Source organism: Plectrocnemia conspersa, unplaced genomic scaffold (assembly GCF_051122295.1).
Source record: "Plectrocnemia conspersa isolate PC_06_02 unplaced genomic scaffold, ASM5112229v1 ptg000014l, whole genome shotgun sequence".
NCBI classification, from domain to species: Eukaryota; Metazoa; Arthropoda; class Insecta; order Trichoptera; family Polycentropodidae; genus Plectrocnemia; species Plectrocnemia conspersa.
This window is the reverse complement of record NW_028277178.1, coordinates 8,299,584-8,587,941: the sequence shown is the minus strand read 5'-3', so window position 1 is coordinate 8,587,941 and position 288,358 is coordinate 8,299,584. Positions and strand designations below refer to the sequence as shown.

Below are 288,358 nucleotides of genomic sequence, written 5' to 3'. Positions count from 1 at the left end.
CTGCATGGAACAACAATAGACGAAAATAATTGGAATAAAGGTAAGAAAATGTTAATAAAGTACATTATAAGGCGAAATAGACTAAAATGTGTCACTTACGACTGAGTTAAAATATATACGCGAATCAGATTAAGGCTTAGTTGGAAAAAAATTAAGTTTGTGAAAATACAAGGTGTTATTACATCTCATTCTATCGTTGAATCAGTTAGTGAACTTAACCGTAATCAGTTAAGTTTAGTCACTTTTTTTAATAAAAATGGAACCAATTGACTTGCTCTATCATACAGCAATGGCTCAATCATATTAAAGCTTGATTAAGATTTTTTTTAACTCAGAGGAGCAATCGTAATTCATCTCAACGAAAAAAACCGCAATCAGCTAATTTGATCAAATACTACATGTCTTTGCTAATTAGAATTTTCTGCAGATAACATGGGATTTTATATTATTTTAAACTTCTTTCTGAAGCTCATTTTAATTTTGCTTTCTGACTCGCCCAGCTCTAAATATTTTCGATCTGGCGCTTCACAAAAAAAAAATTGCTGACTCCTGATTCAGACTAAAGACTAAGTGCTTTAATTTGGATTAATTCTATTTTTATGTCGCATTTGATTAGATAAATTAATTCAGACATTAAAACTTATTTTAAGAAACTAAAAAACGTCCAAAAAAATTATTTTAAATATAAATATACAATAAAGGTGTTCTTTTTAGAGGTATATTAAAATTAAATAAAACACAAAAAAGTCGTGATAATAGCCATGGTATTAACTTTATTGGAAAGATAATTTTATGCCATTAGTGATTAAATATGATTTTAGGCGAATTAAGCGCAATCTACAAGTCCAACTCTCGACCACTTTTTCGAGTATCTAAGGCCGTATATCAGCAATAACGCGGCGAATGTTGGCTTTCAAGTCATCCGTCGTCTCTGGTTTATCGGCGTAGGCTAGCAACTTCACATATCTCCACAAAAAATAATCCAAAGGTTTTAAATCACGCGATCTTGGTGGCCATTTCAAAGGTCCATTGCTCATCGAATGTTTCTTTTAATAAATTGATTGTGGCGCACACTGTGTAGGATGTTGCACCGTATTGTTGAAACCAAAGCTCTTCCACATTAATGATAATCAATTGAGGAACAAAAAAGTCAGTAATTATGTATCTATAGCGCTCTCCATTGACTGTTACGTTTTGGCCAGCATCATTTTTGAAAAAATATGGATCAATGGTTCTACCAGCCCCATAAAGCACATAAAACAGTGACTTTTTGTAGTTGTAACTGCATCTCAATAATGACTTGAGAGTGTTCTTTACTCCATATGCGTCAATTTTGCTTGTTGACGTAACCATTCAATCAAAAATGATCCTCATCGCTGAACAAAATTTTGTAGTGAAAATGAGGATCAAGAGCAATCTCGTTTTTGCCCCAATCACTAAACGTACGACGCACATGATGGTCAAGCGGCTTCAATTCTTGCAAGAGCTGGATCTTGTAAGCTTGAAATTCAATATATTTTCGCAAAATATACCACTAGACTCATTCGGGTCCTCCTCAATACTACGCTCCGCAGCAGAAACAACTTATTCGGTGCGCACTGTACGACGTCTCTGCGGATGCGTATTATCAATTAGTGTATGCGTGATGCGAAAACGATCCATGGTTATTCAAATTACTTGCTCGGATGGACGTTTATGTCGACCGTAAAATTAACGTAGCGCACGTTAAGTTTCGTGAACTGAACCACGATTTCCTAAATAAATTTGCGCAATTTGTAAGCGTTATTCTGACATAAGTTTATTAATAATAAAATGGCAAACCAAACTGAGCACAAATCAGTCGTCAGCTCCCAAATTAGGTGTCGCTGGAAAAAGTGTTACCAATTAAAAAAACAAACCTCTTTATGTACATATATTAAACGGTTTCATGCGTAATGATGCTCTAGCACTCTATTTTGCATTGTTTCGAAAAAATATATTTAGGACGTAAAAACAGATATAGCCTATTGTTTGTTTAATAAATTTTCGCATTCGCATAAATATAGGCTCGGATTTTTAGGTCAAAGAGGTCTGTGCTTTGCAGCCAAATAGACGTCGGAGTCTGTGTCACATAATAATCGTGCTATTAAGTGATTAATGCAATATTTTCTATTTTTAATGCTGTTCTTTTGTGGTAAGGAGATTTTTCGCTGTGATATGTGGTCTAACTTTCGAAACGGGTTGATGATAATGTTCTCTTTTCGTTGTTCAAGCGGTCGTTATGGTAACCTCTGAATAGATGCTTGAAAACTTCACGATAATAAACATATTGAAACACATTACCGGTACATTGGGCAGTATTTGGACCAATAATCAATGTAAGCTATAAAATTGGAACAGTATCCTGCATATATAAAAATAAATGGAGTACACTTTCAAATGTGTTATAAGCTTAATATGCATAGGAATCTTTGTGACGAGTGCTAGCAATGTCAGATAAAAGTACACTAGTGAATGCACTAATAGTGTCAGCAAGTAAATGTAGATATTATTTGGTCGCAAAATAATATATATTATTCAGGCTAAGTGCTGTACGAACCGAACGATCAAGTTAGGTTTTTTCTTGGTAGGTGGTCATCCGCGTCGACACCGTTTGGGATGCTCTGGTGGGCGGCTCTCGTAAAGGGCGGCCCGAGGAGGCTCCGGCAACTACCCGATGATGAACGACTGACCACTCGGGAGCGGCGCGCCGCGGAACGTGTTATTATCGCCATCGCATAATTGAACCCGAAAAATATCAGTCCGTTTGATGGCTCACCTCCTCATTCCTCGTCTACACCTCCCCTGATACGTACTACCATAAAAACGTTTGACAGAAGATACTTCTTCTTCTTCAACATCTTTTTTGCATTCTCTGAAGCTCACGTTGGGAATCAGAGCACCTTGTGTGCGGTGGTTTTTTTGCCACATAACGAGCGTTTTGATTAAAAATTCGCGCATTCCTGTGGCAATTTTCGGAAACTGTGCGGATGAACGTCAAGGTTTTTGCACGTGGATGTTTACGGTATATCGAACGGCGCGACGCTCTAATATTTCCAAATTAACGTTAAAGTTATGGGGAGCGTTATTCGTAAAGGTGAAGTAAAATGCTACTATATTATAGACGTAAGAGTGAGGCAGAAATAGTCTAGTTATTTTGATTTTAAAATTGAGCTATCAATAAAAACTGATTTCAACATCATGATCACAATTGAATTGAATCAAAGGCTCAAAACCACAAAGTTTATAAAATTCATGTAACTAAATCCCAGATTTGAGTTTGAGACAGTACTCGTGGATATAGATTGTTATATTGTTCCGTTAAAATATGTTAAAACCAAAGATTTACAATAAATAAAGAAATTGAAAACAATTTTTATCCAACAGCCTTAAGTGTAAATGATCTAACACTACTTTTGTGTGAAATGACTTAATAATGCCATCATCAGAATATTATTAGCATAATTAGCTAGGTGTGATTTTTTATTTTTCGCATTAAAAGAGGTGGGCTCTCTTTGTTTAACCAGCATTGCAATTGCATTGTAATGCATTGCGTATCATCCTAGTAATAGCACCACCCCACAGGTCTACGGAGGGTGTTTATGCTATCTCAATCGCAGCCTTTAGACCCCGGAACCTTTTGGCTTGCTTGCGTTACTTTGCTATGCTTTGTTTGTCCCAGGTAGTTCCTTGATAATATAAAATATATAAAATTTAGTGTAATAAATATATTTTCGATTTTTTTTGTAATCGACTATATATTGTATATATTTAACAAAAAATATAGTAGATAGTGTTCTAAAATGTTTTAAAATGTTCTAAAATACATTTATTCATTCATCTTATATTAATCTATGCATTTGTGGGAGAACGTACCTTTTTTATTTTGAAAATACTAAAATTGAATAAAATCGAGGGCATACTAAATTTTCCGAAATTAAATAATAGGTTTTTTTAGATGAATATGATATTTTTTTCATTGACAATAAAGTGGCTAAATAGTATTAAGATGCTTTTTATGATTATTTGCTATTTTTTTAACTTACCCATAAAATGGAGTTTATCCATTTATTTATAATGTCATAAATATTTCGATGTAGCTTTTACGGGTACAGCGATATAAAAATCTGAGGTATGACGTCGGACATGAGCTAGCGTTTAAATTTTGCAAAGTTACACAGGCGATTGGTAATGTACTGTTACATAAGAAAAGCTGATTCTTTCTATACAATATAATGGTTATTTTGATGAGCATTTCCAAATTTTCGAAATGCAAATTTGATGGAATGTCGGGCCCGGTGGCCGGTTAATAAGATGTCTGACGCGCAGTGGCCGCAGCAGTGCAATTTGTAGGTGGCGTTGGTGGAATGCGGCGAGCAAAGGTAATGAAAATTGACCGGGCTCACTTTATCGCCCCCCGTTGGATGAAAAAAAAAGAAACCACCGAAAAACAGAGTGGTCGGCGCTCATTTTAATTTAGGCTTAATCATGAGTGTGTGCCGAAAGCACGCGAACACGTTACTGCCTCTAAGCTCCACATTCCATCACCGGACACCGAACAGATTCTCGTTAGCGGCAGCCCTGCCTTCTCGGTTTACTTTGAAGACGACCAAATGCACTGAGAGCAAAAAGGAACCACATCCTAAAATCGATTAAAGATCAAGGACATCGTTCCATATATTATTTATTTTTAATTATATTTATGGATTTTTTAAGTTCACATGTACACGACGTTTCGGCAAAAATATTTTTGGCATTTTCTGGAGATTTTTTTTGGAGGAAAACTTTTTTACCTAACAAAATTTAAAAAAAGCTATAATTTTGTTTTAATGTTATCTTTGTCACAAGCTTTTGACAAAGATATGGTAGATGATCGAGTGAGTGTGCTTCTTTTCTTCACAGCATCCTTCTTCTGTTTTGTAAGAATGGAATGGAATAATATACACTGGGCATTATGTTCTTTATTTCTTGAGAAATGACAACTCTCATTTTGCCTTTTTGATTTTTTCGAAAATTCTCGAAAAATTTTGATAAATAAAAAAGTATATGTAATATTATTGTAAATATCTTTAAATACATATGCAAAATATATTTACTGTTTTAATTTTTGCAATACTTTTTTCAATATTTAGGAATGGAAATTATATTATTCATAGTAAATAAAATATAAAATAACTTTAAAGATAAATATCGATAATTTATTTAAATATATTAGTATGTACATTATTATATATGATTCTTTAGATAACTTGATTTGAGATTGCCGATGGGCAAATTGATTTGCGTAACTCTGTGAAAAGCCCCCATAAATTTTTGTAATCCGCCGATTCCCACGCGAAGCGGTTTGAACTTATATGTAGTAATGTAGTTCTTTTAGATTACCAAAGCAAAAATTAAGCCGATAAAAGTAATTGAGAAAGTTGTAAACATTTTTTTTCGATTCAAATTCTATTAAAAGAATACATGCATATTTTTAAACATCTGGCACGGACCTACCTTTTCTTATGCAGCAGTATAAAAAATACAGCTGTAGTAAAAGTTTTAAAATTATTCATACATATTTAATTTTAACAAAAAATGTTCTGAGATTTTTAATAAAAAACAGTTCTGAGAATGAAAAATCAGAAAATTCAGAACTAAAATGAGAATTTTCGGTCTGGTATTTTTATCAAAAAATTCTCAAGAAATTAATAAAAAAAAACCACAAATGCTACTTATGCTAAAATATATGTAAAATTTGTCATCGATATCTAAACGCTGTATGTGTAAAATCATTTTTCTCTTCATTGTCTATTTTGTTTCTTTCTTTTTTTGTCATGCATATGTTTAGCCCTTCTATTAAATTCTACTTTGAGGTATCTCTTTTTTCTTAAATTATTATGTGTGTGTGTGTGTTTTTTCTGTAGTTTTTATTCATTGCCTATAGATTATACATTGTGGCAGTGGGCCTTGTTGTGCATAAAGATCACATCATAATATGCATACGACACTGCTTTGAGAATTTAAATCTTTTTCAAATTCTTTTATGTTCTCAGTAGCTATGGGGGGGGGGGGGTGTAGGGGGTGGGCCGCCCCGGGCGGCACTTGCTTGGGGATGGCATATTCGCGATGGGATCGTCTAGTGTGCTTCTTAACCCTGAATGCATTAAAACATATAGAAATCCACAAATAATAAGAGCTGAATAATAATCAATTTATTATTTTAAGAAATGCTGATTTTATGAACCTGCAAAAAAATGTATGGGGGGGGGGGCAATTTTAAGGAAATATCATGGACGAAAACATGCTTTACAGCAGTATTGATTGTACTTAATATTCCACATTAACTGATTATTCTAGTCTTCTGTAGATTCACTGGCTTTAGAAGATTTTTACCTATAAATTTTGTAGATTGTGATTACAATTTAATCTATCTCTTGTTTTATATCACAGAATCAACAATTTTCTCCGTGTAAGAAATACTAAATTTTCATTATTAGTGCTAAGTGATAAGTACTAACTCATCAAGAGTTTGTAGGAAAATTAAGTCTTTTAAAATATGTACATCATGACATGATTAATCAATATTGAACGGTAAATGATTTATGTTGTAGAGGAAAAAATCTAGTATAAGTTTTATTGTATTGAACTAATTATATAAAAACCCATCCACATTTTAACTTAAATACAAAATAGCCTTACTTACAGTACTGAAAATTCATATACGATTTAAAACCCATATTTTTGGGTACTATCAAGTCGTTTTTAGATTACTCTATATCAAATAGATCACACTTTTTGGTATTCATATACTTGTATAACATAATAAATACCATGGTTAACACTCAGCCATTAATTTTCGAACAACTTAATAATTATGCGTGTGCGTTCTCGTGATATTTTATTTATACAACGGGTGGTCTTTTATATCTCGGTAAAGATTTCGATAACGATGGGTCGCAGACGGCAAAGATCCGTCTATCCAACCAGAGACTGCACTTTAATCGAATCAGTAACACTTCGCTAATTAATCTGCTTTAATATAACTGCTATTATTATTATTAAGAACACGCATTTTTATCTAGGTTTATCCAAATTGATAATCTGGGACTATTTAGTGTGCATTTTTTAATGTGTAAAATGTGGCAAAATATTTTTTTGCAATATGAGCAATATAATACTTAAATAATTAATCGAATTTTTATTATAAATTGTTAGATGAAAAAGTAAATGGTAATTTAAATTTGTATTTAAATATCATAGTGTCGTGTGCTTATAACTGTATTAGACCATGTGGTCTATTATTTACCATGCCTCTTATTAAAATAATGATTTAAATTGCTACCTAGCAGTAACAAACAATATATATATATATATAGTCTAAGGACAACTTCTTGATTTGAAGGATCAAGTGGTTAGTTGTTTAAAATGCATTTTGAAATATTTTGTACTGGATCTTCTTCTGTAGCAGGTTTATATAATATTTGCAATTATTAATATTTATAAGGTTAAAATAATTTATATGGGTATAGAGTTAAATATTTTTATTAAATGTTATATATCTTCAAACAATCAGTAAAATACGTTTGTATAACAGTTTTCCAATTTTTAAAAAAAATTAAAGAAAAACAACTGTTGAATCTGATAAAAAATCCACTTAATCTGAGATATAGTGTTACGGTGTATTCCGAATTTGTTTTGGTAATCTATCTATATTTGAGCAGGGTACATTTGAACAGCAAAATTATTGTTGTTTTAACCATTTGTTATTTAATAATTATATGTATACCATTTTTGAGATTTCAGTACTCTAAGGTTAATACCATTTTTTTTTATTAATTTAAGAAAAAATTAAAAATCTGAAAAATTTCACTTCGACGCAAAGGATTCAGCAAGCATATGTGAATTAAAAATAATAATATTTTTTCTCTATTAAATGCGTTTGTAAGTTGAATAATATTTTTTGCAATTGCTACATTGAGCTCATCTTTTAGCAAATGTTAATAGAAGAACATTTTAATATATATTAATTATGTATAGCTTCCTTTTTCTTACTACCAGTATCTCTAAACATAACAAATAAATTATTACATGTTAGATTTAATTAGTAATGCAATAAAGAAGGAGGTAATAATTACTTTATATTGCACAATGCCGAAACGGCCCTGTATATATAAATATACCGAGGAGACCACCCGACTCTATGGGTGTAAGCGGCCGAACCGAATCGGACTTTAATTAAGCACCTCTAGTCGAGCTTAAAGCTCTGACGGTCGACGCGCCTTCTCTTATTATTTCACATTTAGATTTGCGACCGGCGGCAGTGGTTCCAAACATTCTGAATCGCGAAATGTTAAAAAAAAGATGCGTACTTTTTATATCGATAGTCTTAAATGTAAATATAGGAATAGTATGATCTTGTAGATTTATTTAGTTTTTATATAATTCTTTCCACGTGATTTTTTCCGTCTGTTTTTTTCTGATAGGTCCTCGAAAAAAATGTTGTTAAGTTATTTTAAAGGTATTTTTTTATTATTTTCAGTTTAACTTTTAGTAACAATGAAGTTATTGAGACGCTTCATAGCATATATATTAGTATCATTACAACATATTTTTTTATCAAATGTGAAATTAGTTAAATTACAATAGACATATAAAAATAAAAGGGTAGTATTTTAAGTAGCTTTAAATTTATAGATTCAATTTTGTTTAGTCCTAGCTAGGGTTTTTTATATTGTGTTTCATAAATGTAATTTCGTAACATTTAGTATGAAACACGATAAAAAATTCTTGAGGAGTTTTTTGTTAATAGATTATAAAGTGGAAATATAACATTTTCATACTCGTTGTTTCATAAAGCGTTAAGAATATTGAGGTAGAATTACTTATTAAAAACTACTGTATTATTTTGAATAATACTTGAGACACTAGTTATACATTATAATCCTTTTTTCAAAAAGTAAAGTAACTAGATGTATGTCAAACTTCACGATATCATTTATAGCATTGGCGATATACTATAAGTTTTCTTAAATTTATATACGTTTATGTTATTGTATTTTATATAAATGAACAATATTATTCGGTTTTAACTTTTATATACTAATTAGGAATTTAAAATATGATAATAATCTATACAAAATGATCTTTTATGTTATTGAAGTAATGATACTAATTAGGAATTTAAAATATGATAATAATCGATACAAAATGATATTTTATGTTATTGAAGTAATGATTTTATTGTAGGACATTTGCCAGAATATTTTTTTGTAACAACTATATGCATTATTTTCTGGGATTTAATTTGATTACGTTTTTTGCCATAATATTCCAGGTTTTTTTTGTTATAGTTGATTTTATTCTTTAGATAACTGGTAATTCTAACTAATACTGCTTTGAATTCAGCACATTTTTATAAATCGGAATTATTGAATATTTTTGTCAAGAAATATAAAATATGTTAGCAAAATATTACATGATAGCAAACGAGTCATAAGTAGATGTAGAAATACTAAAATTGACTTACAAAATATTCTGTATGTAAAAAAATACATAAATAGTGCTTACAATACCACATACCAGAATTTTATTAGTCTTTTTGATATCATATATTATATTGAATGGATATTTTTTGTATAAATAATATGCGTATCTGTTTTTGATTGAGACGCGCAAACTTTTCAAAGACTCTTGTTGTTGCTCAAGCTCCTTCTTGCCAGTTAAAGAAGTCGTAAAAACGTTGAGGATCACTGTTCGTGTAAAAAAGTCGTAAAAAAGCCGAGAGAAAGGGAAGATCAACGACGTGAACGTAAACAAACAACTTATTAACACCCGTGCGGCGTCCCTCTCGCTCCTGTGGAGTGTGCGGCATCGCGAAAAAAAAATCCGGGCGCATAAAAAAAATGCAACAACTCAATTTTGGACACCCATAATGAGGACGAGAAGAGGACAGGGAGTACCTTTGGCCGAGTTTAGTGTGGGTCTTTGTTAGTCGACTGTGCTTAAATTAATTTTTTAAGAGCTTTCATGACTCTATTAGTATATTTTTAAAATTTAGATTTTATCCTTGCTTTTAGGTAGTTAATAAATTGAAAATACAGGATTTTTTAACCCATTTTAACATAATTTCAAAATAATTTCGAAAATTTGATTTTGACAATTTCAATTATTACATTGTCCTTTATGTCCGTAAAATTGGGTCTGAGGTATAAGTAGTTTTAAATGGAAATTGTCAGTGTATTTATGTTTATGTGTGTGTAGAATAGGTTCAGTTTATTTTGTAGATAAATAATAATCAATCTGACTTATAAAATAAAAAAATCTAACATATTACAAAAAAGGCAAATAACAATAACAAATTTTATTTTTTATGAAAATAAAGTTCATTTTTGGTTTCACTTTGGATATAATAGATCAACACAGATAGGGCTAAATCTATTACTGGAAAATGTGCAGTTTTTTACTGTGAAAATTCATCATGTAATCAACATGAACAAATCTATTATATATAATAACATACATTTATTGCACAAATTATATAACAGTATATTAGAAGAAAATAGCTCTTACCTCAATTGCGCCTTTATGATATACACTTAAAGAAACAGTCTACATTGCTGGACTTCATCTTTTCACAAAAAAATGTTTTTATCTTCTAGCTATAATTTTTTTTACTAATGTTAATCTTTATCCGTTGATTGTTTATAATTTTTTTAAGACTGATGTAGCATAATGCATCCAAATTAAAATTTAAATGTAGTGTAAAACATAGATCATAAATTGACCTTTGTGTCAATTTGACATTAAACATTATTATTCCCAAAATCAACTTAGCTTGTTTATAAATAATCAGTGTCCAAGATATTGGCACACTAACAAAGTCCACAGGTCCGAGACCCGATTCGCGCGGTTCAGATTACAGAGCGCCCGCCACCGTGAGGTGGTCTCCATACCTTTATTAATGTCCTTCATCCATAAAATTGCATATAAAAACACAAATACAATTTATTTAATAACATCACCATCTCTCCAAAATGCATTAAACGTTTTTATGCCGTACTCAAATTGCCACGAATGCCTTTAGACCTGATTAACTCGCTCGTTTCGTTTAGTAATTAATTTTAAGGATACATTTTCGAGATTCGATATGTGTATGTATGTATGTACAGGTATATTGCAACATACCTATCGATATTACAGGTTTATTAAGAGGCAACACAATATCAAATTTAAAGAAAAATACTATTTTGTACTATTAATTTAAAATAAAACGACAATAATTAAGTAGTATTTAGAACAATTAAATTATAACAAGATTTTTATAATTAAAAATTGTCTTATATTATTCTTAAGTAGTTCATACTACTAATATTGCACACTTTAAAGTACTATAAAATGATTTATATATAAAAAAATATATTAAAAAAAAAGTTTTTTTCTGAAATTGATTGGTTTTGATTTTTTTTTAATTGCTAACATTATTGATTGTATTGGTCCATTGGTTACTGTAGACTTCGACTGTTTTGTTTAGGTGCATTTGAAAGATGCCGTTGCAAGTAGGCTTAATTCGTTCAAATCTCCGATCGTCACGTGCGCTTGTATAAAATAATTGAGCGAGTATTGCGATAAATTTAAGTTTCACGTTCAACACAGTTTATATTTATAAATATACATATTTGTGGCAAAACTATAAGCAAGTTAATTCTTAGCGAAATATAATAGTACATATAGTGTCACAATTATTCGTATAATATTACAATCTAGTAATAATATAAAAATGCATAAACGCAAAAAATCTATATAAGGAAGTAAATAAAACTCACTTTGTCAATAAAATATTTTTGTACCGTATTTAGTAGGATAATTATATTGAACTCAAATCTAATTTTTTTTATAAAATGTAGATTTCATCATAATTAATAAATTCACAATTATATATTTAAATAAAATACTTGATACTGATTTTTAGCCATCTTACTATTCACAGTTGTAATTAGCTTAATAAAATATGGTAAAAAAAATTAAAAAAATTAAGATTTCAAAGAAAAGGATATGCAAAAAACGATATACAAAAAACCTTTGCCTTTTAACTTGATAGTATATTGAGTTGTTTTGTTGTCTCCGATACATGAGGTTAGTGGGCTAATGTGGTTACGCGAAATATTTTTATAGTATTTTCTTATATCAAAAATGAATATTCTTTAATCGTTGGCATGTGTTCCTTATCAAGTAATTTAACGAATAGTATAGAAAGATAAATTGATAATATTTTTGATAATGTTTATAGTTAGCGCGCTTTATTAAATATCGAGCGTTATTGCGGCAAGTCATTTATAACGAAGTTCCGAAATGTGCTTATGATTTATTGACCCAGATTTACATTAAAATGTTTGACGCTCGATTCCATTAGATTACCATACTACTACCCTGTTTGCTTTAAAGAGGCTGTGTCAATAATTGTTTACGTTTCGTACATATGTTTTTCATATATTAAAGTTATTTTACCATAGTGTAAAAATCTTGTAGCTAATTCTAAAGTATAAGGACTATGTTTGAAAGCCCCTGATAGGCCACAACAACGTTGCACGGACTGAACGAAGATGGAAAGCGAAACTTCTCGCATCTAGAGGCCAGATTGACTTTGCGCGAAAAACATTACTATTTACGCCAGGCCAAAAGTGAAACGTTGCAGGCTCTCTCAACATATCGAACGATAATTTTCTCGCCAAACGGCGCAGAAGTAAACATAAATTCGGGCGAGCCGGGCAACAAAGGGCGCCGAACAAAGTCGCATTGGTGAATTATATTTGTACTGCTGAAAGGGATCGAAATTGCTTGGGTGTTGATAAATATTTGGATAGCATTAGCTGGGTATATATGTATGTATTTATATATACATAGGTGTATATGAATATCGCCGGTATTTTCACAGTCAAACAGGCAATTTTCTGTTCGTTTGATGTGCTCGAACGCGTCGAAAGACGTTTGCTGCGACAACTCTGTGCATTCATGAACGGTGACCTATATGTTCAGAATTATTTGGAGTTCGGTTTAATTGTTTGGAATATTTGTTATTCAATATTTTAGTGACTTGCTTATCTGTGGTTAAATACTAAAAGGCAAGTAAAAATTAAAGCGATTCTTATTTATTTGAAGACCATACTAAGGTATCATGGCTCAATCGCAGCAATGCTATGCTCACTGTGTGTTTAAAATAACTGTTTCGATTATTCTGTGCGATTGAAGACACTGCTGCTGAAATTTATCGGTAGTGTTTGTTTATGGAAATGACATTGTATGGCCAAATTCTGGGAAGATAATGTCACTTTTGGCAAAAAACTAGTAGTAAAATATAAAGTTTTGCGAACTTTTACAAATAAATACACTCGAATGTTTAGATACCGTCTAGGGTATTTTGATACAATTAAGGTTAGGCGATTTTGATCCATTAAGGTAAACAAATGCTATTAGGCTTTTCTACGAGAGTCAAATATATATTTTTCAACTATATAATTAACATGTTATTGCTCTGTCTTCTGTGAAATTTTCAATGGAGCTGGCCAAAATAAAGTACATCATCCTTTCTAATTTATAGCCAAACCAAGATAACTGTCTGATGTGACTCAAAATTATTGATATCCCTGGTGCCAGGCAAAGAAAGGGAGTTTCTCGGAACCTTTTAAAACCGCATGAGTAAGCAAAATTTCAGTTAAAAAGCCAAAGCTTTCTATATTTAAAAAAAAAAATTACCACGCTTGAAAAATTGATCTTGTGATTCAGAGAACCGTTTTAGATCAGTTTAAAATTTAGTTCCAATAAATCTTATTTGGTGAATGGTTGTCAATGTTTTGATATTATAGGTGTAGAAAAAAATGCTGTGAAATAGTTATATATATAATGAATTTATTCATAATTATAGTGCAAAAATATAAGGTACGTTAAGGGTTATTTGTGACTTGCATATTCTTCATAACAGTATGATTCAATATTTTATATTTAATTTGTTGATAGAAATTTTTTAAATTCATTTCCTGTCACTGTGTAGAATAAATTATTACACCCTTAAAGTGGTTCTTCAATAGTCCAACCTTGGTTCTCTACTCTTCATGTTTAATAGTGACATAAATACGACAGTTACAAATTAGATAGTCATCGGATTATTTCTACCATCTTGTGGTGAATATATAGAAACATCTACTAAATATCTCAGAAACACTTTTGAGAGCAAATGGAAGTTCTCTGTACATATAAACTACGTCTTCAATACGTCTTTCAAGATGCTCGACTTTGCTATATCCTACATGACACTTTAGTTCGCAAGCATTCTTGAATCGGAATCTATAACTTTGAATCCCTGAACTTAATCGTAAATAACAGAAAAGGTTCCTAAGATACCTTTATAAAAGGATATTTTGTTATTATCCGTTATTGTATTCCTGAACCTTTCTTATACGAGCATTGAGATATGATTTGCTGAGTTCACGCAGAAAATTGTCTGTTACTTAAAAGCCAGCCGGTGAGTCACTTGCTGATTTTTTTTAACAAAATAATTTTTTAAAACATGCGACGGTGTCAACATGATTTTATTGCTTTTGACTTCTGAAACGGGAAACTTGTTTTTTGCGCTTTTCTATTGGTCGAAATTCGGTTTAGATATGCTTCATTTGATTCTTACTTATTGTAAGATATTGTTATGAAAAGTTTGAACACGAACGCTAGATAACCAAGCGTTTCTACTGCGCGGGTGAACCTCTGATTTTATTGCTTTTGACGTGGATTTTTGACTTCTGAGAAGGTATAATTGTTTTTTGCGCTCTTCTATTGTTCAAAATTCGGTTTAGATATGCTTAATTTGATTCTTGTTAGTAATGTAAGTCGTAATATTGCTATAAGAAACGCCAGATAACCGAGTGTTTCCACTGCGACGGCACGATTTTATTGCTTTTGATGTGGAACCTTAAAAATAAATGTCGTTTAATAAAATACTATGAAAATATTATAAAAACGACCAGTAACTGAGCAACTTTTGCTTCCCCCCTGTCTAAAATGTCTATAATGCTGTCCCTGACGGAACGTATTCGAGAATAACGATCGCGTCCTCTTTTGATGACCGTTAGCCCCAACTCGACTATGGCTGTTGCCATCCGGCTCCTTAATACGCTGGCACTGTACATTGATATATTTAACGTCTGCTAGTCTGGTTCATATCAGTTAAATTTTTGTATTCTTTTTAATTTTACTTGAATTTTTTTTTGTATTATTTTTAATTTAATTTTTATATTTTATTTTTTTGTGAATTGTATGTATTATTTTTACAGTGGCGTAGCTGGGGTGTGTGCCGCTTAGGGCGAACCTTAAAATTGCCGCCCCCATACATTTTTTGCAGAGTCATAAAATCAGCATTTCTTAAAATAATAAATTGGTTATTATTAAGCTCTTGTTATTCGTGGATTTATATATGTTTTAGTGCATTCAGGGTTAAGAACCACACTAGACGATCCCATCGCGAATATTCCGCCCCCAAGCAAGTGCCGCCCGGGGCGCCCCCCATAGCAACGCCACTGTATTTTTATTATGTATTATTTTTTGACTATCGTGATGCATTGAGGTAAATTATTATGTCACGATGGTCTAATTTTAATTTAATTAAATACTGATACAGTGGTAGTTTTTAAATTTAGTTAGCATGATCTTGGATTGTGGTCTTTAATTCATATACCGTGTTAGATTTCGAATCAGATATTTATACTTACAGTATGCTAGAAAGTGTAGTGTATATGTAGCAAAAATAAAAAAATAAAATATGCGTACTATCAACGGATACTTTTACGGGTTTCTGCTCTTGGTATTCAAAAATCTTAATATATTTATTTATGACGTTATATATTATCTATGTAAGATATAGCTTTATAAAAATAAGATAATTTTAAAATATTTCCTTATGAAAAGAATGTGATTGTCTTCTATTGACAAAAGCAAAGTGGTTCAACAATTTTGCTATTGATATTTCTAAAATTGCGAGAGAAGAATCTCACAAAACCGGCAATTTGTGTAAGCACGTAATTCGCGTGCCGTTCAAAGGGACAGCACGAACAAGATGCATCTATATTGCCCAAGGCCATTTCCGACATTTTTACCTTATATAATATGCCAATCATATTTATTACGGGGTGACCATGCTACGGAATAAAATTTTGAACGATAGAATAAAGCAAAAACCACCTAGCATTTACCTAGCAAGACCGTTAAGAAAATTCGCAATCATCTTATATATAAGTGACCCGATAAAAAAAATTGAAACATGGTCACCCAATTGATAATCGCTAAAGACTTGTTGACAGTACCAGCGGGAGACTCTCTGGGTGGTCAGGTAAGGAAAGGTTCTTAGGTGTATACTATATTATATAACGAAACTTTAAAATTTACATACGAAATTGCGTAAATATTCAACAGCGCAGGCGCAAAAAGTATGATTTATCAACGTCATCGTTCCCTTCTTTCCTTCCTTGAAATGCGTATAATATATAAATAAACTCACGCACCCCGCCTGAATATTTCGAATTCAATATCACAAAGGGCTAATCCCTTAAATAGCTACGTGGGCACGCAGTGTATTATTGTGCGCTTCGGGGAAGATTTACCTGAGGTTTGCGCTTATATTATGCATAGTCGAATCGGATTCGTGTGAATGGAATGTCGTGTGAATAAGTGGTTGTAAATATTTATTTACTATTAAACAGAATGAATGGTATAAATCACGTTTAGGGTACGTTAAGTGACGTGAGATGCTGTGGTGTGGTTTTTGATTGGGATTAAAACTAATCTTCTGGATAATATAATAAGCCTATACACGCCTGTTCTTAAACGGCATTTTACTAAAGCTTGTTGTGGTTCTTTTTGCATATTTTGTTATATTGGTTTTGAACTCCAGTGGTTTTTATGGAATTATAGAAAATTAAATAAAAATTAAGATTTTCGATTGAAAAATATATTTGTAGTTATTTTTATCCATAACTTTTTTAATGTTATGAATGGGTCTATTTTTATCTGTTAACCCGTGCTTAATTAAAGACAAAAGGAGGCAAAAAATTATGTATTTATAGTAGCATATTTTTAGGAGAGGTCTAAGATATAAATTACATAAATCATAAAGAAAATTTGTCATTAAAATTCGACTAAAGTGAATTGTGTGAAATGCCAACTAAATTTAATTACAATAACTCCTTGAACGATTACAAAGTTTTTAAAGCAATCTTGAAATCCTTTAATAACTAAAAATATTTTTTAAATAATGAGAATAAATGTTTTAATAGTTACAAAAATATTTATTGTATTGTTTTTCATATATGTTCATATTAAGGATGTATTATATAAATGCTTAACTTATACATACATATTTATATTTATTTTATTATCAGTATTAAATTAAATTTACTTGAAAATATGACAAACACTTATTATACAAAACATATTCGATTAATGTAAAGTTTATTGCAAATATGGAGGTGAGTACGCAACCCTTTTTGAAATACGAGACATGTTTTTCAGATAGAACTCCGTTTATTGTATATTTATGATAATGAACAAACCATTTTTGTCTTGGTCTTCCGAGAGCATGTAGGAGGTTTAAGGGAGACCTCGAATTTTTCCTTTACAAAATATCCTTTTAAGCAGCTAATTGATATTCTTTACACCGTCTACTTAAAAATATTATAATTAATGTGCACTTTGTATGTAACAACCTCATTGAAAAATAAAGACAATGAGAAATTGAAACTATCAATTATTAACTCCTACACCAATACTTTATTTAGATATGATTTATTGCAATTATGTAAAATTTTAATTATCATAACAATTTGGATAATTCAGTAGCAACACTCGCCGCGTTGATTTATAGCGAACGTATAAATTTTCATTATAGCTTGCGATTGTGTATTCATTTTGCTGAATATTTTATTGCGTAATTGCGGGAAATTTATATTGAAAAAAAATAATAGTTTATTTGGCAATATCTCTTGCCTTTTATGTATTAACTTTTTCTCGTACGAATCGTCAAATTTTCAAAGTCGTAGCTGACGTTCGAGTTTTATTTAATTTGCGGACAATTCGCATTTTGGCCATAAATTGCCGATGGTTTACGATCGTGAGCCAGATGCCCATAGATTTTTTCCGCTACTGGCCAGTTGGAGAGAGATAGATTCGATTAGAGGAAATGGAAATTTCCTTCCATGGCAACCGTAGTCGGAGGCTTAGAGCTTAAGGGTGGTATGAAAACACCATAAAAATGTGTATATTGTACTATGCGTGCGCGTTACGTTGAACCTTGGTTACAAACCAGACGAAAAACGCTAGAATATTATATAACCACATTGTGATAACCTCCAGTCTGCCGCGGAACGGACGGAGAAAAATACGACTAGGTGGCCGAATTAGAAAGATTTTTTAATATTAAAATTTATTAAAGGATATTCAAATAAGTTGATAAATAAATAAATAAAATTATTTTCATATTTTTTTAATTGCGTTTATTTACTTAATATGCATGAAAATTTGCTGTCTTTTGGAAACCTTGGATATCACTAACAACATGATTATATTATATTTTTGATTGAGAAACACGCATTAATTAAAAAAAAGCAATTTATGCCACAAATATATTAAATAATGTAAATAATATTAGTTTTACATTTACATTTACATAAATTTCCAATCGCTATAACTATATATACAGATATTTAATTATTTATTGACTTATACATTGGAATTCAATTTTTAAAAGAAAGTTAAAATTTAAGTAAAACAATAAAAGAAATATAAAAATACAATTAATACTACCTATAATATATGGTGTTTTAATAATTATTTAAAAAAAATTATACTTTTTTTAAAGCTAGACAAAAAATTATTTTCGAAAATATCTAAATGACCGTATTGATATCCAAGCCTAAGTATTATTGGGAATATGAAAATTATATAGTAATTGGAGTTTTTAATATCTTTTTTGAAGTATTTTAATATATAATATTAAAACCTCGCCATCAATTAATGGCAGTTAAATATGGTATTAAATGTAAAAAGAAATTTCAAATGTAATTTACATTTTTTTACGTTATTAAGTTAGGTTTAAAAACTATGGTTGATTATTAATATCAGGCGTGTACGGTGAGATACATTCCTTTTCGCTCGTTCGCGTGTTAAGTGACGAGAGTGAGTAAAAGACAAGGGCGTGCGTTACATGCGTTTCGCACGCCCACTTCTTCTCACTCACTCTCGTCACTTAACACGGAATGTATCTCACCGTAAATAATGTGTATAAATTATTTTTTTCTTTAAAATAAAAAGAATTTATTTTGTCCGCATTATAGTAATTAAAAATGAATGTAATAATTTGCTGACAAAATAGGATGGTTATATTTCCCATAAAGCTTAACACGTGTAATTTAATTGTGTGTGAATATTTTGATTTTGTAGAAGATCGTACATAATAAGAATCTTGAGGTTCTAGAGATATTTTTAAAATACAATTTATATGTCTATTAAAAGTTAGTTTATTAAAAATAAATATACATGACTCTCATAACTGCAATTTATTTTAACATATAATAATTGTACAAGACTGAATCATTGGTTTTCTACAATATTATTTTTCTATTATAACTAAAATACTTAATATTTCACTAACTAAGATTTAGTTATAAAATATATTAACAATAATAATACGTTTTTACATTTACTATAATCAATAATTATTTAGAGTTTTTAATATAATTTGAGTGCCGCAAAGATAAATTTCGGTTGATTGTTTTGTATCAGCTTTATTATAGTCAAAACTTGGCGACACTTGAGTAACACTTGGGCGTGACGGATTCTCTTGACTGGCAACTCTCGGCACGTTCTCGCGCGGTTGCGGGCCCGTCCTATGTTCAATTATATTCTTGCATGTAGCTTCATATCATAATAAAATACTACTGCAGTGACTCAATCTGTGTCTAATTGCCACCCGTCACCTCCCGTCGCCAAAGTTTTTTTTGTTGTTTAGAAATGTCTCCAGCACAGTGGTTGTTTAATTGTACAGTGATGCTTAAAATATATTTAATCCAATAAATCGATTATTGATTCTTTATTTTCATAAGATGATTATGATTTGTTATGTAGATGGACTTCGGTAAATCGCTTACATTTCAAATAAAAGTTGGCTTAAAATCTATAAATGTTTTTAGTATATTGTTTATTGATTTTTTTCCGCTTAGTATAATAAGTATACTGTTTATTGATTTTTTTCGCGATGGCCAATCCTTACTGTCATCGATGAGTTAGAACAACATCAATTTTGAAGGTTCTGAAGAGATTGCAGATGGATTTGCTAGGTATTTTCAAACCGTATACCATAATGATGGGTCACATTTAGAGTTTAATTCTAATTACGATGAGACTCATCGTTCATTGTCATCTTTGTTATCAATCAAAACCTTTAGTTTGGTTGATATGGAATATGGATTTAGCAGACTAAAGTCCATTTTTACCTCGGGACCAGATTTTATTCCAGACTACATTCTGAAAGGATGCAAGTCTGGTATTTTACAGCCTCTAAAATTTATATTTAATTTAATTTTGAGATCTTCTTGTTTTCCAGAATTGTGGAAATGTTCAAAAGTTACTCCGATTCATAAAAAGGGTCCCAAATCTCAGATTGACAATTACAGGCCAATAGCTTTGATCTCATCACCTGCAAAATTATTTGAAATTGTTTTGCATAAATACATTTTTAATCATTGCAGGTGTATGCTTCTCGACCAACAACATGGTTTCCGTAAATCTCGATCCACTGTCACTAATCTAATGGTTTTGTCTAACTATGTTCCAAAATCATTGGACTCTGGTGTACAAGTGGACGTCATATACACAGATTTTGAAAAAGCATTTGATAAAGTTAACCATGCTTTACTTGTAAAAAAGTTATCTAATTTCGGGTTTTCTGAAGATCTCATAAATCTATTCTCAAATTACTTGACCAATATATATCAATTCGTCAAGTATAATAACTCTTTTTCAGAACGATATACGACCCCTACTGGAGTACCTCAAGGATCCAATTTGGGTCCATTGTTGTTTTAATTGTTCATTAATGACATAGAAACAGCAATAGAGCATTCAGATTTTTTTATTATATGCAGATGACTTGAAAATTTACAAGAAAATGCATTCGATTTCTGATTCCCTCGACCTACAGGAGGATCTCAACTCTATATGGAAATGGGCTTGCTATAACCAATTGCCTTTCAGTGTAAATAAATGTCACACAATTTCATTTTCAAGGTCGTTAACGCCGGCAAAATATTCATACCATCTAGGCGGATATTTTCTGGAAAAGTTTTCTTCAACTAAGGACTTAGGAGTGACTTTCGAAGAACGTTGGAAATTTAGCCAGCATATTGCAGAGACTCATAACAAATCCTTAAAAATGCTCGGTTTTATCTTGAGAAATGCACGTTACTTCAGGAATACTTTAGTATTGCGCACTCTTTATGATACTCTAGTCCGTAGCATACTAGAAACTAGCTCCATCATTTGGATCCCAGGCGTAATGAATCAATGTAATGAATTGAAGCTGGAAAAAGTACAACGTAAATTTCTTCGATATTTATACTTGAAGGAATACAGGTATTATCCGTTCTTGTTTCCCAGTGCTTTTATTTTGGGAGCTCTATGATACGTTTCTTTGTCGACTCGCAGAAGTGTTTATGAAATTAAACACTTCTGGAAATTGCTCAAGGGCATCGTAGACAATCCTTCAGTGCTCGAGCAGCTTCAAATGTGGGCTCCTGAAGGTGGTTATAGTTCTCGGTCGCGTCCACTATTCTTGCCTGTAAAGTCTAGAACTGGAGCACTTGCCAACTCTTCTCTGGCCAAGGCTATTCATCTGCTCAATTCTGTCCATAGAAATATTGACATTTTCTCTTGCACATATGGAGTTTTGGTTCAGTTTGTATGGGACAATGCACACCTGTTGAGGTGATTTGTGTCTGTTGTTTTGTCTTGTTTATATTTGTATGTATTATGATGTATTTGTACTTTTGACTATCGTGACGCATTGGATTTGCCTGTCAGGCCACGATGGTTATAATTTTAATAAATAAATAAATAAATTTCTAATAAGGCAACAAAGCTAATCAAATTATAATTTTGATCGGTAAAATAAAATCTAGCTACAATGGAATATGAATATGAATAAGAACGGATACAAATTTGAAAATATCTTTTATATTTTTTAAAGAGTCAAAACTTTTTATTTTATTTTCAAGTCTGGTTTTTAAATTGTGTGTATTTTATGTGCTTATATTTTTTTTAATAAGTCTTGTGCATACCTTTAACTATATAAAAACTAAATTTTATTTATAAATTCTGGCGGATGATATTTACGATAATGTTTTGAAAAAAATAAATAAAAATAAAATATTTTAATAATTAAATGTCCAATACGGGTCTGGCGGCTCGAGGCGCCGCGGCGCTTTACGACGCCGAGAGACGCCCAGACGGCGGCTGCGTAACCATAGTTACATAATAACGACTGGACCATCTTCTGTGTCTCACTCCCGGCGAGAGAGCGCTCGTCCACTTTGTTTGTCTTCAGCTGTTCCCTCTCACAATATTTTTCTAGGCGGTGAAATACGACCGCGACATATCCATACACACCGAAAGAAAATTGCGATTTTCCACGAAAATTATCGTCTGATCATATTCGGCAGCCTTCATATTTTTTCTTCGTCTACTAGACATTTTTCTTTGGGTCTTTAATTGTATCCGCCGGAAAAACAGCCATAAACTAGCTTTGATAGCTTTACAGCCGCAAACTTTTGAATTACCAACAAAGATGCTTATCGCGCGTCCTTACTGTGTATTGGGTAACATTATATTTTTCTGAACGAATAAACAAATACTGAACTTCTCGTCGCATTTCATCCAAAAAGTTAGTCAGTTTTTTATTGCTTCGAAAGTTATAGATATTAGAGACTATAAATCAGAGTTGTACCTTCTGCCTGTTGAGCACAATTAAGAATGTAAACTCTTTTGGCTAGCACAATTGATCGTTAATGTTGTAGAATAATTCGTATATTTTTACTTGTTGCTTAGTCGTAAATATCTACATAAATAATTTCTTAAAAATGCATTTTAATTATATAAATATAAATAAATTGAAAACAGTTGATTGTAAGAAGTTATTAGTCTTGTGATTTTTAGATCAATCTGTATTTCTCTGTATTTTTAATTTTATTATAATCGTAAGATTTTTCTCTATAATACTACCTTTTTTACTTTGGAAAGGTGGTGGCAAACTTTTGTATGTTATTTTGCTTAATTTAAATTTTTACCTCTTAAACTAAGTTCATCTTGATTATATATTATTATTTATAAACAAATTTAGAATCAAAAGTGTTCTGAAAAAGCTTTTTTTAGAAGTTAAAATTATAAGAACTTTTTGTAACGGTTAAACGGATAAAATATATAAATGTACAGATTCAAGATCTTGTTAAAAACTGTTATACAATACTTCTTAGCAGTGTTTTTTTGTCATAGAATGCAAGGGAACGTCTTTCCAGTACTTATAGGCCGCATGTCTTTATCTCTCACTCACTCTTGTCACTTAATACGCCAGCGAGCGAAAGGGAAAGTATCTCACCATACGCGCCTGGTCTATACTATAAAACAGATAATACATGTGTTTGTTTGTTTGACTATCTGTCACAAGAATTCTGCCGAAATGGTTAGCAGTAGCGACGTGACATTTGCATATGACATTCTAGTTGCTATTTATGGATCAACTATGCTATTTTATTTATTTATTATGAACAAATATTCAGCATAAATCTATCTCATGCAAAACTAGGTAATAAAACTAGTAATATATAATATAATATTAGAGTTTTAATATTTATTTACTATGTGTATATATTTTAATAATTCTTTATCTACTCTTGAAATTTGTCTACGTTTAGCTCTCAGCACTGCAATAATTGACTAATTTAATAAGAGTTTTACCGTCGATCATTTTGGCAAACGACATCGTAACTTGAGTCATTATTGGGCCAACGTCCTCGCGTCTACGATTCCGGCTACGACCGAACTACGAGACGGCAATAAAACGTCTCGGCTGACTTGGCCGACGTAAATCTAACACTAAAAATTGCTATCTCACTATGGGCTTTCATTAAAATTATATTACGAACCGCAACGTATGGTATATTATAATATTAAAAAAAAATGTAATATAAAATATTCGGCAAGGAGAAAAACATATTTTCTTTATATAAGATAAAGATATAAAAAATATGTATGCTGGAGCGTTAGATTTTTATCTAAGTCTCGATATCAAGCGTCTATTTTTTTGGGCACGCTCAAATATATATTTTCTTCTAGTCCATTACATGTCATATTTTTCCGTCGACGTATAAATGTTTTCATCGCGAAAGTTCGTCGCCCTTGTGCGTAAAAGAAAATATATAAAGTATCTAAGAAGGTATCGTAAAGTAGTTGTGAGTGGTAGTCGGATGTGCCACATTTTCTCTTCTTTTTATGTATATTATATAACATGTATAATATTTTTACGTTACATTAACAAACATCGTAAATTTTTTTTCAATATTCAGAACGGAAAATATGAAATTTGTCATAAAACTGATCAGAAAAAGGCGTTAAACTGTATTACGCATTAAATAATAATATTTCATACGGTGAAATATTTTCTCTCATATTGAAACACATTTCTTTTTATTGTCCAATAACACATTTATTAACATTCCGAAACGTTCATTTTTGTATATTAAAACTAGCGTAGCAATCCTTTGAATTATATTTTTTGTATAATTATAAACCAAAACTACTACTTCATATTTTTAATATTCTCAATTAGTTATAGCGGCAAAAAAATAAAACATATTTTCTTATGTATTTTTATGACAAAAGTATTCTTATAATTTTTTTGTATATATTAAATTTTTCCTTTTTATTATTTATTTAGCATTTTGGCATAGTTAGAAAATATATAAATTTATATGATATAAGTGTTATGTATTTTTTTATTTTATGAATTCTTAGAAGGCAACAATGCTACTATTCTAACCTAAACTTTAGATGTAGATAAACTTATATTCATACAATTAGTGTTCATATATTCTTGTATCGAAGTTTTCATATATTTTCATAGAATTAACAAAAAATACATTTAAAGTATTTCAATAGACTTACATTAAAAATATTCATATAAATGTCATCATCAAAATGTCTAATATACAAATATTGAAGTTGCAGAGTTTTTTTTTATATAAATGCGATTCTCGTTTTTCATGCACACAGACCTCAATCTTAATTTTATACACCTAACTGCCCCACAAATGTAACAATTGTGTTCGATCGTGAGAAAATTTAGATTTTCAACGATTGCGTTTCACTAATGGATAATTTCGTAAAATTTTACATTTAGATTAACAATTATGACTTGTGGCAATTAATTACAATGACTCGGCACAATTATAATGCATTTGCGTGTACAAACACTTTAATTTTACGGAGCTAATTATGATTTAATTTTCCAACATTTTTTTTCACAAACAATATACAAAGTGGGTTATACAAAATTAAACCAAACGAACAAATTAAACTTTATTAATTACAAATATAACGATCATGACTAAACAGGTTTCTCCAATGCGTCATTATGGCCAATATACAAACAACAATTATACAATTGAACATTTAAAAATAAAAAAAAGCAGTTATGGTTAATACTTATAATAAATAAACACCATCCCACTTAAATTTTTTCCACCTCTTCTTAGCTATCGGCAAAAATATCAAAGTGGTTGAAAATCTCATTAAAAAGCTTGCAAAAGAAGCGTTCTGCCCGCAACGGTCAAGAACTAGGGACGCGATTGCGACTCTCTAGGGCACTCTAAAGTTCGCAGCCAATGATAGTTTATAACAAATTATATTTTTTTCACGATAGAAATCAACTTTAACTGCTCCAAAAATTAACAAAATTAACGATTTAACATTTGCTTAAAAAAATTAACGCAATTATTAGATTGCTGATGTGGTTTTTAAAAAGTTGATTTGCAAAATATTATATTATGACCTCACTTATTAATCTTAGTCTAAATATATTGAATTTATAGTTATTTATGTATTGAATCTATGAATCTGAATGTATCTTGTTTTGATTGAGATTTCTCAAGATTAGAGCGAAACATTTATTTTTGCGAAATTAAAAATGTTAAGAAATCAAAATATTGATTGTATATAAACCCCAAAAATATATACTTAAAATAAAATCGTGAACTTTTTGAGCAGATCTCGTATTATACATCGTTCTATCTTTGCTTGTGCTTTTATCGTGGGGGAGAACTTTTATAATCAATTTGACCAACTGTCGTTCACCCCATAGCTTTTATTTGATCGAATTTGACCTTGAGAATCGAATTAACGCCCCTCATTTATATATCTCAAGGACGGCAAAATAGAACCGTTAAGGGACGTTAAATGGGGCTGTCGGTGGTTTGGCGGACAATAGTTTAGTTTTTGTCGCAAATGTATTGAATTATATACACAAATGTATACGTATGTATAGTGGGTGCATAATAGAGCTGGCTTCCGGTTTAATCTGAGTTTGCTATTAATTGTACTCTTTCTGCGCGGTAAATCAGTGACTCTCAACAATAAAAATAATATATATAAACAAATTAAATTAGTTTCAAGACACTAGTGTCAAACATAAAGCTTTGTTAATATATGTAGGATTCATTATGAAGTAATAAAAGTAATAAAGTATATATGACGTTAAAAGCCAAAAATGGCTAACAGGCGCGTGGTCAGAATCGGCACTATCATTTTCCGATCGCCTTACACATAATAAAACGACGTTTTTAATTTAAAATTTGCTGCCATTCGCAGCTGAACTAGTAAATACTATTCATATAAACATAATCATTGATTTATGGATCGTAAATATAATTTAGTTTAAGCCCAATAAAATCAAAATAAGGGTATTGTCTTAGGCAGAGCAAACATGTTAAGTGGATATTTACTTTAAAATATATATTTAAAGAAAATATCAAAATACACGTTTTAGAACTTTTATTAAGCCAGTTAATTATTTATATGGGAATCATTGCGGTCTATCCCTGACTATTCTTTTCGTGGGGCTTTATTTAATAACCTATTCAATGGTATTTACATTTACCTCGTTCTGAGGATTTAACGAAAATGTGACATTGCATTGTCGTCATATAGATTTATGGATAGCACAGCTTTCCCACGAAATTTTTATTGTTTCTCACATTCTACAGATGTTCCGAATTTCATTAAAAATAAGAGATTTCTCAGACTCTTTTTTCTCTTCCTTAGTTGAGATCTCCTCTGTAACTTTGTGATGTAGCTCGCGAAGCAAATTTATTAGTTCTTCGGTGGTCTGCTTCTGGAAATGTTTCTCCATAAACTCTTATATGCCGTCCTGATTTATTTTCAGTCTCATGCAACAATTTCATTGACAACTGGCTGCTCTCGTTCATGAGCAAACATATCAACGCAATTAGGCAGTTTTCTCCAAGACTTGAGGGTTCTCTTGGTAATCTCATCTCATGCTTTATCAATGATATTAAGGCAGCTCACGATGTGAAATGATTTTTCCAAAAAATTTTGAGGGAAAGATTTGTTCCTTTGATCAATTCAAAACATCGCTGAAATGCTGATATAAAGCTTTTTGAAGTTCAATACGACTTGTTGATCAATGGGTTGGAGTAATGAAGTTGTAACGGGAGGAAAAAACTTGATCTTAATAAGCTCGAATTCTTCCATAATGAGCATTATCCATAACCAAAAAGACTTTGAGGGGCAAATTCTTTTCCAAAAGGTGCTTCACTGCCAGAAAAATTATCGATTGTTGCGAGGAATTATTGGCTAGACGAGGAGAGAGTGACGCAATATGACGCAATACGCAAGAAATCGCTCATAAACCAAGTTACTTGTAATCCGAGGTTTTGCTGTACTGTAAAAATTTTAGCCCTGAGCCAAGATCATACTGTGCCTATAACATAAGGTTAGTCTGATTTCAATTTCTTAGTAAGACTTCTGTAAGTAAAGTTGTCTAACATTAAAAAATATTTTTTAATTTATATTAAAAAAAATGTGGAGCCGATAGACTTAAAAAAAACGCTTTTGAGTCCAATCTAGCCGATTACCGATTATCGAAAGAGACATCATCGTCATCATCATCCTATTTTTTCCGTCAGAATATTGGTTTTAACATCTGTCGTCCGCTTGAGTCGTCAGTTCCGGTTCAAAGGAGCAGCGTCTGGTTCACGACAATACGCTGAATCATTGGCCGACAATGCAGCAGCAGTGACGAGGTAAGGACCGTTTCCGTAATACATAATTCGGGGCCGCAAAACCGCCGGAATAAAAAAAGATGAATGGTAATTTGTAAATTGACGGCACGAGACCCCGGCCAGCATCTGCCGGGCACAAACGGGCCGCACGGGCCTAATTGGGGTAGAAGGGTAAAACTGGCCAGTCTATGTGTGTGTGCCTTTTTAGTTTCTATATATGTGTAGTATCACATCTGAAGACCGGAAGTATGTGCATATAAACGCTCAGGAGCTTCACTATCGACATAAAATTTACTAAAGGGCGAACAGCTTAAAAATATACATGAGAATAAATGATAATTCGGACTGAATTATCGTATATTCCTATGATCCTACTCTTTCTCAATTCCTTGACCAATTTGGATGATTTAGGGTAGAACTGGAAACTTTGTTTTTATATGTTAATTACATTAAAGACGGAATAGCGTAGGCCGTAACGTCTCTGAGGTTGCGGGTTCGAGCTCCGGCAGCAGCACTCAAATTTTTATTTATATAAATGCGCTATTATTAAAAAAAACCGGTCCCAGCTGCAGTGACATATATTGTTTAAAAACTGTATAGTACATAACAATTTATAGTTATTAATATATATGTCACCGATTCCCAGACTTTCAGTTTGGTGGTTAATACTTACCTAGGTATTCATTATGTCTGATTGACTTACTCAATTGATACAGATTTGCCTGTTGTAACGCATTGGGGTTACGCCTGTTAGGCTACAACGGAATTCTTAATAAAAATAAATAAATTAATAGACTAATCTAGCTGTTGAGCGTCTTCTTTCGTTCGGGATTGTTTAAGATAGGCAAAATAAAAATTTGTCGTTTTGCTACCTGTTCGCTTGGAGACATTATTTTGAGTATACGTATTATATTGCATCTAACAGCATCCGTATGCTTTAGTTATGCATGTCGTTCATAATTAGTCTCATTTTAGCATCACTAGTGTTCTATTGTCCTTCGTTCCTATTGGCTAGTCACTAAAACGCTGTTTCTTTGGAAATGCAGGGTAACGCTCGGTAATGAGCGTTTTTACTGTGATAGCGACGGCACGATTTTGTTGCTTTTGACGCGGATTCTAAAAAGCGACGCTCTTTGAATTCAGTAAGAAAAAAGTGTGGCATTTAGTATTAACAACAATTATTAATTTCATTGCGATTCATAGTATTTTAATACTATGAATCTTAATGAAATCAATAGTTGCCCATCAGTGTTAGTTTTTTGGCCAAATTAATCAGCCCCCCACAAATAACGTGGAGGTAAATTTTTATTATTCAACATATTTTGTTATTATTAAAATAAATAAATTAATTAGAAACATGACTGATTTTTGTGGTCAGTGCCTGGATGATATATTTTTTAATATATTTTTATAATTGACAAGACAAAAATGTCAATTAAAATCTATTTAATTTACCTAATCATTATTATTTAGTAGATAGTAATTAAAAATATTCATTAAATGTAATTAAAATTATGCTATAAATATATTGTTGAAAATTTACTTATAAATAAATGGGTATAAAAAATTTTAAATAAATTGGCATAAAAATCTTTATATTACAATTAAATAAAATTTTTTTAGTCATAAAATTCAATAGATAATTCTATTTATTTTAGTCAAGTAATTTATATTAAATCTTAACTCATTTAATTTGTTTCTCTTATTTGTAACATATTTCACTGTTTTTTTTTTAAATTGATTTCTCCGATCAATGATTACTTTTTTCCAAATATTTGTTCTATTTATTCAATTTGCCCGATGAGCTATGACGACATCTGTCTGATTGATGTTCCGACATGATTCTTTACGCATCATTGCCTCCCAAAACGGCAGATGGTAAAATTTAATCCTGTCTGCTCCTGATTTCTTCTTTCGTTTTATTATTATACAAAAATCGATAAAATAAGATAAGCTTTCTGCACGCGCTGTTTTTTGCTCATTCGAAAATGGTTTTAAATTCATACTTCATGAAAGTCGAAAGTTCAACTTTTAAATAAAAAGTTGTGAGTGACGCACATAGGTAAAATGCAGAAATAGTAATATTTTTTTTTTAATATATTCTGTCTATTACTAAGTAGCTATTGTACTGCGAGTAAGTTTATTTATATTAATTTAGTGTATTGGTTATCGATACAGATCGATGCGGCGGTGCATTACAGTTCTTTCTATTTCGGTGCATTGTCCTTTGGATCTTTTCGGCCAGACGACCACCTGTCGGTCTTATTAATGGAATAATGTACTTTCTGGTTTTGCTTCGATGGCCCCGTGGCATAATAAAGATTGCGGCTCAAGGAAAATAATGTTTAATGGCCTAAAAATAATTTGAGGCTTGCGAACACCTGTCTGTTTTATTAAAAAAAACCTTTCCCATCTTTCTTTATTTTAGAACTGAAGTATTAAAAAGCAATTATTGCCTTTCCAAATGTGTAAAAGAATTTCAGATAATGTTATTTAAATTCTAAAACATTTTTTTTACAATTTATTGCTAAATAATAAGATGACTTATTATATCAAATGTCATAATAGTTTCAATCAAATTTATTTGGCTTATTAAAATAATTTTAAATTTAGTGCAGAAATATAAGCTAGAGACATCTATTGCGAGATAAAAATATTGTAGAAATTTAGGTTTTATGAACTACTGGCAGATGACACTACAACATATTTTTGTGTCAAAAATAAATTTATTTAAAATGGTTTAAGACTTGGCTAAAAATGTTTCAACTACAGATGTCATTATGCGTTGCGTATTTTTATTATATAAATTTTAGTGTAAATATAGATTTTAGAATTTTTATATTTACAGTATTCTAATCAAATATTTAAAATTGTAATATTATTAAGACTTTTTTAATTTTTTACATATCTTCACAACAATTATATAAAATAATATTATTAGGAAAACTATAATAAAAATGGACCAAAGTTGTATATGTATATGTTTTCTTTCTGTACTCATAAGCATAACATTTATGGACACTATTGTTGAAAATTAATTTTATTAAAAAGACAAAAATAAAATGTACAATGTATTAAAATTATTATAATAACATAGATTTTCATGGTTGTTTTTATTTTATTTTTAAAAATGCTGCTCTTAGCTTAATGTATTAAATTTAAAATTTTTAGGCTGCAATTTAAAAAGTTTGAGTACAACTACTTAAAACAGATATAAAATAAATATTCAATAAAATTAATTTCAAAAGTGTTTATTTACATACAGATTTATAAAACGATATTTTAAAATCGATATATCATAAATACTAAATTATAGAGAAAAAAAATAAAATAAAAACAATAGTAAAATCATGAAAAAAAAATTTTTTTAACTAGCGAAAATTTAGTTATAACCCAACTTGTATTATTAATTAGTTATCAATAGTTTAAAATAGTATACTTAATATTTTTTCATAAATGAAGTATTTTGCAATTTAGTTCTAAAATCGTTTTAAAAATGCTTCTCCCTTAGGAATTCGATCTGAATTTTCAGAAAATTCAGATCGAATACCTAAGGAAGAAGCAAAGAAATAACAAAAAATCAACAATAACATCAGCTGAGTTATATAAATTTAATTTGACATCTGGATTGAATTCAGCAAAATAAATAAATAATACATGCAGTTTTATGTGGTTATTCATAAAAGAAAATCTAGAAAAAACAGTCTCGAATCTATCCCAAAGATATTTAAAAAAATATGTTATTTATGTAAAATCATATCGGAATACATTTTCGCTGGTAGATATATATTATTACAAAAATGTAAAATTATGTGATTTAAAAATTTTCATATATAGTAACATTATATACGTATATATTTACATAATTATCATTATTTATTTACATCTGATGTATAAATGTATTTCTTAGGTGAAGTTATATTTTCACTAGTTAAGTCCAAATACATATTCACCAGTAGATATATATTTCTACTAGCAAAAATATAATTAAACTGATAAGCTGCTCTAAAATGTCTATGAAACTCAATTTGACAGTCGCGAAACGCAAATCTAACCTAATTAAAGTTCTAAAACTAACTATACTGTTTTAGAAGTTTTATTAAGCCAAGTCCAAGATACAAACTAAGTCAACTCATCTCTCATGGGAAAATAAGCGAAAGAATAGGTAGCACCAGATATCCCATCTCACATATTGCTCCATAGTTTGTCTGCATTTCGATGTTACACTATGTTTTAAAAATATGATATCTATCCTTACTGATATTACTATGGACTTAAAATATAAGAGGGCTGATCAAAGTATATTCAAACCGAATTTTGTTCAATAGGAGAGCACAAAAGCAATTATCACTTCTCAGAAGGCAAAAATTTATGTCAAAAGCAATAAAATCGTGTCGGCGCCGTCGCAGTGCGACGGCGACGGCACGATTTTATCGCTTTTGACGTGAATTTTTGCCTTCTGAGAAGGGATAATTGTTTTTTGCGCTCTCCTATTGGGCAAAAATTGGTTTAGATGTACTTTATTCGATTCTCACTCATAATATTGTTATAGAAAGTCTTAAAATAAACGTTTCATAATCGAGCGTTTTCATTTTTATTGCTTTTGACCTAAACTGGAAATTCACTATATGGCAACACTGAGCAGCAAGATAAACAGGACTTATTATCAGATAAATATTATGTGTAGATATTTTTAATATTTTTTAATGCATAATTAAAATATTTCGCATAAAATATGTCGCAACGGTGACTAATTTTATATTTATTTATAGTATAGAAAGGGTTAACTCGTACCTATTATTATTTATTCAAGAAATTATATTACGATGTTTAAAATATATAAAGTGCCGTTTTTGTCATGAGGTCCGGAATCATTGTTTTCCCAGGGTCCAGGTTCGCTCTCGATGGTCCTGGTGATAATAGTTTCTTCTTTATCCTTGTATATAAAGATTCCTTTATTTGTATTTGGTTTGTTTTACATATACGTATTCTGGCTAATTTTTTTGAGATAAAAAATCATAACTATCGTAATTTATATCATGTCCACGATCAATCGTTTATTCACCTCCGTCACAAAGAAAACCTTTTGCTTTTAAATTTCATCCAATATGTTTAAGTCGTGCTTTTTTCATCTAGCATTCTACACAAATCTTTCTCAGCTTCACGTTGGAATTTTTCGTTTGTTTTCGCTTTGATTCGGATGGGCTCTTTATTAGTTTGAATAACTGTTGAAAGTTTTGATGCGCAGCTTTCCATCTATCTGGATAGCTTTATGGCTTGGCGCCACACGACGTTCGCGTCCCCGGGGGCCAATCTAAGTGTAGAAGACCAGGCGGGGGCTGGAGCTTGGGGCATAAATCGCGAGCTTTCCTAGCGGCAATATTGGTTAATAAAGTAATAATCGTTTGCGGCAATAAAGCGTCGCGCTCAAGTCGAGTTTCGTCAGAGTTTCCGCCGTCGGAAAAATGAAAACAAACAACATTGTCGACTTTGAATTGCATTATGGCCCCGCCGAATGTCAGAATATGTAATGGCTCCGAACAAATTGGATAGGACCGGAAAGAAAATTGGTTTTTGTAATTGAGCGCGGGCGATGGTGACCGTTAAGCTTTCGGTTAAAAAAATAAATTACGCATAGTTATCTTGAATATACAAATATAGATATGTATGAATTTGTTTACTTTTGTAGATTACAGTTGTATATATTGTCTTGATATGGAATACGTGCATCTTACTTCCTAATCGTTTCCTTATTTACTGAGTGTGATCATGCAAATATCAGTAGTTCTAGGGTGCTGTTTTTTTATTAACAATTTTAAAAGACGATTTGTGTCTTAATATCTAACATTATTTAAAAAACATAATATTCCAAAAATAATTTCGACGTGTATAAAGACACTGATGAGTGGAATAATATTTATTATTTTTAATTTAAAAGTTTACCGTACGCATCATAAGATTCTCTATCGATCTCGACAGTTTACCGTTACATTCTAACTAGAATCCACTACTATTTGCCTCTCAGCCATACACCGTGGGCTTCATAAGATTCCCATTTCATCTGGACGAAGTACCGTTACACGAAATAGCATGCTTTATCTCTTTCTTCGTTGCATGCGACACCACTCCCACTTTTATTTCTAGGGGATCGGCGTCAGTCCTGGATTGCTAAATGAATAAATTTGATCAACCTACAATACCACTAACTTAATTTCATAATTTTGCTATTTATGCCTCTAATTTTTTTAATTTTGCGCAGAATTTTAACGATCTTTTAAATAAATATTATTTTTATAGTCCTTATTAAATGTGTTCCTACTATTGTTGTTTCCAAAAGCAAATAAATATTTATATTTATTATAAGAAAAGAGATTTAGTATATAATAAAAATATAATGGTAAATATTTTTTTAAAAGCGCAAAGTAACACCCCCATGGTGTATGGCTGAGAGGCAAATAGTAGTGGATTCTAATTAGAATGTAACAGTAAACCGTCGAGATCGTTAAGGAAAAATTCTGCGCAAAAGTAAAAAAATCAGATACATAAGTAGCAAAATTATGGAATGAAGTTAGTGGTACTGTATTGAATGGAATGAAGTTAGTATTTTTTTCTCGGTATTTACCGATATTAATTTATTCAATCAATTAGTGAAATAAAATAATTAATTGTCTGTAAAAAATATGATTATTAAAAATTATTTTAATTATTTATTAATTAGTTTTATAATAATTTTTTTGTATATTATATATAAAATATGTATAACACATTAATATGCAGATTACTGTTCAGTGAGGGTGTCAAGAGAAAAATGCTTAATTTAGTATTACACATAAGCGTATATATATCAAACAAAACACTCATTCGAAATTCATTTACCCTAAGAAAATTATTCAAAATCTTTCATCAGTTACATTTAACGTGGGATACACGAGATCAAGCATCGCACTTTTCAAATCACATCACTGACTCTATTTGAAATTTTTTTTTACAATAATCTTTATTTAAAACTTACGACAGTAACTACCGACTTGGGAAATGCGAGAGTTTTAAACTTGCAGCATGCACTCGCACTCTATCAAGAGAGCGGCCGCTTCCCTCTTCACGTTAACCCCGCTCAGCAACGACGTTCGAAATTTAGAGACAAAACTATGAGCATATATCGCACTTATTGTGATTAAAAAATTGCAAGTGACTCAAAAATGCACAATAATATTAATAATAAATATAAAAATTTAAACACGCTGACAGATAAGTCAAAACAACCATAATAAAATATTCTAAAAGAGCCATTAATTTGCAATAAAAACAATTAAATTCCAACAAATATATTTAGTCATCTCTTAAATTTTTTCTCATTAAAAGAAAATTCGTTAAAAGTAAATATTTAAAAATATAATGTAATAGTAATATTAATTTTACTTAATATTTTAATTAAAGTTTATTAATATGAGTATCAATATTTTATTGGAAAGCAAAATCAATCAAATACTTTTCTAGATAAAGTTCCAAATATTTTTTTGTTAAGTTTTGTATGATTGACTGAAGTTTTCGTCACGGAATTATTTTATTGTCTCTCGTCGAAGATTGGCCGATAAAAAAGTATTTGTTTTAGCCCTATCCGGCGACATTGAGCAAAAGAAGTACGAAAATAAAAGAAAAACACACATACTAGACAGTTAAGGTGAACATCTCGGGGTAAGTATTATAGTAAGGAAAGGCACACATTTGATAAATCAGATCCGAATCGGTGCAATAAATAGTCGCTCGCCAATAAACATTACAGTTTCGGCTGCCATAAATCAACGGCACTGGGGAAATAATATTTTTTGATTGGCCAAATAAAAAATAATATATCATTCTTTTTTATTGCATAAAAACATGTTTATGACTTCTTAACGCCGAAGCGCCTGGGGTGGTTCTTCTACTTTTTTTGGGGGCGCACTGAAAGAAAATTACACCGAAGGAAAATGCGCGCAAAACTTTTCTCTTTATAGAATATTGCGTTATGATAGAAAAAATGACTAGACGTTATGATTATATGTATTATAGACGTGTACGTTTTTATTCAATGTTTTATTTTTAATGTAATAAAAGTCGTTAAAATAGTTTTTGATTCCATATAGAGAGCTTGTTTCTAAAGTAACTTTGTAATCCTTTTTATCTATGGAAGTGACTTTCGTGATTTTCCATAAATCGGGAAAAGTATTAGTTCTTATTGATAGGTTGAAATCAAAATTAAATAAATATATTTAATATATTTATTTAATTTTGTACCAACACTGCAAAATGTATTGACAAAAAATGCAGACGAACCTAATCGTTTAAATCTAAAAGGTTAAGCAGTTTTTTCCAGTAAAATTGACGGCAATAGAATTAAGCTATTCTTACATTCGATATTTTTTGTACATATTAATGTACTAAATAGTTCGTTTTGACTTATAAATAAAAAAATGGAATAAAAGTAAGTATATGATAATGATACTATTCTATTTGTTTATATTGAAATTACTTTATCTTTAAATTATCCGAAATATAAAAAATATATAAATAATATTTGTATAACATAAATATTATTTTACTACTACACAGTAGCTATGATTGTATATATATATTTTACGATAGTAAAATTTTCAGACGAAGAAACATCCACGGAAATAAAAACACCGAAGTATGTTTGCCAATAAAGAGCAGGAGGAATCTTGCATATATTATTCCGCTCCGATTGGATTTTATTCTAGCACCATCATGGTAGAATCTGTGAGATTTTTTGTTAAAATATGTCAGTAGTAAAATATTGCGAATAATATTATGATATTATATATTTTTATTACATATACTTAATAAATAAGTATATTTAACTTATGATTATTTTACACAGTTCGTTTCAAGTAGTAGTATTAGAAGCTACAAAAAAAAATGCTAATACAGTTTTAGTTATCTTGATAATGTATAATAAATATAAGCATATGAGTGTTTACAATATAGACTGAGTTTTAGTAATTTGACTCATTTTTTAAAATTAATTCTAGTTGTTAAATTAGTAATCAAACATTTTTATTTTTATTTTTTTTTGTATGTAATTGTGAATATCCATAGTTTATATTTTATTCATATTTTAAAAATCTAGATTCTCCAGTTATACCCCCTTTTTCCATATCCCGCTTGGGCAACACAAGTATGCCCGATATTATGCAAATTTAACGAACATTATTTACGGTCGAAGTTTATCTGACGGGATGACGCAACGAATCTGATGCCGCGGTCGTGAATCTGATCGTCCTTACACAAGTACTACGGAATAAGGTGTCGTAAAATTTAACGGACGTACCTCCCATGAAAAATATTTCATGTTCACCCTGTGCTGTGCATATACAGAATGGCTAAACAATCGAACAAAACTTTAATTCAAAAAAATATACTTTCTAAATATAATAAAATGAAAATACGTACTGTAAAATCCGAATTTCTTTGATGAATACAACATCGCGATGATAATAAACAAAGACAAGAGTGATAAAAGTACACCACTGCGTACTACGTAATTTCGATAATTAAAAAAAAATGTTAGCTGAATCTTTATATACCAGGTATGCCAGAGTCCCGCGTCCCACATAAACATTTAAATGTCCCGCACGTTAAAAACGTAACAGATTTTGACTGTAAAATGTATTTATTTTCTAATAAGTATGAATTTTGTGAGTCGTTGAATCCTCAGAGAAACCGCTCGAGGATTTTTAGACGTAAGCGTCTGAGTAATCGTCGTACTTACTGTCCACTCAGTGGGCAAACGTTCAAAGTGTGCGCGCCGAAGCTGAGAAGTTGACACTACCATGTGGTCAAATACGGGTGTATTTTATTAAAAAAAATATTCTTTAAAATTAAAAAAGATCGAATACATTTTCACCATTCCATATGCAAATGTAACATCTGAAAGAATTTTTAATTTATTGACGTGTGCCTCATTGATTCTAAAATAAATTAGGAGCCGAGTTGATAAAACAGAATTTCGTAATAAAATAACTGAAATTTCATTTTTTTAAATCAATATTTAGCCACTCTTAATAAAGTGATAAATATTTTCATACTAAATAGTATAAATAAAAATTTAAATGAATTATTTTTGTTGTTTTTTTTATTAGATACATTTTTAATGGCCATGAAATGCAATTAATAAATTAAAAATATTATGTACCGATAAAGAAAGACCAAGGTTACCATAGCAACAGTTTTACAACGTGACGATAATCAATAATTATATTTACTCGCTATACTCACAAGAGAATTTTCGTGATTTCGATCTTTGAAGGTGATCTGTGTTATCCTTTAAATCACCTTCACTGAAGCTGGTCAACTCAAGCTACAAGTCTATTATTCTCATGGTGCAACCAAAGGCTGTAATCTTCCACTGGAGAATAGGATGCTTGTCGATGGTGACGAGGAAAAGGTTTGTTTCATTAATCCATGCATAGTTATCATTGTGTTGCATGAGTAGCATACTAACATAATAATTTTCATGTCATATGGTCGATGTATAACCTATGATTATTTACTTCTTATTACCACACATCGGATTCTTCCTAGCTTATCTGATCCATTATAGACGAACCATACTTTCTCTGCAGTCATGACAAGCTAAATAAATAACATTCAACTTATGAAATCTAAATCGACCAAAAAATATATAGAGCGTGACTGACAGCAAATTTCCCATATACATTCCCCAAACTGTCTTAATAAAGGTAGCAATGCTCGAAATCAACGTTATTTGTCTGTTGCTGTCACTTGCGACAGCCCAGGTAGGGAGTCGAGTCCAGTATTTTTGTTGTTCATGGACTGAAACTCATGAGCTTAATGCAACTATTGCGCTAGATCTGGCTTCCAGTGAACAGAGCTCTTGTTGGTAGATAAGGACATCTGCAAATAGGTGATCTATCATTATCTAATAATATGTAATGATACTTACCAATATACACAAATTAATAAAGTCAAATATTATTTTTGCTGATTTTGTTTGTCTTTTCTTTCTTGTTTTACCAAATTCATTGTGAAAAACTTACAAAAGGAAGTATAATAAAATAATGCATATAATCTGAAACTAAGACATTTTACTGATTCATGATTTTACTTTGACAGTTATTAATGTTGGATAGCACTGTTAAGTTCAGCACTCAAATATAATATAATTAAGATATTTATGCGGAAAGTATTTATATTCTTTCAAAAATAATATGAGAATGACTTTATTTTACTAAAGGTGTATATTATAAATTTACTTTAATATTAGTTCATATTTATTAAAATATTTTTCATTGGTTTCTAGACTGATTATAGTCTAGCATATTGTAGGTATTGCTTGATTTAACACCCCGTTGTAACTCATTGGGCTCACGTCTGTCGTTTTACGAGGGTTAACTTAAAATTAAGTCTTCATGGTTGAGATTACTCGCCTTTTGCATTACAATCCCTAGCATTTTTATTACTTATTAAATTCTTATTTTAAAAATATTTTATAAATATATGTATAATTATAATATGTCGCTTCTGCAAACATTAAAGGTTTTAGGCAAATATTGCATATTATTGATTGACAAAGGACTTTGAATACATTCTTAAGATACTGAAATTAAAAGTATACTAATTTTTTTGTATCACTCTGTGTATATACAATAAAATATTTCGTTGCGAAGAAGAACTACTTCATGGATAATAACCGCTTATTGTTCCGTTTGGGAATTTGCCGAATTTTCTGAAAGGTTATAATACTTATAATATGAAATGAGCGAACAGGGGACAATTTTTCCCCGAGATAATAATGTGTCATTATGATTTGAGTGTAGTTTTAAAATTTATTTCGATCACGTACAAGAATAATATTCATTATCTGCGTCACGTTACGTGGTTAACTGCAAAGAGTTAAATGAATGACGCCTATGAACCTTAAGACGTACATTGCTAACGTGGTTGAATATACAGAGTGTCTGAAAAAGTTCTAAAATAAAATAAATGTTAAAAATCGATGATAAGAATCAGCTGTGTATGTTTTTGCATATATGTTATAATTTATACCAGAACGTTGCCTTATTTGCCTTGTAAAAATGAGGAATTTAAATATTATAAATTTACATGAAAATTCTTTCATCTAATTAATATTTATGAATTAAAGTGCCACGAATTTCAGGAATGTTACATTAAAACACATGTTTTTTAAAAAACGCTTAACGCATTAAAACAATGAACCATATTTGATTTTAATGTTAAGCATACAATTTTCCATGATTGATCAATAAAGAAAATATTTTAGATGTACATATCATCTTATTACTATAGTGAATTTTCAAAATAATTTTTGCTTATAAAATGCTATAGTTAACATTGCCTTTAAAATCTAGTCTTTAACATTTTTTTTTGGGGGTTAATTTAGCGTAATAAGATCCTTTCCCTTTCCTTGAGTAAGCATTCGCGTTTGTAATTCTTGAAGAGGTCCCAATTCCATAATTTACCGTCGGCTGTAAAGTGTAAAGCCAGGTGTGCTCCACGGCACAGCCTTATCTGGCCGCGTGTCTCTCCCTTAAAGTGCGAACGTGACTGTCATCTGTTTCAAGACTGCTTGAATATTCTCTGCTTGTTCTTTGCGACGACTCAGGGGCGGAAAATATCAGCTGAGCTTTGTCATGTGGGTAGAGTATTAAATTAATATAAAATTTGTTACTTTGTGAACGATCAAAGGAAGATTGTAATATATTTTATAAATACCGGTATTCAAACAGTGAAAATACCGGTATTTCGATATTATTATTTCAAACAGCTTATTACGAAATTCTGTTTCATCAACTCGGCCTTCCTTTCAGATATTGCATTTACACGTGGAATAGTAAAAACGTATTCGATATTTTTTTTAATTTTAGGGAAGATTTTTTTTAATAAAACCCGTATTGGATCACGCTGTAATGGCAAATTCTCAGCTTCGGCGCGCACACTTTGAACGTTTGCCCACTAAGTAGATTTGCTTATCTATGCACAATATTGTTTATTATTAATTTTTGAATTTTGAAAATGAATTGAATTATGATGAATAGATAATCTTACATGAACCCAGATGGAATAGTCGGTAATAGCATGGAAGCGGTCCAAAGTTGGAACATTATGTAGTTATAATTGGGTCATTTTGTGTTTTAACTATTGTGTATTGAAAAACCCAAACAATACAGAAATTAGCTATCTTACAATTGTGGCAATAATTTACTACGCTGTTATTTAATGAATTGATATCCGAATATTTCAAAGCATCTCTTTATTGTCATCTTTATGAAAATTCCGCGCAAAGGCGGAGCGATGTAAGATAGAACGCAAATGACAGTTAAAGGTAACTACACAAGAAGGCGCATAAGTACTAGAAATATGAAGCAACACCTTGATACCGCACAGAACTCATCCGAATATAAACCTTTCTCTCGAGGGGCGCAAGGATCACGTTTGCTTGTCCGGCTCTGCGTTTAGCGTCGGGCAGGCCAAATCGCTTCGCTTAATTTGGCCCTGTAATCTCTTAACCGTGGGGCGCGGCGGCAGGGGAGAAGAATGCCCCCAAATTATATTATATATTTGATAGGCGGAAGGAAGTGTATCTGCGGTGGAAGTACCGCGATGTGATTTATCCCCCTATGCAAATACACGGGCCGTATCAATATGAAAATTTAATTAATTTCATTTCGAGCTGACAATTTGGGTTGAGTTATTGGGCAAACGAACAAGAACGCTGATTTTTTTTATATTGACGAAACAGTCAAAATTATAGTATAAATAATCTTGTCAGATTTTTGTGAATGAAGCTTTTCTCAATATATGGTAACATTTAAATATAGGGTGGCGCTGTTTTTATTGTAGTATCAAACCGTAATTTTATGTGTTTGTAACTTAATTTTGAAGACACATTTTACATTTGATTGTGCTATATGTAAAACATGTTACCGTTGTATATCGGTAATACATTATAATTATATATTCATTTATATCAGCAAATAGGTTGTAGTAAATAAAATATAGGTACAGTTGAATGTATTAAAAATATCAAAATATGTTCAATTTAATACAAATATAAATGGTATCACAGCACGAAGGTGTTTCTTCATGTTTTATAAATTGCTTAATTTTTTCTTACTTACCTACTTTTAAAATAGTTTTCTCTCGATTAAAATGCTGGAGAAAACTAGTACATATGATCTAAACTATTAAATTTTATTTGATTTTAAAATATGTTTTGTATCATTTTTTTATTTATTAAGAAAATTTGTAATATAAATTTGCTTTTGAGAATCCCTCAATAAATTTGGAATATCAATATACAATATATTTTTTAAGAGCTATTATATAATAGCTCTTGAAAATATATAGTTCACTATATATTTTACTCAAAAATTAATTAGGGTCGTCGAAATTACTTCTAAAATCAAAATAGGCATAAGTTACTATACTTAGCATATAAAATGATTTTATAAAATAAATTTAATAAAAACTGATGGATTATTTGTCTGAGATGTATTTATTGTAAGGCTTTCATTGCAATACGACAGGCATTTTCAATGCGTTACAAAAGGGAAAACATCAACAACGCACAACCATACTAGAATTAAATCTGTGAATTAATAATATATATTTTATTAATGATTAACTATTATTACAAATTAAAACAAATATGAAACAAATACTCTATGCACGACCTAGTTCAATTATATTTTAATTATTCATCAATACATTTATCCACGAGATAATTAAAATCTATGAAAATAAATATGTCATGATCTATCAAAATTATAATTACTAATTTTAAATTTTTTGTGTTTTTTTTTATGAAAAAAACACAAAAAGTCTCGAACCACACAACAATTTTTCGGCAATACCACAAAAAAATGCCAGACTTATTTTTTAGAAGCAAAAAAATTCGTAGAAATTATATTAAAACAATTTTTTTTGATATAATTTATTTACTTATGCACTAACAAAAACAAATAATTAACTTTTTTGTTCTATAAATGCACAAAATTGGTACAATTTTGAAGGAAAACTAATATAATTAGTGTTGTATCAAATGTAAAAACCATTTATTATAACTTCAATAAAAATCATAATATAGCTCTCCCTATACAATTTAAAAAAAGGTAAAACATAGTTTTATTTATGTTTTACCTATTTTAGATATGTTTGTTTAGTAATGTTTACAATTTTTATTTATCAGTAAAACTTCGCAAATTCCATATTTTACTGTTTGGTCTAAATACTGAAGCAATTATAAAAACTAATTTTATTTTTAATAAGGATATACACAAATATAATAGTTAAACTTTTGACAATTATATTTATATCCTTCAAACCTTTTTTTCAAAATTTGATATAAATTTATTGAATTACCTAGCTTTTCATACTTAAGAAAAAAATAATTTAACCTTACAAAAAAAGGAGTTTTAACAACATTTTTTAATAATTTTACTCTTTCTTACTGTTTTAGATTTTTTTTTCATTCTGTATATAGATTGATGTTTACATATTAATTTATATATTTACAATTTTTAGTTTAGTTGATACTATTTAGTTTAAATTATAATTTAGAATCGTGACCACATAATAAGATATGGATTAGTTTTGAGATAACATATTCAATAAATAAATTAAAAAAATATCGAATTAAATAACGTTAGCTTTACTTAAAACGTGTACTTTTAGGTTTTAAAAAATTGTACATTTTTTTTATTTGTTTATTCAATTATGGTGTTGTTTGGAAAATCCAAAGAAAAGTCATATTATAATAAATTATTATTAAGTATACAAAACAACGAAAAATACAGACAAATACACATCACTCTTCTATGTTCTAATTTTTACATAAAAGTAAAAAATATTATTTATGTAAAAGATATCTAACTTTTATGTACAATATCTTAGTTTATTGCTTTACCGCAAATAACAAATTTTAATCAGGGAATATTTAGTTGCACTTTAGATTAGATCATATTCTCAAAGTATACCTAACTTTAAAAAAGATGATTTTAACTTTGAGACTGATTATTTTTATGTACCTATCACCAAGTTTATTTTTTTTACGAAAAAGTCAAAATGATTTATTTATTTGAAAGGGTAGATTATCATTTATTTATTGCCATAAGTTAATAATATTTTTACATATATAAAATACATTTTTTTTAGCATAAAATACTTTTTCAATGTGGAAATTAAAAAAAAATATTCCCGAAATATATTTAGTATAAGTGAAAATTATTTAGATTGAAGGTGAATAATATATAAATCAAAATGCAATTAATTTTAACCTAAAGCTGAAAATAAATTACATTAAAACAAATATGGCTTCATTATTGGTATATTCATTGATAATAAAAAAATATTTGCTGAACACTACCACACGGTTGACTAAAATATTCAATCCTTAGACTTAGACTATTAACGACTATTCTATATGTATGTAAGGTTATCTATTCGTCATAATTTGATTGAAAGAAAAAACAATATTGTGCATGGATAAGTAAATGTGTAATTAAAATTGCAGCAATGTATATATTTTTTGCATTACCTGAATAAACAACACAAATATTAAACCTACGTGTGTATTAGGTTATGTAACTAAAAATTTAAATTACCTAAGAATGTGATTAGAAAATACGTCATATGGCAAATATTATTTATTTTTATCGTTACCTATGTAGTGGTAGTAAATAAAGGGGATTTTTCACAGCGGGAAATTTCGTATACGATTTTTCATTTCGCTGGCGTTTGATAAGAGGCAATATGGAATAACCGTACGACGTATACATATTTTTTCTCTGGGCAAAATCAGACTCTCCACAAACAAGATCTGCGGACCTGTGTGATATATGGAGGACATTAAGGGTCACTTCGGACCAAAACGGACGCCAGCAGCCGCCCTTATGCTGCCTTGCGGCCCTGGACAACCCGCCGCGTCGTAAATCACGCCCCTGCATGAATATCATTTATCTATAAACGACAAACATGCATACATTTTATAAGTATATTTTTTACAAGCTGTGCTACCCAATTTGGTTCGGGGCCTACATAAAATAAATTAAATATTATCGAGTATTACATTTAAATCGTAATGTGACTTGTATATTCCATTAATACATACATCATAAAATTGTGCTATTTGATCATTAAAATACTGTCATAATAACCACATTTTTAAAATCTTTATATCCTGCAGACATTATTTTATACTGGAGCATATTTAAATACTGAAATTTAGCTGTAATTTTTTTACTATAAAAAGTACCATAATTAATATTTAAACTAAATCATTATATATTACATTTGTTAAAATAAATTATAAAAATGCAATTTAGATATGTATTGAATATTTATTCAAGTAAAAGTGTCCGCAAATATTTGGCGTCCATTTTTAAATGATATATTAAAAATTCCAAAAAAGTAAAGAAAATCAAAACCCATATTTTTAGTAATTTGCAGGTACTTTTTAATTTCCTAAATTATTACTTTCACTTTGATAAAGACAATTTCTTTCAGTCTGTAAATTTATGTTGTATATCTTCACGTGTTATACTAAAAGCTTCTTTAAAATATAATAAGTGATTCTCAGACTATTTTATTATTAAATTTTTTTTTTCTTACATTTGTACTATATAAACACTTAATGTCTAGTGAAAAGAAGTAGTACTTGGCACAAACCTATTTATTCTTTGCTTGTGTATGATTCACCATTTTAAATGCTGGATTCGGTATATTCGATTCATATACACAATATTTCTTAATCATTTGATTACAGTTAAATGTGAAAGGTATTGTACCGGCCTCATATATTTAATATATTATATTTTTTAATGTAGTTAACATAATTCAGTTGAAAAGTTGTTGCTACTCTGTGGTAGTGCACATGGTATTGTTTAGTTTCCACATGAAGTTTCCTGTCTGGTGCCTATGTTGTTCGGACCGAAAACCATATTTTAACTTGTGTCCAGCAACACATATTTACATGTAATAAACTTAATCGAGCTGATGCTGTAATAACGCTATATTCCAACGTAAACATAACGTAATGTGTATGGGTTTATAACTATTATTTTATATATTAAATTTTCTCAAAACTGTAACTAAAAATATATAAAAATATATTATATTTATTATTCATTTCCAGCGTCAATCAATGTATACAATGATTACCAACCTGATTGATACTCCAAAATAATTTATTTTTTATTCTTTGTCCAGCCGCTTTGGTATTCTGCCCTTATTCCAATATCTATTTGGAAGTGATTTTCGGTAAAATGCTCCCGGGGGAGTCGATTTGAGTTCCCCGTATTATTTTACATATTGGCCAGAGAGCAACGGTGGCCGAAGCCCCGGAGCAGCATCCCTCTCGCCCTGAAAATATTATGGCGAAATCATATTGGCTTTTCGAAATATGAATATACTTACGATCGACGCTGTATGTTGCCCTTATGGCAAAAATGGAAGCCTTCCAAACGCGCGTAAAAACATATATATAAGAATATATATATTAAAAAAATATATTTTCATGAAAAGGGTTTTAAAGATCTGTTTTCGAAACACAATATAGCAGTGACTTCCAAACTTTTTTTGTAAATGAGAAACTCGCACGATCCACATAGTTAAATTTTATTGAATTGGTAAAATGAGCTGTTAACACTATTTTGCAGCATTTCCTGTCACATAATCGATTTTATTTAATTTTTTTATGTAAATAAATATATAGTTTTAAATATGATTTAATTAAACTATAATAATACTACAAGTAAATAAAGTATTGGTCGACGTAAGTGCCTCAAAATATTTTCATGTGTCTAAATAATTGTATCTCAACATTTTCTGTAGAAACAATACAGTTTAAAGCGAAATACACAAATAAAACACTCTTCTAAAAGTAATTTTTATTGCACTTCATTTGCAGTTCTGTGTATATATATATTATCATGCTTTATAAACCTTCATTAACGATGTTTCTTAAGGTTTAAACTATTCATTTAACATTATTATTAAGGTGATATAATGACAAGAAAAGCATCGATATTTAGTATAGCACCGATAACATAAATAAGCCATTTTAAATTTTATGTACCCTAAAACTTAAGAATTTTCACAATTCACCTTGCGAAAATCTGTCACGTGTATGGTAAACATATAAATATTTCGTATTCGGTCTGATCTGTTCATAAGCTTAAAATGTCGCTTTGAAATATGCCAGCATGGCCGCAGTACAAAACAAGAACGTGAATCATATTGGCCGACCGTCCTAGATTTGGCATATTGTCCTGAAATACACTTTGTCTTATTGCTGTTTATCCGCACGGTGTCATAATCTGTCTAAAAGCAAAAACTTGTACGTATTTTCCATTGCGACTAGGGCGAAACTCGATAAGTAATTGTTTTGTCTATATATTCACAGCTAAGCTATAGGCGGTCATGGAAGAGCGCATTTATAATAATGTAATAACCATTGAAATATGCCTACTATACTATTAATCTAATAAAATGAGGGTATTTAGAAGACAGTTGTTTCAAATAGTTACACCAGGAACACACAATCAGCATTACACAAATTGTTTTTAATTTTTTTACATTTATAATATAAGAATACTATAAATTAATTATGTACACATTAAGCAACTTCTGTAGGATAAGATTTTATTATAGCATTGTTCCTTTTAAATAATGTTTATTAATTATATAATTCGCGCTTACTACCTTATCTATTTTTTTATTTACTGTGATTAATAAAAACACTAAGCATATCTTTTTATTGGGATTAAAATTAGATAGTTTTGCACCAGGTTGTAGAAATTGGATTTTTAATAAATAATTTTAATGCATAATATTTTTATTTTGCAGCCCAAAATATACATGTAAAATTTATAATAAATATAATTATTAATTTAATGACATAATAATAAAACATATATTTAAATAATATATAGTTTAACTCTTTGAGGAATGGGTTCATTTTAATTTAAACACATTTTAATTATTTTTCCATAAATATTTCTGTTGTTATTTATTTATTATTATTTTATATTGAATTTGTAGTAAATCAGTTTTATTGCTCTGGATTATTTTACTTAGTATGGTTTAATTATTTATTTTAACATTTTTCTATTACTCATTTCCGTTAATTTATTTTACATATTTTTTATATATTATTCGGCTTCTGTAGATATTTTATATCAATAAAGAGGGTTTAAATCGTTTTTTTATGAAATTAATATAAAATATTTTTTCTGAAGTTAATTTATTTGTATTATTTTCTTTAATTTTTTTTTGTATAATTATAATGTTTTTTATTTATTTATTATTTCTTCAGTTATATCTGCAAATATATAACTATCTGATATACCTCAAAACAGTGTAAGATTGACTACCGTACATGTACGGCCATACTTCTCAAAGGGCTAAATACATTCTTACTTATGCATAGATAATATTTCTCAAAACAAGAGAGTACGGGTTGTATTTAATTTATTTAATTTTCGGCTTAACGTTTGTTCATTGAGTTACAGTTTTTAAAGGGCGGTGTCGACAATCTGACAATGCTCGAAGACTTTTAGCTGCGAGTCTTTTAGTGCCTTAGAACATTAACCCGAAAACAGAAAAATATAGTGCGTTTCATTAAATAAATATTTTTTTTCGATACATTTCCGAAAAAAAATACAAAATTTATAATTCTCATTTCTGGAGAAATTTGCTGATATCTCAAAGAATTTTTCTCGTTAAAAATTAAATTTGTGCGAATATTTCTAAATGTATTACAACTGCATATTTTTATACCGCTTCAAGGGGGGGTCTGTGACATATGATCAAATATATGCATGTATTCGTAAGAGCTTTTAATAAAGTTCAAAAAAATATTAAGATTTTCTTAATTACTCTAATCGGCTACATCTTTCCTTTGGTAATCTAAGAACTTCCTTAATATGCTCTACGTGGGAATCAGCAGATCATTAAAATATATGGGGGCTTCCCACAGATTTGCACCATAAAATATGCGTTTCAGCGAACTTAAATCTACTTTTTTTCTTTATCTTGTTAAGAATATAAAAAATATAAAGTAGTAATAACTATTATTTATAATTGTTGTTGCAACTAATATTCAGGTATATATATGGGAGTCCGATTCCTTTGTAACTCAACACTCTGTAATCTATCGAAGTATTATAGATTATTGGGAATACTTTTAAGTCATAATAGTCAGACTTATAACTATTTGTTTTACTTTAAAGACACTTATTTTAAAAAATCAGTAAAATTCTTTGTTTTATATTTTTTTAACAATTAAGCTTTTAAAATTTTTATTAAGCTTATGTTACATTTATTAAAAATTTAGATTTAAGCTCTTTATTATATTTATAATAAAAAAAATAGAAATATATATCTTTATGGTATTAATTTCGATATTAAAACAAGTTCTATATAAAGTTGATCGGACCGCCATACAAACTTTTACAATAGTTGCGATTTTCCTTAGCTTTGAAGATATGAACCTGATTTTTTCTTATGAAATAGACATTGTAACAACTCTTATAATCTCTAAAAAAATAATACATATCACTTTTTGCATAATGGTAGCAAATTTAAAAACTTAAAAATTCCTAACTTTGTTGGATAAAATCTTACATGAAAGTATACTTATAAAAAAACGTTCAGGAGGTAAACTTGCATAGAAATAAAATTAAAAAAATAGTTTGTTGCTTTAAATGTAATCTTTTTTACTTATGTATTTTTAAATAAGATTATTTTTATATTTATGTATTTTTAAATACGAAAAGTAAAAAAAAACATGTCCATGTTTTATTGATACTAGTTACTTTTGTTGTAGTTAAAGCAAAAATTTTAAATAGCCCTAATGTTAAGGCTAAAATTTTATTTTTATTTATTATTGTCGTAAATATGGCACTAAATGTTGAACGTAATTAAAATTACCTCTAAATTCTTTGCTTTGAAATATATTTAAACTATGCCAAAACACTATTATTGCTAAAAAAATTAAATTATATATCAAAGAAATTGAATTATAAAATATTTTAAGTGCTATGTGAAATAAATTTTCTAATTTACGACCTTATGCTCACAGACACTTTAGAATGCTACCGTATTATCTGTAATGGCCCAAATTTTCTATAGTTTTTTCAGGTGAATATCCTATGTTTCAGCGGTTTCCACGGTCCAGTCTCCGCGTCGGCCATATGTGACAGCTCATTTTAGCACGACGATGCATCACAAATTTAATCTCGCAAATGGAGAACGCTAGCCGGGGGCGCCGTTTAATGCCTCTCATATCATCGAGATTGAAATATATATTCGCGTGCGGCCCGACACCATCAGCCCGATTGCCATAAAACACCATCGGCGAATTACGTGGACATCAGGTGATGACGTTGGTGATAAATCGACCAGGGTGATTTGTGAAAATTTTGGATGGAATATGAATTTGTTGACAAATAGTTAATTACAATATGATAATATTGTTTATTCATGTTCATCATTAAACCCAAAGGATAAACGAAAAATTTATTAACCGCGTATAAATCACAATATCACTACTAAAACTTAGTGTTAATTGAATACCGGTGCTTATGTTTATGACGATTCAAATATTGTTATAGTTGTATAATATACTGGATCAATATTATAGTCCTTAATCATCTTGACCGAGCTGTCGGATTTTCTCCATATTGTGTATACATACCAAGTCAGGTTCGTGTATCGACCGTGGTTTAATAAATTAAATGTACCATGATGGATGACTTGTTTTCTCTCGGAATTGCACACAGCATATTTCTAAACATAAAAACACAAACATATTATAATAAAATGGGAGAATCTTTGATAACCTAAATACGATTGTTATTATTTTTACAATTTTATCATTATAAGAAGTATTTATATTTTAATCTATATAAAATAAAATAATATTTAATAAGTCATTTATTTATTTAACTATTATCAAGTTAATGGAACATATGACTGTCTTATTATTATTTATAATATATTTTACATAATTATTTATAAAAATAATATCCTTAAAATATATATTTCTTGGTATTTTTATATCAGTCTGGCGAAGAGGGGGAGATTAAAGACCCCATATTCAATGGCTAACATCATATATTTTTAATTATTATTATTATTAAATTTATATATTATGTGATTCTGCATTAAAAGGTTGCGCGTATGTTGGTATGGTTTTTAGTTGATTTTGACATCAGATAATGTGTATTATTTCTTACAATTCGTCGCCCAATAGAAACGCAAACCTTGCACTGTAAATAAAACGGCCCTGCACATTCAAATCCACAGTCGAATTGGGTTGATAAATCAGTGGCTAAATGATGCATACACAATTTTAACTGTGCCCTACACCGCTCGCGTTGTCTCGCTACCCCTAATGTCTACTATCGCCGAATATGGACGCAGTCATACGTCATTTTTTATTTGTATAAATTATCGAAAAACAATCAATAACAATTCTTTCCCGAACCTTATCGCATATATAATTTGCGACGAAATATTTTCCTAGATATTCGTATTATATACGATTTTTTGCTCAGCACAGCACTGATCCCTCTCTATGTTTTTTTTTGCTCTCAAATCAGATTGTCGCTTGAATATATTACATAAATTGAAAATATTGAACGTTACCACTGACACTTTTTGCCCGTCGGAATATGGAGAATAAACATCAATAACTTCTGTCCCCGCAAACTAACGCGATGTTTACCGCCATTATCTGAACGAGAAATTCAATAAAATTGATCGTTTGGCTGAAAAAATACTGTCATTGCAGCGGCTGTACTTTTACGTTTATCGTAGTTTATTAGAAAGCATAAAGTTTAATATTTTTGTCAATATGATATTAAAGAAATCTGGTGTGTGTTCTTATCTAATAATAATTTTCAACATACCATAATAAAAATTGTAATAATTATTATTTTTTTCTCTGTTACATCCTTAAACTTAAACTAAATTTTATTTTACTTATTTATTAACAAAAAAATGGTTATGAACCAGTACCTTATATTTCATTACATATTATCAGTTCTTTGCTATTATTAAATTCGTTTTCAATTTTGTGCTTTTATCCGAAGCTATGAAATAAGACTTATGACTTTGTATACGGCATATTTCTAGCAGTTTAAGTTTTAAATATAATGCCACTAAAAAATAATATAAGTCTTTTTTTAATGAAACGCTATTTTTTCGTATATTTTCTATTTTATTGAGAGATTATTTTTAATCCATGCTAAAAAATAGTAAAATTTTAGGAATTTTAATGTTAATAAAATGTTTAACAATATTGATACCTTGCGTTTTTTAACATATAAAATTGGCTACATAAATAGTAAATATGTCTAAATATGTATGTAATATATAATTAAAACCAAAAACACAAAACTCAACTGTAAACCTAATTAAAATATGTATTTTATATTAATATAATAACAACATATTGTATAGTTAATGTGTTTATAATTTTGAAGTTTTCTGTATCTCCTTTCAACTTTTTTAACTAGTCATATAGTGTACACCTTTTTTTATTAAATTGTGGCAAATAGGTACAAAACTGCTTACTTTATAATACGATGACGATAATGTACAAATATTTTAGTTGATTCACACGTTTTATTGTTTCCCGATAATGTCAAACTTTAAAAAAAATTGGGTGTGAAACTCTATTTTTACACTATAATTGTTGATGAAATAATAAAAATAAAATATATTAAATTTCATACAATGAATAAAGATGTTTTTATGATATGAAATTTGTTTTGTTATATAGATACAAAAATATATATGAAACACCCACGTAAATAAATATCAAAGTATTATTTTTGTGCTATACCATGAAAGAAAATGACTTTTTTTATTTTTCCGCAAAGATGCATGCATGTTTACGCTGATCCAGCTAGATTGAAATTTACCGGGAAAAACATTGCTGGGAATTTTAAATGGGAATGTGTTTTCACCGCGTTGCCCGGGGCTGGTCAATGTGTTTAGCAAGTAATTGCGCGACGCTGCGATGCTATCATTGGATTTCAACACCATCATCACTCTAACGCCCTTTTCTGTTATATATAAAAATAAAACTTAATACCTATTTTAAAAATAAACTTATCTATGACTGATATGTATAGAAACTATTTTCTAAATTATTACGATTGTCACCATTTCGTTTTTGGCAAGTCTGCGGTTTATATAATGAATAAAATTGGTCCGACAACACTGCTCTGAGGTACCGTAGCCTTTTATTTTTCTAAAAAAGGATTCGACAATAAGATATGTTTTTAATATTTGGTAGACATTTAAGAAAATGTATTTTTATGCAACACCTTATCAAAATGTTTAAGAATGTTTCTGTGCAGCATTTATTTTTGTGTAAGCCTTGGTTTATTTTATTTGTTCCAAGATATACAATTTACTGTCGATTATTCAGGGGAGGAAGGACATGAATTATTAAAAACACGGATCAATTTATATTTGGTTTTAAAATATGTTTAATATTAATAACATTAAAATTTGTATATAATATTTACATTATTTTTAATAATTAAGAAAATCAGTAATTCTCGTTTAATTTAAAAAAAATCAATATGAATTTTTCTAAGGTGGTGTAGTTATAAGTAAAATAATTATAATATGTAGTTATAACTAAAGTCAGTATTGTCTTGTGACCAGGGCCGAAATCGGACCCTGGGAAAATACTGATTCCGGGCCTCATGACAAAAATGGCATATTATATTTTTTTAACATCTTAATATAATTTCTTGAATAAATGATAAAAGGTACGAATTAACCCTTTCTATGCTGTAAATAAATATAAAAAATAGACATATTTTCTGAAATCATATTTTATGCAAAATATTTTAATTAGGCATTTAAAATTATTAAAAATATATAGATATAATATTTATCTGATAATAAGTCGTGTTTTCTTTGCGGCTCAGTGTTGCCATATTGTGAATTTTCAGTCCAAGTCAAAAGCAATAAAATCGTGCCATCAAGAGGAAAACGCTCGATTATTTAATTTTTATTTAATATTACGAGAGAATCGAATAAAGCACATCTAAATCGAATTTTGCCCAATAGGAGAGCTCAAAAAACAATTATCCCTTCTCAAAAGTCAAAAATCCACGTCAAAAGCAATAAAATCGTGCCGCCGCCGTCGCACTGCGACGACGAATCGAATAAAGCACATCTAAACCGAATTTTGCCCAATAGGAGAGCTCAAAAAACAATTATCCCTTCTCAAAAGTCAAAAATCCACGTCAAAAGCAATAAAATCGTGCCGCCGCCGTCGCACTGCGACGACGCCGACACGATTTTATTGCTTTTGACGTGAATTTTTGCCTTCTGAGAAGTGATAATTGTTTTTACGCTCTCCTATTGACCAAAATTCGGTTTGAATATACTTTGATCAGTCCTCTTATTATAAGAAGTGCATTGTAATATCGGTAGGGTAAGCTATAATATTTGTAAAACATAGAGTAATATCGAAATGTAGACAAACTATGAATCAATATAATAGATGCGATGTCTGTCTGTATTCTTCCGCTTATTGTCCCCTGAGAGATGAGTTGGCTAAGTATTTTGACTTGACCTACAAAAGTTCAAAAACTATAATTAATTTTGGAACTTTCATTAGGTTAGATTTGGGTTTGAACAGCAAATGGACGTTTCGCAATTGTCAAATTGAATTTCATATACATTTTAGAGCAGTATATCAGCGCATTTTAGTAAAATTATATTTTTGCTAGTAGAAATATATATCTACTGGTGAAAATGTATTCCAATATAGTATTACTTAAATATCATATTTTTTAAAATATCTTTGGGATAGATTCGAGACGGAATTTACTAGTGAAAATACAACTTTACCTAGAAAAAAATACACATTCACTGTAACATTTATACATCGGATGTGAAAAAATAATGATTAATATGTAAATATATATATAATATATGACTACACAAAAACAAGTTGAAATCATATAATTTACTACCACCTGCTAGATAATTTATATTTTTACTAGTAAAAATATATATCTATTGGTGAAAATATATTCCGATATGATTTTACTCTAATGATATATTTAAAAAAAATATTTTTGTTATTAATAATAATACAATCTATAAAATCATAAAATTCATATATTGTAATTCAGCTGGTGCCGCTGTTGATTTTTTAGAATTTAGTATTTTTAAATACGATAAAAAACTTATTAAATTTATTTTTCATTTATATTTAAAAGCTTTATTAATATTGATTTTTAATATTTTTGTAGCTGTGAGCATAATAATTTGTAGCCGGGACCATAATAATTTGATTTTTTTATTTAACTCAATACTATATTAACTTGTATTTCTGTAATATTTATATCATATGTTAATTACCTTAATTTTATATATTAAATTTATTTATTGGGTTGATATTAGTATTATTATTATATTTAAAAGTATTGTAAATATATCTCAATTAATTCTTTATAATCGCAAACTTAACTGTAAGATTAGTGCATCTTGTTTTTTAGTTACATTAATGCTAAACATAGCTTAAGACTTTCGCGCTATTTTTTTCATCACACTTGTTCCGTCTGTTGTCGTTAATTTGTCTGTTTTAAAAACGATAAATGTAAAAAAAAATACTTTGTTAAATAAATATATTATTTAATTAACGATTTTTACCGTAAAAACATACACATTTGCATAGAATCGTTAATGGACACAATTAAACCTCTCTCCGTCACATAACCGCATAAACGTGTACCGCTCTGCGGGATAAGCCATTAGCGGGTGTTGTTTTCGGTGGTGGAAATTTCAAAGATTTTCCCTTGTAGCTTAAGGGTTGTATGGGCGGGCTCCCCGTTATGTCAAACAACAAATTGGAATATGCAAATGCGGCTGGCTCGTTTAACTTTAACAATTTGTTTAGAGGTGTAGCAGCCACACCCAGCCTCGGGTACAATAAATCCAGCCGAGACGCTGAGATTGACGAAACCATATATTTTAAAAAGAAACTGCTTACATTCATAAGCTATGAAATAACATATTACATAATAAAAAAGGTTTAAAATTTGATACAATATTTATGTTTTTTCAAGGATGAAACGCTGCGCGCGTTGGGTTCCTAAAAAGGGATTAGTATGACGTAAAAAACAAATGTTTTATGCATTTGATAAAAAAATTATAAAATAAGAGCTTTATTATTATTTTCAAATATACACTTTACAGATTTTTCTCATATACGTATGTAATTTATTAGAGCACATATTTTTTCAGCATAGATCTGTTAAACATTTATTTGTATTTTAAATTAAAAGCATTTCATTTGCCCTTAGCATCACTGTAGGTTGTAATGGGTGTGAGGTCGACTGTATTGTATTTGGGATAAGTTGATGTGGTGCCTGCGGCCATACGAAGCGGTAAACCGAACGACAACTTACAGCGCCAATTTAGTTACCAAGACTCCCGCGACTAACTTGTGTTTGGATTAGATTCAAACTTGGATGAGAGACGATATATATATATCTTAATACAAATGTATACTATGTAAAATATTAAATATTTTTTAAATTTATTAATAATATATGTGTGTATAAAAAAATATCAAAATTAGAATTGGTAATTTTTTTGATTTTTTTAATGTCACACTAAAAGCTATTGATATTAAAAAATAAAAGTGGTTTAGAAAATATAGTTTTTAACTATGTATGACAGCATATAAATATATATTTATACATACCCAACATATCATACACGTAATACAGAATCGGAACGAAATCCCCATCCCGACAATGGGGTTGAACAATGCGCACTTGAAAATATGACGACAAAATATTATTTCCTAATCGCGTCATTTCCGCAAGAGTGATTCTTGTATTGAATTAGTACACAGGGAGCAGTGTCAAGAGGGGACTAACAGATTCGTTGTGTTTTAGATACGAGGGGCCATTTCGCTCCGGGATGCTTATGCTCCCTGATCACCGTCATCATCATCATCGCGGTGATAGTGATACGTTTGCACTTGCTAACCCTTCTCGGTGACCGCTCTCGCCGCCCCCGTGCAAAATACAAATTTCAATGACAATGTGAAATTTAAATTATGGTCTCTTTTTGTACCGCTCTTGATATCGGATGTGCCGAAATAATTTTAATCTAAAGCTCTATAGTAGGGGTGACCAAGATGTCGACCGGGAATATATTTTAAGACTACTGACAAATATGTCTAAAAATATCATTAATGGATTTTTATTTACAATATCTTACTCGTATGATGTTCATAATCTTGGGCGAAATATTGACCTCATCTCAGCCGTCGCAGACTCTTGAGCTGCATCGTCTTTAATTCGATCTTGTTATTTTAATATTCGTTTTTTACTAAAAGGACAAGTGCATACGTTTCAAATTGGTTTGTTTAATTGAATCAAAGCAATTCGAAAATTAATGCACTTGTTTCCTTAGTAACAAACAAACAGAAAAATAACAAAATACAAAATCGAATCAAAGACGACGCAGCTCAAGAGTCTGCGTCTACTTCAAGTGGTCTACAAATCATCTCGAAATTCGGGTGAACGTTTAGGCTAGAACTGATTTGCTAATCAAAGTTAATCTGCTATTTTGTCTAACTTCTAAAAGTCGTCCTGGTCTATTCAGTGTAGTTCACTTGGTGCAAGTCTAGCGACATGTAAACGATCAAATTTATTTGTCTTTTGTTCTCAAATTTCACGTTTTCGTCAAACAAGGCCGCAAATGATCGAGCAAATTTGTCAAACCAGTCTGCAGTATCGTGTCGTCACAGTCTTAATAAAATGACTACTAATACAGACTAAGCATTTCTGGTATTGACTCTAGCACAGTAAATTAAAAAAAGAAGTAGATGTTGGTCCAGAGAATGGTTGAAATCAATAGATACATATATCTACGAAAATTTGCTAGGAAAAATATTACGCACAGAACCAAATACTATCTACGAATGGACAAAAATTTTTTTGAAGACTTGCTCTCATAATTCTTCGTATAGAAAAGTTGAACAGTTGGTTGCGAAAATATATACAAGATTCTCAAATACTATCAATAACTTTGAGATTTTTGGCAAGTGGAGCCGATTTTGAAGACTTGAAATTTCAATCTTGCATTGCACCTCGGCACTAAGCGACATTATTATTGAAATAAAGTAATATTCAGGTAAGCTTTTTATTCCAAGTTTGTTCGTTCCTTGTTTGCAACTCTGGAATATGAATCGCCACAGAATTCTTGGTATCCGTCGCTTGTTCTAGAATAGGAAGAGAGTGTAAAATAGGAGATGGAATGTGTGGAGTAGGCGAGGTAGTGTATTGACTGTGTGACGAACTAGATCATGGTGTAGGTGTATAATTAATTACTACTGAATGTCTATGAAGATTTCCAACTTCTCCATCAAAAAATATTTCATTTATGAATTTTTCTGCCAGTCTTTTTTGTGCTATAGACCACTTGAAATTCACTTTCAGGTTGCCAATGGCGTCATGATGTCAAGACTACAACTGAGATTCGTTTGAAACGTGCCATCAATCAAAATTTCTTGCAAACAACTACATCAAACACGCTGCAGACTCTCAAAAAATTTGACACACAGGTAAAATTTGAACAATTATTTTATCGTTTACATGGCGCGTAAAGTGGTAGTTCTGGCAATGCCAAATTTATATATGTGTATTATTAAATTTCGAAATGAAGTATACAATGCGTGCTTAATGAACGGTAGTTTTCACGTATTTTGCAAGAAATCATGACACCTCATCGTATGATTTATATAGCATTTAGAGTACGCTCGGGTTAAGGATGCCGGTTTGTTATTGTGTGCATGTACATGTATATGAGAGGGAAAAGCGATGTAGCGTGTACTTCGTTGTTTCGTTTTCACTTTCAAGGACAGTCGCTGATTCGACAACGCTGTATTCGTCATTAAAGTGTGGTGTGGCACAGAAGTTCGATCTTCTCTAGTGATTTATTTTAAATAGTTTTATGTTGATATTGGCTTAACCCAGATATGCCCACTGTCTCATGGTCCCAATATACACTGTAAGTTATTTGTTCTTATACCCGTGGATTAAAATATTTTAATTATTTTTCCATTAATCCCTACGTTGTTGGTTTTTTTACACTATTCTCTGTAAGGCTAAAAAAGTTATTATTCTTATCGTTGCGCCAATGATAATTTTTTAATTTATTCAATGGATTCTAATATAATAATTTAATAGAGTCGCCGAGCCATTGAACAATCTGGGAATAATTTCTCTCCTTATTTTATATCTTTTTGCTTTTGAAGAATAGCTAAAGACTTCATTATTTTTTTGACTAAATATTTAAATAATGACATCAATGTCTGGTTTCTTCGATTATATAATAAATTTTTAATTGTCCGTTGAAATTTACAACTTAGCTCAGATGTATGTATGTTAAATAAATATATATTATCTTTTAAAATAAAAAAAATAAATATTCTGAACGAAATTGTTTTGAGCCACACAGTTCACGCACACAATAACAAACCGGAATCCTTATCCCGAGCGTACTCTACACGAAAACATTGTATCTTGTTTTATTTAGCTGGCAAACAGATCCTTGTCAAGGACTTGATTATATAATCATTTCAATTTATTGATCCTAGCATTCTTAATTTATTGTTAGCCTGAAAATGTTTGCTAATTATAATTCCAAAATCGGTCATAAAACTTATATTAAAAATTAAATTTAGCTTAACAGCTAATTTTTACATCAAAAAAGTTTAAACTAAACATATATATAATATATATTATAAATAGAAAATAAAAAAAGGCTAAATAATATAATTTATTTCTTAATGAACGAAGGCGTTTTTTTATTACATATAGGAAACTGGTTATAGTTTTATTTTTGCGGATTGTCCTAGGAATATTATTATACAAATTAACACATCCGTACATAATTTCATATATTTAAACAATGTTTTCGGAGTGTTGATCAGAAATCGCTGTCTCTTTTTTAACTACCTGCTCTAAATGCGGTTGAAAACCACTTTTTTAAATACAGTTTTAAAATATTCATATATATTTATTTTTTACAAAATCTTTTTTCTTTTCTCAAGAAATCTGTAAATTTCTCGAGAATCATCATTTTATATTTTAATCGAGAAAAAACACTAGAAACAGTGGTTCAAAAATATATAAAATTTTCCATCGCTGTCATTTCATGAATTTTGTATCTTGGGATGCTTTATATGTTTTAGAGTAATTTTTTGGCGAACTATTATCTTCGCTTTAAACTTGCATTGTTAATGGATGATGATTCAGATATCTATAGAATGTTTGAAGATTGTTGAGTTTAGTCTGGAGGACACAAATAAATCAAATAGTTTTATACTGGTTAATTTTGTAGCGATGATTACGGATGTAATACAAAATTGCTAATTAAGTTTCATTAAATTTTAATTTTTTGTACGTTTTGGGAATATATAAATGTATGTATGTATTTTATTTATAATATCTTGTATTCTTTAATGCAAATAATTATATGCAATAATACAGTAAAACTACCCAAAAAATTTACGCTGCATGAGCAAATCCATATTTATACTTTTTGAAGGAATTAGTTGATTATGAAACAATTATTTTCGATCAACTAAATCTTGCTTTTTTATATAAAAAAAATAACTGTTTATTAGTAGTATTTCGATGTTACAGATAATTAAGTCTCAGTATTTTATTTTTGGAAAATAGTAGCCTATTAGCAAAATATCACAGTTTTTCGCTGAGATAATAATTAAACTTAATTAGGTTTATATACAAATTTCTTGTATTTCGAATATTTTACTTTAAGCATTCCAAAATATGTTATACAATATAATACAGCATTTATTATTTATTAAAAATTTAACTACATATCAGCACATTTGTCCAAAATGTTACTGACCTTTATGTTCGTATGAATACTTTTTATATTATTTTTTTAGTGTAAAAACTGTTTATTTCTTAATTAATTATTTATTCAGTGTATACATATGTATTTTTCTTGTATATATTATTTTTTCTCAAGTAGAAATATTGCAATTCGTGCATAATGATGTCCTGATGCATCAGAGGCACAGGAGCAAGTCAGCATTTAAATTATGAAACTTCGTTTCTGTGCCGGAATTAACCACCGGAATGTAATTTGATTGTTATCCGCCTCCTTCATCTTCACAGTGAATTAAAAACATAATTTTTTTGCAGGAATTCGCAAAATGTAACTTTTTTACAATAAAACCCAAGTAATTTGCTCCTCACATACATATGCTCCGATCTGATTAAAAATCTAATATTTTTTCCGTAAGAGTCAAATTTAACATATTACAAACGACGTATACGTTAAAAAGTTTTTTGCTGACAATTCTAAGCTTGAAATATTCTTCGTTTAGTATATTAAAAATATGAAATTATTAATATAACATTAATTAGCTAAACATTTCTCCTTGTCTTATTTTAAATAATGTTTAAAAACTATTGGATCAATAGTTTAAATTTTATTTATTAGCTTTCGAAAGTTGTCAGGAAGTTAAAAATAAAAACTATTATTTATTTATTAAAAAGCAGTCTATAGGAAATAAATATTATAAAACATTATATTTTATAATTATAGTAAGATTTATAAATAATGAAACATAGCTCAAATCATTAGTTAATAAAATTAGCCCTTTCGATGTTGTTAGTTTATAACATTGTATTAAAGTTCTTTTTGCTCATTTTTAAGTCAATATTTCTTTTAGGCTAAAATTAAGTTAAATATTGGTTATCCGTTGTACATTGTTTAAAAATTGTATTTATTATAAATTTGCTTCGAATCGCGATATACGCAATCTCAGGTTTCTAGTTGATTGCAGAAACGAGATCTGGCATAGTCGTCGAGGTTAGCAGCAGATAACTTTGTCGGTTATAGGAGTTAATAAATGCAATAATTTATAAAACGATAACGATTGCGAAATTCCGGGACGCTAATGGCGACGGCCCAATCAGCGCTAATAATTCGCAGATATTTCGAGTTCATTTAACTCGGGGAAAGTTGACTAAAAAATAAAGTCGTTTAAAGCAAAACTACAACATGGGAGCGGCCTTATCTTCCCTCGGGACGAACAACTGGATGAAAGGATTGTATTAGGCACTTAATAGAGTGTGAATCGGAGGTTCGTTAAAATCGGCTGGCGGTATGAGTTTTATGTGGGCATTTATTTCGCGATTTGTAAAACCATAATTCAATAAATACATTTGATTTGGACTTAATACTAATTCACAGATATGTTAAACAATGTACAAATAATAATTTACAATATTTTGACCAGCTACTAAGTAATATCCAAATTTACTCCAAATAAAACTTTCACTATTTTTAATAATACTAAATAATACAACTGAAATGTTTTAGTCACAGTTTATCTTAATCTAAAAATTATAAAATGACCGCGTTCAATTTTTCTAGGGCTCAAAACTTTATTTAGTTCTTATTTAAATAATAGAAATATTCTACTCCTAATTTTATTATAATTAGTTTTAAGCTTGCAATTTAATAGATTATGGATTTAAGCTTTAAATAATGTTGATCAACATTTAAACGCATTTAAAAGTAATTAAATAAATTATAATTAGTTATCTATTTTTTAATTATATTTTGCTACATTGGTACATAATTAAAAATCTTGACCAATGTATAGTATAAAATCTATGTTTTTTAGCAATGTGAAAGTATGTATATAAGTTTACTGTCCATCGCAAGTAAAGTATACAAAAAAATAATACTAAATACAGTAAGTTTTAAAACAAATACTTAAGGGTTTTGACATAAGAATATTGACAGATATAGTATTCTTGCATCTGGTCTCGTTTAGCATATAGGCATTATATTATGTAAATTAATTAAAATCTTTTTTTGAGAACCATTTGCTAAATGAATCAACTTGTATTTGTACTTGTATTTGCTAAGGCATCGAAAGCCTAAATTTTGTCAAAGTCAAAAGCAAAAAACTGTTAGTGAGTCACATTAAAATATAATTATAAAACGTTTGACAGGTTTAGTGTACACAATTAAAATTTGTCTAGATAGTATTTTTTTCATATTACTCAATCTTTATTAAAAAGCATATTAATAAACGAGTATTACTGTTACACATCACGCTATTTTCTCAAGCATCGTTACTTCCATTTCTTATCCTCTATTCCTGAAACGGTTCCGGTTCCGCTGTACCAAACTCGCAGGTTCGTCTTCGGCCGTGCATTATTACGGCTGGGACGCTGTTTCAGGTTTTATCTCTTATCGCCGCCGTAACGAATCAGTGCACACGCTTTTACGAATTATGACAACCGAAAAGTACGAAAGAGGAAAACCAATCGTTTGCCGCCGCTGTATGTACCTACCTGTGTGCGATTCGACCGAATAATATCGGTTCCCTGTGTATGTGTAATACTCCATTGCCACAGGGAAGGTTCGTTCTTATCTTAAACGCTTTTCATATTAGAGAACTATCGCTGGCCGTTATTTACGGCTGCTGAAAAATCAATGGATCGTGTGTATTTATTTTGCGTTTTTATTTTATTGTTTTCACGTTTGTGGCACCTATCGGTCGTATGCCTGAGAGAGCAAACGTTTGCCTAACGACGTCGCACATAAAAATATTTTTATGAATATCGAGATACGTTCTGTGATTTACGCGTTAGATTCTATACGTGTGTGTTTTACCGATGGCATATTTCGATGCACATAAGCAAAATAGCTAAATTGAAAATTAATTATAAAAACACTAAATGTGTTAAAATAATTGTTTATTGTTAATTAAATAGATATTTGATTTATTCGTCGAGAAACAATTATATTTCTCGTTTTCATTTTTTTCCCTTAAAATGCAATTTGTATATTTTGACAATATGCAATTTTATATTATCCTTACTTCATTCTCTCTTTTTTCTCCCAATAACTAGGTATTTAAAGAAAAAATAAAAAAAGCACATAAAAGATTCCCACTGGAGGCTTTTTTGAAATAATGAACAAAAAATTACAGTATTTTTCATGAAATAAAATTATTATCTTATATCTGACTTATTGAAACAAAATAAAAACGTAAATAAGTAACTTAATTTGTAATACTTATGTTATTAGTCATAATATTGCTTATGGTAATTAAATCTATTAGTTAGTTTTAATATATTTACACTCTTAAATCTTATCAGATTACTTGTCAGTATTTTTAAATTGTTCTAATATTGTTCACATATTTTTCATTGCTTAATTCACACTAACACAATTGAATTTACTTAATTTAAAATTATTAGGCACAAACCCAGAATCACCAATCATCAAATTGAGGAATTATTTCTGAAATCTCTCAAGAATATTAATTTCAAATATGGAGGCCACACACCAAATCTGAGCTTCATAAAATTACACCGGTTTTATAATAGAGTTATATATTATAATTTTGTTTTCCAATGATAAGAAATGATTCTGAAATCTCTCAAGATTATTGATTTAAAATAATTTAAAGAACCAGATCTTTGCTTTTGTTCCAAATATGAGTTCCTTAGGTCAGTCTTTCGTCGAGATGAATTCCAATATATTTGGCAGAGTTATCTTATTGTATCCATTTTCCATTAAGGGATACCGGAAAATATATATATTTGTTTATCGTAAATGTAACATAGATTAATTTAGTTTTATTTATTCTGGTTTGCCATTTAGAGAGTTAAGATCAAGCTTTTAAGACATGTTCTTGTAGTCTTTTCGATGTTATTTTTGGTTCAGTATCTGACGCCATTATTGTAGTTTGTCTTAGGAAAATCTTTTTGTTTGTCTTTACAAATACAGCATCGGTTCAAGAACGCTGCTCTGAAACACATCATCGTAGAATTAAATTATCAAGAAGATTTTGTGTGGAAAGAGCTTATTTTTTGTATAGTAGTTCAGGGTGTCACACTTTGTCAAAAGCCTGAATTATATCTAAAAATAAGGCTGAGCATTATTTTGTATGTTTAAAGCCTTTATTAATATATTCTGCCGACCTATGCTCTTGCTATATTTGTTTTAGTAAGAAATAAAGTTTCTCTATTATCGGTTTAAATGTTTATAATAATATTTTTTATAATATTTTTGACATAACTAGTAAGATACTTATCGATCTGTAGAAAGCAGTATCGTTTGATTATTTTCCTGGTTTTGGTGAAATTATATTTTTTTTGCCATTTAGAGAGCTAAGAGCAAACTTTTAAGACATGTTCTTGCAGTTTTTTCGATGTTATTTTTGGTTCAGTATCTGACGCTATTACTGTAGTTTGTCTCAGGAAAACCTATCGTGTATAACAAATACAGCATCGGTTCAAGAACGCTGCTTTGAAACACATCATCGTAGAATTAAATTATTAAAAAGATTTTGTGTGGAAGGAGTTTATTTTTTGTATACTAGTTCAGAGTGACACACTTTTATAAAAGCCTGATTTATATTTAAAAATATGGCTGAGCAATATTTTGCATGTTTAAAGCCTTTATTAATATATTCTGCCAACCTATGCACTTGATATATTTGTTTTAGTAAGAAATAAAGTTCCTATATTATCGGTTTAAATCTTTATAACATTTTTGACATAACTAGTAAAATACTTATCGATCTGTAGAAAGCAGTATCGTTTGATTCTCTTCCTGGTTTCAGTGAAATTATAATTTGAACAATTAGATCAATAAGTTGTATGTGCTCATAAACTAGTTTTTCTTTTATTAACTGGATTTTATTACCTATATTGTGCGCATTACATCTCCATTGGTTTATGTTTTTTGCAGATTTTTTTTTCTATGTGTTTTATGAAGAAAGTAAATCATGGTGTTTTTTTAAGGTTTAATCCATGCATTGATTTTTTTTGTATTTTTCTCTGTGTATAACAGGCATTACTAATTAATAAAAAACGCAATCTATTGCATTAGTGTATTTTGGAACATATCAGGATATTGGAATTGAAGCAAAATAAAAAACACATAAAATATAATGTATAAGCCTAAAATATATTAAATGAAAACCAATTTTGCATGTTTAACATATGCTTACAGTTATGCGTAATTTTTAGTCTTTGTTTGCATTCAACATATTTAACTATTTTTTATGTTATTCATTATAACATGAATAAAATTGCAGAATTTTTCTTCTGATTTAAAACTATGCTTTTCGCATAGTATAATCTTTAAACCAATATATTGTAAATGTAGTCGAAAGTCTGTATAGTTATCAATTTATATTATTACACATTGAAATAACAGTGAATTTATTAAAAAAGATTTTATATAATATCGCGAAACTTATTATTTTACTTGGAAAGTTTGTAGCTGTGTCAAATAAAAAAGAAAAGTAAGCTAAGTTATACTTTATTTTGTAAATAAATTAAATTTTTGGCTCATCGTCATTTTAAAATATTTTTTATGTATAACTTTTATTGAATAGATCATTGTGTGTTAATACAAACTATTGTATACATGGATTTTTAGATTTTCGCAAATATAATTATTTTTTAAATCTCGGGATTCATCGCGATTTATGCTTACTTGTCGTATTCTATATTTCGGCCGTGATTTTCCGGCCATGATCACGAATTGCTTGCGACTGCTTGTATATACGTATATACGTATACATATATTGATTATTATAGAAAAATAAAATTTAAAGAATCCATCATGTTTAATATGACTAATATAAATACGGGATTCAATACAGTAAAGTAAAATTATTATAAATGATAATAGTTTTCTATGACATTAAGAAGGTTTTTATTAAAAAAATATCCTTAATTTTTTTTTAATAAAAACATTTTAGTGTACGATTAAAATTACTGATGCATATATTAAGAAGAGAAGCATAAAATTGTAAGATCACAATAAAAAATTGAGAAAATATTTTTAGATGTAGTTATTTTTGTAGATACGCCCTTCTCTTATTAGACACTCGTAATAACTGCGAACTACCTAGTCACATTCGTCACCGTGTCATCTCATGCATATTTTTGCTAGGTAATAAATCGCCAAAACCGGTCATAAATCGGTCGAATTCAAAATGCGGCGATAATTTTGTGATTGCCTCTGGCGGAAATACGTCAGTCAGTGCTCGAACGTTTTCCGCACACTTGATTTACACACCTTCCTTTTTGCTATCGGAAATACTGACATAATTCATCAAATTTGCTCTAAAGCTTATCATCAAATATACTTTAATTTGGCTTAAGCTTTTGAAGCGGAAATTTTTGAATTAAATTTTAACTATTTCCATTTATATCAATAAATTATTGTGTTACTAAACTACTTAGATTCAAGTAAGCTAGACGATGTATTTCATTGCTGGCTATTGATTTTCGAATTGTGTTATTGAAATAATGAATACCATTGCAAAAACCATACTTCAAAAATAAAAAAAAACATCTAGAATTGGACAATATGAACTATTTTGAATCAACATTTTCGTAACTTATTTTTAATAAAAAAATAACCTTGCATATTTTAATAATCACAAAGTATATTGATCTTTTGACTGCAGTAAGAAACTTATAAACATGTAGTCAGGATTTGTATAAAAAAATTATGTTATATGTTAAAATGATAAATATAGTAAAGAACCGGATAAATTGCAATGCCATTTCCATTTCAAATTAAAAAGTAGATTATTTATTTTTATTATAGGGGCTAAATATTTACTGATTTAAACATATCTTCTTTCAATATTGCAACTCGATCCTTCCGATTAAATTAAACAAAGCCCTCGCGATCGTATTTTATCCCGAAAATACGCCTATAAATATGATAATAAATTTATCTAAAATGATAAACGACCCAAGACACACAAGACACATTTTATGTTAATTCCTCGCCTAAATCTCATACATATTATACAGAGACCTTCGGGAAGCTCACGGTTGGGTAGCCGCGACTCGGGGGAGAGGACCTTAACATCCAACCAAACCTGAGAATAATATGGAAGTGTAAATTATTACCGCGGCATTATACCGTCTCCAAGTTTAACACGAATCCATACTTTAGTTCTAGCATACATGATTGTACAATATATTTAACTATTAATTAATTTATAAAAAATAATAGCCTTAATGTATATAGTAAATACTTGCGACTGTCATTATCGAATTTGATCGAAAATAGGTTCTCGATATTTCGATAGCGCCTCTTCGCCATCTCGGTAATATATTTTTCTGAATTGGCGACGTTTCACGGCAAAAGATTGGCTTTTGGAGATTATTTATTGGCCACTCAGTGAGATGATGAGGAGAGAACAATCGGATTAAGGGTCTCCCCATAAAAATTACTTAGAAACCGATCATATCGCGGGAAATAAGAACTAACAGATTTATTCGTGCGTCGTCTCAAAATGCACTCATTCTGATAAAAATATCAAGAGTATGTTTTGAACGGGTTTTTATTATATTAAAAAATTACACTCTATATTTTATTTGCTATTAAATCATATTTTTATTATATAGTAATTTAAATCATATTTTATATTGCAAAGTTTGTATTAAATTAATTTTAAACCAAATTTTGGATTGAATATTTTAATTATGAATTTGCAGTAATTTTTTTTTTTAGAAAAAAAAATTGTTTTAGATAATTTTTTGTATGTTTCATACTGCTTGGTAACTAAATAATTTTTTAATTATAAGCTGAATAGAAAACAGATATTATTTTATTTTTAGTACATAGATTTTATTTAACTGCGTTTGTTAAAATAAAATATATAAATAAAGTTGCAAATATAATATAATTCCAATCCTCTACCATTCAATAAAATTATTTTGTTAGATGGTGATTAGATCAAATAATTTAGTTAGGTCTTAATATTTTATTTTGAAACATATATTTGTAGAAATTGACTTTAAGAGGAAAGTGTAACATATTTTAAATTAGAACAGTACTTTAATTATAATTTAGTGGCATGAATCTTTGCGGCAAATGTATTACATAAATCATTACAATTTATAAAACAAACGATAATTTTTTATTTGCTAATGCAGATTTTTTTTCTAATTTAAAAATTATTATTCACAGGTTAAAAAATCAAATTAAATTGTAAAAATATTTAAAAATCTTTTTATTTGTTTATAAATTATATAAGTAATATCGTACATTAATAAAAAATCAATTAAAAACAATTTGTACACACATATATTGTATATTATAAATATATGTACATATGTATATTATAAAAATTCTCTAAGAGGTTCAATTACTATATAGAGATTTTTATCGATGTTTGAATAAAAATTCCCTTTATTTAATTACAATATTAGGCATTTCATGTTGCAAATTAAAAATATTGGGGTTTTTATATAGTAAAAAAAATTCACCATTATTTCGCAAACCCGTTCGGCGAAATAACGCAGCTATGTGCTTTTTGACAAATCGCATTGTCCCTGTTTAGCATATGAATTAAATTCTGTGAAATATGGTGTACATTAATATGGATATATGCCGGGTTCTTACCCGGTATTAACGTGAAAATAATAACACTCCCTGTCTCGCTTCCACCCGAATAAACAATCGACGCAACTCGCTATTTGCGTCTCTTTCCTCATTTGAATTTGCTTAAGATTCATATTTATTAATGCGCCTTATGCTGCGAGCGAAACTCAAGATTGTACCACCGACGCCATTTTCTTGTCTGTGACGAATTTGTATAGAAATAGTAATTTGGTATTTATACGGTGATTGCCTTCCAAATATATTTATTACTGCACCTATCATTTAATAGGTGAGCCAGCAACAATGGAAAATTGGATTGTGATTTGTCGTAAAAGTTCAACGATGTAACGCCATAAAACTTGTTACAATCGGACCATACAACAGGAAACAATAAAGTCTTTCGAAAAATAAAAACGGTCAATTCACTTGTAAATCATCATTGAAATTTAAGGTTTACAACTATGTAAAAAACGCGGTTAAAACCGTGCTCGTACATCATTCGAATGCATTTTTTATTACTTTTACGTGCAATAACGCAGTCAATGTTTCAACACGATGAGTTGTGATATGGAAATGAACAGTTTATAAATTATTATTGTTATATTTTAAAATGTGACGTTAGTTGAACCATTAAAATATTGCATGAAATTTTTTCTAAATTTTTGCTATAATTTATTTTATAATTATTAGGCAAAAATACATAAAATATTTTTCATCAGTACAAAGTATTTAGTATGTTAGTTTTGAAATTGCCCTAAAATTTGATCAATAATGAATTTATACACATATCCGTTTTCGCCACGTAGTATCTAAATCGTCTCGAAGGTCGACTTTAACTCGTGGGATTCAGGTCCTGTTCAATGGTCGGGGTATAAGTGGCTGCGTTTATTACGTTTGGTGCAAGTTTGACTCAACTCTCAAATAGCGAAGTAATTGTTCTATACAGTATATTTTTAAAGGCTCAGTAACAAAACAGCGCAAGACAAATAGCGCCAACAAAACAGCGCAACGCATATATACATTTTTTTTCGTTACTGTGTTCTATCGAATATTTGTCGTATACATTATTCCTGTTTTGTATTTTTTTATATGCATTGCGTGTTTGAAGGAGTTTCATAATGAATGTAAATACTTGAATATAGTGTCTGAAAATGATTCAGTAAATATACCATTAAAGAAACAAAGAAAGTCCAACGTCTCTTCCAGTTCTCGATTCGCTGACAATTAATAACGACAGCACTTTTGTTTAAGCAAGGTCTTGTTTTTTTATGCAAGAGCCTTTGAAACTGTTCCTAGATACGCAATCGTTTGTTTTACGCTGATAAGAAAAATACTAAACGTACAAAAGAAAGCGCAATGGACAATAATAAATTAATTAGCAAAAAGTATAAATATGGTTCAAAAATTCTAAACGAATTCTTCGCGGCTAATTTCGTCGCAGCGATTTAGAGTAATTTCGACAATTTATATAAAATTAATTTTAAAGATTATTTCTTAGAATTTTCATTTCAATTTTTGGGCGTAGATATATAGTGTTATAATTTATTTTTTAACTTGTGTAGTTGTTTGTTACGTTTTAAATAAAAATAGATTATAAAACTTCCTACAAATTTCTTTGATTCAGTGTCGAGTTTTGGCCTATTAATACAAATTATTTTTTTTAATCAGCAGCTCATCAAATTTTAGACTTAAATTTTAATGAAAAATATGATTATGTCCTATTGTATTATATTTTATGAAATATGTACAGCATAGCTATTATTTAGTATTTAAGAATAATTTTCAAATGATCGATTCAGTTAAATTGTCCATCGTTTGATGCAAGGTGGTGTCTTAAAAATATATATAATGTTGCTTCATGAAAGCTAATTTTATACACCCTTTTGTCAGTTAATGGACGAAATGTTCTTTATTTTATTTTGTAACTCTTCGGATTAACTCGATTTAAATATGCATGAATTTAACTGCGTATGGAAACAATGATCAAAATTTAACCAGGCACAAAAAATACTCCATAAATTTGTTTTTATACGGCACACGGTGTGTATCGCATAAGCGGGCATACCCAATAAATAAACGAAGCCTCTTTTATGATGCATAGTGGTTTTGGATGTGGTAAAAAAAGTAGGCTTCGCCCAGTAACCGGAATAGAAGTATCTACCCTTAAACAATAACTGTTCGGTGCTTTATCACCGTGAATTGTTGCGGCGAAACAATATTTCAATTAGGGATAATAGAAGAGGAAATTTACGAATGCTGGGTCCAATTGTTCACCTGTGCCCACGTTTGGCCCACATCCACGGGCCCCGTCATACATTCGGCCCCGGGCGGCGGGCCTTTGTTTGGCGTGCGGGCGGAAAAGCTGGAAATTTTATTGTCCGGCCGGCCGATATGATGGTATGGCGGCAAGGGGAAAATGGCCGACTTTGGTTAAAGTACGTTCTACTTGAATGACATTATAATCTTTACAACTTACCAGTAGCTTCTGAAGTGTCATGTTTAATTATGATATACAATAGATGTACCTACGCGTAATGCAATCAATTTTTGGAACAGATAATAATTAATAATAATCTAGGATGATATATATATATATATATATATATATATATATATATATATATATATATATATATATATATATATATATATATATATATATATATATATATATATATATATATATATATATATATATATATATATATATATATATATATATATATATATATATATATATATATATATATATATTAAGGATCTGCATTGTTATTAGCAATAATTATAATCATAGTAGTATAAACACGTTTATTATCATACAAATGTGTTTTTGATTTTATATAAATTACTAAAATTAATTAACTGCATCATAAGTCTTATATTTTTTTAATAATTTGATTATATTTTTATAATTGTATATTATGAATATTATATGCACTTAAAGCTGCGTTAAATAGAAATTTTTGTTGTTGCTAATTACATGTATGATATTGTTTATGAGTCGAAGTAGTTTATTATTAAAGAATTCATTACATAATATGCAAAATTTAGCTTGATTTAAATTATGCATCACTATATTTATCCGTGAGATTAGAAAAATTATATTTTACTGTAACCTGTGGTGATCAATTGAAATTATATTTAAATAATAAATACAATATAAATTAAAAATCACCAAGATCTATGTAGGATTCGAACCCAGATCATTTAAATCAGCGATTTATACCACTCGTATATTGTGGTATAAGCTGATATTTACCTATACTGAATTATTTTCGCTATATAACCAGTAATATAATTAGTTTTTTGTTATATTTTATTATGTATTTATTACGAAGTATTTTGAGGCTCTTTGCTCTAAATAAAAATATTCTATTAGTTTCTACTTGCATTTTTATTATTATGTTTTATTAATAAACATAAAAGATTAATTAGAACTATTCCTACTAAATCTAAAATTGGATTAAAAAATCTTTGTGGCATAAAAATGTAATTAATAAATAATGCATAAATCTCAGACTTATGAAATTATATGTTAAAGATATGACTTAAATGTAAAAATGTATTTGTTAGCAAAAAAAAAATCTTAGAAATACTGAAAAAATACCATTTTAAATAAAAAATTGTGTAGTTATAAATTAGAAACTCAACATTAAACATAAACATTAAATTTAAGACTAAGCAATATAACATTATTTTTAAATAAATTTATTAGCGGAACCCTTTTATATTTAAAACTGCATTATAGAACTCTTTAAATATTCTTAGCATAGCATATAAAAAATAGGGTAAATATATTTTACTATCTACTACTTTTCTGACGTAAATATTGACTATGTGTCTTTCCCTCACTATTTGGCATAAATTATAGGATTAAGTAATATTATGGAAATAATAATTTTGTATGAAAAATTTCATACTAGTGGCGCATGTAAAAAATGAAAAATTTAATTAACAAAAAAGATGGGCAAGAAATGTTTGTAGGCTCAATATTAAAAGAGAGTATTAAAGCCAAGATGATTGCATTAGATATTTATTAAGTAAATAATTTAATCCATATTTGATAATCACTCTTCCTAATTTATATTATCATCACTAAAGTACATACATATGTCATGTGATAAAAGCTGTATTTTGATGTTGGGTTTAATCCATCAGCTCAAAAATAATTTAAAGGTTATAGAAACTAAAAAAAAACAAAAGAAGAGAGATCTCTGGACTAAACGATTGCTTTATAATTTGGAAATATTTTCCGAACCACTTAATAGCACATCCATCACTCATAAATACCCCAAAAAACTAATATTTATGTGAAAAGGATACGCGATAGGCAATGCGTTTTTCGCCTACTAAAAATAATGCTCATCTTCATGAGCATGGAAAATATATTTTTTATATATGAATTTAAAACCACGTGAAATAGCAATTTTTAAAATTAGGTATATAAAACGACATTTAATTTTTTTTCCGTGACGTACAACAAAAATTATGGGAGTTTTAAAACTCGTTAATTCCACATTATAGCAATATATGCAAAATTATAGAAAAATTACACATTTGTTACAAAATTATTTTTGTTTAGTGTATTTTTTATTTGTGAATCAACACTATTTTTTATGAATATATTATTATTCTATAATTATAACGATTTTCTCTTTCTATGTTATCACTGCAACTCTTTAGGAAAATCTTTCGCTTAAAGTATGTGGACCAAAGTAGCCACAACTGTGTATTTGCAGCACTCTTTCGTGTTTTATTTAAAATTTCATTTAGCTAACAATGCATTGTCGCGAGTGTCAGGCAGTGCGGTCATAATTATTAAACTAAATGTAACATGTGTTTTCCGGGCCGCATTGTTACGGTGCTGTAAGCGCGCTTTATGACCGGAGTCTGCTATACGCTGGCGACCTTAATTTATTCTCATTATTGTTATCGTTATTATCATCGCGGCCCTAATTATGTTCTCTTTCTTCCCTTCTCTCCTTTTTAATGTTATATTATACATGCGCGGCAACATATTGAATTTTTACGGCCAGCGTGGACGCGGAAAAGCATTTCAACGGCGCTGAAAAAATAGCTGTGTATGCTATATACATCGACTGAGGAGATGTGTTGAACATGCTTTATTTAAATTTATAAATAATTTTATTCGTTAAGTTATGACATAAAAAGAGATCGTTTAGATCATAAACTGATGTAAGCGAGATGTGTTGAATATATAGTATACATAGATATACATCAAGCTCTGTTTAATAACAAGCGTTAGTTATCTCAAGGTTGTTGTATACAATTATCTCCAATAACCAGCACGATAGTCAGTGAATAATTACTAAAAAACCTAGGTTCGAATTATATATAAACCTATCATTTAATTATTGAATAGCTTATAATTATAGTTTAGGGTTAGTTTATAAGGAATTCGGTTTTTAGTTTTCTTATCTCACGGATCAACATTTGAAATAAAAAAATGTGCTTGGTCGTTCATAGTGTTATATATTTACTGTAATTTGTAATATTAATTAAAAATTAATGAAGTACATATCACCGATTTACAAAGTTTGTTACATTGCTAGTAGAAACTTTATTAAGAGTATCCGAATATTTAAATACCGAATATACTCGCCATTTTTGAAGTATTCGTTATTCGAATAATATAAAAAATGTATTCATTGGCTATTGTATTGTATTTGTAGTAAAACATTTAAAAAAAATTGTAAGATGGCCCAAAACCGATTAACTATAAAAACAACTTCGTAGTATTTCTTAACGGAACGAAATCATTTTTTTGTTATTACCGAAATTTTAGAAATTACTCATATTTCCAAGTAAATGAACTGTCTCTTTGATAAATCAACAAATTATGATTAATTTTAGGTCTGTCAAAAATATTTTTTTTAAATAATATATTTTAAGCATACCTAGTTGTAGTATGCCTAAACATCATATATAGTTGAATAATAAAGCCAACATTTATCTTTTTTTTGTAATTTGCATAACAACACCTGAGCTTAATACATTATGCAAAGGTGAATTCAAATTCGAAAACAAAAAAATCTAGCACCTCAGATTTTTCAGTTAAAGATAGGTAGAGAACGCTTGGGATAAGGATGCCGGTTTGTTATTGTGTGCGTGTACATGTATATGAGAAGGAGAAGCGATGTAGCGTGTACTTCGTTGTCTCGCTTTCTCTTTAAAGGACAGTCGCTGATTCGTCAATGCTGGTATTCGTCATTAAAGTGCAGTGTGGCACAGAAGTATGATCTTCTCTAGTGATTTATTTTAAATAATTTTGTGTTGATATTGGTTTAACCCAGGTATGCCCACTGTCCCATGGGTAGGTCACTAAACTCGTGCCACTGTTTTTTATTTATAAATTAAATTTTAAGAGAACAAAATTTCTTGGGCATATCTGGGCTAATTGATATCAAGGCTTTAAATATACATTGTAAGTTATTCGTTCTCTTACCCGTGGATTAAAATATTTTAATTATTTTTCCATTAATCCGTATGTTGTTGGTTTTTTTACACTATTCTCTGTAAGGCTTTAAAAAGTTATTATTCTTATCGTTGCCCAATGATAATTTTTTAATTTAGTCAATGGATTCTAATGATTTAATAGAGTCGTCGAGCCATTAAATGATCTACGAATAATTTCTTTCCCCATTTTATATCTTTTGGCTTTTGAAGAATAGCTAAAGACTTCATTATTTTTTTGACTAGTGAAAGATTTTGAATTTTGCAAATATTTAATTAATGACATCAATGTCTGGTTTCTTCGATTATATAATATATTTTTAATTGTCCGTTGAAATTTTCAACTTAGCTCAGATGTATGTATGGTAAATAAACATATATTTTCTTTTAAAATAAAAAAAGTAAATATTCTGAGTGAAATTGTTTTGAGCCACACAGTTCACGCACACAATAACAAACCGGAATTCTTGTCCCGAGCGTACTCTATAAATATTTTATAAATATATATGTAGGTTATATTTTTTTATTTTTGCACCAATAATGCAATATTTATATTAACCAGTTTATTTGTGTTTGCACACTTTTTTACACTGAAAACACTGCTGTCAACCGACAGATACCTCGTGTTCGATTGTCAGTTTTAGTGAGAAGGTGGATCAGTAAAATGCTCAAGACACCACATGAATGCATTTGAAAGTTTTTGTTACATATGTGGAACATACATATCTGCAAAACAGAGAATTAATATAACTCCAAAGATTAAAAGTGATCAAGACAAATCATGGACTCTTCATCTTTGCAGCATATCTTGTATGGAATACATGGAAAAGGAAGAAGGATGTCATTTGGTGTTCCAATGGTGTGGAGAGAACAAAGAAATCATATTGAATCACAACAGATTGCTACTTCTGCCTTACTGATGTCACAGAATTCTCAAGTAAAAATAAACATTGTAATTCGTATTCGAAAGTTCCATCAGCCATAAGACCAGTTTTACATAGTTCTAACATACCTGTGCCTATTCCACCATCCAATATAGAAGATATTATTTTTCATAAAGAATCTATTGCTTCTACCTCGAAGAAACTGTTATCATCATCCAGCGATGAAAGTTATGAGGACATAAAAAAAACACATTTAGTTCAACAAAGTGAGCTTAATGATCTGAATTGCTCAGCAATAAAGCAACAAGCTGAATTGCTCAGCTCACTACTGAAACAATGGAATTAACTTTCAACAGAAACTAGGATTTCTTATCTTATATACCGAATAAAACTCATATACATACATATTTATTGAAATATATATATTTAATATTTATTTATAGATGTCAGGCTCTAAGCATACATTTACAAATTAAATACATAATTATTATTCAGGTGAAAATCAGGAAGCGCAAAGGAAACAATCAAGCATACCATAATATGATATCATACATATTATCCTATGTGGGGGTTGGGTAGCTTTAAGGAATAAGTATGCGAAACTATGTTCGTCTGTGGCCACATGCACCACGGGGTGGTCGCCTTCCGGTTTTTGTCGGAACGCGCCTACAGGGGATGAAACCACCCCCACCTATTGTACTAAATGAAACGAGCCTCTTGCTGCCGGGGATGAAACTCCTGATCCGCTAATTATTCATACGATTGTGTAGTGTTCGCCCCACTATAATCACGCGGAAACCGGTTAAAGCGCCATGCATTTAAATTTATTGAACATCCTGTACATGGATAAATGCGGCACAGCGATGTAAAGCATACAAAACACACATTAATCGGTAGTTACGGCTGTGCAAATTGTAACTATGTTGTTCAGCATGAGAGCAAATATTTATTATTATAGCTTTTCTGATTCAAAGCAATATTAAAAAAAATTTTTGCTTCGCTGACAAGATTATGTACAATAAATCAATTTTTAGTTGGATTTTATATAATTAAATACTACTCAAATCAAGATTTTTCCTTTACATTTTAATTGTAAATTTTAATTATTTTTTTGTAGTAATGAATCAATAAAATTAAAATTAATTTACATGCATATTTAATACGATTTAGATTTAGATCCGTTCTAATGTCAACAATATTTCTATATTCACAAAAGCAATTATTTATTTTTAATAAATTATTATTTTGAAGGGTTTGAATAAGTGATATAAGTTTATCGATCTAGGATATTTCTATAAGCTTACTATTTAAAAAATCGTCGACAATATGTTGTTTACTATTCGTCAAATCAGACAAATCTTGGTCCACTTATTTTTAATGTTTATGATTATTAAAGTTATTCACTCGATATTTTTACTATATGCGGACGATTTGAGTTATTAAAAAAATAATTGTTTTCTTACAGAATAATTAAGATTTATCAAAGAGTTCAGCATTTATAAACGTCATGTTGCTACATTTTCTACTGAGCTCAGTCCCTAATATTTTCCCAAGATTTCAGAAAAAATTTTCTCAAAATATATTTGCATGAAAAATCTAAATATTTTTGCATATTGGCATTGATTTGTGAATCAATAATATATTTATTGTATTTAGTCTTTTATTTTCTCTATTGTAAATTTCATTGTTAGAAAATATTGCAAAATTTTTTTTTTGGTTTAATTTAAATTGCCAATTTATAAATCAGGTAATTCTTTTTCCTATTATTCCCAAATACTTATTGTACAAATATATTGATTTAGTGATTCTTTAATAGTTATAAAATATTTTAATCAAATCATTTATTTTTTATTTTAAATGAAAGGAAATTGTTTAACTATTTAGTTCTAAAAAAAAATTTAGGGCCATGCCAATAATACTAATCTTCCTAAATTGCAAGGCATCTAAAAATCTATAAAAATAACATTTTTAAATACCAACAATCAAAGAAAATTGTCATTCCCATACCAAAACATACTAATATTTAATATTTTGCGTAACCACACTACCCGCTAATCTTTTTAATCAAAGAATATGATAAAAAAAATCATTTTAAATTGCATCACAAAAATGAAGTAAATTAAATTTACAGTGGATTAAAAAATAAGACTACAAATCAACTTCAGCTAAATGTATTTAAATTAGCACTGATTACATTGTTTTTTTTCTTACATTTTTCTTTCTTAAATTATATATAACCATCAACGTTTAATTTTATATTTTCATTTTTTATTAATTGTAGCTAATGACAAAATATTAAACATGAAAATGTTTATAAACCAGTAACATGTATTGTATATAATTTTAATAAAGTAAACGTTTTATAAAAAAATACTAATACTGTAACAACAAACCTATATATTTAATCGTCCAACTATTTTTTCAATGAATTAATTGTAAATTAATTTATTTTATATTTAGCACAATTAAATATTGTATTAAAATATGTTGGTTCACACAGTAATATATCAGTAATTCGCTCTACATTTCGCTAGATTTAATCATAGTGTACATGTCGTACAGATATTAGTGGAAAAATATGCGCCCTTGTTCCTAAAGAAAATTCGTCACGGTGTCCACGTGACCCGGAACCGATCAGTGCCGCCACCCTGAGGGTGCAATCATATTTTCGTATTTAAAACACACTCGTGTCGTTAGGTCTGACAAATCGCTCACTCTAGAGGGAATGACAAAATATAATCATATGTAAGTAGGGTTGTTTTTTTTTATAAGATTGATTATTTTTAGATAAAATTAAATATAATTAATAATAAATATAAGACCCAGCAAAAAATATTTAAAATTGGTCTACCGGTTTATAGATTGGTTAGACAAATAAGGGCATTATTCTAAAAATTTTCCGTGCTTGGCAATTTCTGAGTATGAAAATAGTTCAAAGCTAATATAGAAAAATACCGCAAAATAATTTTTATAAGCAAATAAAAAAATTCACTCTAACATACATATTTTAATCAGTGTAATGAAATATTGTAAATTAATAACATTTAAATAATTGCTATCAGATTTTTAATAAATATTTTTTTATAAACGTGTAAGTAAATATTAAAAAATATATTAACATACATGTTTACATTTATAAAAAAAGTTTAATATATGCAGCTTAAAATTATGAGGTATCAATTGTGCTCACAAAGAATTGTAGTAGTTGGTGATTTTTTTTTATGAAGTAGATTTGGTGATTATGGCAGTACAATCACCACAATATAAACTCATAAATTACAGCTAACTTGTCAAAAAAAAACAAGCAAACGAGTTAAATTAATCCCTTATTAGTGACTTCACAACGAGACCAAACTGCGAAACGGCTTATTCGACACAATCGCACGATGCAGAAGAGTGTCAAATCACCATAAATAACCAGATTACATGGGAAACGAGAGCCGGCCAGGGTTGTCACCCCTGCCTGCGTGCCGAATCTGTGCAAAGGCCACGGCGTTTATCGGCGCTGCTTTTCTGGCACGCTTTGATCCCGAACACACGCTGAACAATACTGACAACGGGACATGACATATCTATTTAGCGGGGAAGTCTTGTATATGTGATAAAATAATAACGAGGAAAAGCTATGTTGGGGTTTGGAGCTACGGATGGCAAAATTTGCGTGGCGAATACGATCATTGAGTATGTGAATAGACGAGGAATGTTTTGTATTTGTATGACATGAATTTCGCTTATTTTTGCAATGATAAATTTTCTTTATCGTCTATTCTCCATTGTCGTCCAGAATCACTGCTTAGTTAAGCTTATTAGCTTACTCTCATATTTTTTAATTCTTATGAAATTTAAGCGCCTCTGAGAGGTAGATTTGTGCCATTCTTTTCCTGATCTATTTTTCTAAGAACTGTCTTTCTCCTCTTGTTTCTTGTAAGTTTACACTGATTAAAAACTTGTTTATGTTGTTAGCACAAAATATATAGAATAATTAATATAAATAAATTATATTTACGAAATAAAAACAAGCTTTGCTACCGCCCCTCTAAAGTGAATGGGGGGTGGTAATATTAAATGGAAATCTAGAGTTAATGACAAAGCATACATTTCTTTAAGGTTTGAAGCATATATTTCGATGGTTTTTTATCTTAATCAGTATTTAATTCTTTTTATGTTCTTTCTTTAAATTATACAAATTTTTTTGTTATATTTTTTATTTTAATATTATTAAATATAAAAATAGTGAGAAACCTTAACATATATTTTAATCAAACGTATGCTAGTATTATTTTTATCACAGTCAAATAGAAGTTTAATAGAAAAATGAGCTACACAATTTTTTTGAGAAAGTGTGTAATTTATAAAGATATTTTTCTACATATTTACTTTATAATTTATAGGATTTTAATATTTTAATTTAAATTTTATTTTTTATTATATTATTTTAACTTTAGTTGGAACATGACATACGTAAACCCGATGCGTTATAACGGGGTAAATCTGTACCAACTGGGTTAATTGACTTAATAAATACTTAAAATACTACCAGAATTTTCCATCAGGGAGTCGGTCAATAGATGTCACTTTGCAGCTAGGACCGATTTTTAATATTAGCGTTTTTTATAAATAAAAAATTAAGTCTGCTGCTGTGGCTCGAACCCGTGGCTTTTGTGTTACCTTATGGAACACGCTATTCCGACATTATAATAAAAACGCAATGAATTGATTATAATTAAATAGTTGCTGCAGATATATTTTTGCAATATTAAGTTGAGAATAACGAATTTAATTATATTATTAGTACTATAGAGATCATATATTTGTGGACGTGTAAAATAAATTAGTACAAAAATAAGTAGTGACAAAAAAACCAGAAAAATGATATTTTGATTAAAACCAGTTATATTAATTCTCTTAAATATTGGTATAATTAAAAATAAAAATGTTTTATGCTAAAATCAAGAAAAAACATATTTTTAGTTAGTTTAAAAATAATAAATATACACAAATATTATATTATAATATAATGGCATCGAAAATAATTCTGATAAAATAGTATCTAAAATATCATCGCATTATGTCAAATTTGATATAATTTTAAAAGTATTTTAACGACATAAAAACTTTATTCAATTTTAAAAGATTTTGATACTTTGATATTTTCTTTTCAAGACTTGCTTTATTTTTATTTTTAAACATCACTCTATGTATTTTTATAAAAGTAATATAAAGCAAAAATATTTTTAATATGCTTTGCAATAGGAATAACATAATATTTGCAATCAGATATATTAATTATGCTTATGTCAATTACCAAGACTGTTAAATTAATTTAATCTTATACAAAACGAGAATTGTCATGTTCAGAACAACTAAGTTTAAAACAAATTTTCAACCAGATGATTAGACTCTCACTTTAGAGCTTTATTTATTTAAAATGTTTAAGACATGATTAAATAGATGCGTTAAATAAATTTATATCCACACAAAATTAACAACGAAAAAATTCTTTAGCAATGTTTGATTACACTTTTACCTAAACTTTTTAAAAATTCTAAGAATTTTTATAATTATTTATGAACGCATATGTAGTTTAAAGTACGTTATTTATAAACACAAAGAACTGTATGTATTTTATATTTGGTAATTTGAAAATGTGTAAGATTATAAAATAAAGTAAAGTTTTTTGAAAAACTTTACTTTTTTAAGAATTGAAAAAAATCGAAATTACTGAAAGTATTATTGAAGATGTTTTGTAAAGTGACATAATATTTTTGTTGATAGATAAAAACGGTTCTCTTAAACATATAGTTACATTTAATCAAAACATTGTTTAACTTATTAAGATTAGAGGGAGTGTTAGTGAGAGATAATTTTACTAGGAGTAAGGATAGAAGTAGAGAGGTTAATGTCTTAAAACTTGTGTTTACAAATTAAAAAGAACTACTTATCGAATTTAATAATATTTTGGATTTTATGTGCAAAATATTTATTATGAATGTAACAAGATACTCTCATTTTTTTATTAAATGGCGTAGAAAAAATAGTAAAATATTTGTTCAACAGTCCAATAATTGCTTCTTAATTATTATTAATAAAAATTGAAGAGTTTAAATTTTAATTAGATGTTTAAGTAACATACCTTTTTTAAATATTCCGAACAACATTATGTTCTTTTAAACTAACCTACTTAAGTATATATTTATAAAAAAACTAGAGTTCAAAACAAACTGATTAACATCGCATGAATATATAAATATCCAACTTATATTATTACGACAATTTATTGTATGAAAAATATGACAATTGTCATATTTAAAAAATAGTTTATTTAGCATGTTTATTTATCACATATATATTTTTTTTTAATATGTTTAATTTATATTTAAGTTAAAAATGATTATTATTTTTAATGGTTAGCTTCTTACAATAAATCATTCTTATTTATATACTTACAGAAAATCTTATCCTTGCAGCTGTTAATAAATTTAATTCATATTTTAACATTTAAATATGTGAGTATTATTTTATATATAATTAAAGACATATTTTTTTTATTAATATTTATTTAATATCGTCCACGTAAACATTTATATATTGACTAGATTCATACAATATTTTTGCTCGTTTTATTTTGATATATTGCAAAATTTACGTTCAAATAAATCCGTCGAGTTTTATTTTAATAAATTATAATAACATTTATATTGCACATATTTTTAAAAGCTAATTAGATTTAGATCAAATACATTTACGATCTAATACATGAATATAAAATGTATAGACGATATATACATAAATAACCTTATATATAATAAAAATTTCAACATTTATAAAATCAAAATATTAACACAACGTAACTTTGAAGTAAACAAACATTCATAACATTTTATTTACAATTATATTAAATAATATATTGAATTTACTTTTGATGCAGACCGTTTGAGTGGCCGTAATATGGTCTATTTTTTGACTTTGAGCAATATGTTGAACTGCTACCTTCCGAGGGCTCGAGGTGTTGGTCGAGAATGTCTCCTTCTTTATCTTGGTGAGCAGTCATGTGTCTTGTCAAATGGTGTCTTTCTCTGAAGCTTTCGGCGCACACGGGACACTTGAGTTTGTCCTCCCTTTTTCTCCTGGCAGCGTCGTAATTCACCTCGCTCTTGTGATGGGACCTCATGTGGTAGACCAGATCGGATGTCATGCGGAAGCTGATGTTGCACTTTGCGCAAACATTTTGCGCCGGTAGTGACAATGTTGCCAACGTTGGTGGGAGGAGAGTGCTCAAGATAGCCGCCGCTGGATTACGAATCAGGGGATTGAGACTCTCCCCCTGTTGCGGAAACTTTAGAAACTCACCGCCCGAGTGGTGGAAGTTTTGAATGGGAAACGAGTAAGGAGATCCGCTCGATTGTAGATAAGGTGACATCTCAGGTCTGAAGGGTAGTAGATGCCCAAATTTAGAGTTCCCTTGCGAAAAATGCATCTGCTTCTCTTCCGAGTTCTGCTGTTTTTGAAAATGATCATGCGATGGATTATGATGTTCGTTGAACTGATTATGATATGACTGCAAGCCTTGAGCTTTAAAAAATGGATGAGATGAACCCAAAAATGGATGGTTTGGCATCATCTTGAACGGCGGACTCTTAGAGAATAAATTATTCAAAGCTGGTGGACTCGACGTGTTCAATGGAGGACTCATTGAATTTTGATAGCTAAGGTTATCTGGACTCTCTGAATGACCCGGAGATGGAGCTGCTGGTATGGTAGTGTTTTGATAATTATTAGTCACTTTTGTGAAAGCACTGCGCGGAGTCAATTCTGAGAATCTTGCTTGCATGTATTTTTCTTGTTCATATGTAGCTCTGGATTGCGTGATCAATGAAGGGTCATCAAATACTTTGTTTCTGTATGGCGATTCGTGGATCACTCGCACTGGTCTTGAGAAGCTCTCGGTCGAATTGGGTCTGCTTCTTGACATGTCAGATACATCAGAGTCACTCAAGACACTCTTTGTTGCAAATTCATCAGTTCCTACGTCAATATTGAGGTCTTGATTCACAGGTGATATATTGTTGTTTTGGCGGAATTTATCGTAGGATAGATCAGTGCCTTTGAGTTCATCTTCGCGATGCAGATAAGCGTTGGATTTATTAAGATATTCTTGATTTTTTCTGAAGTTGTCTGCGTATGTTTCGTTGAAGATTTGTTTTGAAATTCTCAGCTGTTTTTCGACTTGCTTCTGCTTCATTTTTTCATCTGGCATCATCAAAAATGCTACATCGAAAGATCGTTTGACTGACCTTTGGTTGCAATTAGTGTATTGGGCTTCCGGCTTAGATTGATACTCCATGGATTTGGGTTCTTCTAACGGATTCGGCAGAGGCATCTTCAGATCCGGTGTCGACTGCTCGCTTCTCCCCAACTTTTGAATGTCCATTGTCATTTTTAAAACACTTTCAATTCACTGTCAATTACGATTACATCGTCCGAGTCGTAAGAAAGTTTTCGAGCACAAAGTTAGATACCCGTGCGCCCCTCTCGGCGCTTCACTTACAAATGTTCCTCGCAGTGGCTCGCGGCAACTTTATATAAAATCTACATTGGTTGTATATGTGCCTCTTTCCACTAAGGGCGTGGCCAACATTTGGACCAATCGTAGGGGAGTAAGGAGGGGCGACCCTCCACTCTAGCCAATAACAGATTTAATAGCACTCTTATCGCCTGGGCGGTGGGGGTGAACGAGACCTTCGTAATAAAAATAATGATATAGCCGCGATGAGCTCTGCTACGCTTCACGTAGCTTTTTATCGGCAACGAATGAAAGCTCCGCAATGTGTTCCATGAATTCGAACAAATTTTATATATTAATATAAAATTTGCATATATATTATTTAATATAAATAATTTACAAAATATAAAAAAAAAGTTGTTGGTTGTAAATCAAATTTAACTGCCTAACCAAGTGCCCTATGCTCTTTTTTTATTATTTATATTGAATCTCAGCGAAGGCAGTGAAATATATTCATAACGGATACTATTAAGAAAGGCCCCTGAGTTGGCAGTGATTCGGATGATAAATGACCGGATTTTGTGGAGAAAAAGATGTGGCAATTGCTCGCGGTGACATTAGAGTATTGTGGTCGTGATTTTTTCGTATTATATCTATGAAAGCTTAGATATTATTAAAAAGTAAAATAAACTTTGCATTGTTAAATTTAATTGTGCTGAAGACTATAAATTGTGCGTTGAATTACTTTGTTCTCCATTGAATTATGTTTAACGTTGTAGGTAAAATTAATTTATATTATTATTATTATTATTTATTTTAATAATTTATTTAACTTAATAGCTAATTTTTACAGCGAATAAATTTTATCTAAAACATACATATAATATATAATATAAACAGAAAATAAAAAAGACTTTTTCTTAATACACGTAGGTGTTTTTTTTATTCCATTTAGGAAAACCGTTACAGTATTATTTTTGCGGATTGTCCTACGAATATTATTATACAAATTCACACATATGTATGTACATATTTCCCATAGCCGTATCTACTCGTTTTTTTATACCTAACTATCCTTAAATTTTCTCTATTTCTAGTATTAAATCTATATACATCTTTATTTTTAATTAAATACTTATTAAAATCATCTGGTAACATATTATTTTCTTAGAGTTATTAAAGAAAAAAATATGTTTACCAAATAGATATACCTACATATAAAAAACATATTCTTGAGTGTCACTATTTATAAATATGATTAAATTATGTGTTAATAAAAAATAAAAATCCATTCCTTATGATGTTCTTAATGTAGAAAAAATATATCACAATAATGGTAGGGTCGCCAGGTGCAAACCCGGGCCCTGGAAAAACAATGATTCCGGGCCTTATGACAAAAAGGGAATTTTAAATATATCTTAACATCGTAATATAATTTATTGAATAAATACTAATAGCTTCGTATCTATTTTTATGTATCAGGTAAATAATACGATTAGATATTTTTAATGTCTAATTAAAATATTTCGCATTAAATATCATTCCAGAAAATATGTCGCAATGGTGCTTTTATATTTATTTGTAGCATAGAAAGGGTTAACTCATGTCTTTCATAAATATTAGCCACCGTTGCGACATATTTTCTGAAATCATATTTTATGGAAAATATTGTAATTATACTTAAAAAATATCTACTCCTAATATTTACCTGATGATTAGTCGTGTTTTCTTTGCTGCTCAGTGTTGTCATATAGTGAATTTCCAGTCCAGGTCATCGCAGTGAAAACTCTTGGTTTTTAATCGCTTATATTAAGACTTTTTATAACAATATTACGAGTGAGAATCGAATAAAGTACATCTAAACCAAATTTTGCCCAATAGGAGAGCGCAAAAAACAATTATCCCTTCTCAGAAGTCAAAAATCCACGTCAAAAGCAATAAAATCGTGCCGTCACCGTCGCAGTGGGAACGCTCGTTACCGAGCGTTCCCACTGCGACGGCGCCGACACGATTTTATTGCTTTTGGCGTGAATTTTTGCCTTCTGAGAAGTGATAATTATTTTTGCGCTCTCCTATTGATCAAAATTCGGTTTGAATATACTTCATCAGCTTTTTGTATTAGAAGTCGATAGTAATATCAGTAAGGTAGCCATCATATTTTTAAAACATAGTGTATTATCGAAATTCAGACAAACTATGGAGCAATGTGTTAGATGCGGTGTCTCTCTGTATTCTTCCGCTTATTTTTCTCTGAGAGATGAGTTGGCTTAGTTTGTATTTTGGACTTAAACTATCATTAGTTTTAGAACTTTCATTAGGTTAGGTTTAGGTTTGACATTTTAACGCCAGCTAAATTATATTTTCGCTAGTAGAAATATATATCTACTGGTGAAAATGTATTTGGAGTTTACTAGTGATTATTTTTTACTTTAAACTTTACAAAAAATTACACATTCACTGTATCATTTATACATCGGATGTAAATAAATAATGATAAGTATGTAAATCATATAATTTTACTAACACCAGCCAATATAACATGAAGCTTTTATAAATATTTTTTTTTCATGTTGTTTATTACATGAAAAAAAAACATTATAATATGTTAATAAATAGTTGCACTTATTATAACGCAAGACTAAACGATCTAGGAAAATAAAAAAAATAATAAAAATTAAAACAGTTGCACTAAATATAATATTAGTATTTTTGTTTTACTAGTAATACATTCTTAAGACAACTAATAGTTCAATGTTTATTATAGTATTTATGAAATGTTTGTAAAACAGTAATTTTTATTTATCTGTTGCATTACAACCATTAATTACACAAAAGGTGTAACAAACTTTTATGCTACAATAATAGGTTAAAAAAATTATAAGATTTGAGATTGATATTTTTTTTATCTTATTTTTTACACTTCATTGCGAGTTTTATTATAATAATGTAAATAGTTTATTTGTAAATTTAAATGTGGTTTAATTTTCTAACAAACTTAAATTAAAATTTTGAGTATGCAGAGAAAATATAAAATATTTTGTATGAAAATATTTTATATTTAATTTTTATTAAAGAAATATCAATTCATAAAATATGTCAAAGCATGTAATAAAAAAATATATTTTTGAATTATATCTAATCTTACCACTTATTATTTTTTGACAATAGCAGCAATAACCATTAAACTAAATTACTGATCATATAAACAATAATTTTAGCAATATTTTTTAAGAGCTTTTGCTTTAACAAAATGCTGAAAAATGTGTTGCTAAATTCACTACATATTATCTTAAAACATTAAAAATTATACTAAATTACTTGTTATTTTTGTTACATTCTGTTGTTACAAATTCAGGATTTTTATTATTATTTTTTCATCGTTTCATTAAATTTTGGTTTATTTTTAACAATAAATAGGTACAGACTGATCTTAAAATAATGAACGTTAAGAAGCAAATATACTTCATTTTTCATAGTTATTTATATATTTTTAAAAACTTATAATATATGATCTATTTATCAATAAATGTAATCTTGTTATTAAATGTTACCCATATTCTCACAATAAATAATAATTTAAATTCAATATTTGTGTAAAATAGTGTATATTTTGGAAAATAAATAAAATAAGGTGTAGCACAAACGATTGCCCCCTGTCCAAAATTCAATGGCGTAAAATAATTGTAATATAATAATGTTTTAATAAATATTTCATCTTGCTAATTATTTATTGAGAATTTCTCAAAAAAAATGCTAAGCCGAGAATTCTTTTTTCTTAAAAAATTTGCTGAATTCTAAAGATTTTAGATGAGCTGTTTTTGTTAAAAAAAAGATTTGTACGAATATTTATATTTTACAACCATTGCATTTTTTAAAACTAATACAACGCTTAAAACTATGTATGTTTTTTTGAAGCATTTAATAGAGGTCGGAAGTATTTTACTAATTGCAATGAAAACTATTTAAAAAAATAATATTTTTCTTATACTAAACGCGTTCGAGCGCTCGGTTCCAGTAATATAAGTGAACTGCCATTATCATCTCGATACGTTTTTAAATGGCGAGCATAAGGGTGTGGATCCACTCGTCTTATAGCGATAACTTTTTTGCCAGCCAAGTAACGAAAATCTAAAAGATTGGACGCCTTGTAGTTATTAGCCGAAAGCGTACAGTATTCGAAAGAGGAAATAAAAATTATCATAATTATAATATTTCAATTTATTAAAATAGTAGATAAATAACTAGATAAACTGCTTATAAAATATTGATAAAAAATCTAATTAAATAATTTATTTAATTCGTATTTTAAATAATGCAAATTTTTATTTAATAATGTTTTTAATAAAAAAATGCTCCCAATTTAGTTGAGTATACAAGATAATACTTTTGCTACAGATTTCTTCTTTCCTTGTAATAACGAGGGGGTAGGTCTGATTTATATTGGAAATTACCACCGAGTGAAAATGGAATAAGAAGATAATGACACCCCCATGGCCTAGACACCTCATCCATTTAATACGCATACAAGTACGATTATATATAAAACGAATTAAATCATTTTTTCTAATAGGATACAATAATTAATTTCAATAATTTCAAAGCTTTGTTTAATTAGTTTTTCAGCTCGATACTGATTAATTAATTTTGCACAAGCAGATTATAATCGTAATAAAAAATAGCGGTTGCGGTGGAAGCGCGATAAGCGTTTGTATTATACTATGTGTTATTGGAAGCGTATCAGATTTGGTTATCTAAGGGAGAAACCCTATCTGTTCGTGGCACATAACTTTATTTGTTCCAATCCCCAATAAAGGCATAAACTTTAAACTAAGCCAAGATATCTGAAACAATTTAGCGTATTAGTTACAGTCGCGGCGCGTGGCATGGCAAGTTTTGCCGGCGCAGATTTTCATGCGGAGGGGTCGCAGATTTAGCCGAACGAATTGCCCCAGATTATTTTTTAAGGGCGCAAAATAAGGGATGTCATAATCGAGCGGGGTCGCGTGTTACCGACCTTTGCGGAAGTGTTTCCGAATAAGTAAAAAACGACTATAAAAATAAACAAATATCTATATGTAATTTAAATATAAAATAAAAATTATTTTATTATTCCAAACATGATATACCTAATGAAAATATTATTTATTATTAGTGTAATATTTTAAATTATTTTTTGTATTATAAAATAGCTGTAGACTTTTATATTTATTTATTCCTATATATAGAATATACATACATACATTAATAAATGTGCAGCTTTCATAAATGATATGCGTAAATGAGCTTCAAATAATGAGTAAGCAGAAAAATTCTGTTGCAAGGCAAAAATAAAATTAATCGTGATTTTATAAACATAGATTATACTAAAAATATAGAACGAATTTTTTAATGTCAAATAAATATATTTTATAGCATTAAATTTATGTACTTAATAGAAATAGTTTTTTGCGTTGGCATTAAAAATTCTTCATTTTTTAACAATTGCCTAATGTTGAGCAACAGCAGTAATAGTATTTTTTAAAATTGCAAGTCATTTAAAATAAAGCTATAAAAATAAAAAAAAACAATATAAATTTTTTGACTAATCTAAAAAAATGCATATTTGCCTTCAAATATTTACTAATAATTTAAGAACACCTAACATTTTCATACCAAAAAAATAATAAAAATATTTCACGAATCCACTAATCTTGTGTATCGATGACTATGATAAAAACAACCTTAAATTTTAATACAAGCACAATATGCCAAAGTAAGTTTGAAATATTGCTTATTAGCTGAATCACAATATTGTCTTTGAAAAAAAATTTAGAAAAGTTAGGAAATCTTAATATGTGATAATAGATTATTATTATTTAATGATCTGATCTCAACGATAAAATGCAATTTGTTTATTTGAACAATAAGAAATTCTTATATTAAATATATTAATTTTTTTCCTCTTTTTCTTAGCAACTAGGCACTGGAAAAAAGTAAAAAAATTCCATTAATAACATATTATTGTAATATGTTTATTTAAGTTAAATTATGGTCTCATCTCTATCTTATTATATCATCTTATTATAGGTTAGATGCTAGTAAATAATGCTGCTTATTTTAATTAAATATATTTGTTAGTTTTAACATATTTACACGCTTAAGTTCACGTTTAGTTTTAACCTTGTCTTTTAGTAGATTACTTGCCAGTAGGTATGTTGGAATCTGGTTGTTGAATAGAGCACAAATCATCAACCTAAGAAATTTATTCTGGAGACTCTCAAGGATATTAATATTAGATATGGAGGTAATATATTATTATTTGGGTTTCTTATGAAAAGCTTGAATTAGGTCCTGTGAGCCAGTACAGCCTGCAAAGTTAAAGTCCCAGATGTTTATTTTTATTCCAAATACAAGTTTTCCAGGTCAGTCTTCTGTCCAGATAAATTCTGAAATATATTGCGGATGTTCCTTACTCTATTTATTTTTCGTTATTAAGGGATACCCTTAAATTTATTTAGCTTAAATTTATCATAGATTAACCCCTTAGCGCGCAAATTAATTATTTTGGAAGGGTTGAAAAATTACTTTTTAAAACTCTTATTAAATATAAAAATAAATTTTGTTAAAAAAAATTTAAAAAAAATTTTTTTTTTGGAAATTTCGAAATTTCTGTCGGTTGATATATCGACCATTGCCCACTTAGGGTCATATTTTAAGAATATTTTTTTCATATAATAAATGATCAAATAGTGGCACAAAAATATAAGTTATTGTTTGAAATATTATATATTACATATAAGCATATAAAGAAATAATAATAAAAAAAAATCTTTGAGATTGTTTTAATGTTTTAATTTGGTTTTTGATTTTATCGTTTTTTGGCCGATAGCGACAACTTTATTTCATATGGTCGATATAGCAACTAACGAGCTTCCTCGAGGACATATTTTGGATGAATTTAATATGGATAGGCAGTGGCGTAGCTATGGGGGGGCGGAAGGGGCGGGCCGCCCCGGGTGGCACTTGCTTGGGGGCGGCATATTCGCGATGGGATCATCTAGTGTGGTTCTTAACCCTGAATGCATTACAACATGTATAAATCCACGAATACCAAGAGCTTAATAATAACCAATTTATTATTTTAAGAAATGCTGATTTTATGACCCTGCAAAAAATGTATGTGGGGGGGGGGGCAATTTTAAGGATTGCCCTGGGCGGCACATACCCTAGCTACGCCACTGTGGATAGGTATTGAATTATAGACTGTAATGTCGTGGTCGATATATTGACCGATTTCGGCCTTTGCGCGCTAAAGGGCTTATAATTATTTTTTTATAAAACTTTTTTCAAAAATAGACATAGGTATAATAGCATACAGATACATTAAATGAATAATACTGGTTCATAACCATTTTGTGCTTAGGCATTTTATGTTTCGTTTTGTCGTAATCACCGATTCTTGAGATTAGTTGGTTGGCATGGTCTCGCGAGATACTTTTTTGTGATAGTAAAAATATTATTTAATGGTAAGAAATAAACATCTGGTGTAAAGTTTTTTAAGATTAGTATAAAACAGTGTATTATAAATTATTTATGACTATATTTTGGATTACTTGAAAATTATTAAAATTACTATTACTCGCGTTACTCCACACAAGAGAAGCGTAAGTTAAAACAGATCTTAATAATTGTCTATAGACTAGGATTTTATTTTTTATTGTAAGCGCGCTTTTTCTGTTTAAAATTGATTTTAGAGCCACAACGGCGCCAAGCCCTTTAAATTTTATTGGTTCTGATTCGCAATTTAAAGAGCAAAGCATAGACTTTTAAGAGATGATCTTGTAGTCTCTTTGATGCTATATTTTTAATAGTATTTTTTACTGATAAATATAGATCAGTTTGTAGGAAGCAAAATCATCTGATTCAGTTTACAATAAAACGCTATTTATATTTACAAACTAATTTATATGTCATTTCCATAAATATATAAGGGTATATTTTACAAAAAGGTGAAATTATATTGTTTTATAACATAAGGTTTAAGTATAATTTATATAAAGTGAAGCAAAAGCCCCAAAAAATTGATACAAAAATTAACTTTAAAATAACATTTTAAAATTAATTCTTTCTTATTATATTTTCTATATTGTTTAATGATTTTTATGTCGATGGACATTGAAACTATTATAATGTTATATTGTCTGCTTCTTCAGTCAGTTATTAATCACAACATCGCCGATTTTTCTAATTTAAGTCCTGTTAATATTTTATTAACAAAATGTGTACATTTACCAGTAAATATGTATATCGTCATTTTCTTACGTCAAGCAATCAACATCGCGACAAACATTGAATATTTGGTTCGAGCGCCTATTATGGATTTAGAGCGTTTAGGGGTGCTAGCGGGGGTGAGTTTTTGGGGTGGTCTCGCAGCATCCGAGGGGGCCGAACGTGTAGCGGTAATGCGATAACAATAGTGAGCGTCTGCGGTGAATGCGCAATTATTTACGACGCCTAATGGGAGACGCGTGCGTAGTCGCGCTGACAAATCGAGTCTCCCGGAGACACCACTGATAACACCCTGACGTAAAGTGTCTTTAAGACTTGGCATAAAACGGTTAATTAGACCGTTGTTTAGAGGAAACAAAATGAGGAAATAAGGGAACAACAAATAGGGCATTAAATGGCTCGCGTTTCAAAGGGGCTAAACGTACCTAAATAAGTTTTTACATTAAAATATTAGCCTCAGATTGAAAAATAAGCTTTATTTTTAATCAGAAAAATCAGCTTTAATTTTAAATATAAATTTAAAGGTTTAAAATAAGCTTATATATATACAGTAATTTGGAATAAAAAACATAAACATGTTTATATAAAACTACAGTATATATTTTACTTTTCTATGGTTTAAATTTTAGGCAACGAAATAATAGATTAAAAAAAAATAAATAAGAAACATTTGCTATATATAATAATACTTTATATTTAATAAATTGAATTTGTCTTATACGTTGCACAATTGATGCGTTAAGCTTACATTAAAGCGAATGAGTTGCATATTGTAGAGGTATATAAACCATGTAATTTTTTAAAATATTAAAATGTTTAATATCGTTTCATTTAAAATAATATTTTATTGACAGCAGCACTGCTATATTTCTATGTACACATAGGTTGTACAATTCAATCAAAGCTTGTATCCGTGAAGATTGAAGTAGCTCGTCCGTCACTTTGCCCTCTTGGGAGAGATTCCAATCTAAGTTTACAGATGCGGCCAAAGATCAGGCCTGGGACGCAATCCGTCATTGGCCTTACTAGCATACACACACCCTCTGGGTCCAGAACTTAATCTTCTACTCGGATAGCTCCAACTCTTGATTAATTAATTGTCACGGGAGCGGTCAACAAAAACAAACAAATTCGATTAACTTTTAGAACAATGATGTACTGATTTTTTTATGTACTTTACCATAGAATAGCTGGTGCACTACAAACGCCCTCATTTAGTGCAAATCCCTTTTAATTGAACATCCGTGTTCATGAAAATGTGTTTAACACATCACATATGGAGCATTTTGGAACGCGAGGGCAGCATGTTCGTCAGATTCGCTCATTGTAATAGTGTGGGGCTTTTATACCATATGGTATAAAAATTTATACCCTCATCTACTTGCCGCAGTTAACAAAAATCGTATTGTACAACGCGTATATATTTCTTTTTAAATTGATGTGGTAGAATCAAAGTAGTAATTCTATGAAACAGATAAAATTTAAAAAAAGTCTGATAGTGTTTTCTTATAGATAGTACAATTAATTTGTATTATTTGACATCTTTATCATCTTAACGTTAATTTGTATCGAGGCGCTTATATAATCTGCACAGCTCACTTAACGATATTCATCTGTGGAATTTAGTTAAAGTTAATCCATAACGATCGATAGGAATTATAATTATAATAATCATTTGAAGTGCTGCTCATTGACCTTTGCCATTCATATATCCTGTAATTTAATACTATACAGTAATTTTGATCCTACAAGTCAATTCATATTTATTAAACTATTCTTTGGAAAAATGTCTGTAAAAAACATTAGTATTCCTAAAAAAATAAATATTTCTCCACACAAAGAATTATTGTTAAAAAATATTTTTTTGACTGTATTGATTTTAAAACCGATGCTATCTTGGCAATGCGGAAAACACGCTGTAGTAAAATTAATTATTGAATATTTAAACTAACTATACTAATAAATTGAGGGCAGCTTAATATGATATTAAAATTAAATAATATTTATAGCTAATTTATGCAATGTATAAAATTAGTATGTATTTTTCACGCGTTCTTGTGATTGACCTTATCAGATAAAAATATTTCATTTAAATTTACAATTGTCTATATATTTCAACTGAACTAAATTGCGTAATACGTATTCCAGATTTCAATGGACAATAAAATAAAAAACTTTGGTTCCATATATTTAGGACTTTTTCAACGATATAAAATTAGATACCAAATATTGTGAATTTTTACTATTTGACATATTTTTTTATTACTCTAGTTAAAATAAGTATTACTGTTCTATAAGAGTTAAGCTGTAAATTATTAAAATCGTCAAAAAAAATTATTAATTGATGTTGTATTACAGTTTAACATTATTGGCAAATAACAAAACATAAGGATACAAAAATTAAGCAATATAATTTATACAGAAATTTAATTATATAGGGCAAAAATTATATTATATAACTTGTAGTACTACCACTAATTATTATAAAACATTATTTTAACATATTTTAAATTTTACTAAAATATAATGTATGATATATTATCAAACCGTTTATAATAATCTAAATTCAATACACTTGATATGGGTTATTAGTATTATTAAAACATCCAAGTTGAATTAAAGTAGTTGACCTCAGTTACAATTCTGCTTAAGACTAGACTCAAAAACTTATGGGCTTATATATAGTTCAATATATTACTTTTATTATCATTTTTTATTAAATAAATTAAAAAATTGCATTAACATTTAATAAAAAATATGCCAATAGATAGTAAATAGTTCTTTTTTAGTATTATTAGATTTATAAAAACTGAAAAAGATTTTTTTTAATCAACACAAAAATAACAAAATAGATTAGTGGTGTTTCAGAAATCACTGATTTAATTTTCTATGTGTCTTTTTTATAGTAGTAAAAATACTCTTTTAATACTTTTTTAATACTAGTAAAATTACATGCCATTTATGTACGTAAGCAAAAGTCATCTTACTTCCTCCAACAAAATATTTAAAATTCATTTTTATGTCATTTTTATAAAGAAAGTAAATTTACCTTATTAAAATAAATTCGTTTTTTTATAATTCAAGACAACTATCTAAATATTTGAATATTTGCTCGTTTTTAAACTATTCTCTATTTTAATACTTGCCAAACAATTTATAAAGTATTCGTTTGCATTTGTAGCTAAATATTTTTAATGGTCAAATTTGTAAAAAAATATAACACTGACTATAAATACACATGTATTTCAACAACCCAGGTATCCAATTATTTTTATTTTTATTTTGCTAATTTTATTTTCTTATATATTTATGATATGCATAAAAGCCATGGACAGAACAGCTAAAAGCCGACACACAAACATTCACATTTAAAACAACATTAAAAATATATTTTATAATTGCCGAAATTCCTGAAATTGCTCATATTATGTAGCTATAGACTTCCTTAATTACTTTTATATTTTTTTTAAATTTATAAAAATAACGTTTAATGTTAAGTATTTAAAAAGTAATTTATTAAGGAATTATTTTGTTGAACAAATCTAATGGAAATTGCTTCAACAGATCGGTGTTAATAAAACCAGCATTAACAGTTACTAAATGAGTCTTTTCAGCAGCAAAAATAATTAAAATAAAACTTTGGGTTTATTTTAAGTATGACAGAATTTATTATTGATTATTTTAAAATAAAAATAAAAAGCTTTGTTACTACTTATTAGTATGAATCAATAAAACAAGCTCTTATTGCTTTTAAGATCATTATTTACATGCAACTGTAATTTATATCACTAGGCATATGTATGAGCATATATACTATAATGTTAATATACACACATCTACACATACAATATACATCAATTTTAAATCTTCATTGAATTGTGCTAAAATGAGGGGTTCTATTGTAGAACAGAATTTAACCTATGCCCATATGCCACCGTTCTTTTATCCTGTGGCTTAGCACATAATTTTATAAAGTGCATGAATAATATAAAAAATAAATATAAATAACAAAAATATTCTATTACGTTAATTTTTTTTTAAATATACATATATAATCTATAAATATCATATATTATATGTTTCTCAAATTAATTTAAATATATATATAAATATAAATATGTGTTAGGTGGATGGCATTTTCTTTATATCATATATATTATAATATAACACATATATACATAAAATCACTATTGATTTTAAATCTGCTTGACGAAGGGTCGTCAGGTATAAATGGATATTATTTGAACTGATCCACCATAGAGGAACATATGTACAAGTGGTATTGTAGTGAACAATGAACTTAATATTCTGCATGGTGCAGGAAGGCAATGAGGGTGCATAGGGATATGAACAGGTCCCTGATGACTGAGCCCTTTAGTTTGCCATTCGAAACCAATAAATAACGAAACTTATGACATATATTGGAAAAGTTAATATTTAAATGATAAACATATTGATTCATCTTTCATTAAAATATTTAGTAATTTGTATTCTACTTTAAAATTATTATCATTAATCAGTCTTAAATCATGTGTATGTATTTTTTGTCTTGAATATATTTTGTACAAAAGCATTAGGATAAAACTTAAATTTCAGGATTTTTTTTAACTCTTAACTTTGATATTTGCAAAACCCTGAGAATTACCCAATGGAACCCTAAAGCTTCGTAAAATTCCATTTAGAACACGCTGGCATAAACATCTAGTATCATTTTTATTCTAAGGATTCTAAAATGTTTCAAAAATCAAAATCCTTTGAAGATATAATCATCAAGGGCAAGATTCCCTATGCTAGATATCCAAGGCAATTTGAAATACTATATCCTCTCCATATTTTATGAGCTACCATCGAAAGTGTGACATATTGTATGACGTCACATAAACCAGGGTGCATATTGTCGTGTCTTTGGTAGGTATAAAATTGGCCGATATCACGTTGTGCAGCGTTCATCGGACACATGACATATTAGCCAAGTATGCAATTGGAAGCATCCCGCTGGGACTTATACAATAGTCGTTTATTCGCCATATGCACACAAAATGTCCCGAGACTGGGGGGCATCATAGTCACCCCTTCGGGTCAACTTGGTGGACGATTGCTAAGTACGTCGCTAGAAATAATAATAACAACTTGAATATATTCATTGATCTGTTTTTAAGAGCTTCATGAAATAAGTATTATAGTTTTCTTTGACCATGTACTTGTATTTATAAGCCCACTTTTTCATCTTCGTTTGATTTTAAAAGTTCCAGATATTTAGCAAGTCTTAATTATATGTATTTATATAGACATAATTGTTTATGTTTAAAATTATTAATGAAAAAAATGTATATAAGCACTAATAATATATTATTTAAATACGATTGCAAAAAAGCATATTTTTCTCATTGACAAGATAATAGCTTTTAGAGAACAATATAAACTATTTACTTTCTTCTATATTTAAAAATAATTAATCATTGTATATATCATATTTATTTTGAGAATTAAAATGCCCAAGGAACACCCAGTAGTTGACTGATTGCAAAAAAAATTCACCATAGGATTCGGTCCTCACTTAGCACACTGCAGATACTTAACTTACCAGCATACAAAATTTAATAATAAAAAACCTAAATGAGTACGTCAGTGACATAAAAAGTTTATACATACTTCTCCATTAAATACCGAGTTGAGGATCGTTGCAATTTATAGTAAGGAACCAGTCGATTTTTATGGGGGGTCGCTAAACAAAACTGGGGATGGATGAATAGGGACAGTAGTGCTGCGTTTAACAAAGGTGTAGTTACCACCCAATTCGTATGTGCTTAAATTTATGAAGTATATTTTATATATATTTTTTAAAATATATGAAACACATTATTATTCAATATAATTCATAACATAAATATGATAAATAAGAAAATATAATAATTTAAAGTAATTGATTATGTTTATTTTAAATAACATAAAATTTAAATAAATTATCACGAGCCCTCTATGGACTTTGTTATGTTACACACTTACTCTTTGGTCACATATGGTCATGTGTACGCCGTTTTAATCATACCTAAATAAGCTTAAAATTATCAGACTCGTCAGCATTTTGCTTTGATGATTTTTTTGCAGTGAAAAAAATCTATTTATTTATTTATAATACATATGCTTTAAATATTGTAAGAATCTTACAATTTACTTATGAGTTGTATTTAAACACCATCAGATGTATCAGGACTTTTTTATTATCTATGTAGCACGATCGATTAACAATATGATCAATATTAAATCATATTGAAAGCACATAAAAATATGCAATGGTGAATCTCTTATTCGCCACCCTATTTTTGCAATAACTTAAATGGAAACGAATATGTGGATGAAGTGTAATGCAAACCAAAAGCCAGTTGATGAGTATAACCCCATGGTCTGGTGTACGGTATTTTGACCATCTGTCACAATGACGCCCCATGCACTTGTTATATCTACTACCCTCAAGCGGGTGAATTTCTTAAAAATGGCCGTATCGACTCTTTTTTTACTATTGGTCGTGTATGTAGTAAGTCAGTCCAAAAATTCCAGAATAATTCTAGAATAATCATAGTATTTAAAAAAATTATATATCGCAGCTTTATAGTTAAAAAATGTTTATCGATCTTCTCGTCAATTATTATATTAATTAAAATAGTCAATGTATGTTTTTAGATAGTTTTAAATGTCAATATTATGATACAGAATAGGTAGTAAGTAATACGTAGTAATACAACTGTGGCGATTGTGAAAAAAGGAAATGTTTACTTTTATGTATCCAAAAATATATTTCACCCAAAAATAAATAATTTAGTGGTGTTAGTTCATTTATAATATATATATAGTGTAAATGTGCATGAATTAATGTACTGACTTGATATATTAAATAAGTATGTATTATGTACGTCTCCCCATTGAAACATAGACATCAGGAAATCGTAACAAAAAAGCTCAGCCATACATTGCAGGAAGCTTAATATAAATATTGCGAAACAATGCTTTGATACATCCTCAGGTAGGGCGAAATAAAAAAATATATAAAAACTTTCCTGTTTTCTCATTTTTAACGGCGGAACTTTGCGGAAGTCGGAAGTGAAGGCACCTATCCTAACAAAAGAATAAGGTACACTTTTGTCCACTTCTTACAAGTAAAATATTATATTGGGCCACTTCTTTTTCTCTCCCATCCAGTTTCCTTTTTCCCGCCCGCATTTTTCATTGTGCTTCTTCCCCCACACCCTCAGAGCGATTTTTCAACTTCATATATTTATTACACAATACTTTACACTAATATAGCGTTATTATTAAATAAGACATGTGTTGAAAATAGCAACTGGCAAAGGCTGTGGGCAATTAACAATTTGGTTCACTATGCTCGTTAAATTCGCACATTTGCCGCAGATTCGCGGAGCAATTTTCAAAGAGAAGCGGAATAAAAGAAGATATTTCTTCGCGGTTTAAGTACAAAAGGAAGCTGTTAACTTTCGGTACCAGAAAGGCATTTTTTTGTACAATAATTTTGATTTATATGAGCCGCCGCAACTGCCTCTCTTCTGCTTCCTTGTATAATAAGATCGTAATAGAGTGGCGTAGATTATTTTAATATTTAAAAATACGTTAAGAATTTTAAAGTGATCAGGAAGCATATCACCATTTAGAGATTGAAACATATAAAACATTTTGACATGAATTGAATATTTTTTTCTCATTTTTCACAAGTTTTTGAAAAATTTTGTAAAATTCATTAACCCTTTAAACGCCAGCGCCTTTTGTTTTTTCTCTTCATGGGTCAGAATCTCTTTCTAAATATAAATATAAAATACTTGGTTTACTGATAAATTAAGCTAGTACAATAATCTTTATTAATTAAAAAAAATAATTTGTAAGTAATTCGTTAATTTGTTTAAAAAAAATATTTTGTAAAAAAAAAGTGTTAAAGTAGTTAATTTGCTTTCATTTTCAGATTATATATTGAATGTATATGCTTAATAAAATTAATTCAATATATTCATTCTAAGATCTCGTTAGTTTTGATTTTCAATATTTAAAAAAAAATGCTTTGTAAAATTTGCTTAAAAAATAAACTAAATTCGATTTTAATTGCATTTTTAGAATTTATTTATGTAAACCAAATGCTCATAATTTTTTTTACTTTTATATTATATTATATTTAACTATACATATTATTTTATAAATGATCTTTGAAATAATTTATGATGTTTTCTTTCAACGGTGACTGATTTCTTTAAAAATCACTAAAGGTAATAAATAAAAATTAAAATAATAAAAAAACATTATATAAAAAATCATAGAGAAAAAGTTGATAGGACAAAATATTCTAAAACTATTTTACACTTGCTTATACAATTTTTTTTTCAGTTTTTTAAAGAAAAAAATCTTTTAACCATAAGACAGATAGAAGAAAGTCATCGTTTAAAGTAGCAAGTGGAATAATAAATTTTTCAAGCCAATAATTTTACGTGAGCCTTATATACATTTAAATAGAAAATCAGTTTTTTATGAGATGAATCATCTCATATTTATATGTATGTACATATGCTATAATCAAGGCCGTAGGAAAGCATTGGAAAATGAGGAGAAACTAAATCAAGGAAAGAAAATTCACAACTGAATATGGAATATGAAGCTATAAATTTTATTAATTTAACCACATGGAATATTATCTAGAAAAAAATAAATCCTATTTAGTAAGTCACGGCTCAAAAATAAAGTTTTGGAAGCATATCCAAATACTAATGGCCAATAAAAATATGAAGTTTCAGAAGGTAGAAGGAAAATAGTAGTTTTATTTCAAAGATGAGATGTCATACATTGCTTTCCATGTACTTACATCTTCTAAAATCAATAAATTATTTAGTAATTTGGATGTATATTAAAACTGGCAACATTTGAACCCAAATATTAATGTTTACGATGATTCATTGAAACACATAAATAATTTCATTATTTATTGTTTTAAAAAAAACTAGTTTTGTATAACTTAATTTTATTACAATATGTTTTTACCATTCAACTATTAAAAAACAAGAAATAATATTAAATCCAGATATATATTGGTTATATTATAAAAATTGTTTTTTGTATAATTTTTATGTCACATCTACGCCACTGTCGCTAATATTATTTATATCGCATTATCTCGTTATTTTTTCACGATTTCCCGAACTCGGGGCCCCCCTCGTTCGTGGTCATAATGAGTTTCATATGCAAAGCACGTTTCCAATTTTATTCAAGAACATATTGCGCCCGGGGCGAGAGGGCCAGTCCGACTCTGTGCTAGCGCTATTGCATATTCTTGAATATGGAGACCGAAGGAGCATTCCCGCGGAAAGTTCGAGTGTATGTTCTCCTTAGCGCTGTATACTTTGAGAGCAGATTTATGGACTTGGATTTCCTCTTTTGGGTCACAGTCTCCGTGGGTACATATCGTTTTATTGTGGCGTGTACGCGATGTGATTTTGGCAATATTTACGAAAAATAAAGCATGTTATATCTACATATTTGCTTGTAAATTTATAGTACTAATGTATGTACATAAACTAAATAAAAATACAACGAATGTGTAGGTATTAATTATGAATATCTGTTATAAAATAATTGATATATAACAAAAGTTGAAACAATACCTGAATTACAGTCAAACAAATACACTTTAAATATCACATTGTGTGTAACTTAAGAATCTTACTTGTATATTTATACCAGTCGTTTTGAAGATCAAGTTGAACTTCTAGCGATTCAGGTTGATTGACACGCTGAATCAGATTAGACCATTTATGTTTAAGAGTCATCTCGGTTTATTTGACGTAACTCCATTTAGTGCAAGTTTGGAACCCTCATATATTCTAAATCGAAAGCAAAGTGGTAGTCAGCGGTCCAAATCAAGTGATGACAGAAGTGATTATATATGGCAGTCTTTTAGCTTATATAATATAAAGTCAAGGAATAGGGGAAGTTTGATGTCTAAGAGCAATGCAGATGAGTAAAGGTGGAACCAGAACTTCGTTTATGTTTAATATATATTTTATTAAACTTTATAGCTGTTGTAACGGTAGATTTTATACTGATAAGTTTAGTTCACAATGACGTAAATTTAACAACAGTGGACAGATTTGTGTGTAATTCTGAAATGCTATTTGCTTAACGATATTCATCTCCTTAAATAATTAGTATTGCTGTATCAATAGTTTTCGCGCCGGTTTACTGCGGCTTTCTTTCGCGAGAGCTTAGGTAGGACGTCGGGCCTAGCCTCAATCTGCGCAATGTTCTGAAGCAAGGCTCTATTTGGCTCTACTGTCTTGTGCAACTACTAAAAGAGGGCTGTAGGTTAAATTATTGCCTTATTTTAACTACTGTGAAAAATATAGTATGTGAATAAGATAATGTAAATAAGATTTCAACACATATCTTCAGATCTTCTGAGAAGTTTTATATAAATTTAATTTAAATTTTTTTATTTTATGCAGTTTACATATTATTTGATTATTATTTAAATTTTATGTTTTATAAGTTGGCAATAAATAAAATGATATCTGATATTTTTTGTTAAGAAAAATTCACACAAAACAACAACAAAAATTACTTTGTACGGCTAATTATTCATTTTTTTATAAAATAGTGCTATATGACCGACACATTGTAAAAAAAATTCTCTACGCGTTACTAATATTAATAACTTATATTTAGATTATTTACCTATATTTAGAGATAAATATAAATTATTGTAAATTATTTTAGTTTATATTTTTAACCAAAAAACTTTTAAAAAACTGAAAAATGGTTTAAAAATATTTAAATTATACATATTTGAATATGCTAAATTATATATAATTAATAAGATTTAACAATTCACAGTAAGTCATATTAAAAAAAATATAATATTTATTTTTATAAAATAGCCATTTTAAAAATATTTTTCTAAGATCTATTAAATTTGTAAAGCAAATTGCATATTTCGTGTATACTACTAAAATAGTAATATCCAGAAAATAATAGTAGTAATAAAAATTAAATAAAAATATCCGGAAAAGTTGTTTAGTCTACATATATATTGATTTTTTTCTGATCGCTAATGATAGTACACAAATATATCTTTGGGTAGTAATTAAAAAACTTCTTTGACTTCACAGAATTTACAAAATTAAAACATAGTAGGTTTCTAAATGAAATAAAGAGAATTCTGATTTAATAAGGACATATTTATTAAAAAGAAAAGTAAAATAGAATTTAAGGATCTATAGGCACTTCAATAGTTTATAAAATAACGCAATTTTAAATAAAATTTATTCTAGACATGAATTAAAAAAAAAAGATTTTTCCAAAGTATTCTATATAATCTATAGCATTATTTTATAAATGTTTTTCTTATCAAATAAAAATTCATTGTTACATAGTAAAATATAAGTATTCCAAAATGCATTATCCGTGAATCATTTTTATACTTCATATCACAAATAAAATAATAATATTTACAAATCTGCTCTAGACAAAGTAAAACAGTCACATTGTTAAAAGTTAATATTATAAATATTCTAAGAATATGTAGTAAATTACATAGTTTATGAATCAAAACTATGTAAGTGCACAATAATGAACATACACAGAGAGTGTATTATATTATATTATTCGTAGATATATTTTCCCCAAGATTTTAAGTTCTATTGAGCAAGCCGAATGTTTATCCGGAGAGCAAGTTTAACGAGAACGGCGTAAATCATCCCTTTTGCAAGATTCTCCCGCGGGTTCACATCAGTTCCTTTATCACACAATGGAAAGCCGCCTAAAATTACAACTTGCTAACTAACTATGCGGAGAGGCAAATTTCCGTTCAGCCGAAACTTTTGACATGAATGAATATGTGTACGACTTTAACTGAATGCTAGACGTTAATCCGACAGTTAAATTTGAGTAAAAACCACCTTTGAATGCTATAAATATGATATAAATAAAACTTATATGCAGTCGACTATGGAACTCATATTAGTTTGGCATTAACATATTCGAAATAAGTATTTCATTAAATCACAAATCATTAAACTATGTATTGAATATTATTTGGTAATTCAACTATAACGACAACTGAGCTAAGACACATTGTTGCTTGTCAAATCATAATTTTTACATATACTTAAAAAAGCGTTTACTTATATAAATGTAAGTTTAATACATATTTTTATTTAATCATCCGCTATAGCATTTAAGTTAAATAGCCAAAACGTAATTTTAATAAATAAAATATACATTTATATCTTATTTTGGAGAAAAATTTGAAGCTTCGTCACGGTTTTAAAGTTAATTTTTGCCACCCAGTAGTTAGCGGAATTTATCGTTTGAACTCTGGTGTGTAGGTGAGCTTAGCCAATATTTAAATTTGCGGGTGTGGATGTAGAAGGGCTAAATCCTCTTGCGGGGAAAGCTCTGGAACAAAAAGCTCCGCTGCCGCTGGGAACAATCAAATCTTAAACGTCATAAATTTTCATTTAACATTCACCGCACCCCAGCCGCGCCACTTCGCCACTTTAGCAGCGTTAATATTCCATATTCAATATATATTATTGTATATATATAATATAATACATATAGAAATATTTTTATTTTTTAGTTATTGAATTTAATAAAAAATATATGTTTAGTTAGATAGCATGTTAATTTATAACAGCTTATTTAGATGAAAATAAAGCGGACTTTTGACATATTTAAATTTACAATATTTCAATTTTAAGGACCTTAAAAAAACATAAATGATTTTTTATATCAAGAAAAAGCATATAAATAACATATATAATATATTTAATTCATTAGTCTAAAAACTATATTAAAAAAATAAATTATGTGTATCGAATAATAAAAATATTATGAACAGAAAGAATAGTATATATTTTTTGTTATCTTCTTCTACTACATGTATACTTATTATTCAGAAAATAAAGATACAAGACTACAAATTTTTACGCAGTTGACAATATAATGTTTCTTTAAAATGATTGCGTCAATTAATAATCTCAGCAATTGCGAAGTTGATACAGTATCTTTTTTTACCGATTAACACTGAACGATGACAAAAATGTTATTAAATAAATATTTATATAACTTCAAGTTATACAAAATTCTGGTTGCTATTAGGTAATTAAGAAAAAGCTTTAAAATAGCTAACAATTTCTACTTTTAAAGCAATGCTATATTAATAAGATAATTTTAGAATATATATACATAAAAAATAAGCACACAATAAATATATTTATATTTAGGTAAAAAGTTGATAAGTAATATGGTTTTGTACATCTTAATATATATAGAATTAAAGGGTAACTAATTTTAAATTTAATCTTAATGTTGTTAATATTAATTATTTATTTATATAAAAAAACTTTTGAGGACATTCATAGGCCAGAGATCCAATTGTTTTATTCACGTGAGATTTGGCGTCGGACATAAATATTTCCGCTTTGCCCTCCCCTGGCTGACGTTTAACTCTTTCAAGGGAACTTGTATAACTAATTAAGGTAAATGAGCTAGAAACAAGATTGTGATATTGTTTTGAATGGCACTCATTGCGAGGGAGGATCCGCCACCTTGAACCGCCCCCAGACCAAAACCACAGGGTGGTAAAGTTACACAGAATCTACCTTCCCTTCTTTTCATTCTCTCCACGGCTCATTGCCATCTCTTTGTGAGAATAAATTATCGGAGAGATTCGATAAAGCTAGAAGAAAAAAAATCAATTAATTTACAGTCACATACTATGCATTGTTAAATAATACAAAATAATATTATTATTTATTTAAAGTATTTTTTAATGTGAAGCTTTTTTTAGATTATTCGGTGTAATTTATGGGTTGTATCCTGATTTCGGTGGTTGGAAAAAATCGACGCCAGTAAAAAATAATTGCTCGATCTCTCCCCTTCGGTTGCCTTAATAGAAATTGTTATCTTAGACAGCCATTACACAAAATGGTTTTTGTCATTTTTATCTATGCCAGCAACCCCCGCTTTAAATATTACAATATGTCGTTAAAATTAAATGACAAATGGAATATGAAGCCGAGGCCATTAAAAGTATTATCAGATCTTGTCTCTTCTGGGTTTTAAATACTGACCATGTTTCTTCTAATAAATACCAGTACTGTATATTGTTGTATCTCACAAATCACACTAGTAAATTGTATCGATATACACATATATCAATGAGATTAAAATAGTCTAATTTAACGTGATCCGTTGGAATTTTATTTAAAATAATAATTTATTATTAACATATTAAGTAGACGTAATTTGTATTAATAATAATATTAATATTATTCTTACAGAAGTGGGCAAAAATAAAAGCTCATGTGATTTTAAACAAATAGTAATTCTATTTCCAAGAATATCTTATATTATTATTAGCAATACTAGATTCTCTTATATTATTATATTCACAATAAGAAAATACTTCTAATAATTTGGTTATGCAACAAAATATTTGCTGACTTTTTTTATATATACAAACTAGTCATAGTAAAAATAATACATAATAACAAAAGGCATACTATATCTATGTTCCAGATTTATATATTTGCAAAACAGACTTAATGTTGGGCTTTGTATCGTATGAGGCAATTGTCGGAATTCGTCAGTTTAAAAATAACAGTCTATCTTGTTCCTGGCAGTAATTGTACAGGGTTGTTTTTGTGTCAGCTATTAAATAACAATACGTAAATTTATTTGTACGTTTATTTTATGTTTAAAAAAATTATACGAGCGAGTAAAACAGAGACAACGAAGAAGAATTTTACCAGGATAGATCAAGATTTAAGTCACGTTAGATGGCAGTTAATTTAAATAAGAGAAGGATGAGACAATATATACTAAAATTAATTGTCATCTCAATAATATATTATTTACACTCGTTTGTGAAAAAGAGAGAAATATAATTTACAAATCAATGACTTTATTTGTAAATTTATTATCTACACTTTAAAGCTATTGTAGAAAAAATTGTCTAACTATACTTTGAAGCTACTTAATAATGCTATTACGCTATCACTATTTTTATAAATTTATATGCTAGTAAAAATTGTATCTTATGTAAAGTTATAAGAATAATATATAATACAATTTTTTATACTACTCTTTAAAAAATGCATATTTATTTTCAAATACCAAAAATTAAAGAACAATTTATATTTATACCAGAAAATATCGGTGACTACGATAAAAACAACCTTAAATTTAAATACAAGGACAAAATGCCAAATCACATATTGCTGTAAAGGCAACGTATCAATGGTTCCAGATCTTAAATAAAATCTAAATTATAACTTAATTTAGTTGATTTTTCCCTAAATTTTTTTTCGCTTAATTTGTAAAGGGTATTTTAGTTTTTTTTCCTTAAAATTTAACCACCAACGTATTATATTATATTCATATTTTTTAACAAATTATAGCTAATAACAAATTGTAAACATAAAAATAGTTAAAAACTAGTAAATAGATATATAATTAGTATATTTGTAAAATCATTTATATTATTAAAATTAATGTATTAAAAAAATATAAAAGCTCTTACAATATTTTCTTGAATTGCAACAATATTTTTTTTTCCAAGTCAAGATCATTAAAATTTTGCGATTACAGTCCTTTAAATTTCTTTAACTATATTACCTCTTAAGCCACAAATAAAAACTATACATGCCATCAAGAAAATTGCCAATACGCATTGGGAACCTAAAGCTGTCATGCAACTTTGATGCTTGTATATTTATTTTATATAATTTATGGCTAAAAATAGTTTAAATTTATTTATAGAATTTATGAAATAAATTAGTACCCACCACAAATAAGCATAGTTAAAAATGGCGTGTCAAAATTTCACCTATGGTGAAAGGGTTAACTTTTCGGGTTTTGTAACCCTACGGGGTGTGACTTCGCAGCCAGTAAAATGCAGGTGAAAACTAGTAGAAATTTTATTTAGTTTTTATTACATTACATGGCAATACTGATGTAATGTAATAAAATGACCTCCGCCAGCTTCTCCGAGCGGTGGTGGAGAATCTGGCGGAGAGATGATGTCAGTGGTAGATCCTCAGAGTTCTGATTGGTTGTATAGTGGAGCCTCTCTCAGAACGTGAGCGTCCATGACAGTGTCTTCGAGTGTCTGCCCTCTCTTCATTAGAGTCCAGCCTTAAGTATTCAGGGTTGCAAAGCTTGCTAAACAATCACAATCATGCAGCGTCATCTATTCAATCGTTGCACTCACTTAGAACAATGAAATATGTGTACGCCTTTATAAAGGAATATTTCCGTGGTCAAATTGTGCGACGTTAATATTGTGGCATTGCAGTACTTTTGTCTTCCAGTGATATGTTACTTCTTGTGACCGTTTCGCAACAAAAAAATATTCTGTCAATTAATTGGAGAATCCTTGTGTGTTAATAATGTGTTCCTTTTTCTAGTCGTGACGAGGGCCTTGTGTGGTCCCATCCTCTACACAATCTTTATTGACGAATGATCATTTTTGGTCACAGTCATTAACGCGAGTTACAAGAACGAGATCCCTTACAAACTGATTATCGAATTTATTCGTAGATGAAGCTAAAGGGTTCTCAAAGCAAAAATCTAACCATTTGTTGAATGATTTTATAACTAGAGTAATGTTAAAACGTTCAGAATACAACCGAACTCAAAAGTATATTCTTCATTACAATTTTGAATGTCAGTATATAAAATAATATAGAATATTTATCATTATTATCAGTATATATTAATCTTTAATTTCGAATGTTATAGATTAGGATAATAACATAAAATATTTTAATCAATGAAGTACCTAATTTTTCAAGCAAGGTAGTGCCTAAAACTGATAGATTTTTAGTTGCTTACTTTTTATTTTTTAAACCGGTTATATGTATTGTATAATATATAATACAATATTATGCTCCTTAAATTAAATAATACTTCTAATAAAAATGTGTTGCGCTAATAATAATATTATTAACATAGCACTACTTGAGATTTTAGACTATTTTTTTATTTGAGAGATCCTTGGACAGAATCTTATTTTCAATTCTCATGAATATTTGTATGCCCTTTGTTCTTTAATTTAACTATGCCAATCAGATTATTTGTTTCAATATATGTATAGTGTAATAAGCTTGTGCGTTCAAGGGTGAAGTTATGGGGTCGCCATATCCATGGGGCGCCATATTCATGGGGCATATGAATGTGTTAATGGCGTCGTCCCGTACGGTGTCGGGGCAACCGTGGCCTGGACGCCCAGATTCGCTCAGCATAACACCAAATCCGATTAAATTAACTAGTTATCTATTTAAATCCGGCTCAGCGCGTGATAAGCCCGTGATTAATTGCCGCGGCCATTGTCACGTGCATAGTAACGTATTTGTGGTGTGGCGCGGTGCCGCATCCCTATGTCGAGTTCACCTTATAACCCGACACATAATAAAGTGATGTTTATGTATGATACTTCTGCATAGTTGTACAATATAAATATAAAATTACTATAACAAAAAACAATACATAGTAGATATAACATGAACGCAAAATTTTACATTATATATTTGTAGCAAAAATCTAGTTTAAAATTAATTGTAAAATACATTAAATAAAATACGTGTCAAACTTAAAAACATAAAAAACGGTTCGGGGACAATTGCACTCAAAGACTATTGCTCTCGTGTTTTTTTTAATTTGCTGTATGTACATCAAGAGTAAAATTGTTCTTTTCAATATTTTTTGGTAAATATTATAAATTTTTAAATTCAAAAATTAAGGAATGTATAATTTAATTGGTATTATAAGACTTGAGAGCAATAGTCCCTAAGTGCAATAATGACAGTAACTGTCCTGAGAGCAAAAACAAAAAAAAAATGCTAATAAAAAATACTACAGTTAGTACTACATTTGTATACACACGAGAATAATTCTTACATTTCAAACATATGTTATTTATTTGATTTTCTAGCGATTTTTTTACCAAAATTTTATTGTATCAACATGGAGCCCAAAATTTAGATTTAAATGCAAAAGTAAAATATAATAGATTACACAATATAGCATAAAGTCTTGAAAAAAGATTTTTTTAAACAAAATTTAGAAACGAGGTCACATAGGAAAAAAAATACACCCATCCCTCGATTTACGCGGTAGATACGTTCCATGAGATATCGCGTAAACCGAAACCGCGTAAATCGAAACTCCGAGTTCATACAAAAACAGAAGATAGGTTCCAGAAAATAAAAATCCACGTAAATCGCGACTTCGAGTTCTTATAAAGTAGGGGGATAGGTTCCAGAAAACCGCGTAAAACGAGTACATTGTATATACACATATATCTGTAGAAAAAAATATAATTTTATAAAGAAATAGATTTAATACCTCAACATAAATTTATAACATGTTCATAGTTAAAAGCATATAATTGTAATTTTATTATTCCGTCTCCTCACTGCTATATTCTAAGTCAACTATTTTTTTTTCTTTTTGGTTGGCCCGAAATCGCTACTATCATCAGATTCAAATCCAGCAGCAGTCTCTTCTTCTTGTCTTATTAAATAGTCTGAAGTTAATTTTTGTATTTTTTTTTTAAATCTTTATAAATTTCACTGTATTGCGCGCAACGCGCTGAAATTTAACAGAGGTACATTTAGAACTAATAAGGGATCCGGAGGCAACACTTCTTCTAACAGTTATTTCGGTTTTTTTATTGTACCGACAGTAGATTCAGTCCATAAGGGATGCAAAACTTTTACCTTTCTGGAGGGAATCCAGAATTTGAATCTGCATAACTAAAGAGACTGTGTTTCTTTTCTTCTTTAAAATAGGAGTAGTATACATTCCTGGGGTAAAAAAAATACATAATTATTTGCGACATAAAGAAAACGAAATTCGTAGTAAATTGATTGAATAGTTTTCAAATGTACATATTTTTTTAATTATATATGTTTTAAATATATAATATGTTTGATTTAAAAAAAATGTTTTTTCTGACCGCGTAAAAGTGAGACCGCGTAAAATGGGTACCGCGTAAATCGAGGGATGGGTGTATTAACAAAACAGGTAATTTTATATTAAACTCCAGTTATACATTGTATTATTGTATTACACGCAAATAATTAAATAACGCAGTGGTATTAGAAGTAGTATTTTTTGTTGAAAACTAAAAAATATTTTATATTTTATTTATTAGGCCAGATTTCCAAATTATAAAGAAGTCAAGCTCATAAAGAAATTTATTTTAATTTAAAAAAGCTAGACACGTATCAAATTTATTGTGTTAATGAGTAGTGTTTCTTTTCAGGAAATATTTTTTGAGAATTAATCAAAAAAATGCCAAATATAGAATTTTCACTTTTTGAGAAATATGTAATTTATGGAGAATTTTTATAAAGTTTTTTTTGTAGAAATCAAATAAATACTTTAAAATATTTTAGCTGCATTTTTCATATCTCTACAAAAAAAGGGTGGGTCCGTTCAAGATGTTTGAAAATATGCATGTTTTTTGGTAGTATTTGAATAAAAAAAATATTAACAATTTTTTCAACTACTAAAACGGTATTGTTTTTGCTTTGGTAATCTAAGAACTACAATAAATATCAGGTAATAATAATTGCTCCACTAGGGAATCGACAGATTACAAAAATGTATGAGGGTTTTCCATTGTGCTACGTCATAAAATTTGCTTGCCGGCGAACTTAAAACTTTTTATCTTTATCTTAGTATGAATATAAAAAAAATAAGATAGCTACAACTTTTATTGACAATTTACAAACTATGGGAGCCAAAGTTTTTTTCTTAACTTGCTGCTAATAATTTTTTTTTAAATTAATCTAAGTAGATCTCATCATTCACATACTATATTATTATAATAACATAGGATATATTACGTTTATTTTTTATTTATCAAAAATTCTCGAGACAATTGAGAAAGAAGAATAAGAAATGTAAAATATTTAGAAACTACAATGCTTAATTATGTGAACGTTTTAGCAGCAATTGTTTTTTAAATTGTTCTTTTAATACCTAAATTACTTAATGATGGATAAAATATCTTAAATTTGATTCAATACAACTACATTATAACAATCGCAGCTAAAAAAATATGATTTTTTATACTTATTTTATTTTTTAAACTCAATTTTACATCTAAACTATCGCGATATTCGAAAGCTGAAACGGCCATCCACTTTGGAAACTCTGACCGAAATCGTGTAAAATTTTACGACACCAAGGGAAGAAGCTGTCCCCTCTTCATAAAGATAATATTGCCATGTCCGGTAATGGAATTTAAAAGTGTCATATATTGAGTGCGATATCTGGGGTGAGACCGCCGGAAAAGAACCTTCTCATTTCGCTTCAACAGCACAAAGCGTCATATCGAGGCGATACGATCATATTTGATGTGTGACTGCAGGGCCTTTGCTACTGACAGCATTTATTATGTACTAGCTATAATTTACGTCCCATACGTCCTTATAAAAAATTAATAGTATAATTAAATGTAAATACTTGACCGATTTGTACTGTTCAATACTATATATATATAGTTATTTTATTCGTATTTTTTTCTGAAAGCAGCACACGCATAACTAATAATCATACAGCAAACTAAATTACACGTTGATTTCAACAATTAGTTTACAAATTATATTTATTACATTTTCACATTAATAAAGACCTACGACCCTTGGGAGCGACAGAAAACGTAAAAGGACAGATGATTTCGTTAAGGGACGTGATATTAGGTTAACCTGCCCATCAAATGTGAAAGATACATTAAGGGTAGTTTTAGTGCCGCTCTTGAGCAATCTGTGAATCTCTCAGAGGGTCGTCATATTCCACTTTCTCCAATAAAAATAATATTTAATAATTATAATTACATAATATTACGTAGTATTGTAATACTTGGAAATCACTTGACATTTATTTATTTATATAAAAGATTATTTTTTATATTGAGATTACTGCGTATATATTTGAGTATTGTTCTGTTTTGATCCTCTCAAGTTGGGGCTGGGATCCGGGTCGGGTCCGTGCAGTGTCCGTGGAACAAAATAATTAAAGCATACTTTTGAACGAGCGTAGATTACATTAATAATAATTATATAAAGCGCGCAAAAAACACAATATCACTGTAATCCGAAGCGAAATCTCCCGTTGGCGGCAAATACAATTTTCCGGCATGTTGCCCACTGAGCCGATTCAACTCGCCGTGACGGTGGCCAGGGGTGGTCAAACGGTGATCTGGGAATATTCGGCCTCGGTGAAGAAAAATAATTAGTCATTAAGTAATCAAATTTAGATTGAAAATAATTTTATTAGATGGTTAATATATACACATGTATAGGATAAAATTGATTAGTCACATGTTGAGAATAAAAAGTGACGACTTTAATTTATTATAATGCGCGATTTAGATTTTATTAAAAAAATCATGTTTAGAATTGTATTTGATTAAAAATGTTTTTATTAAATAGAAAAGGTTTAGAACGCCTGAAAATATATTGTGAAAACCGCAAAACGTTGAACTGAGGTTATGCTATTTACTGCCAACAGGACGGCTTTGGTATGAAAACCACTGCTTTTTATCCCTAAGCTTGAAATAATTTGTTTTAACAGGGTTGAATTAGTTGAATTGTTTAAAAAATATAAAAATTAAACAGCTACATAGAACTAAACGGATGTAAAATAACATCATAAGTTATGGTAAAAAATACTAAAATAATATTAAATTAAAAATATATATTATATATATAATTTACACGTTTAAGTTAATTTTGATAAAAATTTCATAAATATGATTTTATGATTTAAATTAAATTATATTATTTATTTTTTCTTTTAAAAATAAATTTAGAAGTTAAAGATTGTAAGTGTATGGGTGTATAATCATTCTAACGAAACTTTACTGTATTTACAAAACAAAAAGTGAAGGTTAAATAAAAAATACATGTAAGAAGAGGGGTAAGAGTTCCTAAATTTGTATACCTAAATATTGAAATTTTGCCTAAAATTAGTATTGCAAAATTAATTATAGCAGCGGATAAATTTATTGTTTGTTACAAAACTTCATCGTTGCTAAATTCATCAGTTTTAAAATATTCGTAGAATAACGGATAAACAATCTTATAACCGGAGATGAAACTAATGTAATTTTTATAAAGCTGTATCTAAGAAAGATTTAATTTTAGTTTTATTATATAATTTTTAGAGTCCACAGTCAAGATAAAATTTTGTCATAAAACCAAAGAAAGATGAAAAAGAAATATTTTTTGTTATTTTTAAATCGATGATACATATTAATTATTTAATCAAATAATTTATTCTTTGTAATTACAAATTTTGCTACCAATTGGTAGCAAAATTGTATTGCAGTATTAAAAAAACTGTTCACATCTCTTCCTAGAGATCTAACCATCAACCGATGGATAACGAGCGATCAAGACTCTCAACGTTTATAAATCACTGACGGTAAATAATAACAATAGAGTTTTTGTGTACGACCGTCCTCCGAGTATGCCTTGTATATTTTGTATTATGAAACAATAGTTTCGGACTATTAAATAGGGATTTCGTGTCTTTTTTTGATACACCGCTCTAAATGCCTCTAAATGGGTTAGCCGAAATAGAAGAATACCTATAGTCCAGTCAAATAAGGCGAAATAAAGGCTAAACCTCGGAATGAAAGATACCAAGCTGAAATTTTGCACAGACCTTTGTTTTGATGTTCTAAGGACAGGGTGAAAAGTCTCATAAAATATCGTGTCTGCTAATCAAGAAATCAAAGGTCAAAGGTCACAAAATTTGTTTTTTTGCAAATATCTCGCGTTTTATGCGTTGCACGTCATTAGATGCTTCCCAAAACTTGTAAAGCATAAAATTATCTACAAGTTTAGTTATGTTATCTGTTTTGTATCATTAACCGTTTTTGAGATATAGCGCGAAGAGTGGGAGGCGTACATCCGTTTATAGAATCCAGCGAGTATTTCTACCTGCTTAACTTGGTATAAGCTTTGAAAAAGTAAACAATCGTGAAAAAAGTGGTTTCTGCAAGTCGTTTGAACCATCATTTTATTACTTTCTTCATTGTATTATTAGGAATTAAAAATGAAATATTGCTCGACAAGAAATTTGTGCGAAAAAATTGAAAGAGTTGAGAGATGTCCTTACGGAGTATGTACCAGATGATAAGAAGATCATTTCCAAATTAAGAGAAAAATATTTAACTGATATTATAGTTATAACGAAGATTGGATCATTCCCTATTTTTTCTTTTCGCGATGCTCAAGCTTAAGTTTTATCCATAGCTTGGTATGAAAATAAAAAAGGCACTTCGGAAGAAGAACACTTGCGAGTAGTGGAAGCTGCTGCGGCGATTATTAGAGAAGATATTCGATTTTCTGTTGTTGAGACCAAGTCCTATCCGCCCCCGAGTAAAATATTATTGAAGAAATTCCGAAAACTTTATTACATTTTCTGCAAGAAGTTATTATAAAGAACAGAAAAGGAAAGACGGGGCATTTTAAAACGAAATACACAGCTATAAGTCATGCTATAATGACTTCCATACGAAAACGGTCCTTTTCTTCGCAGTTATTAATAGGCCTATCTGTAATTCTTCATAGAAAAAATACAGATAGGCCAAACATCCAAAAAGACTTTTGGATGTTTTGTCAAGTTTATGTTTTTTCGCTTCATATAGTGATACTGTAAAATGTTAAATTTCAGCTGTTTATCACCCACAGCCTCGTAATCAACCATCATAGTCAAGTGCCTTAGTACAGTATGCAGCAGATAATGCAGAAAAATATTTATACTCTTGATGGCTATAATACTGTTCATATAATGGGAATGATAAAAATAATAACTCCAAAATCTGAAGTTATATCTGATGACCGCATAAAGAAATTTACAACAAAACCAAGTGCAAAGGAGTTAGCAGCACTATCACATATACCCCTTCTAGTGTATGAAAATCATGTCTTACCCGGATTGAGCAAGAGATTCAAGTTCAAAATTTTAATGATGTAGAAGAACTAACCGAACAAATATTTAATGTAGTTGATTTGTTGTGGAAGTACGGAAAGTGGAAAAATATCTCACCGTTGCCAGGGTGGAATGGATTTATTGAACAACTTACAAAAAACAATGAGAACTTTGTAACTTCTCGGATTCTGTTTCTTACTTTTATTCATCATCCTGTGAGTAATATGGACACAATTTACACTACATTACAGTGTGCTATAAACACTGCCAAGAAACATGAACAAAGAACATGCTTAATAACTTTTAATCAGCCGTTGTACATAAAAGCACGTGAAATCGTAGCAGCTTCAGATGCTAGCTCAGACTTGTCCAGAGTAGTTGTGAAACTAGGAGGCTTTCATATGCTTATGTCTTTTATTGGATGCATAGGGTATATAATGAATGGAAGCGGAATCAAGGAAGCTCTCAGTACAATTTATGCATCGAATTCTGTCGACAAAATGTTGGATGGTCCCGCTAAGAAGTATCAGAGGCCATACGTATTACTTTTTGCATTATCGATGATGATTTTTGAAGATATGGAGATTGAAAGTTATAATGCTTTAGATGGGTTCATTCAGCAGATAACAATTTGCGATGTTTCCTATGAAACTGTGGAAGAATGTGCAGGTAACTCTGGCTCCGTAGTTTACATAGCGTTATCCTATAAACGGATGCGCGCTTCCCACTCCCCGCGCTATATCTCGAAAACCATTAACCATACGAAGAAATAAATTATAACAAACTTGTAGAAAATTTTATTTTCTATAAGTTTTGTGTAACATTTAATGACATGCGACGCAAAAGAGGCGAGATATTTGCAAAAAAACGATTTTTATGACCTTTGACCTTTAATATCTTGATTAGCAGACACGATATCTTTTGAAACTTTTCACCATACATTTAGAACGCCAAAACAAAGGTCTGTGCAAAATTTCAGCTTGTTATCTTTCATTCCGAGGTTAAACCCTTATTTGACTGGACTACTAGAGAATTTTGCAGCTTGGAAGTTGTTAGATATTTATTTCAAACGGAGAAGTAAAATATTATATTAAATTTAAAATAACTGGGTATCCGTTTAAATAATAAGGTATTCGGTTATATTAAAAACGTGCAAATACCCGGGTACCCGGTTCCGGTTCTACTTGGGTCGGAAGTCTTATTCCAAAGTCGATTTGATAAAAACTCTGAATAATTTATAGTAAAATAAAGTTCAAAAATAAATTGTCAAATGTAAGTGTCGAGTCTTAAATTTAAGGTTTCCATAGACTGATGCGCTACGCGGTAGCGATGCCTCTTAGCGGTAAGCGAATTCACAATATACACGCGTTAGGGCGCCACAGTGACGTCACGATGACGTTTCACGCCGGCGCCTAAATCAGTTCCACAAATACTCACTGCGATCGCGGGATCAGTTGGTCATAGATTGGATGATGCTGGATAATTATAAGATATATCGAAATGAGAACAAATCAATACAATATCATTAAAAAAAGGTTAGGATGTTTGGTTCTATAGTAATAGTCGGCGCGAGCGGTAGCGAGGCGCCTCTAAGACGATGCGAGAAAGAGACGAGTGAATGCTAGAAAGAGACGCGAGATGTGACGTCGACATGGCGCCCTAATGCATGCTTTATGTGAATGCGCTAGCGGTAAGATGATTATTTTTGTTATAGTAATTATGTATACCGTTGCATTACATGTAGGCGATACAACAGTATAATTTTGTAGCGCAGCTTGTACAGTTAACCGCATTGTCATGGTCGCAAATTATACCGGATTGTAATTATGGTATAGTTTTAGTGTACATAAAGTAGGTATATATATATATATCGCTATCGATGCTTTAACTACTGTCTGTGAGAACTTTAAATTCGATCGGAGAATTGGGAGAAGATCAATGTCCCTATTATCTCACAATTTTTTTTGCTTAATCCAGATAATTCGGGGCAAAACTCTTTGTTTTTATTTGACAAATATTTTATTAAATTCTATAGCCATTGGATCAAGTACATGTCGTTCAAGAATGTACATGTTTGGCAACAGTGGAAATATATGTTGGCTAGTCATCTTTTGGGTTATGATAATCTTTAGGAGTGCATATAACAGTTGCCTTTTAGAAGTGCATATTTTTACAATACTGTGTGTTGACACGATAGATTTGGCTTTAGGAAATACAAAACAGATATTTAAAGGCCGGTCTTTTTTTGCAACCTCGTGTGTTTTTATTTTAACGGTATCGTACAACTGACTGCAACGCGACGATTATGGGTGGTCCCGTCATATTTAAAAAAATCATTGAAAAACGTTTATTATTTTATCAAAAGACAGTGTCTAGTCTTAGTTAAATTTATTTAGCAACAAAGTTATTTAAGAAAAAAATATAAAATGTTTAATAGAAGCTATTACTGCGTATCTCAATATATTTAAAAAAAAAAAAATTAAATTGTATTAATTTAATTTTTTTGTTTATTAAAAATGTATGTATTAAGTATTAATTATTATTTGTATTAGCACGGTTGGTAAATAATGACAGAGTTGTAATACCATATCAACTAAAGTGTTTTTTTAATTTGTATAACAACTGTAAGATCAAAATTAGTGATTATTATATATTTACAATTCCAATCGATCATCAAATATTACGTTTTCCTAGATTTTCTTAATCTCGTGAATAAATAAATAAATTAAATCATGCTGGATTATGCATTTTAAAATTGATTGATTTTAAGATTAAAAATTGCTTATTGTAATAATAATAAAATGTCACTGACTCTCAGACTTTAATTTCAGTATAATGTTATGTTTTATTACCATTATCTTAAAAATATATTTACTATTATTATTGCAACAGTAATAATTCTTTAAATATACATATTATATTTAGATAATCAAAAATATTGTTTTATTTATCAACTAAAATAAAATAGAATATAACATTTTTATGAATTTATCTAACATAAAATCGATTAAGTACGCCCCTGTCGTAAAAAATAATCTGATAAAGGTTTTAATGTCGAGCCAAAAAATATTAATAAAATAGATCGTCGCCATGGGAACTATACCATTTGTTCGACAAGGGTGTTAAAACAGTATATAATATCGTTTTTTATATACGCACAGTATTTCAAACGTCACATTATCAAATGCAGTTAAAAGATAAGACTATATTAAATTATTAAACTAATAATTGATGGGAAACAAGTCACATATCGATTTCCCATTGTACTTGAAATGTGAAGGCCTCTCGTGTGATTGACGATGCGTTAAGATTTGTGTTTAAAACTGCACGAAGGATTGCAAGATGGGTGGGTATTGTTTCAAGGGTCAACTATCATGGTGCGGTAGGGAAATGGTTCACTTTTAAAGCTTATCGAGTGGATATCGCACGCGAACTTGACTTTCGACAATGTGCCCTTTGGCGACGGAGGGAGGTCGAGAGTTTTTAGAGTATTTCGTACTGTGGCTTTGATTGTCGTGGGATTTTAAACAATGGTGCAAACGTGTACTTGATTGATTTAATAATAAAATAAAATAAAAATAGTAATGTATATAAAAATAATAAAATAAATTAAAAATATTATATGTTTTTTTTTGCATAGCAATAAATAATATCTAGGGCTAAAACTAAGCTTAAAATTAATGCTACTTAAATTATGCTTTTTAATAAATATTATATAAATATAGAAATAAAAAAGGATTAGCAATCAGTAATTTTTAATCAAATAAAATATAATAGAAAAAAATAATCGGAAATAATTTTTATATATTTCTTAAATATATTATTTATCAGTCCTTTTAACAAGGTTATATAAATATTTTTCATAATGTTTCAGTCTAGTTTTTCTCATTTTCTCTCCGCCACAATATTTCGTTTAATACAGACAAATCGCCTTATTTCGTGTGTCGAAGATCTAGCGAAGAAGAGGGTGAGTCTCTCTCTCTCAGGCAAGACGAAGCATACCGACCCCACCCAGTCGTTTTATTACGGGCCAATGTTATTATGTTATGGAAGAACTCCGAGCAGAATGGCAAGAAAAGATAACAAAAAGCCGATTTGCCCGCCGAACGAAATATAGCCGTGGTAGTGCTAGCTTCAAGGGGGCAGAAAGAGAGCGGAGGTCTCCTTTTGGCCAACGAGAGATGCTGTCATATGCTGGATTTCGCTAAGGACGATTTGTTTCGTCTTGTGTTCGTTGGTCGTCTCACTCTCGGTTTGTTGCCCGCATAAAAACCGATGGGGTGGGAATAATCCTAAGATGATTTTTCAGGTCGCGGCATAGGATGCTGGGAAAAGGGAAAGCATTAGCATAAGCGATTTTCGGGTAGCAGACGTTGTTTCGCTGCGATTTATGGTCGAGTGTAGATCTGAGATATGCGGTCAGATTTGATTCAATTTCTTTTACTGCATATTTTTATTTTTTTTATTTTTTTATTTTTTCGATTAAATTAAGACCATCGTGGCCTAACAGATTACCCCAATGCGCCACGATGGTCGAAAGCAAATTATAAATTTATAAAACATAAAAAAACGTATATATATATAAATAAATATAACAATACTTAAACATAACAAAAAAAATTATAAAATATTAAAATTAAAAGATATAAACCGGATCAGATCCTCGTAGCTAACATTAAATAAATCAATTTTCAATGCCAGCGTATGGCCACAGCCATAGGCGAGTCGGCAAGTGCGGATGTCCTAGCCCTAACTTCCATCAAAAGAGGTCTCGATCGTGATTCTCGAAAATGTTCCGGAATCCAAAACTGGAATTCCTCGAGAATAGCTGGATTGTCGACAGCACCTTTTAGTAGTTTGAAAAAATGCTTAGCGACATACAGCTTTCTGCGAGAATTCAGCGAATCATATCCCAACGCTCCTAAAAGAAAGGCGCTGGGATATAAGAACGGATAATAACCAAATGTCCTTTTGTAAAGGTATCTTAAATACATTTTTTGAATTTTTTCTACTAAAAGGGAATATTTGGCTATTCGGGGATTCCAAATTATAGATCCCGATTCAAGAATGCTACGAACTAAGGTGTCATAGAGGATGCGAATAACTGACGGATCGTCAAAGTGAAAGGCATTCCTCATAACAAAGCCGAGCATCTTGGAAGATTTATCACAGACGTCGTGTATGTGTAGAGAGAACCTCCATTTGCTCTCGAAAGTGATTCCGAGATCTTTAATGGAAGTTTCTCTAGTCAAAATGTTACCACCGAGATGGTAGAAATAAGCTGATGGCGAACGGGATCGAGAAAATGACACAGTATGGCACTTTCCGACACTAAAGGGCAGACGGTTAACGGAAGCCCATCTCCACAGAGAGTCTAAATCACTTTGTAGAGAGAAGGAGTCCGCAACAGATCGAATGCATTTATATAATTTTAAATCATCTGCGTACAGAAGAAAACTTGAATTTTTAATTGCTGTATTTATGTCATTAATAAATAACACAAAAAGCAGAGGTCCCAGATTGGATTCTTGAGGAACCCCCGAAGGGGTAAAATATTCTTTTGACAATCGGCCACCATAGGTTACAAACTGTCTACGATTGCTTAAATAACTCGAAAATAACCGAGTTAAATTATCTGAGCAACCGAGGTTCGACAATTTTTTTAATAATAACGTATGACAAACTTTGTCAAAGGCTTTCTCAAAATCTGTATCACTAAACGTTAATAGTAAAATTATGTGGTGCAAAATTTAGCAACGAATCGATTATAATATATATTAAAAAAGTAGAAAAATTGACAAAAATATATTTATAGATAGTATATTGAAACTCGGACTCTGAAAATATGTATTGAAAACATCTGATATGATTTTGTTGTAAAACTCATATTTTAATTATACATCTTATTGAGCTACAATATTATAATCTGATAGAGATTAAAAGATATTCAACGTACCATGCGGCATTAAACGCTTAAAGACGTTCCCGCGGAGACATGTTCCCGTGATTACATCTGGAACAACCCTCACGTATTCACTTAACCACAACCGGACAAATAAGCACACAGTCGCCGAAGGGGAGAATGCAATTAAATAAACGTGCAAACTACGACGCCAATTATATCACGATGTGATAATGGCGATCTAAGCACTGCTGACCCGTATAGACCCGTTATCTCGGGTCAAACTGGGGGATAGCAAAAACAAAGGACCTATTCGTTATCTGAGTAGTTGCCTATTCAATGTGAAAATTACCTTATCGATGAACCGATATACCTATGTCTACCTACTATATTTAAAAGCAATATTTTCAGCTTTAAACACTATCGAAAATTGTTTTTGTGTTTCTGGGCATTAAAAAAGAGTGAAGTTTTAGAGCTTTTATATTGAAATATCAATAAATTTATTTAAAACGCATAGTTTTAATAAAACTAAAAGTCATGTAGATATAAATACGATATTTTATACATTTGATTAAAAAAAATAGTGGCAAAAAGTTTTTATCGGATTTTTTCAACACGTTACTTAGCTTTTTGAGATATGAAGACTTGCGTATGGCGCCTTTTCTTTTTTGCATCTCGTTTGCAGACGTTTCGACTATCGATGTTGGGGTCATCATCTTGAGCGTAATTTTGATCTTAGCCGCCGCAGATTCTTCAGTTGCGTTGTTATTGATTTATTATTTTCCGTTTGTTTGTTTCTAAGGAAACAACAAGAGCATTTTTTTCGAATTGATCGGTTGAAATGAATTTATATTTGTATGAATTTTGTAAAAATTTAATTTAGTTGTTACGTTAGTATATCTTGACAGTTCCCGCATGTCGCATGTGTTTTAATATTTTTTTAATATATTAATTAATTAATTTAAGGTTTTGCCATGTACGCTTAACAACTGGTATGTTTTTATTATATTGCATAAAACATTTTACGATTGCTTCTCATTTAAAAAAATTGTGTTTTTTTATATCCTTTTTTTAGTTAAGAAGTTGTTGGCAATTCTTACATAATATGAAAAAAATGTGTGGCACTCAAGTGTTTAAGGTTAGATCAAATAAAAATAATCTTGTATTGATTATGTGATTCATTTTCCATTTTTTATATAGTATTTTATTCTATAATTATTTTCAATTAATTAAAAACAAATTGAAAGTATACAACATTGAAACTCCGCATGCTTTCAAACGGGCAGCTGTAATCGAAGAAAAGAGTCTCATTGGTATTCAGGTGCTGGCGCGAAAATTTCGTGGGCTTAGCAGAGACCTGGAAGCTTGAAAATCCGCAAGATACTTAACGAAAGTCTTACGTGGGTCTCGGAAACGGTTAAGTCTGTCGCAGACCCTTCAATCCAAAATCCAAGGACTGATGCAAGTCACACACACATTGGAGATTGGGGTATAAACCGCAGAACAAGACATAAAAAATATCCAGCGAGCGACTCACCCCATCGTCCCTATTTATTAACATAAGATTCGTGGGGTAGCACCAGTGTTTAGAGTGCTTATCTGACAAGTTTTTTTCGCCCATAGGGCAACACTTCCCTAAGTATTGACGTCATTAATCTCAATGAATTCCGCCAGTGTTGTGAGCTCTCTCTCATGAATATATTCATGGATGGGATGCAACGACTTGATTCGACACACTGACACTTAATCGTACACTATGGATATTAATTATGTATCATATAAACAAGTTGATAGATCAAGTATCAGTCGTTGCTTATCAGTTGCAATGCATCATTTGCATTCTATTTTTTTAAATCCTATTGTATCTGAAAGATTAGATAGTTTGATTTATATATATTATAGTTTTACAAATTATATTGTTAGCTTTGGTCTGTCGTTATGTCACAATAATTTTATTCATATGGTTTATTGTTGTCTAGGTTATATTTAGAACTATATTTGTATTAAAATGGGTCCTTCAAAATTTTAAATTGATCTATCATAAGAAGGCATTAAAATCGATATTTATTCCAAAAACTGCCTATCCTTTTGTAAATACATATTAATATTTTTCTGCAGACTTGGAACTTTTTTTAAGTATTGTTAAAGTAAAAACATAAATAGTGTTTGAGGTTTTACTACATTTTTAAATTAAAACGCTAGATTTAATATCTCTTGTTTCATAGACCATGTCTAATTTTTATATATATGTAGATATATTAATTTCTGAATTATATTGATATATTTTTTAAATTCTGGTAATAAAAATATTACTCTCTAGATATATGGCAATGAATGAGTGGCAATAAAAGTAAGGCAAACGTATTTTCTTTAGAAATGTAAAATATTTCCCCCACAAAAGTTCACCCATAGACGTTCGATTCACTCTCTGTGGAAATTCGCCGCATAGCAAACGTGTGAAAAACCGCACCGTTAACGAACACTCGTTTCAATAATTCCGACATAACAATATTTCAATAAGTTATGCCGAAAGTCCCCCGCAATCACCGGCCGAGCCGCGTAGAGAAAACAAGTGCGACTTTGATCGGCGGAAGGGCGATTTGGCCCTCTCCTCAATTTCCGATAGGGGCTCGGCGAAAATTCAAAAATATTCTACCCCCGAATGGTCATACATATTTTCTTTTGGCGTCAAAAGGGAGCAAAGGAGGCAACGCACAGTGGGATAGAATCTATTACAAAGTAGAAAAATTGGTTAATATCAACATAGAATTTCAATAATATATTAGTTACTTATCACCATTCGCCGTATTAATACGTTCTCAGGTCAAAGGTCTCTCTCTGAAGTTAGTGAGCAGCGTACGTCAATTGTGGTGAGCTGTAGTCCATTTAGAAAAAAAATCATATCAGTTGACTCTCGAGGTCGGTCGACGAGAAGATAATCCTTTCGACAACCAACTGAGTTGTAGTTATTTGTATTGGGTCCATCAATCGAAGCTCTTCTCTATTTACAATTAAAGAGATTAACTTATACTATTTGGTCATAAAAGTGCTAGTTCGTATTGTGAGAAAGTGCTTAATCATTTATGAAACAATTAGTTTCTTCTTATATTTCTTAATGGGTTAGCCTAACTATATTTGAAAAATCCATTCTATTAAAATGAGTATATATGCCATAAGTTGGTATAAATACTTAATTTTTTTATAGATCAAAAACAACGAATTAATATTATTATATAACAAGGTTGTACAACATTGATAAAATAAATCGATTTGTATGTAAAATTAAAAGCTGATTTAAAAGTTGATTGTGACCTACTGTGCGGCGGTGAATTTGCGAAAGCATAATTCAAACGTGAAATACGCTCGACGCTGGCTGGCTTCTTTTGTGCAATCAATAATGCCTTTTCTCTGTGTGTAGGTATTCGAAAAGTCCAATTGGACTTTCAAATTTTTCCCTTCTTTGGACTCCACATACGAAGGAGTGAACATCTTCTCCTTTTGTGGCGGTGCTTTTACGACATTCGAGAGATGATAATCGGAAAGATGGGTGTACGTGCGAATCATTTGAATAAGAAAGGCGCATCATTATTTCACGCTGGATGTATTCCTTCTGTTGTGATGTAAAAATAACTGTGGATGAGATGGAAAAGTTATTTTTTCGCGATATCATCATAAAACGGACGACGACCCTTCTCTCTAATCTATCGTTGTATCCAGTTTATAGTGAAATGGTTGTATATAATTTATTTATTTGCAAATTGAAAATAAACAGTAACTAGTTTTTAATTTAAATGTATGTAATATGTATAGCTAATAATAAATATGTACATGATGTTATAATATACAATAAAATATTATTTATAGTAGAGACATCTATTAGTAATTTTTATTACAAATTTGAATATTTGAGAAATAGAATTGGTTTAAGACATTACTTATTTCTTAAAATAAATTATTTTAATTACTAGTTTGCAATTTCATCATAGATGTCGTTATATATAACTACAAAAACATAAATATAATTTAATAATTTACCAATTAAATTTTTTATTTTGGGTTTGGGCTAAGAACACTATATAAATAAAATTACAAATATAATTTAATTTTATTAACTTATTTTTTGATTAGCGATGCTTAAAACCATATATTTTATTAAGGAAAATATTTAATTCTAGATGTTTCTTTTTAACTTTCAGTATTAGAATGTATACAAGTACATATATACATTAATAATACGTGTTTGTAGCAATTTTACTATCATAAGTATTTTAAAAATAGCATATTAAAAGTAATACATACTAAAATAGTTATAAAGTAAAATATATTAAATTACTATATATTTTATTTTAATAAAATAGTGACATCTATGAAGTAGCTAAAATATATTTATTAAAAAGTAATAAATGTATAATTATGTTTTGTTAATACATATATAATAATTTCATTCTGTGTGCTAACTAAAACATGGTTATTAAAATAATTTATATTGCTTTGTATATTGCTTCTATTTTATTTAATTTACTTTAGTGCAGTTATTTTTATATATTTTTTAATAACTGTTTTAGAATAACTATTCTAATACATATTTAATTCAAAGTGTTGAAAGATTTAGAGCTTCAGTTATTTAGTTAAGCGTTTGTCTATTATAGTAATTTTGATATAAAATACTATATTTTACACTTTATTTAGAAATTTATTAAGCAACTGCATTTCTATATTACACAATTATTATGAAATAAAAGTCTTTTAAACAGTTCCATTAATATATTTATTTCCATTTTTCATTGCACTCTTTTATATTAATTATTTTTTATTATCAAATATATGTTTTTATTTGGCTTTATGTAACAAAATACACTGTGTGAACAGAACGGTTAAATAAACATGGTCCCGTTACCGTCATTACAACAGAACGAACCCGGAACAGAATTATTCATATTAAAAAAAATAGCAACAAAAACGTCAATAATAATAGTTTAAGATATACACGAAACCCTCATATGCTTCAATAAATACTATTCGAGTACTTTGTACATGTTTTGCTTAATTTATTTACACATTATCATAATAATATTCTTAAAGAAACTAAGATTGATTCACGAATATTACTACAAATATAAAAAAAATGCTTCTTATTTAAATTTATTGTATCGTATGCAAGAGATTTACAAATCTAAACCACACAATAAAAACAAACTAAATGCATTTATAACAATTCCAGTAAAACATAAGATAAAATAACATTATAGTATTTTGTTGTAACAATATTTATGAATCAACTTTATTAATGGCACATTATAGCCAACTGGGTCCGAGGCAACTCTCCACAGCGCTGGCTGCATCGTTTCTTCCCATTTCACGGAATACAGTAGCTAAATCAGCCACGGCACTAGTGTTCCTATGCCGACATTCCCACAAATCTAAAATGTACTCTGTTGGCGATTTTTTAGTGGCAAAGAAGTTAATGTATCGATCAACGTTCAACTCTTGAGCCAATAATCTCCAATCATTACCTCTCGTATTCGGAGCATCCAAGTACGAGCAAAGCTGTTTCTTTACAGATTTGGGTAATCTGAACGGCGTCACGTTATCCACGATACATGTATTTATACCTTTATCGCTCACAGTCAAATTCTTTTGAGTTGAAATTCCATCAATATTTTCTTCAAACATGCTTTTGAATTCTTTATCATTATCTAGCATTGCCATGTTATAATCGTCGCATATGAATTTTTTCTTTCCCCCGAAAGGAGAATTCAAGTTCTTCATCTCATTACTGGACGATATAATAAAAGTTTGTTTATGCGACGGGTTATTCGTTTGGCACACGCTTATCTTGCATTGCAGATGATGAATACTGTCCATCTGATCCAAAGAGAAGCTGCAATGCAAAGAGTTTGAAGTAGAATTCCATACATGATTGAACGGTATCTCTTGATAGCTCGATCCTGGTTTAGGTTTCCAACCTAAGCCGATATCTTCAAGTGTCAAACATAAATTGGAACCTCCATCTTGGAACAAAAACGACTTTGGCTTATCTACAATAACTCCGCCTAATCTTTTCTCATGCTCCATAGCATAATGTGAAGCACACTGCGTATCTTCTAATACATAAACTCTTATACTATAATTGTTTGTAGTCAAATAAGAAAACGGTGGTGCATATGCCACCAGTTTTAGATTCTTAACAGCTTTACCGTTAAAGCTCTCACCGGCCAACACAAAGCTTGTTAAGAATTCTGTTATCAAATATAGCTTATCTGTATCTAATTGAGTGAATAAAGGCGTCGTCAACGTTTCTTGTCCTAAATTTACAATTTTCTTCCAATCTGCTTTATTCTTCTCTTTGTGTTGACTTCCAGGTTCTAGGGCGTATATTGAAAGGTTCCAAAAGCCGTGTTTCAGATTGGCACAGTGAGGTATTTGTACTATGACTGACTTGTTCAATTTTGTTGTCATGGGTCCTGTTTTTATAACTGGACTCAATTGGGTAATACCTGAAATTGAAAATGAATTAAAATACATTCATAGATAGATCATTTAAATATATGTGTATAATCTCTTGAGACTAATGAAGTATTTTTTAGTTTTAGTTTTTTACACAGAACGCTCAGCATTTTAATTATTTATTAACTTACATTTTTAATATTTTGTTGGTGTAGAGATTCCTAAATATATCTGTCTATTTAAAATAACAGAATTTTTAAGTTAAAAATCTTGTGGGAACGCTCGTTACCGAGCGTTCCCGATTTTATTGCTTTTGACGTGGATTTTTTACTTCTGAGAAGTGATAATTGTTTTTTGCGCTCTCCTATTGTTTGAAATTTAGTTTATATGTACTTCATTTGATTCTCACTTATTGTGAGTATTGTTACACAAAGTCTTAATATGAACACTAGATTACCGAGCGTTTCCAGCACAATTTTGTTGCGTTAGACGTGATGAATTTAATTTAAATAAATTCTTTTTTAAATGGTTCTCAAACTATATTCCGTGGTATGCTGTCGCAAGGATGTTTCTACCAAGGTTGATATCTATTAATACATAGATTATTACAAATATACCTTCAGGTAATTTTGGACGAAGCCTGTCTTCTTTCATGACGTATATGTAAAACGTTTCGTTCTTTCCTTTCGGTACAGCACCTTCAGGTATAGATAGAGCTACTCCTATGGTATCCAAGTTTAACCATCCACCAGAAAACGTTATACTCTGCGATAGACTCGTAGGAGAATTTCCAATGATGTCGGCAAATATATTTGGCGGTAACGGTGGTAGTTTGTTGTTTGAAGCATCACACGTTGAATCAGCTGAAATGAGAAATAAATGATGTTTTAATATTTATATTATGTTAAATTTTAGAATAAAGCAAAGTTAATTAAAGTAAAACAATACAATTTTTATGTACATATGTATTTTATTATTATTATCTAAATATAATAGGTATAAATCAAGAGATTAACTATTTAGACTATTAATATTACGCTTTTTTAAAAGTATGTATACATATATAAATTATTTTTTTCATTCTCTCTGATTCTAAACGTATTTTTTTAGTACGATCATTTAAGACTTACAACTTGTGAAGCAACTTGTCGTAGAATGTTCTGATTCACTATACGGTTTCTTCTCATAATTTTCACTCTCGCTAGAACTTGGATTTTGCTGATCCAATGGCGATATATAGCTATGGAAATGAAAAAAACTGTATTAATAATATACAATAGTTTAATATTATCTGTGTATTATATATAGAAAATAGAAAAGGTCTCATAATCTAAAGACAACTTCTTATTTGAAGGTCGGAGATATTTTTTTATGAGCTTTTAAAAGAATCGTAGGTTCAGCTGTGTCAAATGTCTTTTCGATATCGATATTGTGGTTGTGTCTTGAATATTATTATTTCGGTCATACTGACCTGTTGCTCAAATGGGGCACGTCATAATGATGCTCGCTTGTACTCCTAGTCAACGGTTGAGGAGTTTGTTTGGTAAGAAATGGTGGATATTCGTAGCAAGCTGGTACTGATCCGTGCTGTGTCAAGTCTGGTTGCAACGATAAAGATTTCTTGTCAAAGTCAGGGTAAAATTCAAGCTGGATGATGTCTGTCACAGATTTTTGTAGTATTCAAAATGGTATATTCAATATAATGAATGATTTATGTATAAAGCACAATGTGATTAATAATTGTGTAATTAATTTGTTGACAATACCTGATCTGGCTTTGTTGTAAAGGGTACGATTTCGTCCCTTTTGTCTGAAGAAATAGTAAGCGATTCCGGCGAAGACTCCGAATACTACGACAAATACAGTCAAACCGATGTAGAGGGGTGCGTTGTAAACAGTGCTAACTGTAAAAGAAAAAAATAGTTTTATTGTATATTTAGTGGCAATTTAATTTGTATATTGTGCGCTTTATAAAATAGCATGTCATATTTTTACTTAAAATCATCCAATGTAAAAATTACAGTATAAAAAATACAACATAAGGGCGATCCTTAAAATACATTTTTTGCATGGTCATAAAATCAGCATTTCTTAAAATAATTAATTGGTTATTGTTAAGCTCTTGCTATTCGTGGATATATTATATATTTTTAGTGCATTTAGAGCTAAGTACCACACTAGACGATCCCATCGCAAATATGCCGCCCCCAAGCAAGTGCCGCCCGGGGCGGCCCGCCCTTCTCGCCTCACCACTGGCCCACCGCCACCTCGCCACTGGGTGATTTTATGTAATAGAAAATATTTACTATTTAGCAGTAGCATAATCTTACATTTTACAGAAAAAAATATTCTTGCAGTTAAGTGTTCAATCTCACATAAATTATGTTATCTCAACTTTATAGCAAAATATTTGATATCTGCTTTATTAAAAAGAATGAATGGTATAAAAAAGTCAATCGCTTGCCTATTCAATAGAAGTATTATAATATCCAATGCTCTCGTTTTTCATAATGTGCAATATAAAACATGTTATGAGAGTTGGTATTAGATTTTAACAATACATAATCCATCATTTTGACATTCTCATTCATGAAAATTGGCGCTAATCCGACAGCTCGGACGCAAAGTGGTCAGAGTTGGTATTATGATCGCTTACGAATGAAAGATTCGCATTCTATACTTATACAATTGGGGTTTGAAGTCATAACAATGAATAATAAATACAATATATATATTGAGCAAACAAATAAAATTTTTTTTAAGAACAGTTTTGGTCTGAGTATACATCTCTGAAGTACTCCACTTAAAATTATTAATTGTTTAATTGTAGCGAAAAAAAGAATATTTTAATGTAATCAAAGATTTTTTTATGTGGATATTTATATTATATATTAAAAAGACAATGCAGTTTCTATATCGATCAATGTTAACGTGCTTTTTCATAATAACACATTGAGATGATAAATGACTTTCTGCAAAAAACTTACTGCTAAGAGATTTTATTGCGCAAAATAAGATTTATTTATAAAATAATTGCATCTAGTGGAATGTTTGCTTTTTAGGTTTTTTAATAAGGTGCAATTTTATGGATATATTGAAGCAATAATAATTAAATTTATATTTATTATATTTTTTTTTATTAAAAATTACGTTGCACTACACCAGACTTAAGAAATATTATATAACTTTTTTGGCACGCCCTCATAATGTTTGTAACCCCTGATAAATAGGATATAAAAATACACGGTTATCATACACTTACACTTCAGCTTTCTTCTGGTTAGTTTCTATTGTGTTTTTATTTATAAAAATTATGTTTTTAACTGAATTATTTAGTTATTTATGCATTTTTATTTTATCTAATTGATTATAAATAATGTTATTTTTCATGTAAGATAATTGCTAATTAGTTCAGTTTGGTGTTAAGTGCCTTTGCGCAAATTGTAGTTTTATTAAAAACTATTTAAAAAAAGCCCAATTTTATTTTATAATTATTTCAGATATAACTTTATTAAATATTCAAGTGTATAAATAAAGAAAACCCATCAACCTTGCTCTCCTCTACATGGTTCTATACACACGTCTTAATCCAACTTGAAAGGCCCGGCTTCCAGAAGCCTTTCGCATATTTTACTGAATGGAAAAATAAAACAAAATTGAACAGGGCCGGAATTCGTGATTGGGCGGCGGTTATTACGCGGGCGGCGCCCTTTTCGGGTTTCCCTCGTAACGGCGCTCTCTTATTACGCCCTTCTCTCTCTCTGTGCGACAATGAAAGTTCTACCACGTAACAACGACAATATGAGGAATTCAGAGACGGGACCCGTGGAATATTCAGCCTCAACAACAATAAGCCCTTTGTATGCGGCGGCGGCCCCTTGCGTGCTCGAATTGAAAATTTTCCGCCGCGGAAAAACCACTATACACGCCGCAGTATAGGAGACTTTTCGCCACCTCGAAAGAAAACGGCGAATTTATGCAAATGATTTTATGGCGGTGCGCTGGGTAAAATATAATGACGGTATTACACAGAAAGACGGTCGCTTATAGTTGGAATTTAACGCGTGAATTTAATAACGCATGGTATTTACTAGGTACAAGTATTACGTATTACAATAGAAAATAGGAGCTGGGAATAATAACATTTTTATTTTAAAACATGCTTGATGGTGTTACCATGACTAAAACGAAATCGAAAAGTGTCCTATAAAAAAATTTGCTTAATATGCTTAAAAGCGTTAAAAAACCAAGATCTAACTGTAATAAAATGTGTTTAATTTCATATATAAATCTTAATGGCAAAAAATGTACTGTTGTACTTTAAAATGTTATTTAATCCAACACTTATAAAATATTATTTTATATTATAAAGGCGGCGTTACAATATATCACATGATGGCATTTATTAATCGTCTTATTAATCACACGTCTCACATTATAGCGACATCTTATTAATTTTCATCTAAAATTTATTAAAATATTTAAGATCCCATTTCGCATAATTACAATCAGCTACCGAGTTAAGTGCTTCGTCTGAGGGGTCAAATGCGACCCCAGTTTGAATAATCAATGTTCAACAACGACGCGAAAATTTAGCCTGCTTCTCTTGCAAATCCGCGAATATCTCGTAATTAATTCATAATATTCGACGCCGGGCGTTTTAGAGCCTAGGGTTTTAGGATTTTGAGAATTCGTGAATGCATACACGTTTAGAATTGTGCGCATTTTTTTTCATGGGGGGAATGAAATATTTTCAAAGCGGAACCGCGAGATATTTTCCGGCGCAATGTCGCAGACATATTTCGCGTTGGGAGGATTTAAAAAAAAGGTTTCGTCTGGTTAAAAATGCTCAACGAAGACAGAGGTATTTTAAAGGTATTTTTTGTATTTTTTATAAACCGAATTAGCAGCGTTTTTTTAAATAAATTAAATTTGGAATTATTTGCATTTATTAAAAAATTCTTATTGTATATAAATACCGCAAAAATATTGCTTTGTGTAGGTTCTGTCAATATAAATGTAGAATGCTCTATAATTAATATATTAATAGTTTGAATAAGCATTTTTATATATTCTTTCACTAAAAATATAAGAAATACACAATAAGATATATTGATCATATTTAGAAATAGTTTAAAATAATTTAGACTTTCATAAAATATTTATATTTAAGTAAATGTAAAAGCAATATATAATAGATGAACATTTGAAGACAAGCAATGAAAAGTTATCTATGGTTTTGATGAGATAGTAATTTATAGTTAAGGCCACTACCTTGTAAATGTTAAACACAATACCAAATTGAAAGTAATAAATACAATAATTTGCACTGTTTTATTACAAAACAAAGTTATCGTTGAAAAATATTTTAGTTATGGCGTTAAAAAACACCTTTTATCTACAACAATAATTAAAAATAAATAGTTAATTGGTTTCTTGTTTGTTTAGATTTATTTATTTTAGATTAAATTAAGACCATCGTGGCCTAACAGGTTACCCCAATGCGCCACGATGGTCGAAAACAAATTTTAAATTTACAAAAAAAACGTATTTATACATAAATAGAACAATACTTAAAATAAAAAAAATAACAAAAAAATATAAAATATCAAAATTAAATGATACAAACTAGATCAGCTCCTTGTAGCTAACATTAAGCAGGTCAATATGTAATGTCAGCGTATTAAGGAGCCGGATGGCCACAGCTATAGGCGAGTCGGCAAGTGCGGACGTCCTAGCCCTAACGGCCATCAAAAGAGGACGCGATCGTGATTCTCGAAAATGTTTCGGAACCCAAAACTGGAATTCCTGTAGAATAGCTGGATTGTCGACAGCACCTTTTAGTAATTTGAAAAAATGCTTAGCGACATACAACTTTCTGCGAGAGCTCAGCGAATCGTATCCCAACGCTCCTAAAAGAAAGGCGCTGGGATATATGTACGGACAATAACCAAATAAAAGTATATTAAATACCTTTTTTTAACTTTTTTTACTAAAAGGGAATATTTGGCTATTCGGGGATTCCAAATTATAGATCCCGATTCAAGAATGCTACGAACTAAGGTGTCATAGAGGATGCGAATAACTGACGAATCGTCAAAGTGAAAGGCATTCCTCATAACAAAGCCGAGCATCTTGGAAGATTTATCACAGACGTCGTGTATGTATAGAGAGAACCTCCATTTGCTCTCGAAAGTGATTCCGAGATCTTTAGTGGAAGTTTCTCTAGTCAAAATGTTACCACCGAGATGGTAGAAATAAGCTGATGACACAGTATGGCACTTTCCGACACTAAAGGGCAGACGGTTAACGGAAGCCCATCTCCATAGAGAGTCTAAATCATTTTGTAGAGAGAAGAAGTCCACAACAGATCGAATGCATTTATATAATTTAAAATCATCTGCGTACAGAAGAAAACTTGAATTTGTAATTGCTGTTTTTACGTCATTAATAAATAACACAAAAAGCAGAGGGCCCAGATTGGACCCTTGAGGAGCCCCCGAAGGGGTTAATGTAATGAAAAATTAATTTTTATTTATATTGACTCCTAATGAAAATTCGCATTTAGATGATGCTATTTTAATTTTGCACTTTGCGGAAAAATACACATTAAAAAAATTGCGATATATTAAGAAACAAATTCAAAGTAGCATTTCCCATGGAAAAATACAATTTTTTTTATAAAATAAAATTTTAAATGTTGTATGACCTTTGCGCTCATACTTTTTTCAAGTATATGTGTGCTAATCTCTAAGGGGAAGTATATGTTTTGTATGGAGTCACATTCTTTATTAGCACACCTTGTAGAAATAATGAATGAAAAAATCTCTCTCTCTCTCTCCCTTTTTTTTGTCACAGTCCAAAAGAATAATACACACTGAACATGGCATCTGCGCTTTAACATCGCGAACGGGTAGCTTGATTCACAGTCTGCCTGTCGCTGGCACTCTGATACGGTACATTCCCACCCCTAGTGGAGAGGGTGAGAATAGTCCCCTCGAACGGTTAACGCGCTTCAAGTATATCGCGTATAAAAGTGCACATTCCTGTCAAAGATTTCCGCCTCTCGAGCGGATGATGGGTTCAAGTTCCTCGCTCCAACGCTCCCGCGAATCTTAACCTCGTCAAATTAGCCCAAAGAGCACCCTCCTCTCCATGACTTTGTTTTCCAAAGTGCCGATATCTATTTCAAGGAGAAATGATATTGATATGAAGGAAAAATCTGGCCTGGTTAACCCGCTTGGGTGTCAATAGGATTTTTGCTGACAATCAAGGGGAATTTTCCGGAGAAAGAATGCACGTCAGGATCAGAAGGAATAAGGGAATCGCAGACCGGTCCCAACAAAACACATAAGACCCATCCTGACAGGATGACGTGGATTGCGACTACGTCCCTCGGGTGGAAGACATGTAATTGCACTTGTACCCGACTAATGGTACGTTGGTCTGTAAAATTGAAAAAAAGCAGATGTTGCTATGCACATAAGGATATGCTTTAAAATCATAACTAGATATTTATTTTTAACGTGTTTTTTCAGAAAATATTTTAATCTATTCATAATTTTATTTTAGTAAAATAAATTAATCTAAAAATAAAAGTACAAATATACTATAATATTTTTACAGATACTTTTTTAAAATTTGTATTTGTTAAAATCAAGCTTATGTGTTTATTTTTATGTAATAAAAAAGTAAAATCACAGATGAGAAAATAATGCAATGATATTTTTTTCTGTTAGAAATTAAAATGTGTTAACAGGTGTTTCTTTAAAATTAAGCTTGATTTAAATTTTATTTTTTAAAGTAAATAAATATGAAAAATATTTTTTTGGCACCCCGACAAAGCCGCGAAGGACAACCCCGCGCCGACTAAACCGCGCCGTCATAGCCGCGAAAAGTCAAAACAAAATTCATTTTATAACATAGTTTTTATTCAATAATAATTACAAATATATATAGGAAAATGGAGGCGTCTCGCTACCGCTCGCGCCGACCTAAACCAACCTTTTTTAATGATATTGCATTGATTTATTTTCATTTCGGTATAATTTGTAACTGTCCAGCATCATTCAATCTATGACTAACTGTTCAAAAAGCGAATCACTAGTGATAGAGCTGTCCACAAAACAAAATAATTAGAATTAAAAAAATCACTTTCTTTCATTTTATTCAATTTTATAATTTTGATTTGCGCGGCAATGTCGGCGCGGCTTTATAGTCGCGGCAGTGTCGGGGTTGTTTTGCCGGGATTGTCTAGCGCGGCTATGCCGGGGCGGCTTAGTCAGCGCGAGATTGTCCAGCGCGGCTTTGTCGGGTCCCCTATTTTTTTTATTGCAATAACAACGAAATATTATTGCTTTTTATTACCTCATATCATTAAGAATACCCAAAGAAAGTTGAAAATTCTTAAAAAAATTAATTATATAAACCATTTATTTATTATATTATTATATTATTTTTCTTAAATATTTTCAATTTTCCATTGTAACCTGAGAAGCGTAAGCCCAATGCGTTATATTTGGGTAAGTCTGTACCAACTGGGTAAGGCAATCAGATAATGAATATCTAAATTTAATCATAACATGAATATTTATATGTAAATATTCATAAATAATTACAAATTAATATGTGTATTTTAATTTATAATTAATATATGTTGTTTGCAGTTAGAGCCAGTTTTACAAATTTTTACGAATAAAAATTTGAGGGTGCTTCTGTGGCTCGAACTCGAGACATCTGGGTTACAAATCTAGATCTTACGAACTACACTATTCCTAGCTCGATCGTAATATATGTACGACTTAGCTCGATTTTAATTAATAATCACGACATTCATCCATGAGATTTGAAAAAAAAGCTATGTCAACTTAATCTGAATCCAATCAGAATTTACCTCTAATACGATATTAAGTCAAATTGCACAAGTTTTGAGTAATAAACGAGATCATTGAGAAAATCTACTAGGTGTAAATCATTCTTAGAATATTACGTGCGTTGCTTTATTAAACATAATCAACGATCTTATATAAGTTAATACGACGTTTTCATGTAGATAATATTCACTGAATAAAAGCAGTTACGCAAATATCACTTATAATCGCAAAATAATTAAGACAGACAAGACCGGTCCTAAAACTAAAGCCATTTGACTTAAAAACTATTGACTTTATATGTTATGTTATTACATATTAAGGTATTTCGTGTAAGCTTATAAAAAACAATACATTGTTAAGGGTATAAATAAAGGTTTTTAATCAGCATAAAAATATTATTATAAGATAATCTGTACTAGATGCTTTTCGATTATGTAATTACACTACAATAGAAAACTGGGCGCAAAATAGTGTCATAAAAATGTAATTGTAATTAACTATATATTAAAATATTCTATTTATATGTTGAGAGGTGAACACACTATTGAAAACTCTAATAAAGCTTTGTTTATGTCTCTCCTAGCCGTGTACCACTTGTTGAAAATATATATTCGTTTTTAACCGAATATCCCAACCCGACAGTTTTAGGCCCCAAAGTCGTACCCGTCTGAAATAAATCAGTGCAAAGGTCCATAAAAGCATGAAAGTGCACAGTGTAAGGGATTTTCTTGCAGTTTTCAATAATGTGTGGGCCCTCGGCGTCGGTTCTCACACAGAGGTATTAGCATATATTAGACATTACACAAACCTCTCAGATATTGCAAACATCCAAAGCGGCCCCTCCTTAACTATCGTTGCACACACGTACATTGACCATTCAGGGGTGACAAGTTGGGGTATAAATATTTGTGTAAAATTACTTAGTATACCCACATCTATATAATACGTATATATGCATCATGTAAATACTTCATCTATAACGTCATTTATGGGAGAAATATTTTTGGTGTACTTATGTATAATATATTAAGAATATTGATGCTGTTATATACGTATATATAATATATGATATATATTTTGTAGTATTGATAAAGGCCGATTAAAATAAATATTATTTGTGTGACAACCCTGATCGACATCGTGCTTTACCGCCCCTGTCTTGCACGCGGACAAACACTTAACGTCTTCTACAGACATAACATAAATCCCGACATGCAGTCTGAGGAATCCATATATACCAACGCTTACCAGAATATCCCTTTTCGTCGATATACGTATAATAAATAAGTAGTGCTCAACCATATTGGAACAGACCTCAAAATAGCATTAAAAAAAATGAAGACTACCTATTGTAAATATAATTGATAATTGTTTAATATTTCTGTCGTGACGCTTAAATTATAATATCATTGTGATGCTAATTTTAATCACAGAATCATATTTAATTTGATGTATTTAGCTATTCTATTAAGTGATTCTCATATTTATATCGTTAGTAAAATTTTACAATGTCATTGTATCATTTTAAGAATCTCTTTGACGTTTTATGGGTCATTCTATATTTTTACAATATAATGACACTTGTATGGCGTTCATAACAACGAAAAAAATATTTGTATAGGACAGCCTGAAATATATACGATACGACACACTTACGAATCCAAACCGTTCGTCTCACTTAATGTCAAATCGATAGACGTTTTACAAGAAACGTAACAGAAAGAATAATACCGATATAGAATATATCTTCGATATATATATTTTCCATGTGTATACATATTATTTTCTAAATTAGTATTATTGTTTGTATATACTGTATGATTTCTTTAAAAATATATAGGTATATATGGAAATATTTTTCAATTTCCAATCGCACAATCCAAAGTGACGATTTCAATATTCCAATGAAATGCTAAGTGTTTAGGGGGTGGTAGACGTGATGAAGTGAAAGAGAGTCATGGCAGGCAGAATAACAAACAAATGAGAATTTGATCTTCGAAACGTGATTTTCAACGGAAAAAACCTATGACGAGGGTGACAACACGGAAAAAATGCGAAATAAGAAAATATACAAAATCTGTCTATATCAAATATACATTGAACAATTTTTAAAGAATAAAAAATAAATATATGTATATTATTAGGAAATTAAACAGTAAGATAGTTATAGTTACAACATAAACTGTAATTATGAATATATATTATTTAATTTAATTGTAATATTAATTACAAAAAATAAATAGTACTCTGAAAAATAATAAAATTTATTGCAGCAAAATAATTACACGCTAAAAATAAACAATTACAAAATAAACTCTGCATTTTTTGAATATCATAACATACAATTACTTTATTAAAACTTAGTTGAATTATTTCATCACTTATAATTAACAAAAAATTTAGCAATATCCAAAATTTTGCTTTTTTTTTGTAGTTATTTTATTTATTTATTTATTTTATTAATTTATTTAGCTTAATAGCTAATCTTTACATCTAACAAATTTAGTAAACACATATAAAAATATATAAAAAATACATAACAGAAAGAAAAAATAAAAATATACAACAATAAAGTCTTAATATTATAATTTATTTCTATATGTACGAAGGTGTTTTTTTGTTCCATTTATGAAACCCGTTATATTTTTGCTGTTTCGGATTTCTCTTGGAAGACTATTATATAAATCAAAACCTCCGTACATAATTCCCCTAGCCGTACTCCTTTTCTAATACTTAATTATCTTTAAATTTTTTCTATTTCTAGTATTATATTTATGTACATCTTTATTTCTTATTAAATACTTATTAAAATATTCTGGTAACATATTATTTTCTAACTTATATATAAATACTAAAACATTCATACTCAATATTTCTTGAACATTCAACCATTCTAATCTATCAATCATACTTTTACAATTAGTTAATCTATTTTTATTTAAGATTACTCTCATTGCCCTATTTTGTAATTTTTGCAACATTTGTTTATCTAATTTATTTAACATATTTAATAGTGTTGCACAATAATTAAAATGGGGCAATATTATACTATTGTAAATTATTTTTTTTGTATTTATACTTAATATATTTCTTAATCTAGATAATAAACCTATTTTTCTACTAATTTTTTTTAATATGTAATTACAATGTTCTTTAAAATTTAATTTTGTATCAACAATTACTCCTAAATATTTTATATTATCCACTATTTCTATACTAGAGTTATTTATTACTATTTTGGTACTATTATCTAACACATTTTTATAATTAATAAACATACAAAGCATTTTCATTTTTTTAATGAAAAAAATAGTAGTTAAGAGTATATTTTAAGTGAAAATCCCATTTTAAATAAATTAATAAGTTCCATGTATTATATTAAAAAATATTATATAGACAAAGCAAAAAATGTTAAATTTTGCTGAAATTTTACAAAAATAAAAATGATCTAAAAATAAGCTTTTATAATAAAACCTTATAATTTGAACATAGGTTCATCTTAATTTGTTGATTCAACAGTGTAATTATTTATTAATCAACTTTGTTTCTAAAAGTGGGTAATGGTCGTTATATATTGGTAACCACTGGTATATACAGAAGAGCTAAAATACTATTTAAATATGTATTATCCATTTTATTTTAGTGTCTAATATATTTTATCCAGTTTTTTTTAAATTATCCCGTTTTTTATATTTAGAAACATATAATTTTTTTTAACATTTTTTTAACTAAGGGTTTATTTTTATATAAGCCAAAGATATTCAGTTATAAAATATTTGTTCGTATAATGGTCATCATGAAGCATTTAAGGAACCTCACATCACGATGGTCAAATTTGTAATAAAACAATTAAATTTAATTAAATAAATCGGAGGATTCATTCCATACGCACCAACTAAAGCAACACTACCCTTTACAGAGACTGGAAAAACTGAATAAATAGCCGCTTCTCTATCCACGTCACGCTGCTCCAGTAATGACATTTAAAATTTATAGTTCAACCTAATTTTTAAAAGTGAATGAATTTTTAAAACGCAGACAAAGCTACGATAACTTTAAATACAGGCAATAATTAAAAAAAATCATGTTTGGTAACCCTAGGGGGTGTGACTTCGCAGCCAGTTAGACGCAGGTGAAAACTAGTGAGAATTTTATTAGATTATATTACATATATTGCGGCTACTGTATCATTTCCTCCGAGCACTGGTAGAGAAGCTGGCGCAGGGATGATGTCCGTGGAAGATAACTTATTACAAAAATTCTTCACAAATTAGGAAACAATGAAGTCTTAAGCGACAAATTGAAAATTAATCAAAAGGAAGCAAGAATAATAACCTTACAGCCCTAAGGAACTACGCAGTTTGAGCTTATCAAGCCCGTACTTCATGTTTACAATGTCGATTTCGCTTATGGCTTAAACGAATGACCAGCTAGATCGTGAGGTATGATTGTCTCCATTGAGATCGCGAGCTGAATATGATTCGTAATAGATAGAATAAATATTCTGCAAAAGCATCTGCGATATATTTATAGTCGTCGACTGTCGGTACGATTTTATGTCTTAAGTTAGTTCGCCTAAGATAGGTTTAGTTAATCGTCCAATCTTGATGCCAATTACGAAGATTTGCTACAATACATTTTTGCTGTTAATATTATGCTTTTAGTTTACTGATTTTCTATACTTTTCAATTGTTAATAAAGTAAGTTTTTTATCCATTTTGTATAAGAATTTAGGTTTCGATATGGAATTTCTAATATGAAACTGACCATTTAATTAATAGGCAATCTCTTTAATAGTTTCTAGAGCGCCTAAATTAATCTCTGTAGCGAACAAATATGCGTGTAAACTTTGGTACATTTATAAATAGAAACAGCTACTTCATTCGACGAAATTAGTTTCTAAACAACATCGATCAAAAACACTAACCAAATTGCCCGATAGTAATTTCAGATCAGATATTCCGATGGCCGGCATACTTCACGATATTAATAAAGTTTCCACCGATATAAATTCGACGGTTATCTTTTTAATAATCAATTTGGGCCATAATTTACTCAGACACACACACACGAACAAAACTAAAGGCTCGCACACGTTTCCGCAGAATTTTCCTAATAGAGCAGTCGCCCAAAAGTTTAGGTTTTAATAATTGCCAACTTGGACCGTTCGGGGGATTTCCTGCTGATAAATGCCCTGCGAAAACTCGGTAGGGTTCGGTTATTAAAACTTTGCCGAAAGATAACATTGAAAATATTACGTAATATAACACGTAATATGGGATGGGGTAGAGAATATTTTTCTGAAAGTGAGTGTTGCTAATACAAAATTAACGGATTTTTTGACATATTTATATAATTAATAAAACCAAAGGTAATTTTTATTTTAAGAGTGTTATGTAGACTTCAAGATGACAAGATATTTTGCAGCCTTTGCAAAACAACCACAGATGAAAATGTAAAAAATATAATGTAGGGTCTATTCTTAAAACTAAAGTTAATTTATTGTGACCAAAATGATCATCCATTAACAAGGAAACAAGACAATAGCGTAAAGGATGGACCACATAAAAGCACACGTTACGACCAGAAAAAAATCACATAAATAACACGCAAATGTTTTTAATATATTTATTCTCCGTCTTTGAAATATTATTTATTTGTTGCGAAACGTTCACGATAGTAAATCACCGGATCCACAAGACTCCCGTTGCAGTATACGACCTTGGACAATGCCCATCAAGCAAATGTAGCTTTTTAAAGGCGTATACCTATTTCGGTGTTCTAAGAAACGAGTACATCTAGTATGTCGTTTTATTGAGACTATCTAAAAACAATATATTATGGCGATAACTCACAGACCCATACTTCACAACTAATTCATAAGTTTTTTTGCCAAAAACGACATCGTAATGATACCGCAAACAACGTAATCACCAAATTTGTCTCCTGCGACATTCTTAATGTTTTTATCAGATAAAAAGTACATTAAAAAAACAACGTTTAGCGACATCAAAGAAAATAAAGTTTAAGTTGATATGTAAGCTGAAGACTACTAAATAGTTTTAGCCAAAACAGAAAGACACAATTTGAAAACTCACACAATCCTATGTAATACTTAATTATTACCGTTTTATTTAAATCGCATTGTAAAATTAACATTCTGCATCTTTAAAGCAGACATATACGGTCTGCAGAATTTTTACGTCCCTCACGCACAATCGGCAACCGTCGTTTGGCGCTCACGCGAGACCTAATTGAAATTTATCTGCGGCGTAATCCGTACCTGCTCCGGGGGCCATTACTTTAAACGTGACACCGTCTACGTCTGTCTAACCGTGCAGAAACACGTGGTCTTAATGTCAAAGCTAATGAAAACATTTACGTATGCAAATACAAGGCGGCGTGCTCAGATTTCCCAAAGCTGTCATCGTTAATACTAAGTACGGTCCCGGGGCCCTTCCAGGACGTCTACTCTATTGTCCGAGGCTGTATCATTCATAACGCAATTATTATTAGCATACCCTAGAGTGGGCGTCTTCGCAATACCTCATTATTTAATATACCAGTCACATAAGTTTTATCCCTTGTGAAAAATTGATATACTGAAATAGTTTATTAGGTTAATTTGAATACAGCATCTGCAGATAACTGCGCGATCTTTGATGAATTTTGTGACAATTCGCCTTTTTTATTAAGAATTTAATTTATACGAATATTTTTAAATGTTTTACAACCGCTGCATTTTTTCATATTACTGCATAAGAAAGAGTGGGTCCGTGCTAGATGCTTTAAATTATTAATATTTTCTTGAAAGCTTTTAATACCATTCTCAACTACTCTAATCGACCATATCTTTGCTTTTTAATCTAAGAAATACGATTTAGAGCTTAGTTCCAGATTTCTTCTAGCAATTAATGTCAATAATAAAATATTTTTAAAATCCAGAATTTTTTATAAATCACTGGGAGAATGATTTTTTAGTTTTTCAGTTAAGATGAAATTGTGAATTATGTGAAAAAAATATTCTCAAGCTATTTAATGACTATATAGATTTTTTGGATCCTCGCGAATTCATATAATTATTAGAATTCATACTTACTAAACAAATTGAAAAAACACAATGTCGTTATAAATACGGAAAATGATAGATAAATGGTATTTTACATAGAGTGAAAAATATATATAATATTATATGTATGTATATATAGTGTAAATACAAAAAAATACAACATCATTAAATTATATCATTTTAAATATTGTGCAAAAATATTATATATAATTAATGAATCAGATAAGATTATCTTGTCATTGAAATTTTTTTAAAATAAGGCGATAAGAGTAGTTTGAAATAAAAATCGATTTATTTATTGTGATTAAAAGATTAAAATAAGATTAAAAAAGTCAGGTCTCTATCAATGGTTTATACATATATAATATTTTAATCAAATAATTTTTAACTATGTTTGCTATTTTATTTATTTTTTACATAATATTTTCCTACATATTCTACTAAAAAATCCAGCTTAATGAAGTACGAAAAAACTTCATCATCTTCAAAGAATTTGGAAAAAAGTATAAAGGTATGCTATATTTATATTTCTATAAACCTATATAATCTAATATGTAATCTTGATAATTTACGTTATATATCGACATGTATCGTCTTACCAATTTAAGGAAGAAATTATGCACGAGAAATATCAATATTTGCATCATATTACATACATAGTATATTCACGAAACCGTCATTTAATTTCATCATTAAAATTATTATATATTATGTAACATACATATTAATAAATATTATGAAATTTAATACAACGCTATTGAGTTACATGTATAAAACATAAATTCCGGAAGTTTGTTTTTTATGTATTCTCTCGTGAAAAAACATTTTCCTAATTAGAGAATTACTTTGATTTTATAATATATTACACTTACTTAAATTACTTAGTTGCAAAATCTATTAATCAAACTCGACCAAAAGCGATTGGCCTTTTTCATCAAACAAATCAATCTAAAAGTTTCGAATCAAATCAACCGTTTTCCCTCTCACATGAACCCCAGGTATTTTTATGGGTACCTGGACAAAAGCCGAGGGTGTTCTCTAACCTTACGCTCTTTCTCCAACCCTTCACTTCAGCATTCCATAAATTGCGAATATTAAACAAGGTGACCTAACGACTGACTATCAATATTTGTGAAATTCATCCAGAAAACGTTCGGGAATAAATCTATAATAATTGTGGATGAGAAGTTTCATTACGTTAACTGGTAAAATAATAAAGTGAATATCTAAGTTAGACATACTGATACTTAGATACATTGGTATTATAATTAGATACAATAGTATTCATTATCTAAAGCTTAAAAGAAAGGGGATTCTAAAATAAAACTGACAACTAAATAATTTGGTTATATTTTACGTATTTAAAATAAACAAATCATAAAAATAAAGAACGGATTGAAAACGATCGATAATGCAAAAATTTTCTATTACAGATTTATTAAACACTTATCTGTATTTTTTTAGTAATATCAAATTTTACTATGCATTTTATATTTTTATTAAAATTTACAATAATTTTTCTAAAATAAAAGCCAGAAAATTAAAATAAAAACACACATTTGAAGAATAATTTTTGTGTATTTTTTGTGTTAACAAAAATTATTATGAACTATTGTTATATTATATTGTTTTATTGTCATTTAAAAAAATTAGCGATCCAAAAATAATTCATTGTGCACAATTGATAAAAATTGTGCATAAATATTTACAAACTCCCAACGGATACTATGTTAGTTTATATATTATATTTGATATACAGAAGTTGAAAATGGCGTTTACACCATTCTTTCAATTGTTGTAAAAACTCGAATCGAATGATTCTTTCATAATAGAATACCACGAAAAGTACTCGACAACCCTCCGTCGTTCATTTCTGCTTTAATCTCCCCTGAGAACTAGCGCATTTGAATTTTAGATGGCAGAAAGCACTCATTCTGTATGGCGTCGGAGAATAAAAAAATTGTCACTGCAGAAATAATATAACTCAATTAGTTGAGTATGCAAATTCTTTTTTGAGGATAAATTAGAGTGTGAGTCATATTGTTGTGAGATTTATCTTATCTGAGAGATAATCGATTGCGAATCGGACTTTGAGCATGTTCGATTCAATGCAATAATGAGGTCCAATCCTTTGAAAAATGATCTTAAGACACGTGATGTATAAGGCCTACATCGGCTTGGGCTTGGAACAGCTAATTAAAATATGCTATAAAAGATGTTATATATGTATATACTACATATATATATATATATAACAGAGATTGCCAATGTGTATATCATATAATAAATAAATAAATTTAATATATTTATAATTTTTAATACCAACAAAAATTATTCAAAGGCAAATATTCCAATTGGTTAAACGAAAAAAATAACGTATTTTATATTTAAGTTCAACGTGTTATTAAAATATTTTTAATAATTTATCTGTGTCGTAAATCTATATTTATATAAATAAAATTAAAGGTTTTTACTATTGGTCATAGATGTCACTATATGCATTGCAAAAATATTTCATATTCTAAATTTATTAGGTGAATATGTCCATGTAATACTAATAAGGAAAAATATGGAATTTTTATAATAAACTATTTATTTATTTATAACTTTTGTATAATAAATAATTATAATTATGCGTCATAATATGGTATTTTTAATATCTAATATTGCATTCTTTTTTATAAAACTAATTATATACTTGGGCCTATAACGATCTATGAAAATAAAAAAAATATAATATACATAGTATAATAAATTAAGATATATCTGAGTATTTTATCAAAGCAAAAACATTTTTTAGCTAAAAGTTTAGTAAATATTTTTAGATGTATTATTTTCATACAGCTAAAATATTTTATTTTGAGATTGACTTTCCCTTTTTGTCTGTTTTTTAAAAGTGAATTTGGTGAGCCTGGGAATGAGTTTTTTGATTCTAATAATAAAGATGTTTCGCGTTTAATATTTTTCAGGACATACACATACTTTAAATATAAGGTCATAACATAATGCTATTGACTTTTTAAATATTTTCCCATTTATCTATTTTTAAGCATTTAATTTCATCAGCTAAACCTGGGAACGGGTTTCTTAATTCTAATGCTAAATATGTTTCAACGTTTTTTTGTCTTTTTCGATACTAATCGATATAAGTAAAGTTTAATTTAATTTAACCCAGTAGTCAGAATTGCGAGATAAGCAGATGCACATATTATGTTTTTGTAATATTTTATTTTTCTGACACATTTGTATTTTTTTAAATTTATGTGCCATAGGAGCTTAAGGATTACCAGTATCACTTTTTAAACTTTGTTTCAAAAATAAAGCACGCAGTGAATTTGTAAACAAATGCAGATTTACCATTATTTTGGATGACAAGAGCTGAAAAAAGGGCTTTTAAAACTGCGCAAGTTACTCGACGAAAACATGGATTTTCTATTCTAATTAATATTAAAAATATCAAAAGAGTAAACTAAAACTAAAGGTCCGAAAAATCCAAATTTTTATGATTTTTGGTCAAATATGTAACAATATTTTTTTTAAAGCTTAAATTATTTAACATTAAACTGTCAACTTTATCAATTGAAGCATTCTTTTATTAACAATTGGAGGGATTAATTGTTAGGTCATAAAAAGATTAGTTCAGCGTGTAATAAAGTGTTTCAACCGTCTAAGAAAAGTTTCTTCGTTAACATGTGACTCAACCGTGAGAAAAATTTTAACAGCTCAAGTCACAAGGTACATGCCACAAATAAAAATAAACGGAAAAAATATCCGTCGCATTGAAAATTAGGATATCGGCTAAAGGCAATTTATTTTAAAAACTTATTGGCATCTACACTTTGGAGTTCAGGTTATGTTAATGTACAAAGCTGTTAAAATTACTAAGACTGAATTACTGAAATATATTTATTTAAAAACATAAAGACCAGATAATTTTTTGCTGAAAAACAACTTCAGTACTCATTTAATTTTAAATGAAATATTACAGGAATGTATATATGAATTAGCTTACGCCTCAATAAATAAACTAAATATATTCTGCGTACAATTATTTAAATCTGAAAATATATTGTGTAAATTACAGCATATTATTATGAACAAAGCAATGTATCAAAATCGTTTGGAACGTAAAACAAAATTGATATACCAATAAACTCAGCATTGTGCGGAATTGTGAATCTAAATATTAAATTTGTAGTGTAAAAATATATATTTTGTCAAAGGGTACATTAAAACAAGACCCTAGAGATTAAATTCAATACGTAATATAATATTATTGAGTGCACTAGAAAAATATATATTTTAAAAATAAAAAAATGAAAATCCCTGTCTCCATTTTACAATCGCATCCTTTGATTTCTCTCGTTAAAAATACGTATAATTGAAATGGCCGCCCAAAGGCGAACTTCTCCGCCCCCGCCCATTGACTCAGTTTCTCGCATGTCAGCCCGAAGATGTATTCCTTTAATTGGCACAGTATTTTTTTGTCAATTGCCCGATAAACGACCGGATAAAGAATAAGGGACAATCGATTACACAGAGCAGATTTCTATCTGTTTCGAAGTCGGCGAGGGTTTCGAAAGAGTTGAAAAATTACAGAAAGCGAACGTAGGTTGAATGAGATTATGATTTTAATTTAGTGACGATTAATTTCTGAGATATAAAGTTGTATTCGCGTGGGCTGGATATAAATTTGTCGCCATTAACTTTGCATACCTTAACTGAATATCTTAATCGAGGCGATAAGTTTAACGAAAAGTAGTATATTTATTTTGGATGTTTGCTCTACTTTAATTTTATAATAAACATATTACACGTATAAGTAAATATTATTGGTTTCATACAAACATTTTATTCAAAAGATTATTTACGAGAAACTTTCTTAACATTAAAATTTAATTAAATATTCCAACCGATAACTGTGAGCACTTGCTATATGCTGTTGTATTTTTTTTTATAAATATGCACATTTAGCATATTTTTTAAACATTTATGACAGATAATTTTCAATTGAAAAATATCTAATAGTCCAATTGTTTGAACATCCAACAACACAGTTTCAAAGGCTGCAGTTATTGAAAATAATCACAGTTTGTTAACAGGCACATTGCGGTGAATTTAAACATTAAATTATTAGTATACTTATGTACTTTGTTAGCATGATATGTGGCTTAATGATCCCAGTGACGTCCGTGACAAATAGCGGTCACGTGGCCTATGCGTCTGATGCGTTTTCGAATAAATTCGCACACTCGAAATGCTAATTCGCGTCGCGCTGCGCTGGCAGCTACGATCCCCATCATTTATCTCCTATTTGGTCCATTATTTATGCAAAATATCATCCTATAACCCCCACCCCCGCTCCATCACGGACGCCCTTTACGGTCTCTTTCTAGGCACTCTCCTCTCAAGTGTCGGCGTCTCTTTAAGCAGTTACGCAGTGCATATTAAGCAGGGTTTAATGGTCAAACGCAAACCCGTTTTGGTCCCTACTGAAATTTTATAACTAACCTGCAGGCGCGAAATTAAGGCACGAAATCGATCCGCGTCGTAACTATAAATTAATTGTAACCTAGTTACAAAGGAGGGTTTATAATGAATCTAGTATGTGTGTAGTATGTATGTACATATGTAGTATGCTATCTTAATTATATAAATACGTTTTACAGAGTAAAATATTTTTATTATTATTCAGGATTGGTATGAATTCTGCAGATGCCGGAAAAACTGATAATAGTTTATTGTATATAATACATAATATACTTAGAAGTCGTATTGACAAGTGGTCACTGGATTCGAGAGTCTTTGATGATTTGATTGGTGATGAATGAATGCCGTTCGTCGAGTGATTGGCACTAATTGGCGATGTAACCGAGTGTCACATATTTTATAATAGCCTTTGGAGGAAGCTAACACGAAAGCAATCGCATTAGGGTTTAATTCAACCTGAAAACCATACCTTTTTTGTTAATGATAGTTACAAGGTCCCATGTTGGGCGTCCGTTCGATAATTTCAAAGGATAATTCAAACAATGCTAATTTTATGTTTTTATTTTATATACGAGGTGAAAAACTCATGAAGATAAGAGTTTTAAGAGTTCCATTTAGACCCTAGTTTTTTTGAATTTATATCGTGTCTGAGCGATTGGAATTAGTGATTATTATAGGCAACAAATTAAATAATAAATAATCAAAATTTAACTCAACTTTGGGTTAGAATAAAAATTAAATCAAACAGTCGGTCATAATTTTATTATTCAGGGTGATTAAATAGCAAATGGTTAAAATAAAAATAGCATATGGTCAAAATAAAAATATAGGAAAATCAGAATTAAAGTAATGAATGGTCATATTAATATTATTCAGGGTCAGAATAAATAGCAAATGGTTAGAATAAAAATAGCGTACGGTCAGAATAAAAATATAGGACGATCAGGTGAATTAAAAAAATATTATACACTTTAAAAATATAAGTGGACAATAAATTATTTATTTTAATATCTTACAAAATATCTTGCTCGCACCAAAACTGTTATACAGGTTAGGTGCGAGCGAGCGAGCGTTGGTCAGAACATTAAACATCTCATGAATCATTCTCAAAGAATTTATAACAAATCTTTTTAATTGCATATATGATGCGAAGGTATTCAGAGCGACGAACGAAGCGGGAATAATGACAGAGCAGCGGCGGAGAGCACGCTAAACTTGTGTTGACATCTGACAATGTTGCAAGCCAAATCAAACAAGATAGCGTTTTCGCTACGTTGGAAAAAGTTGTATTGGTAAAAAAAATGCTACGCACGAATGGGTGCCCTCACGACAATGAAAAGTCGCATACCGATTCATACTGGTTCCATCTACAACATTCCACTACTCAAAACCCGTTCGCTTACCGTCCTTCCCATTCACAGTCTGAGTCTTGTTACTTTTGGGTTCTCCCTCGTACTTCTTATTTGGGACACTCGAATTTGTACTAAAAAAAGTCACGTCAAACATCGACTGAGACTTGAAAGAACGGGTAAGCAGCCGCTTTTCACTTCACGTTAACCCTCATCTATCTACGAAGTTCAAAATTCAGAATTCAACTGGATCTTAAGAGATGAAACGCAGATATGAAACAAGAACATCACGTATATTTATTAATTAAACAAATTGTACATGATTAAATAAAATATTTCCAAAATGAATAATAATTTATGTTAGCAATTCCATTGCATAAAAGTAAGCGCGTGACCGCTGGATAAAAAAAGGCTAAGAAAACTTAATCTAAGGTAATCGATTAAAACAAAAAGCGTTATGAGCTTATATGGGATTCATACCCGTGGCTTTAAACTTTATAAGCATGAATTATTATGTTAAATATCGAGGTATATTTTTATACTATTTTTCTGTGTTCATCAAAGTTATGCTTCAAGTATTTAATCGGACTTTTTAGACCTTTTATTTTTTCTGTTTTATTAACGCGTTGGGGGGTTGGGTGTCGACCGATGCCGCACGACTGGGCTTGAGTGGGTGGGTAGAGAGGTTCAGGACCGATTAGAGTTTCGGCACTAGCTCGCAGAGACCAGTAGGGTCGTAAGAGTTAAAAAATATGTATATTTTTTTTACGTAATAATGCGTATATTGTGCTAGTCTCGTATAAAATATTTTATTAATGATCGCTACTCTAACCGGTCAATCGCAAGCTTTGATGTGGCAACCCCAGCTGTCATCCAGCGCGCCAAATGTCTCGCTGGGGTCCAACCCACCCCATCCTCATCCCGATGGAAGCCGGAACAACCGACTGGGGGAACTCCATGTGACACTGTTTTGTATCACTGGTCACACGCGTTGCTCTCGAGATCGTATCGCGTCTCCAGCCATCGTCTGCTCGGCACATGTCCACACACATACACGAAAATGTGTCACACGTGTGTGACACCCCTGCTATGGTTTTCTATTATTATTTTTTTGAAAATAAAAAACATTTCAAAAATTTGATTGACACTCCGTTTTTGATGTGCTCATCACAAATTCTATTGTGTGTCGCTCGCTCTCGGGTACTGGCACACAATATCCTGCGAGATTGAATTGACTTTTGTCACACAAAAGACTTTCTTCTTCAAATTTGTATCTTTGTTGATCCTTTTCTCCTGTGACGTTTGCCCATATTCGGAATGGAAGCTCGTCAAATAAACACCGCAAATTGTGTTTTTTGTTACCGTCGTTACCATTGTTCGATCTTTGTATTCGGCATTTTATCAAAGGTCCAATATTAGATTTAAAGCGTCAGAGGTCAGCATAACGAACTTTGTAAGTGATTTGGATGTATAATATGTATGTATATACAAAATAAATTCCACACTAAAATAGTAATTTTGATTAAAAAATAGAATATCACACTGCACGGTTAAAATAAACAAGCTCTCATTTTACGAGTTAGTTATAAGCTTTTACAGAAAAATATCGTGTAATTTCACACTATGTATGCCAAATATATTACAACAGTATTATATACTTTAATATATGAAATACTTTTTTTGTGAAAAAAGAACTTAGATAACCAGATATTTTTGCGTTTAACTAAATTATGTTTGCCTGTAGCTAAAATGTTTATCACTTATCACTATCACTAATTAATATTACATATCTGTATAATAAATGGTTTTGTATTATAATAGACCATTCCTTAGAAAAATTTCCCATATTTCCAGCGGTTTTAACTCTTGAATTTAAACCATCAATTTTCCCATCAAAAAATTCTATGCGAAAAGTATAGCATATTCAATATAACGACACAAAATGGAACCGGTAACACTATTCGAATATGTTGCATGTAAAATTCACATCTCATTTTCTTGAAATATTTAAAATACTATCATATTTCTTTGTAACATTCGATGCGTGGCCCGAGGGAGGGAATTTGCGACAGTCGCGCAAAAAGTACCAACTGTTTTTTTTTGCTCAGTCTGCCCATATCAAAGGAGAAAAATGCGTCAAACACAAGTATGTAGCGCTTTTAAATCGGCTCATCTTTATGAATATCTGCATTGAATATATAATATATTACGTGCGAAAGGGGTGATTTTCAGTTTACACCCTTTCTTGTTGGTTTGCGATGCGGAAAAAGTGTACATCGCACAGAAGAGACTCGATAAACATGATAAGTAGATTTAAATAAAAATATCATACTAAAAAATCGGATTTTATGTATGTTTAATTTGATGTGTCCGTTACAGTTTATTTGGCGCTTACTTTTATTAGATAATTTGGAAACCGGATATGTTAAATCTAGTTATTAAAATAATAACATTTTATGTTAGAGTAAGGAAAATTTATTGTATTTAATTGGTGGTTATTAAATTTGAAAAAAAGTATACGTTAATAATGCATATAAATGAGGACAGATGTTATAAAGCACACAATCCGGGGGCGCAAACCTTCGGCGACGCGTCAGCTACGGGTTTTGCAATCGTCGCTCTCGAGTGGACGAAATGCCACCAACTCCTGGCTGACTCTATATGCAGCTCTGAAGGTGCCGATGAGAACTGCTTTTAAATATGGACCGGCCAAAGACAAACGATCAATGCCATGCCATCTTTTAAGATTAGTGGTACGATGTGGTGCTCACCTCTCTCTGCTGCGAGGCCAATAAGAGCTTCGATAAAGGCTCGACAAGACAATGTTTATAATATATAGAAAAACCACAAGAAAAGCACATTTTGTGGGTGTGTCCAATAAGAAATGCAATTGGATCGCAAAATTCCTCATCTGAAATTCGCCAGAGCTGTCTCGAACTAGCATTATAAAATATGTAACACACATAACATTAGAAAATATGTAACACAGAGACAAGCGAGAAAGGACAGAATTGACACGAGAGACATCAGCGGATCATCGAAAAAATATCGCAATAATCTTAGCCGCACTACTAAAATCACAACCGACAATAATACAACTTAATATGCCAGCGAAGACTTTCCGATTCCCATGACTTTTTTTAAAAATAAATTAATGTCAGCTTTTCCAGCGCCTATTTGGCTTCAAACTTATACCCCTTCAGCCTTAAAACCCGAAAGTACAAACTGTTAAATAAAATTAGTGACCAAAAATATTACAGATTGAATATATACAGGCTTACAAAAAATTAACGTTTATTTGAGTTCTTTCATATTATTTCAATTGCCTCATATGCCACTTGGTTATAATAAATATTTAACTTGAATTGAACTTAATTACTTTTTTTTTTGTTACAGAAAATTATTAAATTTACGTATATGTAAAATTATTTAGTAATTAATTATTTTATCATAAATATTTAATATTTCAATTTAAAAACAGTTGTTGTGTGATTTATATATATATATTGATATAAAAATTAATATATTTATATTTAGAAAATTAATATTTAATACAATGTATACTATGTACCTACATAACACTTTTTATATTAAAAAAATACAATTTAAAAATATTTTCGAAAAAATTTTCATAGCAAAAGTGAATCAAGTATTTAAAAATCAAAAAAAAAATTTACGATATCTTAAAAATCTGGGATTTTATAAAAAAATTATTATAAACGAATTTTACCACAACTTGTAATTTTACATGTTAATTGAGTTATTATATTTATTTGGCAAAATATTTGGTGCTTATTATATTAATGATAACCATTTAAATTATAGTTATACTTGAAAAAATTATATATATGAATTTTATCAACTAGTGTAAGATTTCTAAAGGCATTTCAATTAAAAGTTATTAAAATATATGTATTTTTCTATACTTTTAATTTTATGAGAAACTTGACTGCAAAGCTTAATTTAATCGGTTCGATAGTTGTTTTTGTAATCGTGAAAAAAATTTATATATATATTTATTCGAGGAACGTGAGAGGAAATGTATTTAAATGCTTAGTTTTTATTGTAATTTATAATATATTTTGTTTGGAAATAAATACGGTGAAGTTTTCCAGTTCGCTCCTGGACCAACAGATAAATGGCATAGACGTGCATTAATATTGCAGTGCGGATCCGCCTTCTACCGCTGGACTTTGCAGGGGCGGAACATGAATTTCGTTTCAACTGATTAATTGATTTGTCTTCATTTTGTAGATAAAATTGCTACCGTTCTAGTTGGAGACAAATTGGAAATGATACTGAGGTGATAATACTATATATACCCAACATTATCCAAAGACAGCTTTAAAGTAATAATTACGGCTTTTCACAAACAATGATAAAATCGACTTTTTCTAATTCCATAATGATGCTTAAATATAAGCTCAAAATTAAAATTATACATTGTATTTTATGATTATCAATCATATAAAAATATAAAAAATATCTACAAATATTTATAGGGATCATATAATTGAAAACAAACCAATACAAAGTGTTATTAGTCTTGTCAGATTATGTTTCTCTTGACTTATATATAGTTAGAGTGTAGGATTTCATTGTTATAGTATTATTATATCTATTATTGTTAATATTAAATGTATATGGATTGATTCGAAGCAGAATCCACACAATTGGTAACATTCAACGACAAGGGGATAAAAATCGCGAATGTTTAGTTTGGCGTGTAATGGAGGCGTGACAAACGTCACAGACCTCTATAGAGGATTTTGACACTCGCAAGGGTGGCTAACAGGGTGGGTCCACGTGATAGAGAGGGACGCTGAGCGACAGCAGCGAGAGGGTGAAAAGTGTGCTTAAAATATACCAGCAGCGACCCATCTGAGGCAGCGAGCTTCTCATTATGATTGTTATTTTTAATTGGACGGTCCTTTTTGGAAGCTCTGGCGAGATCTTGCCTCAGATGAAGTCGACGAGAAACTGTTGACCTTAAATATTATGCGAAAATTAACGACAATTAGCTTGTTTTGTTTATGAAGAAGATCATTTTAGGAGTTTACTCATGCTAGTTCTTTCTTAGATGTTTTTGACTAATTTATTTGACGTGATTATTTATAATACATAATTTGTAAGTTAAAAGAAGAATACTATTAGATCTTCAAGTAAATAGAGCATAACGAGCACTTTAAATTGTCCATAAAGTTCAATGTTCGGTAAGCACCTATCATAATATTTTTTCATTATTTTAAAAAATAAGTTTATTAGTAACAACGTAAAGCCCTCAACTCATTTTTAATCATAAATATTAAATAACAACATAAATTTGTCATATTGTTAATAACGACATTGCAATAAAAAAATCCTTCCTTTTTGATACAGTATTTTTTTATATTAAATTATTTGCTTAAAAAATTTTCATTCAATTTTATAAAATTTAACATATTTATAGATTTGTTCTGTTTTCTCTGCTTACAGCAACACTTTTTTGTGCCGTTTTTCATACTTTATGGAAAAACGCTTCGCAAACTTATAGAATTTAGTGACAATAATTTAAGAGGTGAATAAAATTAAGACTATGATTGATAGTGACCATCATTTAATTACTCATGAGACTAGTTATGCTATAAAATATTATGCCACTACTTTTTCAGTTATTTACGAAAGCTTGGGATGGTCAAGAAGCTCGATATTTTGCTACAGCATCAAATCAACAATGAAAAAATTGTTGGATTGAGTACTTAAACTCAATAAAACATATCATGGCAATGAAAGGTTGATTCAATATAAAGTTGTAGGTAGAAAAATTTCATAGTCATAACAAATTAAATAAAATTGCTCCCAAAGAAGAGCATGTTTTATATTGATATTAATTACTACGAGCTGTTGTCACCAAACCAAACAATCGATTCCACTAAGTACTGCTAACAATTAACTAAGCTGAAAAAAGAGATTAAGTAAAAAATGTTGCATCTTGGTAAATACTACTATTTAAAGTCCGGACCTTGTACCTTCAGACAATCATTTATTCAGCTTTGTATCTTTTAATAGTGTAAATTTAGTAGAGTTGAACTACTGCCAAAAAGTAATTGGATCAGTTTTTAGCTTACAAGTCTTAGGACTTTTTAAGCTATCAAACATATGGAAGAAGGTGTCAAGTATATGAATGATTTATCTCATTTTTGAATTACAAATTTATGATTTTAAAATCACTAAAATATTGCACAAATATATCTTTAATGCGTTTAAAAAATCTTGTACAATCCAAATATATTAAATTTATTTTGTGGGAATCAAATGTCAATTATAGTGATTTTTAATTCACTAAAGTAATACAGAAACATATTAGTAGCTTGTATAAAAAAACATTTGCCAGTGCAATTTATAGATTGCTGTTTAACAGAGAGCAACAATAGAAAAATTATATAGAATTTTATAGTAGTTTTATGTAATATATAATATTTAAAATTATATAGAGGTATGTTAATAAAAATATAAATAAAACACGTTCTACACTTTAGTCGTAAGAATTTTAAAATGATTCGAACTCATTCACCACGAATTATAATATATTTAAAATAATCGTTTAACTGCCGAAAGTCTAAACAATGACTCAATGTCGTAAATTTCAATACAAATGTATATTTATAACGATTGTTTCCACTTCGAATCGAGACATCTGCGTATACGAACAGGAGCCATGCGTGACTGGCGAAAGAAAGACCAAAGATTTCCATTGATAATGAGTGCTTTTGCGCTCTGCGATGCGAAATAATCACCTGCAGCCGTGGGGTTCCTATCGACCCCACATCCGTTTCGGCGGGTCATTTTGCCCCTTGAAATTGCCCCGCCGTGATTGTTGCCAGACATGGATTAATCCCTTCCTGGCCCGATATGCATCTTGAGAGACGTTTAAAAAAATAACCGTTTTATTATTTACTTTTTTACAACTACCACGTGTGGTACAAAGTTGCATATTATTGATGCTGACCGCCAGAGGTCTCACAATGGATTCATTCCAGCGTGAAGAGGAGAGGAGGAGTATCTTTTCACTAGTGAGGGATATCCTCTACCCTCCATCCGGTTTCGCGGTCCTTTGTGCTTTCCCTAACGCCACATCGCAGGGGAATGTAAAATTTGCTGCTGGAAACGTCACACACATACGAACAAATTGATTTATAATATATAAACGCGTGCTTATTAATAATTAACGTTGAATTTTCAGCTATACGCTAGCAACTTTCAAATACATTCAAATGATCTGCTTTGAAGCATAAAATCTAGACGGCACACTGTGTGTTAAATGTACAATTTAGCTGCATAAAACACATCAATAATTCTGGGATGGTCAACATAGAAAAATTCTCGAATAATCATGTAATCTAGAAGCATGATGAACATGTGGTATAAGTCAGTGATTAATACCTGAAAGATCTGGGTTCAAATCGCATATGAACCATAGTATTTTTCAATGTCTATCGTGCCTTTGACATAAGATTCAGTGATCATTATATGAATATAATTCTGATCGATCATTACAGATAAGTATTTCTTAGATTTTCATATTCTCGGGGATGAATATTGTTAGGTAAATAAAATTTAAATTAAATCAAGCTAATATGTGCATAGTGACATATTGATTGTGAGCTGTAATAACAGTTTATAATTAATAAAATATATGTGTATGATTTACATTTTCAGATATAATGAATACGTAGAAGTAAGTATTAACCACCAGACTGGAAATCTGGGAGTTAGTGAATTTCATTACTAATTATGAATTATTACGTGTAATATTATTTATAATTTTTTTAAAAATAAAAACACGAGTGTCGCTGCCGGGGCTCGAACCCGCAACTTCAGAGTGACTAAATTTGTATAAACAATTATTGGTTGTTTATATGTAAAGGCAAAGCTATACTTCCATTATGTTGATTACTAAGATTTTTTTACAAAATATATCTATTGTGTTAGAATTTATAGAATTTATATACAATTTAAATATTTTTTATTCGCCCTCTTATTAAGCCATTATAGCAATTTCAACAAAGAGTTCTTTAATTTATGTTATGTTTCCACCCTAGATTTTCTTTGGAAAGTCGTCTAAATTTTCCCTATTCCACCCCACATTGCCAAAAGTTTCTCAAATACAAAAAATTCAAATAGTCAGGTCATAAAGCTCGGTTTATTGTCATCGTACCCCACCGAGTTCATCAACGTGGGCGACTATCGGAACGTAAAGCGAAATTTCTTTATACGGCGCACAGCGCATTACAAGCAACGATTATGACGTCATTCCAGGCATCGGAATTGCCTGGATAACGCTGCACTTTGCATTATACAACAGGCGATATTGTTTTATGACGCCATAATAAACGAATCCTGCGTCCTCCTACTAGATTTTCTCCCGTAAACCGGAAAATTTCCGCTGTATTGAAAACTTGGCAACATGGTACCTACATACTGCTACTTGGAATGTCTCGTTAATAATTAAGAGGCGTACTACTATTACTGTTGTTAATATCATACGAGGGGTTCTCTTTCCCATAATTGCAAAAACAATAAACTCCAAAATTCTAGAGAAGACTTTTATAGCTCCTTATGTATATCTATATGAAGATAAATTAGAAAAAATAGTTCTATTATATGGGATTATTATTATTATTGCGTTACGAGTCAGTAAGTATTGTAGTAAGAGTAAATCTAAATTTATTTTATATTTTTACATTCAATAAATAGGAATACATTAAAAATAAAAATTGTAAAAAAATAATCGATGATATCAACCATTGTTGTAGAAAAACTATTATATAATTAAATAAATAAAAAATAAAATTTAACCATTTATTATATTTATTATATACACTGCCTAAAAGAGCCAACAAACGATATTGCGTAACGGAGTTTTGACAGTACTTTAAATAAAAATTGATATTTTTATCGAAAAAATAAACCAAAAGGTAACTGCTAAAAAAGTGCGAACAGGTATCAGGTCCCAGATTTCACATTGCAATGAATGACGACGTTAGTAATTTTACCTGATAATGAATCTAAAGTGACTCAGCTATATGGTAAAATAAGGTCTGTATTAAACAGTACCAATGAGTCTCGTTCCGCCACGAATCACTGACATTTAAATTTTTTCTGTATAACGCATTGTTTATCGCGCATCCTTCCCAAACAAAAAGTAGTTTTTATGGGTGCTTACGAGTGATGAGTGTTTTAGGACGGATGTGCTAATAGGTGGTCCGTGAAATATTAACAATTGTTAAGCCTTATGCTTGCACTACACTCTCTGGAAGTTGTCCGAACCGAAGTTCAACTGAAGTCAACCAAGGTCACCGATTTCCGAGTAGCGGCCATACTGCCACAAATTTCATATGCCATCTGGACGGCAGGCGTGAATGACGTACGCACGGCGGCTGCTGTCGTAAATATTCAATTTACGCAAAATCTTTGTCGGCTTTTGCAAAATGCCATAAGGTATACAAATGATACTTCAGAATACGAACACCACATAGAATTTGTCGCCATCGATTCTAAATAAGAATTCCTTATGGTGTGACATTTATATAAACCGATCTAGGAAAATACATAAGAATATTCGAAACGATTTTTTTTAACAAAATCAAGTACCACTAATTATTTTTTAATTATTTAATTTTATATGAAAAATAATATAATAACGATATCTGTTAAAAGAATATACTATCAAAAATATAATTAATCCCTTTTAGTGCCCTAAAATATTCAAAGATGTCAGTAAGAGTCTGTTGAAGTCCCCGATAAGCATGTGGTATTATAACTTGACCACGTGACCACGATGCAGCGCTCGACATGCGTGTTAACCATAAGACGCCTAGGCGCATACTGAAATTGAACCGAGCTACTCGTTCTATCTCAGTTTGCGAAAAACCATATTATTATCTCTCTCACTCTCGTCACTACGAAAGTATCTCACCGCTCGCGCTCGAAAGAGTAGCTCCCAATTCGGTTTCTTTGACTTCGGTCTGTTTGCCGACAATGTTCGGAAGCGATCAAAGCTTCCAGAGAGTGTAGTGCAGGCATTACTTTGTGTGATTTTTTATTTTTTATTGCTTAAAAAGGTCGGTAGAATGACATATAAATTATTTGTGCAGGAGGTGGAAACCCATAACATGTGAAGTGATTGTTCAGAGAACCTAGAGTTGAAAGAGACGTAGGACAGTAATTTAAAAAAATATGTAATTAGGAACACTGCCAAAGAAAATTACTTCAGTTAAGAATTTACTTATGTTTCTTCATACAAAATTACTACTATTCTTCGACGACATAAGAATGATTTTAAACTAACTTCCGAAGAGCTGAACAAAATTTTTGATATAAAGTATTGCACACATTGATTAGCCAATTTTAAACCTGTTTGAAAAATTAGAAATATGTAGTCTAATAAAAATGTTTTAAATTTAAAGTAACCAACAATTCGTTCAGTTATGAAAATAAGCAACATTCAACACTATTTTATTGTGTTATGGCTTCTAAATTTTAGTTATTAGCTGCATCTTTTATGCAATGGCAAAGCCAAACTATATCGGCATACTATTATCTGAAAATTAGCGAATAACTTCAATTTAATTCAAAATATCTATTAAATTGTAGAGTTTAATGTTAGGAGTAAGATTCGCAATTATAACTAAAAAAGAGCAATGAGACAAGCTTTTTATGACGTTAAATATGGTATCGGTTTTATTTAAAGATAATATATGTACATACGTTAGAGTATTTATAATGTATATACTTTTATTGCCGCAATAGCAATATTAAATATAGTTAACGTAAAACTCCAACGTTTAATGAAATATTCGTAAATAAATTACTGTTTGTTTGTTGGATTACATACATATGATTTATGTCATTAAATTGTTATATCAAAAATAAATATGCATATTATTAACATAAAATATTTATGATATATAAATAGAGTTTTTAAACATGCATTTGTATTTTAATAGGAGTATGCCATAAACGATACGAAGAAAGTCATAAATTTTGAACACTTCAACTTTAAATGTCAATATTAAAACTGGGACATAACCATAAACATATGACGTTTTATTTGCAAGTGCATTTCATGTGCATTACATTTTACTAGGAAAATTATTTCGAGTGGAACGTTTAAAACGTTAAGTGTGCTTCTATATGAGAAAATTTCTTTCTGAGAAATATGTCAACCATAATTTAAATTTTTATATCTGAATATTAATTGGATTACAGTTTTAACTGTGTTTTCAGTTATTAAAATTGCCATATATTTTTAATAGCGAATAATAGTAATGATAAAAATATATAATTTTTATCTTGAATATAAATTAAGGATAATTTGACAATAATAGAAGAAAATTGGGAATCTTTGATACATGCTATAACTCACGATAATTGTGTATGTGTCGTTTGGTAACCCTGCTTAACGTTCTGCAAACAATCAAATAAACGTTCCCGGGAATAAAAATCTAATTTTCGCTTTCCTACCAAAAGCATGAGTCAGTCTTTGGGGGTTGGTCGTTTGACCATCACCAGCACAATAATCACCTCATTCTGTCTTCCAGCGTTCTGTGTAACTGATTCTCCATCCGAGGGATACACTTTGGTCTTTAGCGCCCGAACAGGGGTCGCCAACCATCGGCAACTTTAGAAGGGGGCGGAAAATTTTTACACCGAGGGGCTGGAAAAGCCCACCCCGTCGTAAAATTTTGTATGCCGAGGCGTAAAAAAATAATTCTTCGACGATATTTTATTGTGCGCCATAAAATCCGTGCGAAAGCGGCGTTGCGTCGTGCGGTGAACAATCGTTAATTTATTGCGTCTGATTTTCAAATGACCGCTGTAAATGGAAAAGCCATAACCGTTTCGATTCTTTGAATGTGTTTATTATGTTGTGTGGTGCCAAGTTTTGCGAACAAAGGAATAGATTCGTGTGTTTATGTGTGAGATGTTCAACATATTGCCTTTTAGATTATGCGGCAAGTTCTTAATGTCACATTAAAAAAATATAACGCAGTTAGTTTTGTAAATGACACTAATATAAGTAATTTCTATAGTATTTATTTTATGTAATTTCTTAGTATGTATCTTTGTAATATTTTTCTTTCCGTAGAAAAATAGTGATGATGAATATACAGAAATGGGTCTGTAGTAACATGCATGATTCAATGCATGCAAAATAATTCAATATTAAATTAATATTTTAAATATAAATAAGCAAATATTAAATCAAATCTTATCCAATCAATTTTATTATATTTGGCTTTAAAATAATTATATGCACAATAAACCTCTTAATTATAACACGCCAAATTTCAACCAATTCCTATTACTTTACTTTTACAAAAAAATCAATCTGGGATTTAGAGGCAACTTTTAAATGCACCATAATATTTTGTAAAATATTATTATTATTAAAATATTGTTGTTAAAGCGGCTGTACGATTGATTAATCGATATAAGTTTATTATGTACGATTAAGATATACATTAAAGCAGCGAGTTTGATACCATCTGTGCAATGGTAGAATGTTACAACATTAAAAAAAAATTCAAACACACATCTTCCTCGTCTGACCAAGGATAAATTGAAACATGTCAACAGCATCGTTTCGCGATAAGATCGTTCGAATTGCCACGACGTCCGGACAAGAAACACATTAAGCAGGTTGTTTATAAATCTGATCGCTAATGTCCAGAATGATGCCCCCTTGGCATGCGATGATAGGAAGCAGTGGACCAAGATGCTAGGGGTAAGTAATTTTAGGGTAGCAAGCAGGAGGGGTAGTTTGACAATGCGATTTGCTAAGACATGCCACACGACATTACTCGTCTCAGTGTTTGAAAAATATATTTTTTCCTCTTCGTCATATCCGAGGCGTTTCGCATTCTGCATGATTTATGTATCTGTTCTGGTGATAATAATTCTGCAGATTGTGCTGAGCTTACTCAGCCAAAAGCTCTATTTATATAAAATAAATTCAAGTAATTTAAGTAAAATCTTTTTTTATATAATATTTATAATATAATATTAATCTGAGCTATATTTAATAACATGATAACACGAGATAAAAAGCCTGATTAAAATTTTTTCCTATCGAATCATGTAGTTCATAGTTTTTGAACACAAAACATTAAAAATAAAATAAAGAAAGATATCCCACGATAATTCCCACGATAATATTCCGTGAGATTAGAAAAATCTAGGTAAACCTAATCTGTGATGATCAATCGGAATTATAATTAAATAATAATCAATAATTCCGATCTACCATATCAGAAATTAAAAATCACTAAGTTTTCGAACCCATGTAACTTTCAGGTCAATAATAATCAGTGACTTATACTATTTGTCTATCGTGCTAGTTGTTCTAGAACTAGTGTTTTTTACTAACAAAGATTTTTAAATGACAGAATATATATTTGGACAGATTATATTTGTAAATATATATTTATCTAGGGTACCTATCCGTACATGTAAGGGGCTACCGCTCAAAGGGTTAAGACAGCAGATAAGGATTTTTGCGGGACAATTGCATCGCTTCATAGACACACCTACGAAATGTGTTCCAGTCTAGATGGCCACTTTGGCGATCGTTAACCAGGGGGTGAAAGATAATAGTGTTATGCGCAGGGTATAATGCATTGTTTATCGTGCATCTTTTCCACACAACAAGTAGTTTTATGGGCCTATGAGTGAAAAATTACTTTCTAGTATTAGGTAAGCCGTGAAATATTTTCAATTAATAACGCAATTATTTAGTATTGAAATCTATCTTCCTATTATTGTCCATACTAAGAGACCATTAGTTTATTTTTTCGTTTATTCGAGATGGTCGTTAGAGTGACCTCGTAATTATAACGAATTGTGCTGATGTTTGAATCCATCACAGTCACAAAATAGTAATAATATAGTAGTAGCATGAAACTCAAATATTGAGTAATTGTTAACGAACAAATAACCTATAATAATTTTGTAGCGATTAGAAAAAATAAACAAATAAATTAACAACATTTTGAAATACAATAAAAACTCAGCATGTAATTTTATCTATGATTCTTTGTGGAAAAAATCTTGTACATTGTAATTAAAAACCTTGTCATTCAAAAGTGTGTCTCTTTGATTAGAGTGTCTTAAACAAAATTTAAACTTCCAAGGGAATTACACCAACTTTTCAGGACTTTGGGTAAGGGTAGCAGGGAAAGAGGCGGAACTAAACGCGCATGAAGCGCTTTAATAAAAATAAACAGTTACAGTCCTCATCGAGACGAGTTGTTCGTCTCCGTTTTGCACTTGCGGCGCGTCTCCCATGTCTCCTGCCTCCAAACAACACACCCCCTTCGCGAGCCACCCCTGTCTGCATTTCCCATTGCCGCTTGTATTTGAATTTCAAATTACTTCTCACACCGCCCTGGTTCTCCGCGGAATGTTTTTATTACGCGTCCGATTTTTTATCGTCCATTTTTACCCAGACTGACTACTATCGGCTGTTTATTTCATCTCTCTCTCTCTATCTCTTCCATCGTGCTGTTGTGTTTTATTTTATTTTTTCAGTGGCGTCTCTTCAGCTCGAAACTGTGCTGTGCGCCACTGGATAATGGCATTCGAACCGATAGCCGTGCACAAACAATCGATTACCACGTTTCAATTAGTCGATACGCTACTGCAGTATTTCGCAATGTTTATTCTGCTAAAACTATTTGCAAATGTTTCTATTTACATATTTTGTGTGTTAAAGCTTTAAATTGAAGCTTGGTAATTATCAAAAATGGATCACCTCTACGATGATTTTGATTTTTCTTATCAATGTGCATATTTATAATTTATGAAAGAGAAACATAGAATCGAATTTTAATAACTAATTATATGATTAAACATATTCATTAGACTAAAACAAAAATATATAGTAAACTGTTCATTAAAAATAACTTTAAAAACCTATCTATCTATGAATGATTTTAATTGAATAAAGTCAAGATAACTTAAAGAATTATGTAAATAGTTTACCGCTTTAATTGAAATAAATAGACTTGAAAAAGTTTTTTTCATCAATGTCTGATTTATTTAAAATTTTGGAAGACCCATTTTATTATAAATTGGTATATTTACGAGCTTTTAAAATAAATTTGCGAAATTTTACAATAGGTAGCGAGTTAGCTAAGACAAACTTAGGGTCGTAAAGAGCTACCTACGCTGTTGTTGTTGTTATTAAAATTATTAGATTTGCAGAATTTCAAACAGCCGATTTCTAAATCAAAGCAAGAGTTAAATATAATTCTCAACCATCCTTCATTATAAGCCTTACACAGAAATTAATTACAACCGCAATTTCGTTTTTAATATAGCACATCCCCGTCCCAGAATTCTCGGTTGTTATTAATGATTTCTTAGTATATCTCTCTCCCTCATCCTCCCCAAAGAAACGCGTGAATTCCCGCGTGTTTCGCAATTAGAAACACGTTTAGCATGATCCGCCCCGAAGATGAGGGATGACGTCGCAATTATGCACAGTAATTGTCACGAAAAATGCGTGGAATTCGTCGTTATCGGGGTTTTCCCAGACGAGACGAGTTCGTTAGTCAGGAGAAGTGATTTATGAGATTGCTTCGTGAACAGAAATAGCTGACCTGACGCTTCGCGTGTTTAACACGTGATGTGTACCAAAGACAAGGACAAAGATTCATATATAATGTTTAGTTTCGGTTTTGAATGATGTTCGGATATCGACTGTACCGGAGGGTATTTAGTTAAGAGTATACTGTGTCGTTTGCATGTGCGAATGTAAACAAGGGTGGTTTATGTGTTTTGATTGATTGTATAAATAGGGGATGTTAAAAATACTTTACCTACTTTTGGATATGTTTTTCTCAAAATTGCTATTATTGGAAAGCATCAAATATGATTTAAATATATGGCAAGGATTTTTTATTTGGACATAGATAAATTGCTAAGGATTGCAGTATTATTGTATGTTAAATAAGTGCATTTTTATTAATTTCTTAACTACTATAAAAGCAATCAAACCGATTTATAATGATTTTTAAATGTTTTAATTTAATTATGATTACTTAACATAAACACATGTAACTATGTATTTTTAAAGCTCATTAAAAATTATTAATTTAGTTTAACTTAAATTAAAGAAAAAACTATAGATTTTTCTACGCATGAGAAAATGAAAATATTGTATGTACTAAGCAGGGTAAATATAGAATATCTACCTCGTATTAATTTAATGGTTCCCAAATAAATTCAGAAAGATAATTAATCGCGTTTATTATTTAGCTGCTATTTTACAAAATTTGGAGCATTTGTAAGTGCAGCTAAAATCTTTGGTGGTGAAGTAGTAGTTAACTAATACCATTGTCACTTGAAAAATATTACATATAGTCATTATTCAAACAACAAACAATACAAATATGTATGGTGGACAGGTACATATATATGTACATATATCGACTGGTAAAAAGATATTTTAGGCAAAGGGGGTATGAATTTTTTCTTTAGCTTAATTGATCAAAACTACCCATTCGCCAAGCCTTTAATCGTTAATCATATAAAAAAGCTTTTCGCGATCACATCAGCAGCCCACAGGCTTCATAATTACTTCCAGGACTACTTAATTGACGATTTGTTATTATACATATTGCTACGCTTAGGATGCTAAATAACGATATATTATTGTTCTTGGTGTCACGATGCTCGAAAAAGTAAATTATTTGTGAGCTTGTTACCCCATTAGTATGACAATGCCACGAAAAAGTATTTGAATGAATTTAATTATAATAATGTGTAGGAAGAATATGTGAAAACATAATAATTTAAAAACACCGTAGCATCAAAAGGGTTATATGGCACACGACGTAGGCAATTTATTTATATGCTAAAAATTTTAAACGTTGTGTAGCAATAGAAAAATATAAGACAGATCCACCAAGCGTTTTATTGATCACAATCACTCGTAAAAATTACCTTTGTGTACATATTTATCTAGGGAAATAGTTTTTAAAAATGACAATTAACATTAGCGCGTGCTGTTTAGCTTGTATAACTTTGGTAAAAAAATATGTATTTCAATAGGCAGTGATGGGGAAGAGTACGTAGAATTAGGTTAATATAAAATATATAATAATTTGAAAATATATTTGCATTACCAGTTGCATAAAAGCCAAGGTCAAAAGTTGAAAATTTATTATAAATTCTGTCAGATGATAATTAATTGATTATAATCTCATAAATATCAAATATTTTTTTTATGTCAGTGAAATCCCATTATAAAACTATCCTTTATGAAAAACCTCCCAGCGGTGAAAAAGCTCGTAGTTTTTTCATTCTGACCACCTGTGTAAGCTCTCAGCGATGATTGCGGCGGCGGTTGCGCCTTCATAAATTATTCTTTTATTTTAAAAGACGCTGATTTCTTCTTCCAGTCTAGGCTCTCCCCTAGGTTCGTGCCCTGCCGAATGAAAGATGCATGCCCTACCTGCCCGAGATGGGAGACGGACGGCGAATAATTTATATGCAGGTGAAGCAGGCACCGTGAAATTTGCGACATCACGTTTTTTACCTCGGCACACGAATATACCTCTTAAACGCCACCGATGCGCTGGGAAAAGTTTCGAATATTCTCTTGGTGAGGTTTGCTGAATGCGCCACATTTAACTCGGTTGCCAGAGTTATGCACGTACGACTCGATTTGCATAGTTTTGGTTTGAAGCGGTTTGGGAAATTCAGCATGTGTGTAGATGCAATTACAAAAATGAATGAAAAGGCTAGTAGAATTTAAGATTCAATAAAAATATAGAGAAAGAGAATCGTACTTTAATAAGCAATTGCATTGTTATTGTTACAAAAATATTCAGAAAAAATATTTTTAAGACACAAATATAAAATTTGATTGTTTCACAAATGACTAAAAAAGATCTAAAAAACTTTTTTCGATTTAAAAGTATCCTCAAAATAACTTAAAAAAATATTATAATATATAAACAATGCATTTTAGGTGTGAATATATAAAATGCATAGCCATGTTAAAATCAATCTCGCCACCAAAATTGCAACCATTTTGTCAATGTCCACCCATGAGCTCTGAAGATGAAAATTTAACGACAACAATAAATAATCTAGACACATCTTGGGAACCTTCAACGGAATCTAAGATGACCGTCCATATTTCAAAGTATACCTGTCAAGCACATACTACAAAGCTTAAATAAAATTCTATTTAATTTTGAAGCAAAATTTAATGGACTTAATTAAATAAATAAGCATTTTAAAACCGGCCGTGAAGGAGTTAAGTCGATTTCGCCTAACGTAAACAAGAACGAAGGTCGTAAGCCGATTTCTCGTATTTATTCAAGTAAATTAGGTTGTTCCACTGTGCTAATAATCCGGTCTTCAACGGTGCTAATTCCCACAAGGATCAGTGAAATCCTTGAGAGAGCAACCCCGTGTCCATTGTAAGCTTCGACTTGAAATTCAATGAAAAGCTTCAATGTTTTCCTTTTTTCTTCTTTCTTAAAAGCGGTCAGTTCATAAATTCGCGCGAATTAAAGTAATAATAATTGTAAAATAAATATTAGGTACTAACAGAGACTGCCTTACTCATTTTTGGCCAAAACTTAAGCTAAATAAATATTCTAGTACATTACAAATTCATTATTAATATATTGTTTTTTTCTCCAAATTGCATTAAATCTACTCATTAGTATAACTGCAGCTAATTGGAGAGAATGGTATAGACCAAATTTACAATAAGCACACTTTCTTAAATAAAAATAAAACACATATAAATCGATAGTTTTGGAGCTATCATAGTAATTCCCAAATCTTAATTAGGATTTTTAAAGTTATCTAAGATGTTTCTCAGACCACTTTAAAATCCCAGAAAAAATAGTTAATACCGTTTAATCGCTATGATTAAATTACTAAGTACTGCAGTTTTAGAATAGTGCCTTTTCAATGTTAAACATATTGTATTTTAGTTTTACTTATCTGAATATAATCAGCATTTAAATATATGATCTATAATTATATTCAACGTCTATTTTTTATCGCGTTTGTGTATATTAATTTTATTTATGGTTTGGTAAAGTTCAGGTACAGACAAACAGACTTAGACAAATATTTGTGCATGAGCCTATTACGTTTAAAATTACTATTCTGCATCACTTATGTACCACACAACCCATAGTCAGCGAGTACATTTATTAGTGTTGTATTCATCAATTAGACTAATATTTTTTTTACAATTAGAGGAATTAATGCATGTTGCTAAATCATAAAAAAACAGCTTGGCTTGTAATGAAGCGTTTTAACCGTTTATGAAAAAAATATTTTCTTTGTTAAAATAGGACACCACAGTGAGAATTATTTTATCATATTAAATTACAAAGTATCCACCATAAAATGAATAATTAAAATATACTGCGTGCATTAGGGTTTGCCCTCAAAACATCCGTTTCTAATTTGCTCTGGTGGTCAACGGAAATTTCTTTAAAAAAAATCTCCTAATAAATAGAGAAACACAGGCAATACTTCCCCTTAGACAAGTAACATGTTTGGCTAATTACGAGGAAAATATGTGGTTTTATAAGAATATTATTAGAATACAAGAGCAGATAGTATGGTTGTGCCTATATTAAAACTAATAGAAAGATTTGGCAGATGTCGATTATCATATTTTTCTAATTGACTTATAGATACATACATATTGAAAAACATGAGGTTAAATAAATAAATAAATTACCTTCTTGATCTATGTATGGGTCGTCCTGACATAGACCTCCTGTGCACGAGATCAATTGTACTGGGCGTCCAGAGCACGTATATTCTCCTCCATTAGAGTTACCAGCGGCCAAGCACTGACGCCTTCTCACCTGTCGACAATCTCTTCCGCAGCGTGACCATTCAGACCAAGATCCCCATCTTCCTATAGCTCCTATATCAAAACATAATAAAATTGTGTAACCCAAATAAGAAAAAAATCGAAATAAGTATCAAGAATCATACCCAGTAAGGACTCAGTTTTATCAAATGACATTACATCGTATGAATATCCGTCTGTTGCATGAAAATATTTAAATATAGTACAATTAATTAAATGTTATTTTCATGAAGTACACAGCGTTACAAGAGATTTTCTATACACCTATAGCAATAACACTTATTTTATTGTTTTTGATAAAGTGGCTTATTATTTTTTAGGACAAAATGTAATGTCTCTTGTTACGCTGTGAACTTTAATCTGAAATTACCACTGTGACAGGGTAAGCAATCTTGAGATCTTTGAATGGCAGCTCCCGAACATGGCTGTCCTCCATTCAATGGTTGAGGATTGGTACATGAGCGTGTCCTTCTTTGGCCGCGAGCCGGCTGTCCAGGACATTTACATTCAGTCCATTGTGACCAAGGAGACCATCCACCGTTTTCTAAAATATTTTTTAATTGTTATTAATAAAAAAATGTATTTTATATGAAATTGTATATATTATACATTTAAAGGTGTTGTTATTTTTTACATGATATACATAGAATGATTTTTAATCGCTCCTTAGAAATATGCTACTAGGTGTAAACTATGCGAATACTGTTACAAAAATATAATTTTGGCCGATCTGTATCCTTTATTAATTAAAATATATAATTATAATACATACCATAAACACTTAGAAGGACATTTTCAGAATTCCTCTTGCCAGCTATATTCTCAGCCACACATGTATAGTTAGCCATGTCCTGTGGGCAATTATAGTAAATTAGTTTCAATCTGACGCGTTTGCAATTAATTAATTGCGTCAACAATCTGAATTACCTGGAGGGTTGCCTGAGAAATAAGCAGATGACCCTCAGCCGACACCAGAGCCGTAGAGCCTGGACTGGACACTAGGGGAGATCCATTTTTAAGCCAAGATAAATGAGCGGGTGGTGCTCCTGTAGGTCCAATGCACCTTAAAGTAGCTTGCCCGTAAATTTCCACGTTGGCCGGCACGGGTGGAGATACAAACTGTTTTCGAAGATCTGAAAAATAAAATGGTGCTCTTGTTAGTATTTTAAAAATATATTAAAAATAAAAATATCTCTGTGCAGACACTACTTAAAAGCTATTGATAAATTTTAATAATTATTAGGTTGCTAGGATATATAATAATTATATAATTGCAGTATATAACATTTGAATACAAATATTTTTTTAGACATCAATATGTTTTTTCTCCTTAATACTATCATATCTTGAAATGCATTTTTGTCAGCAGTTGAGTTACACGACAATGTGCAACCACATAACACCTTGTGATATGTGGTTGCACATTGTCGTGGTGGAGAATTGAAAATTGAAAATTTATTATTGCATGTCTGTATGATTTTCGTTTTGTATAATTTTGCTTTCGCGAAATTTTCTGGGGCTTTATTTTTGTCGTTTTGATCGTTTTAATTACGTAAAAAAAACTTAAATCAATCTTCATTATTAACAATACCCACACCAAAAGTATTGCTTATTTTACAAGCAGTTTCTACTACACAATAATTATTAATAATATCCACACTAAAAGCAATATTTATTTTTGATTGAATTTATACAAAATCTCACGTGCTTCACTTACATTTATTTCAATAACAGCCACGATTTACTTTAACCCTATTTTCCGATTGTTATTTTATTATATAATAATTATATATAATCTTCTAAAATATTTTTGATGTATTTGAAAACTCTTTTTAATTTAATAATGTTTTTTTTTAAATTTACTTGCTTTATTTATTACGGTTTCACAATTGTAGTAAATATTGCACAGCACGTATAAATTGGTTTGACGAATTTTAATTGAGATAATATAATTTTGTGTTGGGAAATCAAAACGAAGCTTTCTGTGACATTCCTGAGCTTATTGAACAAAGGCCATAAAGCATTGCGGCCGCTCTGTACAGTTCGATGATCAATACCGAACACATATTGAACTTGCTAAATATGTTGTTCATGATGACTGTTATTAGATACTTATAATTGTAATAAAGCCGCATTTGTGATCCAAACATGCGTAATATTAAGCCTAATTATTGGTGGTATTGAACACGATTTTATGTAATATGCATATATTAAAATAGCATTAAAATATATTTGTGAATAATAAATTATCGCGTAATTAATAAATATTAAGTCACAATAAAAAAAGTAAGTTACTGATGTTCGATGACAATACAATGGATCATAACTGATGTGATCTATTTGGAATTGGAAAATAAAAGTATTTTTAGGTTTTCTCTTGTGAACTAATAAAACCAAGTTATGAATTAGTGAATTTATGAAATCATGTATGTATGTATTTATCTGTATTATAATATAAGTATAAATAAATACATAAAATTTAAAAATAAATTCGAAATCATTGGCCGCAGTATAGTACTTTTAAAACCCTCATATTATTTTATGCAAGGGATGTTGAGAAGGCATTCGGAGCAGTCACGCTGATCGAGGGTGGTTCGAGTTTTAAGCTCCCATAAAATCCGATGTACGAGTGTATTTAATGATCGATTTTCGAGTGCACAGTATGCATCAACGTCGAACTCCAAGGAGGCCATTAGGCGTAATTAAGGACCTTTGGAGGCGATAATCGCAGCTCTGCCGTGGCATAAATCATGCGAATCTGGCATCGTTAAAAATTCCAATAAATCCAATTCCTGATACTGCAATGGTTAATGGACCCGTCAGATTTGTTTGAATGGCAATATAAAGTCATTAAGCACTCGCTTAATTTGATTTATTTTAAATATGTTTAAATTGTACAATTTTCTTAGTATCTGGCATTTCTAGGTTAAGTACTTTGACCCGACTCGTCAAAAGAATTCCCATAACCTTTTAGTACGTAAGTAATTACCTGTCATTCAACGTCTCTCTATACATTTTATTTTGCTCTTGTAGCATATCATAAATACACCGTGAACGTGTTCGTATCTTGTATCCATAATAAACTTTGTTTATGCTGGTGTCAGTTGCAAGTCACAAACATATAGAAAATCAAATGCGGAGTTCTCCCATTTGGCTATTTTAGTAAAGTACATAGAAATACAATATATGTACATTCAATAAATGATTATCACGTAGTTCTTTGATTATCATGTAGCGTAACATATTTTAGGTTTAAAATTAAATATAATAAATTTCATTAAAATTATTATCCGTAAGCAGCTTTCCTAATACCGCAAATATGACAGGTTGTATTAAACTTTTTATTTATGGCAATTATATATTTTGTATTCAATGTTTAAAGTTATAAGTCACGATTTTTATAACGTGCTTTTTTATTTTTAATAAACATTGCTGTTTAACAGGATCGATTTAGTCTTAATCTCATAAGGTATAATTCGCTGCGCAGATAAATCGGTTTTTTATTTGTATATTGTATCACTATTTATTCGTTATTATCTTGTAAATTATTGATATATAAAAATCTGATAAAGGTAAGCTTGCAAAAAATGAAACGAATCTATAAAATTGTATGTTAGTATATTACACATATTGTATTTTAGTGCTGCGACATCCCTTCTCATACCACCCACCCTAGTAAAAACTTGGTAATTCGCAAATCTATCCACAACTTGTCGACTAAGCGTCGCTTATTTCTGTTTCTCTTATTCTCTGCCAGGATAATCTTTTTATCCACATTCGGGCCGAGACAAAGTACTTATTACATCGTAGAGAAAATTTATGTGTTTGTTTTTCATTGGTCAAGAAGAAAAAGTAGAGAGAAAGAGAGATATTAAGTGGAAACTTCGCTAAAAGGAAGTTAACCATTTATAATCGCGCCATCTCTATTTTATCCCAAATGTGTAACGGTACACATATGTATACTATTAAATATACCCATTTTTGACAGTTGAGGGTGTCTCATTTATTTAATGTAACTTCTGTATAATATTTAGTTGAAATTAATATAATATACGGTTTCTATTGCTATATCTTTATATTTATACATAGTTGTTAGAGCAAACTCCAACAGTCCTAATTAAAGGTCAGTCGAAAGTAATAGTTTGAAACATCGTCAGGGCCGTAATTGTTGTTAATTTATGCTTTCAAGAGTAAAATATACATATTTACATACATAAATGAAACAGTTTTGTAGCATTTTAGCGCAAAAATTGCTTTCCAAGACGATAATTAACCCAAATCCCCTGAAGTTTCTACGGCTTCACGTATCGTCTTTTCTCTGTCAGCTTTGCTAGGCATTAATTCTTGAACGTCGTGTAAGTTTCAGAAATCAGTCAAAGACCCTGCGGTAATCTTATATACGCCAAGTTAGCTGGATTAAAAATGTTCACGTCTAGGTTTACGATGATTTAGTTTTCCATATTGTTATATTGTAATTTTAGTTCATAAATAATATACTAGCAAAATCATTTTTATTAGTATTCTATTTATGTATTAGTTAGATATATTTATCATAAATTAAAAATACACAGTAAACTGCTTCTTTTTTATAGCATTAAATCGTAAAGCAGCGGTATTAGTTAGAAATTGCACCGCAAATTAGCAAAAATTATACAATTTTTTTTCATGAATAAACCTAAAGCATTCTGACAACTGTATTCTGGTATTGAAATTAGCAACCAGTTTTATATTTTGATTTGACACATGTGTAAAGAAAAAATTCAATAAAGCAATTATTTTAAAAAAATTCGGATTTTTTTTTATATTACGTACATGTAAAAAAATCATTTATTTTTTTTATTTTACTGTTTTAGTCAGTTAGGTGATATTTTTGCACCCTTTAATAAAAAGATCTTTTAGTTTTTCATTATTATACAAAAAAACTTGTTAGCCTTATTGTATTTTTTAGTATATATTCTATATTAATAAATGACAATAAGACTAACAATCATTAAATGTGTTTTATATATTTATGTATATAATTCATATAATGATTGTTAGTGTTTTTATACGAAAAATTATTTCTTTTCAAATAAGTGTTTTTAGGACAATTAACTTTTGATACTAACATGATTTTTTATTTCACATAGCAAATTGACTTCGCTTGAGGCAACTAATAACTGTTATTATTCATGAAAAAAATAAGTATGTAAATTAGAAAATTTTAACGGATATTAAAGTTCTTGATTTGATATAAAGTTGTATTTTACTATTAAAAATTAAGTATACAGGTTGATTTGATTTTCAATTTCAAGCAAGTTTTTTAAATTAAAAATATAAAATAATTAGATTAGCAGCAATCGGAGTGTTTAATTGTACGAATTTCGAATTGGAGAAAGTCTCCAGGTCGTAATGTAAATCGTTAATTAATGGAGGCAGTCAATGGTTCAAGGTTGACTTGATCCGATTATTAATTATAGCTCATCGAGGCGATTCTTCCACTTTGCAGACGTAACGAGGTCCTGTTCTCCCCAGACAGCACCAATACTCATTGTCAGGGGGTGGTAAATAAGGCAAATGAGTTCCCGGAGGGTAAATTAATTAAGAGGCTGCTTAAAATGCCTCAGCTCCCCTCAAATTGTTGGCAACTTCATTGCATGTTTTATCGCGTTGTACGACGGCAGTCTTTAAAGAATTCGCCTGGATTGCAGAATGTTCCATTGAGATTTCCAAAGTTGTCGATGAATAATTATGATTATTATAAATTCTTTGGGTGCGCTTGAAACTTTAGCGTAGAATAAACTTGAAAGACAAAGAAAACTATAGTGTTATATCGAAGATGCGGCGGCTCCTTAAAACATGCCTTCTTTGAAATACTGATACAATTTGGCTACATTGAGTAAACAATTATAATAATTATATTATATTGTAGTTTTTATATTTAATGAAGTCTATCTAATATAAATTATATTACATATACAATATGTGCAATAATTTAAATTATGTTATATACATGCTGTCGTTGATTGATCTGGTACTGCTTTGTCGTGTTACCATGTCGTTTAAACTCTTAAAGGTTGAAGATGACGGCTTGGCTGAATTAAATTGGACGATCGAAGTGAAATTGACCGTTTAATTGAGCGAGTTTTGCCTGAACTGTCATATATTCTATGTTGAAGTGTGGAAGTGCCGAATGAAAGTCTTTATTAAAAGTGTACCAACGTCCCAACTTTTGTCTGATTCTTCAACTTTTTTTAAGTAATACACTGTCACATATTCATCAAAATATGTTACACAACACTCTCATTAAATATATTCAAACAATATTTCACGCCATTGACACACAAATTAATTTTCCTTTTCGAGCATCTTAACATCAATAACGATCGTCGTTAACATTTATTTAATGTTATCATGAATATCGGTATATCGCTGTTTAGCACCCAAAGGTTGAAACAATTCAGATCTATGGCGAAAGAAATTATTATCGTTCCAATCTTACCGTCATGGGTTTATTTTTAGCGTACAGTGTGTAGTTTTTTCAGATGGGTTAGTAGTCATTCTTTTTAAATCGTTGGTACTTATGTCATTGATGATGCTCAACAGGAGGTGTAGTAAAGTCAATTGTCCCTGTAGCGAAGTAGTAGTAGTGGATCGAATGTGTGTAGTCCGGTTTTGGTAATGTGCTATTTACACGTTTCGTCAATGTGAGCCCGCCGTGCCTCCACCACGTACGTTAGTAGGAATCAAATGACTGCGGATTTACGTCTACTAGATTTAAAGAGCGCGTGTGTTGTGTGGGTGCGCGGGTTTCTTGTTTTTTTTTCTACCCAAATGGGTGGTCGCAATAGTATATAATAAAACTTCTCACTTCCTTTTCCTACTTAGATAGTGATGCTGAGAAAGCATTAATACTAATCGTGACTATAAATTTTATTCTATTTAAAATAATATTTTAAATCTAAACTTTATAAAATGTTTTAATATGAGTTTTTTAGGACCAAAAAATATTTTTAAAGCCTCTTTTTAATAAACAGTTTTTTTATTTATAAACTTCATATAAATCTTGTATTTGTTATATTTTTTGCAAACCATTCTTAAAGTATTTTAAAATTCAATATTTGATCGTGTATAATTTTTTTACTGCAATTTATGCGGAAGTTTCAACCATCTGCACAATTTGTTATAATTTAGAGGTCACTTCTATAATCATTACAAAAAAAAGAAAAGAGTGATTAATATTTCGCATAAATAAACAATACAGTCACAACACAATAAAAAGATATTTCATGACCGAAAAATTGCGTTATTAGTTAGAAATACTGCATGGATGACCCAATAGCTCATTCGTCTCAAGACAGTAATCATCCAGAAGTATTGCCTAAAATACTACTATTTGTTTGGAAAGGACGCGCGCTAGACAATACACTATAAACCGATCACTGGGATAACCATTTAGATCGATTCTATTATAGAGCGTAAATACATTTCATATGTGTTAAAAAACGATACAATTGGCTCACAGATATCTTCATTATATCTTAAAACATAATTATAAAAGACGTGACACTAAGTCACAAAAAAAAGATGCCAGAGAGAAATCACAGCAGCAGAAACGACCCAGGAGACTACATCGACACGAGGGACATCAGTGGTTCGTTCAGAAAGCATCACGAAAACACATTTTGAGAAATCATAGCCGACAATAATACAACTCGGCATGGCAACAAACACTCTCTGACTTCTAATACCTGCCTAATAATTTATTGACGGAACACCATATTGGCAGTAAAATTACGATAAAATTTTATTATTTAAACACTGATTGAATAAAAGAGAGAGAAGAAGCATTTGGAATAAAAAATACGTTGACTATATTAATTTTCGTATTTATTTGTGTTATTTTACACAAAGTTTAATGAAATAAATTTTGAATCAAAAATTTTATGTAGTGTTAAATCGTATTAAAAACAAATATTAAGATAATAAGAAGTTCATATGAAGAAATAAAACGTGAAGTCAGAATTGTTGAAGAAGTGGGTTGGATAGTGATTTTCAAACGAAATGGATGTGATGAACTAAGTTTCAATGAAAATTTAAAAAAATAAAAGCAATTATTTAAGTTTCAAGTATTTTATAACTTCATTGATAAGAATTTAGTGCAAATATTGGGCGTTTTTTATAATGCAAACAATTAAAAAATATTTGTTAGTTTTTTGCAAATTGTTAAAAAATCTGATGCGGACATTTAAAATCAGTGCTTAATGGTAAACAAACATTCTGAAGTGTTTACGGAGCAATTAAAATTTTAAATAATGCAAGTAATAACATTTTCTTAATTCAGCGATGTCGATAAAATATATTTCGGACTTATTAATTTCAAAATATAATTGTATAGCTAGCAGATTCTCTGAAGTGTATACAGCCTATTTATTATTTTTCAATCTGCCAGTTACTGTCGCAAATTCAACGTGCATTTAGCAATTTAAAATTAATTACAGATTATAAAATAAATTCAATAAATCAATCAATCTAGATTCAGTGAATTTGCGATATTATCAATTTAAAAAGTCCTGAAAATGTCATTGCAAAACATGATTACAGTTTTTGTAAATTTAAAGGCGAGAAAGAAAGACTTTTTGTAACAAATAATAGTTAGGAACTTTTGCATGCGGAACAATTTTTTTAATTACGCCACCGTCTACATTTATCTATACACTATACGTGGATATTTATATATGCTTAGAAAATAAACTGTAACAAGCTTTTCCGACTCTCATTTGGCTTTAAAATCATACTATTTCGGCTTTAAAACCTAAGAAAGTCATTGCTCTTAACATAAGAATATGTAAGTGATGAATTTTAGAAGCATTTTCTTTTTTCGCACGGAAAATTAAATTTTCACGGTTATTTAAAACAAAGAATACCCTTCACGTCACATAAATTGAAGCGAAAAATATAATTATAGTTTTTAAAAATACTTTTAAAAAAAGTCCAGTCTGTCCAAAATGATATCACATATAATTGCTCAAATAATAAGCTTGTTCTGATCAATTAAACAGTGCCAGTATAACATTATTGCTTTAACCTTCTTATATGATACTGTTTCCAAGGTTCCTCCTGAAACATGTTTCCATTTAAGGACTACATCCTGAGCACCGCAATCGAATTAGCGGCGTTTACTAAACGTTGCTACACGCGAAATAATCGGCGCGCGTAATATTTTTGGTAGAACGCGTGGTAGCAATTAATCATGGAGCATCGGGCGCCTCAGCGCGGGGGGCTCCCTTTTGTGTTCGCAAAGTGATTGCGCGAAATAACATCTAGTCGAGTGGCTTGTTGACTTATCGCGCAATGGGAAATAATTTCCAATTATAAAGATAACGGAGCGACGAAATGGCGGCTTTCAATCAGCAGAACGAGCGATTCAATTGCCGCTGGCTTTGTGCCATTGTCGAAGGATTTAGAGTCGAGAAAAATAAATAAAATACGCTATGCGCTCTCAAAATTGAAGGGCGAAATCAATGGCGTGCTCCTAAAAGTATTTACACAATGTATAAAAATGTCACACTCGAATAAACGTAATAGTTTTGACACGACACATTGTGTCTGGGTAATATTAACGCAGTCAAGTGTGTAATTTATAGCATTAAACGAAATTATTACATAGTAATTATTGAACGATTGGGTTTGGGGTTCGAGATTGTCTTTTGAGATCTTTAAAGGCTAAATTGACTAGTCATTGCACAAAGTATACATGGTCCTATGACCACTGATTTAAAATAAGTATATTTGAAACGTAAAATAACTAAATGCCCAAAGAAATTAATAAAATAAAAAGTTAACAAATCTTGCTATGTTAAGATAAAAATACTATCACCCATCCAAAAAAATGTGCTTCCGCATCGATAGCCAGTTGCAAGACGATGACGGAATGAGTCACTTTCTTGTGTGACAGAAGTTAAACGATGCGTTGTGACATAAAATATCCATAGCCAAAGAATCCACCAGGGTATCATGGCCAGGCAATACTTGGGGATATGACATTTCGCGTTATATTTAGAGGGTCGCATTCAACCAGAAACAAGGGGTGGTTCGGGGTGTCTTTCGCAAATTGAAACTTAATACTGAATCTATTAGAGATCGCGTGGAAAGAAAAAGAAAAAAAAGTACGCATTAAGGGGGATGCGTTTCGTTGGGGAGGATGTGCACTTGAGTGCAGTTTGATTCATCGCTTTCAAATACAGAGAAGCCATTAGCAGGCTGTTTACTGCACTTGTACGCGATGCATCAATTCATTGGCCCGAAATGGTTGTAGGATGATCTGAATGAATGTGAAGATTCAAAAGGCGACCAACTTCAAGGATTAAGTGAAGATGGTAAAAGGCGACCAACTTTAAGATACAGAAGATGCTTTTTCAATCAAATATCAGCTGACATGTTTTTTTTGCTCAATCGTTTTGCATCGCATACATCTTGTTTTCAAGCCTTCCCAATCTTCTTAATGTGTCTATGCATGGTTAAATCGGACTGATTAGTTTTTCTGTCAGCTGATATTTGTGTATAATTTGATTCCATTTCTGCAGTGAGAACATCATTGTCCACATTCAAGATTATTATTGATATCGAAATATACAGTTTCAAATTATGAGGCACCTATCACTTTACAAATGTTTTAGTAACCATAGTTTCAGAATTATTTTTAAGAAATTCATTTAACATGCGATTTCGTATAAATTGTTCACTTGGTAAAAATTGTACTATCGTAAATTTTTGGGCCCATTTTTTAAATATCTAAATATGACATAACACAGAAACGTATAGTCCATCCAAGATGTTAGCGCTCATCATCGTTGTGTTGGAAATAAGAGTGCGTGTACGCATGCATGCATACATATACAGTTTTCCGCGAATTTGTATACACCGATAGGAGAACGTTACCAATACTAAATCAGGGCTGTTTTAAGGATAGGGTGACCATACGTTGGAATTTGAATTAAAAATTAGAAAGTGTTATATTTTTATTATAAATTATTGTCATGTTGTGTAATTTTGTAATCAATGAAACAATTACTGTAATAATCTATTGGTATTTTTAAAAATATTATATTAAACAGATATTCAACCTGGAGATTGATTCCAAAACGGCTATCATGTTTTTGAGTTAAATATGTATATAAATAAACAAAATAAGTAAGAAAGTGCTATTTTACACTTTCCTCAACAAATGAATTAAAAAAGTAAAAATTAATTGCACTTGTAATTTCACATGGTCACCCTATTATTTTTCTCACTAATACTGTGACGATGAGCGTTCATATCTTGGACGGACTGTACTTAGGTATCAACGGTCAAAGTACAATTGACTGTTAAAACATAAATTAAAAAATAATATTTTGGGATTACCTAATATAATATATCAACAAATAACAAGACATGATTATGTTTTTAACATAGTGCTATATCCTATGCATGTGAAAAATATACATGAAAATTATATTTACAGTTAAAATAGTAAATACTAAAAATAAGGCCATGTTTATAAACGCATGACAACATAAAATAAAATATCTGAATATAAAAAATGAATATTTAGGTGAGCTTATTGCATATAACAAATCAAAGTATGCTATACGGTGGGTAGACGTAATTTTATTTATGTTGCTCGGTGGTAGAGAAGCTTTACAAGCGTTTTGCGGGAGTTTAAAAGGCGATTTGAAGTTTTTCTCTTATTTCCTTTTTGCTCACTTACATTCAAGTTCCTTTGACTTATACCACATTCGCCATCATCTACGAATACCCACATTGTTCGACAAACTTGCTCTCAATACTCGCTCGAAAAGACTTTCGATTTGTTCCAGCGAAAAGTTTCAGTGAAAAAAATATATACTTATTTATATTTATTTAATTTAAAAGCTTTTCAAAACGAAATGCTTTAATTTGTATTTGTGTGCCAATATTGTTTTTGACACGTGTTGTGCAATACATTAAATTTTGTTTGGTTAAATGATTTTTTTGGAGGCAGGGCAAACTATTAAAGTCGCATTACCGACTCCAATTCGAATTTGAAGTCGCAAAGGCAAATATTTGTTTGGGTCTCGTCGCCGTCGCGCTATTTGCTCAGCAATTTCGTGAAATATGAAAAATAAACCGAACAAGAAACACACTTAATGCTTTTAGAGCCGTAACTTAATATTTTTCGAGGGTTTTAACTGTGAGAGCCATCTCGATTATTATTCAAGAATGTACATATATACATATTTTGACAGAAACATTAGGTTTTGAGGACCCCAATGTATAGAATTTAGAATAAATTCCTAATGCTTATTAAATTAATTAAATAATCTTGAATTATGATCACATAATACCTTTACGAATATTAAAGCCAAATTCAACACTTAACGCGTGGTCTTCTATATTTCTACAATTAAATTACCCGACACTGATAACCTACTAAGATTACCAAAATACCCATGCTTTTAGTTGACCCTTAATATATTTGAAGTCGATTATCTCCAAACATGGGTTTGTTAAGTAGACCCTTAATATTATTAAAGCTTTATAAAATCCTGAATAATATAAAGTACTGTTTTTATATTATTTATTTAAATGTATTCGTTGCAGTTACTTTTTATGCTATGTTTACATACACACCAAGTTGGATTCACGCATCCTGCGTAATCGTTCGTATTTTACGAGTATTTCAGAAAAGTTTTTATAGTTTCATCGTAGCAAACAAGAAGGGGAGAGCAGGTTGCGAGGATTTTCCTCGTCCACCCCCCGTCGGGTTGTTGGGGGTGGTTGGTCAGACTGGAGATAGATGCCTCCCCTTCGTCGGCATTAATCTTTAGCGCGCAACCGACCCCCCTACTAGTTGTACACCCACGTTTATAATATAAAAAAAATATCTTCCGAGTGGAATTGCTGTAGCCGAGATTGCACCACTAAATCAAGCCGTTTATAAAAACCGAAACAACGCAAAAAGGGAACCGAACGAGTTAATAGTTATCCCGGGGTGCTGGCAAAAAATAAGCGTTTAATAAATTCATATGATAGCACAGGGAGAAAAATGCATCTTTGTGAAACAAATTTTTTAATTAAAAGTTAAAAAAATATTTATGTACTCCAGAGACTGACCAAAATTGTGTATAATATACGTTATATCAAACAGCTTAATAATATATGTTTTTCTACATTTACTCTGATTGTTTAATACCCTGTTTGCAAAAAGAGACTGATAGATAATGCAATTCATTGAATACCAATGCTACTAAAAATCAAATAATGATCAAATACTGATCGAGAATTGCTAATATTGTCGAAGTGACACGCGCTTCGTACAACAAAGTCGAGCATTGTTACTAGATAATTAGATTTAAAGCTTTTGCTTTTGTTATGGATTTTTTAAGTAATTAATGGAAGGTAGTATTTTTTTATAATGTTTCGTTTTAAAGTCATTACCAGCTGACTAACTATAAAATTAGTGCATTAAAAATGTGTTTAAATTAACAACCTTATTTGGTAACTATTATATATTAAAACTTTTAAAGAATTATTTCGTTATGACAAACGCAGTTTTCCATTACGTTTCTGTGTATTAACTTGGCATACTGATTTATCAATGAATTTATTTCTCAAATTTCTCAAGAATTTTCGATACATTTTGATCAATGAAAAAATGTATGTAATACAGTAAAGTATTGCAGATACATTATAACTATATTATAAAACAACTTTTTAAATCAGTGAAAAATAAAAATAAAATGCGTATTTTTTTGTTATCGGAGAGGGTTCTTAGATCACCAAAGCAAAAATAAAACCGCCAGCCGGTTAGAATAATATAAATCGCTAAAAAAATGTTGGTAATTCAAATACTTTCGATCTTCCGAGAAAGTATGCATATTTTCACTAGCACCGCCGGAAAGGTTTCTTATCTGAGTGTCTTCTTTTATTACTTAAGCAAAAATAAGGCTAGTTTGAGTGTTTAAAAATTGTAAACAATTTATTGTCATTCCTATTAAAACCTTCCAAGCATGAACCTGCAATTATTATAGTTATGCAGCGTTATAAAAAGGGTGGTAGTATTAAACCTTTAAAAAATATACGTATAAATTGAATTTAATTATAATACATCTATAGATTATATTTGTCATCGTGATAACATAATGACGAATTGATAAAAAAAAACCATATGCTAAATCACCAATACACTCAAAAGTAAAGGGCAAAGATCGAACCCCTAAAAGTCGTGGGTGTTGACATGTCCGCTCGGTATTTAGTGTTCCCTGATAAAAGCAATTAACGTTTATTAGAATAGATGGGACGGGATGAAGCACACCCTATTGCAGTTCACTTTAATTTACTCTGTTTTTGTTCTCTTTAATCTGTATTGTTTCACTGTTGTCATGGTAAACTTATTAATCTACTTTGGTTCCGAATACCCACGACGACACCGAAACAATTAGAATCCGCCGTCTATACAAAACCACCAACGAAATATATACCTATATGTATTGTGTCTATAATTACATTCTCGATGGTATGTGTATATATAGATCGAACGTTATGTGATATACTTATTATAAATTTCCCATCATCTGTTTTTTGACGAATTTGAGCTAGATTGTAAATTTCGATAAACAAACTTTGGCTCGGCGGCAGTATCGCGATTAAAATTTTGAGTGAATAACCACTTTAACATTTTAATTAAGTTCACGAAAGCTCCATTATTGCTTTCATCTTTGGTCGATTTTAATAACCGCGATATCGTCTTCGAATCTTTGCCGCTTGTCTTTTATTTTGTTTATTTATTCTTAAATCTGCTTTTTGTGATGAAAAAAGTGGGAATAAAGAAATAGAAACAGCCTTGTGTTGATCCTGAATCTCGCTTCAAAATATAAATGAGAGAGATATGAAACAAACAATACTACGTTTTCATCGCTTTTCATTAATATAAAATATTTCAATATTTTATTAAGCTCTTTTAAAACATGTTAAAAGTGTAGCATATGCTTCACTTTTAAAATATTTTAAAAATAGCATAAAACATAAAATTTATAAAAATTGTAGACCGATTATATATGTACATCCCCTATTTTTTTGCTGGCATATTTTTTTTCTTTTCAAATAATTTTAATGGGTTGGAAAAACCCTAATATGCTTATAACTTCAAAGTATTTATTATAATTTTATTTTTAATATAAAAATTATGGTATATACAAAATGCTGTAATATTTTCTACGATAGTCACATTAATTACAGAGCTTCTGGAACTTATTCTGAACTAGTTCAAACATGCATCTCTTATTGGAAAAATAATATAAATATAAAATATGCAAAAGTAAATAAATAAATAATTATAAAAACAAATTTATGAAATTTGCTGTCATGCTAATAAATTACTGAACGTGTTCTATCTACTTTATGTACTATTTGACTTTAATTTTTAAAGCAATTATAAAATAACACACTTTGCCCTGTATCATTATGATTTCTCTTATCCATGAAAATAGCATAAAATAGCTGGCATTGCAGAATATTTTATTTACTATCTAGTGATTTATTTAGACTAAGACTTGAAAATCTCTGCAACATATTATATTAAAAATTTATATATGTTTCATATATAAAAAATAATTATTTTTCAGTTGTGACAGTCCAAGTAAATAATACTTGAAATATTATTATTGCAAAAAATTAGATCACTTAATAGCGCTTAGCATAATTCGCAATAATTGTGTCAAAATTCAATGTATTAGCTTCTTTGTCATGTCCTCCCCAGCATTTTCCAATTAGTGTCCAACCCTCATTCGGCACCCCCCTAAATAGCGCCATCTAATCAGTCTTACAGCGGAGAGAGGAAATTGATTTTCACCTGAAGTAGCCAAGGGGCTGGATCACCTTTGAGGGCATCCATCCGCATGACTGAGCAGACGATATGCGAGATCAAAAGTGTTGTTTAAATCAATAATGCAAATCGTTTGACCCTAATAATTTTCACTTTTAGGTTCGGGAATTGACTTGTTCCAGATTAGCAAATAACCTTTGAATTGAATACTAAAAAAATATATTTTAGATTACATCTGATGCAGTTAAAATATTGTATTTATAACAAACACATTTGTGTCATTTTAAATATATAAATAATAATTTGCCCAAATAACTACAATTTTTTTTCATTATTTTATTACCGTATTTTGTTAAAAAATGTCCTTATTTTAGAATAATCAAAGTATTAATTACAATATTTGCAGGACAAAGTAATGATAACAGTTTCTAATAAAAATAAATAAATTTATAAATATTATAAGTATGAAAGATAGAAAGGGAGGAAATGGATTATGATTGTCTTAGTTTTTTTTATAATATATTCTGCTGCATAATGACATTAAGGATTTAAAGACTATAATAGAAAAGTTTACAATTATTAAAATAAGTTTCCCAAATTCCAAAACTTTTCATTTCGTTGTTAATCATGATGAAGACAAAGCAAAATGTTTTATACATTTATAAAAATAAGAAAAGTGTTTTAATATACACATATACAAAAAAAGTTATATGCGTGGGTTTATCGCTAGAAAAAGGGATAATTTATAAGCGAAAAAGGTAAGAAAGAAATCTAATCGAAAATATATTTTGTACACAAGTGTTATACTTTATAATATCTATATACTTAAGAATAAGTAATTTTTATATAAATTGAGACTATTTACCTTAATAATAGAATTATCATATTAAGGATTAGATAAGTTCTTTAATTAAAATATCAAGATTGTTAATATGCAGTTCATTAAGAAGTAAAAATAATTAGCTTAAATATATAAAAAATAGTACTATTGATATTTTGGCTTAGAACAAAGTGTTTGAACTTGGATTGATTAGGAATAATTTTTGTACGCTGTTTACGGACATTAAATTGTTTTTCTTATTATAGTGTCATATACTGTTTTAATATCTAGCAGAATCACATTGCTAATTTTTATTTTAATTATTGAGCGTAAATGCTAAAAACATATTTGATATAGCAGTGGCGTAGCTACGGAGGGGGCGGGCCGCCCCTGGCGGCACTTGCTTGGGGGAGGCTTATTCGCGATGGGATCGTCTAGTGTGGTTCTTAACCCTGAATGCACTAAAACATATATAAATCCACGAATAACAAGAGATTAATAATAACCAATTTATTATTTTAAGAAATGTTGATTTTATGACCCTGCAAAAAATGTATGGGGGGGGGGGGCAATTTTCAGGATCGCCCTGAGCGGCACATGATATAGTACTGTTTTCTTTTTAAATTAATCGATCTTCATCATTCTATATTCGATTAAGAAATCACAGTCAACAAAGGTACTTTTTTAATGTTAATAGATAATAAGAATATACAATGTACATATACAATCGGTATAATCAGCATCACTCATTTTAATATTTTAAACAATTCCATGAAATATAAAATTGTGATATATTGTGAAAAAATATATTTAATATGTTAAAAAACAATTTAATTTTGTCAAACTAAAAATATTTTTTAAAGAAATACTTCTTTTTTTCAGTATGCTCAGTAGCAGCAACTTTTTTTTAGTAAACATATTTTAAGTTCCCAATGAATGGAAAATTTATGGTCACTGTCATTATTACACCTTTATTATCGTTTCATACAGACTACAGTAAGAGTGTGAAAAATTACTTTATTACATTTAAACAATATTTGAAAAGCTGAACAAAGTAATAAAGGTAAAAACTCTCAAAGAATATATAAAAATAAGTATCAGTAAAACAATTAAGTAGTTAAAAAATATGATGTGGCATTTCGGCGAGAGCGGATCAATATTGTTTTTTGTTAAATACTGCCTAATGACTAATTTATAAACAAAGTATAGTGTTACAGCTGAAGCCACATTTAAGATGGTTATTCAGTTTGTTAATTACGAGCATCTACCTAATAATCGCAGTCGCAGTCTTGCAGTGTCATGAGCTGCCCTTGAACATTTTACTGATCTAACGTTTTATTTTGAGAATTTCTAAGTGAACTTTCTCACTAAAACTGACAATCGACCACGAGGTATCTGTCAGTTGACAGCAGTGTTGTCAATACAACTGTGTTGCCAATGTAAAAAAAGTGTTCCAAACACAAATAAAATATTGCATAATTTATGCAAAAATGAAAAATTATAACCTACATATATATTTTTAAGAATCTTTAACTAGAAAATCTGACGTGCTAGATTTTTGTTTTTGAATTTGAATTGACCTCTGCATATTGCATTATGATCAGGTATTGTTATGCAAGTTACAACAAAAGGTAAAAAATGTTGGTCTATGTTATTAAGCCAATTGTTTGGTCACTATATCTCTCTTCCAGTGTTGTGTGAACTACTATATATGTCTTACATTAGAGACGTGTTGTTTTTTTTTTAAGTTCGAAATAGCCGTTAGAATGACTTATAAATTATAATAAATTGTGCAGGTTTTTGAGATTCCCAAAGAAGCTAACCATTTTGCAGACTTCTAGTCGTTTCATATTTAAGATTCGTTATATATTTGACAGTGACAAGCTTTCAAATATATATATTATTTTTCCTCGCTATATCGACGACACTAAATCGCCATCACGTCTTACTGAAGTTTTGTCAAAACATGTTTTAGTCGGACTTGAACCGAATCGTAAAAGTAAGCATTTTATAGTTGCCGCAAAAAGTTCCCAAATCCAATGTTAGTGTAATATCAAATTATCAGAAAGAAAGCGTACAAATCGAGCTTTCACGGTCGTTCACACCTGGCGCGGTGGGCGTAGGTACTTTTAACACCACACGATTCGCTACACACCACACGCCACGCCAAGCCGGGAGAGTCCTTAGCGCCCAACAAAGGGTCTGGCGCGAGGGCGGCAGTGTGTGTCGAAAGGTGTGCAGAATTATAAGCAACAGTCATTAGGTTCGGTAATAAACATTCTATTTGTATGGAATTTCAAGCCGGTTTTGTTTGCAATCTGCGGAAATTTAAAGCTCGGCGGCCGTAAAACGATCAAAGGGGCCGCCATTGTGACGCGACGGGAGGTGTTGCCATGGTGAAGGTCGCGAAAATTACGCGCAATAATTATTGTGACATTTTTACGGTCGATGGTATAAATCTAAACTTGGCAAGAAGCTCAGTGGTAACCCATAATAATAAAAAAATTACGGGCATAGTAATATTTCATCGTTATATAATTAAAAGTATTTTGTGAAAGAAAATTACAAATCTTTCAGAAGAAAATTAATCTTATTATATTTAGTCATATTTTAATTTATATTCAATTTACTGAAGTTCACAATAAATAAATATACATGCTTAGAGCACGCCTTAAATATGTTATTAGTAGTTATTTAAGCAAAATCGCGGAAACAAAATGTTGTGACATACACACATTTTACTTAAATTATTTATCATATTCTATAACAACAATTCCAATACCTTTAATATTACATAAGCAAGACGTAAATATTTTCGTATCTACCCTGTATGTTTATTTATAAACACATCCGCTGGGATAACGTATGAAATACGCATTCATCATTTTTGCACCGAGAAAGAATGGCATACAAACGGAAGGGCTAAAAGTTACGTTAAAAAGTTCCCGCGGGAATAAATCATGCAAGCTAAACTTTTGGGTCGATGTTATTTCGATATTAGCTTTATATTTATATATGCCTCTTTTTTATATTGAACAAGGCACGCGTCACACGTTTCTGCATCGCTGACGTTTATTTTATTGCAATTTATCCGATATATTCAAAGCGAACGTTTTTTACGCACCCTCGTAGTAAAAAATAGGTGTTAAAATACATGGATTGCCTAAAAAATTCACAAACTTTCAAAGTAATATATCATAATGTTTACAATAATTTATATAATCAAATTTCATAAGCTTATAAATATATTAAAAAGCATAAATAAAGGTGTGTGAACTTTATGATTATCTCTAGCATATTTAAATAAAATTTACTTACAAGCTATTTCCACGTACGCAGATTGGCTACGTATATCCCCCGATCCAGCCCATGCTACGCAGTGGCAGATAAATCTGCCAGGACCAAAGTATTCTTCGACTTGATTGCGGGTCACGTTACAGTCGCTTTCTACGATGCGGACTCCATTTTGAGGATCGACGAAGTCCACTTGCTTAGGACAAGTCAATCTGCCACCATTGCATTTGAAGTATACCTGAAAATGTAAAAATGTTATATTTATATTTGTCGGTTAACATATTGCGACAATATCACCGTGTTACCTTACTTACTTAAACTGTGTAAGCTTTAAGTGTTAATTTTAATATTACTGATCAGAATATTGAAGGAGAAATTAACCAGGTAGCAATTTATAATTAATTTATAATAATTTAAAAATAATGATAATAGCTTAGAAATATATGTTGAATATAACAAGCGTTGCCAGGCAACATATTAGACAAGTGAAGAAATAATCACACTATGAATATATTATTTTTAAATTTAATTTTCAACTGTTTTCAAAAAAAAAATCAAGTTTTTATATGAAAACATTAGTATTGTTTCTTCGACTTCTACTTTTTTATGGAGCGAAACATAGATCATTAATAATAATAAAATATGGAAATTTATTTCCTAGATATTTTATAAATATATTAAATTATCAATGAAAGCTCTACATAAAGGATATACCATTAAACATTTGCATGAGAAAAAAAATACATTAAATGCTCTCTACAGATGTAATTGTCAGATAGAGTTAGATCATACCTTGAGGGCATTGGCAGCCCGACACTGCAGAGTGGCCGGCTTGTTCTTCATCACAAAGGAATTCTTTGGCTCCAGCAGAAACGTGGGCAGATGATCCGATCCAGGTTGTAGTATATGATCAGACCCAGAAGGCAGGAGATCCTGTCCATCGTCATCGTGATCCAAATCCAAATCATCATGATGATCCGGATCTTCGGCATTCTTGTTGTGCTTCGAATCGTACTCGTTCTCATATTCCTGCTCCATATCTTCATCCACCTCTAATATTGGAGGTTTGTGGTTAGGATTATACGGATCGTAAGGTTCAGGGTACAAATTTCCCATCGGGTTTATTTCCTTTGAGGAAGAAGACTCGTTCGAAGTCTTTTCAACGTCGAAACTTTGAATCGGTTTAGATTGGTGCGCTTCCTCATCGTCCCCCGTCGACTCCGGAAAGTGTTCCATGACCAGTTCACCTGAAAAGATATTACATATATGTAGTATATAAAAATTATACATTTTCCAATAAACCCACAGCACCCTCCCCCCCACAGGGATTGCGTCTGTAACAGAGTTTGATTGGATGCAATATGATATAATGTGGAAACGGATTGATCAAATGTATTATACATATTGTATGACATATACAATTTTCAATGGCGTGCGTTATTTTTATTATAGTCAATATAATATATGTAAAAATCTGCCTTCGTACTTATTTGTAAATATAATATATTATTTTTTAAAGATAAAGTGCACAATATATTCTGTTCCAAATGATTGTTTTGTAATGGAAATCCACTTAATATTATTTTAATTTTAAAGTGTATATCGTTTAACGAGCTAGCGTAGTGCTTGTGATATTAAAATATTAGTAAAAATTATAGGCAAAAATATAAATAAGTTTTATATTTATTAAACCCAAATCTCATTTTTAATATTGTATGTTTTAATAATAAAAATTAGTAAATATGTTTGGCATAAAAAAATATTTCATAATTATTATTGATAAATTAAATAAATTTACAATTTTAGGTGAAAGAGATTTTTTAGTATGGGGGTTTAAACCTCCTGCACGATTAACGATAAAATAATGACCATTTCAAACAAATGAAAAAAAAAACAATCGTAACAATCGCCACCTATTAACCGCCAAGAGACGTTAATCAATGGTAAAAATCCATTAGTATCGAAAAACTTCCATTTTTTTATGAAATGCGTTAACAAAGGACTATTGTTATTTTTACTTATTGTTAATGATCGCCAAAAGTGGCCAACCGGCACAATCATACTCTGAACTCTTAGATATTTTTACTGTATATTTTTCCACATTGACGAGTGCACCTCATCTGTCAATAAATTATTTTACTCTTATAAGAGAGAGTCACTCCTCTTCAATTCAAAACAGTCCAGCTTGTGTCGATTGTCCCGTGTCATCCATGCTTGCCGCGTATTTTGGCATGTATACATTTATTTAAAAATAAATTAAAAATGCTTGAATTACACATATAATATCACCCACTAATATCCCAAAAATATAATAATCGCAAATTCCGATATCCCAAGCACAATAAAAATCGAAACATACTAAGGTTATAGCTTCAAACACATGCCTTCAGATCGAATTCAAATTGCAAATACTTGGCAGTAGTATTTCATTCAATCTTTTAACTAAGGTTCAAATGACTTATCGCAATGGCAAATTAATTATTGAATGAACGTTTGATGTACTAGTTTAAAGTTTTTGCTTGATTATTGCATTTAAAATTATTATTTTGTAATAGCACTCTTTATGTACCACCACTGGTTCACATGACTGCGATATGTCAGAATATAATCTAGTGGAAGCGGTGCGGGCAGTATGAATGGACCAGAAATGACATTTCGTTGGATGTAATTGAACCAGAGGGTTACTGCAAGTCTTTGCCAGACGAACCTATCTATTTTTGCACGCTCCGATAGCCAAATACCCACTTTGATGTTTAAACCGCTTATCTGATTTATATTTGTGACTTGTATGAATTAAAAATAATATTGCAAAGTCGATGGTATGGTTATTATTAAGCTATGCTTTAGGTACAAGTAATACTGTTTAATAATTGCAATAAAAAAAACGATTAATATTATTGAAGAATATATAAAATATCATTAGAGAAAAAAGACAGCAAAACTTGGAGCCCTAGTGCAACTTTCAATATCCGTTCTTGAGATAAGGTTAAGCTGGAAAAAAAATCTTATGAATTATTAGAATATTAATTAAAATTAGTAATTACGACATTCAAGACACAATACAAATAATTAAAAATCGTGGTTAAAGAATTTCAACCTTAGTAGATATGAAGTATTAGTTTATTGATATAGTTATAAAATGGAAATTAATCTTATTTAAAATTGATATTATATTTATAATTATATTCTATATTCTTGTTTTTATATAGTATTTATATTGTCTGTATGTTTGAGATTATTAAGTATGTATTGTCTATTTTTTATGCGGCTTAAAAGTATTTTTCTGATCATGGAAATTGCGCTCTAAGTCAATATAGTACTTTTAAATTATTTTCAATACTTTTGCTTCTTTTTGTTTATATTGGGATTTTTAATCTATTGCAAATCATTTAATCGTAATTTTTATATAATTATAATTAAAACCATATTTCAAAAACGTGCTACAAATTTTAATAATTTAATAAAACACAACATTTGGTTTTGCTGAAGCAGCTTTTTACACCTGTGTTTTATGGCATCATTAAGGATTTTTAACGCGAGATTTATTCGAAGGATTCTATTACGCTGAAAAAAACCCTCTCATTATTTAAATATATAAAATTTTATACACACACAATAACGAAACATAACTTAATATAATCCTTAAAAATAAAGCTAAACAGTTTCTCTTTTCTTTTTTTTAACAAAAATATTTTTTGAGATTTTTTTAATAACCACTGGATTAAGGTGTTCCCCATTGAAACTATTATGATTCAAATTTTTTTCAGGCGGCACCCCTTTGGGCCCAGAGCATTAGGGCGTCCCGTAAAGGAGGCTGCCATAAATCAAGCCACATTGTTATCGTCGCGCCACTGAAAATGTTTTGATATCGTTTTATAAATATATATAGTAAAAAAAAGAGGTAAGAGTATAATTTAATAATACACCAGCGGTCCATGTTATTTTTTTTGCCCAACCTTTTTGCCCTTTCTGCGCGCAATTTTAATATGAACATAAAATCCCTTCGTTCATCTGTAAACGCCCCAGGTTCAATGGAGCTCTGATCCGGATTATCATTTGTGCCGACGAAATCTTTCATATGCTGAAATTGCAGTTCTCTAACATTGCGAGAAAGCGTAGTATTCATTTTCCAGATATTCCAATTTGGAGAGGTGTATTTTTTTAATTAGGAAAGTTCAAACTTTTTCTGGGGGTATTACAGGGTTTATTAGCTATATTTTACTATAATACTATAAAATAAGAAATATGATGATACACTATTGCTGTTATTATTTTTTATTTTGTTAATGTGAAATATACGTAGCATATATTTTATATAAACAAATTAGCGTTAGTATTTTTACCTAAATTTTAATTAAATAAGTTGAGTTACATTTTTTACGGGCTTACAATTTTTTTGGGCTTAAAATTGATTTATAATAAATAAACTTGATTTAAAAAGTGATTCATAATTTATAATAACTATATTTATTATCTAACAAATTATTTAAGTTAAATATAAGTTTTAAAACTGCACTTTTAGATTATTATTTTTTCAAATCATTATAATATTATATTTACTAGAATATTTATTTAATAATTAAATCTATACTATAAAACAGAAAATACATGTGTATGTCTGTCTGTCACAAAAACTCCTTCCGAACAGTAGCGACGTGATATTTGCACATATCATTTTGACTGCCATTTCTAGGTAAATTGTGCTATTTTTAACATTAAACTTTTATTAATTTAAAACAAGCTACTGCAATACGTGCCAATAAAACTACTATAGAAATTGAACAGCGACGTACTAACGACCGACTATGTTCTACTGTTATATGTCAAGGCATTAAGTACAATAAAATAAATAAATAATAACAACCTAATTTTTTTATAATGAATTAAGAATGAGTTTGAATCTATCTATTAAATTAGTATTTTTATATTCTTGAGTTTTATTGGACATGAATTTTAGAACTATCTTATTGATGAAGAAGCGTAAATCATTTTGTTATGGTTTACTAAAAACATACCATTAAGGATTGTCGTTTTACTTAGATAAATTGTTATGTTAACTCAAAAATCATCGTCTTAGGATCAACATCCAAAATTCGTTGAACTTTGTATTGTTTTTCTATATTTCGAAAATCCGCTAGATATTTTAAGAAGAAAATCTAGTGTATATAGTGTACTAGCAAAATTAAAAAAAATCTTAAGGAATTTAATGATTTTGGTATAAGACAATCTGAATTTTTAATATATGAGGCAAAATAAAAATTAGTTTATATTTTGTAATTGTCGTTAGCTTATTTAATTTAGTTTTTTTAGCTTGTAATTAAATTGGTTATATATTTGTACTCATTATTACATAAAATAAATTAAATGTACAGAAATATATGGACATATATTTTTTTTTTGTAAAAATTCGAAAATCGATTTAAATTGATTTCCAATTAAAAGCAAAAATCGTTTTTATAAGACGGTTTCTATGCAAAAGCTAAGCGATTCATGTTTTTAATTATCAACTTATATTCTGAAATAGACAATAAATAGTAAATTTATTTATTACTAAGTTATTTATTATATAACATATCTCCTTTCATTTCCTTTTTATTATATTTTAAGAACGGAAGATGCTATTTTAATTTAGTTAAATGGTTAATCTCAAAGTATTATTGTTCGGCAATTACACCTAATATTAAGTTCATCACAATTTACTTGTAAATATTTTAATATCGTATTTACCACAAAATAAATCCATTCTAAAAGTCAATCACATAAATAAATTTAATGATTTAATACAAAATAAATCGATTGTTTAAGAAAATTATGCAAAATAAATGCAGTTGTAAAGTCAATAACTTATTTATAAAGTTAAAAGCAAAATTTGTGAATATAATATAAACATACTAAAAAAATAAATTTAAAATAAATCTAAATAATAATAAAATAAATCTATAAAATAACACACACCTAATAAAATCTTTATCATAAAACTACTAATAACCTCTACTGTGTTACAGTTATATTTTTCGGTAAAACCAGTTAATCCTTCTGGCGATATGAATAATCTTTATTCATGATTGATAAGTATTTTTTTCTGAATTCCAATACTTTTAAAAATAAAGTACGTTACAAAATATATTGTAAGCAATTATATGTACAGTGATTTTTTTCTCTTTAGAAAACACATTTTTAATTCAATACAATTTCTATTGTATTGACTTTATATGTGAATATATTATATTTTTTTTAATATTTAATTTTTATTTAATAAAAAAAATATAATATTGAAATTAAATATAAATTTCTTTTCAGTGAGTTGGCATTAGAATTTAGGGATCCAAGCTTATGTAGTAGTTTATTATACATTTCTCTATGAAATGCATAACTTTTTATATAAATTTCTATTTAACTTCCTTAAAATGTATTTTCTAATATTATATCTATTTTTTTAGTTACTTGAAACCTATCAAACTTTTGTTCGTGCCTAAAAAATTTTGACAACTACCGATATGTTACAAAAAACAGTTTGTATTATTTATATACAATTAACATTCTGGATTTACGTTTTATGAGATCCAAATACAATGAAGCAATTATTTTGAATGATAAAATGTTCCTGGCATGAGTTCACGAGAGCATGTCACCCAGGTAATGGCATTCAAAGCGCTGTCTCCTCCCCGGAGAGCCGATAAGTGAGGACTTCTCGGCCTTTTCACACTTCGTTTGTCTCCCGTGAAATTTCAAGTGCACTCACTGAGCAAATATTTAGATTTTAAATGGCACTTCACTCCGCACCTGGCAATCAGATATAATCAGAAGACGATGAAATGCGTGACGAGAAGCATTTTTCTTGAGAGCTTTAGCAGCCCGATATAAGTATGTGTGTATTTATCATAAACATATTTTATTTGGTGATGATATGATAAATCAGTAAGCAAGGAATAATTTAAAGTTACTTAAGGTAACCGAAAGCAAAAAGTTACATTTTAAATCAAGGCGTGTCGTTAAAAAATAATAATCAATATTTAAAAAATAATTAGTGGCGTACTTAAAAATAACACAGAAATATAATTTATTAACTTAATGAGGTTTCTGCTGTAATATTATGAAGGTATTCAGGTTTAATTAAATTAATATAAAACTGAATAGTCATTTAAAAGAGGCTTTGAACAATATTTCAATTCCATGTATTATAAATTGAATCGGGATAAACCCGCATATTTTTTAAATAATCTAGATCCAGGTAATTTTTAACGGATACCCGGTTATTGTCATTCCAATAAATTATTTGATTTGTCCAAATATGAGCCGTTCACGCCATTTAGCGTATATATTTCGCTATCGGATAAAATGTTGATTATATTAATAAATCCTAATAAAATTTTTTTTTTATAGTTTAACAATTTTTAATGCGATTTTAATGATATTTGAAATAATAATTATTATTTATAAAATTCCGGTAAATATAAATAATAAAAAAATGTCTGCAAAAATAAAATGTGATTTTTAATGCTTTGTGCGTGTATTTTTCTAGAAATAAATAAATTCAGTTTCAATAAAACTGAATTTTTGAAAATGATATAATCATCACTATTTGAGGATATTAAAATCCTATTATTTATTTCAAACATTGCAAACAAGATTTGGTATTTGATATATCGTATGTACGTTTTACAAAAATAATTCAGAAAAAGGCTAAGAAATGTTCAGACACTAAATCGTTAATTCATAATATGAGAAATATTAGTAGCTGGATTTTTACTATACCTATGGCGACAAGCAAAAAACAATTTGGAACTTATGTATCTGGTAATAAAAAAATACTAAACTGGGTGTACTCCTTAAACTAAAATAAAAATTGTATCAAGCAGTTACACACGTTACAGAAGTCATACAAAACTCAGCTCGTGGTACAATACCCCCAATAAAAAATAACAACAAACTAGATAATTTACCCCTACTAGTTAGAAAAAAACAAACAAGTGAAAGAAGCAATAAAATCAAACAAAATGAAGCAACAAAAGAATTCAATACAATACTATCGTGAAAAAAATTATTCTTTCTAGAAAACAACAAAAATAATTTGCGCAACCACAATTGCATACACCATCCATTAAATATTCGATAAGAAATATTCCAACTACTGAAGTTAGATAAGCAAAATCTTAAGCAAATTTGCTTACAAATATATCTTTATACAGACAAATATAAGTAAAAGGATGGTATGAATTTGATAAAGATTCATGTAGTAAATAAAATCAGAACTGTAATTTTAATGTATTATTCTTAAATGATCAGAAAAAAAGTTTGATTTATGGATATATGTTACAGGAAGATATTGTACGTACCCACTCTTATTAGCATTGACTAATATCTATCAAAGTCATGATATCCTATTTACCGATCGGCTACTGTTGGTGAATATTTGATATTATGCCTCGTCAATAGTATCAGAATCATCAAAAATGAACTCGTACAAATGGCGTTTGTTGTAAATTAAACATTAATACTCGGACTCTGAATTTGACGAGGGAGGGCACGCAAAATGGACATTAATATTCATTGTCGGTCCACGCCGCAGCTATTTATTAATTATTTATCATATTATCCTGGGTCGAAACAGACACACAGCAACGATCAGATACTTGCCGTAAACGATAATTATAAAGATGTGAGCTGATTATAAAAAAATGCTTAGAGAGGAAATTATATGGTTTAATGATTATTAAGTAAAGGGAAAATCACGCATTTTAAATTTAATTTTCAATTATATTTTATTAATTTTCCATATCTATTCAGCACGTTTACGTAAACGTAAGTAAACGACGAAGTAAACGAGTCCTTATAAATAACTATTGATCTCTAAGATACACTTATTAGTGTTAATTTGGCAGCGTGACAAGATAAGACACTTTCTCTCTAATTATGGAAGTAATTAAAAAAATAAATATAGCCAAAAAGATTGCCAATTTAGGATGAACAGATAAGGCACTAAAATAATAAAAATAAATATGATATTGTGGGAAAATATAGAAGGGCTTAGATTTATAGATTATGTACAAAATACACAATTTACAGAAGACCATATGTACAATAAATCTAAACCATTAAAGAATAAGCAATAGTTGTAATGTATCTGAATAATTTTAAATCGTCAGAAAAAAAATCTCAATAAATAACAATTGTACTTGCATTATCTAAACATAAAAATAAATAACAATGTACAGAGATTTGATCCATATGGTTCATAAGAGCGTGCCAAGTAATCTTTTGAATGTGTTTTCTTGTCTATGTATAAGCATATCACAGTACAGTAGTATCACTGGCAATGTTAATACTATTTTCGGTGCAACATTAAAGAGCAAGTCAATTAAGTTTTTATCGTACATTTTTACCAAATGCTACTTTTATCCATAAAAAATTGTTGAGAAGCACATGGAAACACTTAAGTTCCGAAGCCATTAAACCCGCATGCCGGATACACTGTGAAATTAGCCAGGACGGCACTGACGAATGCGTTTAATTAATGGTGTGCTACTGCACCTTGTCTTTGAGTGGGAGCAGTGCATATTTGTGGAAGAACTTATTACTGGTTGGTAAGCCACCGCAATTCTTCATCAAAAGAGGTGTGCAAGGATACGCTCTTTTGCCAGTTTCAAACGACCAGAAAATGAAAGATGCATATCTCCGATGTAACACCATAGAGAGAAGACACATAATGTATTATATACATGCATAATATATGCTACAAAATAAAGTTAAAATTGATCACTGTTTTTTTAATTATTAAATGTATAAAATTTTTTACAATAAAATATTTAAGAAATAAGTGTGAAAGGTTCAGATTAAGAAACTGTCATTTGATGACTCTTATTTCTGGCTTAAATTTGTATACTTCTTACTAATAAAATCTACGTTATAATTATTATTGACGATCACTGTAAATATTATATAGTAATGATATAGAATAATATTTAAATTTGTGTTTCTTCTTAGTCATTATGAGTATATTTTTAAATATACCAGAACGTCTGAAAATCTGGATTAAAACGTCAAAATAAAATTTCAAATCCAGTTTTAGATTGATACATATAATCATAGAATATTAGTATCTTCGTTGGTGTTCCGTTTTGATTCCAAATTTAAAACATTTCTGGTCGAGATGTCTAAAACTTGTCGTCGTTACTGAACCGTTGACATATATAATGATCTTCGAATGCGACTGATGCACGATGACGACATTAATCTTTGAAAAATTCAACTCATGGACCGCACCATCCGAATCGAATGGATTCATTCAAAGATAAATATACATGCATGTATTCTACAATATTTTTAGATTAACTTTTGTTTTTGAAAAATGTTTTGATCAAATAATATTTTTCATCAGATGATGTAGTGATCGTTAAAAATTAGGCACGGATTTACAGAATGCGCTTCCGACGCTAATTAAGAACATGTTTAATTATCCTCCAACGAAAGATCAAAGATAATAAACACAGCTTAGGGCGAAACTAAAAATAATTAGTCATATGCGGCACGACTGAATAAAGCGTTGGATCTTTGTTGGGTCAAGTTAGTTGATAGCTTTTTGTTTGATTAAAAAAAAACTATTAAATATTAATCTACATGCCTATTTTTACAGCTTATCTATATTTAAAGTTTTAAAAGCGTGACAAGAAGTAGTTATATTTTAAGTAGATATTTAGTTTTTCATTCGCTAAAAATATTCAAGTTGATTTTGACATAGCATTTTAACTACACAATAAATGCTATTTATACTCTTCTAGACGTAAATTAATATAGTTATGAAAATAATATATAAAATACACAAACTCAACTTATAAGACTTGTATTATACAGTATATATAATACATTTTTCCTACTTTTAGAACAACTAACACATCCATCGGTGAGCACAAACACCCCATAACTTTTCAAGGGTTTCTTGGCAACACGTGTCTCTAGAAGAGGGTGCCACTTCGTCGATTTATTGGCGTCATTATTTAATTTTTGATACTTTCACTAGAGCACATAAATAATTACTTAAATATAGAATTGTGTTGATAATTCCAATGAATGACTTATTTTTGCGTACATTTTGCTGAGTGTTGTAAAGCGCGAGCTCAATAAACAAAATTGTGTTTTGAATAAACACGTTATTCTTTTTGTACGTTTCCTGGAAATCCTGTCAGATTTCAGCGTGTTGTTCTGAAAAGGATGTCACCACATGCTATCTGAGTGTCTCCGGTCGACGTTTTAGTTAATTAAAGGCAACGCCTCATTCATGTACGCGTCCGTCAAAGTATGGGTACTCAGATTTAACAGTGCAAAACTAGATGTGTTTAAAATTAAAATGAGGATATATTTAACTATACAAATATAAAGCAATCCTTATATTAGTAGTATATACTTTTTATATAAAATAAATTAATAACATTCCCAACATTGTTAATTCAATTAATTAATGTATCAAATTATCTTTGTTATGTATCTGTGATGTATACATTTATTATTAGGTTCCATATTGCTTAATATAACATTTATTTATATACTTTTGTAGTAAAAAATGTGCTACTATTTATTTCCACATTTAACCTTAAAAAATGTCGGTTTGTTAGAAACAGAAATTACAATGACACGTTTCGATCATACAATTATATTTTTATGGGGTTTTTACTACATGTACAATTAACTTAGAGACCAGTTTGAACCAATAAAAATAAATAGAAATGTATATAAATGGAAGAGAGATCTCGGGGCAAAACAATTGCGTTAATATTTGTTAATATTTCACGCACCATTTATCGGGATCCCACAGAAATTCCTCGTTACGACCAGAAAATCACATTAATAACACGAGTTTTGTTTTTATTTTAAATATTCTCCGTCATTGAGAGAATATTTCTTTGTTGCAAAACTGTCAGGGATATAATAAATCACCGGATCCACAAGATTACCGTTGCAATTCAATACGACCTTGGGCAATGCCCATCAAGCGAATGTCACTTTCTAAAGGCGTATACCTATTTCGCTGTTTTAAGGTGCGATGCAGCGAATGGCTGGATGATCGCTGTATAGTTGTGATTGATCAGCGAGTTTTCAAGCCCTGGATGCTTAAGCCTGGATTCCGATGAAGAGAAGGCAGTCGCAAACAGCTCACTCGAAGAGACCAGCAGACACCCACCGCCCGCGGACAACATACTGTCATGGGCGCTCACATCCCGAGAGTAACTTCTCTATACGAGCAGAACAACGTCCGCTGTACACTTGCTGCCACGCCACCTACTAGACCTTTGATGATCTTCCACCGACATCATCTCTGCGCCAGATTCTCCACCACCACTCGGAGAAAACATCTTATCATTTATCGTCTGTCGCAATTGTCATATATTATAATAAAACTAAATACCAGTAAGCATATCATTGGCTACGAAGTCACACCGCTGGGGTTCTCAAACTTTAAAAAAATAATTATAAAATATGTGACACTTGTTCATAGAGAAGAGATGCAGTAGAAGTCGCAACAGCAGAGACGAGACTGCATCGATACTAAAGACATCGGCGTATCATCGAGAAAGAATTACGAGAACTTATCGCGACAAATATCAGCTACTTCACAGAAATCACAGCCGACAATAATACAATATGACACGCCAGCGAAGACCCCAACTTTCAAAACCTGACATTTAAATTCTACCAGTCACCGCTCATAACCAAGCAGAGAGTGCAGACGGAGGAAGACGTGACAGAGACGCACCAGGAGAGACGCCAAGAAATCACAGCACGAGACACATCAGTGGATTATCCAGCATCACTACAAGACACTACCGACGATTATTCCACGTTATAAAATAAACTATTACTGGCTTTTCCTGTGTCTCTTTTGGCTAGAAAGTCACACCAATTTGGCCTCAAGTCTCAAAATTGTAGTGACTTTTAAAATAGCTACTTTCATTTAAACATATATATTTGCTATATAAGGCATGAAATTTCAGCCTAAAAATAGGAAATAATCATAAAAAATACCTTTAGTAAATTTAATAGAAACACAAAACATATATAATATATAAATATTTAAACTTGTTATATGTTAATGAATTTTATTGTAGAAATAATAAGAAATTTTAAGGATTATACTATATCACTTAAAATATATCACAAATCACACATTTCATATATATACTTTCTGTAAAGTTGCCAATTATTTAGAGTTAGACTATCTACATTCAAATAGATATACAAAAAAGTGTGATTAGACAAAAAAGGATGAATAGTCATTAATTTGTCAAAAAAATATTCAAAAAAGTTTTAATTAGGTTACAAAATAATATATTCATACCAAATTTTAATCGTGAGAAAGGCTAATAAGATTTTTTAATCATTAGGGAGATATTTAAGAGCTGATTCTGTTAAAAATATTAAATATGACGCAGCATATTTGTAGCCATGTATTAATAATATATTGCTAGCTACCCCTGTATTTAATATTAGCAAAATAATATAGAAATAATACGCTTTTCAGTTTATTCAAAGAGATTGTTCATTGTGTTTCCATTATGTTTCCTCTAACATTTCTTACCCTTTGTCGTGCTTCGGAACAGAAAAAATACACACAACACGCAAACGCTTTTCCTCCATTATCTAATTAGCTACGCTGCAGTCACGCGGTGAACTACCTTAATCCATTCGGGATTAAGTAAGATTGTCTTATTCTTATTTATATTATTCCCTCGTGAAAATTCAATTTCAATTAACTAATTAAACAATTAGGCCACTGTTTCAGCTTTAAACCGCAAATTTTGTTCGGTCAGCTTGTAAAGCGCGGAACAAACAGTGAGTCGTTTAATTGGCAATCTAGTGCGCTGCAAAAACGGTGTAAATTAAATTGTTAGTTAATGAATATGAAATATATAGTTACCTTCATCATTGTCAGCGGGTTTAGAACACTTTCCGGTAGCTATTAGGAACACGAACCACAACCGTATGGTAAAACGCATGTTTTAATATTAATTATCACAAGCATTTATTTGCGAATGTTACGGTTAACTAAACAGCACAGTTTTGTTCAATTGATCCATTTTAAGCATTCACATGATTCGATTATTCACTTTATAGCATTACGAACTGGAATCTGTAACAGAAATACAATATAAAAAATATTGAGAAATGTAAGCTGGTATATAATTTATATTGAAGTAGGATTTTTTAAATATTTAAAATCTAATAACATTATTTAAAGAAACGAAGACAACGACAACGATAAGTGGCACGCACAAGCGTTTATATATTACTGAGACGCATAAACGCGAAAAAGTAGGGTGTTACTGATAAATAGGGTATTTGCTTAGAGATCTATCAGTAACACGCCACTTTTTCGCGTTTCGAGTTCATCTATCAGTATTTTTTTTACCCTGGCGAACAATGCCAAGGATAAGGGACCTGTCCCTATCTACCAGTAGATAGATTGTCACTTTACCAACTTGAAGCTATAATTATAAATTAAATGTAAAAGTATATTATATATTTTACTGTGTCATATATTGTAATAGCGTAGCATATTTATTTTTTACATTATTTAAAAATGTTTTTTTTTTATATAAATATAATATTATGTTTATATTTATAGAAAAAAAAAACTTTTGGGTCGCCGTGTATACCACATTCCTTATAAACAAAGTATAGCGTGTTGGATATTTCTTTAAGATCGAGATTCAAACTTTTTTATCTTCTTTAGAGGTTCTTTTTTTATTATGAATTCGGACATTCGACACTTCGCCTAGGTCAGTTTTTGTCGTCTTGGCCCACATTACCGTTCCCCTGAACATGTCGCGTGATCCGAATTATTTATGACCACCGCCGATATCTGTCGCGTGACAGTCGACATTTTGTGTGTTCGTGTAACAGATTTTAGTCAGCACCTTGTCATTAACGTCGACGGGCGATACAATAAAAACCGAATACGAACAAATCTGGCCAATCGCACAAGGGCGTGGGCGAACCGTGCACGAAACCAATGTCGAACTGAACTATATTGGATGTAGGATTTGACTGATTTTTTCATGCAATATCTTAAACAGAAATATATTTTTTTATAATTTATTGGGAAATTTGTGTTTAGATATCGGCAGGACATGAAAAACTGCTGCATGTTATTGATAAAAGTTAGTCTCAAATTTCAATTCCTAAAAAGTTGTTATCATGCTATAATAAAGATATTTTGATATATAATTTACCAAAGTATAACATTAACATTAACAAGAACTGTAGAAAAGTAGGCAAAAAAATTGTTTATATTATACAATAGTTGATTAAATTTGTATCTCAGATATAGAAACATTTAATATCATACTAATAGAAGATAAGAGTTTGTTTGTTAAGGCTCATCGCGAACTTGATCAAAAGCTTAATTCTAAAGACTTTTTAATTTATTTTATTAATTCATATATTTTTTTTAATTTATTTAATATTACTACTATTACACACTTTAATAAAAACATCAGTCAATACAGAGGATATATAGCAATCATCCATTACAAACGAAAAAATCCATTGCAAATAATCTAATGGACTTACATACAAAAAGATATTGCAAATTGTTTATTTTAAGAAATAATTTTAAGTGATAATTAGTAATATTAATAAAAATAATACTTCAGAATTGAGGCTAAAGACATGAAAGATAAATTCCCATACATGTTTTCTATTTAATATCGAAAATCGAACAATTAATGCTTTATTCACCTAAATCAGTTCTTTAGTTCTCTTTTTAAACCTATATTTTTTTAAGAAAAGGCAGTTAATAGTTATTTTAATAAGATTACTTCCAAGTTTTAATATGTTATTATTTTTTTTTAAAACCTTACATTAACCCTTAATCTAAAACAAATATGAACTAAGAGTTTTAATATGTAATACTTATTTAAAACCGTTCAAGATTACTGTTAGCGAAGAGTGTTGGGAGATAATTGTTTGTGTTTAAAGTTCACCGTTTATATTATAAAAGTTATGTTAAATTAGTTTATTATTTTTTTTTAATTTAGGGGCTGATTCTGGAAAATAATTTTTACTTTTTCATATTCTTGCAAAATATGTATATATGTTATAATGATGTCGGACCATCATATATTTTTTTTATTTACAAATTAAAATTAATGCATTTGAAACCCTTATAAATAATAAAAAAAAGCTATTGAAGCAATCTTTTCTTGACTTAAAGCTACCCTAGGGATGAATTTGACTTGATTGGCTTCGTTTTATTGATTTTCTTAAAATAAAACACTTAACTCCCCTGAAAAACGCATGTATTCAATCACGCAAATACCAACGCTTCTCAAACATACAATACTAATAACGTGTTTGGAATCGGTCTCGGTAATACGACAAGCACTAAACTTGGATTCAGATCGCAGATTCGCATTGTTCTATTGTGTCTTGATTATTATTTGGATCACGTATGGCAGTACGCCAAGTTTGCCATTCTTGGCCAAGTTTCGCATTCTCACGTTGTAAATTCCGCGAAGATCTGCCGCAAAAGTTGAGAATCGCTGATTCGGCGACACGTCCGCGTACTAGTATTTTTCCTAAATAACTCAAACTTTGACAATATCTAAACCGCGTCACGTAGTATCTTGAGCGCGCGTCTTCATAAATTCACCAACAGGTCTCAGATAGGCTTTATCACTGTTTACATAACAAGTAAAAAAAAGTGATAAAAATCTTACGATTCCCAGAATGTGGGTCGTGGTTTTTGAGTTTTCTCCCCCCTCGACCGAACCACCCGTATATTTTTTATATCCAACATATTCTCGAACTTTTATGAATCGTTAAACAGAACCAAAGTTAACGTTTAACGACCGCCCGTTGGACCCGCAAAAATTATGCGTAGCGAATTTTCTACAGGAACATGAAAAAAGTTTGACTATAAATTTAATTAGAGAGCAAGCTGGCGACTTGTGCTTTATCTTTATCTCCCATATCTAAATCATTTTGGACCCTTCAGGGTCAGGTGTAGTTTATCATACCGAAGCGATGGCCAAAAGCAGATTAGATTTTTATCATTTCTTCTTGTATTAACGTTTAACAGTATGCTGGACAGCATTAACGATTTCATGCCATGTCATCGTGTATCACGTGGGATTTGAGACGTATAACCGTTAATTCACAATCAACATACGGTCGCCCCGGGTGAGATATCCTTCATCAGCCTTTTGGATGTTTTAATCTGAAGATACCATCTTGTGCCACTTACTATTAAAATTCTAAGAAAGAACCTTATGTGTTTTAATTAAAAAATAAAATTTAAGAAGGTTACGTTTAATTGCAATTTCCTGTTGTTCTAACAATATATACCTTGAGAATGTAATTAACAACATTGAAGAAGGTTGAATGATTTAGATCTGGTTGCTGATCACATAATAAATTACCATGATATGACTTCTCACTTTATACTATTTTTTTCCCTTTTTACTGCGATTTACATTTTTAATTACATTAATTGCCTATAAAATAAGCGAAAAATACTATAAATAAGTTTACCATTAAAATAAAATTTATGGACTTTTTAGATCTCCTATGATATACAATAATATATAGATGATGTTTTTTAGGCTAGTTAAAGTTTAGCAAAACTCATAAACTCACATTTGTTATTTTTTTAACTATTTTAATTTAATTTTAACTATATATTTATGTGTTTTGACGCCGAATATGTGTGACTTTGTAGCCATAATATACGCCGAAAAAGATAAGCATATATAAATTAATACATATGGAAATGTATATGTCGCTATCAGATAGTGGAGTTGTAATGGTAGGTCTTGAAAGTCTTTAAGAGTTTCCGCTGGAGTGTCGAGTTGCATTCTTGTCGGCTGTGATCCGTCGTGATATATTCCAGTGATAATGCTGGATGATTTTCTGTCTCGTGCTGTGACTCTAAAGCGTCTATCCTCCGTATCGCGTCTTTCGCCGAATTTCTGGAGCAAGTGCCACATATTTTATATTGCTGGTTCAAGACAACTTGAAACTGGGAAACTGCCAAGGGGGTAATTTTGGCGATTGTTAACATAGGGGAACAAGGATAATAGTATTTTGCGCAGATAGAAACATTTTTCTGTATTTTCTGCTACGTAAAGATGATAACGATTGATTAACGTCTCGGGATAAATGTGCTAGTAAGTGAGCCGTGAAAAATTAACAGTTATTAATGTAATTACTTAGGTCAAAGATTTTTCTTCAATTGTTGTTTTCAAAACATATTAATTTCTCGTATCGTTTGTTTAAATTGTCTTTAGAATGACCTCTAAATTATAGCGAATTGTGCAAAAGATTGATAATCCCACAGATAAATATGATTTAAAGCTTAGTTTTAAGTGAGAAAATTATTCAAGCATGTTTTTATGTGTTAGATATAAAATAATAAAAATAATTTGTAAGTATTAGTATAAATATTAGCTTGTTTCATATATGGTGTTTAATTGCTTATAATTTTAATGCTATAGATCAATCCCTTTTCATAAAAATATATTTTTTAGAGATTATGAAGTCGTCAATTGCCTTTATATTACTTATCATTATTGATTATATTAATAAATATATGAGGATTTTCCGTTGTAATTTGACATGCCATACAACGAGGTAAATCTGTACCAACTGAGTAAGTCAATAAGATATAATGAATACCTACGTGCAGTGGCGTAGCGAAGGGGGGTCTAGACCCCCCCTTCACTACGCCACTTCGCTACGACCCAAAAATCCAGAATATTTATTATTTACTTATGACATATACTTATTACAATTTTGAAAATATAATTTTAAATAAATATTTTTATATATAATGTACTGTATATTCTTGCAGATTTTTCGGAACGCATCTTCAAATTAAATATGAAATCAATGTCTTCATTTACGGTGCTGTTTATATAATGGAACCTATCTTATGATTTTCTATGAGTTCCTTGCCTTTTTTTACGCGGTTTCTATTTACACGGGGTTTGTGAAAAACGTATCTATCGCGTAAATCGGGGGATGGATGTATTTATTTTTCAGAAAATCTGATGTAGAAGACAACGCGAAATCATTACAATTATCTGTCTCCTAAAACAACTTGAAAATTAGAGAATATATTATAAAAACAATATAAAATCTTTATCACAGACATTTTTAATCAAATTCAATCGCAGAATCATTGCATTTAAATTTTTGTTTTGTACTAAATTAGTAATATTTTAAATGCCATCTAATGAATATTTTTTTTATGATTTATTATTAATATAAATATGGTAATAAATAATAAATTATATTACTTACTAAATCATTAAGTGACAGCAATTATGAGTTAATAATGATGCTATGCTTAAATGCATATTATAACAGCATATAAATCAAACGGGATAAATATTGTTAAACAATATTGCCTGTCGTTATACTTCGTCATAAATTCACCTAATTACCCAACAATTGAACCACCACACGTAGCGACCTCTCAATTTCTCTATTAATGGATTAAAACTTTGACCAAGTTATTCAAAACTCCCGTAATAAATTTCGGGTAATGGTTTCGGGCTTAAAGTGAGTTCGATACTCAGTCTCGAAAATTTCCTCATTACGGATTAGCATAGATAAATCACTTATAGAATATTCGAAGCGTCAATTAGGCGCGTAATTGAAGCCGAGTATTAAATCGAGAGACGATAAAAAATATATACCGCTAATTAAATATTGGATAAATGCGAAATTTGATACTCTTCCATTCAGAGCGTTTATAAATGGCGTACCTATGCCTATGTATATTATAAAGGAGAAACTTTTCTCGAGACGTTAATGAAAGAACCGAGGAAAAGGAACGAAACGAGACGATTGATTACCAAAGTGTCAGCTTTGAACAGTGAACAAAACAAATGATTAGCCATAGGCCACGGGATTCATCCTCTTTGTTGTCATTCTTCATCTTTCATTCGGACGGAAGGGAATAAGGACTTTGATTGTTTGTGCTATTTATATATTTATCTACCTATTTTTACTTTGCGCCATTTGCACGAAATTCGCATTACTGCTAATAAATTATTTTTTGAATGGTATATAGAAAAACAAAACCAAAGGGTATTTCTAATTTTATTAAATAATATAATATATTTTCCCAATTAAAAAAATATTAGTTATACTCTACATAACACATTTAACACACTACGAATACAATTCATGCTTATTTCGTAGCATGGTAGTACAAATTTAAGCTGGAGCATTCATCTGCAAAGAATAAATGCTTTGCATTAGCTAGTTCTGCTACCGATTATTGACCAAGTCTATCTCTCGCGGTACCACATGATAGATTCATATAAAATATAAGCTATTAGTTGCTATAAGATATTGATTATATAATAGCTATTAAAATCTAGTAGCCAATGCATTGATAAATTGTTTTCATTATTCACTGTGGATTTGGAGCAAAGCACTCAGATGAACAAGTTTTATAGAAACCGATAGATGCAGTAGTTTCTCGTTACATTATACTACGTATTTATTAAAAGCAAAAGTGAGAAAGAATAAATATATTTTTAATATTTAGGTAAAGAAGGATAAAATTATTTTAATATTTAGAGACATCTCTCGTTCATAATTGTAATTATTTATTCATTAATTTATAATAATTACTAACTATTAATATAATATAAATAAATTACTAGTTACGATTACGAGCGTTTTGGTTCCCATTGTATGGTGTTAACTTGAAAACTTATTTTTTATGATATTGTAAATTTTAATGTTTATATGATACGTTAGAAAATAAATAAATATATATCAGTTTACTTTTAAAATATTTTAAAACATATACAACAATTATTTATGTTTTTAACCATTAGAACATAATTTTAACTATTCAAATATTTAATATAAAACAAGAATTTGATAAAAATCTTTATATCTTAATAGTTTTTTATTTTTCCTTGGCATTTTTATTATTTCATTTTATTCTGTAAAAGTATGTATAATCTCGACGATTCGATTCGATTACGATTTCGCTCGAATTGTATCAATCTAAAAGTTCCACGTTTTAAAAAGGTATGCGTATTCCAAAAATACTTTTTCGGTAGGTGGTTCGACGGATCGACTCACCCCATATCTGCTATCTTTTGATAATTGAGTTTTAAAGTTTCTAGCGAATTTCGCCATAAAATTGAAACATTTTCAGAAAGTTAATCCGATCGAACAAAATTTGAGTCGGCAAGGCGATGCATGAAACGACTCGTTCATTTTAAAAAATTAATTAATAATAAATATTGGATGAATGTTAATTATGCTTAACTTCAGATTTTTATATATATATAATTACATACATACATATATAGTTAATTCAAAGGTCGAGACACTTAACGTGATTAATTTCGCTCGATACGTCCGAGGAGTCTTAAAGATTTTTAAGAAGATGAAACGAGGGAGGGTGCGTGAGGGTCGTCTTGTAAAATGGTCCATTGATGTCTTGCTTTGTAGATCCAGTCGCTCGTAAATAATAAGTAGCCGAAAGAGGAGACAATTAAACAAGGTTGCGTCGAAAATTGGGAAAACTGGGAGTTGAGTTGAGTAATTGAGCGAGTGGAGGATAAGGAGAATCGTAAGGGAATGGACCTTTGGTTGCGAGTAACCTTTGTGTCGACTAATTTAAATTATGCTTCAAGCACATGTCTTGTCCTGGCAATCTTTTACTAAAGTTTATCGTTTGGTGATTAAATACAAATATATATTTACATTTACTTAGCATATTAAACGTTTCATATATAGCGATCTTTTCGTTAAAATTTAAACCTACAGAGTTACGAGTGTTTAAGTTTTTATACTTGTCGGCATTTTGCAAAAAAATTGACACATTGGATTTTGCTAGCAAACATATACAGGGTGCTTAAGAATTATACACTGTCACCAAAATTCAACTTTATAAGCTTACACTGATCTTAACTATATTGCAAGTATTATAAGCGTATGTATAGTGGGTCGATCGACTCATAACACTAAACGTGTTTTGGAAAAAAATCTTTATTTTTTTAAACGGTATCATAAGTATATTTAAAAGCACTATTTTGTATCTAAAATTCAAGTCTATATCTTTAAAAGAAACCAAATACTAGCGTTAACTATATGCCAAGTCGCATAAAAGCTCGTATGGTGACCTGGTCAATTTACAATAAGACTCGTTTAAAAATTTTTTTTTAAATATTTTTTAAATGCAAATTAAGCTTTTAAACACTTTTCACATACATTTTGTAAAAAAAAATATTTTTTTTTCATACAGACCGTACAGGGGGTGCTCAGTAGCTCTATACGATACTAAAAATTTAATTTTAAATCTTCAAAACCAAGCAATTAAGAGCGTTAACTCTTCTGAAAGTCTCAAAATGGCTCGTATGGGGGTCCGATCGAACTGATACACTTGTTTTGAAGCAAAAAACTATTTTTTTTTAATATTTTATTTAGATAATGTTTATGCTTTTAATATATTTAGTTGTTATTTTTGGTAGCACTACTAATTAAGTATGGAAAATAAATTTGCTATAGTATTTTCACAATGTATGATAAAATTAGATACTACACCTGAGATATTAACTTGGCTTTTTGCATTTATATAATTATTATACATTACTTTTGTAACTAAACTTTTATTTTAGATACAGCTTTACTAACCATATTTTATATATTTTTTTATTTTAATAATGCAAATGTACAAAAAGATTTGTTTTACAAACGATACAGGTTGAATTTGTATATCATTAGGTATTTCACTAATATTTTGGCTTCAGATTTTGTTTATTATATTAAATTATAATAGAAAGCTCTTTTTTTTATGAATAATTAAAAAAAATATTACGAGTGTAATGTTTTCAACTTATTTAATAGTTGAGTTTGCGTTCTGTAAATATAATTATGAATTTTATAAAAAAGTACATTTATTGCTATTTAAATCACTACAAAAAAGTTGTTGATATTTTTTAACAAATGTGATGCTTAAAATCTTCTACTGTACTAGTTTTGGACTAGTATGTAGTATATGAAAATATATTATTAAGATTATATTTGTTATTTATTTATTGCTTAGTGCAAAAGAGTGCAATAAACTAAAAGGTTAATATATATTTTTGCATATCTACGATAACAAAAAAATATTGTTAAAAAAATTTGTATATCCAAAATATGTTCATATTTTAATATATATATCATATAACAATGAGCTTAAAAGCCTACATTTATTTTTTCGTATTTCGTATTATTTTTACTGTATTTTTTAAGATCAAAAATATGTAAAAAAATAAGACCCCACAGAAAATAAAACTAATGATACTGCTAAAAGAAAAAAGGGAAAAATTGTAGTGTCATCCAATCCATTAATTCACATTCTCTTTCGATTCGATGAGTTTTTTGACTAGATTGTATATTTGTCAATTAACGTGTTGTCATGTGCATATTAAAGTTTTTTAGTCCTAAGACCCAAACACTGTTTTCTATATATTTCTTTAGTACGCTGAATGTATGTATGTAAAAAAAATATTGCCGGAATTCTTTAAAAGTTTATGATTCACTCCCACTTTTGAAGCCCTCATATCTTACAAACGCTTTAATTTATTATATTACGATATAATCGACTAAATGAAAATCACGCCATTTTTTATTTTCGCTTATAAAATCGGTCATTCTGTGTGAAACGAGCCAATATATCCAACTTGCGTGTTAGGCGGCATGGTATCCGTCCGACACTGTAACACCCTCCAAAAACTTTATGGTTTTCAAAAACGCAATAGCAGGGGCAGCAAATTGACTCAGACCGCACAATCAGTCCATCTCATTCTTTGGATGTATTCATTCCGTATGCACAAGAACCCTTTTGTGTAATATTACAAAACGAAAGCCTAGCGAATAACCCCTCAGTTTTATTAATTGGCCTAGAATGCGGGGTTTGTGGACTATAATACCCCTTCAAGTATAAATCTTTCTTAAATATGTATGATATAAGGGATATTTATACATATATTGATATGATGACGGATACAACGAAGCAAGTCTTTCATTGATGTTCAAAATAAAAAAAAAACACCCATGTCAGACACCCTACGATATTTCCTATATTATCAGAAGGATGGGTCGTTTCATTACTTTATCCCTCGCTTATCCGTTTGGTAATCAATCATGATTTGCCATCGAACGTCTTTGAACACGTCCAACGGTGTGGTTTCAAAGTTTTTTTCCTTGGACCCTAATGTTCATGATCGTTCGCAAGAGCTTTAATGTGCAGGATTATATATTTTTTTCTTACTTTTTACACCTACATATTTGGAAGTATATTCGTACGTAACACTAGCAGGTGTTCTCTCTTCGTATTTATTTTCGATTGCTACCCATATGAGCTTGTAATCCCAGGTGTAAAGGAGGTTGAATGCTAACCTTAATGAAGGACGCCCTAGGCGTTTATGGTCACCACTCCACATGCATACAGTAAAACGACACATGGCGATGGGTTGGTGAATAAAAAATAAGGGTGGTACCCTATCGTATCAAATTTTTAACTTGCAAAAATCCGGACGTATTTTTTATTAACGAGTAACGAATTGAACTGTAAAACTTTTTTTAATTGCGGAAAAAGTATCATATATATTAAAAAAAGTACGTTATTCATAATTAAAACGAAAGTAAAAAAGGTGTTCAGAAAGTAAAGATTGACTGAAAAAAAAATACATGTCTCACCGTGCTTATTTAACACATAAGTTTAATAACAGTGACAACATACATATGTCTTTCTATACCTTCTATATATTTCAATGTCACTCCTATATGTATCACAAATGCAATTTAATGTTGCATTCAATTTACGACGAAATATTTAAATATAAAAATGAAGATTAATTACTAGATTTTGCTAAATTAATAAAAAAAAATTATAACATCGTAGTTTTATTTTAATTTTATCCAAATATAACACGCATTTAATTAAAATCTTACGGCTTAAAATGTTATATTTAATACAAAAGCTTCCTCATGAAAAATGATAATATTATTTTATACTTTTTTTAAATGTAAACAATATATACAAATATGTCCATTATACAATTTCTTCAAGTAACTAAAAATAAAGCATACAATTAAGGCATTTTAGGATGGTAAAAAATCATATCTACAAATGAAAAACGTGCATGTTTATTAATCTTGTTTTTAACATACATTTACTTTTCAGTGTTTATTGAGGTTAAGTCCAGACTTTTAAATGTTTTGCTAACTATATAAATTTCTTAAAAATAATAACGTTATTATGGCAAACAAAACCATTAACAATGTGTACTGCACAGAGATGCATTTGAAGTTCAATAAAACAGTTAGCCAAAAATACCGAAACTTTAAGCTAAAACACATTGTGATGTTCTTAAAAATGTATATCTTATATGTAATAAACAAATGTCGACTCAAAATTTTATTTATATTTTGTATACATATATGTTTCTTCAATTGTAAAACAAAAATTTGGGTTCTTTTACCAATAATTGGTAATCCTATGTAAAAATAATGTATACAAAATATTAAAATATGCAAGCCAACAAAAATATTTGGATTTTATGAGTAAATAGTATAATTACAGGCTTCTTCAATTCATATTTATAATTATTGTGAACAATTAACAAGCATAAACTTCGCCCTTCGAAGAGAAAATTCTAATTTAATAAACACAGTGGGCGTTGTCTTTTACTATGTTAAAGCACATGTGTCAATTATTTTGAAGCAAAATAAAAAAATAAAAAATTGTTTGGGATATTATTATTAACTCAGCATATATTCTGGAATCTAGACATATAATTTACATGTCTGTATATGTCTATGAATCTAGATATTGTTTCCTCTGATAATTTATTACAGATTTTGCATCAAAGAAAAATAATTATTAACAACTATTAAACCATAAGCAATATATTTAATAAAAAAATTGTTTCTTTTAGTTATTAGGTATAAATTAATGTAGGGGTAAATACAGTACAAAAAACACTATATTTATAAATTACTTAAATTATTATTAACCAGATTCTTCCAATTTTTATTATTTATTAAAGAATTTGTTGTCAAAAGCCTATCAAATTTCATTACAAATTAAATATAATACCAACAATGTTCGAATAGGTAGAACATATGTCCGAATTTGACACTTACCAGGTGTCGTAATTTTTTTATAAATAATACAACATAATAGGTATCATATTATGTTCATGATAAGTTCTTAACCCCTCTTATTGTACATCTACTATTGTATATTTGCATTATATAATAGCAAAAATATTCACTTAAAAATATAATTTTTTCACACATTTTATTTTGCAATAAATCTACTACTACAATCACCAGATCATCATGATACTATATTTTTTGAGGTATTCATTCAACGGTAACTATTTCGTTTACGCTCAAAATACAACGGGGCGTATTTGTCACCAGGTGTTCTATGTAAAAAATAGCCCCAGAGTTAAAATTGTCCCGCGGGCTATAAATTATCATGGTCCCCACAAAGTTGTATTTTATGTAACCTTGAAAGGTGAAAAGGGGTGTTTTATATTCGCTACAACCTCTATCCTCTTAACTTCCCCCATTGTCGAACGTATATCTCATCTCAAAGCCAAAATTTACATAAGCCTCGCGTATTATGATGAAAAAATACGATAGAAGCATTATTTTTTTCAAGTTCAATAAAATTAAGTGCTATTTGGGTAGCTTTTATATGAATAAATATAAAAAAAGAGTAAAGAAAACATTTTGTACTATATATAAATGTCGCTTATGGTTCACTGGATGCGAGTTAGTTACACAGTTCAGAGGTTCAACACCAAACCTGCCATGATTTCCATTAGGGATTGTGAATGATTTTTTTTTTGGATGCTTGCAAATAATTTACAACATCTATTTGTATAACAACGTTTTTTTACCTATAATTTTATATAATACATTTATATTTTCTGTAATATCTTTCTAAAGCAATCGGTTTACAGAGCTCGACTAAAACCATATAGCATATTTTAAGTTAATGATGTGTGATATATTATTTAACCATTGACCGTTATTTTTTCCATATGTAAAAGAAAAATATTTATATACCGTATACTTTGAGCCCATTTTAGGACTTTTTGTAAAAGCCATTTCTATACCATAAACGGCGCAGAAAGAAAACTAACTGTTGATGGGTTAAGTTTTTATATGTAATATTCAAATTATTATGGTAAAAATATATTGTTAAATTTGATAAATTAAAAGTAGTTATTAACTTAATATAAACATATAAATACATACTTCTAACAACTAGTTGTTTGAAGTATCAAATACAAATCAATAAAATGGTTGTACAACTAAAAAACATAAGGCATAGTATTTTTTTAAAAGGCTATATCTATTATATATCTTAAAGAAAACCACAAAAATCTAACTGTATTTATTAAAAATGATCACAGTGTTTCTCTTTATACAAAAACGCATTTTATTACAAAACTGACAACATCCACCTGGCACTCGGCCTGAATCGCGGACAACGTCTCAATGTGTCAACACACATCTCCAGAAGAGTGCCTGCAGTGCGGAGAAGGTGACAAAAATAGACTTGCTCTTGGCGTCCATTGTCGGTTAATTAGACGGTTTTGTTTGTCATTTCTGAGACGTGTTTGTTGGCCGCACTGTAGGCGTGACCGCACTACGTGACCGGACATACATTTGAATAATCTTACAAGACCGGGAAGACGTGATTAAGTCGTCAATAAGGCTTTAGAGGTCTTAAATTGAGACTCGGTACGAGCGACCATTAAACGGTCCAAACACCGCAAATAAACCCACACGAGCACAATGTCTACTTTCTAGCGACAACGGTGACGATTTTGGGATTTTCAACGAGCATAGATTGGATCTGTGAGGATTATCTGGGTGTCTATTGTATCTTGATGTATATAAAATTGTATATTATATAATCCGATCGAGATAGGAAAAAACATGAAAAGATTTGCTGGTGGAGAAAATTAAAAATTAGACATCTGTTGCGTATTAAATAATGTGAAGTATCAAAGTGAGATTATCACTTTTAATTGTAAGTAACAGATATATTTTTTCTATCAATATTGACTTTGTTATTGTCAAATTTAAAGAAAAGATAAAATACTTAAAAACACGGTATATTTTAATCGCTTGAAATCAAGTAATTTTATTGAGTATGCTACTTTTTTATAAAAAAAATTCACATACATTTTATTTTCTGACAGCGAAATATATGCTTCTTTAGTAAAAATGAAGTTGATAAAATTTCTTGCGACCTATTTTAAATGATTATTACATATTTCAGTTCATAATCGTGAGAGCATTGCGGTTTTATTAATCAAGATTGCGTATTTGTGTAACATATCTAACCCATGAAGACAATAAAAAACATGTTTTTAAGTAGTCATAATTGTTATAATTTATTTCATACAACAAATATAAAAATCAACTATAGTCAGATATATAATAAACAACTTAATCCTAATATTACACAGTTAAGTTTAGAGAGCGCGTGTATGAGAAACATGTTGATATTGAATAAATAGGAAAAATGTTTATTGATTTTAAAAAAAATATGCTATTTTTAATTTGTTGTAAATAGATTGACAGTTAAATTCTATTTACTAGTATTTTTGCGCAATCTGTTGATATTTTACACTATCTTGGAAAATGTTTAGGCAATTGAATATGTAATATGGAAATATATTACAAATGTCTGATACATACATATATTATTTATTATTACTTATTTCTATAAAACATGCTTTTTGTCATAATTGATAATAAATAGAATACATTGTTATTAAAAATTCATAATTATAATTTAAAACTGAAAATTCCACATTGATATATTTTATAAGATTTTATTATAATTTAATAAAACATGTAATGTAAATCACTTTTAAGTATTTTTTTCTGAATAAAGTCGTGAAAAAAAAATAACGAGACAAATTAAATCAGCATGTAATTTCACAGAAAATCAATCAAATTTCCTTATTTTTAGCTTTCTGTACTGTAATTTATTTATTACCAAAATATACTTTAATAAATATATAATATTTGCGTGTGTTTAAAATATATGCACGTACAATGTAGGTTTTAAGCTGATGTTGATACTATTTTTATTTTTAAATGTGCAAAATAGTATAAAATAATTTTATTAATTTTTTATAATATAAATACAAAAACACAAAATATTAATAATTGTTCATTTATTAATTAATTATTTATTTTCATGACTCGCTCGAAGTACCAATAGATGTCTCGTATATCAGAGTCAAATGTCAACATTGTGTTTTTGATAAATATTGCTAAGTAAAATTACAGTATAATTAATAATAAATTATCGCTTTTAAAAAAATCAATATTTCCATTAATATAATAAATATTGGTTTTTATTTTCATTCCACACTTAAAAATTAAAATTTGCTACATCAAAATAAATATTTGCTAAGTATTGTTTTCAAACCCAATATTTATATTTTTAAATAGCTTTTCAATAAAAAAATAAAATTAAGTAAAGTTTTTAGGAATTTAAGTTTGGTATAGAAAGTATGCTTTTATAAATAGTCGTCACTCGTCAGTATTCAATAAATAAATAATTAAAACAGTCGAAGGTAATGAAATATATTTTTTTGTGGAGAACCTAAGAAAATATCCATTAAAATGATTCCATAGTTTTTGTATTAGTCTATTTGTTTCTCGTATTTTTTTAAAACATAGATTTATAATATGCAATTGATTAATACGATTTTAATATTTTTTTAAAACATAGATTTATAATATGCAATATGAAAAGACATATATAAAAACTTTAGAAAAATATAATAACATATTTTGTCTTAACTATTTAAGTTTCACCTTCTCAACTTTTTCTTTGACTTTTTTACGTAATAGCGAATCTATGAATTACTTTATTGTAATTTTTTATCAGTTTTATTAAATATATATTTATTGCTATCATTTTATTTTTTACATATGTAACTTAGTAGCAGTTAGCTTTATTTGTCGTATATATGTAATAAATTTAGCTTTTACAAAAAAATATATAAATAAAAACTTTTAAAATATAATATAAAATACAGCATAGCTTTTAATTTGTACACTTTTTTTATTGATATTTTGCCTTACATAAGAAATATTCCTAATGTTTCTAAATAGCAATAGTAGTAATCAAATGGTTTTAATATTTTTTTATTATGTTTAAAATTATGTGTAGTAACTATTTCGATATATGATAAATTTAACCTTTATACTCAATAACTAAACTTTACAGTCAGAGCAATAAACTGTATAGTGTATTTTATTTCACTGATATGAAATAAGATGTATCTATATCTATTATATTTCTTCATTAAGTTTTTCACGTACACTTTATTTTATGAGTATTCTTATTATATAATATATTGCCATAATTTTTTTATTTAAAAAATAATAATTTATAATGCTCAATTAATTTTCTAGTATAAAAATAATAACATACTCTCCCACGTTATTTTGCAACGGTCTCGATGCAATCACTCAATTGACCTAACTTAGCCAAGTCAATTATAAATGTATATACCATAAATCTATCAAAACTTTCCAATACTCACTTAAGTAAAGTTACACACGAATATATACAATCAAATCAGATTAATTTTCTTTAAGCCACAACAACTTTACACCACTTGCGACCGAAACGTTCTCATTTCCGACATCGCGGTAAACTTTTTTTCGATACGAGCACGAGCGACGACCACCCGGCGGCGGTGGTACAACAAGACTAAATAGTCCCGAAACGTACCACTCTGGAGCGGGGTAGGAAAGGGATGGACGTTATGAAACCGAGGGTGAGTCAGAGAGAGAGGGGACGAAAACAAGCGCGGAAAAACTGTGGCGAATCGAGGAAATGACGTTTCGCCCGGGACGTGCATAATAATAATTGAAAAAGCAGGAGGTTGTTGGTTAACTCTAACTTGTTGGAAGACTTATATTTTTGATGTAAGTGATAATATTTAGGTGCGCACTGGATATTCTGATTCTCAGCAATTTGAGGGTAAATAAATTTTATGTGTTTTATTTAATTTATATTCATAGAGAAACGAACGAAAAAACTTTCGCTTTTACTAAATTTATTTGACTTAAATTAATCTTGTAACCAAAAATATTACTTGATTTTCAACATAAATACAATTTAATGCAAAATTGAATATTAATATATTTTCACAATCGTTATTTATTTGCATTGCTACTTTATCATTATTTCATGATATTTATTTAATTAAAAAAACATTGCCGTTAGTTCTACTCTTAAGGTTTTTTTTTCTGTTTTTAAGTAACAAAGTAAAAGTTTTTTTAACGTTATGAGTAAAAAGAATTTAATAGAGAAACCAAACAAATATTTAAATTGATTTATTTAAAAAATATCATTTCTTTGCTATTTGATATATATAAATATTTTTAAATTGATTTATTTAAAAATATAATTTCTTTGCTATTCTATTATAATTTTGCTATTTGTCTCTAATAAAAAATTTACAATAATCACGGTATCGCATTTTGTGTAAAAAAGTGGCTGTTATTTATATGATAAAAAGGCTATTTGACCATATAGTGAAAAAGTTTTTTTTCATATAGTTTTAAAATTCGTAGTTTTTTTTAGCAGTTTTTTTATGAAATTATGGTAATAATATATTAAAGATTTAGATCCGTATGGGACGTTTTAAAATATATCGCAATTAAAAAAAAATAGTTAATGTTTTCATATTTGCCGAAATTTATTCAGTTATTATTTATAATTGTATATATAATTTATTTATACATCTGGTCTACTTTTTTATCGTTGTCTATATATTATGTATAAAATATCTGAAAATATTAAAATAACCAAATTTCATATTTTAAGTTTTTCGACGATACAACAATATTATTGTCACGCGTCATAATTGCTTGAAAATTTAATTAAATAACCTGAAATTTAAGCAGATTATGTATATTTTGGATTTGCTTAATAATTTTAAGATTTATTTTACTTTATAAATAAATAAAAAAATTTATGAGTATAAATAAATAAGATTATTTTTTACTGCCATACAACTTTGTGAACAGTCTGTGCAAAGTTATTATGGACTATACGTATTTATATTATAAATAATATTAATATGAAGTTTAACATTTATTATAAGTTGTCGCTGTATCAATATGTATGACACAGCTGCAATAAACGTCAATAAACATTACATTTGCGCATTTAATACGTCGTCGCACATTTGAATGCACTTGGTCGTCGATTTGCGATGCATCTCAATGAATGTCGTGAGGTATATTGCTAATACGAAAGGAATAACGAATCAGTAAGAGACATGTGTGGCGATGAGACACACAGGAGGTCTGGCAAGAAGATAGATAGCCGTGATGCAAATAATTAATTGAATAAAAAAATTATAATACATAGATCAACTAAGAAAGAACTAGCGATAATTTTAGATTTAGTCTGTACAGGCCTAAATAATAAACGCGATTGTGATTCGGTCAATTTATAAGCTTTATCTCACAGAGCTTCGACAATTTTCAATTTTAGAGGCAAACTTCCATACACCCACCACAAAATAGCGATGATTGTGACTCGTGCATTATTGTGTCTATTGTTCTCAAACACTGAAATTTTAAATCAACTATTTCGAAATATGCACTTGGTGATTTAGCTTTTATTATTCTTTACCTTTTTTGTTTATTCATATAATAATATTTGTCTAATTCAGGTAAATCGTCTGTTTTAGTAAAAAAAATAATATTATTATTGTTTATGTGTTAAATATTATGTATTCGAATGGTCATCGAAAATTATGGTAATAATATCAGGGCATAATTTAACATGTAAAAAGATTTACCTTTGTGCCAAATAAATGTTGTTTTTAAGATATACATTGCTGTGTTACATTAGTTTAGTAATGTTAAAATAATGTTAGTTGTTTAGTAATGTTAAAATAAATGATGATTTAATGTATAAAAAAATTTAATACTTCGGAATTTTCCATGAAATATAATTATCGCTCTCATATTACCAAGAACTGTTATTGTTTATTAATTAAAACTGATAACATATATATTTCAATAGTTGTATTTATAAATTATTCTCTTCCTATTAATAATAAATTAAATATCTCTGCAACCGATAATATAAAAATATGTTTTTAATGTTATTTTTACTGATATTGTACATGATATGTTAAAACTTCAAACGATACAGTACTCTAAAATAAGGAAAAGAGCAATGTTTTTCTACATTTAAATAAATTTATTTTTAAGGCAAAATGAGTTCTGGTTTAGGATAATACTTTTTCGGTAAAAAAATAATTGATATATACCAAATATTTTTTTAAGAATACTATGTCATATCTTACAGATATATAATATTTAATTACTAGATGTTATTACATACAATTAATCTTTTTTTATGAAAACACATAATCACGTGACACCCATATTCACTTATAATAAGCAAGTGTTGGTAAGTGAAAATATCATCTTGTCTTATGTTCCACCTCTCATAATGGTATGTAAGTAAATATTTACGATCGTGGTAATTGAGCGTGAAACAAACAAGAGACCACTCAATTGACAAACAATGGCCATATTCACGACTCTCTCCATATATCTCTTTCCGAGTAGACACAATCAAAATTTTAAGAAGAATAATCTTAAGAACAATGCATCGGAGGCTGCTTATCTACGACGTGCGCCTGATTGGCCACCATTGTCGAGTCACGAATGACTAATCGGAGCGATTTCGAATAGTCATCGCTCTGTCAGTATATGGGACTTGTTTGCTTTTGTTTTGAATCAGGATGACCGTTCGCGTGTTGTGTCACACGAGGTACGATCCTTGCGTGGGATTTTGATCTAACATGTAGGCAATTTACGTGTTGGTAAACAATTTGCTTAACACTCGAGAAGTCTTTATTAGAAACGACTATTTTGTCACTTGGGATTTGGAAATATTTGGAAAGTTGCAACTGTCGTTATTATTACGCTGATGGCTATATTATCTCATCTGATAATAATAATAATAATCTTGTAGTATATTATTTTATTCAATTGAAATAAAATGCTATCATTACCAAATGGTTACGATATGAAGAAAATATATATTTGAACGATTTTTTGGTTGAAGCAATTGTTTTTTTGTTGTGATGCTGTAGAACGAGTATTATTATTTTTAATAATAGTTAAAAGAGTCGATGATTTTGAAAGTGGGGCAAGTCCATTTTGTTAAAAAAAAATTAATTTTAATTAAAACATATTTTTAAATTTCTGTTTTTATTCAATTCACACTCATATGTATAATATAAATAACAGCGTAATTTTTGTATTAGTAATTTATTTTGGACAAAAATATTATTTGTTTGTTAATTTTGAAAGCGAGGCAAGTCCACTCAGAATGAAATAATTTTAATAAAAATTAAGTAAGTTTCCATGGTTACAACGATGTTACGACCTTTTTACCTTAAGTTATTATTATTTTTATTAGAGGACTTTTTTAGAATATTAATACATTTTCCTAGACTTTTCCTTTTGGAATGTAGCCAGTCTAATTTAAATTATTAGTTTTGTAGCTGAATTAATAAAAAAATCCAATTGTTCAAATTTATACTTTTATTCTGTAATATATAGCTTTATGCTACCATGGACGTAAATAATGTGCATTAATATTATAATTGAATTATTGAAATATAGTAAGATATATGATGGTTATTGGAAGATCAATTATACTTAGCTCGTCGAATTAACTAATTGTGCGATTAAAAATAAAGTGACGCTCGAGAAAAAACGCCTGTTGCTAAGAACATTGCAGAAATTCTTACAATAAAATGCAGTAAAAATCTGTATATATAATAAAATCTTTTTAAATAAATTTTAAGATATAGTTTAAAAATGGCAAAATATTTTTTTGTAATAACTAAAAATAGGAAGAAAAGCGCTTTTATTAAAAAATTTGTTTGATAAAATATGTTTGATTACAATATTTTCATTTTAAATAAGGGTTGTTGATTTTATTTTCACTATCGTGATAAGATTAATTATAGATAATCATGTTGTTTTTGATCACATGTTTAGTTTAAATGTATCGATAACCACACATATCAATTGTGCAATTTAATTTTATTAAAAAGAAAAAATATATTTATCCTTATAATATGATATTCATATAATCTGATATCAGTATATGTATGTACATATATTTCTATGTAAACCCTTGATATAATTAACTATTTATAAAATTACGAACAATCTGTTCTTACCGTAATCTGATATATAATATAATATATAATATAAACATGTTGACCTTTTCAACAAGTACTCTACTAATAATAATAATCTATATATAAATAAACATTTTATAAGCTCGTAATAATTTATTTGAAATAAATTAAAATAATATTTAAAATTATTATAAAAAAATATTTTTTATACGAATTTCTTAAAATTTAAATTCTATCATATTTTAAGATATTTTTGGAACCATGTAAAAATATATGAAAGTATACCAAACTTCCAGAAATATATAACTTCTAAGATCAATCTATTTAATTCAAAGTTAAGCGATATATTCTATTTAATATAATGGAATATATCGCGAACCAATATTAAATTTTAAAGAAGCTTGTTAAAATTTCTAAGTATGCACTAAAACGAAACTCCTATTGCTTCGCATTTCATTGTGACGTTTCAACACCATCTTCAGTACCCTGTATAACACTTTTGGCAATATTTCATTCTCATTTAAACCTGTAAATATTCATCATGTCACTGTTAAGTCAAGAAAAGAAAACACTAGTGGACTTAGAATGTCGTGATTTTAAAGTTAAGTATGAATTATTTTTGTATCGAATTAAATTACAAAGCATTATGTTTATTGTAAAATGACCTTATGTATTTTAAAATAATTCTACATTCAGAGTCATTATCAGACTAAGCACTCGATACGATGCTCAATGCAGAACAGTTATTAAAAGGGCTGAGCACATTGTGCGTAACATCAATAGCCAATTAAATAATAGAACACATGATGTTACTTTTCACAAATAATAGCCGAATATATTGATTTGCTTTAACATAAAGCAGTATGATGATTCAGTCATGGTAGAGTTTTATTTATTTTTTTGCACTTTAAAAAAAAACCCGCCTTTAGCAAATAATATCGAATACTAAAATACTTTTTAAATTAGCGATTTCTGCATATATCTTGAGAATTATTCAAGAATTAATTTTAAAACCACAATAAAAAACGTTTGAAAATTTTAAAGAAATTCCTTCAATTTTACTAGCTGGCCCGCCGAGCCTAAAATATTTACGATCTGACCCTTTACAAAATAAGTTTACCGACCCCTGGTCTTAACTACCTGAAATTTCGTTTATTTTGATACACACGCCAAAATGAACCACGTTCATTATGCGATATTTCATGGCTATATGACGCCAAAACGTTTTCTTTAAGAAGCAAACAACAAATTGCCTTCGTCTGAACTAATGAAAAGAAACCCAGAATTTACCAATAATTTACTCAAAAACTGTTGGTAGTATTAATATAATAATAGTTAAAAATGCAATGGTTTTTTTAAGTAACTTAAATGGTTTCATAGCTGAAAAGTTAATTTTAGCCATACCCAAGTTTGGTATGATATTTTTGTAGTATATATATAAATATTCATGGAATACCTTCGATCCGTTTACATGAAGTTATATTATTTGAAATTAAAACTGAATTTAGTTTCTAATATTTATCAGAATTTTTCTTGCTGAATATAATATGCATGTTTATAAAATATATAATTTTGCATCAGTATTATCAAACATACATTTTAGTAGCTGAGTAATGTTAATATAAATTAGTATAAATATAAGATTATTTTTCTTTTATATTGATATAAATATCTGCCTTTCGTATTTGTGATGATAGTGAAGCTGGTGGTTTATGGGTCAGTTAATATCATAATTTAGCAGCCAGCAGAGTTGAACATATAAAGTGAGTATTATAATATAAAACTTGTTGTACATTAAAAGTAAAAAATCATTCAGTTCTAGTAACTGGTTATTTATTTTGTTAAATACTAAGGCCGTCCCAATATAATTGTTTTATTACGAGTTTCCTTTTTAAATAAAAATTCCAATTGTATTGGCCTTACTTTGATTGACTTGGCCTTACCTTGGAACTCTGCACTATTAAGTATTAAAAATTATCAGTGTACTAATAAAATTACCAATAATTTTAATACAAAAACCAATAATGAAACTGTTGTTAAAAATATTATCTATACTAAGAAGATAAGTAAATAAAAACAATTACTGTTTTCAATTAATGCTAATTGACGAAAAGGTATTTTTTTTAGGTAATATTGTTTTTTGAAGATTGATTGATGATATTTTTACTGTATTAGATTTGTTGTATTTTTTCTTATTCTTACAGTTTTTTTTCGATTCCAAGAAAGTTAAACAAAAAAAAGATATAATTAGAAGAAACGAAATATGTCATACCGTTATTCATTATTTTTAATCACAAAATATAGTACATATATATTATCCTACACCAATTGTAATTTATATTATGCATATGCTGTTTGCACAGTTGCTAGAATTCTTGGAACTGTTTTTAATTAACCAACCTTATCCAACTCAACGAGATTGTTATAATAAATACATACATTTCAACAGTACATAATGGTCTGAAAATACACGTCGCTTAAATCTCGTGTGAAAGTGTAATATATATTTTTTGGACTGTGCTGGCAAACGGTCAGGGCAGATAGCCTGGCGTAATTGTGCAATTAAATCTTATCGCCGTTAATGTTAAAACTGTCAAATAAACACAGATTTTCATTGTGCGAAAAACGAGATACTTACATGATATTTATTCTAAATGTGCAAACAGTAGGAATAAAAATATCTCAAAATATTCTTTTTATAAATTAATTATGTTATGTTGAAAATTCAATTGCACGAGTGAACTGCAATGATTTCATATTTAGGAGCTAAAACGTGCTACTGATTTTATGGTGCTAACTTTAGTTAATTATGATTTATTAGTTAAGAAATGCTTTTTACTTATTTTCTATTATTTTTAAGATACGAGAGTACTAAATAAAAAAATGTAGTAAAAAATTAAAATACAAGTAAATTAGTAATTTGTACACATTGTAAATTGTTAAAAATATCTAGATAACTTTTTATCTAAATAAATTTCTTATGCACATTATAAATATTAAATTATGTTTTTATATTTTGAAAGTAAGGGAGTGGGAGGTTAAGCAATCTAAATATATGTTGTAACAACATATATTTAACCACTTGAGTGCCATACATATTTTTCATATTATGTACAAATTGCCAACAATTTCTTCACTAAATAGGAGGATATAAAAAAATTAACATTTTTTTTAAATAAAAAGCAATTGTCATATTTTTATACATTTTAATAAAAGCATAACAGTTGTTAAATGTATGTACATGGCAAAACCTTAAATTAATTATTTAGTACCTATATTAAAAAATAATATATAATATATATAGTTTTTAATAATAAAAATACAAATTTAATTTTTTTTTTATATATTATAACGTTACTTATTATTTCTTAGACCTTAATATTAGTCTGCATATGCAAACATTTTTTTGTAAATAAAAATACAATATTTACGTCATAAAAAAAATGTTTTTTTACCTATTTTTCACATATTTTCATATAATTTTCATAAGTATATGTAATTAAAAAAATATGTTTTATAAAAAAAAGTATTTATAATAAGGCTTTATCGTGTGAAATGTGACTGATCGTGTGTACTGCACTTTATGATTTGCTTATCAACGAGGCATGACTCAAAGAGAGCGGCAGTTGTTATTAAGCTGTGGTCTTCTACGGACAGAACTATCGTCAGTTTCTTCGCAATGGCGAAGTTTCTTTTTTTTTTGGCAACAATTTGCATGGTACATTGTTTCTCTATTCCTTCGACCAATGCCAGTGGACGCGCAGTGTTTTGCTACTATGACAGCCGGAGCTACCTTAGAGAAAGTAAATACTACTTTGATATATTTTTTAAATTTATTTAAAAGATCTTGAACTAATAACAATTTCTAAGATCAATGTTCTTAAGATGAATTAATTACTGAAAAATATTGTGATTCTGTAATTTAGTAATTGTAAGAATCTAAAATTATGCCATTTTTTTTATATATTATACATAAATACAATTATACTTCATTAAATAAATTTTCGCAGAGGACAATATCATTAAAGATATATGTTTGACATTAAAACATATCATCGTCACCTTTTGTATCCAAACACGTAAAACAATTACGATAAATTAACAAATTAAAAAATATATATTTTTACTAACTTTAGCTCAAGCCAAGATGCTGCCATCTGATATGGACCCGGCCTTGTCTTTCTGCACTCATCTAGTATATGGCTATGCTGGTATAGACGCTACAACGAATAAAATGATATCACTGAACGAAAACCTTGATTTAAGTAAAGGACATGGAAACTTTAGAGTTGTCACTCAACTCAAAAAAAAGTTTCCCAATTTGAAGGTCCTATTGTCTGTTGGAGGTGGTGCCGATCCTGAATTGGAAGACTCATTCAAATACAATACTTTGGTTCGTATTCTAGGAAGATAGATATATTTAAAACATCTAGCAATCAAATATTTTATTTACTACTAATACCAATTGTTTTGAAAATCGATTGAAACATAAAACAATAGTCAAAAAGAGCAAATATTAATTTCAACTAATTCATTGATATTACAGTTAGAATCACCAGAATCTAGAGCTTCATTTATAATTTCTGCTAGTGTTCTTCTTAAAAACAATGAATTCGACGGCTTGGACCTTGCTTGGCAATTCCCAACCATCAAACCAAAGAAGATCCGCGGAAAATTGGGTGAGTGTTTATCACCTTGTGTCCATCAACTTCATGTTTATAGTATTTTTTTATTATAATTTAAGGTTCTTTTTGGCACGGTGTCAAGAAAATTTTCGGAAGCACGCCAGTAGATGAGCACGCTGAAGAACATAGATCACAATTTAGTAATTTTGTACTAGAATTGAAAAACGCCCTTCGGCACGACAATATGATTTTGACTGCCTCAGTACTCCCCAATGTGAACAGCTCCAGTAAGTTCTACATACATTTCGCTTTATGTATTATATGTTATCTTAGTTAATTAAGCTATCTGCAATATCCAGTCTATTTTGATACACACGGCATAATGAATCACGTCGATTTCGTGATACTTCATGGATATGACTACATGACGCCAAAACGTAATCCTAAAGAAGCAGACTTCACATCTCCTTTGTCTGAGCTAATGAAAAGAAACCCAGAATCGAATATTAAGTTCCTTATTAATTATTGGTAATATTGGCATCTTATTATTTTTAAATATATGGTATTGAAATTAATTTTGATTTCAGGCTAAATAATGGATTCCCAGCTCATAAGCTAATTTTAGCCATACCTAGTTTTGGTCGGGCATGGAAGTTGAACTCTGATAGCGCTATTTCTGGAGTACCTCCAACACCTGCAGATGGCCCTGCACCTGAAGGTACATTATCTAAAATTTGTATTGAAATGCTATCATGACTATTTAAAATAAAATCTTTTTAGGACCATATACAAAACACGAGGGACTCTTAAGTTATCCAGAAATTTGCACAAAGCTCAACAACCCTGCCAACCAAAAAGGAATGCACTCATACTTAAGAAAAGTTTTAGATCCAAGCAAAAGATATGGTGAGTAATTGAAAAAATAATAATTACGATATTTAAATATATTGTTTTATAAAAGTAGTATATACACACGTACATATAATTTCTTATTTCCTTGACTAATGTATTATAAGAAATATATGTATATATAATATATCTATAATTATGTTTTATTTCTATTGAAGATATATGTTTAATTTTGATAAATGTAAATCATATATACATGAGATATTTTACTTTTTTATGTATAATATAGGAACATATGCTTTTCGTAATCCTGATGAAAATGAAGCTGGCGGTATATGGATCAGTTATGAAGATCCTGAATCAGCAGCCAGCAAAGTTGAACATTTAAAGTAAGTAATATAAATAGCATTATATTAATCGTTCTACTTTTAGATTTTTTGTGTATTTACCTCTGTTGTTTTGTAAAATGAATAAAATAGAGATTTAATTTAACTACCAATCAATAAACTGATTTTATAAATTATTTAAAAAAATAAATACTGTTTACAGGCATTGTCAATCGACCGTTAGGTCATAGGTTATAATTTACAAAAACCCCGATAAATACTTAAAATATATTCATTCTTAGATTTTTAAATAATTATAAATAATAATTAATTTTAATTGTTTGTATCAAATTCGTTTTATAGATATTTTTAGCTTGAAAATAAATAAATTATATTGTGTAATATATTGTATATATATTGTAGAACGTATTATAATATAAATTACAAAATATTTTTATTATTTAATGTTTACTGTTCGTAAATAAAAATCATACAATAGAGTAAATATGGACGTGTAAGAGTAATTTAGTTTTTATTAGTTAATGCGTTCTAGTTACTCACTTGCTCTTGCCATAAAGCCCATTCTCAATGTATCTAGATTCTAGAATTTATAAAACAAGTAAATATGTATTTTTTTCACACTAAAATTGAGCTACTATAAAAGTGAAAACGATTCAATAAATATATACATATATTTATTTATGATTTTTAGGAACAAGGGGCTTGCAGGTCTAGCCATAGTGGATCTTTCTTTAGATGACTTCAGAGGATTATGTACTGGAAATAAATTTCCAATTTTAGTAGCAGCTAAATATGGATTGTAAGAAATAAGTACTTACGTTTTAATTTCTACTCGAATTGTATATATTTGACAATAAAATCTTCAGTAATATTACATGTCTTTCATTAAAAAAATATTTATTTATTTTAATGTGTCGTCTTTACAGAAAGTTTTACATACAATACATATATTTAGTTATTTATTTGCATGTATTATTATTTTTTTATTATTTAAAATCTTAAATTATTATTCGTAGTAATTAAAATTTAATTATGAAATGAAAATTCATAATTAATAATAAGAGTTTTATTTTTTTATATTACTGGCGCTAGCTTAAAAAGCACATTAATATATTTAAAAAATACATAAATAAATTATTTTAAATTAGGAATTTATTTATAACTATCCATTTAACCATTTATTGAGTATCGCCGTACATGTACGGCAGTCGATCTTTTACTGTTTTGAGTTACCCCATATAGTTATATATTTACAAATAATATAATTGTTATATATTTACATATTATATAACTGAAGAAATAAAAAACAGTATAATTATATAATATTTTTAAACTGTTAGTTAAATGGTATTAGAAATTTTTTTAATGTTTGTTAAGAAATATGAATAATATATTATTTTTGTACATTTTAGTTGATCTGCAATTTAAAAAAATAATATTATTGATGTTACTGCACACCGGGCAGGTATATATTAAGATTAATGTACGATTTCTTATTTGTATATAGGATTTTATTTGTTATGGTAAGCGCGCTCTTTCTTTTAAATATCGGTCTAAGGCCGCAATAGCGGCAAGTTCTAAAATGTGTTTATTAAATTTGAGTCTAGGTGTAAGCCTAAATATTTATAGCTAGATTATCATTTCACATTACTGCCCTGTTCTTTTTGAAGAGGCGGTGGTAAAATCTGTCTACATTATGTAAATATAATTGCTTCTATTTTATTGAGGTTGATTTTAATTTTAAATTTATTTTTGTAATTTATTCGCGATTGGTTTAAGACTATAGCACTCACTAAAATTGCTGTATCGTAAGCGTACATAGATAAAAGCGTATCTTCTTAAATTATGGTTAGTTCGTATACAAGATAAAAATACATGGCACGAGAAAACTTCCCTTATTTAATAAAACAACATGACTTCTGCTACTCAGGTATGAGCATATTAAGCGTATCAGATAGTCGGAGGTTTTTCTATATATAACATTAAAAGATGCGTAATCTTTTTCAACTTAAAATAAGCGGATATATGCTTCATTAAATTATTAGGTTAATGTGTTGTCTAGTGATTTTTGCAGTAGACAAACTGTTGCTTAATAATTTTATTCTTCAAAAATTATTTTAAAAGCATAAATTTTTTTTTTAATATTTTAATATATGACGGTAATTAACTAATGGGGCGATAATTAACAAGAATTTTAATCGAATGTATTTTAGTTGTTTTTCAAATGGTTGGGAAAAACCTAATTGCAAGCAAGCGCTATGTAATCAAAGCAATTTCTAGAAAGGTGCTTAATCAATGTGCTATCTAGTCTGTCAGTTATTTTTTTTGTTATCTAACTATGCAAATTAAATTTTTCGTAATAATTAATTTACATTATTTTTAGTTTAAAACATTTAGTGAGTTCGTACAATATAGAAAAAGCTGATGCTCGCATTTCTTCATTGCACTGATTCGTGTCAGATATATTTCTAGTGTGTTTATTTTAAAACGATTTAGTTATTTTCCTTAATGAAGTATGGTGACTAGTTTAGTAATAATAGTTAGTCAGCATATAAACATGTAGAATTGAATTTTTAAAAACCGAAACAGCGTTTATTTAAAATATTGCTTAAGTAAAACATTTATTATATCATTTTCACTGATGAACGAAAACGGAAAGACACCTAAAAATATCATCTCTTGATTAGTATGTAATTTCAGAACGTCATACGTTTAGGTTAACTCTGCGAAAGTCACACATATTAAGTGTCGCTGACCTTGACGCTAAATGCGAAGTATAAATTCAGTGCAGGGAACAAACTATGCCACGGTTTGTACATAAAGATGACTAAATACGACAATTATTTTTTATAATGATAATAATTTATTTTAATAAAATATGAAATATAATAAATTATTATATTCATACTATTTCTTAAATTTTAATGAATGTATTATAATAATAATTTTATTTTATTTTTATAATCTACAATATATAAAATTATTTGGAAAATGTTTTATAAAAATCATAAAAAAAATCCCTGATATTATAACACTAACAATTATTTTTGGAATTACCACAACAATATAGTATGTATTAACGGACATTTAACAGCCCATTACAACTTTAGTGATTCATCTAAGTTATAATAAAATAAAAGTTTATATTTATTTAACAGCGTTATCATGCAAAAGATGACTGATCGTGTATGCTGCACTTTATGATTGCTTTATCAACGAGACGTGATTCAAGACGAGCGTCAGTTGTTATCAAGCTGTCGTCTTCTACGGATTGAATCTTCTTCTTCGCAATGGAGAAGTTGATTTTCTTTTTGGCTGCAGTTTATGCGGTTCATGGTTTCCCTTCGGCCAATGTCAGTGGACATAAAGTATTTTGCTACTATGACAGCCAAAGCTACATAAGAGAAAGTAAATATTACTTTGAAATTTTACTGAAATTAATTAAAAATATCCTGAATTTACATAACTAATATTTATTATACAAAAATAATTTTTATATTTATGTCCCTAATATACTTTTTAATGTGTAAGAAAAAATGCTGCTTATTAGATCTTAAAAATTTGATACATTTTTTTTAATAATAATTGTTTATCTTAAGGAATTTTATCAAAATATAATATCAGCGAAAATATATATTTGACTTTCAAACATATCTCGTGACCTTTAGTATCAAAACACATAAAACATTAACCATACAGTAACAAATAATTTTTCAGAAATTAAAGAATGTATTTTTTTATTTAGCTCAAGCGAAGATGCTGCCATCTGACATGGAACCGGCCTTACCATTCTGCACCCATCTAGTTTATGGCTATGCTGGTCTAGACGCTATGTCAAATAAAATGATATCGCTGAATGAAAATCTTGATCTAGCGAAAGGGCACGAAAACTATAGAGTAGTTACTAGGCTAAAACTAAAATTTCCTCATCTAAAAGTTCTATTGTCCGTTGGAGGTGGTGCCGATGCTGAATTGGAAGATTCATACAAATACAACACTTTAGTAAGTATATTTAAAAATTAGATAGTTTGAAACATTCGCAAACAAATTTTAATTGATAAGAATAAGTAACAACTAAATTTTAGCATTATCATTATTATTAATAAATTAAAAAAAGTATGACTTTCATCTTAAAAAATTGCAAAAAAAATTAAATGATAACCCTTCTAATTAATCAAACTTATTTTAGTTGGAGACACAAGAATCTAGAGCTGCATTTATAGATTCTGTTAGTGTTATTCTTAAAAACTATCAATTCGACGGCTTGGACCTTGCATGGCAATTCCCAACCAACAAGCCAAAGAAGATCCGCGGAAAGTTAGGTTAGTGTGCATTGTCTTGTATACATCAACTTTATGATTATATTGTTTTTATTACACTTCAAGGTTCTTTTTGGCATGGATTTAAGAAAATTTTCGGAAGCACGCCAGTAGATGAGCACGCTGAAGAGCATAGATCGCAATTCAGCATTTTTGTGCAAGAAATGAAAAACGTCCTTCGTCGCGACAATATGATATTGACTGCATCAGTACTCCCCAATGTCAACAGCTCCAGTAAGTACTACACAAATTTTGTAATATAATAACCCGATTTTTCTGAAATATCTGTAATTTTCAGTCTATTTTGACACACACGCTTTAATGAATCACGTTGATTACGTCATACTTCACGGGTATGACTACATGACGCCAAAACGTAATCCTAAAGAAGCAGACTACACATCGCCTTTATCTGAGCTAATGAAAAGAAACCCAGAATCGAATATTAACTTCCTCACGAACTATTGGTAATATTTACATTTTTATATGAAATGAATGTTTTTGAAACTAATTTTAATTTCAGGCTTCAGAATGGATTCCCAGCTCATAAGTTAATTTTAGCCATTCCCACTTTTGGTCGAGCTTGGAAGTTAAACTCTGATAGCGTCATATCTGGAGTACCTCCAACACCTGCAGAAGGCGCCGCACCTGAAGGTACATAATCTAAAATTATAATAAAAATAAAATCATGATTTATAAAAAACAATATATATTATAGGACCTTACACCAAACACGAGGGACTCTTGAGTTATCCAGAAATTTGTACAAAGCTCAACAATCCTGCTAACCATAGAGGAATGCACACGTACTTGAGAAAAGTTTCAGATCCCAGCAAACGATATGGTGAGTAAATAGATAATTTATAATTACTATTATAAATATAAATTTAATAATAAAAACAAATAGTAAATATTTAACAAATAGTCATAATTAATAGTTAATTAAATTAATTGTACTCTAAAAGTATTTTTTTTATAAAAAGTTGTTTCATTAAATTTATATGTTTATTTTACTACTTAACATAAACTGTTGTTGTATTTAAATTTAAATTAATTAAGGTGTGTTTAGAGGTTTTAATGGTTATTTTTTGTTATATATTTAAGATTGTAGCTGAAAATATTTGTATTTTATCTTTATAGGAACATATGCCTTTCGTGTTCCTGATGATAATGGAGCTGATGGTATGTGGGTCAGTTATGAAGATCCTGATTCAGCAGCCAACAAAGTTGAACATATAAAGTGAGTTTTGAATTGTTTATTTATCTTAATATTTCTACTATTTAAAAAAATATTAGCAATTACAAAAAAACCTAAATCGATCGATAATTTCTATACTGCTGTGATTAAAGATGCCAATAACAATTATTGTAAATAATTATTTTTAATTGACGGTTCGGTAAAGTTTACAGAAACGATGTTTTTCTTTCAAATGAAAACATTAAAAGATAAAATAATTATAATCGAACTATTTTAAAGACTAAGGTTAACATTATATTAAACTAATTTATATTTTAGTGTGAAAAATTTTCATATTATTACAGATGTCTGTGTGTTTATTTGTTATTATTATTGAGATACGTAAATCATAACTAATTGCTATTAAATAAAAAAAATATGTAGTAGATACATGTATATATAATATATTAAGGGCTACTTAAATTAAATTGAAACATCATAAAACAAGCAAATTTGTTATTTAGAAACATAGCTAGTGTAAAAATACTATACTATAAAAGAGTTGTAAATGTTGTAAATACTTACTATAATATTTGTATATTTTTTAGGGGTAAGAAGCTAGCAGGTATAGCCATCGTAGATCTTTCTTTGGATGATTTTAGAGGATTATGCACGGGTGATAAATATCCAATTTTAATATCAGCTAAATATAGATTATAAGAACTAAATATATAATGTCAATAAATATGTAATTTAATAAATATTGTTCATGATTAAAGTCGTAGTAATTTGTATTTGATTTTTAGTTATTCAAAAATAAAAAAAATATTAATTTTATTCTTTCATTTTAAATGATTTATATATTCTTCTGTGTCGACACATTAATATTATCAAAACCAGATCTTATAGAGCGTGTAAGTTATTAAGTGTTCTATTTACATGTATTTGTAATTAAAAAATATAAAATATGAATGAGTAATTTAAAAAAAAAATTATGAGTAATTTTAATATTATATTTAATATGTATACGTTTTATTTTTTTATTACGAAATGACAAATGTTTGTTTAAATATAATAATGTTTTAATGCTGTCCTGACTTTGGAGTCTAAGGATTTAATTATGTTAGGACGAAGTTTAGTATTATTTAATTCGTTGTGCAACAAGTGTCGCTTTTGATGCGAAGAGAGAAGCGACGGCTCCTGCGATTTATGACGGCTTAAAGTTGAGTCGGTCTTCCCTTGGTTGAAGTCAAAGCTGGAGAGCTCTCGAAGTTGATGTCAGTAGAAATCAGTAGAACTCTCAAAGAAACCCTCAGAAAAGTTCTTAGACAAATCTTTCTTGGTTGCCCGCGTTTCCGTATTTATATCCAGTGATACGACCATTTTTCTCATTAAAGATATTCTCTATTAGCTGAAGTAGCTCATTATTAAAAGAAATTAATACCTATGTATTTTATGTACGACCTTGCTCGATTTTTAATTAATTATCCTGATATTCATTCGTGAGATTAGGAAAATCTATGTAAAAATATTATGTGATTATGGATATTTTAACCCTTTCTGATTTATGTCGGGTACTTCGTGACTTAATCTAGTAAAATGTTTTCTTCAGTTGCGTTACATTTTAACGAAGAAATATTCTTGGACAGAGCGTTGTATCACCATATGTTTATTATCAGCGGGGCATTTGAAGACTCCGTCTGTTTTTTTTGCAAGACGCTGAATTTTGCCCTGTTAGGCCTACGTTTAAAGCATCTTTTGAAGAAGGATTATCAATAAAACCCCTTGATACTGTTGTCTTCAGAGCTGCATCTAACGAGCTCATAAGTACGCCTCGTCGACCACAGGCCTAAGTTGGTGCGTCGCGGAGGGTCTGCGCCGCCGGATACCGGAAAATACTTCTTTAAAATTCTTATGGTTTAAGGTTAACCATTATTTTTAATAAAAAAAAGAAATATAAAATATAGTTAGGCTAAGATAAATTAAATATGACATATGTATATGTATGTATCATATATATTTATTATATACATACATATGTTTGAATAAAATTGTCAAAAATATTTTATATTTTTTTTAATCTATTTTCTATATTGCTCCAAATATATTTTTAGATATAACATTAAGAACTCGTTTTGTACTTCTTGTTAGTCAGTATGTTAACACGTAGCGTTGACCTTTTTATACAGAAAAAGCCTTGACACAAAAGCTTGATATAAACGATGGGATTATATAATTTTTTCAATCTCAAGATCATATTGTTTTTTCATTTTTTAGTTCATTTGTGAAAAAATCACACGATTAAGTAATTGCGGAATTTTCACTTATATCTAGTATATAAATTGAATTAAGGTACTATAATTAAATTATGACGCGATGTAATTATTAAGATGGGTATATACAACCATAGAGTAATTAATATTATAATAATACATAATATACAGGTATAAAATAATTTGATTATTTGTGAATTATTTATGTATGTACTATGTATATATAAAAAATAGATAGAAATTTTAAAAATAAGATACAAGGCTAGTTTACCAGGTTTTATAGTATCATATTTAGTTATCATGCAGTGTTTGTTTAAAATCGCTGTGCTAATTAATTATCCCATTAGTATTGATGTTTGTTCGGTGATGCTTTTTTATAGATAGATACTGCTTATAAAATCAATCGACGACTTGTTTTTGTTTATGGCAATCATGATAAAGAACGGAGTTAATGAAAAATTGTAAAATAAATAAACATTATTGCACACTGCGCGCGTTGGGTGCTAAACTAGAAAGCCGACGTGAGACTTTACAAGTTTTGTGATCAAAATAAGTGGATAATTGTTCCTTAAGGTACTAATTTACGATTCTATTCAATAAAAAATATTGTAATTAATTTAATTAAAAATAAAAATTATTTAAAAGCTATATCTAACCGCAATTTATTTTAACTTGTACTAATTAAATTAAATATTACATTTTTATCATATGAATTTATAAATTCTTAGTAATAAACTAGAATATAAGGATTTTATAAAGAGTTCATTTATATTACATTTATTTGTATTACATTAATCAGTCAATATATGTATCACGCTACAGGTAGCTGATCGTGTGTGCTGCACTTTATGATTGGTTTATCAAGAAGGCATGAATCATAAATAGCGCCAGTTGTTATTGAGCAATCGTGCTCTAAGGATAAAGACAATCAGGATCCTATCGATGGCGAAGCTATTTTTATTGTTGACTATTTTTGTTGTCAATAGCTTACATCTTTTTTTGGGCAATGTCAGTGAACCAGTTGTATTTTGTTATTATGACAGTCGAAGCTACTACAGAGAAAGTAAGTACTTACTTTAAATTTTTATAAATTAATTTAAAAGCACCTTGGACATGCTTAAATATAATTTAATATGCTTATACTTATTGCATGATTTATTAGTAATGTTGAGTACGATTTACAATTTTTAAGAATTAAATAAATAATTTAGAAATGCCTTGAAAACTAATATATTTACATACTAGTTTGTAATAGCATAAAAAATAAGTTTAACGTCAACGCTGTTTTATATAATATATAAATTAATATAATTATCCTTGTTTCTTCTAAGAAACTGTAATGAACCTGATATCAGTAAAACTATATTTTATCATCTATAAACATCGTTTATAATTATCGCCGTGACCCCTTGCATTGCAATGCGATAATTTGAACACAAGATTTGTTTTGACGGTTAAGTTATAATCTTATATATAATTGTTCTAATCCGCTTCCGCCGTCGCTTCCGGACGCGCATAACTTTAAACGAAACATTCTCCGTTCAATTATCTACTCTGTAAATCGTATCGCTTTGTATTAACGGTGTGTAACAATACACGTAAACAAAGGAAATATATTTAATTATAATAATAAATAATATTAAAAATTAAAATTGAATTTGTTCCGATTGATTTTCGAGCCGCCGGTAATGCGTTCTGTTGTTTCGACCAATCAAAAATAAGCATTCAAATATTCAAATAGCGTCGACCAATGAAAAATAAGCATTTAAATTCAAATAGACAGTACCGTGACAACACTTTTAAATAATTATTATTTAATAATAAAATTTTGCTACGCGACAATAATTTTCATTAATTCGTCATTTGACTGAATAAAAATTAAATATATACATAATGCGTTGAGGATTAGAAGAATACATTGATTAAACTAGATAAACAATCATAAAATAATCTTCGTAATGAAATTTTCAAATTTTGAATTCCCGGCGACGGGCTCCGAGGCCTAAAAGTGAGTTTTTGCTTTTATAAATAATCGGATTGCAAATTAACTAGGTGTGTTATAACTATGAAAATTAAATATATACATAATGTATTGAGGATAAGAAGAATACATTGATTAAATTAGATAAACGATCATAAAACAATCTTTGTAATGAAATCTTCAAATTTTGAAATCCCGTCGCCGGGCTCCGAGGCCGAAAAGTGAGTTTTACTTTTATATTACATTAACATTATCATTGCTTGCTGATTTAATACACATATACGTTAGATTTTAAGAATTTTAAATTAACCAGTTATGTTTTAAACATGAACGTGTAATATATCCTTAGTATGTGAGGATTGAAAGTTAATGTCGATCAAATCAGCGCTGTCGGACAGCTTATAAATGTGTAGTTTCTTGGATGTTATCTAATAAACGTCATTTTACAATGATTATAAATATGTGATTGCATACCTGGAATAATCGATAGCCAAAATATCTAAGAGTGGGTTATTTTTAATTCCGATGTGGCAAAATAGGTACAATTTTTGTTCTGTGCCATCATTCCTCTTTCTGAATAGCCAAATTTAAGATATTCAGTTACATCAAACTTATGTAGTATGTTCTTTATAAAAAGATAATACTTGCTGACAGTGACTTCAACACGAGAAGATTAACTCTTTGTTTATATATACCAATTCTACGTTGTAGCCATATAGGTCATCAAATTGTTCCATCATTGCTTCTGAAAAATAATTAAAAAACAATAAGACTCCTATCACGAGTAAACATTGAACACATTATTACTACTAATATAATCCATAAATTAAATTTAAACGACAACCAAAGAACACAATTGATGGATGTACTGTAGAGGATTAAACACGTAGATTGGCATCTTTTCATCTTCTACAAAATTGTCACAATATGTCATATATTTTTTATTATTACTAGCATTGCAATATGTTTAATTAACTTCGGTATGTATACCTTTAATTGCCAAATCACCGCTGTTTGTCTTTTAATATTAGATCCTGGAAAGTCAATAGTAATTTTGTTAGAATAACCGTGTTATATTATTCATTTATAACTAAACACTTACTGGCACACCCGCAATTTATAGTTTTGTCTATAATTTCAAATGCTGCATCACTTGAATCATCTTCAATTGTCACTTTGTAACAAAAATCCCGCGATTATAACATATTTCTTGCCAGATCTGACAGAAGAACTGTCAAAGCAAATTTGGGAAGTCCCGCGCTTGAGAACGAACTAAATTGATTTTAACGAGCGAAATTGATTTTAACGAGCGAAATTTATTTTAACGATTTAAATTGTATAAAATTTATTAAAATATGTATAAAAATCATCAAATACAAAAAAAAATGTTTTTTAAAATATTTTTTTAGTTTATAGATTTAAAATATAATATAAATAATGTGGATATGTATTAGCTTCTCTATACAGAAAAAATATGTACCTAAATTTTGGCGAACGTTGGCAATTTAAAGTTTTAGTTTTTAGAGAATTTTTAAAACTTTGCTTTAAAAAGTCAAAAAGGGGCAAAGTTTCAAAAAAAGTACTATTCATTACTAACCAACTACTAAGCGCACAGTATTGCAAAAATCCATCTTACTGACGCCTTTGAAACTAAACTACACAAAAATGTATAACACTAATTTAAATATTTTTTAAATTAAAAGTTTCAGAATAAAATTTCAATATTTATTCAAAATATTTTTTTCAACATTAAAAATATTTTTTATTTTATTATGGATTTTAAATATTAATCATTTATTATAGATTTTAAATATCATTAGTTCATTATTAATTTTAAATATAGTGAAAACTTTTTACACTCATTAATTATTAAAATATATAATGCTGCGCAGAAAAACATTTACTTTAAAAAATATGTAAATCAAAATATTTTTTAATCAAAAAAGACAAAGGTTTCAAAATTATTAATATTTTCAAAACGCACTTTTGGTCTAAAGTAACAGATTAGGTGCTTGATATCTTTAGTTTATTGTTTCTTTCTCATTAGTAAATGTAATTAAAAACTGACTTTTATATTTACACATAAAACATAGAAATATTTTTTTTAAATTATAAAGTAACTTATGATGTCACCAAAAAACTTTTTTATTACGAAAATTTAAATTTATGATATAATTGTGTTATGCAGCGTTAAAACTGGCACTCAAACACATAAAATACCCTAAAACACAATCAATGACTTATAATCACTCACATTGCACTAACTTTATATGATCGATTGTGTTGTTGCGTTAGTAAGGTGTAACAAAATATTTTTTCATATCAGTAATATTTTTGAGCGGATGTGTAGCCGATGCTATTTATTATAATTATTTATTAAACTGTAAACCTACTTTTAAATGATACAAAATGTTACGTTTCAATAATATTTTTTATGTTGAAAACATTTTGATATTTTTTGTTTTATTAATATTTAGTAAAGTTACAAACCTATTTTAAAAAATAATACAACGAAATCTCTTTGTAACGAATACCGAAATAACAAAATTCCCAGTATAACGAATCTTTAATTTGTCCCCTAAAAACTTGCATACAAAATGTTTTCATTATAACGAAGACTAATCTCAGTATAACGAAATATTTTGATCCAAATTTAAGAATGACGTTGCAACTTTACACAATATTTCTCCACATTCAGTTCGTCCTTGACTTGGTGTGTGACAGATGTGTTCAAAAGCAATATTTACAGGTGTTTCGCTGACCCTCAAACTTTTTTTATAAAACATTTTTTTCACAAATTTTATTGTGTTTCATACATTTTCCTTAAACAAGGACAAAAAACGATCTGTCAACCTTATAAGAGGTTATTTTGATGCTGTAGTAATATAGTAATTTAAAATAAAATAAAAATATATGATCTTCCCTACATTCAATATAACGTATTTTCAGTACACCAAAATTTATTCATTGGTTTCGTGAGCTTCGCTGTATTGAAATTTCATAGTACAATTTTTAATTTATTATTATCTAGCCAAGTTTTAAACCTATTCATAAATGATATACAATATTTAGATTTATCATTAAATATCTAAGTTTTAATATAACGATAAAATCTAACGTTGTAAATCTAATAAATAATATAAAATGTTTTCTTCTGGAAATATTTAGTCAAGTTGTAAACCTATTTTCAAATGAATTGAAAATGTTAAGTAGTTTTTTATAGATTGAACTATTTTGTCTATCATTGAAAATCCTAAATAGTAATGTCCAATTTGAACCATTAAATTTAAAAAAATGTTTTAAAAAATCAGAACGAAGCAAAAATTATATTTAAAACCCAAAAAGTTGAGGGTCCGGTATTCGCACACTCGCTAGCTATCGGTACCTCACGATAGTGAGGTACCGACAGCTAGTATACAATAATTAGTCAGATGCTTGAAATAGGAAATGCATTTTTTTACATTTATTCCAATAACAAAAATAATTTGACAAACATACTAATTACATATAGTAATTAGTATGTTTGTTACTCCAACGACAAAAACGTCAAATATTAATGAATTTTATAAAAATGAAGCATTATTTGTTATTACTCCAGCTCAAGCAAAGATGCTGCCATCTGACCTGGAACCAGCCTTATCTTTCTGCGCCCATCTCTTATATGGGTATGCAGGTATAGATGATAAGACGAATAAAGTAATATCATTAAACAAAAATCTCGATCTGGATCAAGGAATTGAAAATAGAATTGTCACACAGCTCAAAATAAACTTTCCAACGTTAAATGTGCTATTGCCCGTCGGTGGTGGAGCTGATTTTGAAGAGGATGGTTTATCCAAATGCTCTTGTTAGTATATCAAGATGTTAATAATAACAAATCATAACTAACTAACTAATCTTCCATTACTTATTGACTAGCTTAGGACGTATATTACAATATAATAGTCTAAAATAGCAACTATCACCTGAACTTGAATATCTACTATTATCATTTCAGTTAGAAAAACCTAAGCCTAGGGCTGCTTTCATTAATTCAGACATTGAGATGCTTTTATACTATGGATTCGATGGTTTGGACCTTGCATGGCAATTTCCAGCTATCAAACCAAAGAAAATCAGGTCTAGTGAGTGATCATCATAATATATGTACACATTTAACAAAAGATTTATGATTAGAAAATTATGCAAGCTTCAATCTGGCCTTCTAAGAGAATCTACTTAGGTCAAAAAGAAGAGCACACTGATTTGACAAGTTTGTTCAAGAATTAAGGAACGAGCTTCGTCCATACAATATGATCTTGACTGCCTCAGTACTCCCCAATGTTAACAGCTCCAGTAAGTTACTACACTTATTTGTATATATATTTATTTAAGCTTTCGATATATCTTTAATTTCTAGTATATTTTGGCACTCAAGCAATTGCAAATGAAGTAAATTACGTAATTCTCCATGCCTATGACTACATGACAGCAAATCATAATCCTAAAGAAGCAGACTACACCTTTGTTTGAACCATCAGGAAGAAACCCAATGTTTAATATAAACTTTCTTACTAACTATTGGTAATTGGACCTGCACTTAAAGGTATCTCTAAAATGTTTTTGATATACGTTTAAAATTATATATATTTTTAATAATTTTTAAAAGAGATTACAGGACAAGCGGTATCATGAGTTATCCACAAATTTGCAGTCAACTCCCAGTCAACCAAAGAGGAATGCATTCTTATTTGAAGAAAGTTACAAGCAAACTATATGGTGAGTTTATTGAAATTTACTAAGTATACCTACATAAAAGAAATGATTAAAATTATTTAAATTTACATTTATAAGAACATCCCCATCTTCCTAAAAATAATGAAATTACTGGTATGTGGGGGAGTTATGAAAGTACCGAAACAGCAGTCAACAAAGTTGAATACATAAAGTAAGTATTTAAATCATAAATTTGTATGCTGTAAGTAAAGAATTGTATGCTGGCCTATTTTTTTTAGCATAAAAAAGAAATAAATAAGTATAACCTTGTAAACTATTGTTGATTGCTCTAACAACAATAACTTAAGATCAGCTCCATTGGCCATACAACTGATTGTCACGATCTTCTACCCATCCACCTTAGTTTTATTTGCCTGTTGATCTCACATTTACAGATTTTCTGTGCCAGTGGGTCCTCTTAATTTTTTATAATTAAATCACACAATTAAAAAAATTACACATTTAAAACATATTTAAGGATTATTGTAGTATAGTTATGTTAGATACCAATGCTAATTAAATTTAAATTACAAGAATATTGTTATTGTTTCGCTATTAAAATCATGTCAGGCCATAATAAATTAGGTTTCAAATCGATCATTGCGCTGGTAAGGAAATTTTAGCATCATCTCGCTAGGTCACATGTATGTTACATTTTTTTTATTTTATACATATAATATATTCTGATGTTAAATAGGTCATTCGTAAAGAATCTTTTATTTTGATTAAGTCCGATTTCACCCAATTTTAATTTATCATCACAATATTTATCTGCGAGATTAGGAAAGTCTAGAAAAACACAATCTGTGATGATTAAGTAATTACCACTAATTCCGGTTTCCCAGATACAATATAAATGGAAAAACACAAAAGTTTATATTGTATATTCGAACCTAGGTCTATCATGTTTTAATCACTGTCTATGTTCAGGTCAGTTTGTGCTTTGTGTGTAAAAATTATAATACGAATGAATTATTGTTTGTTTTATAAATTTTTATATTATATTTATATTTTTCAGAAATAAAGGACTAGCGTGTATCTTTCTCTGGATGACTTTAGAGGATTGTGCAATGAAGATAGATATCCAATTTTAAAATCAATTAAACAGAATCTGTGAATATAGGCATAATTTAAAAATAATTATGGTATTTATTATCTTCACTTTTTTTTCTAATTGATATTTTTGCATCGATTATAATAAATTAGACAGTAATGAAGTACGTGTGTGTAATCATTTTTTCTGTGGATTGATAATTTGCTAACTTAAATTTGAATTGTTTATTATAAGTTATTTATTTATTAGGCTAATTATTTGTATTTTATACAAAATAGTTTATTAATTTCGGATCTTTCGTAGATTTTGTTTGGTTATGCCTACAATATCTAAGCAGACTACAAATAATCTAAGCTTGAGAGATTGGTAAGAAACCTAAAATTGAATAAAAGTCAATAGTTGCATATTCAATTTTAATTTAAGTCTCAGAAACTGATTCTTAAACCAAATTTTGCTTTTAGCCATGTGTATTTTTGTGAGTTATTAATAGTAATAAACTTAATCTTACACAGAAAGTTAATTTATACTTGTATTATGGGATACTATCATATTAAATTCTTTTCGATACTATTTGAATAATAATATCAAATAATTGTACACAATTAATATCCCTAAATGAATTCTATATAAGCACTCAAGAAGGCGCTGTTGAGACTCGTTTTGTCAAAAACCTTTTTAGTTGATACTTAAGTTGACATAAAATGATTATCTTATGGTTAGGTAGAAGATAAGTTTCTAAAGTTGATACAAAGAAAATTTAAAATCATAAAACCTAATTTTGTTTTAGTTTATTTGATTATTTTATTTAGGCATATGCTGATTATATTTTTAAAATATCTTGTTCCTTGCTTTGTTGGAATATTATATTATTTGGGAGTGGTAGTTATGGGAGAATTAAACAAAAATATTGTTTTAATGAATTTTATCTAGCTTAGGCCTAGATATATTTTTGCTGATAATTTACAAACATAATATCACGCGATTAAAAAAAGTTTATTAATTTTTAATCTTTTGCGTCATTAATTGAGAGATCACTATAACAATTGAACAACGAAGAGAGAAATATACCATACTAAAAAAATATCATTCCCATTAGAGAAAGTTAAGACATCGCACATCACACAACGAAAAAAATAACTCCATGTCATAAAAAATCAGCGTTAACAAAGAAAATTCTACATGTACACATACAAAAAAAAAACTTGAATAAACACGAATAAATTATACATTATGTAACATGAATAAAATATTCATTAATCAATTAACTATATTATTTCTTTAATTATTTTATTGCAGTGATTCTTACAAATAGTTGTAAATGTTGCGTAGTAGGGTCAATATAATTTTTTTATTGTAATTCTTATTAAAATAAACTGATTGAGAAAATAGCGCGTATTTAGGATCAACAAAATATAACAAAAGATTAATTTTTTATAATAAATGTACACATTTTTTTGCCACAGTGTATCAAATAACATGATAGTTTACTCAATGTGAGGTCAACATCATCTAATAATGGATTGCGTGCCATCGACAATTTTTTTTCAATCAGTAAACGTTCGAGAATTTTTTCGTTTAATGCGTATATTTTAGCATATACTTTAAATTTATATAATGTATTGTCAACAATTACATAGTTAGTAAGTGACTAATTGTTTATCAAGTGTTGGAAACGTTCATATGTGTCATATCTAATGTAAATGCAAAATCACAAAGCCAGTTATAAACAATTCAAGAAAGTTGACATTATTTTTAATTTCTAAAAATCTAATTAAGTATATTTATAAATTACTTTGTAAATATTTCTTAATATTGCTTGCAGGTGTATAACGTTATGAAAGTTATTGTAAATTTTAATCTAGGTATTTTATGTATAAAAGAGTGATTTTTCATATATATCGAATTAAATTATAAGTTTTGGCAAAAGTATAGCATCTTGGATTACTCACAATATCTTCTTAATAATCCAATCTTGCCTGAACGATATATACTACTAAGATCAGATAAGTAGTGCTTTAAGGCAGCGCTTTTGAGTCAATACTGTATTTGTCTTACACGATAGATCTTCCTTAGAAAAACTCAAAAAGAATTGCTTCATTTGTCGATGATACCACAATAATTGCGTAATCAAATATTACTCTATCATAAAACCAGCATGGTTTTATGAAACTCTAATTTAGAGTGTGACCTTACTATCTTGAGATATTACTAAATAAATTTCTTAGGTAAATATCTTATGCTCCACGGTTTGTGTTTATCAATTATATATTACGTAATTGCAACTGTATCAGTATAAAGGAAGCAATAAAAAATAAGTAATAAATATTTAAACAGTTTAAAAACTCATCAAAATATACTGGCAAGTATACTTTGATAAGTTTTACTATAGGAATATAATTTAATAATATATAAATTAAGTGATTAAGAGAAGAGCGCATATTAAGATTGATCCAAAAATAACGAAAGCATATAATTTTATAATAAATGAGCACAATCCTTTGCCATAGTGTTATCTTTTTTAATCATGGGTTTAACGTGTCAAACTATAGTTCACTCGATACGTTTTTAAAATCAATTTAAAATGGATCGCGTGCTATCAATAACTTTCAATTGAGTGAAAATCTGACAACTGCTGATAAAATAAAATTATTTGCCAATACATTGATTATTTAAGTATACAATTTAAATTTATTTTCATATAAAGTCAACACTTATATAGTTGATAAGTGAATGACTCATAAGCATGTGTTAAAAAAACGTCCATATTTACATATGTGTCATATAGTGTGATGCAAAATCACAAAGATAGGTATAACTTGTTAATTTGGGAAGTCTCTCTTAAAGGGTCAACTAGCTTAAAAGAATAAAAAATTTAAACATTTGACCGACACAATAAAATTGTTTTAAAAGAGTTAATTGAGCCGGAAAATATAAGCGTCCAGTGTCTTATTAATTAGATAGTAGTTCTATGATTTTTTGTCGTATTTTGTAAAATTAAACTGCGTATTCCCTAATTATCTTAAAGCAAATCTTAACTTGTATAATACAATATAACAGCGTTCTTGGTTTGGCTTTTCATTGCCTTCATTGATAAAAATTTCTATGAATAAAAATTATTAACTGCTGTGAAAAATATTGTTATTAAATAACATGTAATACTTCTTGAAGTTGAAAGTAAATTAATTAACTAAAGCAAATTTTAATTAATTTCTTACTAGTATTTTTTTATGCCTTTTTTATTATAAGGAAATATCTGATTTATTATTTCTAAGAACAGTTAACAGATTTAGGGTAATTAAAATAAATTATAAGAAATAAAATCATTACTTAAATTTAGACAATATTTCAATGACAAAAATCATTTTTTGTCATCTAGATACATTTCTGTGAAAATTATACGCTTGATTTGTCGCAGACCTTGACTCTTAATGAAAAACGTAAATTCAGTACAGGGAACAAAATATGGCTTGAAAATATTAAGAAGTGCATATACATACGTACATTACAACAATATATTTCTTATTAAAATAATATTATTAAATTTATAGTAATTAAATATTAAATATCTATTAATGTATTTTAATTGCTACTTTTACTACTTTTAATTTACATTAGATTAATTCTAGTACATACATATATAATACATATGTCAATATATTTAAATATAAAAAATATGCAATTCCTTATTTTAAAACCAATGAATGTCAAATATAAAAGGATCTTTGGTGCGGTAAAATACAATAGGACTCAAACACAATTTATACATTAAAAAAATACTTAATAAATAGTATATTATGTATTTTTTTTATATAAGAATATTAATTATTTTAAAGTAAGTTTAATATGGATGTACAGTTATTTGATTATTAAGATGATATTTGTCATATATATTAAAATACATTATTTATTCAACAGCGCTTCTACGTGTCAGGTGACTGATCGTGTGTGTTGCACTTTACGATTGGTTATTAACGAGGCGTGAATCAAAATCAGCGTCAGTTGTCGTTTAGCTATCGTCTTCTACAGATAGAAGTTTGGTCAGCTCTTCGCAATGGCGAAGTTCTTTCTCATTTTGACTGCTCTTTGTGCGGTCAATAGTTTCTCTCTTGCTTCAGCCAATGTTAATGAACCGGTGGTATTTTGTTACTATGACAGTCGAAGCTACCTTAGAGATAGTAAGTACTACTTTGCAGGTTTTTACTAGCCATTTGGTATAGTCAATTGATATATACAAATGAGCATATGGTCGTCGGTAGTCGTTATATTATGTTTTCCGCGACGAAGTTCAAGGACTACGGTGAGATGATAAAAACATCAATTGATATTTGGCCTTGGATGATTGTTTCTTGTGGAAGTAAAAAATCCACTGGGAATTCTTTAGTGTATAGGTGCAGAATTTATGAAGCTGGTTGCTTCTAGTTTAGATTAAGGGGTCAGATCACTCTCGATACTGAATATTTTACTCATTTTATACATGATTTTTTAAAATGTTTTTGCGTTTATTTTAATAATTCTGGTGTTCATTACAGCTGGGTTATTTATTATCGTAACAATTTAATGCTTTAGCTGGTTTGACGATAAAGTGATATCGTGTCAATTTGACGTCGAATTTCGGCTACATTTTTTTTATTAATTATCTATTTTTTAACTTAAAAGCACATTTATTTTTATCACGCTGTTCCGTAGAATTTGCTAAGTTTTAAAAGGAAGAAACATGTTGTCTGTGTATATAAAATGGTTGCAATGTGGTAGCAGATGAGTTGCCAGAACGTTGTCAAATACGACTAGTCACAGAAGTGGACTAATGGATGACTTTAAGACATCCTTTCTGATTACAACCTGACGGCCACCAGCAGTTATTTATTTTTAATAGATAATTTAAAATTAGTATGTTGTTATCATTTTAGCTCAAGCCAAAATGCTGCCGTCAGATTTGGAGCCAGCCCTATCCCTTTGCACACATCTCGTATATGGCTATGCTGGTCTAGACGCTATGACGAATAAAATTATATCGCTGAACGAAAATATAGATTTGAAGAAAGGGCACGAAAACTTTAGAGTTGTCTCTCAGCTCAAAAAAAAGTACCCTACTTTAAAGGTCCTTATATCCGTTGGAGGCGGTGCTGATACTGAATTAGAAGATTCATACAAATACAATACTGTGGTAAGAATAAGAATATCCTAAAAAAATATTTTATATACAGGTAGGAATTATTTACTTAAAAAATAAAAAATGACATTTTACGATATAACATTATAGTTAAAAAATAGCAACAAAGAAACTTAAATTATATGATTTTTGATCGTCAACGTTATTTCAGCTTGAGACATCAGAATCTAGAGCTGTTTTCATTGATTCTGCCAGCAATCTTGTTAAGAACTTTGGATTTGATGGCTTGGATCTCGCATGGCAATTCCCAACTATTAAACCAACCAAGAACCGCGGAACGATTAGTGAGTATTAAACGTATTAGTCATTACAAACTATATGTTTATGATTTATTTTATTTTTTAAGGCTCTATATGGCATGGTTTCAAGAAACTTTTTAAGAGCAGACCAGTAGATGAGCACACTGAAGAACATAAAGAGCAATTCAGCAAGTTCGTCCATGAAATGAAGAATGCTCTTCGTCACGATAATATGCTATTAACCGCCTCAGTACTCCCCAACGTTAATAGTTCACGTAAGTTTTATTAACATATTTTTATAAATGCAAAATATAATTACTCATTATTTTCTTCAGTCTATTTTGATACAAATGCTATAATGAACCACATTGACTATGTGATTCTTCATGGCTATGACTACATGACACCGAAACGTAATCCCAAAGAAGCAGATTACACGTCGCCTTTGTATGAACTATTGAATAGAAACACAGAATTGAACATAAACTTCCTCACTAACAATTGGTATTATTATTAAAATCATATATAATTATAAAACATATTTTTATAATCAATTTTAATATCAGGACCAAGAATGGATTCCCAACCAAAAAGTTGATTTTAGCTATACCGACTTTTGGTCGCGCTTGGAAGTTGGATTCTGAGAGTGCTATTTCTGGAGTACCTCCACTCCATACAGACGGACCTGCGCCTGAAGGTAATTTAGCTAAAATGATTGATGTTATAAGCTATTATTTATTTATATATTTTTTAGGAGCTTACACTAAACACGAAGGTCTATTGAGTTATCCAGAAATTTGCACAAAACTTAACAATCCAGTCAGCCAAAAAGATGCGAAGTTAAGAAAAGTTACAGATCCTACCAACAAATATGGTGAATCAATAAATATATAATCATTGCTATTAATAATTAAATATGAAAGTACTGAATAAACATTTCAGACGATCTATTGCAACATGACGAAACGTTAACGAAAAGATTTGGTACGCTAAAAGTACTTATATATAAGAAAACTGTAGCATGTATACATAATAATATTTTTTTTTAATTTTTCTATGCATGCACAATTTTTTACTTAGTATCACTTGTAATTGTATTTTAATATATAAATAAGAGTTGTTTAACAGTGTTTGTTTGAATGCAATTTATTTGGTAAAACTATATTATTAAATATTAAAATTAATATTATTTAATTTTATGTTTATAGGAACATATGCCTTCCGTGCTCCTGATGAGAAGGGAGAGGGTGGTATATGGGTCAGTTATGAAGATGATGGCACAGCAGGCATCAAAGCTGGATATGCAAGGTCTGTAAAATACCAATTGACACATATTCGAACATCGTGTTTATTATCTATGAAAGTATCGTATACTTCGATAAATAATCAATAAATATGTTTAATAGTATTTGTGCTCTTAAATGATTTTTTAGTTAAATTGATGTGTACTGGGATAGTGTGATTTAACTATTATTATGTTTACATATGTTTCAGGGTTAAGGAACTAGCAGGAATAGCTATAGTGGATCTTTCTCTAGACGATTTTAGAGGATTGTGCAATGGAGATAAATATCCTATTTTAAAAGCAGCTATATATAGATTGTAAAAATATATATTATTTGTGACAAAATATTTTATTTAATAATCTATACAACGTAAGTCATAATATTTTTATTAGAATTATAATTATTTGACAATAAAACATACAATTTTATATTGTGTTTTCAATTCTAAAATATATATATGTTCATATGTGTCACTGTCTTTATCTTAGTCGCAATGATGGAAGAGAGTTATATATTTAGATTATATATTGTATTATTAAAAGCAAAAAAAACATTTATAGATTTTTTAATCCATTAAAAAACGACATTCATTGTGAGAATACCTAATACATTATACGATTTCACACACAAAACGACGACAAAATTGTGATTCTATTGATATTTTTATGTCGTATTATTTAATATAGAATGAACTTATAACTTTGTATTGAAATTTATGGTTTAACACTATTTTGCAATCAAAACTAAACACAAGTTGTGAAATACTTATGGTTCATAAAATGGTGAATATGTTTCTATAAAAATGCTTAATTTTAAATATTTGTAAGGCCAATTATTTTTTTGATATTTCTATACAATTTTTTACGTAAAATAAAACTAGTTTTCTGATTATTGTTATAAAGGATGTAAACACATACCGTTGACTTTTTATAACCAAAAAATGAGTTAAAATCATGCAAACGACTTTAAAAGCATTACGTAATTGAGATCATTCTTCAATGGCAAAAAACAATTTTTTTCCTCGTTTAGGTCCATTTCTGTGAAATTACACGGTTGATTAGTAGCAGACCTTGACGTTAAATGAAAAACGAAAATTCAATGCTTGGAACAAACTATGACTCAGTTGAATTATAAAGAAGTGCATATATATTACAACAAAAATCATTATTTTAATAAATTCAATAAATTTATTTAAATAATAAAAATAAACATTATAATATTGTAAGTATTATATATCCATACACACTTTAATAAAATCATGTATACTTTAATATGCATTTTTTATTTTTAAATTATCCTAAATGTACTAATAATAATAATATGGTTTTACTGAAATGTTGTAATATTTTTTGATATGCTCAATGTCTGTTAAAATATGTATATATTCATTAAATAAGTAAATAAATAAAATAAATTTGTTCAAAAGAGATATCACGTAACATGTGATTGGTCGTGTGTACCGTTCTTTATAATTGGTTTATCAACGAGACGTGAATCAAATTTAGTGTCAGTTGTAGTTAAGCTATCGTCTTTCACGGATAGTTGTATGGTCAGCTTCTTCGCAATGGCGAAGTTTTTTTTCATTTTGGCTGCTCTTTGTGCGGTCAATACTTTCCATCTTGCTTCAGCCAACGTCAGTGGACCAGCAGTATTTTGTTACTATGACAGCCGAAGCTATCTTAGAGAAAGTAAGTACTACTTTAAATTTATTTAAGTAATTAAAATTGGCATATAAATAAAATTTAGTAAATTAAGACAAATTATATTTGACATTATGTAGTACAGTTTTATACAGTATTGAATATACAAAAATATATTTTTTTAATGCAAATAATATTTACTATTTCAAAATAATAATATATATTATTACACAAATTAATCTTAACTACGAGCATTCATTTTTTAACTAAAAAAATATTGATGAATTATTGTTGCAAATTCTTTTACTGCTATTCATTCAAAAAAATCTAGCTGCTTTGTGTAACATGCAAAAAATGTTCATTAAACTTGTCAAATTTGCATATAAACCAGTTTTTTAGAGGCAGAATTGAAGCCATACACTTACGCTTTGTAATGTTATACATTCATATAATAATTTTTATTTATCTAAAAAATTGTAGAAAAATATCAAAAAAAATTGACCTTTAATCGTATTGCCGTGACTCTTTTTACGAAAACATGCGATAAGTTAACCCAAAGTTTTTTTCGGTGAGGGTCAAGCTATTAAGCAATCAGGTTTTTTAAATTGTATTAGTGTTACATAAGCATGGGGAGTTATTATAACGCAAAAAAATACTATGTTTATCTATATTTTTTGAAAATGTTTTACTTGGTATTATATTAATTAAATTAAAAATAAATTCAAGTACTCCAAATTATCTGAATCGCGGTTTTGCAATGTACATATCTATTGTAAGACTAATTCTGTAGAAATTTATATATATTTGTATTGCTCAATGGTCTATGACTATTGAACTATTGATGAGTAAATTTTATTAATTGTATTTCTAATATTGATTTAAAATTATGACAGCAAATAATTATATTGCAGTTTAGGTAAATATACACATAAGAAATAATAAATGTTTCACTCAACATTGTCTATATTACGACAAAAAGTTAAATAATTAGTTTTTCAATGAATAAATAATAATTTGTAAATTAAATCTTATTGCAATCATAAATTAAACTAAACCAAATAATAATCACAATTAAGATGCATTTATATAAACTCAATGCTTGGACTAATACTAAAAATACTACGATATTTTTTAAGAATATACATTATATATAAATAATATTCTAGTATTATTTTGGGTATATATATTCTTGCGATAATTTTTTCCCCTCTCCCCCCCTCTCGGCAGGTATATTGACTACTACTATTATATGACAGATTTAAGAGTTTTACAGTGAAATACCAAAATATTTTTAAGCGAGCTAGGGCCTCAAGGTAAGTTTTCCTACTTGACCTTTGAATAACCACTGTCTTCTACGACGATTGTTTTCGTACAATACCCATTTCTTATCTGGTTATCAAAGTATCGAGAAAAGGCTAACATCCTCAAGATACAGAAGCTCTTGGGTTATGCGGATATGCGCCGATTTATTTTCTTATCGTAATTTGTGTGAAACACATACACCTTGTTTCCAAGCCTTCCAAATCTTCTTTATGTGTCTATGCACTGTTGAATCGGACGAGTTTAGTCAGTTTTTTGAACAAGTGATGGATAGTTTGAAATGGATTTGCTTCAATTAATGTAGCCAGGGCATCTTTGCCATTTTAGTATATCTAATAAATCATCTACCAAAAACACGACTGACTGCTTAAACTTAAATTAAAAAAAAAACGATATTACTTTTGGGATAACCTAATATGTCATTATATTTTATTGTAAAATACTAATAATGTTGATTATTGATAATTTGTCAGTGATAACTTATTACAGTTATATAACTGGTTAATTATTTTATTAGTTAGATTTATATCGCTTGTGTATATCATGATTTTATGTTATTGAAAATATTCTATTCCATATTTAGGTATATTTAAAAAGTATATAATACTATACTTTGCGATTGTTATGACAAATGACGAATGACCTTCGTGATGTTTTTTTTCGTGAACAATGAAAAATACTCACTTATTATGAATGATTCACATTGAAATCATACATGTTTGCAAAATATATTTTTATGTGTACACAAAAATCTCGAATTTTGATTCGTATGCTTGAACTGTAAATATTGAAGGTAAGCATTCAATGATTTTCCTAGAAACTTGTATAATCGATTGGCAAACACAGAAAGAAACACATGTTCGATTATGACAATTAACGCATTTTACGATAAATATATGACACCATTGTTTGTATCTGACATTGAAAAGAGACTTCAATGTGAGACAGGCAGATGTCTTTATTAACGATGCATGATGGATACATTTGTATATACCAAACAAACACGTTGATGGCATTAAGTATAAAAATCTAATAGTGTTAAAAATTATAAGAATGAAAAAACACTGTGGTTAAGGTAATTTAAATCAAGTGAAGTGTATTAAATACTTTAGAATTATCTTCAGAATAGTCTTCAGTAATAACACGAAGAAGTTTTTTGCATTGTTGCTGTTAGTGGTAATGAAATTAACAGTTTTTTTGAGACGCTAATCATACCATTACTTGTGTTCAGTGCATGACTTATTTAAGAACATTATTATTATTGTTATCAAAAAAAAAATCGCTACATCACTTCATATTGAGATTTATATGCTAACCGCAAAATCACCTTAGTATATACATAGAGATGATGTCGTCGCTTTAATAGTTAAATTATCTTCAATAAACTTAACTATGCATTCAACTGCTATAACATACCTTATACATGTTGAACAATAACAATAGCGTTTCCTTCCTAATATATGTGTTTATAAAATAATAATTTAAAAAAAATATATCTTTAATATTATTAATTTATGTGAAAAATATCATTAATTCACCCTACTTTACTCAGAGAAAAATAAAAGTATTTGTATGCACATGCATTTTTTATTAATAAATAAAATTAATAAAGTAAGTATTTCGTTATCATTTCAGCTCAAGCCAAGATGCTACCGTCTGACATGGATCCAGCTTTATCCTTTTGCACGCATCTCGTTTATGGTTATGCAGGTCTAGACGCTGCGACGAATAAAATGGTATCGCTAAACCCAAAACTGGATCTGGATCAAGGACACGCAAATTTTAGAGTTGTCACTCAGCTCAAAAAAAAATTCCCTACTATGAAAGTCCTATTGTCCGTTGGAGGCGGTGCTGATCTTGAATTGGAAGATTCATATAAATACAACACCGTGGTTAGTATATTGCAATAGTATATATTAAAATATTATTTTATAAATAAGTAAAGATCATAACAAAAAACTAACATAATAATTTCAGTTGGAAACACCAGAATCTAGAGCAGTTTTTATCAATTCTGCTAGCGTTATTCTTAAGAACTATGGATTTGACGGCTTGGACCTCGCATGGCAATTCCCAACTCTCAAACCAAAAAAGATTCGCGGAAAGATTAGTGAGTATTAATCGTGCTAGTTATTCCTAATTACATATTAATCATTTTTATTTTATTTCAGGCTCTTTATGGCATGGTTTCAAGAAACTATTTAAAACCAGACCTGTAGATGAGCATGCTGAAGAACATAAAGAGCAATTTGGCAAGTTCGTCCAAGAAATGAAGAACGCTCTTCGTCACGACAATATGATCTTGACTGCTTCAGTGCTCCCCAACATTAACAGTTCACGTAAGTTCTAATGCCATTTTTGGATATATGTAAAATATAATAATTTATTTTATAATATAATATATTTAAATTGTTTAGTATATTTTGATATACACGCCATAATGAGCCACATTGATTATGCGATTCTTCATGGCTATGATTATATGACACCAAAACGTAATCCCAAAGAAGCAGATTATACATCGCCTTTGTATGAACTATTGGAAAGAAACCCAGAATTTAACATCAACTTCCTTACTAGCTATTGGTACTAATAAAAGATTATTAAGGTATAAATACTATTTTTTAATACAATTTTAATTTCAGGCTTAAGAATGGATTCCCAATCCAAAAGTTGATCTTAGCTATACCCACTTTTGGTCGCGCATGGAAGTTGGATTCTGATAGCGCCATTTCTGGAGTACCTCCACTCCATACAGATGGACCAGCACCTGAAGGTATTTTATCTTAAATGTAAGATGTTATTAGTTATTAACACTATGTTGAATTTTTTAGGACCTTACACTAAGCACGAAGGTCTTTTGAGTTATCCAGAAATTTGTACAAAGCTTAACAATCCAGCCAATCAAAAAGGATTGCACACGTATTTGAGGAAAGTTACAGATCCTAGCAAACGATATGGTGAGTCAATAAACATAAATAATTAAGTATGGATGTACTAAATAAACATTATAGAAACTTTATTACAACATGAAAAAACTTTAACGAAAGTATATGTATGCTATGCTAATAATATTTGGGTATTAAAAATTGGTAGCATATATATTATTATTACTGTTTTTTTTTTTATAAAACGCAGAATTTTGTACCATAGCATTACAAAAACAGTTTTTATTTTATATGTGTTATGTTTAGTCATATGTTTCGATGTAAATATTTTTTTGAATCTATATTATCGAAGATTAGAGCTTAAAATATTTGTTTTTTATCCTCATAGGAACATATGCCTTCCGTGCTCCTGATGATAATGGAGATAATGGTTTGTGGGTCAGTTATGAAGACAGTGACACAGCAGCTAACAAAGTTGGATACATAAAGTTAGTATTTATTTATTTATTTATTTATGCACAAAGATATGTTATTAATTCAAAAAAATTATTAAACAAATAGTATATTATTAAATTTAATTATAAAAATAAATTATGTAGTGATTAATTATTATTTTGTATTGTATTTGTGGTTCTAAAAACATGTAACTGTATGTACGTGTATCTAACTACAGAAGAGTTATCATTGTCAATTTTAAATACTAATAAAAAATATATTTTTCAGGGCTAAGGGACTAGCAGGTGTAGCAATTGTGGATCTTTCTCTGGATGACTTCAGAGGATTATGTAGTGGAGATAAATATCCTATTTTAAGATCAGCTAAATACAGATTGTAAGAATATGCACAGTTTGTAACCAACTATATAATTTAATAATTATTATTTACCTGAGAAGTTATAATCATTTTTGATAAAATTTTATTTACTTGACAATAAAACGTTCAATATTATATTATGTTTTTAATTTAAAATAACATTAAATCATATGCACCTTTGTTAATAATATTATATAATATTATTGAAAATAAAAAATAGCAAATGTCAAAAAAAATATATCGATTCAACATGATACATACTTGATCCTTTTAAGCTTAAATCTAAATACTGTATGAACATTGAGATTTTTTTAAATGTATAATAATTATTACGATATAATATTTATATTAAAACATCCTTTATTAAAAATATATAAATTACTATGCTGATAATTTTAATATATAAATATATTTAATCGATCGTGTGTACCGCTCTTTATATTGGTTTATCTAAGAGACTTGAATTAAAATTAGCGTCAGTTGTTGTTGAACTATCGTCTTTTATGGAAAGGGTCAGCTTTTTCGCGATGGCGAGATTTTTTTTGTTTTTAATAGTTATTTGTGCGGTCAATATTCAACCTCTTGCTACGGCCAATAGCAGAAAACCAGCTGTATTTTGTTACTATAACAGTGAAAGTTTTTATAGATCATGTAAGTACTGCTTTATATTATTTTTATATTTAGAAAATGTAATGAGTTCGATTATGTAATATCGTGTCTTGAATATCGAAACATATAATTATTTAATAATAAAAATAATTTATTACAATAATCACATTTAATATATTTTACAAAAAGTTATTATCTTACAAATTAGTTTATATGCCATATGCTGCATATTTTTATTTGTGTCACATAAAAGATTTTAATACGTGGCAAATGTGGATACGAGAAAGTTTTTAAGGTGATATTTAATGCCATATATTGCCTTTAAATATTTATATTCTTAAAGTAGAAAATCATAAGTAAAAATGCATTTTGACCTTTAAACATATCGCTGTGACTCACTGCATAAAAAACGCGATAATATAACCCAATGAGAGTCTAGCTAATAATTATTCAGTTTTTTTAAATTTTATTAGTATTTAAATTTTAGTTATTGTAATATAATAAATTTAAAAAAAGATTCCAGTTATATAACTAAATCTTAAAATAGAGACCTACTTGACCAATCCAGGTCAAGTAGGTCTCTATTTTCCTTGATAGAGTATAAATCAGAATTCTCCCTTAGAGCTGTTATTTTATTAATAATGTCATTTTCGAACTTATTCCATCGCAATTTTCTTAGTGACACTTGAGCCGTTGATTTTGAAAGCGGAGCAAGTCATTTTGTTAAAAAAAAGAGTTAAATTTCGGTTTTTAGTCAATTCACAATCATATCTATAGTATGAACAGAAATATTATTAAATCTTTCCACCACCGCTTCGCATATTGAATATTTGACTAATTTTATTATAACTCGGTACCAGAATTGACGAAGACGGTCTAAGTTTGCCATCTTGCGTGATTCTTTTATTCATATTTTTGCTTATGGTATAACTTTTACGATCTTATGCCTGCACTACACTCTCTGGAAGTTGGCCAAGGTTGGCCAAGGACGGTGAATATATTGGGTTACTTCGGTCGAGTTCGGTTTTCTCTCGGAAGTTACCGAAAACGGGAGGTAAAGTAGGGGTATTTCAGTCAACTTGGCCAGCTTCGAGCGCCTCCGAACATTGTCGACAAATTTTCCGAGTCAAAGGGACCGAATTCGGAGCTGCTCTTTCAAGCGCGGGCGGTGAGATACTTCCCTTTTCGTTCTCTCGCGTGTTAAGTGACGAGAGGGAAAGAGATAATGATATGGTGCTTCGCAAACTGAGATAGAACGAGTAACTCGGTTCAATTTCAGTATGCGCTTAGGCGTCCTATGGTTAACACGCACGTCGAACGCTTTGCAAAAGCCGACAAAGATTTTACGTAAATTGAATATTTACGACCGAAAAGTTTTCATTGATATTGTATTGGTGAGTGCGCACACAAACTTTTATAATTATCAGTAGCGTAATTTTAGTTATATGACAATTTAAAAATTGCGAATATTTGGCATTTTTTTCGATCGGGCGCAAATATGCCGGCTGTACGTGACGAAAGTCACCGTCCGGACGTCATTCACGCAGCGAAGCGCGCGGGCATATGCGATCAGCGACAAGGTGGGCGCTTACTCGAAGTTGTAGATCTCGGCCGACTTCAGTTGTAGCTTCGGACAACTTTCAGAGAGTGTAGTGGAGGCCATTAATTAAAAAAAAATCACTTTAAAAAAGTTATTCAATTATTTGTTTAGACTTGTTTTAAATAAAATAAATATAGTAAGTATTTATTTATTACTTCACCAAAATGTTGTCGTCTGACTTAGGTGATTCGTTAGTTTTATTCTACTTTTTTTAGAGAAGGATGAAAAATACAATTATTCGTATGCATACATATTTTTTAATAAAATACACAAATTAAGTATTATGTTATCATTTCAGATCAAGCCAAGATGATGCCGTCTGACTTGGAACTAGCATTACCCTTGTGCACCCATCTAGTTTATGGCTATGCAGGTTTAAACGCTACGACGAATAAAATGGTATCGCTAAGCCCTAACCGTGATCTGGATCAAGGGCACGCAAATTTTAGAGTAGTAACTCAGTTAAAAAGAAAGTTTCCTAATATAAAGATCTTATTATCCGTTGGAGGCGGTGTTGATACTGAATTAAAAGATTCATACAAATACAACACCGTGGTTAGTGTACTGAGATAGTTACAAGCTTTATAATATCAAAAATATAGATTTTAGTTACACAAATAAGAGCTACTTTTATTGTATTTTGTACAAAATATTATTAATTTACAATATATTAGTTAAAAATTATGACTTTTATCATTAATAAAGGAGAGAAATATTATAATAAGACTTATCTTTCATCACTTTTTTAAGCTTGAAACACCAGAATCAAGAGATGTTTTTATAAAATCTGCCAGCGTTTTACTTAAAAACTATGGATTCGACGGCATAGATCTCGCATGGCAATTTCGAACTATCAAGCCACACAATAACCTGGGAAATGCTAGTGAGTATATGTTGTGTTAACAATTCCAAATTATCTGTTTATAATTTGTTTCATTATTTAAGGTCCTCTATGGTATGGTTTTAAAAAACTATTCAAAAGCAACTCTGATGAACTTTTTGAAGAGCATAAGGAGCGATTCAGCAAGTTTGTTCAAGAAATGAAGAATGCTCTTTATCATGACAAAATGCTCTTAACTGTGTCAGTACTCCCTAACATCAACAGTTCACGTAAGTTCTATAGGTATAGTTTATGATATATAAAATATCATACAATTAAATTTATTAAAATTTTTCAGTCTGTTTTGATACACAAGTCATAATGAACCATATCGACTATGCGATTCTTCATGGCTATGATTACATGACACCAAAACGTAATCCGAAAGAAGCAGATTACACATCGCCTTTGTATCAACCATTGAAAAGAAACAAAGAATTGAACATTAACTTCCTCACTAGCTATTGGTACTAAATAAAATTACGTATGGGTATAAATAATATTTTTTAATTATTTTTAATTTCAGGGTAAATAATGGATTCCCAATTCAAAAGCTGATCTTAGCTATTCCCACATTTGGTCGCGCTTGGAAGTTGGATTCTAATAGCGCCATTTCAGGAGTACCTCCACTCTATACAGATGGACCAGCACATGAAGGTTTTTATCTAAAATGTTAGATGTTGTAATTTATAAAAACTATTTTGCTTTTTTTAGGACCTCATACAGAACAAAAAGGTCTCTTGAGTTATCCAGAGATTTGCCTACTGCTTCACAACGAGCAAAGAGAAACGAGTATGAGTTTTAGGAAAGTTACAGATCCTAGCAAACGATATGGTGAGTAAATAAACACGAAGTATCTATTATGGAAATTAAATTTAAGATTTATGTCGTTCTGAAAATGAGTTTGCATACTTGACTAATGCTTGACATAATGCTTTTAATAATGTGTAATAATATTGAGGATAGTAATTTTATCTTTATAGGAACATATGCCTTTCGTGTTCCTGATGATAAAGATGCTGGTGGCATGTGGGTCAGTTATGAGGATCCTCAAACTTCAGGAAACAAAGGTTCATTTATAAGGTTAGTATTTAATAATAATGATCAGGATATGCTATTGATTCATTTTCCGTCCACCTATTTAATAAAAAATATGTCACGTACTTATGTACTATTTGTTAAATTTGTGTTATTCCATCTCTTTAATGACAGTAATTAAAGTTGTTCTAAAGACTAAAACTATTTTTATATATCTCAGGGCTAAGGGACTAGCAGGTGTAGCCATTGTGGATCTTTCTATGGATGACTTCAGAGGATTGTGTAGTGGAGATAAATTACCAATTTTAAGAGCAGTAATATATAGATTGTGAGAATATATATTATTCATTTATATAAAATTTAGATAATAATATGCATGATTTGTAATAAAATAAATAATTAATAAATTATTAATTGTCTTAAAAGGCATACAAATTTTAATATTATCTAGTTGTATCTTTAATGAATTTTTAATTTTAATAAGTGTGTATTGCGATTGAAATTGAGAGATTTGGTTTTAAATCATTTTAAGTCAACTGTAATAAAATATATTTTATATAGTAATTTTTGATACAAAAAAGAAAAATTCTTCTAAAAATGGTAGACTCTACCATATCAAACAAATTAGTGGAAGCAGCCGTGTTGCTTACCGATATTTTTCATGTTTCTTTAAATCTATAATATTGTTTGTAAATATATTATTATGCTTGAGGATATTTTTTATTATATTATAATAAATTATGGCTAACTAACGACTAAATGCATCGCCTACAAAAAAATTGCCAATGCAAACATCGGTTTCCATTGTGGCACGCTCGGCATAAATTAGCCAGATTGCGAATATGGCGTCTATGACTCGTTAATATGGCAAATCCGACCCGGGGCACTTGTCGGAATAACAGTTGAAAATATGGCAAGCCAATAAGACAGGTATAAATATGAGATCGTGTTCACAATAAGATCACTACGTGGGTGGGCGTCGAGATAACTCGTCGTTAAGTCGATTTTATTATATTTGGTGCGATTATTGCACTAAAGGCTGCTCGACAAACAGGGCCGAAATAGGGACTAAAATTTTAACAAACATATATTATTTTAAATTGTCATATAATACAAAATTATATAACATGTTTAGTAATCCATAGTATAAACAAAATATTAATTTGTAAATGAATTTCAAATGTACAAGATTCCATTTTACAGAGGGCGGAATTTTAGTAATACTAGAAAAAACTGTAATGTGTATTTTGGCAAATGATATAATATTACTTTGTCAAACGATATGACCTCACAAGTATGTGAATCTCTGATTACGTGGAAACAATCATTATATAATTTGTAATATACACTAAAGTAACGACTCATGGTAATTTTTTCAAATTTTTTTAAACACTTACTGACTTAGTAAAATTATATTTATACCATTAAAAATATAAATTCACTGGTAATATACATTTACTTTAACATATTATGTGAAAAATATAACTGAATCATTGTCAATAAAAAACACACAGAAATCCTCGGTAGCTGCTAAGTCAATTTGTTTAAAAAATTTAATGATTATCATAATTTTTAAGTTACAAAAAGTATTTAATCACATTTTTTATTTTATTTTAACAATAATAACTACAGTTCTATAATATAATTTTTTTATTATTTTTTTGTTAAATATAAAATTCCAATAATCAATAATATTGATGAAACTTTTATGATTAAAGTAAATATACTAAATATATAAAATAAGATTAAATATTAATACACCTATTTTATTATGTGTGTATATAACTAAATTAATATGTATACTCATAGCTTGAAGTTTCAACCGTAATTTTTTAACCATAAATTTAACTTTTCGACGTCCATTTACGCGCTGAGCTTTTACGCCGTCATATTAAAAAAGAACATATCGCCTTTTGGCTTGTTAAACGGGTAAATTTAAATATTTTAATACTTTGAAAAGGTACACAAACTTGCGATATATACACATATTATTTTGAATTAAATCTCACATTTTATTGGACAATTACACCACAATAGAATCACGACGGAAGGAAACGAACGCCATTCCATAATGATCCATATTTCGTCGAATATCGACGATAAACACACACAAAAGTCTCTCGTTATTGTCGCCGTATGATGTCTTTTGCCGTTATTGTTATTTTTTACCAAGGCAAGTGCAAGTTAACCACTTAAGTGCGGAGGTGGGCGTTGAATGAGCGACTACTGGTGCCCCTTGTGTATCTGTGGCTATAAACAATGGTACACGCACGAATTATTGTGGCGGATATTGTAAATCCTTGTTTGGGTTCAACTTAGGTCCAAATGGACACATATCATAAAAATAAAAACATATTTTCATTAAAATTTATTTATTTAAGTCTTAAATATTTTTTGGAAAAAGTTAATGTGTGGAAACAGAACAGATTAAACTGGTAGCCCTAAAATATAAAGTGAGGAATGGAATATATCTAGAGTATATTATGCAGAACTTAATTTAGATCGGTCATGGTTTGTAAGATTGTATAGTGTAGATATTATAAGCTAGATATTTATGCATTTAATTATATCATTTTTTTATAAAATAAATATTTGTTTTACTAGTTGCTAATTTGCTTGCTATTTTTCACATAGAGGGTTACATTTTTATAGATCATTATGAGCTGCTCATACGTTCAGTAACATTACATATTCTATCCAATCCTGAGCGCTCGTTCATTATACACAAATTAATTTAATATTTTAACAATATAGCGACCTAAATTCGTAAATTCCAATTTTCTAGCTATAACGAGGAGGTGAGCGCGGAATCTAGCCAATGAATAATTACTATAGCTATTGATTAGTCTATGATACTAAGCGAGGTCGTTAAACCGTTTGATGGATATCGAAGAGGTAGGGACTTATTATTATTTTATTTATAAACTGGAAGCCACGATTTAATCGATATGTACATTCATAATAAATTAATTTTAAACAACGCAAATATTATCAGATTGTGTGCTAATGAAATTTTAATTAAGTCACTTCGACATTTATCAAATCATCAAAGATATAGAGACTTACATGATAAGTACAGTTAAAAAATATGAGCTTATCAAAATAGGTTTTTGTGGATTTTCTTAAGTCAAGATAATTTTTCTATCCAAATCAGCAACTTGTTTATAATATAAATCTTAATTTATTATTTAGAGTTGTCATAAGTGTTTTACCTTTATTATTGCTTTTTGCAGAAAAATCACAATTTATATCATTGGGAGATAGGATGGCTTATTTATTGCGTATTTTATCCGCATCTCTTTTTCCCACTTTGGACAACATCTGTGGCGAAGGCGACATCTTGATCTTATCTCCGACGCAGACTTCCTACATAGCTGTGTTCTAGTAGGACTGCTTATTAATAAGATGATATATTTTTTTAAGACAACGGTTGTGCAAAATTAAAAAATGTATGTAACTCCAATAGCATTGATCTAGGGGGGAAAAGTATCCTTTCTTTCACACACAGCCGAAATCTACCTGGATCTTGCGACCAGCGGCAAGAGAAGATTTTAAAAATCACCATTTAATACAAATTCAAGAGCATTGGGGCAATTTATGTAATAAAATTAAACAGAAAAATAAATCTAACAATCGTTCCAAAGAAAATTATTTATCTTACATATTTTTTTTTTGAAACGCAGATGGACTTTCGTAGGTTTTAATTATACCAGCACGATAGACTATTAGTATAATTTATTGTAAGAAAAATGATCATCCATCAACAAGGAAACAAAACAATAGCGTGAAGGATTGGGACCACACAATAGTCCTTGTTACGACCAGAAAAATCACATAAATCTCACAGTGTGTTTTTACTCAAAATATTCTCCGTCATTGAAAGAATATTTATTTGTTGCGAAACGGTCACAGAAACAATAAATCACCGGATCCAGAAGATCCCCGTTGCAGTATACGACCTTGGACAATGCCCATCAAGCAAATGTCGCTTTTTAAAGGCGTATATCTTAAGAAACGGGTACATCTATTGGGTAGATGATCGCTTCATGATTGTGATTGGTCAGCAAGCTTTGCAGCTCTAGATAATTAAGCCTGGATGAAGAGAGGGCAGTCATAAGCGGCCACTCAAAGAGACCAGCAGACGCCCGTCGCCTACGGACAACATACTGTCATGTACGCTCACATCCCGAGAAGGACTCCTCCATACGAGCTCCACCTTAGCAGATAGATATTCGTAAACTAGGAAAATCACGAATATCTTTTAAACAGTTGGAGATTTGGCAATGCTCTTTAATATAATAATAATCATCTTTCATTTTACTTTTTTTTATTTTACAAATTACATATTATTGTACTATGGCTAATACTTTTTATATTATTAAAAATATGTTTTTGATTATTAAAATGCATTTGTATTTGATTATTAAAATGGTACACAGATGAAATTAATACCTTTCATGTCAAAGCGCATTATCTCTCGCCCGTGCAGTGTTTCATTTTTATGACTTGTTTTCTTTGTTCCTATTTCAAGTATACTTTTAATTTTATAAGTTGTGTTGTTTTTGTAGCTAAAATATTAACGTTATCATACCTGTGGGTGGTGGGCGTAAGATTTTTGTTTTCGTTCTCCTATAATGATACGGTTGCACGGAAAAAAGGGTATTATTGTCTCGGTGCATAACATAATATTACAGAGACGGTATCGCACCAGCCGAGAATGACTTTTTCTTATAAGGAGTCGATAAGTATCAGTCATTTTAAAATATACACACGCATGAGGCGTCGTGTAGGTTTTAACATCGTATAATCCCATATTGGTATCTGGGCAGAAGATTGGGTCACACCCACAAACGGTTCATTTAAAAAATAATTGTCCTCGGATATGTGTATGCAGCTAACCCTGAAACTTCAATTGACTGACTTTAAAAATCGATCAGATACTACACTAAGCATTACAAAAGGTAACAATGCCGACAAAATCATTACTTTTCGGTTGTGTAGTATTTATAATAAAGTTGGGATCTTTTCATCTTTATTTATTATATACAAATTGCAATGCATATCAAAATATAATGTCGGATTCATTATACATATGTCCGATTTAATGTATTTAATTATGTAATTGAACTGTGATCTAATAGAGGTAGAGTTCCAAGCCACAACTGTTTTCGATTCCCGAAAACAGACCCCGTACTTAGTTCGACAGTAAATACTCTCGATTTATATTTTTAAGATGTTTTATATATATATATATATATATATATTGCTAAATAATTTTTATTTCGCACTAATATATGTTTAAAAAAATATTAAAAGCAACATTTTGGGGTTATTTTAACCTCATGCGGTAAATCAACAGTTAAATACCCTGTCCGCACAAAAATCGCGGCCGTTCGCCTCGCGATATAAATTCGGCGTTTAATTTGACGATTTAATTCCCCATTTGTCCACCATCGCCACCATCTCGGGTTTTCTCGAGAATGTCCGAGATACGATTGTGGCCATTTTTCGACGCGGACTTGCAATTTATTCCCCAGGCGACAATATCGCCCATAAATATTCATGCTGCGAAAATAATTGCTGTGCGAAATTAGCTCAGCCCACGCTCGTCCGGTCAAGATCTATGTGTAATACCTTTCATACCAAGAGAGAGAACACTAGGACCGGCCTGCTTTATCCTCGGGAATATTGTCAACATGCACCTCGTGGGCTGGCGACATATGCTCACGTCTCGATTTAGGAAACCAGCTTAAGAAAATATTGCATTTGTATGCTTGCAACGAAATTATCTCACAGAGACGAGAATAAAGCGCTTGAGTCATTTTTGATCGAGTTGACTGTAATCATTAAATTTAAATCACTATAAAATTAGTGCTTTTAAAAATTCGTAATACAAAATGTTCCTTCACATAACAGACCTCTTTTGCAGTATAACTATCAGATTTAATTGTACAATCGTATCTTTCAAACAATAACTATTCTTCATGAAATATATTCAACGCCGAAACGTGTGTTTTAATTAGGTATGTAAATGTCTAATTTTATTTGATTGCGAGGGTTCGATATTTTTTTTTTATTAATGAAAATTTGTTTTTATTAATGATATTTTTATTTTTTCGAGAAATCTCATTTCTACTTATCGATTTTATTATAAATAAAATATATGTAATTATACTATTATAGATATCTTTATATATGTAAAATATCTTCACTGATTTTATTTTTGCAACAATTTTTGCAAATATTTAGGCATGTCAATTATATTATTTATAGTAATTTATTTTATAATAAAACATCAATATATGCATTATCACACATTATTCATATCATAACTTTTTAAAAAGCACACACTATTTAAAGTATAATTGCCTATTCTTGTTATTATATTACTAGAATTTTTTAGTGTAAAAAACTCTGTGGAAAGCCCCCATATATTTTTGCAATCTGCCAATTTTGCAAATAGTGTATTTTCAATAAAATTGTATATATTAAATATTGTATCGTAGAACTTAAAAATAAGCAGAAGATAAATTTAAACAAGAGTTCATTGTGTAATAGTATTTATGCATTTCTCAATTTTAAATTTAAGTTTATTTTAATCAACAATATCCCTTATATACATAATGCATATTTTTTATTATTTTATTTATACATAGTATTATTATCGTCTAACAAACGAGTTCAACGACGTTTAATATTCAGATTCAAAATACGACAAAGCCTGCATTTCGAAAACAAGCAACTATCTATGATTGATCAGTTGTTTGCCTGTCTACCCGTGCACAATAAATCGGGTGATTAGTTGATGGGAAACTACGTCCAGAATCAACGTAGACGATGAAGGGGAATAGGATAAAATGTATAACAAACCTTTTATTCCGTTTCAACTCTTCAATTGATTAGGTCGTTCGTGAATAAGCACAAATCGAAATAAAAAGGGCAAACGCAAAGTAAAAAAAGAAAGAACTTCGCCTGAATGGTTCGAGATGATTGATGGATACAAGATAAATTTAAGAATATAATATATGATTTTAATATATATTAACAGATAAAATATAATGAAATATGAGTAGGATTATAAGTTCATGTCAAAAAAATAGTATATCATATAGTATATAGTATATAGTTTAAGACATAAAAAATGTAATCACTTAAATCAATGGATTTGTTTCCTAAACATTTGGTCGCCGTCAAGTAACACTCGCAGCATGATGATTTTATATGTTATGGTTATATATTGTACGCATAAAGCATCCGGCGAGAGATATATGCGAGTGTCTTCACTTTGTTGTGACAATTCAAAGGTTGTACTTCACTGGTATAAATTGCAGCGCTGAAAATTTATGCGAACAAACAAACATGACGTCTCTGTTACGAAATGTACGGTGTTTTCGTTTAATGTAGCTACGTGCTATCGGCTGTGTAGATGAAAATTATGTTATAAATATATTCATCTGAAATCACAAGAAATTGATGTTGTGTATTATGAATGAAACTCGTATATATTAGGATAAGATCGAGTAAAGTCATTTTATTTTAATTTAATTATCGAAATCTGTAAAAAATATTTATAAACACAATTGCATTTTTTAAAAAAAAAAAATATTTATTTACTTATTAGTAACTCAAAATATAAAATTCTTTAAATAATATATGGTTATATGATATAAATAATAAAAATATATTATCCTAGTTTAATGCAAAGACACAGAATAGGTCCTTTGGATTTTTTGATTTTTTAGAATTTAAAAAAGTAAAAAATGGACTAAAAGATGTATAATAAAAAAAATTTAGTAAGAAATTAGAACGAATATAAATTATTATAACAATAAACTTTATAGTAAAAATATTAAGAAAAGTTGAAAAAGAAATATGCAAAATTAATATTGGGTAAATTAAACTCAAACTGATAAATAAGTAGGAAGAAATAGAGAAATAAATTAAATCTACAAACTATGAATGTATTAACGAATTATTTTTTGATAGTCTTAAATAAATAATGTATCATTTTTAATATGAATAAAAAACTTAATTACATTAACTATACTGAATATATAGTTAGAACATTTGTAACTAAAATTTGGAGTGAAATTAAAGATAAATATCAATGTTAATTGATAAGACATACACATTTAATTTACACGATTAAAGAATACTTTTTTACAAACTGTTAAAAAAATCAGGTACATATGTAGAAAAAGTGTTTAAATTTTAAATCAAATTGAAAATCGCAAACGCTTTAAACGCCGAGTCGGCTCGATTCTACCCCAAATTGAATTTGTCTGTAAATCAATAGGGGTCTTATACTTTCTGATCGGACATTGGATGAAATTGTATCATTTATGCTCGCGTCTCCGTTTCGCATTGATCTGCTCTGGCCCGCAGCCGGTTGCCATGAAGATGCCGTTATTATGCAAATTGATTCCCAGTTCCTGTCTGGCCTTCTCTTTCCAGGATATTCGGTTCGAATCCTTAAAACGATCAAAATTCAATATGAACTCCGATGGCTTATATGCATCCCGGAGTACAAATTGTCGATGCACAAGCGATCCCTTTCCATGTATATGGGGAAGATGCAGATTACATAGGGGAGGGAATACGATATTTTTAATATGTTTCATATTCGTCTAGTAATAAATTCGCGAATAGGCAAATGTATGTTTATACGTTTGATAAAACGGAAAGATCAAACGGATGACATTGCTTCTTTATATCGTCTCAAATATAATATGTAATACATACATGTATAATATGTATATGAGTTATTATTTTAGAATTATTATTACATAAAAATTGATAGTGTAGTATTAAGTCATAGTAAAAAAATAAAAATAAATTAAATGAGCACTGTGTGGAGATCATTGCACGGCAATCTTGCGAAAAGTATGAGCTCTACAGCGCACCGCGCAACACGCGCGGATCCAAATATTTACAAATATAAATAAATAACTAAATTATGATTTAATGGTGTGTTAAAATGCAATTTGATTATTTATTTATTTCGTGATATCAAAATTTGTGTTACATTTTTTCATAGGTCTACCATTTCTGTTTTAGTATTATTATGATATTAATTTCATAAATAATTTTATTCAGAGAGTTTAAATTAAATTTGTTTTTAATAATATAGAAAGATACACAATGTATCAACGTATGATATAACATATAATTAAATTGGTATGTAATTTCTGTCGTTATTTTCATTGGAAATATTATTACTGTTGTCTTGCAACTATATCTATGGTAAGTCGTTCACCCCTTACTTACGAAGGCAAACTACACCCTCTTTGGGGGTAATTCTAAATTCTGGAAAGCGACAGCTGTGGACTTTCTCAAGTTATTTATGCAATACTGAACCGATCGCTTGTGTACCTGTTGCGAAATAAATTGTATATAGGGGGAATAAATCGACGATTTATTCAATTATATTGAGTTATTATTACACATATAAATAATTTATTTTAATTGAATTGTAATAAATACGTAGAGATTTAATCTGAAACTATACTTGAAGTTATTTATCTATATTATTTTTTAACAAAGCTATTCATTTTATTTTAACTTTAATATATGCATTGCTCTAGCCTTATAATTTTCTTTCTGTGCAAAAAGCGGAAAATTTTCCTTATGGAAGGACGACACAGAACGGCGTCATTCAGTCTGGCACGCCCTTTTAAAGGGATAATAGGTTTTCGTCGGCGTCTGACCGTTTCATAAATAAACAATTATATTTTTTCCTCTGCGACCCCTTTGTATTTTCGAGAAAAGGCATTCGTAGAAAAATATAATCGTTTTGCTAATGGAAAACCCATGCGTTGTTTGACAAATATGTAATTTTTTACTGGAATTTCTAGCAAATAAATGTATACAAATATTTATTTTGTACATAATATTACATACTCATTTTTAAAATCAAACCGTCAATGCCTCATGCACATGTACATATGCGTTAAAATATAAAAATCTTCTAAGCCTTATAACTTATTTAAGCCTACGCATAATAAATAAATAAACTCAAAACATATGTAACTTGGTATTAATCTCAATTTTAATCTCATATATACCGCTAGATTAGATATTGAGCTGATAACTTTAATATAGGTAGTATATTTTAATATTTTATAAATATAATAAAAACACTTGAAAAGAAAATTAATAAATGTGATAGTAATGACACAGTTTTGGAGCACGTTATTTGGAGACGCAGACCCTTAAGATCATCCCCATCTGCGCAGTGAATAAATACACTTTCACTGATATTGACCAGTGAAATTGTAAATCAATTGCTGATTAACTAGTTATTAAAATTATATATTAATATAATATTATCAAATATATACCTTCACTGAAAAATACTCATTCACTGTAACATATATACTAGTGTGTGACCACTTTCATGATTTTTTTTATGTAAGTAACATTTGAAATAGGAAATGCTACCATTTAAACTCCAGTTTTTTGCAAAAAAAAAATATTATTAATGGATAATTAAATAAGTATATAATGACCCAATTATGATAAATAAAATAAATTTATATTTGTACAAAAAAAAAGTGATGTTCACAAAAAGTTGTTTAATTATGTAAACATATACGCAAAGTCATTTAATTTGTATCTACGTCTGAAGGATCCAGTCGTTTGCTAAGTGGGTTAAAATCTGGATTCTGGACGTTGAGCTGCATTAGTGTCACCGTGAAGAGGGAAGCAGCTGCTTTCTCGATTTAGTCTGTTGATGATCGGGGGGGTTGTTCTTGGTTTGAGTTCGTACGAACGTTCGTGTATCCACGTCAGATATTTTATATAAAATATTTTTTCTTATAATAATTATTATATTTACATATATATTTGGTTGTTTCTTCAATTGTATTTAGATTTATTTTGAATTTTATTTTTTATAATATATCATTATTTATTTTTTACGATATTTTTAAGCGTTTACTGTGTTGTTTATTTCTTTATTTGTTTATAAATTTAGGAAAAATATGTATTTACGTATAGATTACAAAAATTCATTTTTAATGAAAATGTATGTAATTAGTTTTAAATTTCTATTTTCCTTAAAAATTTGTAAATATGCAAGCATTTTTAATTATCTAAAAATATAATAAATTTGCTCCCACCTTATTTAAATATAATATAAACTTTACGGATGCTGGTATTAACGAATATAATTACTTGAAAAAACTTTGTGGGATCAACTTTCTGGGAATCAATAGTCGGTACACTGTTTTATTCTTGAGGTCACTACGTTAATTTTAATAAAAGCTTTGCACCTACATGTTTTCACTGTGGACCCTAGTTTTATTGAGAAAATAATTAAAAATTTACATTTCTAATTATTGAATGTCTATGAATCTTTATCTTTGAATCTTTTGAGAATAATTTGACTTAATAATTGCATCGCTAACTCTAGATATTGGTCTGTGTCTTTCTATGAACATGCTATTTAATAAGCCGAAAACATAATATAATGAAACATTTTTTGAACACGAAAATGATAAATATCTTAAAATTTATTCGCGGACCATCAAAATTTTCTGCAGTCCATTATTAAACACCTTTTGGCAACCACTGCTATAAAAACTATAGACACTATGGTTATTAATTATTCTCACTATTTTCGGGCCTATATAGGGATGTAAACATTTTTAAACATGAACCATGTAAAGAAATTTATTAACTGGTGAGTAGTGCTTGAAACAAAAAACTACATGTTACATACCAAATATACAAAAGCTTTAAGATCATTGCTCATGTTAGACTTAGGAAATGAATAATACTTGTATGTAATTCATAGTTAGTAAAATTATATATATATTTGTAATTTAAAGAATAAAATAATATTTGTTGTTATATTTACTTTGGTTTTATTTAAAAATTCATATTCTTATAACATTTAATTAATGCAAAAAATAGTGGCATTTGTAAATATATTTGTAGCTTTCGAAAAAAATTTGCTCCCTGCCAAGATAAACTTAAAAAAGACCAATTAAGCTCTTAGAAAGATGCGCTTATTATTTTTTAGTTCAGTGACTAATGTTATTATTATTTTTCAAAAGCAAATAATTGCATTTAGAACGTTACTTTCAAACGAAACGTGCTTCATCGCACGAGCTTTTCGATGCAAAAAAACCACACTGCTATGAAATAACATCCGTCGCCAACTGGCATATTATAATAAGACCACGAGCTTTTTCCGGCGTGGAGACTTTGCAAATTACCGAGGAATCGCACGGTTTCCTTTGATCCGAAAGGTTCACTGTGGGGTCATTTTAAAATAAGCCATAAAATGAGCTTTTATCGCCCGCCTCAGATAGGCCGTTTTTCTTCTGTCTTTTAAATTAAGAACTTTGCGGTCATCCGATACGAACCCGTGGGTGTATTCGGATTGCTCTCACGCCAGATTTCGTTTTGATGTGTCGCAAAGTTCCGGTTGATGGCTGCCCCGCTGAGCTTTAAGTTTTGGTCAGAAAGTTTATGCAAGGAGCGGCTCACGCTGGGAACCTTTTAAAAAGTTCAAACCGGCTGCATGTATCGCGCATATAACGTATATAAATTCTGAAATCGGATCTTAATAGAAAACTTTCAGAGTTTAGATATGAAATCTTAATTTATTCTCCAAGCGCTACGCTGGCTGCAGCCGGAAAGATTTATTTACGTTTCTAGAAAAATGCATCAACATACAAACCGACTTTATATGCTTATAGAAAAATATACAATATTTCTGTGGCTTCAAGGTAGCTGAAAGGGGGGCAAAACTTTGATAATTTCCTTTTAGAATATAATATTTTGCTGCATGAATTTTGAAGTTAGTTCAAGCTTATAAGTAATTACACATTAAAATTTTAAATAATATATTAAAAACGCACGTTATAATTTTTTTTAAAAACACATATTATGAAAAGATGAGCATAGCAAGATTACTCGAAAAAAACATACAAAATAGCAAACAAATTGTTTGTCAGCGTCTTTCAAATAAACTTTAGAATATTCTGATTTTATCTCTAAAAAAATAAAAATAAGCTTCTTCTCGTGTAGATAAAAAAACCAAATACAATAGTTTTAAATTTTGCGTTTTTTTATGGTAATGAATTTATTTTAATTTATAGGATCTTGTTGTATTAATAATATTGGCATCTAGGAATTCATTGCGCTTTTCTTTTACTTTATATCTATATTTCGGCTGTGATGCTCCAGCCATGGTCACGAATACACAGTCACATAAAATTCTTGACCATGACTAGATATATATATATATATATATATATATATATATATATATATATATATATATATATATATATATATATATATATATATATATATATATATATATATATATATATATATATATATATATATATATATATATATATATATATATATATATATATATATATATATATATATATATATATATATATATATATATATATATATATATATATATATATATATATATATATATATATATATATATATATATATATATATTAAAAATATATTGTTATTACCTGATTTAGATTGCGTTTTTCCTTGGAGTCGCAGTCTCGATATATTTCGTCAAAATATTTTTGGCATCATTAGGAGATTTTTTTTATTACTGACCGAATAAAAAAATATTGTGACAATGCAACACAACGATCGAATATTTTTTAGTACGCTCCTATCCGCCGAGCAGATAGGGCAATAATTTTCAATCTTTAGTGTTTTTGCCATAAAAACCAATTAATTAATGAAAGTGCAAATAAGAAAACTCTATCTGTGCGATGTAAAAAAAGTGTATATAAAAAATAGGAATCTGATGATGATGCCAAAAATATTTTTGACGAAATATTTCGAGACTGAGATTTCGAGGAAAAACGCCATCTAAATCACGTGGCATATACATGTATATGTATATATATATATATATATATATAATATATATAAATATATAACAAAAGACGAACTCAGGTATCAACGCCTTACTATCAAAACCTAAATTTAAAAAAAACGAACATAATATATAAAATTTTTATAACTGTTTCAGAAATTTACAGTTGTCTAATAATTTTCTTCCTTTTAAAATAATAGTACAAATTCTACGTTAAAGCAGTATCATACTCCTTTTACATAGTATGTATACTATTATATATTGCAAAATGTATGATTTATGTAAAACTTTTAATGATTATTTTTGTGTTAAATATGAATGTAGGAGTAGCCATTCTGCTAGTTTAAAAGGTAGTATATTATAAGTGTACACCCTCGAGCGGGATTTTCTACAATTTCTGTTTAATAAATTTATGAATTGTGCCGAGTCGTAAAACAGGCGTTGGATTACCCTGAAGCGCAATATAAATATGAAGAAGATGGTGCGATAAGAAAATTCTATAAATAATAATTGATTTATAATACATTAATGCGCGTCATAAAAATTGGGTAGATTAACATTTGCTATGCTATAGGATATAATAAAACTTAAATTACAAATCTACGTGGGAAACTTAACTTTAATTTAAAAATCATTTTAGAATTAAAATGTAATTAAAATTAAGGTACACCGTAATATATGTATTTATATAACAATTGTTAGAAATTAATACTGAGTATTTAATTTTAATGTATGTTTGTGAACTTATTAATCATAGTGAAACTTGATAAATAAGTGCTTATAATTATACTGTATCTACTGCTACTGAAATTAATGAAAGTAGCTCTCATATTTATCATTTTAATTAACTAAAAAATTGTCCCCTGCTGCATTCTATTTAAAATGGATCCTGTACATTTACAGCGTCCTTAAGAGTAACTTCAAACGATCTGCTGCCGTTATTTCAAAAACCAGTAAGTCGTATTTCAATCGAAGCAAACGCGGCGTGAACCAAATACGTTCCAGGTGATTAATTCAACCGGGCGATCAGCGGCACTCAAATCTCGGCACGCGTTCCGCAAAAGCGTCATCGTAAACAATGTCTTATGACACAAGTACACAATAAACGTAGCGATAAATTGGCAACGGGCAGGGCCGCATTCGGACATTCCAGTTGAGGTCCAAGCAACACTTTGCGTTTGAATATCAATTTGTTTCGAGATGTGCGCCGGCCGCCTCTGCATAAATAACCGTCGGCACGTTACTAAAGGCCCCGCCGAGAATAAATTAGATCGAACGCGCACAATAATGGACCAGCCGAAGATTATGAATCATTTGAGTCGAATTAACAAGTGCGCTTTTGTGCATATACATTAAATATAACATCTTATCTGCTTCAAACTCGTGGGTGGGATAAGGCGAGTAAAATTAAGTAGGATTTAGTGGTTGTGTATATCATTACATCTAAAATGAAAGTACATTATAATATCATTAATTTATATGTTTTGAGAGCGGAAATGTTAGCTGTATGTGGCATGATGATCATATTTCTTATCTTGGTTCATATATAATAATTTTAATAAGCTATTTAAATTTCTATTAAGAAAAATAATGCATTAATAAATGTAATCTTTAAAATAGTAGTAGTTGCTTTGATTGCGCAGCAAGTTTTATCGCATATTTTATTGTTTGCTTATCTTGAATAAGAATATTAATTTGTGGTGTAGTATTTAACAACGCAATGTTAGATATATGGTCGATTACGAGATTTTGTTGTTGAAAATCCCGACTTGTATAGAATTTTTGTAGCAAATGAAATTAAAATATCAATAAAAAAATAACATGACAAAGATGATGCTCTCAAAAAATATTATAATTCTTAAATAGTTTTAAATTTATAATTGTGGTAAGTTCACGTAGAGGAGGTGATAGCAGAGTTTATCTCCGTTTTGTGAAAATAATTGCATCTCTTTTAATTCGGTTCATTTTAATTTTACATCTAGCAAAAAAATTATATGAGATATCAACATATTTTTGTAAGTTTATTGCGATTGGTTTGAGACCGTAAGCACTTTTTTTAAAATAGCTGTATCGTCAGATTAACGCGTATTTTTTTTTTTTTTTTGGGATATCGTTCGTATCAAGTTAAAGTAAAACGCCCAGTGCAAACTTCCCCGAGGAACTGCAACTAAAATTTTATGCGATACGGAGTGTTCATTATTAAATGAAACAACATATTTTTTAGGTATGAGTATATTAGGCGAAGTATATAGTCAGAGGTTTTGTATTTGTATAGTTTATTAATCAAACCGCCATGCTATACAGTGTCGAAAGCTTTTTCTATATCTAACATTAAAAGACCTGTGCTATTTTTTATAATGATATTACCGCATATATATTATGTCAAACTATTAAGTTGATATGTTGTCGAGTGATTTTTGCGAAATCTAAAAAAGTTCGTTAATAATTTTATTCTCCAAAAAATATTTTAAGTGCATAAGGATTATTATTTTAAAATATTTTACTAAATGCCAGTAATGAACATATCAGGTAATAACTAATCGGTATTCCAGGTACATATATATATATATATAACATCCATTTGTAATTTATTATCGGTGAAATAAAATAAAAGATTTTATGGAGTGTCATGTTTATGATTTATTTGTTTCAGATTTTTTTTATTGGTTCTTATAAGTCATATTGCAATATTTCTTTCATGACAATTGAGTTGTAAAACTTTTTATACATATTTGATATTATTAGGGATGTAGTAATTGTAAAGTAATGGGGAAGCAAGAGTGACATTTTAATTTTATGTTCGGCATTTTACACTTTGGTGGTCGTTATATAATATTATATTTTAAATAATATGCCTAAAATATAATTTAATTTATTTAAATTTTAATCTAAATAATCAAGAGTAACTGGCACCAAAATAAACTAAATGTTTACACCAAAAAGCCATAATGTAATATTTATTTCTCAGTACATAAATCAAGGAAATTACCCGCGCTCCCGACAGTCCGGTGCTGTAAACCAGGGCGGGATCCGGAACTGGTTTTTGGCGGAAGTGCACGTAACATTTCTTTTGGACGTAACGTTTCAAGGTGTCGTTTTAAATTTGGCCGCCCGGGCTGGCCGTTAATTTCGTTGCGGGCCAAACCGGAAGTCCGGGTGTATGTTGTATGTATCATCCCATGCGCTAGCCGGAAATTTACTTAACTCGAATTACATATTCTGGGCACGGAGGGCCCGGAGCGGGCTGATTAAAGTTTTAATCGTGCCAAAATATCCAGCGCCACCTTTTACGGTCAGTCTCGAGTTGGCTGCATCTTGCAACATTTTTACATTCGCTGTTTATGTCGGACGTTAAAAGGCAGCGGCGCCCGTGGTATGTGAACGGCTGCCCCATACGTACTCTTAGCACGAACGCTTTGGTGTTATATAAATTATGGCAAATTTCGCGAAATGGACATACAAATACACTGACTTTAAAGCTATTTCAAAATATTAAATTTTAATTTTTTTTAAATCGGAAAGAGCAAGAAGGATATGCGAATCATATTATATCGATATATTCTAAATATTATTAATTTATAAAGCTAATTAGTGATAGGCTGAAGATCCTTTTTAGTTAACGTAAATATGGTAACGCATAATTGCAATAAAACGCGTAAAAGTATGCTAATAATTCATTCTCAAAAGATAAAATTAGTTACACACACTGCCTTACTAAAAGACAAAATACATATTAATTTAATTAGCGCTGCAAATTTATTAAACATCTAGAAATGTGTTAACCTTATGCCTGCACTTCACTCTCTGGAAGTTACCGAACCCAAAGGTCTACCGAATATGGTCAAGGTCGCCGACTTCCGAGTAGCGTCCACACTGCCCCCAAAATGTATAAATTGCGCACGGTGTGGTATTTCGATTAAAATCGACTATGAAAATTTAAGCGCAGATAAAAAAAAAAGTTGCTCTGTAAAGCTGATAATTTTTCGCAACTCGTACATTGGGCAATTATTATTATTTTATTTGAGTACAGTGAAAAGTTCAAACCGTTGATTGTGATAAAGCAGGTAAGTGTTTCTACGTTTCATAGCTCTTTCTTGCAATAGCTGTCATATTAAACACACAATATTATTTTTAATAAGTACCATTTTTTAGTACTTTTTCCTATATTTTTTTTTAATTTTGAGTTCATTAGTTATATTTCCCACCACTTTTTAATCTAAATTTTATATACAATATATAGCTTAGGTCTTTCTCTTTATGATACATGTAAAATTGACTGCGGATTTTTGCGGTTTTTAACACATTGCATACCTTAAAAATGCATTATTCTTAAAAATGGGACGGGGTTTAGTCGCGAAAGTTAGGACCTTAACCTTTTAAACCATTATAACTTTTTAAATAGGTAACGTGTTAACGTCAAATTTAAAATACAGTTTTGTAATGATTGTAATTTTTTAATAATATGGTTACCGTGGTAAAATCAGTAAACGTCAAATTGTGGATCGCGTACAAATAAAATAAAATAAAAATTTGTTTCGAATCACCAAATATACACATATTAAAAAAAACGATACCGAGTATGATAAAATGCTAGTCAAATACTTTTTCTTAATAAAAAAACAGCAAATTTGTGACATATACAATTTTTTTTACGCTACGCGCGAAATTCGCACGATCGTTCAACACGGAATTCCTCTTCCTCGGGCCTACAATTAAAGAAATACTTTAAATACTTTTTAAAATAAAATTGCATGAATTATTTCATGAAAAAAAAAAAAAGTTAATTTTTTTCAAGTTAATTTTTTTATTTTTTTTTAAAAAGTTTTTTTTCTATAATGTATTTTTTAACACATAAAATCATATATTTGACTAAGAGCACTTATGGAATCAACTAAAGTGGAGAAATAATTTTGGCCGTCCAGATCGGGCAAATACCACACAGTGCAGCGATCGTGAAGAACGCCTACGCCAATATTGAAATTGAACCGAGATACTCGTTCTATCTCAGTTTGCGAAAAACCATATCATTATCTCTCTCACTCTCGTCACTTAACACGCGAGAGAGCGAAAGGGGAAGTATTTCCTCGCTTGCGCTCGAAAGAACAGCTGCGACATAGGTCCTTTGAACTCAGCTGTTCGCGAACAAATTTCGGAGGCGCTCGAAGCTGGCCAAGTCGACCTAAATTACCTCCACTTTACATCCCGTGCGCGGTAACCTCGGAGAACTTCCGAGAGATTTTAAAGCGGGGAGAACCGAGCTCGACCGAAGTAACCCCAAATTAACACATTATATTCTCCGTCCTTGGCCAACCATGTCCTACTTCCAGAGAGTGAAGTGCAGGCATTAACCTTAGATTCTTAGTAAAGAAAAGATCGCGTTGCATCTATAGATATCGTCATTTTTGTCTTAATATAACCATTTCTCACTTGCTTGCACTAGTATACTGTGTGCTAAAGTAACATTCTCACTCGCTCGCACCAACCCATCGTGTGCTGAAAAAATATTTTTATTTATTTATCGCACACATTCCCTATGCATTAAGTCCCATTTACTAAGCCGGTAACAAGAAAAGTTATTTACTTAAATCCTTTTCTCACTAAATGTAGGTCATGGTTTTTAGTGGCAACGTCACAAATGAGCGCGGACAGATAAGCGTGCATCAAAAGAGCGCTGCTTTATAAGCGCTGGGTCATAAAAGTGTTTACTAAAGTAGCACTGTAACAAAATAGCGTACGTCAAATGCGCAGACAGTTATAATCAAAAATTAGAGCGTCATAAGAGCGCAAAAATACTTGGAGAAAAACGAGTAATGAATATTTTAGGAATTAGGTATAAAAAATATAAAATAAGTAAATTGTGAGAAATTTACAAAGAATAAAAATTCACGAGATATAGGCTATAAAATTAGTATTTTATGTGCCAGAGCATTTATTAATTATTACTTACATACGAAAGTATGGCTCTCCATTCACATACGTTAGAAATACACATATTTTTATTAGAATGAAACGCTGATTTTGAATTTATTAGCATGAACGTGACTAATGTGATATTGAACGTTCGTTCAGGTCGTTGAATCGCATTAAATATCATACTATACATATTAAAAAAAATTGTAGAATTTACAATTTTAAAAGAGGACCATATATAAACTTGTTTTAGAAACAATATTTTTATTAGCTTAAAAATAATAATAATAAACTATTAATGTAATCTCTCTCAGTAAATTGATTAGTATTTTTATAAATCGATATATTATTCTATAGTTTCGGGTCTCTGCGTATCTGGACAGTAAACGGATCTCTTGGTGCAGAGGTATTATATTATATACCAATTAATTGTCATAATATTTAAGATTATAATAAGATTCGTATTCATTATTTGCATCGAATATTGGCATAATCCACCTTCTTTTAAGTGGTTAGATATCATTCCTACTACTATTACTGTCACAGTAATAATAACACGGTTAATATCAAATTCATCGTCACTTATATGGATAATTTGTAAACATAAATCAATATACGTATGTATTTATAAATAATTAAAACACAGATTACTAATTCTGTTTTACATAACTTAGTAATTTACTAGCTCGAAAAGAGTAATATTATTAATTGAGTTGCCGCTAAAAATGTCGATAGTTGTCAATCGCTGATTCGAATACTGCGAGCGAGATAGCGAGCTCTGCTTGCATCTCGCTCTTTTTTTATAATCTAATTATTTCATAACAGACACACAATATTAAGTAACAATTATGCACAATTAGAGCATATAATCCCGTTTCATCCCATATCATAAAAATATAGATACCCATTGAAGGAAAAATCAGTATAAGAGGAATAATTGCCAACGTAAAACTGTCAAGTAAGCGTTATGTGGTCTTAAGAGCGCTTGGTCCGGCCATATTCCGATGAAATTTTTTACAATAAACTTGCACTCGTAAATTGAAGATTATCGAGTTATTTGCATAGGTTGAAAATTGAATATTACTAAAATGTGTTTATCACAGCTTTTTTTACTATTAATAAATTTAAATTGGCAAAATTAGCTCCAATACAACGTAAGAGTGCAACGCTTGGAATACACTCGGATGTCGACACATTGTCGACTTACGAGTAATAATACATAAAGGGTTAACTATATTCGAAAGACACATAACAGAAAATGAATAAAAAGACATTACCTTGACGTGACGGGTAGTGGGGGCGGGGGGGCGGGGCGGGCGGGGCGCATCGGCGCGGCGCGGCGTAGGTAAGGACGTCAGCGCCACGCCGCGCCGCGCCGCTGCAACTAAACACTAATTTTAACTATACACTGCTTAATTCTAACACATACACTAAA

The 288,358-nt window shown here is 29.4% G+C and overlaps 8 protein-coding genes and 1 long non-coding RNA gene across 17 annotated transcripts; 6 read left to right on the top strand and 3 right to left on the bottom strand.

The window, feature by feature from the left end:
• Nucleotides 1-84,011: 84,011 nt before the first annotated feature.
• LOC148226106 (uncharacterized) lies at nucleotides 84,012-85,697 on the bottom strand. Its single transcript, XM_088204085.1, has one exon. It carries the CDS (start codon nucleotides 85,695-85,697, stop codon nucleotides 84,174-84,176), a length of 1,524 nt encoding a protein of 507 aa, XP_088060211.1. The 3' UTR covers nucleotides 84,012-84,173.
• Nucleotides 85,698-128,683: 42,986 nt separating this feature from the next.
• LOC148226105 (netrin receptor UNC5C-like) lies at nucleotides 128,684-231,517 on the bottom strand. 5 transcript variants are annotated; one of them, XM_088204711.1, is made up of 14 exons: nucleotides 230,714-231,517; nucleotides 206,920-207,132; nucleotides 193,803-194,257; nucleotides 193,035-193,248; nucleotides 173,998-174,203; nucleotides 173,843-173,921; nucleotides 173,441-173,614; nucleotides 173,196-173,246; nucleotides 172,933-173,124; nucleotides 132,153-132,290; nucleotides 131,858-132,044; nucleotides 131,517-131,626; nucleotides 131,004-131,249; nucleotides 128,684-130,436 (listed from the first exon to the last, which is right to left on the bottom strand). In XM_088204711.1, exons 2-14 carry the CDS (start codon nucleotides 206,996-206,998, stop codon nucleotides 129,235-129,237), a joined length of 3,333 nt encoding a protein of 1,110 aa, XP_088060837.1. In that variant the 5' UTR covers nucleotides 206,999-207,132; nucleotides 230,714-231,517; the 3' UTR covers nucleotides 128,684-129,234. The 5 variants fall into 5 exon arrangements, with proteins under 5 accessions (XP_088060837.1, XP_088060839.1, XP_088060836.1 ...); XM_088204713.1 differs by lacking the exon at nucleotides 230,714-231,517 and adding an exon at nucleotides 223,625-223,796 and having other exon boundaries at nucleotides 131,858-131,984; XM_088204710.1 differs by lacking the exon at nucleotides 230,714-231,517 and adding an exon at nucleotides 223,625-223,771.
• Nucleotides 231,518-231,895: 378 nt separating this feature from the next.
• Nucleotides 231,896-234,966, top strand: LOC148226104 (chitinase-like protein EN03). The gene is made up of 9 exons (XM_088204715.1): nucleotides 231,896-232,077; nucleotides 232,411-232,667; nucleotides 232,821-232,953; nucleotides 233,019-233,186; nucleotides 233,259-233,427; nucleotides 233,487-233,617; nucleotides 233,680-233,805; nucleotides 234,038-234,137; nucleotides 234,787-234,966. The coding sequence occupies exons 1-9, from the start codon at nucleotides 231,954-231,956 to the stop codon at nucleotides 234,896-234,898; spliced, it is 1,320 nt and encodes a 439-aa protein (XP_088060841.1). The 5' UTR covers nucleotides 231,896-231,953; the 3' UTR covers nucleotides 234,899-234,966.
• A 2,345-nt stretch (nucleotides 234,967-237,311) lies between these two features.
• Nucleotides 237,312-240,428, top strand: LOC148226103 (chitinase-like protein EN03). The gene is made up of 9 exons (XM_088204719.1): nucleotides 237,312-237,503; nucleotides 237,841-238,097; nucleotides 238,285-238,417; nucleotides 238,481-238,648; nucleotides 238,713-238,881; nucleotides 238,938-239,068; nucleotides 239,133-239,258; nucleotides 239,555-239,654; nucleotides 240,200-240,428. The coding sequence occupies exons 1-9, from the start codon at nucleotides 237,386-237,388 to the stop codon at nucleotides 240,309-240,311; spliced, it is 1,314 nt and encodes a 437-aa protein (XP_088060845.1). The 5' UTR covers nucleotides 237,312-237,385; the 3' UTR covers nucleotides 240,312-240,428.
• Nucleotides 240,429-243,501: 3,073 nt separating this feature from the next.
• Nucleotides 243,502-247,246, bottom strand: LOC148226102 (uncharacterized). Of its 3 annotated transcripts, XR_015812385.1 has the most exons (3): nucleotides 244,948-247,246; nucleotides 244,836-244,879; nucleotides 243,502-244,754 (listed from the first exon to the last, which is right to left on the bottom strand). It is a non-coding gene; the product is annotated as an uncharacterized LOC148226102 (long non-coding RNA). The 3 variants fall into 3 exon arrangements; XR_015812383.1 differs by having other exon boundaries at nucleotides 244,836-247,246; XR_015812384.1 differs by having other exon boundaries at nucleotides 243,502-244,590; nucleotides 244,836-247,246.
• A 729-nt stretch (nucleotides 247,247-247,975) lies between these two features.
• Nucleotides 247,976-250,827, top strand: LOC148226101 (chitinase-like protein EN03). Its single transcript, XM_088204720.1, has 5 exons — nucleotides 247,976-248,180; nucleotides 248,263-248,430; nucleotides 248,494-248,603; nucleotides 248,679-248,772; nucleotides 249,958-250,827. Exons 3-5 carry the CDS (start codon nucleotides 248,516-248,518, stop codon nucleotides 250,022-250,024), a joined length of 249 nt encoding a protein of 82 aa, XP_088060846.1. The 5' UTR covers nucleotides 247,976-248,180; nucleotides 248,263-248,430; nucleotides 248,494-248,515; the 3' UTR covers nucleotides 250,025-250,827.
• A 2,824-nt stretch (nucleotides 250,828-253,651) lies between these two features.
• On the top strand, nucleotides 253,652-256,773 carry LOC148226100 (chitinase-like protein EN03). 2 transcript variants are annotated; one of them, XM_088204716.1, is made up of 10 exons: nucleotides 253,652-253,829; nucleotides 254,562-254,818; nucleotides 254,976-255,108; nucleotides 255,171-255,338; nucleotides 255,399-255,567; nucleotides 255,630-255,760; nucleotides 255,818-255,937; nucleotides 256,006-256,047; nucleotides 256,272-256,371; nucleotides 256,558-256,773. In XM_088204716.1, the coding sequence occupies exons 1-10, from the start codon at nucleotides 253,706-253,708 to the stop codon at nucleotides 256,667-256,669; spliced, it is 1,356 nt and encodes a 451-aa protein (XP_088060842.1). In that variant the 5' UTR covers nucleotides 253,652-253,705; the 3' UTR covers nucleotides 256,670-256,773. The 2 variants fall into 2 exon arrangements, with proteins under 2 accessions (XP_088060842.1, XP_088060843.1); XM_088204717.1 differs by lacking the exon at nucleotides 256,006-256,047.
• Nucleotides 256,774-257,858: 1,085 nt separating this feature from the next.
• LOC148226099 (chitinase-like protein EN03) lies at nucleotides 257,859-263,145 on the top strand. The gene is made up of 9 exons (XM_088204718.1): nucleotides 257,859-258,037; nucleotides 260,945-261,201; nucleotides 261,287-261,419; nucleotides 261,481-261,648; nucleotides 261,727-261,895; nucleotides 261,955-262,085; nucleotides 262,144-262,269; nucleotides 262,586-262,685; nucleotides 262,921-263,145. Exons 1-9 carry the CDS (start codon nucleotides 257,896-257,898, stop codon nucleotides 263,030-263,032), a joined length of 1,338 nt encoding a protein of 445 aa, XP_088060844.1. The 5' UTR covers nucleotides 257,859-257,895; the 3' UTR covers nucleotides 263,033-263,145.
• A 349-nt stretch (nucleotides 263,146-263,494) lies between these two features.
• LOC148226098 (chitinase-like protein EN03) lies at nucleotides 263,495-267,897 on the top strand. 2 transcript variants are annotated; one of them, XM_088203584.1, is made up of 9 exons: nucleotides 263,495-263,661; nucleotides 265,518-265,774; nucleotides 265,970-266,102; nucleotides 266,165-266,329; nucleotides 266,398-266,566; nucleotides 266,626-266,756; nucleotides 266,814-266,933; nucleotides 267,083-267,182; nucleotides 267,358-267,897. In XM_088203584.1, exons 1-9 carry the CDS (start codon nucleotides 263,514-263,516, stop codon nucleotides 267,467-267,469), a joined length of 1,335 nt encoding a protein of 444 aa, XP_088059710.1. In that variant the 5' UTR covers nucleotides 263,495-263,513; the 3' UTR covers nucleotides 267,470-267,897. The 2 variants fall into 2 exon arrangements, with proteins under 2 accessions (XP_088059710.1, XP_088059711.1); XM_088203585.1 differs by having other exon boundaries at nucleotides 263,507-263,661; nucleotides 265,518-265,592.
• The last annotated feature ends 20,461 nt before the right edge of the window (nucleotides 267,898-288,358 follow it).

What these genes read in the sequence shown, in the direction of transcription:
- LOC148226098 (XM_088203584.1), top strand. Translation starts at nt 263,514, where the DNA reads ATGGAAAGGGTCAGCTTTTTCGCGATGGCGAGATTTTTTTTGTTTTTA. An exon ending in CCCTAACATCAACAGTTCAC is followed by an intron (nt 266,330 to 266,397) that starts GTAAGTTCTATA and finishes AAAATTTTTCAG; the next exon opens with TCTGTTTTGATACACAAGTC. An exon ending in AGATGGACCAGCACATGAAG is followed by an intron (nt 266,757 to 266,813) that starts GTTTTTATCTAA and finishes TGCTTTTTTTAG; the next exon opens with GACCTCATACAGAACAAAAA.
- LOC148226099 (XM_088204718.1), top strand. Translation starts at nt 257,896, where the DNA reads ATGGTCAGCTTCTTCGCAATGGCGAAGTTTTTTTTCATTTTGGCTGCT. An exon ending in CATATAAATACAACACCGTG is followed by an intron (nt 261,202 to 261,286) that starts GTTAGTATATTG and finishes TAATAATTTCAG; the next exon opens with TTGGAAACACCAGAATCTAG. An exon ending in AGATGGACCAGCACCTGAAG is followed by an intron (nt 262,086 to 262,143) that starts GTATTTTATCTT and finishes TGAATTTTTTAG; the next exon opens with GACCTTACACTAAGCACGAA.
- LOC148226104 (XM_088204715.1), top strand. Translation starts at nt 231,954, where the DNA reads ATGGCGAAGTTTCTTTTTTTTTTGGCAACAATTTGCATGGTACATTGT. An exon ending in CCGGAGCTACCTTAGAGAAA is followed by an intron (nt 232,078 to 232,410) that starts GTAAATACTACT and finishes TACTAACTTTAG; the next exon opens with CTCAAGCCAAGATGCTGCCA. An exon ending in AAGTTCCTTATTAATTATTG is followed by an intron (nt 233,428 to 233,486) that starts GTAATATTGGCA and finishes TTTTGATTTCAG; the next exon opens with GCTAAATAATGGATTCCCAG.
- LOC148226103 (XM_088204719.1), top strand. Translation starts at nt 237,386, where the DNA reads ATGGAGAAGTTGATTTTCTTTTTGGCTGCAGTTTATGCGGTTCATGGT. An exon ending in CATACAAATACAACACTTTA is followed by an intron (nt 238,098 to 238,284) that starts GTAAGTATATTT and finishes AACTTATTTTAG; the next exon opens with TTGGAGACACAAGAATCTAG. An exon ending in AGATCCCAGCAAACGATATG is followed by an intron (nt 239,259 to 239,554) that starts GTGAGTAAATAG and finishes TTATCTTTATAG; the next exon opens with GAACATATGCCTTTCGTGTT.
- LOC148226101 (XM_088204720.1), top strand. Translation starts at nt 248,516, where the DNA reads ATGAGTTATCCACAAATTTGCAGTCAACTCCCAGTCAACCAAAGAGGA. An exon ending in AGTTACAAGCAAACTATATG is followed by an intron (nt 248,604 to 248,678) that starts GTGAGTTTATTG and finishes TACATTTATAAG; the next exon opens with AACATCCCCATCTTCCTAAA. An exon ending in AACAAAGTTGAATACATAAA is followed by an intron (nt 248,773 to 249,957) that starts GTAAGTATTTAA and finishes GATCTTTCGTAG; the next exon opens with ATTTTGTTTGGTTATGCCTA.
- LOC148226106 (XM_088204085.1), bottom strand. Translation starts at nt 85,697, where the DNA reads ATGACAATGGACATTCAAAAGTTGGGGAGAAGCGAGCAGTCGACACCG.
- LOC148226100 (XM_088204716.1), top strand. Translation starts at nt 253,706, where the DNA reads ATGGCGAAGTTCTTTCTCATTTTGACTGCTCTTTGTGCGGTCAATAGT. An exon ending in TCGAAGCTACCTTAGAGATA is followed by an intron (nt 253,830 to 254,561) that starts GTAAGTACTACT and finishes TTATCATTTTAG; the next exon opens with CTCAAGCCAAAATGCTGCCG. An exon ending in ATCAAAGCTGGATATGCAAG is followed by an intron (nt 256,372 to 256,557) that starts GTCTGTAAAATA and finishes CATATGTTTCAG; the next exon opens with GGTTAAGGAACTAGCAGGAA.
- LOC148226105 (XM_088204711.1), bottom strand. Translation starts at nt 206,998, where the DNA reads ATGCGTTTTACCATACGGTTGTGGTTCGTGTTCCTAATAGCTACCGGA. An exon ending in TTTCTCAGGCAACCCTCCAG is followed by an intron (nt 173,922 to 173,997) that starts GTAATTCAGATT and finishes AATTGCCCACAG; the next exon opens with GACATGGCTAACTATACATG. An exon ending in TCGTCCAAAATTACCTGAAG is followed by an intron (nt 130,437 to 131,003) that starts GTATATTTGTAA and finishes TTTCAATTTCAG; the next exon opens with GTATTACCCAATTGAGTCCA.